The sequence below is a fragment of the Mustela putorius genome, unplaced genomic scaffold (genome assembly GCF_011764305.1).
Source record: "Mustela putorius furo isolate JIRA1106 unplaced genomic scaffold, ASM1176430v1.1 tig00000198_pilon_pilon_pilon, whole genome shotgun sequence".
Classification (NCBI taxonomy): Eukaryota; Metazoa; Chordata; class Mammalia; order Carnivora; family Mustelidae; genus Mustela; species Mustela putorius.
The window spans coordinates 8782508-9068524 of NW_025421311.1; the positions used below are offsets into that span (position 1 = coordinate 8782508).

Below are 286017 nucleotides of genomic sequence, written 5' to 3' on the forward strand. Positions count from 1 at the left end.
TGTTTGCTTCTCCTCTCTTGCCTCTCTTTCTGCTCTCTCTCTCTCTCTACACCGCCCCCCCCCCCGCCCACACACACACTCTCGAACCTTAAAAAAAAAAAGTTTCTAGAAAAATCTAGTCTCTAAATCAAGGATAGTTAATATTCACCTCAATTTCCAGTTTGAAGGAAAAAAACCTTGGTAAGATTCAGATAAAACTACTTAACAGCTATTAATGTTCTTCCTAGGCAAAGTTTTACATTTCGGGGGAGAGGGAGGAGAGGTTTTTATGAATATAAAAATCCACTGAAATAAGTAAAATATTTTGGAAAATAAGTATGTAAATTTAAAATTAAGAATGCTAGATTTTGAAACACATTTTACTAATGAGTATACAAACACTAAGCTGCTGGCAAAAGTAACACCCAGATACCGAGAGTGCCAGAGCAGAGATTGAACCACTTCTATATGGTTAGGTATGGGAGTATGTAGGACAAGTATTGACAGTGATTTTGTAGAAGAGAAAGTAAGGTGAAAACATTCCAACTTTTTTTGATGGAAGAGAATATAATAGCTGTGTTAACTTTAGGACATCATATATTTCTAAATATTACATATCAATTCTTCCTATTCTAGATACCAGATTAGTTTCTAAGTTAAAAAGCTTTGAAAGTAATAAGGACTTTAAAGACCTTACGTTGAATTAGAAACAAGGAAGCTGTACTGTATCTAGGAAAAATGATTAAGGATGTTTAAAGTTTGATGTGAACATCAAAGTTAATACCTTTGTATTGAACAACCATCTGACAGATGAATGGAAGTTGGTAAATACATTGCTTTTGTCTTTTAAAAATTATTTTCATAGGGGAATGGCACTTGTCCCAAAGTCACATCCTTTTTCTTAGGGTTAGATATATTTTGCATCTTCTGTAAAATAACATCCTGTTATTGTTAACTGCATTGTGGTATCCAGTCCACTCAAGTCTCTGTGATATTAGATCTGGGTAACTTCAACTCCTCCCATCAGAACTGTTTTATAGTAGTACAGAGGTTCACAGAAGCATAGGTTTGCATACTACTTCATTGGCCCTGTAAATTCATAGCTGGAGGAAAATTTCACTGCTTCAGTTCTTCTTGGTAACAGAAAATTCACACAGTTTGAGACTTATTCCTGATGCAAAAATTTGCTAGACACAACCAAGTAAACCAGAATTTCAACCAGTAAGCCAAGAATTTTCACAATTTACTTGGAAACGGAATTTTCCCAAATGACAATTTGTTACTTTAAGACCATTAGAAATAGCTTCACAACAAGTATATCATGGCAATACCATTATAAGAGTCTCTGTCTAGCCAAATTTGAGTTAAAACAAAAAAAAGATAAACAGAAGTTGAAGAGAGAATCTCACTCCATCAAAAAGAATTCTTAGAAAATACTAGTGTTTAAGGTAAACCACTACCTCTTCACCCATTATAAAGGTCCTCTCATTCACATGCCTTTAGCACTGAAAATCCAAAGCAGATGATGCTCTTCTTACGCCAATGGCATTGTGATGATTAATATAGCTTTCTCTTTGATAAATTTGGCTGTAGTCATTTCAGTATCCACAAATTCTGGAAGATTCAGATGTAATCTGTACTTCTCAGAGACCTCAATCAATAAATCATCCTAAGAATAACAAACCAAAGTATTTTAAAAGATGAAAGTAGAAAGTATTTCCTGGTTAAAATATGTGTTACTGGATTATTCCCAGTTATTCACTCCTTTCCCATAAGAAGAGGATCTCACTGCCATGGGACTTGCAATGAGCTTGTACAGCTGCTGTTGCAACTCCCTGAGGTTTTGAGAGTTTTTGTTACTGCTGCTCAATACATCAATAGTTAACTGATACAAAGCCATAAATTGGGTGTTGCCATCCTATATTATGTGGCACTGACTTTGTGGCTGACCAGCAAATAGCAAGGAAAATATATTGGCAATAGGAAAAATGGTGACCCATGTTTTATAGCGATAAAGCCCTTAGGAAAGCCAGCACAGTAATTTGAAAGACAAGTAACTGTATGCCATTAATGTGTGGCTTTAGCAAAAGTATGAAAATAGAATATTGGCAACATGCACTGTTTCTATTGGCTATATTTAATAAGCTACTACAAAAAGAGATCGGCTTAGAAAAGAATTTCCCAGTTTGCAAGTAGGATTAAAAGAATATACAGAGCCCAGAAATTCTACGACTTCAAGGCTGAGAAATGGAACTAATTCTTATTTTAAACCAGTAAAAAATAAAATTGAGAATTTATTTCTTACCTCCAAAGACTGATTAAGACAGCTTAGAAGTAAAGACTGTATCACACATCATTATACTCTTTGTTAAAACCTCTAACTGGATTAAGGTGGAGCCCAGTTAATCCTATGTTTGGCACAAATGACAGTAATTAAGTAAAAAAAGACAGGCCATTGAAAAATGGACATGTCAAATAAAGAATTGTGGGGTATGGCACTGATTGGAATCAAAGAAATAAAATGGTACCAGCCTTGACTAAAACATTTAAAATGACCTTTGGACCCCCAACATTCCAAAAGTGTAAAAGGGTGAGTAAGCTGCTCAGCACATAAGGATGACATATTCTCCAATGTTCTTTTCTGATGTGACCAGTGTGGGTAAGATAAAGGGAACTACCCCCCAGAGAATGAAGCTGAAAGTCATAGAAAACAATGGAACTAGGGGGCTAGGTAATCAAGGAATCTTGGTTCTCTACCCAAGAACACCTCTACCCCCAGGAAAGGGACGCTGACAACATCTGCCTAATGGGATTTCAGAACTGCTCTGCACCAAGAGCTGCTGTGTCCCTCTTAGTTTCCTAATTTCCAAACTGAGACTGTTAATTATGTTTATCCTCTCTCCGTTCCACATTGTATGGTGCGTGTGGCTATGGCAGTAGATCACCTGTCTTTGTAGCTCATATGTCTGTGGTTCAAGAGGAGATGAAGATTATAATGGCAAAATCTTGTATTTCAGAGGCTGATAGTAGGATTGGAGATGCCTTTTTGGGGGAAAGAAGCAAATAATTATGACCTTGAGAGTGGACTGTAGTAGATTGTAGGACTTATGCCAATTTTTTGCTTTTCTTCTGTTAGAGGATTATACATTCTTGCCATTTGAATTCCTGTGACTACCTGTGAGTATATTCTTCCCGGCCCTGTTGATGTAGTATTTGAACTTGTGCCTTAAATTTGGCCAATAGAATGTGAGTAAAAGTGATATATACTATGTCTGAGAGGAAGTTTTAAGATTCATTGCATGGCTTGGCCATTTCTGTTTTCTCTCTTCTGTGAGAATTGCGTATCTTACCTGCATCTTGAAATGTGCAAGACTCCTGGAACAGAGCAGGCCTACCTGACATACAGCCTGAGAAAACTGCTATAAACCACTGAGATTGTGCTTTTTTTTTTTTTTTTTACTACAACATAATATAGTGAAAGTTGACAAAGTTTACAGTATTACCTGTTTGACTTACCTCAGAAACACTAAGATCACAGAGAGATACGGAATTAATACCAGGTAATTCAACTTTTATTTCAATTTCCAGAGGTTTATCATTCTGGTCAGCCACAGTTTTTAATTCGTAGGTTGGTTCCTTCAGCTCTACCTGGGTCTCTGTAGTGGAAATCTCCTCAATCAGACACCTTGCTTTGCTTGAAACTTCTCCTTTTGGCAATAAAAGCTGAAAGTGATCTGCATTGCTCACAGTACTACTTATCTGTTCAAGGGTTAGTTCTTATGGAAAAAAAAATGGGGGGAGATGAAATCACAAAATTAATCTACAACATAAAATACTATCAGACTGTGAACTGTAATATATGTGGCATTAGCCAAAATGGCAGCTAAAGCTGAAGCTAATTTGGTCTGGGAATCTTAAAAGAATCTTAAACCTGGGGCACCTGGGTGGCTCAGTAAGGTTAAGCATCTGACTATTGATTTCAGTTCAGGTCATGACCTCAGGATGGTGAAATGGAGCCCCTCATTGGGCTCCGTGCTCAGTGGGGAGTCTGCTTGAGATTGTCCCTCTCTGCTCCCGCCCCTCAATCCTACCCCCTGTGGTTTCTCTCTCTCAAATACATAAATAAAATCTTTTATAAAATAAGTAAAATCTTTAAAACAAGAATCTTAAGCCAAAGAACTTTGTTAAAAAGTTTGCAGGATTTAAAAATCTTTAAGGACATGTTAATATTTCTAATATCTAATCTTTATATTTTTCTATCTTAAGATTCTAATCTTTTTAAATCAAGATTTTTAGTTTGCAAAATGTACACAGGATGCAAAATAATTTTAAATCAGTTATAGTTTCCATTTACAGTCATTAACTTACCCTTTCTCATTTTCTCTCTTAAATCTGTGGGGTCAGCTTGTATTCCCATCAGATTTTGTTTCATCCTTTGAATGCTTCCTTTTACTCTAAATTTAGCGATACTGTAAGAATGTGAGAGAGTGAACTGGAATTGTTCCTCAATGCATTTCATGGCCATCCGTATTAACTGATCTTTTTTTACTTGGTCCTTTTCTGCTGCCTGGAGAACATCAGGATTGTAGGCAACATCGATGACTGTATAAACATCTGTGTGTGTAATTCAGAGGATGTGAAATGATGACAACTTGTTTCACTAATGATATTGTCAGGTAATAAAGTAAGTCATAATCCTGGGTAAAACTAGAAAGCATAAATTCTATTCCTGTATTTTTCAGAGATAATCACAATGGTGCTAAATACACACATTTACAATTATGGCATTTCTTGGCATTTTATATGGGTTACTATTAGGAAAAACTGAATAGCATTCAAGTCATATAAATAAAGGTATGCTTATTAATTATTAACTATATTACAACCAAATAAAATATTTTACTTGTAATGCCTTTTACCAAGTAAAATCTGATCATTATTTTTCCCAATAAAGTTTTTAAAATGTGCGTTCTCTCCCTTAATTCTGTGTACCTGATGTCTCAGAGATATCTTCTGGTGTGCCAACCTTTAGAGGTACTGGATGAGTGGTTGACTGGGGAGCTGGGATCCTTTTCCACTGACACAGGTTAATAAAAAGTACTTTTTCCTTGGGTTTCTAAAAAGCAAATAATTTTGCATATCTCAAAACCTAGTTTTTTTTTTTTCATTTTATAATAATCCTAATGGTAACTCATCACAGAATTTGAAGAGTGAGAATTTTAGGCTCCAAGTAAGCCATTCCATGCATTAGAACCGTGTTTGAAAATGACACTGTTACCTGATTTCCCCCAAGTTACTGAATTTTCATGAAGATCCTGTTGCTGCTCCCAGAGGAACTGGGAGGAAGGAAGGGGCACTGATTTAAGCATATTCTGGGTGACTATGACCCAATTTCACTACTTCCTTACTCCCAGCCAAGCAAGTTCTCTTTATTTGAAACATCCTCCAATTCTATGAGTTTCTGTTAAATCATTACATTGCTTTTTTCTTGTTCTAGTAGAAAATGACTTTGAGATCTCCAAAATATATCAAATTTGAATTTCCCATTCTTACTCCTCCCTCATGCTCTATGTTTCACTCCCCCTCTAGAGTGGCAGTGCCCCTCAATTTTTCTTAAAGTAGCAATAGCCAAACGTAAGTGATTCTCTGATTATTCCGGGATTCTTTCGCTCAAGGCCTCCCATCCCTGGGTACCAACACCACATACTAGGATCCTGGTTTGTAGACAGAGCTGTGCTTCTGGGGTGGCACAGAGCTGCTTCCCTTCTTTCAGCTGCTGTTCAATGAACTTCTTGTAGCTCTCAGGATTACTTTCAGCCAGATCGTCTAGGAGGTTCCAGAACTGAGTAACTTGGGTGAGCAGACCCTTTGAGGAAGACTCCATGATTAAGGTAAATAGGCCTCTTGAGTCTGTGGAAAGATAGGACTTAAGGGGGGGGGGGAGTCTGGGTAATTAACGATTCATCTCTTCTTTTCGAGCAGGAGGAACAAGCAGGTCAGGAGTTGTTTTGGTGAAGTTAGCACCTGTGTCTAAAACACTGTGGCTCAGCACCACTTTACTTTATGCTCTAATTCTCTAATCCACCTTCTTAAATTCTCAAGTTGTCCTCCCGGGCAAGTCCTCAGCTCTGCTGGACTCTGACCAGCACGAGGGGAGAGTAGTCAGTCAAAGTCGGGATTACCTGGTGACCCATTCTCTTGTTCGGATACCTGGGTATTGGCTGACTAGTGCCTGTCCGGTCCTGAAACTGCCAGAAGCCACAGGACACTTCTTGCTTCGGAGTTAAAAGCAAGGATTCTGGAGCCCGAACGCCCAGATCCCAGTCTCAGCTTTGTCATGTACTAGGTGTGGAACCTTGAGCAGTGAGTTATGGATCAGTCTATTCTCCTCAAAGTGAAGGCGCTAATACCTATCTCGTGGGGTTATTGGGAGAATCAAGTGTGCTCGTGCAGAGAGGCTGGGACCCTTGGGAAGCCCTAAGAGAATGATAATATCCGCGTCTACAGATAACCTCCCTCGCTCTCCTCTCCCACTGGAGACGTGTCCCCCAGCAGCCGCAGAATGAGGAAAAGAGGAGGTCTGGGTTCCCCGAATACGATATTAGGGTTAAACGAAACGGGAAGCTTAACTAAAGGACAATCATCCCAGAGGTCGGCGAACCCACCTCCTCTCTCGGTTCCTTGACAAACCGCGACGCCTGTTACCAGGGTAACCGGACCGGGTACAACGTCTAACTGGGTCCGGAAAGCTCCAGGAAGAAAGGCCTTTTACATCCAGTTCCGGAATCTCCCCCTCCTGGTGTTGGGCTTGCTTTTCAGCGGAGGCCGACCCACTTCCTTTCTAAGAAGGCGTCCGCCTCCCTTCCGCACCCTTTGATTTCTAGAGGATGCTGGAAACCTTCCCCGTGGGAGTCTCTGGGGCCTGTGGGTGGGAAGAGTTTCCCCGGAGCACGACTTCCGGCCTGAAAGGGAAGCCCGCTCCCTTGTCTCCCAGACCGATTCCTCCCCCCAAATCCCCGCCACGCGAAGCTGCGGCGCACGGTATGGGTGTGTTTGTGTGTGTTTGTATGGGGAGGGCGTTTGGAGGGAAGGTTACCGGGAGCTCTGTGGCCGCTGGGGGGCAGGGATCCCGGTGACAGAGACTGGGGTGTTTTCTCCGTCTTCCACTTGGAAGCCTCAACCCCACCCCCCACCCCCACTCCCCTTTCGGGCACTCTGGGTGTCTCTTGGGCCCAGTCGAAGGTTGTACCCGTCCGGACCGTCCCCATCCTTTCGAGAGAGCGAAGCCCAACCCCGGGGTCCGTCCCAGAGGAGCGTGAACGGGGCATGCCCCCCTTAAGCCGGCCGTTCGGATTCCGCGCTGGCGCAGCCTCCGGCCTCGGTCCGAAAAGAGATCTTCCTGTCGGTGCGGGCTGGGGGAAAGGCAGCCGTGGCCTGGGCCACGGGTGAGGGCAGAATAACCGGTGGGAAGGCTGCATTTTCATGAAGGACTCGGGTGAAGCTGCAGAGCTGCCTTTGAGCCCTGACTCCTTGGCTTCCTGGGTCGGAGGAGATCTTGTAATGGAGTGGTTCTTCGTCTCACACTAGCAAGATGCCTGATTTCCTCAGGATCGAGGGGTGAGTGAGCGGTGGGGTGGTCGCACAAAACAGCTGCTAGCTACACACTGAATATCCTTGTCATCTGTTTTTTGGAGGCTTCTGTACAAAATAGAAAGAATTCCCCTGAATGGAGATATTGAGGGCGTCTCTGCATTTGATGTCAAATGTTGACATTTGTGGTCCTGACATTGTCAGATCTAGGTATTTGCTCCATCACAAACTAATTTTGAGGTTCGAAACTTGATCCCTAATGCGGATCTTGTTTGCCTTGGGCTGTCTGGTCTGGGGCAAGTTATGGCTTAAGGGAATTTCATCTACAAAACAGAAATGAAGATACTTGCCTCATATAAAACATGGGGGTTGTTTTGAGGATTAAATAAAAGGGTGCTCTTGAAGGCATTTAATTCTGTGCAGTGTGAAAGAATTTGGATGCCCACCATGTCACTGTGCATTCATCTGCACATTAGGGTAACCAGGCGTTTCCCTCTTTTAATGGTGAAGGGAAAACTACCCCTCAGGACCTCTGACTTCTTGTTCAGTGATCTTTCCTTTACCTCATGCTTCTTTGTAACACTGTAATAAAAGATAAGGTAAGAAAGGAAATTATTGTTATTAAATGTTATTTATTGATTCACTTCAGATTGAAGAATGTCCCGTGTTCCATTGGGAAAAGTCCTCCTGAGGAATGTCATCCGGCATACAGATGCTCACAATAAGGTGAGAGGAACAATCTCGTTATTCCTCAACATTCATTGGAGTCATACAGTGTGTCATGCATGATTTTGGTAGTTTGGAGATACAAAGCTGAACAAAACAGATAATTACAATCAATTTGGTAAGTCCTATCATAGAGACATATATAAGGTGCTTCCGTGCCCTGAGGAGGGAACAGTGAAATTGGCCTTGGGAAATTAGGAAAGGGTTCACAGAATGAGGGATGTTTGAGCTGCTTTATTTGAACTAGTTCTTGATGAACAGATTCAAATTTTCCAGATGTAAAAGATCATTCTAGACAGAACGTCATGTACTCATATGGCAACAAAGAAGAGCACGAAGCACTTGGGGTGTGGCAAGAAAGTGTGTGTGTCTGGAAAGGAGGGAATGTTGTGTGGGGGCGTGGGTAGTGAGAGAAGGTGAGGCTCAGGTGGTAAATTAGAATTGGATTGTGATGCTTGGAGATTAGACTTTTCCTCTAAATAGTAGAGAAGCTATCAAATGTTTTTGAGCAGGGTGTGACAAGATTATATTTGTATTGTAGAGAGATGATTTGTTAGCTGGGTAGGGTAGGAGAGAGCAGATGGAATGAAACAGTAGAGATACCGTTCAGGCAGTTGCAGTGCTCCAGGTGAGAGATGATGAGGAGTTCATGTGAGAACAGTGACAGTAGGGATGAAGATGAGGAATTTCGGAGATAAAATCCAAAGGATTTGGTGACTAAACATAAAGGGTTATCATTTGATAATTGCAGCATAGTTGCAAAGTTAATAAGGTGATAAGTGAGTCTCCGCAGGGTTAAAAAGTTCTCCTGTTGCTCCAGAATTCTACATACTTGAGATTCACTGGGTTGCATTGTTGAGCTACTCTAAAGAATCCTGAATTTGTTCCCCAGATTCCTGATTATAACCCATTCTGTAATACAATAATTAATGCAGAGTGTATTGTCAGTTTTTTTTTTTATATAAAATACTTTTTTTTTAGTAATTATATTTCTTTTCTTTTAAAAAATCTAGATTCAGGAGGAATCAGATATGTGGAAGATAAGAGAACTGGAGAAACAGATGGAAGATGCTTACCGGGGGACCAAAAGGAAAATGTTACCCAGTAGTTCAAGGTGAAGTTGGAGCTCTAAGAACCAAAATAATTCAGGGGCGCCTGGGTTGCTCAGTGGGTTAAGGCCTCTGCCTTCGGCTCTGGTCATGATCCCAGGATCCTGGGATCGAGTCCCGCATCGGGCTCTCTGCAGCGGGGAGCCTGCTTCCTCCTTTCTCTCTGCCTGCCTCACTGCCTACTTGTGATCTCTGTCTGTCAAATAAATAAATAAAATCTTAAAAAAAAAAAACAAAAAACCAAAATAATTCAGATCCTGTTCAGAACCATCAAGTTTCATTCGAAAGCATTTTAGTATGCTAACGATAGATGAGTTCAGTTCTGTGAATCTTTAAATCTTCTTTCATAAATCTAGATCTCAGCATAAAGGTAATGGCTGTGATACATATGGTTTAACTCTCATCATTTATTTGCAATGGGGAATTTAAAAATTCTACCTTGAATAACTTTAAAAGTTAAGGATTCTGTGTATTCTGACCTTGTCTGGTGGCTTTTAAGATTCTCTTTTGCTGTCTTATGGTCACTTAGCTATCATTTACTCCTTTCCCCTATTAGTCTTTGATTCTCAGTCTTTTCTTTACCCCTTCTATTTCCTGTGTTCACCAAGTCACACTGCTTTTAGAGTACCTTTTTAATAATTCAGTGTGAATATGCAGGATAATGCAGGCTTAATTGTCTTGTTTGTGGAGGTATAGGAATATCTGAGTATTGAGAATATTTCTCGGGCTTCATATACCTGTTAGTGTAGAGCTGTGTGTATGAGAAATGACTGTAGTAATAATGCTGATTTCTAAAGTCACCCAGGGGAGCAGTTAATAGAGTGAATGAATGTGCCTGTGTAGTACTCGGGCTTTGGAGTGCGGTTGACTGTATATGTGAAGGGCTTTAGACAAGAAAGTATTCAGGGTATCCGAGGTAAAGAAGGCAGAGTCTATATAACAATAAATATCTTTGTAGTCGTTTTCTTGCTGAAGATGGTCCTTTGAGGATTTAGATGTAAAGTTAGTGCAGATGATAATTTGTCTTCTATTGGTTGTTCAATTCCAAGCCACATTTTCAGGGACAAAATATTGTTTTTATTTTAATTTATTTATTTTTAAAGATTTTATGTATTTATTTAATAGAGAGAGAGACAGCAAGGGAGGGAACACAAACTGGGGAGTGGGAAAGGGAGAAACAGGCTTCCTGCTGAGCAGGGAGCCCGATTTGGGGCTTGATCCCAGGACCCTGAGATCATGACTTGAGCCAAAGACAGACACTTAACAACTGAGCTGCCCAGGTATCCCCAAAATGTTGTTTTTAGAGTGAATTATTGATATCTGTCATGGTTTAATAAATCTTTAAAACATAATCTCTTAAGGGGCAAGGATTCTGATTGTCTCATCCCCTGCAGCTAGAATGGTGTCCAGCACGTAGGAGGCCCTTAAACATTTTTGATAACTGATTAGCGTGCTTAGTGACTTGTTAGCGGACCTTGTAAGCACAGGGTGGTTCTCAACTATTTTTCTACCCTAGCCTACTCATGGGTTAGGCCTTGCTCCTACTATTACTATGACCTCACTATAGCAAGTTGCTGGTTTTTAAGGAAGGGAGTATATTTCTAGGGTAGTTTGAAATGTCCCCACCTGTGATTATGCTCTACTTCCCTCTTTCTGTGTCCTCCTACTTGAGAATTAGTAAGTGAGCTGTAGCATGCCACAGTCCATAAGTTATTTTGTCTTTATTCTGCAGTAGGATGGGTGGTGATGGTCAGATTTTCACTGGACAGCTATACAGACTTATAGCGAGGAACAGATCATGGTTTTTTACATTTTTTTTTAACACTGAATCAGTGATTTTGTTTTCCTCTTAGCTTGTTCAGTGGGTTTTGTGCATGACATCCATAAAGGAACCTCACAGATTGCTTCTAAATATAAAAGTTCTTCTGTTTTTCCTTATAGCCGGATGCGTAGTGATGGTTTTGATGAAGAAAGTCAAAGAGACTATTGGAGGCCAAAGAATGAAATTTCTGGGGCACTGGAAGATGATTTTCTGAAGGCTAAATCCTGGAATAAGAAGTTGTATGATTATGAAGCTAATATGCCAGACAGGTTTGTGACAAAATTCATGTGACCATTAATACTATTTGGTCTGAGAATGTGTACTTTTAAAAATTAATTATCTATACAAAAACTTGCACATAAATGTTCATAACATAATTATCATAATGGCCAGAAAGTAGAAATCCAAGTGTCTATCAACTGCTGAATGGATAAACAAAATGTGGTAGTTCCCCCTTATCCATGGGGGATACATTCCAGGACCCCCAGTGGTTGCCTAAATCTGTGAATAGTAATGAATACTGTTTGTTTTTCTGTCCCAACATAACCTATAATAAAGTTTGATTTCTAAATTGGGAACACTAAGAGAGTAACATTAACTAAAAATAGATTTTTTATAAAATAAAATAAAATAAAATCTATGTGAATGTCCTACCTCAAATATTTTATTTCTACTGTACTCTTGTGAGGATGTGAGATGATAAAATGCCTACGTGATGAGATGAAGTGAGGTGAATGAGGTAGGCATTTTGATGTAGCATTAGGCTACTCCTGACCTCTGACAGTGTGGCTGGAGGAGTGTGATCTGCTTCCAGAAAGCAAAACTGCAGATAAGGGAGTGGTGGGGGGGGTACTAATGGAATGTTATTTGAGCAGAAAGGAATAAAATACTGATAAGTGCTGCCACATGGGTGAGCCTTGGAAATAGGTGAAAAAAGCCAGACACAAAGCACCACTTATTACGATTCTATTTATATGATATGTCCAGAATAAGCAAATCCATAGAGACAGAAATTAGATTCGTGGTTGCCATGGGCTACAGGAGAGGGAGGAATGGAGAGTGACTGCTAAGGGATGGAGTTCCTTTTTGGGTGATGAAAATGTTCTGAAATTAGATAGTGGTGATGGTTGCACAACTCTTTGTACTGAAAGCAACTTAATTGTACAGTTTAAAATGGTGAATTTCATGGTATCAGAATTTTACCTCAATAAAATTGCCATGTAAAACACATCCCATTGTAGACAGCATTGTTACAAGTTATTTTTAGAGAAGTACTTCACAGGTAAAGAGCAGAGTAGAAGAGTTCCTTAGTGTTTCTTAAAAATGGCAAGTCTCTTACAAGTGGACAAAAGAATGCTTTGTGTCTGAAATGATAACATGCAGTACAGAAAATGTAGCCAAGTAAGTTACTGAGCTTGAAGGTGGGGTTGGCTCTGCCTTATCTTTATTTTCTTTGCTCTGTGTGCATGTCTGTGTCTGCACGCACTAAGTCTAATTTTCTTTAAATTTTCAAAAATATATGCATTGCTTTAGTAATACATGTAATGAAATATGTCATCTTACAGATGGGGTCACAGTGGTTATAAAGAGTTATACCCTGAAGAATTTGAAACAGACAGGTAAGACAAATAGGCTTACTGGAAAAAAAAAAGCTAGAAGCTATAAGATTAATTTCAAGTCTCAACTATAAATTGGGTTCCTAATTTTACAAAGGAGATAACATTTGCCATTACAATGTAACTAGAAACACAAGAGGCAATTTATTCGGGAGATAACTGGTATTTTGCCTTTTCCTAATTGACGTTCTGCATTTATATATAGCATTTAGGTTTTTAATAGTTTTCCATGCAGTAACTCAGTTTGGCAGATTAGAATTCTTGTCTTCATTTTAAGAAAACAAGATGAGGAAACAAAATTCTTGAGAGTGATAAAAGTCTCATAGTAACCCTATGTCAGAACTTTTAGTTAAAATTCAGATGTTAACCCCAACTTTTTTTCTTAAGATTTGTTTATGTATTTGAGAGCAAGCATGAGCAGGGGGAGGGGCAGAGGTAGAAGCTGACTTCCTGCTGAGCGGGAGCCTGATGTGTGGCTCAGTCCCACTCAGGTCCCAGCTCATGACCTGAGCTGAAGGCAGATGCTTAACCGACCAAACGACTCAGGTGCCCCTAACCCCAACTTTCTGTCTAGAATACAGAATACTAAAATATAAATACACTTTTTATTTTCTATAGTAAAGCAGTTTCTCTTTTTTATTAGTAGTGATCAGCAGGATATCACCAATGGAAAAAAAACATCTCCCCAAGGAAAACCATCTACCCACGAGTCTCACAAACACAAGAAGTCAAAGAAATCTCACAAAAAAAAGCAGAAAAAAAAGTCACACAAAAAACAGAAGAAAAGCAAAAAAGAAGCCACAGATATAACAGGAGATTCCTCAAGCGAGTTCTCGGAAGAAACTGGGGCTTCTAGTACCAGGAAAAGGAAACAACCGCATAAGCGCAAGAAAAAATCCAGGAAAAAGTCCCTCAAAAAATCTGCTTTATTCTTGGATGCAGAAAGTGACACTTCCCAGTCGGATGATTCTGCATCCAGCAGTTCTGAGGAAGGTGAGGAAAGAGACACTAAGAAAACCAAAAGAAAAAGGAGAGAGAAAGAAGTCCATATCCCTATAGTTAACAACGAAATACAGGAGAGGACAAACAAACGCACAAATTGGAAAGTGGCTACAGATGAACGGTCTGCAGAGAGTTCAGAGGATGACTAAATGAGGAGGAGAGCTAACCCATTTCCCATCTGACTGGTTACTTACAGCTCTGCCACCTTGGGTTTTGCCAGTGACTCTCTTGCCCAGCACAAGGACCCTGATGTCAGAGCTATCCTGTGCCATCTATCTACGTTCTGACAGACTTCTTGTCTTCTGTTTTGGCCTGTTAAACTTGATCCTCTGATTGTTAATAGGGAATCTGGTATTTTATTATGAAGTTTTCTTGAAGAGATTATTTTTTGCAATTAATCACATTTAGGGTAGAGTGCATATACAGCAAATTAAAGGACCCAGAAAGCTGAATCCCAATAACGACCTGGGTACACCAGTTGGGATGCTGAATTTGGGGAAAGCAAGGGCTGGGATCAAGTGGATTGGAATTGGTGCTGTGTAGAATGTTGGAACATCGTGTTCTCTGTTTATATAGCAGGTGCCACAACTTTTATTGTCTTCAGCCTTGGTGCTTTGATCTTTCTGTATTTTGGCCTCATAGATGTGGTCTTTTATTTAATGAGAAAAAGAGTATAAGAGCAAAACATTTTTCCTTTATGATTATATCCCTAGGCAGCTGTTATGAGACTAGGGTTTTGCAGCTGTTATGAGACTAGGGTTTTCCATCAAATTTCCCTGCTGGACAGGGTCTGTGGCTACATTCAGTATACCCCTAAACATGGTTATTGGTTTAGTAAATGGTTTTCTATTTCCATTGTGGTATATTGCCTAAATGGACTTGTGTTCAAAATTAATTCTTCAGTTGTTTTGGGTGAGTCCTCAACCAAATGGGATAAAATTAGGAATTAGTCATGCTGTCTAGGGGTGCTCTGAACAGGATTCAGGGTAGCAACTGCTATATTATCTTCCTTGTTAATTTCTAAATCTATTAATGAACTTTAGATTTTCCCTGAAACTAGGTTGAATCAGTTCCCAAATAAAACAGGCTTCTCAGGGATGTACCCACTTCTTCCCAGTCTGCCTTCCAATTAAAGCACCAAACAGAGACCGTATTATTTCCCTTTGCTATATACTGTGATCCCTACTGTTAATTCTTAAGAAACCAAAATAGCACTGAAAAAAGGCTGGCAGAACACAAGTGAATTCTTTCATTATGACAGAATATCAAGTGACATACTGCTTTTCCTGGTTATTTCATGGGCTGAGTAGAAAGTTTGAAAACTCAGAATTTTGGTCTTGGTTCTGCCTCTAATTAGTTATGAGGTCTGGAAAAGGTAAGTTAACCTCCCTGGCCTTACTTTCCCCATGTATAATACAGAAATACTTCATGGTAGCATGACAGTGTAAGACACCAGCAATAGAATATAACTAACAACATTCCATGAGGTGGTAATATTTTACAGTTCTAACTACTAAATTTGTTCTCTTTACAGAACAGATGTCTAATAAAATGTTTGGTCATAAAATACATGGTTGGCTAGAGGTTCCCTATCCCTTGATTATATGCAGGTGCTACCTTTGGGGATATTTACTTGAAATATTAATACTTTGGTACTCAATTGTCAATGTTCCATGGTGTATATTTTTACCTTTGGGATTAGTAGGGGTCCCAGGAGGGAAAATAGTCTGTAATTACTACCTCTTAACCTAAAGACAAATTACTTTGTTCCTGGAATAGGTGAAATCTTTGTTGGAAGGAGTTTTCAGCACTTTTTTTTTTTTTTTAAGCATTGTTTCTGTGCTATAAAAGTACTGATTCTAGCACAGACTCAGGAAGATGGGCCAGTGGAACAAGGCATCTCCAGATTGTTGATTCTACTTCAGTCTTGACCTTCCCTTCTTCCCATACTAGCAGGCCTATTTCTTTCCCAAGAATACACATCTTGCCTGTTTTGTTTTTTGCTGTGTTTACTTTTTCTTGGTCATGTATAAGCAATAAACCTGTTTTCTGTTCTTCACCTTTCTCAACCCCAATTTCACTTCTATACCTTGGGCTGTCTTTGATGCTTCTTCTAGCCCCCTTAAATATGGCTTAGGATGGCCCTTCAAAACCCAAGATCTCTCATTTGCACTACTGGTCTTGGAACATATTTCTAGTGTTCCTGCCAATCAGAGATCTCTATATTAAATCCTAAAATGGGATTAAGAAAAAAAAAAGTTGGAAAATTCACATTTATTGAGTAATTGTGATAAAACATGGAATTTCTGAATTCCAAATAAATAAATTTCACTTTTTGAACATTTGATCTGTTACTTTTTAGCACCAATAGGCTTGGTAACAGCCTCAAGTTCACTTGACAACAGACTGACAATCTTCCCCCACTGGCCCTTCAATCTGCTTAACAAGTCCTTTGCTTCTAAGGCCAGTCTTCCAGGGGACGGCCTACTGCCCTCCTTTCTGTACAATTTGGGCAAACCGACTGGTGATGGCAAGAGTAGTGTCAATGAAGCGGTCCACACAGCTAGAGAGACAATTTTCAGTGCGAGAGTCTAGGCGATTCCCTGGCTTCTCCACACATTTATCCCAGCATAGCTCCATGAAGTGATGTACCTAAGAGGAAAGAAAATTAGTAATCATTGCTGTCTGCATATAGGCCTAACTGCCAACTTTATTTCCTTCCTGTTTTTCTCATTTTCTTTCACCTCATTTTTTGTTTTTTTAAGGTCTTATTTATTTATTTGACAGAGATCACAAGTAGACAAGAGAGGCAGGCAGAGAGAGAGGAGGAAGCAGGCTCCCTGCAGAACAGAGAACCAATGTGGGACTCGGACCCAGGACCCCGAGATCATGACCTGAGCCGAAGGCAGAGGTTTAAACCACTGAGCCAACTAGGCGCCCCTCACCTCATTCTTTAAATCAACAAATCCTGGGCTCTCCTCTTCCTCACTTCCTAATTTGTCATCAGTATGGCCCAGACCCTTGTTCTTACACTGCAGTAATCTTTAATCCTCTCCGTTTCTGTTTTTCTCCTCGTTAGTAATTAAAAATAACTTTCCATCAAGTCCCCCCGTGCTCCATGCACAATTCCTCTTTTACCTACTCAGGGTAGCCCGTTATTTAACCACCAACCTGTTAAGCTTCCGTGAAGTACACGCACAGCATACTCAATGTGATTTAGTATTCCTGGAAGGCCCTACCTAAAGAATTTTCCCATTCTTCAAAATACTTCTAGTTTTTAACCTCCTTGGAGGCCATTGTCTATTTTTTCCGATTGTGTTAAGTCCTTAATCAGACTGCAGATTTTCAGGCAGGGTTAGTATCTTCTTTTATATTTCCAAGTTGCACCAGTATAAGCGGGAAAGTATGGTACCAATTAATTTTCCCCAAACCACTGCTCTCCTGTGATTCCAAACCTATGCCTTACAAACTAGCTCTTAAGTTCTCAAGTTTTTTGGGGTCACGGACACATTCGTGAATCCACTGACGGTCATGGATCCACTCTCCATAAAAAGGCACACAGAGGTACAGAAACCGTTTTTGCTACCTAATGGTGCGCGAATACCGCCCCCGCCTCCTCACAGGCGTGGGGGGGAGGGGTGGGGACCATTTACTGAGGGCTTCCTTTTGAGACCGAGTGCTAAGCAGTCAGCCAGTACTTTACAACTATCTCCATCTGAGGCGTGGTGAAGCAACTAGCCACGCTGCTAGTGGTGCTGCGTGCGGCTAGTCAGGGTCCACACCGGGTTTCGAACCATGCCGAAACGGCTCCCATACACTTGTTCTAACCCACAGCCCAAACTACTTCAGAGCCCACCCACCTCCATGAACGTTCCACTGCTTTGTCGTTTTCAAATACATGATCGCATGTGACCTCTACAGTCCAGCGAGGCAGCAGATGACTGCAGAACCAAAACCCACAGGCGGCCTGTAAAGGGCGAGGCAGGATCAGCACCCAGATCTTACGAAGGCCAAGCCCAGAGCGCTCGCCGCCCAAGCGGGCTCCGGTGCCCTTGCCTCGCCCGAACCTTTCTTCTCTGCTTTACGTTTTCTCTTTCCCCACGCTGGGTGTGCCCAGCGGGCGCCCGAGCACGACTGGTCCCCAGAGGCTGGAGCCTGTTCGTGAAGAACCCGGCGCGGCAGGAGCGAGCGCAGGGCAGTCCACCCGTGGTGAGGTCGCAGAGCTCTGCTCGTCTTTTCCTAGCGGCTGTCACTTCACCCGCTGAGTAAAAAGTCTGAAAACTCAACTTGTACCTCACCCTCCTGTCTATTCCCCCTGGTCCTTGACCCCGCACCTGGGCAGTGAACTGCGCCTTCTGTTGTTCCGCCGCCACCAGGCGCTGCAACTCGGCTTCGTCCGCCTCACCCAGCTCGGCCATCGTCCGCCTCCAGCCGCGGCCGTCTGATGAGCGTGTGCGCGCATGTGCGGCGTGTGCGCGCATGTGCGGTGGGCGCGCGTCGGCGCCCGACTTCCGGTTCACCCAGCATTTTCCTTCTCCCTGTTTTCCGGTGTCGTAACCGGGTGGGAACTTGTCGAGGGACTGCTTCCGGGTTGCTGGGTGACCTTGAGGCTTCAGGATAGCGATGGCGAGTCTCTGGAGGCTGGGTGTCCTGTGCGGTGCCCAAGGAGGCCGAGGTGAGGCGTCCTGGCAGCGGGAGGTTCTTAGGGCAACCTTCAGCCGGGGAAGGGAGTGCGGCGAGGATTTGTTTGCGGGTGGTGAGGCCTTTTGAGCAGGGAATCCCTCCACCGTCCGGTTGGCGGATCTGGCCCCGGTCTACACCACAGCGATAACCGCAGTCTCTCCGCGCCCAGATGTCCTTCCGAGCACGTATCTGCCCCGCTCCGGGCCGACACGGGGATAGGGTAATCTGAAAAAGAGCTCCTGGAAGTTACAGTTCTACTGAGGCTGTTCTTAAGAGTTCTTTTTTGTTCTGTTTTGATTTTTCCCCATTCACTGTCCTTAGAATGCGCCCACCCCGCATCGGGGTGGGGTTAGGCTCTGAACCTCAGTGTCTGGCCTTGCCCATTTACTCTGGAGTTGGTGGAGAGGGGGTTCTGGAAATCATTTCAGTAATCATTGAACTGGACATTTGTGTTAAACAAGGCACCGTGGTAGGAATGGGATACATGTTTGTATAGCAGTTCTTGCCCTCGAAGAGTTTTCCTTTTTATAGGGAAACCCAGGTAATCATAATCGAACATAAAGCAAAAAGTCTTGCGCTGCACATGTATTGCTATGCCACTCCAGAGGAGGAACATACTTAGCTCTCTGTTTTTAAAGAATTGCCGTTTTGGTTCCTGAGGAGGTATGTGTGTCTTGGGGTTAAGGAAGGCCACAGGGGTTAGGGAACTACTGGGATGAGCAAAAGTGATGACGAAGGTGTAGGAACTGCCAGGTAGGAGAGAAACTAGATATGATTAGAGCATGAAGCTCAAGGTTAGGAATGAGAGCTGAATCTGGAAAGGTGAACTGGAATCAAATCAAGGAAGAACTTTCCTTGGTAAGGAGTTAGGGTTTACTTGATGTAAAGGGCACCATTGAAAGATTTGACATAGTTTCTGTTGGCCCCTTGGGTAACACTGTGGTACATGGCCATCATAGGAGATGGCAGTGGGCTAAGACACAAGTCAGGAAGATGAGATAGGACATTGTTGTAGTAGTGCAGGCAAGGACTGTGAGGTCCTGACCTTGGGAAATGGTACAAAAAAGAGCAGACTGTCTCAAGAAATGTTAGGGAGATATATCAGTATGAGCTGGTGATTGACAATTGGGGGATGTGGGGTGGTTTTATATGACTTACAGATTTTTAGGTAAAGAGTAGCTGGGATGTCATTAAATAAAGTGGGGAACATACAAATGGAAGACAGATTAGCTAGAAAGAGTGAGTTGAAGGATGGTTTTAGTTTTTGGCTTGGTCAGTGTGAGGACCATATAGAGTATCTCAGGAGAGAGGTCCAGCAGGCACTTAAACTTCTGAAACACTGGAGACAAAGAAGGGCTGCAGATACAGAATGAGGCGTCATCGGCTTACAGATAGTATAAGCTGGGTGGTCAGAATGGCCAAGGGTGGGCTTAGGACGTGAGGAGAGCAGTGGGCAGATGATAGAACATTGGGGAAACATGTAAGAGTGGATGCAGGAGGAGACTCATATAGGATGTCAGCATCAAAAGGGGGACTAGAAGGGAGTTCATCAGAAAAGAAGAGAGGAAAGGCCCAATAACATGAAGACTGAACAGTAATTGTTGGATGTGACCACACGGAGACCATTGGCAACTTATCAAAGCAGTTGTAGTGCAGATAAAATGAGTTTCAGAGTTAATGAATGATAGGGAAGTGAGGAAGTGGAGGTAATTTAGACAACATTTTAAAGAAGCATAGTTGGAAAGAGAAGAAAGGGAGCAGGGGAAGAGGGCATGGCATTAGAGGACACAGGGTCAAGGGAAGGGTCACATAAATTACATCAGTGAGTGGGAAATGGCCGACAGGAAGGAAGGAGAGGTGAAAGACACAGGAGAGAAGTTACCCTCTATTGAGTATTTATGACATTTTGGGAATTATGGTGAGCACCTTGAGTATTTTAATTTTCTTTTTTTTTTTTTTTAAGATTTTATATATTTATTGGACAGAGAGAGAGATCACAAGTAGGCAGAGAGGCAGGCAGAGAGAGAGAGGAGGAAGCAGGCTCCGTACCGAGCAGAGAGCCCAATGTGGGGCTCAATCCCAGGACTCTGAAATCATGACCTGAGCTGAAGGCAGAGGCTTAACCCACTGAGCCACTCAGGCACCCCAAATATTTTAATTTTCAACAAAGTATTATGAAGTAAGTGCTACTATTTTCATCTTGCAGATGAGGACATTGAGGCTTAGAGAGCCTGTTTAACTTAATTGCTCATCACCTCACAGCTAGTAAGTGGTGAAGTTGTGTGAACTTAGGTCTATTTTTTAACCAAGAGATAGAATCTAAAGGGGGATGGAAAAGGATGAGTTCAAGAGGGGCGTCCGAGTGGCTCAGTCATCTAAGTGTCCAACTCTTGATTTTGGCTTGAGTCATGATCTCAGGGATATGAGATCCAGCCCCATGTTGGGCTTGTGCTGGGTGCGGAACCTGTTTAAGATTCTTTCTCTCCTCCCTCTGCCCTCCCCACTCCCCCAAAAAAGTACATGTCCAGAAACTGATCTTGAAAAGGAAGATGGTAATAGATGTTCTTCCCAACCTAGACTGAATTCCTTGAGGACAAAGTCTGTCTTTTTATCTCCTGCTCCAGTCTAGAGCATACTCTAATATGTAGTGAATGTTCGTTGGATGAATAGATGAACACATGAAAAGAGGAAGGAGCTATAGTATACTTTCTTTTTAAATAGATTTTTATTTATTTGACAGAGGTCACAAGTAGGCAGGGAGGCAGGCAGAGACAAAGGAAGGGAAGCAGAGCAAAGAGCAAAGAGCCTGATGTGGGCTTGATCCCAGGACCCTGGGATCATGACCTGAGCCAAAGGCAGGGGCTTTAACCCACTGAGCCACCCAGGCGCCCTTTAATATACTTTATAAAATTAGTAAAAGTGTAGTCCTTTTACTTAAGTGGTTCATTGATTTTTTTAATCTTTGGGGGGCAACTTAGTGTGACCTCATAGCACCCTAGGGAGATACTATTTTCATTTTGCAGATGAGATGTCATCCCCTGTTTGGGCCCTAGTAGTTTGCTTATGGTTATTAGAAAGGCCTGTTAAGATGAATGGATAAAGATGATGTGAGATATATATATATGGCAATATATATAATGCAGCCATCAAAAGAAGTCTTGCCATTTGCAACAATGTGGATGGAACTAGAGGTTATTATGCTGAGCTAACTAAGTCAATCAGAGAAAGACAATTATCAATATGATCTCCCTGATAGGAGGAATTTGAGAGGCAAAGTCGGGGGTTTGGGGGGTAAGGAAGGAAAAAATGAAACAAGATGGGATCTGGAGGGAGATAAACCATAAGAGACTCTTGATCTCACAAAACAAAATGAGGGTTGCTTGGGGGAGGGGGTTTGGGAGAGGGTGGTTGGGTTATGGACATTGGGGAGGGTATGTGCTATGGTGAGTGCTGTGAATTGTGTAAGCCTGATGATTCACAGACCTGTACCCCTGGGGGTAATAATACATTATATGTTAATTTAAAAAAAAAAAAAAAAAAGGAAAGGCCTGTTAAAGGAGAAGTGTTTATGACCTCCCTAATGTCTCTTTCCTCAGCTCTGTTTGTCCGAATTCCCGTGGTCAGACCTGTTCAGGTCTCAGCATTTCTTCAGGACCAGCCTGCCCCAGGATGGTGTAGAACACAGCATATTCACCTGTCACCCAACCACTATTGTATGTTTTTTTTTTTTCATTGCTGTTGCTTTTTGGGCTCTCGCCCTCTTCATCTGGGCAAATTTTCATGCCTTTGGCAGGATTTCCTATGTGTGGAACAGAACTCTTATGTCCAGCTCTGTCAGATGAAGACCTCCCTAGCCTGCACCTTTATTAGACAATACCAGCCTGGTTGAATGATGCCATTTATACTCATAGAGAACCGTCTGATCTAAGCCTGTTAAAATTTCAATTTTTTTTTTTTTTTTTAAAGAAAGTAGCTCTGTAGAAAGAGTCTGTACAATATAGGTAATCTTACTTTTTGAGCTGATGGAGAGGACCCAATATTCCAAATATTTTGGAATAGTAGATAATGTAAAAAGTCATACATATTTGTAGCTGTAATTGACTGGCTTATTTTTATTTAGGTCAATATTAAAATTACATAGCATTTTTGGGGAGTCAGAATTTTAGCAAATTTGTAGGTGAATAATGAGTTAACTCTTAATTTCCAGTTTTAAACTCTGGAAAGATCTGTATTTTGCAGAGATAAAGACTTCTCTTGATGCTTGAGTCAACAACTTATATTTAGTTGCATCTAAGTTATGAGAAATTAGGCAAGCATAATTTTTCTGCTTTTTAGAATTTTTTATCTTTGAAAAGATTTTGTTTCTTTCTCCATTCCTTTGCTAAGTTCAGTTAAATTTAGCAGAGTGGAGTAAATTACTTTGGGGTATGTGTACTGAAGGAAAGGCCCAGAAGTTGTAAACATAGTTTTTACTGTGTGTGTCCATGTGCATTTTTCTGGAGAATATCTCCATCCTTCCATTGGAGTCCCAAAGGGGTCTGTAACCAAAAAAGGATAGAGGCTCCCCAAGAAATGTGTAATGCCCATTTTATTTTTCACTTATTTAAAAGAAGTTCTCGTGTTCCATATTTGTTTTGGGCTCTTTATAAATAATGGGACAGAAGGAGGATCATAATCCTAAAAGTTTGTATCAGAACTTTTCGAATTGGCTGGCTTAATTTTGCTTTCGAAGGATTTTTATTTTTTTTTATAGATTTTATTTATTTATTTGACAGATAGAGATCACAAGTAGGCAGAGAGGCAGGCAGAGAGAGGAGGAAGCAGGCTCCCTGCAGAGCAGAAAGCCTGATGCGGGGCTCGATCCCAGGACCCTAGGATCATGACCTGAGCTTAAGGCAGAGGCTTAACCCACTGAGCCACCCAGGCGCCCCTCGAAGGATTTTTTTTATTACCTTACTTCTAATTCTAAATATTAGAGGTATAAATACAAGTAATTTTGTAAGGAATTTCTCAGGTGGTATTAACATGTATTCATAAGGTATCTGTCCATTGTACTAAAGTTCGAGATTGGTGATTCTGCAAAGGTACTTTGCAGAAGTATCTTTTTGTCTGTAGACAAAGTGAGTCAGTGTTCTAATCAGTCTGTGTAGGCACCAAGGCACCCTGTGTTAAGGAATTTCAAAGAAGGGAGGTAGCATCTTTCTCAAATATCTTCTTTATCTTATTCTCTTTATGCTCAGAGCTAAGTCTTATATGCATGCTGTTTGCTGTCCTGTCAGCTGGGTTATTTTGTAGCAAATATTGAATATGACATGAGAGATGTGTGATTCTTTGGTTCAACTCTTACTAGTCTGGTTCCTCCTTTCCGCAGCTGGTTCTAAGGCTGCATCTCTCCACTGGACTGGTGAGAGGGTTGTCAGTGTTTTGCTCCTGGGCCTAATTCCAGCTGCTTATTTGAATCCTGGCTCTGCGATGGACTACTCCCTGGCTGCGGCCCTCACTCTCCACAGTCACTGGCAAGTACAGCAGTTCCTTCAGTGTCAATGTTGTCTGTCAGTTATTAGCTATGAGCTTGTCTCATTACTGCATATGAAGGAGAAGTTGAGATATTCAGACCTATAGATAACTTTAAAACACATGTAAGGTATTTATATGCCTGGTTTATGTGTCCACCTGCCTATTCAGTATCTTCACTTCCGTGGCTAATAGGCGTTTTGAATATAACGTTATAAAACTAAGTTCTTGCTCTCCCCCAAATCTCCTTCTCCAGCACTCGGGCTCATCTGTGTTAATGGCATTTCCATTCTTCTAACTGTTCATGCCCCAAACCTGGTCATCATCTTTGATTCCCATAGTAGTGCCCTAACTGGTCCTCCTGTCTTCCTGTCGCAGCAGCCCCAGGGATCCTGTTAAAGTATTAAGTCAGGTCAAACATCCTCCTCAAAATATTTTGTAGTCTCTTAACCTCCCTCAAACTAAGAATTCTTAAAGTGGTCTACAGACCCAACATAATTTGGCCTGTTTCTTCCCTCATTCTCCAGCTACTCTCTTCTACATTTTCACAGGCTTTGATTATTCTTAGACATGCCAGGCCTCAGAACTTTACTTTTACTCTTGCTTCTGGCCTCTTTTTCTAATTACACGTTTGGCTTATTCCTCATTTCCTTCACATCTGAAATGTCACTTTCTCAATGAAGCCTTCTGTAACCACTTATTTCTTTTTTTTTTTTTTTAAAGATTTTATTTATTTATTTGACAGAGAGAGATCACAAGTAGACAGAGAGGCAGGCAGAGAGAAAGAGGGAATCAAGCTCCCTGCTGAGCAGGGAGCCCGATGCGGAACTTGATCCCAGGACCCTGAGATCATGACCTGAGCCAAAGGCATCAGCTTAACCCATTGAGCCACCCAGGTGCCCCTGTAACCACTTATTTCAATTGCGGTGTCCTTCCCAGCATTCCTTATCTCTCTCCCCGATTTTATTTTTCTCAGTATTGCTTATTACCTTCTGATATACTATATAATGTATTTATTATTTTCTATACTCCTTGTCTCCCTTCGTTAGAATGAAAGCACAGATACAAAGAAGTCCGAGACTGAAATCCATGGCTTAATGAATTATTACAAGGATAACACTGCCCAGGTCAAGAACTAGAACTGCAGAAGCTTCTTCCTTGTGTTCTGCCTCAGTCATAACTGCTCAGTGTCCTCCTACCAGGAACCATTATCCTGATTTTTATACTAATCACTTCTTTGCATTTCATCGTAGTTTTATCACCCACTTGTCCTTAGACACTACAGTGCAGTCTTGCCCTTTCTCAAAGAAGAGATTTTTTTTTTAAAAGATTTTATTTATTTGTCAGAGAGGGAGAGAGAGGGAGCACAGGCAGACAGAATGGCAGGCAGAGGCAGAGGGAGAAGCAGGCTCCCTGCCGAGCAAGGAGCCCGATGTGGGACTCGATCCTAGGAAGCTGGGATCATGACCTGAGCCGAAGGCAGCTGCTCAACCAACTGAGCCACCCAGGCGTCCCTCAAAGAAGAGATTTTTGACTTTTTGTTTGCTCATGTGTCGTTAGTCCCTAGAACAATACCTGACACATAGCACTAAGTAAATATTTATTGAATGAATGAATTTCTAGTTTCTGTTTATTTTATTCACTGTAGTTTGTTAGATTTTTCTAAGTTAATGAACCTTCTGAAAAGTTTGCGAGTAACAGTTGTTCTTTCAGTGATTCATTTTATGTTGTTTTACAAGGATGTTATGATATTGTGGGTGAGGGAAGCATTTTTGTATTGCTAGAGCTGAAAGGACATGGGAATGTCTTAACCAACCCTGTACTTTACAGGTGTGGAAACTGAACCCCAGGGAGGTTAAGTGACTTTGTCAGAAGATTTTGTAGCTAGTGTTAAAGGGGCTTTTGCTTACCTACTTTTCTAGGGTGGCTTGGAGAATTACCCTTTAACCAGGTAGACCTTTCAAAGTAAAGGATTCCTGTTGCATGTGTAGATCACAAGTATAGTGAGATTTCTCTAATACTTAGTTCTTGGCAGGAGATCCATCTAAATCAATGAAAAGTCAGAATAAGAGGTCATTTTAAAGTAATGTATTGTTATTTTTCATTAATTTTATACTCCTCCACTTAACCTTACTAATTCTCCCTTTTTTCTCCCTCCCTGCCTCCCTTTCTCTCTCTCTTTCTCTCTCTCCCTCTCTGTCACACACATTCGCACACACACATCATGACTTGAAAAAGTTGCCTGTAATTTTCTATAATTCCTCAGCATCCAGTCTCTCTTAACCCACATTAATTGGACTTTCATCCCAACTACATAACTGAAGTCATTCTTACTAAAGTCCCCCCCAAAACCTTTATTTTTCCAAATCCAGCTGTCCTCCGTCCTCCTGTTAATTGAACTCTAAGCAGCATTCAACTTAATTGATCATTCCTTCCTTAAATAATTTCCATTTGACTTCCTTGATGCTACTTTCCTCTGCCCCACTAGCTGTACCTTCTCAGTCCCTCATGCCTGCTTCTCCTCTTGTCTGACCTCTGAATAATAAAGCTCTGCCTGGGCTCAGTCTCGCTTTCTTAATTTCCCTTAATTTCCTGAGGTGAGCTCATATCTGACCTCTTTCCCTGATCTACAGACCTGTATTTCCATTTGTGTAACTAACACAATCCACTTGGATGTCTGATCATCCTCCCAAATTTAACATGGCCCAGAATCAGTCTTTCCCCCATATCTCACTTGATTTTTCCTCAAAGCCACCTCCTTTCCTATTCTTCCCTAACTCCGTAAAATCTAGTTGCTCAAGCCAAAAAATCCTCTGAGTTATTCTAGATACTTCTTTTTGTCTTATCTCACATCTAGTCCATCAGCTCTGTTAGCTCTTTCCTAAAAACATAACTTGCCTCAGTTGTCACTTCACACCATCTCCCTTCTCACCAGCTAGGTTAAGCCAGTACTTGCCAAGGCACTTTATTTGCCTCCTGAGTGGTTTTCTGTTTGTTTTTGCACCCCCCTTCTTCCTGCACTGTCCATTTACCATACTATAGCCAGTGACTTTTTAAAGGTAAAATTACATTTATCTAAAGATTCACAAATGGCTCATAAGCACAAGAAAAAATGCACAACGTCATTTGTTATTATAGAAATGCAAATCAGTGGGTGCCTAGATGGCTCATATGGTTAAACATCCAACTCTTGATTTGGGCCCAGGTTATGATCTTGGGGTTGTGGCGTTCAGCCCTGAGTCTGGCTCTGCGCTGGGCATGGAACCTATTTGAGAGTCTCTCGCCCTCCCTCCCTAAAACAAACAAAAAACCCCCAAACCCAAACCAAAATGAGATACTACTTCACACTCATTAGGATGTCTGTCATCAAAAATAGGGACAATAACACATTGTTTCAAGAATATTGAGAAGTTGGAGTCCTCATATGTCTCTTGTGGGAATATAAGAAGTTATAGCTACTTTGGAAAAATTAGGCAGTTCTAACAAAAAGTTAGAGGTATGTATGACTCAGTGATTGCACTTTTAGGTGTATACCCCTCAGCATTGAACATATATGTCTTCACATGAGAATTTGCATAGTAATATTCATAGTGTTTATAATAGCCAGAAAGTGAAAACAATCCAGATGTCTATCTCCTGATGAATAGTTATAATAACCAAAAAGTAGAAACAATCCAAATGTCTGTCAGCTGATAAATAGCTTAAGAAAATATAGCATATTCTTACAAAGGAATATTATTTGGCCACACAAACGGTTGAAGTACTGATACCTGCTACAACATGGGTGAACCTTGAAGATGTGAAATGAAAGAAACTTGACACAAAAGGCCACATGTTGTATGATTTCTCTAAACTGTAGAGAAGGCAAGTCTGTAGAGACAGAAAACTAGTTGATTAAGGGAATAATGGATAGGGGGTTTCTTTTTGGGAGTGATGAAATGTTCTGGAACTAAATAGTGATGATGTTGTGCAACTTCATGCTTATACTAAAAGCCACTTTGGGGCGCCTGGGTGGCTCAGTGGGTTAAGCTGCCGCCTTGGGCTCAGGTCATGATCTCAGGGTCCTGGGATCGAGTCCCACGTCAGGCTCTCTGCTCAGCAGGGAGTCTGCTTCCTCCTCTCTCTCTCTCTCTCTGCCTGCCTCTCTGCCTACTTGTGATCTCTCTCTGTCAAATAAATAAATAAAATCTTTAAAAAATAAAAATAAAAATAAAAGCCACTTTGAAAGGGTTAATTGTGGGCAACCAGTTGGCTCAGTCAGAGGAGTGTGTGACTCCTGATCTCAGGGTTGTGATTTTGAGCCCCACACTGGCTTTAGAGATCGTTTAAAAGGGTTAATTCCATGGCATGTGAATTACATCTCATAAAGCTATTATTAATTAAAAAATAAGGTCACTACTTACTTAGATTACTCCCTACTTAAAACATAACCATTTTTCCCCCTCCTTCACTAGAATCTGTTCCATAAGGGCAGGGATGCTGTCTTTGCTGTTCTTTCAACTTCTATAACAGGTTTTCATACACAATATCTGCTTCACAGATTTTTTTTGAATTAATGAAAGACTCTATAGAGCATTTGTTTTAAAGTTTATTTCTTTTTTTTAGTAATCTCTACACCCAATCTGGGGCTCAGACTCATGATCCTGAACTCAGGAGTCACATGCCGCACTGACTGAGCTACCCAGGTGCCGCTTGAGCGTTTGTTTTAGTTAAAAAAAAAAAACAAACCCAAACCCCAAGATTTTGTAAATAGAATGGTAATTAACTGCTATCTTTGATACAAATAACTGGAAAATTAAATCTAAAGAATAGAGAGGTCTTTATTGTATTATTAGGAGACTCTTGGTTCCTTCATTTTGGTTTATGATTCCTGTTACTATGAGTTGTATGTCGAACCTGACAGTTTTTTGCAGTCAGGTTATCCATATAGTCTTCTGACTTGTGATTTTTCTTTTGCACTGTTTTTTTTGTGTTTTTTTTTTTTAGGGGCCTTGGACAAGTGGTTACTGACTACGTTCGAGGGGATGCTTTGCAGAAAGCTGTCAAAGCAGGCGTTTTGGCACTCTCGGCTCTAACCTTTGCTGGGCTTTGTTATTTCAACTATCATGACGTGGGCATCTGCAAAGCTGTTGCCATGCTGTGGAAGCTCTGACCTTTTTGACTTAATACCTTGAGAATTGATTGTACACCTCTTTGCCTCTGCTCTGTCATGCCATTCAGCTCACGATAAGGAGGAAATATCAGATAAGTCCATTGGTGAGACAAACCTCTTCTAATCACCTGGTTATTTTTAGAAATTAGTCTTTGATAAAAAGGTTCAAGAGGAATTGTATTCCAGAAATTTGGAGACTGGGTTTCTTGTTCTGAGTTTGTGGGGTTTTCTTCCAGCTTCTCACAAAACTCATAGCATAACTAACCATTATGTATGAGCTTTTGCCTGTTAGCATATCAAATTCTTAAAGGGAATTCAGCTTTATTACTATCAATACCTGACAATACTTGTCTTTTGTCCTGGAACGATGGAGAAAGGGAAAGCCTGTTAATTCGTAAGTAAAGACTTTGCAGAAAATTAGTGTTTAATTTTTGAAAATCTCCCTCTCTGTTCATTCAATACCAGTTATTGAGGGTTACATGTCCAAGGGAAACTTTAAAATTAGGAAATTCTGATATTTTATATTATAAATTTTTAAATCCTGGAAAGAAGAGCCTACAGAGCTTCTGTATAGAGAAGTTCCATGTAGGGAAGAGGTCCCCTCATAGATGTATTAAAGTAATGTAGATTCTAAACCAAGAATTAATCCTCAAATGTGTTTATTTTACTTGTCCTAAAATAATCTGTCTACAAAAATAAAACTGTAAGTAATAAATTGTTATTTTCCCATTGTAGGAATCTCTAATGTGAAAATGTATTCTATGAGAATAAAGTGTTTTTTTTTTTTTTAAATAAAATTCTATATAATAAAAATGTATTCTCTTTTCTGTATTAACTGTCCCTACTTTTAATTCAGGAGAACTTGGTGTCTGTTGCATATACACCAATAAAACAGGACTGTTTAAATTTCTTTCTAGGACTAAGCAGTTAGGTAAATTACAAAGTACTGTAATACAAAAAATACTTATGTGTAATAGGCAAAAATATACTGAGTATGAGTAGTTTGGTATGAGAAGAGTATAAAGATTAAATACATTTGACCCTTGAGCAACACAGTTGCTCTGGTCCACTTATAAATGTGGATTTTGTTTTTTTGTTGTTAGTACAGTACTATAAATGTATTTTTTTCTTTGTGATTTTCTTAATATTTTTTCTCTAGTTTAAAGAATATAATATATAAATCATATAACATAAAAATATATGTTAATTATGTTATCAGTAGGGCTTTCCATCATTAGTAGGCTATTTATTAGTAGTTCAGTTTTGGGGGCATCACATCGACTTTTGACTGTGTGAGGTGTCGGTTCCCCTAACCCCCACATTAAGGGTCAACTGTAGTAGGAATTAGGAGGTCCAGATTTTGATGTTCTGTAAATGCCAGCCTTTGGAATTTAAATTACATTCTGGATGCAGTTAGTTTGATCTGAGGGTGAGTGTAAGGCATGATGGTTTGTTTCTCCTAGCAGCATAGAGGAACTGGGACTTGGCGTGTTTCCCTCACAGAAGACCTTACTGGGCAGCTGAGGCAGACTATTGAAGGGGAGCTGGCTAGGAGGGTAAGTGTGTTCATGAATGTCTGTAGTAGGGGCTAAAGATAAGCTCCCCTTAATGTGCTTATGGCCTTGTCGGAGACTTAGGTGGATATTAAGTGTTCAGGAAAAGGTGATTATTTCTGTTTTGGGGTGGTTAGCGGCTCCCAAGGGGGTGATGCCGGAATAGCAGTGGCTCACCCAGGAGTGGTGGTGGTGGGCCAGTGTGCTTTGGCAGGGAGAAATACAGTAACATATGTAATTAAATTACTAATAAAATAGTAGTAAGACTGACATTGTTTTGGATTGTTGGCTTGTGACGAAGATAAAAAGCAGACTGACCTTTCGTCAGTTTTATTATTGGCTTAAAGTTCTCTATAGACAATGATCCCCCCTCGAATCGTTTCTCTCTCCCCCCACCCCTGCCCAGCCCCCAGGAGACCACTGCTGTAAAGTGGAGTTTTCCATGTAGTTGAAATGGGGAGGGCAGGGACTGGGTAATATGGGGATCCTATAGCTGTCGCCGGCACCATCGGACCACAGTTGGTTCTGGAAAGCTGTCTAATGCTAGTAAGCTTCATTAGATGGGGACTGAGAAGTTCGAGTGGAGGCTGGTTGGGTACTGCCTGCTCCAGGTCCCAGTTGTTTTTGTAACAAGGGCAGTACGGAGCTGTCACTATGGGAAATCACTGGGTTGCTGTGAGCTGCTGAGGCAGCAGGGGACATGAGGCGGGCGCTAACAGCAGTAGGTTTCTGAGGCTAAGTAATACATGATTAGAACTGTGCTTTAGAGAGGATTTAGGTGACATGAGGAAGGTTGGTAACCTAGAGCAGAAGGACATGGAGGAGGATAAAGGAAGAAGGGGCCTGAACTCTAGTGGCAGCAGAAAGTAGGACTCAATTTTAAAGGTGCAGAAATGAAAAAACATTCTTTCATCTGACAGATAGTAAGTACTTCATGTAATTGGCACTGTGACAGGTACTGTGAGTAAAGAGAGAAGTCCTCTGCCCTTAAAAGGAATTCATGGTTCCATTGGGACAACAAGCTAAGTTATATACTGTATCTGGCAGTACACTGGTAAGTGCAGTAATAGGTCAGCACAGCAGTGATCTAACGAGAGGTGCAGTTAGAATTTGCTTGCAAGTTTCCTGGAGGAGTCTTGACCTGGTATCTGAAAGGTAAAGGAGCTGACAGGTGGCCAAGAAAGCAGAAGAGGGCGCATCATTTGGTGTGACTACAGCACGGGGGAACTGATGATAAAGGACCTTCCAAGCCATGATAAGTAACTGAAATGGTCTTGATGGCAGTGGGGAGTTACTGAAGATGGTTAAGTGTGCAAATGACATGGTTATGTTTATTTTATTTCATTTACTTATTTATTAAAGATTTTATTTATTTATTTGACAGACAGGGATCACAAGTAGGCAGAGAGGCAGGCAGAGAGAGAGGAAGGGAAGCAGGTTTCCTGCCTAGCAGAGAGCCCTATGCGGGGCTCTATCCCAGGACCCTGAGATCATGATCTGAGCCAAAGGCAGAGCCTTAACCCACTCAGCCACCCAGGTGCCCTGGGCATGTTTATTTTAAATAGGTTATGCTGGCAGCTGTGTCAGGTATACATTTGAGGGAGGTAAGCATGGAAATGTTAGATTATTTCAGCAACACAGAAAAGATGATGAAAGGCAGTAGTTGCCAGAATGAAAAAGAAAACAAATTTAAGAGATGTTTAGAACTTAGAATCAATAAGAGCTATACTGGGGTGTGAAGATCAAGAGAGGAAGGAGTATATGTTCAATTTCTTTGTTGTGAATAGATGGATGGGAAGTGGTCATTCCTTTTTGGAGGAAAATTAGATAATGACAGTGAAGGGATGGGTCACTACCAAAGCTTTGAATTTATAAGATATCCAGGAAGAGATAGAATTTTAAGATTTCTATTTTGGGGGGTACCTGGGTGGCTCAGTGGGTTAAAGCCTCTGCCTTCAGCTTGGGTCGTGCTTCCTCCTCTCTCTCTGCCTGCCTCTCTGCCTACTTGTGATCTCTATCTGTCAAATAAATAAATTTTTTTTTTTAAAGATTTTATTTATTTATTTGACAGAGAGAAATCACAAGCAGACGGAGAGGCAGGCAGAGAGAGAGGAAGGGAAGCAGGCTCCCTGCTGAGCAGAGAGCCCGATGCGGGACTCGATCCCAGGACGCTGAGATCATGACCTGAGCCAAAGGCAGCGGCTTAACCCACTGAGCCACCCAGGCGCCCCAAATAAATAAAATTTTTTAAAAATCTTGAAAAAAAAAAAGATTTTTGGCAATATGACAGACTAAATTTTTAGAAATTATTTTGCTGCAATGCATCTAGGAATGTTAAATCCAAAGCACCTTTTAAAACATGAGTCATCTTGCTCCAGGAAATGCTCTCAAGCCAGAACAAAATATGCATGCATAAGGAGGTAAATCATTTGCCCTGAGATCATTTTCTCATCTCAGGTGGCCTAGAGCTCTAGATTTAAGAAGGTAACATAGAGGTCAGGAGCAAAGCTCTAGGCTCAAATTGGAGTTTAATTTGGAAACTCCCTAAAACTAGGAACCCTGAAGAGTTTTACCCTCAGAGGGGGGTGAGTTAGAAAAATAGTTTTTACCTTCAAAAGCAGAGAGAGGAGAAACTTGTCTGACTTGCCGTGGTTCTGATTGGAGGAAAGAGCATCTCTGAGAGCATGTGGCTAAGGGGCCAAGTCCTTATGCCAGTTTGTGGCCTGAGTTCATACTATCCGCATGTTTATAAAAAGGATACATGCTGCTAATTTAACATTTACCTGGGTTGGTGGTGTCCCAGGTCCCTGGTAGGAAGTAAACAAATTTTCTCTGGAGGAAGTTTTCTCCAAGCCTTGAAAATTCCCACAAAGTTCTAATGAATGTGACCTTCCAGCAAAAAATCATAATACCTACAGGAAACACCCCGAACAAGACTTGTCAGCACAGATCAAACGGAAACCAACCCACAGAGAATTCAGATCCTGGCAGAATTTTCAGACACAGACTATGAACAAAATGAGATAGACTATGAACAAAATGAGATGGAAGTTTAAGTACAAGTCAGTAGTCAGATCGGGGGTGAGAATCTTCGGAGAAGGTATCCCTGCACCTGGTGCTCTCAATCCAGAGAATCTTGGGCCGTAGACGTCTGTTTAGGAAAGTTGTCTGTTCTCCAGAGTCCTTATAGCTGGATGTCAGGGTCCATCTGCAGTGGGTCTGGATATCCCTACGTGACCCTGGGTAGAATGTATCCATGGCTGTGGCCTGCCTGCAGCTTGAGAACTCTCTGTGAGGTTAACAGTACTTCAGGTGGTCACTTACAGTGTGGTTCCAAGGCTGACTTTTACTGGTATCTCTTCTAATAAATCTAGTGTCCTAGTTGTATATCATGCGGGTGGCCGGGGTGAGGGAGGCACAAAAATGTCTGATGATAAGCCTTTCAGAAAAACAGCTTTTAGGTTGGGCATACAGACTATGTGTATGAGATTTTTTTTTTTTAACGTAACAATTAGAACATACTATGGAATCTGTTAGAGGATGAGTCAAGCCCAGCCTCATGGGGTCTTTGTATAACAACTTCATATGAGAGTTTATGGAGATTTTTAAAAATGTAAATTGTGGGGGTAGGTTAGACCTGTGTTGGGTATTAAGGAGGGCACAGACTGCATGGAGCACTGGGTGTTATATGCAAACAATGAATCATGGGACACTACATCAAAAACTAGTGATGTACTGTATGGTGACTAATAGAACATTCAAAAAAAAAGTAAATTGAGTGTCATTAGGCCTTGGCATAAAACTTAGAACTAAGGAAAGTTTCAGTCTAAGCACGAAAGTTTAGAACTATTATTTAAAAGTACTGGGTACCTGGGTGGCTCAGTGGGTTAAGCCTCTGCCTTCGGCTCAGGTCCTGATCCCGGGGTGCTGGGATCGAGCACCACATCGGGCTCTCTGCTCAGCAGGGGGCCTACTTCCTTCTCTCTCTCTGCCTGTCTCTCTGCCTACTTGTGATCTCTCTCTGTCAAATAAATAAAATCTTTAAAAATAAATAAATAAAAGTACTTTTAAGGATTGCGGCACCTGAGTGGCTCAGTCACTTAAGCATCTGCCTTCGGCTCAGGTCATGATCTCAAGGTTCTGGGACAAGCCCCATGTCAGGCTCTCTGCTCAGTGGGGAGTCGCCTTCTCCCACTTCCTTGCTCCTCCCTCCCACTGGTGCACTCTCTCTCGCTTTTTTTGGTCTCTCTCTCTCTCTCTCAAATAAATAAAATCTTAAACAAAGATAAAAGTACTTAAAGGGTTATAATTTGGATAGCTAAATTAACGGGTGGTGGGTATTAAGGATGGCACTTGTGGTGAATCACTAAATTCTACTTCTGAGACCAATTTTACTGTATATGTTAATTAACTAGAATTTAAATTAAGACTTGATAAAAAAATCCATTTGTTAATGTTAAAATGATCTTGTTTTCTAGATTATAATTAAAATAAAATTTTACTACTTGTTGAGCCTCCTGGGTAAAAATTTCTTTGACTAATATTTTTGTACAGTTTAAACTAATTTTGTCTCTGTAATTTGGGTTATTATTATTATTTTTAATTAATTTATTTATTTGACAGAGATGACAGGTAGGCAGAAAGGCAGGCAGAGAGAGGAGGAAGCAGGCTCCCCACTGAGCAGAGCCCGATGCGGGACTCGATCCCAGGACCCTGAGATCATGATCTGAGCTGAAGGCAGGGGCCTTAACCCACTGAGCCACCCAGGTGCCCCAGTTTGGGTTATTATTATATTTTCTTCAGCTCAAATAATAGCAGCCTGGAGGTAGTTTTGGAATTACCAAGCGGTACAAAACAGCCTTGACAAAGCAAATGCCTTTCCCCTTACCCACCCTCTCACCTTCGTTGAAGGCAGTGTTACATTAGAGATAGTCCTTATATAGAAATCTGAACAATAGCCTTTAAAATACGCAGGAAATGCTGGAAAGGGCTCTTTGTATGATAGTAAGGTTTATGGTGTTAACTTTAGAGTGAACTTTAGTAATGGAAACTTTCTTTGGGTGTTGTCAACAGGAAAATAATTTCAGTTTTTGTTTGCATTGCCTAAGGTTAGAATTTTTTTTTTTTTTTTTTTTTTAAGTAGGCTCCATGCCTAATTTGGGGCTTGATCAAAGTCACAACTCTTGAGTTCAAGAGCTGATATTCTACTAACTGAGCCAGGCAGCTGCCCCAGAACACTCCTGATTGCACAATCAATGCTGAAATCTCAAGCAGTACTAAATCCTTATCCATAGACAGTATGGACTTGAATCCTTAATTCTTTAGCAAGAATGGGATGGTGATTGCAAAAGATTCCAAAACAATATTTCAGAAGTTACAACATGTTTAGCACAAAGTGTACCTTGATTCTTTTTAAGTTATGAGTCATCATCAAATGGTAATATATCAGGGTTGTGCAGGATAGTATCAGTTACACCAGGACTTGGTGGTAGTTAGAGATTAAGAGCTTTTGAACAATATCAAAATTATTCTTTATCAGGGAGGGGAAGTAAGGCAGCTAGATTTACATTGGAATAGCATTTAATAATTATAAAGGAAGCAGACAATGCAGTAATATTTTAGAAGATAATGAACTTATCTGATTACTACTTTTAAAAGTAAGCATCACTAAAACACAATCCTGTCTTTGATTTACAATACAAACAGTTTAGCATAGTTAGGAAGGCCCAAAGTTAGAGATTATTGTAACAAAGTTTATTAAAAAAGGAAAGGCCTGTCAAACATGTATACCCCTTGGGAAGAGCTCTGGGACATTTTAAGTTCAGCTCATACAGAGTTTGAGCTAATCAGGATATGAGGAATACCAAACATGCCTAATTGGTTTTAGTATTTCTTCTTTCACAAAGTAGGAAAATTATAGCCACCTGGGATACTCCCCAAAACATTTGGGTATAAAAGGGCTCCCCCCGACTTTTTAAAGATTATTTACTTTAGAGAGAGTGAGAGCCACAGTACTCATGGGCACAAGCAGGGGAGGGGCAGAGGAAGAGCAAATGAGAGAGAGACAGAAAGAGAGACTACCTTAAGCAGGCTCCACACCCGGCACTGAGCCCAAAGCAGGGCTGGATCCCATGACCCTGAGATCATGACCTGAGTCGGATGCTTAACTAACTGAACCACCCAAGGTGTCCCTAAAAAGCATCTTAACAAGTTTGTTATTCTGAATGTAAACCTTGTATTTAAGAAATGAAAATTGTCAGAGAAAATTGGCTATTATATGTAGGCATAATCAAGGATATTTAAATACAAGGAAACATCTTGCTTTAGAGTGATGACATAACGTTTATACAACAGAAAGCTTTTTTTGGAAGTGAGGTAAGGGGGTGCCTGGGTGGCTTAGTCAGTTAAGCGTCTGCCTTGGGGCGCCTGGGTGGCTCAGTGGGTTAAAGCCTCTGCCTTCAGCTCAGGTCATGATCTCAGGATCCTGGGATCAAGCCCCACATCGGGCTCTCTGCTCGACAGGGAGCCTGCTTCCTCCTCTCTCTCTGCCTGCCTCTCTGCCTTCTTGTGATCTCTGTCTGTCAAATGAATAAATCTTAAAAAAAAAAAAAAAAGCATCTGCCTTTGGCTGAGGTCATGTTCCCAGAAGCCTGCTTCTTCCTCTTCTGCTACCCTGGCTTGTGTTCTCTCTCTGTCAAATAAATAAATACAATCTTTAAAAAAAAAAAAATAGGGGTGCCTGGGTGACTCAGTCAGTTGGGCATCTGCCCTCCGCTTGGGTTGTGATCCCAGTGTCCTGGAATGGACCCCTGGGTCAGGCTCCCGGCTCAGTGGTGTGTCTGCTTCTCTACCCCTTCCTGCTTCTGCTCACTTTCTCTCTCTCTCAAATAAATAAAATCTTTTTTAAAAAGGTAGTGAGATAAGACTGATTCAAGAGAGTGACAGAGGCACAAAAACCAGATTTAAAGATCCATCTTAATCTTTAGTACTAATATGTCTTCTTACGTATATGGTTATACATATGCAAATACACAAATGGGTAATAGATTTCAAACTTTTGCCTTTAGCTTTAAAATGTAATTAGTCCTAGCATGTTAGGCAAATACATGTATCTTACTGAATTTTCTACCTTAGTAAACTATAGAAATTCCTTTGATACATAGACAAATAATATCCATTTGTTTTCAAATTTATATATTCTTTTATTGCATCTCCTACATCTACTATAGTTTTGATCATCCATATTAATTACTTTAGTTAGATTAGTTAGTCTTTAACCACAGCAATAAGTTTCTATTTCCTTACAGACAGAAAACCAGAAGGCAGGTGACAGAGCTGATGTACAGAGTACCTTAGAAAACACATCACCCAAGGGCATAGGGACGTTCTATTAAACATGTTAATCAAGGGGCGCCTGGGTGGCTCAGTGGGTTAATAAGCCTCTGCCTTCGGCTCGGGTCGTGATCCCAGGGTCCTGGGATCGAGCCCCGTATCGGGCTCTCTGCTCAGCAGGGAGCCTGCTTCCTCCTCTCTCTCTCTGCCTGCCTCTCTGCCTACTTGTGATCTCTCTCTGTCAAATAAATAAATAAATAAATAAATCTTTGAAAAAAAAAAAAAACATGTTAATCAATAGTTAGTCTATAATGTATAAAGTTAAAGGTATATTAAAACTGTGATTGGTAACCAATGTTTTGTATTCTCTTAGGAATTATCCAGGTGCCCAAGGATAATTCACTAACTAAAGAATAGGAGGGAAAAGGAAGAAATGTATGGTAAATTGTCCCAAATGAGATGGTACAAGTAAATCCAGGTAGAGCACTGATCACTCAGAGGATAACTGAGTTAAACTCATTGGTTAAAATAGAGAGATTCTTAGATGAACTAACACAAAATGTAGCTATATATTGCATAACAGATAATCCTAAAATATAAGAGTATAGAAAGGATGAAAGTAAAGGAACAGAAAAATATAATATAGTACAAACCAAAAGAAAGCTGGTCCATCTACATTTATATCATTCAAAGTAGACTTTAAGGCAAAAAGCATTGTTAAAGAGAGTCATTATGTGATAAAATATAAAAAATTCACTAATAATTTAACAATCCTGAATGTGTATGTACCTGTTAATCACAGCCTCAAAATTTCTAAAACAAAAATTGACAGAATTCTACAAGAAAGTATGGAAAATTTCAGGTGTCTTTCAGAGATGGATAGTTCAATTAGACAAAAGTTGATAATGACATAGAAGATTTAAACAATATAATTAATAAGCTTGATTTAGTAGATATATGTAGAACTTTGAATCCAGCAATTGGGGAATACACATTCTTTTCAAGAAGACACCTGACCTGTATAGACTACAAAAAGCCTTAATAAATACGAAAGAATGGATATCATACATATTACCTTATCTTTATCTTTTTCTTTTTTTAATTTTTAAAAAATTTTTTATTTTTTCATCACAAGTAGGCAGAGAGGCAGGCAGAGAGAGAGGAGGAAGCAGGCTCCCTTTACTGAGTGGAGAGCTTGATGCAGGACTTGATCCCAGAACCCTGGGATCGAGACCCAAGCCGAAGGCAGAGGCCCTAACCCACTGAGCCACACAGGCATCCCTCTTTTTCTTTCTTTTTTAAATAGGCTCCATGCTGGGCTTGAACTTACTGATCTCATACAGATCACTTTTTCTTTCTTTTTTATTTTAAGTAGGCTCCAACGTGGGGCTTGAACTCATGACTCAGATCCAGACCTGAGCTGGAATCAAGAGTTGGATGCCTAATTGAGCAACCCAGGCACCCCCAGATCACCTTTTCTGACCATGGCATTAAAATAAAAATTTCATAAGAATAAAGATAGCCAAAACAATTCCCTAGTGTGATACATTTATAAAGTAAGGGAGATACATTAAAATACTTCAAAGGTCAAAGAATGAGTTGTAGTGGAAATTAGATAATAATAGAAATTATACAGTTAAAAAATAATATATAGCAAAACTTGTTTCTTACAAAGACCTCTTTAGATGCTATTTATAGCCTTATAACAAGGGAAGAAAGATTGAAAATCAGTGAACTAGGTGTCTATCCAACTTAGACAACAGTACATATGAGGAAGGGGAGGATTTTTTTTAAAAAGATTTTATTTGAGAGAGAGAACACGCAAGTAGGGAAAGGAGCAGAGAGAGAGGGACAGCAGGCTCTGCGTGGAGCATAGAGCTCCACTCAGGGCTCCTGAGGTCATGACCTGAGCTGAAATCAAGAGTCGAGCCACCCAGGCACTGCAGAAGGGGAGGATTTGACAAAAGGCTTACATCTCAATTGTAGATCCTAGTTTCAGCTAGGTTGCAGCAAATGAGATCTATTTAAGAGATTCAAAAAATGACAATGCATGTGGGTCTTTTACCATGCCTTAATGGTCTGGATTGTTTTTCCGGGCTAATACAGCTCATTAAAGAAGTGTCCTTAGCTCAGTGATGATGATATAGTCGGCGTGTGTCTGGATATAATCTGGATATAACGCTTCAAGCTTAAAGGAGTAATTGTAGTAGAATGTTCTTTGTAGTTTAAGTCTTCCCCTCAAAGCACAAACATCATAAAAACATTTAACCTTTAAGTTAAGATGTGTAAGTTAAGATGTATTTCTACATTTTAATTAAAAACAGTGCAGTGGTTATTACAGTTTCATTCCAATTTTGCTTGGAAAATTGTGTGTTTGCCATATTATTATCAGTGATTACATTATACATTTTTATGATGTGTGTTTTTTGGCAATGAATACCTATTCTGATCAGAAAAATAGATTAAAAAAGAAATAAAACAACATTGCATAGGTAGTGTGTGTTTTTTCATTCTGCTGGGGTTGTCTTCTTCCTGTTCTTCATTCTTTGATGAAATTAGCTGGGTAGGCTTCTTTAGTGAGTAGACATAGTCTGGGGATCTCAGATTTTGTTTTCAGCCTGGAGAGTGCTGTAATCTGGAGCTGTCATCCTTCTTCTCCAGAATATGTGTTCACTGACTCAGTTAGCATTTGAGCACTACAGATGGACTTGGAGACAAGTATGTTGATACTCTATGAAATTTTGAATGATGATGCAATGGAGGGGAAAAAAATGTGTTGTATAACCACAACTGAGAGAATGAGGCCAACACACAAAGAAATCTTCTGAGAACATTAGTTACATGAAAATGTTTTGCTCTGAGCATGCAGTAGATTGGTCAGTGTAGACGTAAGCCCAAGTTTTGGGGCAAGAGACGGAGGGGAGCTAAATTGTTCTGCAAAACAGAATAAGAATTTGAAGTTCGTAGAACTAATCCAGGAAGGGACTTGGAAAAAGGAGAGATCAGAGGGATAGATGAGAAAAGAGGTGGCAAAATGGAGTGCGGATGGCATCTGGGGGGCCATGAATATAGTAGCCAGTGAAAAGAATTCCTAATTGTGGACTGACCCAAAAACAGACAAGGGTGTCCATGTACAATTTGAAGATTTTTTTTTTTTTGCATTTTCACAATGTAGTTCATTCTTTTGTCCAACACAGATTTTCAATAATGTCTACTATGTCTTGCAAGAGTATTGAGTGTTTTATTTTAGAAATTGTATCAGAAGTAAATTTCTATCAGGGTCAAAGCAATATCCTTATTGCAGAGCACATGTTTGATGCCTCGATGGTCCACATACTGTGCTGTGTACCAATTCACTGGAGGAAGAAGTGACCATGAGAATGTATGTCTTCTAGGAATTTGCAGAAAACTTTGGGGTAGGGAGTAGGGACTTGGAGTTTCCATACTGCTTGTACTATTGCTCAAGAAAATCTGGGCTACACTACACAAACCCCTGTCCATTCAGGGTTAGCCTTGTGCATTGGGTTTTTTCATCACTTACAAGGTGTGATCTGAATTAGCTCCTAGACCTCATCTACCTGGGCTTTGACTTCTCTCCTGTCTGACCTAAAAACCTCACCTGCAACTTGATTTACTCTTTTAGTTTAGAAGGAATATGTGAGGCATTATTTCAGCAAGTCCTACCTACCTTACAGTATCGTTATGAAGATTATAAACGATGTTAAAATACTTAGAACATTTAAGAATGCTATAGCAATATAATCTTTCATTACTATGTTACTGTTGTCGTTTTTAAAGATTTTTTATTTATTTTGGTGTGGGGTAGAGGAAGCAGGAGAGAGAGATTCTGAAGCAGACTCCCCACCGAGCGCAGAGCCCTAGGCAGGGCTGGATCCCAGGACCCTGAGACAATGATCTGAGTTGAAACCAAGATTGGGCCTCTTAACTGACTGAGCCACCCAGGCGCCCCATTACTGTATTCATTTCTAATAATAATGATGACAGGAAACATCAAATGTCACCTATAATTAAAGACCAGGTACACTGCTACTTTTCTCATTCATACTCATAGCATCTCTGCGTGTATTGCTATGAGCGAGGAAGTGTTATTTTCTTCCCTGTTTTAGAGATGATTACCCAATACCCAGAGCTGGGAATTAAAATGCAGATCCACCTGACTCTGAAACTGTCCTTTTAATGGGTTAAACATCATTTTAATGAATGGGCTCACAGATTAACTAAGTGTTGTCTTAGAAAATGAATCAGTTGGGGTGCCTGGGTGGCTCAGTGGGTTAAAGCCTCTGCCTTCAGCCCAGGTCATGATCTCAGGGTCCTGGGATGGAGCCCCTCATCGGGCTCTCTGCTCAGCGGGGAGCCTGCTTCCTCCTCTCTCTCTGCTGTCTCTCTGCCTACTTGTGATCTCTGTCTGTCAAATAAATAAATAAAATCTTTAAAAAAAAAAGAATCAGTAAAAATTCAAACAACCCTATAGAAAAATGAACAGGAGTAACAGCCAGACCCATGGCTTTTAAGTCTACGAAAATAGCCACATCTTTACTTATTAAAACCTCGTTTAGATACTGTAGTACTTTCGTGATTACCAATAAGGAGAAAACTTAATGACACGCCGAGTGAAGTGTCAGAAAAGCAGGCAGAAAAGCAGGCAACCTGAAAACATGAGTTTGCTGAGGACCCTGTGAGAAAGCGGGGTTGGAGTCCTTCGCGTCCTGTCCGCTTCTTCTCAACATCTGCATAAACAGTCACAGAAAGAGAAGAGTTCTGGCAGCCCAGGAGCTCACAGTCTGCTGGGGGAGACCAATAGGTAAGGGAAAGTTTGTGATACAAATCGTAAAGGGCCGTAACATGGATAAGTTCACAAGTAAATCGGAGGAGAAGGAAAGGAAGGAGACAGGGATTGACATGGTGGTTCATTTTCCCACCAGTTTTAGTGTAAGAATGGACAAACTAATAGCAAAACTCCTAGGCCAGCCCACTGAAAGATGCCCTCATGGTTGTAGTGAAAGCGAAGAGAAGCTTCTGGTGAGAGGTGTATGGTTGCGAGGTGTGTGAGCCATCAGAGGCCAAGGTAAAAACGTTACCGTATTTTGGCATTGCCTCTTCCCCTTGCTCCCTTGTCTCCGGACTGACATTGGGGCCTCCCCCTGCGGCCCTACGTGGCATGGCAGGCCTGTAACTTTTTTCTCTCTCCTTTTTTAATGCTCAGTTAGCCACTGTGAAGTCTGTCATTAGTCCCCTGCCGGGAACGGCCTTCCCCATCTCTGTCCGCTCTCCCTCATCCTCTTGTCTGGTCCACCGGCCTCCAGAACCGTGCGTGCACGTGCGCGTAGCTGCCACCAGTGCCTTTTCATCTTTTCCTTTTTGCCTTTTCCTCACTTATTTAATTGCCTAGAGAGTTTTATAGTCCATTTTGATTTTATTCAGATACACGGTTTTCTTTTGCCCAGTATCAGAGTACACCTGCTTCTCATTTAAATAACTCTTTTTCCTTCTTCTGGAAAAAGAAATAGGCACTTTGACAGCTAGGGCTTCAGCATCAGCCTTAAGGCTGTGGAACCGCTCTCTGGGAGGCCCCTCAGACGGAAGTGAAAGCAAAAGAACCGACCCCACAACTTCAATTCACACTTAGTACAATTTAAAAATGCTTTCCTCACCCACCTGCATTGTGACACTTTTAAGGGCTGGTATCAGGTCTCAGATGCCTTTGTACCACACCCCTGAAGTGAACACACTGCCTCGCACATGCAGAGTGGTCAGGAAGACACTGTGGAGTGAACGAGGGACTGCGGGCTCCCGAAGCCTCTGTCCTTTGCGTCAGCAAATGAGCACACGCACCTGTGTGGAAGGAGGTGCTCGAACCCACACAGGTGCGGTGGGGAAAGGGTCATATGCTCACAAAGCTGTGACATTGGAAATCAACATTTTTGGCAGTACCAGCTGCTTCTGACACAAAAACTAGACATTAAAAGAAAACGAAGCAGCTAGACATCATGACCAAAGAATGCAGAAAAATGAGATGGTGTGTGCCCAGCTCTTAATTTATATAAATGACTGAGCGAAAATATGGAGAGGCCAATGCCCTTGAAAGAACGATGACATTAGAAGTGAATCGTTGATCACTACATCAAACACTAATGATGTACTATACGTGGCTAACTGAACATTAAAAAAAAAAAAAGTTACAGGCCTGCCATGCCATGTAGGGCCACAGGGGGAGGCCCCAGTGCTAGGAGACAGAAAGGAGCAAGGGAAGGCACAGGCTTTTATTCTGCTTTCTAAGGAAAGGCAAGGCCCAGAAAAGCAGGAAGGGCACACAGTATGGGGAAATCGGGTGGGCGTTAGGGCATAGGGCCGCCCCTGCTTGTCTGGTATCTGGCCATAGGTTGATTTAGGGCAGGGAAAATCCTGGCTTTGTGTGTGAGAGCTAGACACAGGACTTGGTCTGGGGGCATGGGCTTGGGATTGGTTGTTTTCTATAGGAGAGGGGGAACCCGTCAGAAAGTTGTTCACTGACTTAGCAATTACTTAGTCCTGAAGGGCAGACTCTCCCCAGCCAGCAAGCCCCCCAAAAGATGCCAAAACATCATAAAACAAAAAATTTAAAAAATAAAGTTAGTACATAAGGCTCAAGAACTGAAAAGAAATGCTATGGCAAGGAAATATATGAATGAGAAATTTTAACCTATACCCATTCACATGGTACTACCTTAGGTATTGGATAAAATCCATATATGAACTTGGAAAGCATTGTCCTTGTCACTGCGTTTTAGTCTTTTTTTTTTTTAAGACTTTATTTATTTATTTGTCAGAAGGAGAAAGAGAGAGAGGGAGACCACAAGCAGGCAGAGCGGCAGGCAGAGGCAGAGAAAGAAGCTGGCTCACACTGACCAAGGAGCCCGATGTGGGACTTGATCCCAGGACCCTGGGATCATGACCTGACCCGAAGGCAGTGGCTTAAACAAGTGAGCCACCCAGGCGTCCCGACTGCATTTTAGTCTTATTCATGGGTATGTCTCCATGTGTTTTAGGGTTCCATTATTTCTCTTCATAAGTTTTATCATTTTTGTCTGAGTTGCTCTTAGTACCTAAATTAGATTATTCCACTATGCTCCTTCTTACTCTTATAAATGGGATTTTTCAAAACCATGTTTTCTTACTCATATAACTCATTTATTGAAATGAAATTAGTATTTTTGCGGATATAGTATTGTTTGGTAGTTTTACAGAATTTATGATCTCTAATAAATTTAAAACAAAACAAAACAAAAAAGAAAATACAAAGGGGACGCTGGATGGCTCAATGGGTTAAGCGTCTGCCTTCTGTTCAGGTCATAATCGCGGGGTCCTGGGATAGGGTGCCGCATTGGGCTCCCTGCTCAGTGGAGAGCCTGCTTCTCCCTCTGCCTGCCGCTCCCCCTGCTTTTGCCTTCTCTCTGCCTCTCTCCCTCTGACAAATAAATGGATAATGTTAGAAAAAATGATAAAACATGTGCAAATACCCATCACCCATCTTCCACAATTATCAAAAATTTGCTCATCTTTTTTCTTCTGTTTTTCTACTTCTATACATGCACATCTTCAGTTCCACTTAAAATGCCTATCAGTTTCCTATAATTTTTTTCTAGCTCTAGAAAAAATTATTCAGATGGGTTTGAAGCTTTTGAGTCTCAGGAATACTTTTTTCCTTTCTCTTATTTTACTGTTTCCTTTGTTTTGTTTTACTAGTCTCCCTGCTGACTTTTCCCCCCTCTGGTCTTAACTTTGAACAGAGCGATATCTATTTAGGTGTAGATTTTTAAAAAACTTATTGCCCAGCAGAGTGAGTGAGGATTTCCTGTGGTTCTGATTTCTGTCCAGTGGTGCGGTGGTTGGACCCTCCCTTCAAATGTGTTATCTGGAGGGCAGACTGGTATTCCCAGTTCCTCGCAGTTGTGCCTTTGTATGCTTCTCTGCTGATGTTGCATCTTCCTCTTAGTGCTGTGGTGTGGCCTGGGAGTCTCTGAGTCTCAGCTAATCCAAGACATGAGGACTTGTGACTTTTTAAAATATGCTGTCCTAGTAAGATTTTCCCTGCTTCCTCCCCTAACTTTAAATCACACCAAGGCTATACTCAAGAACTAGTCTCCCCAAACTTTCTGCCCAGATAGTTTTGTTGGTTTGTATGTTTTTTGAGATTTGTGTAATTTAAAGGCAAGCAAAACAAAACAAAAACGAAAATAGTTACAGGTATGATTTTTTTCCTTTTTGAGTTGGGGGAGGAGCAACTTTTGGGGGAGGGAGGCTGGGCCAGAAGCAAGAACACTGCTCCTTCTAGTGGGAAGAAAGGGGTTTTGTTGCTAAAGGATGTCAGGATTAGTTTATCCAAATCTTTCCTGGCCTATCTCAGTATTTCACCAAAACCAAGTTTTTTTTTCTTTTTTTTTTTTAAGAGCGGGAGTGTGGGGCTGCCTGGGTGGCTCAGTGGGTTAAGCCTCTGCCTTCGGTTCAGGTCATGATCTCGGGGTCCTGGGATCGAGCCCCACATCGGGGTCTCTGCTCAGTGGGGGTCCTGCTTCCCCCTGTCTCTCTGCCTACCTCTTTGCCTACTTGTGATCACTCTCTCTCTCTGTGTAAAATAAATAAATTAAAAAAAAAAAAAAGAGAGAGAGGGAATGTGGTTGCTGTGGGCAGGGGTGGGTGGGAGAGAGGCAGAGAGAAGGAGAGAGAGAATCTCAAGCAGGCTCCATCTCCGGCTCAGAGCCTGATGGGGCTTGATCTCACAGCCCTGAGATCACGACCTAAGCCAAAATCAAGAGCTGGCGGCTTGTCTGACTGAGCCTCTCAGGTGCACCAATACCATATACTTAAAAGGAAGTCAGGATGCTGTGAATAAAGAAGTGGTACTTTTCTGTTACCCATCGGTTGTCCTGCTTCAGGTCTGAATGTTCTTCCCCTAAAGCAGATGGATATGACTAATAGCTGCCGCTGAAGTAATGGTGCCTTCTGAACCATGACTGAACGGTGTTTGTGGCCAGGGCACCTTCTCCCCATCCCCGAACTATGACTGTCACTGGCTCCTCTCCCTCAACGCTGTGATTACAGAATTAGGAGCTTATTTATCATGGTATATTTCTTCCTGTGACTTAGCGACCTGGGGAATTTGATAACTTTATAATTTAGCTTCTTTTTTAAAAATTTATTTATTTGAAAGACAGAGATCACAAGTAGGCAGAGAGGCAGGCAGAGACAGAGAGAGGAGGAAGCAGGCTCCCTGCTGAGCAGAGAGCCCGATGCGGGGCTCGATCCCAGGACCCTGAGATCATGACCTGAGCCAAAGGCAGAGGCTTTAACCCACTGAGCCACCCAGGCGCCCCGCTTCTTTGTTTTAAGTAATAAGTTAAGAAAATCAAAATATTCTTCTGGCCCTATCAGGGTCTAACCACTACAGATTATCTCCCACTCAGAGTACGTTTGAACCCAAACATACGAGCATCTCATCTAAACATGATCAATATGATCTCTATTTTTTCTAAGCTGAGATGATCCTGACAATATTCTCTGGAAAATTCTCAGTGACTGGCCCATATTTTTGTTTTTCTTCATCCCCACCCCCAAGATAAAAGAAATGCCAACAAAAATTTTCCAAACAATCTCCTGTGGAAACATTGCCCAGTTTGTATTAGGTATAGAACCTGAGTTTCTAGGTTGACGAATGCGCGGTACAGATATATTAAGCTTTAGTTTTGGGGTTCCCCTTCTCTCTCTTCACGATCAGTTTGTTTTTATATTTTGGTCACCTAAAATGCTTTAGAACCTCATTTTCTGTACTTTATGTCCCTTAAGATGTTATCTAAAACATTAATTGACATGACATTAATCTAGCTTATTTTTATTTTTATTTTTTATTTTATTTTATTTTATTTTATTTTTCTCAAGATTTTATTCATTCATTTGACAGACAGAGATCACAAGTAGGCAGAGAGGCAGGCAGAGAGGAGGAAGCAGGCTCCCTGTGGAGCAGAAAACCTGATGCGGGGCTTGATCCCAGGACCCTGAGATCATGACCTGAGCTGAAGGCAGAGGCTTAACCCACCCACCGAGCCACCCAGTTGCCCCAATCTAGCTTTTTAAAAAAAAGGTTTATTTATTTTTATTTGAGAGAGAAAGAGTGTGGGGGGGGGGCAGAGGTAGAGGAAAGGAAGAGAGTCCCAAGATTCGATCTTACCACCCCAAGATCAATCCCCAAACCAGGAGTTGGATGCTCAAACCACTGAGCCACCCAAGCATCCCCAAATTAATCTTGCTTTTATACATGTGCATCTTCTCTTGCTTCCCAGTATCTGCCGTCCTGCTTCCAGAGCTCCTCTGTGAGGGTGAATACATTTGTCTATTGTAGTGTAATGACTCCAGTCCTTATTTATAATTGTAATTGTTTGTTCATGCAGTACCTTATACTCTGTAAAGAGATTTTACATACATCATTTCTGTTCATTTACTCATACATTTAAAAATATTTAAGTGTCTACCAAGTACCAGGCACTGTGCTAGTCCCTGGGAATACAAAGATGAAAGGGACACACATCCCGATCTCCAGGAGCTTACAAGCTCAGTGAGGAGGCACAGAAGACAATAGACAGGGTGCGAAACTCAGAAGGAAACTTCCTATAATGGCTTGATTTTGTTTATTTATTTATTATTTTATTTTTTAAAAGATGTTATTTATTTATTTGCTAGAGACTGCACACAAGAGAGCACAAGCGGGGGTGGGGAGAGGGCAGGGGCAGAGGGAGAGGGAGAAGCAGACTCCCCTCTGAGCAGGGAGCCTGATGCGGGGCTCCATCCAGGATCCCAGGATCATGACCTGAGCCAAAGGCAGACACTTAACCGACTGAGCCACCCAATTGCCCCTGGTTTGGTTTTTAAATAGATTTTTTAAAAAACTCGGAAGTGAATATATTGACTAGTGGACCCTGGAATTTTGACAGTTTTATTGTGTCTCTGTGTGTACCCATGACTAAATGGACATTTTGGTTTATAAAGTAGAGTCTGAAGAGCACAGCCAGAACTCAGTCTCTGCTGGTAACTGGACAAATGGAAGGATGTGATCCTTAAACTTGAAGCCCATCTCCACCACCCCTGATAATCCCACCACGGCTGTCAGCTGTCCCCTCTTCAGTTTGGAACTGTGGTCGGTAATGCCAGAGAAGGAAAGGATTCCTGTAAAAGGTGAAAGTGTCTCTGCTTTTGCTGGCATTTGTGTTGTAACTCACACATACGGAGTTAAGCTTTTCCCCTGTTGCCCTGTAACTTCGGCATCCTTCAAACTGGAAATGGATTCTGATGGCGTAAGTTGTTTCCTGGGTCATAAACATCTTAAATAGAGAAGTGAGTCAGCAGAGCCCATGAAACTTATGAACCAAGATGGGTCACGGGCACTGGAGCTGCTGAATCCAAATAGAACTTTCTCTTCAGGTCATTTCCTGTGAAACTGAGTGGAAATCCCCACACCCCTTGCTCAATTTAGCACCTCAAAGCGAAGGCAGTTGTCCTCTGGTGCACTCATATGGCTGCGGCCAGTTGAAGAATCTCAGTACTTACCATTTTAGTTTGAACTTTTCCTTTATTCTTTAAGAAAGTGGGAACTGTTAGGAATCTCATAATGTCCCACGACAAGGGAAGATGATTAAGAAAAGGACTCAGAACCCTACAACAACTAAATGCTATTTGAATTCTAATTTGGGGTATTTTGGGATGAAGCAGTCTTGAGTTCTTAAGAAAGGGAGGGTGAGAGGGGGAGACAGTGTGTCACTAGGACTAGTTACTCATCTGATTTCAGAGGCTTTCAAAGCCTTTTTCTAAAAATTACCCCATTTCTTTTCCTCCTTGCCAAGGAAAAGTAAACTTGAATTTCAAGCCTGCATTTGTGCTGAGAACACAGAAAACTTACTTCTCCAGCTCTAAGCCAATTAATTCTTTTTTTTTTTTAAGATTTTATTTATTTATTTGACAAAGAGAGATCACAAGTAGGCAGAGGGGCAGGCAGAGAGAGAGGGAGGAAGCAAGCTCCCTGCTGAGCAGAGAGCCCGATGTGGGGCTCGATCCCAGGACCCTGAGATCATGACCTGTAAGCCAGTTAATTCTGAGTGCAGCTGGACGCCTGGTGAGGCAACACTTTAAGATCACGCTGCTTCATGACGTGTAAGTGGAGGCTGTGAATCACCTGCAGCAGAAATTACTGGAAAAAAACACTGGCTTGGCCTTTCATGACTACAGGATTGTGACTCAGTTTCTCTGTTGTCCGAGGAAAACAGTGGAACCATATTCCCCACCTCCCCCACCTTTCCAGTTTCATAATGTGCATGGTTTTGAGGAGCAGGTAGAAAGTCTGAGGACCTCAGGAACCTCTTCCTTTAAAAGTCCAATCTCTCTCTCCCGAGATTCACAGGTAGGGAGTCTAGCAGGAGGGAAAGCGTATGGCCCAGCCTAAGACTTGGTGGCAGGGGAGACTGGGAGTTCTAGTTCTCTGCTGTAGAATAACCATGATGGCTGGAGAGGAAACCAGTGAGCTGGCCTCTGTGCTGGTAAAGTGAGCAGGAGAAGGGCAGATGTCTCAGTTTGTGAGGTGCCGAGTGCTGGAACCCAGCCTCGCTCAGTTCTTTCCCTTCCTTCCTTCCTCTCTCTTTCTTAAGTTTTTTTTTTTAATAAAAAATTTTTTTAGAGATTTTATTTATTTGGGAGAGAGAGCATGAGCAGGAGAGCACAAGCAGGGGGAGCAGAAGAGAGAGAGGAGGAAGCAGGCTCCCTGCCGAGCAAGGCGCCCGATGCGGGGCTCCATCCCAGGACCTTGGGATCATGACCTGAGCCGAAGGCAGCTGCTTAACCAACTGTGCCACCCACGTGCTCCCTTTTTAAAGATTTTATTTACTTGAGAGAGAGAGAGAGGGAAAGAGGGAGCAGGGGTGGGGAAAGGGAGGGGAGAGGATCTCAAGCAGATTCTGCGCTCAGGACAAAGCCTGACGGGGGCGTTGGATCCCAGACTTTGAGATCATGACTCCAAGATCATGACCCCAGCCGAAACCGAGAGTCAGATGCTCAAATGACTGAGCCACCTGGGTGACCCCCCCCACCATTCGGTCTTATTGGGGCAGACGTGTATTCTGGGAAGGAGGGGCCTCAGAGGAGCTGTCATCTCAGAACTGCTGAGTGAACGTCACAGTGACGCACGAGCTTGTCCTTTTTCCAGGAATGCTCTCCTTTAGACTGTAGCAGCAAACCAAGGGTCCCTCAGACTTTCCTCAGGGCATCCATGTCACGAGCTCCCATGCCCATGGTGACCCGTACAGGAACCACAAACGTGGTGGGGATGGAGGCATCCTTCAGCTACAAATGCCAAGGGGGCTGGAGTCTCTCTCTCTCTCTGGACACCACACGCACACAGCGTTCCTGTACACTTAAGCGGAGCAGAGGGCCTCGAGGAGACTGAACTGGACTTGTCCTTTGGGGGCTGGGCATTGCATGTTTGGGGGAGTGCACTGTTCACACCTCCAACCGTGCAGTTGTATACTGCGGCTACCCTGAGTCATGATTTACACATGGAAGGGCAAAGACACATTTAGAATCAAAGGCTTATTTCTCCCTGTTAAAAATAGGGGAAGAGATATTCTCCATCCTCCCTTTTCTTAGAGCATCTACTTTAAAAAACTTGTAAATTCTTTCTTTGTCTCTTTGAAGCATATGCAAAGTGTCTTAAAACTAAGTTAACCTCTGGCCGGTTTTATGACCCCAAAATGACTTTTTTTTTTAAAGATTTTATTTTTATTTGTTTTCTTTATTTTTATTTTAAGATTTTATTTATTTATTTGTCAGAGAGAGAGCAAGTGAGAGCAAGCACAGGCAGACAGAGTGGCAGGCAGAGTCAGAGGGAGAAGCAGGCTCCCCGTGGAGCAACGAGCCCAATGTGGGACTCGATCCCATGACGCTGGGATGATGACCTGAGCTGAAGGCAGCTGCTTAACCAACTGAGCCACCCAGGCGTCCCCCAATATGACTTTCTGAAGGACCTGAGCCCTCTTTGGAATAGTGCCCCTATCTCCCAGTGTCTTTGGACCAGGAGGAGCCCGGGTTCAGCTACCTGTTGCAAAACTACTGCCTGTCATAAGAATGGAAGTTTATTTTTATCTTGTATAAAACTGGTTAACTGCCACAGATGGTGACCCCAATTACGGTGAATTTCAGATGAACTACGTATAATATAGGGTGCCGTCTCATCCTCGAACTTGAGGACTCCCTATTGTTTCTCTGGAGAATGTATATGTGATGCTTGGCTATAGAAGGGGTTGGAATTTCGTTCCATTCTTGCAATCTCTTAGCAGCTTGCTTGGGACATTTATCCCATTCTGGTTTAATGCTCATTCAGTATAAAATTGTTTTCTTTCTCTTCCTTTGTGCAGAGATTTTCTGGATTGGGGGATTTTGTTCTTAATTATATACTCCCAGCTCACAGTAATGCCCCCAACTCAAGAGAACAACAGATGTGAAAAAAGAAAGGTTTGGATTGGATTGACTCCTTCAGAAGACCTGACTTCTACTTTATTTCCTCAGACTTTACAAGAAAGCTGTCTTATTTTTTTTCTTTTATGTCTTCCACTTTTGCTGAGTTTCTTTCACCTTCTTCTGTTGCCTGTCTCCCTTTCATGGTCCTAAAAGATCACTTTCTTTCTTTTTTAATTTTATTTATTTATTTGACACAGAGATTACAAGTTGGCAGAGAGGCAGGCGGAGAGAGAGGGGGAAGCAGGCTCCCTTCTGAGCAGAGAGCCCGATGTGGGGCTCAATCCCAAGACCCTGAGACCATGATCTGAGCTGAAGGCAGAGGCTTAACCCTCTGAGCCATCCAGGCACCCCAAAAGATCACTTTCTAAATAAGGTAAAGTCAGGACTTTCATACAGATATCAAGGTAATCAGCCATTAAAAATTCTATTCTACTCATCAATGGGGGAACCAGGGAATCTCCAAAGCAGAGATTACAGCTGTTTCAAAAGAGAATCCAAATAACAAGCCATTTTTAGATCAAGAATATTGAAATAGGGACGCCTGGGTGGCTCAGTCGGTTAAGCGACTGCCTTTGGCTGGGGTCATGATCTCGGGGTCCTGGGATCCAGCCCTGCATCTGGCTCTCTGCTCAGCAGGGAGCCTGCTTCTCCCTCTCCCTCTGCCTGCTGCTCTACTTGTTCTCTCTATCTCCATGTCAAATAAAAAGAAAACCTTTAAAAAAAATTGAAATAAATGTGCAACTGGTAGCAAAACTGGTTTTTCCAGAAGGGAGAAGGGAAATCCATTTCATTTCTACTGGACAGGATGGAACTGGTGCCAGATAAGAATTATTGTGTGTTGCTATCAGTTATGTACAAGTCACTGGAGTGGTAAAATAGCTCCCTTGGAACTGGAGTCAGACAACTGGAGGAATCTCTTTAAGACCGTGCAGTTTGAGCGGCGCCCAAGTGGCTCAGTAGGTTAAAGTATCTGTCTTCAGCTCAGGTCATGATCCAGGGTCCTCGGACTGAGTCCCACATCGGGCTCCTTGCTCAGCGGGGAGCCTCCTTCTCCCTCTGTCTGCTGCTCCCCCAACTTGTGCTCTGTCTCCCTCTGTCAAATAAATAGATAAAATCTTTAAAAAAAGAAACAACCAAGACAGTGCAGTTTGATATGGAAGCAACCTAAGTGCCCATCAATGGATGAGTGGATAATGAAAAAGTGTTCTGTACAGACAGTTACTCAGCCATAAAAAAGAATAAAATCTTGGGGCGCCTGGGTGGCTCAGTGGGTTAAAGCCTCTGCCTTTGGCTCGGGTCGTGATCCCAGGGTCCTGCACATCGGGCTCTCTGCTCGGCAGGGAGCCTGCTTCCACCTCTCTCTCTGCCTGCCTCTCTGCCTACTTGTGATCTCTGTCTGTCAAATAAATAAATAAAATCTTTAAAAAAAAAAGAATAAAATCTTGCATTTGCAATATGGATGGACCTTGTGGGCATTATGCTAAGGAAAATAAGTCAGACAGAGAAAGGCAGATATATGATCTCACTAATGTATAGTATCTAAAAAAACCCAAAACCAACCAAGCTGATAGGTATAGAGAATAGGCTAGGAATTGCCCGCAGGGGCAAGGGGTGTGTGTGGGACGGTGAAATGAGTGAAGAGAGTCAAAAGATACAAATTTCCAGTTATAAATAAGTCCTGGGGATGTAATGGACATCATGACCACCCTCGTTATTAATTCTGTTTTGCATATTTGGAAGTTGCTCAGAGAGTAGATCTTAAAAGTTCGTATCCCAAGCAAAAAAATTCTGTAACTACGTATGGTGACAAATGTTAATTAGACATATTGTGGTGATTGTTTCACAGTATATTATTTATTATATATCAAATCATTGTGTTGTACACCGGGAAATAATAGAATATTATATATCAATAAAAAGACAATGCAGGGATGCTTGGGTGGCTCAGTCAGTTAAGCTGCTGCCTTTGGCTCAGATCACGATCCCAGAGTCCTGGGATCGAGCCCTGCATCTGGCTCCTTGCTCAGCAGAAAGTCTGCTTCTCTCTCTGCCTCTGCCTGCCACTCTGCCTGTTTGTGCTCTCTCTCTCTCTCTTTCTCTGGTAAATAGATAAATAAATAAATACATAAATAAATAAAAATAAAATCTTAAAAAAAAAGACAATGCAGTTTTTCACTGAGCACAAATTTTCCCCTCCAGTCTTATTCTTTTTACTGTAAACAAAGCAAAGCACATGTGATGACACTTTTGAGAAGTGGACAGTATGTAGTAATTGTTTCCCCTTTTTCCTTACCAAAACAAGTCTCTTACCTTATGTCTGATTAAAAATCACCAATTCCAAGAAGAGTCCCTGTTTGGCCTTAGCTGGCTGGCTCTCCTGTTATTACCGTTATCATCAGGAAGCATTTTTTGTTTTTGCTGTTGTTATGTCTGACACTGATTGTGAGAACAAATAATTTTAACTCTGAAGGGAGTTAACTTCAGTAACTGCAAGTACAGTACAATATGATATGACATATAATAATATATAATATCACATTATAGGATCACTAGTAAATTAGAGTAACTTGTAAAAGTAAAGAATAATTAAGCAAATGCTTTTCATCAATTGCAAGATGCCAAATAACCTGCCTATTTAAAAAACTCAAATAAACTGATTTTAAAAGCTGAACTTACAAAATTGATGGATGATTTTGGATAGTATAGACCCAGTATACAGTGTCTCTTTTGTTTGCTTTTAACATTTTTCAAATATATGTATATATGTATGTATATATAATTTTTAAATTATTTTTCCCTTTTTATTTTATTTTTTTTTAAAGATTTTATTTATTTATTTGACAGAGAACACAAGTAGGCAGAGAGGCAGGCAGAGAAAGAGAGAGAGAGAGCAGGAAGCAGGCTCCCTGCTGAGCAGAGAGCCCGATGCGGCCCTCGATCCCAGGACCCTGGGATCATGACCTGAGCCGAAGGCAGAGGCTTTAACCCGCTGAGCCACCCAGGCGCCCCTATTTTTCCCTTTTAAAAACGAATTTTATTTATTTATTTGAGAGAGCATGAGCGGGGGAATGGCAGAGGGAGAAGCAGGCTCCCCACAGAGCAGGGAGCCTGATGTGGGCTCCATCGCAGTACCCTGGGATCATGACCTAAGCTAAGGCAGATGCTAACTGACTGAGCCACCTGAAGCCCCTATTTTTTTTTTCTCTTATAAATAGTCGAGTTTGTCTGTCTGTCCGTCTGCCTTTCTTCCTTCCTTTCTTCCTCTCTCCTTCCCTTCCTTGCTTCCTTTATTTTATTTTATTGATTTATTTGACACAGAGAAAGCAAAAGCAGGGAAGCAGCCGACAGAGGCAGATTAGAAACAGGCTCCCCACTGAGCAAGGATCCCGATGCAGGACTTATTCCCTGGACCCTGGGATCATGACCTGAGCTGAAGGGGGCCTCTTAACCGACTGAGCCACCCAGGCTCCCCTATAGTCAAGTTTCTTAAAAGTGGTTATTGTGTCTGGTTCATCTTTGTATCTCAAGCACCTAGTACAATGCCTGCCACATTGTTGGTGCCTAATGACTAACCCTCCGCTTCTTTATTTCTTGAGGGCAGGGATGGTGCCTGCCATCTGTCTTTCTGGCGAGCACAGTGAATGTTGGCTTGTGTGCCTCTGCTAAGGGCTCAGTTAGTTTCTTTATCTTGAACTTCATTTTTCTCTTTTCCTTGGAGCTCAGGGGTGTTTAGTAGGTAGTATATTGGTTTATGTGGAAACCTTATGGCATTGTGGAAAGAGCACTGGATTGAACAAGGGGCAGGGAGGTCTGGCCCTACCAGGGAATAGTGTGTGATCTTAAGCAAACTATTTCTCTTCCTGATCTTCCATTTTTTATTTCCTCTGCATCTCAGTTTACTCTTCTGTGCAATGGGGATAACAGCCTCGACCTTTTTTTTTTTTTTTTTAACTTGGGGCATTGTGATTATAAACAGGATTTATTCTGTATGTTGGATTCTATAGAAGCAATTAAAGGAGCTGGAAAAATACGGGCTTCCATTTAATTTTTGGTCTGATAAATTTTAAGCGACAAGTATGTATGTTGGTTGTATATGTTATTATGAATACATAGACAGTAGGCTTATCTTCCAGTCGCGTTAGGAGTTGCAGACACACTTCCTTTGTAGTCATTATTTCAAACAGAGCATGTCAATAATCGGCATTAGGCCTGTCTGGAGGCCTTTTTGAAGATGTCTGTCTGTATGTGATTATGCACATGGAAAACCCATTGTAAATGTAGTGGGCCAGGTCTTCGTAAAGAAAGCAGATAGTGAATGAGCTGTCCCCTGTAGGGACTCAGTTTCCTTGAGAGGTGAGGTTAGCCAAGCCAGATGTCTGCGAGCGCAGTGACATCAGACCAAAACCTGGGGGTCCTCCTGGATTCCTCCTTACTCTTGCCCTCACGTCCAGTCTACTGGCAATTCCCACCAACTCCTCCTCAAAACACATGAGAATCTGAGAGTTCTGTCCTCCTCCAGAGCCCTATCGTCAGCCACTGTCATTATCCCTCACCTGGGCCAGTGCATTGCCTCCCAGCTATCCACCTGCTTCATTCTTTACCCAGGAACTCCATTCTCCTTCCAGTGACCAGAATGATCTTTTAGAGTCATAAATCAGGTTGTATCATCTCTCTGCTGCAAGTCCTCCATTAGCATTTGGATAAAATTCACACTTCTTACCCTAGTCCACATAGCCTCTGACGAAGCCGCAGTCACCTCTCCCACCCCATCCATGGCCATTCTCCTTTCTGCCAACTCTCCTCCGGCCACAGGAGCCTCTTTCTCTGCCTCACACACTCCAAGCCCATTCCTTTCCTCCAAACCTTTGTGCCAGCTCTTTTGTTTGCCTGCATTGTACTTCCTCTTAATTTTGGCATGGGAACCTCTTTGTTGGCCTTCAGTTCTATTTTAACTGTTACCTCTTCATAGAGGTACTTAATTCTCCACATAGCATTTTCTGCTATCTGATATTTTGACCTTTAAAAAAAAATGTGTCTGGGGGTGCCTGGGTGGCTCAATCATTAAGCGTCCCGCCTTTGGCTCAGGTCATGATCCCAGAGTGCTGAGATTAAGCCCTGCATCAGGCTCCCTGCTCAGTAGGAGGCCTGCTTCTCCCTCTCCTACTCCCCCTATTTGTGTTCTCTCTCTGTGTGTCTCTCTGTGTCAAATAAATAAATAAAATCTTTAAAAAAAAAATGTGTCTAGTCTTATTTCCCCTCTGCTAGAATGTTAGCCCTGCCGAACAAGAATCTGTTTCTCTTATTTGCTGAATCGTAGTGCTTAAAAGAGCTTGGCTCAGTAGTAAATATTTGTTGGATGCATGAAAGGGAATCAAATAATTCTTTAAAAAATTTTTTTTTTATTAACATAAAATGTATTATTAGCCCCAGGGGTACAGGTCTGTGAATCGCCAGGTTTATACACTTCACAGCACTCACCATAGCACATACCCTCTCCAGTGTCTATAACCCAGCCACCCTCTCCTTACCCCCTTCTGCTGGCAGCCCTCAGTTTGTTTTGTGAGATTAAGTTTCTTATGGTTTGTCTCCCTCCTGATCCCATATTGTTTCATTTATTCTTTTCCTACCCCCCAAACCTCCCATGTTGCATCTCCACTTCCTCATATCAGGAAGATCGTATGATAGTTGTCTTTCTCTGATTGACTTATTTTGCTAAGCATAATACCCTCTAGTTCCATCCATGTTGTCGCAAATGGCAAGATTTCATTTCTTTTGATGGCTGCATAGTAGTCCATATATATACACCACATCTTCTTTATCCATTCGTCTGTTAATGGACATCTAGGTTCTTTCCATAGTTTGGCTATTATGGACATTGCTGCTATAAACATTCAGGTGCACATGCCCCTTCGGATCAGTACATTTGTATCTTTAGGGTAAATACCCAGTAATAAAATTGCTGGGTCATAGGGTAGCTCTATTTTCAACTTTTTGAGGAACCTCCATGCTGTTTTCCAGAGTGGTTGCACTAGCTTGCATTCCCACCAATAGTGTAAGAGGGTTCCCCTTTCTCCACATCCTCTCCAGCATCTGTCATTTCCTGACTTCTTAATTTTAGCCATTCTGGCTGGTGTGAAGTGGTATCTCATTGTGGTTTTGATTTGTATTTCCCTGATACCGAGTGATGTAGAGCATTTTTTCATGTGTCTGTTGGCCATCTGGATGTCTTCTTTGCAGAAATGTCTGTTCATGTCCTCTGCCCATTTCTTGATTGGATTATTTGTTCTTTGGGTGTTGAGTTTGATAAGTTCTTTATAGATTTTGGATACTAGCTCTTTATCTGATATGTCATTTGCAAATATCTTCTCCCATTCTGTCAGCTGTCTTTCACTCAAGTAATTCTCGTTAGGTTGGTTTGTCTTCCTCTATCAGCGGGCAAAACTCACGTATGAGCTGCAGGGATACAACACATGGCTTCCAACCTTGATGAGCTGGTTGGAACGTGGTGAGATGAAGAGGTGAGGTAGCAGACCAAAGACAGTCAGACTATGGAGATGCAAAGGGACCAGGAAACTAGGCTCTTACCTTCTTGAAAACACTGATTGACAAAGCCTGCTAGTCCAGACTTAATCACTACTTGGCAGAGTGGGGAGACTCTGCCTTACTGTGCAATAGTCCAGGTTGTTACTGCTTCCTCAAACATTGTTTGAACACCTGCTGTAAGACGATACTAGCTTTTGGAACCTCTGCATTGGGAACTCAGTTCGTGGGTATCTGTGCGGTCAAATAGATAATGTCTGGCACATAATAGCCCTTCAATAGGGAAGGATTCCATTATCGCTAGCCTGGGTATAGCTATTCCTATGAGGGTGCAGGAGAGAAAGGGGAAGCTTTTCTGGATCCTGGAAGGGGAGCATATGAGGCGTCAGCAGGTGGGAAAGGAATGCTGACCAGCCAAGGCCACTCTGTTAGGTTTCGACATCACGTACCATCTGCACAGCTCTCCTCAGTGGCCTAGGGTCTAGTAGGTATTGGTGGTCTCTCTTCTATAGTGAGTACTTAACTGTGCAGGATGCTGAGACTACCAGCCACTGCTACATGATGGGCAAAATAAAAAGTTTCAGGTGTTGTCCTCTGCTGCTTAGCTCAGAGCTAGGCTATTGCCTGGGGTCCTCAAGACCTCAGAGGATTTGTTTATGTATTTTAATAACAGACTCGTTCTCTTTGTAAGAAAGTATTAAGTCCCAGAATCTAAATTTTACCTTTTTCATTTACTCCTTTATAGTCATATAGTGAGCGCTTGCTATGGTCTACGTTTTGCACGAGGTGCTTGGCATGTGCAGGTGAATAATACAGACACAGGCCCCTGGTTTTGTGGAGCCGGCATTCTGTGGGGCGATCTCATAATCAACAATTGCATAGTGTGTAAGTTAATGATACAGTATATTAAAAGGTTACGGGCCTCTAGATGAAAAGTAATGCAGCATAAAGGGTATCAGTAGTGGCTGGAGGAGAGATAGGTAAGCCTCATTGAGAAAAAGAGATTTCACCAAAGCCTTAAAGGAGATGGGGCATTAGTCACTGGACGTTTGTGGGGAAAGAGTTCCAGGCAAATGAAAGAACTAGATCTTTGGGCAGAAGTCTGCTTGTTTGAGGAGCAGAATGGCCAATGTGGCTGGAGAAGTTAAATATGGAGGAGAGAGGGAGGAGATAAAATCAGAGAGATAAGGCAAGGGGCGGATGGCATGGGCCTTATAAGTCATTACAAGGATGTTGACTTTCATTTTGATGGGATGGGAAGCCTGGGCAGAATTTTGAGCATAGATGTCTCATGATTTGACTTATGTTCTCAGAAGGACCACTGTAGCTGTTACACTGGGAGTAGATTACAAGGAATCCAAGGGCAAGGAGCCCAGTGGGTTGTTGCAGTGACTCAGCTGAGAGATGATGAGGGTCAGATCAGGGTGGTAACAGTGGATGTGCTGAGACGCGATTGGATTTGCAATATATTTGAAGAATTTAACCTGATTTTCTTGATGGGTGAGGTGTAGGGTTGAGAGAGAAAGAAGACTCAAGGGATACTTAGAGGTTTTTGGCTTGAACAACTAGAAAGACAGAGTTGCCATCAACTATAATGAGAATTAGAATTTTGGGGACAATTCAGTAAAAAGATCTGAACTATGGATACATGCAAAAACTTGGTTGAATCACAAAGGCATTTTGTTAAATGGAAAAACCCAGTTTTCTGATTCCATTCATATGATATTTTGGAGAAGATAAAACTATATGGAACATGAACAAGTCAGTATTTTCCAGGAGGTGGAGGTTGAGGCGTAGATTTGACTACAGAGGGGCAGTATGAGGGAATGTCATTGTCATGAACTGTTTTACATTTTAATTTTGTTAGCAGTTTCATCAATCTGTATTTGTTAAAATTCATAAACGGCACACCAAAGCAAAGTTAATTTTACAGTATGTCAATTTAAAAACTAACAAATATGGGGTGCCTGTTAGTCGTTAAGCGTCTGCTTTTGGCTCGGCTTATGGTCTTAACATTCTGAGATCGAGCCCCATGTCGGGCTCCAGCTTCTCCCTCTGCAGCTACCTCATGTTTGTGTTCCCTCTCTTGCCATCCCTCTTGTCATAAATAAATAAAATCTTAAAAAAAAAAACCACCTAACTAATACTAAAATACTTAAAAATATTATGTAGGGCTTTCAGATAATTAATATTTATTTGTATATATTTGTGGACTTTTTTGGCTTTTAAAAATCTATTTGCTTTTGTCTCTTATTCTAAATAAACATTCACTTTGCACTTGATTTTTGTTCGTCATGTTGTATTTATTTTATTTTATTTTATTTTAAAGATTTTATTTGTTTTTCAGTGAGAGGGAGATCACAAGCAGGGGGAGCAGCAGGCAGAGGGAGAAGCAGGCTACCTGCTAAGCAAGGAGCCCGATGTGAGGCTCGATTCCAGGACCCTGGGATCATGACCTGAGCTGAAGGCAGGCACTTAACTGACGGAGCCACTTAGGCATCCCTGTTGTACCGTTTTTAAAGAGGCTGTTCAATTGACTAGGCCTCAGGCCCCCACAAAATCAGAATCTACCCCTGTGGAGCTGAAACAGACATGAGACTGTACAACGCTGAACAGTAGGAGTTTCATTATTGGCCTGTATTTCTCTTTTGCTAGGGACTGCACCCTGATCAGTCAGTGATTGTATGCAAATTCACTTGCAGAAGGTGGGTTTAGAGGCCACTCTTAGACACGAGGACTCTGTAGACACGAGGACCCTGTAGGCAGAGTTCCAAGGGGACAAGGACAATGAGAACGTTGGCAGGAAGGCAGGGCTTAGTGGGCAGAACAGCAGAGATGCCTGAGGGCGCCATTCAAGGTCTGTTTCTAGGAGGAGTCTTCCTTGGCCATGCCACAGAGGGTGCCTCTGAAGGTCTTCAACCATACATGGTGGTCTGGAGGACGTTCAGGGCTATGGGGCAAATATCAGTGGAGGAAGCTGATAGGGATGGTTTCCATTTTAGATAAGGGTGAGATGTCTGGTGGGCATCCGAGTAGAAATGGTGAGTAGAGAGCTGAATATATGAGTCTGTGGTTCAGGAGAGAGTTCTGGATTTGAAATGTAAATTTGGAAGTTAACATTTATATGATATTGATTTATGGCCCAGACCGTCCTCTGGCCAAAAAACACTGTATTGTGATGATTCCCCTTTTCCTTTCTGGTTTGTCCTATTATCCTTTGGCCTTCACTTTCCACTCCACCAACAGTTAAACTGAGAAAAGGAAGAGGATCCAGAAGAAGGACAGTTGGTTTAGAGGAACAGGATGAACCAGGCTCCCCTGCTACAGCCAGCCCGCCTTCTCCCTCCCCAACTTGGAAAGGAGCCCTGGGGCAGTGGAGGAGGTAAAGAAGGGAGGGGAATTAGTGAGAGCTTTCTTGTTGAGTAGATCATGGAAACTTGACTTCTCATCAGGCTGGGTTTTAGGGAAGGGTTCAAGTTGACACCCCCAACCCCATCTGCACACAGATGTCTTTAAGAGATATGGAATAGAGAGGATCTATGCCTCTTCCTCTTCTGGGTAGAGCCCTAGGAGTCAGAAAGACAGTAAAAAAGACATGGTTATATGGTATATCTAGTAGGTAAGACCTGAACAACCTCTCAAAGTTTTCTGAGCGCAGTGCGTCCAGGGAAACTGGAATGTTTTCAGTGCACCCAGGAGTGTCACCAACGTAGCCCGGATTCATTAGAATCCTTCTGTATGGAAGTAATAACAAATCCAGTTCAAACTGATTTAAATAATAAGTAGATTTTATTGGTTCAGTAATAAAGCTTAGAGGTAGGAGTGATTTGATTAGGCACTAGCTTCCTTGCTATTCTCTTATGGGTGCCGTGCCCTCAGGCTGGCTTCCCGCCTAAGAGCAAAATGTGTGTATCAGCTTCAAGCCTCACATCTGCCTGGGCTGAAGGGGAACTTGTCTTTTCCCAGTCATAAAGAAATAGAACTGGGGGGCGCCTGGGTGGCTCAGTGGGTTAAAGCCTCTGCTTTCGGCTCAGGTCATGATCCCAGGGTCCTGGGATTGAGCCCCGCATCGGGCTCTCTGCTCAGCAGGAAGCCTGTTTCCTCCTCTCTCTCTGCCTGCCTCTCTGCCTACTTGTGATCTCTGTCTGTCAAATAAATAAATAAAATATTAAAAAAAAAAAAAAAGAAATAGAACTGGGTTTCCATCTGGACCAACCTCAGTCATGTGCTTACCCCTGAAAAGAGCCACTGTGACTATGGAATTGCCATCAAGACGAGAAGAATGAGATTACGCCAGAGGCAATCAGGATCCACCAGGGGAACTTGTCGGGAGAGGTGGCGGTTTATGTCAGTCTCACCACAGTCACCTGTCTGCTTCATAAGGGAAAGGGATCATGTGGATCCTGGAGCGGCAACCAGTAAAGCCAACCACGTAGTTGGAGAAAGCATACTCCTAAAAGGGATTTGTGGACAGGAGTGAGGGCCTGCTCACTAGCAACTCTGTGGACTGAGAGATTGACGGACATCTTGGCAGATGTCAGAATTTTTCGATGACGATCAAGGACTAGATTCCACACCTATCCCATCGCTGACACCTTGGTATTATTTACCCTCTGGAACTTAGATACAACTGTGGAGTAAAAGGGGCATCCACTAATTACTGAAAGTAAGTTCCTGCTGCTGCAGCACAGTGAGAACTTGGGAGAAGAACTAAAATAGAGAAAATGAGGCTGCATTTCTTACTCCGCACCGTTTACAGACCAAGACTCATACCTGCTACCTCTGTTAGCACTCTGACCTTCAGAGACAACTTCCAGCAAATCCAGGTTCACATGCTAGGAGGAAAGAGTTTCTCCTTACATTTATCTTTTAAAATTCTTGCCTTTCAAAGCTTAGTTTAAATTGCACTTTTTTCTATGAAGGCTTCCACCAACCAGCCAGCCAGATGTCCTCCTCTCCTTTGTTTTCTTTCTAGCCTTCGTGTTTGCAGGGCATCTTTGAAGGCCCAAGGCTCTGCCTGATGTGTGGCTCTGGTCTTAAAAGGTGCTGTATTCAGAATATGGTGTTTGAGAACTTTCTGGAAACGTCTCCACTTGTTGTTTTCGTTTTTGCCCAGGGGCTTAACAAAAAATGAGTTAATGATTCTAAAAAATATCTTGAAGACCGTTTTGGAGTCTAAGAGCCACAAAGAGAAAGTTCTTCCTTTATAGGTCAGTCGGGGAGCTCTTTTGGGGAGGGCGGAGTCTCATGGCATTCTGCCTCAAATTTGATCATTTCCTCTACCTTTGACTGCTTTTATGTTCTAGTTTCCTGAACTGAGCTCTGTGAGATGTGCTTAAATTAGGTCCTAGATAAAAGACCGGGCACACTCATGGGAGGGCCCATTCATGAGCAAACATTATCAATTGGGGGGAAAAAATAATCAAAGACTGAATTTTGAGTATGCCTTCAGACATGAATAGAGATTTTGTTTTGCGATATGGGTGTTGTGGGTCCAGAAACAATCATAAGTAGATTTACCGAAATTGCAAGCTGTGAGTTGTTATTTTCTGTTGACCAGGTTAAATTGGATTTCTTTCGTGCAACAAAATCAAGGGTTTAAAATTTGGAAAACAGGGACGCCTGGGTGGCTCAGTTGGTTGGACGACTGCCTTCGGCTCGGGTCATGATTCCGGAGTCCCCGGATCGAGTCCCGCATCCAGCTCCCAGCTCCATGGGGAGTCTGCTTCTTCCTCTGACCTTCTCCTCGCTCATGCTCTCTCTCTCACTGTCTCTCTCTCAAATGAATAAATAAAATCTTTAAACAAAAAAATTTGGAAAACAGACAAGCAAAATACAACAGGCTTTTATGACCTGATGTTTTCTCATTCAATTACGAAGCCCATGTGTTGAGAAAAGATAGGGAAAAAGCAACATGTGTCTAAGAGCCAGAAAGAGTGGTGGGAAAGCAGTGATGTTTTTATTCTTTTAGAGTGAACGATAAAGTTTATACACCACAGGGGGAAGAAAAATGACCTAAAGCAGGCTGGGTTTAGTGGGGAAAAAAGGCCCTGTTTCTCTCTGACAGATGTGTGTGTGCCCACGTGTGAGCTCAGGTGGAAGTGGGTGGAGGTACATGGAAAAGTCTGTGCCTGTATCACATTTCTTCATCCTGCTTCTGATTTCAGTGATAACTGAAGCAGGCAATTACGGGGTCAAATACCACTGAGAGCTGCTTATCTCATTTAATCCGTACAAATGCCCGATGAGGTGGGCATTTCTTTTCATTTCCAGTTTATATGGAAACTGAGCCTCAGAAAGATGTGTCCAAAGCTTATATTTCTAATGTAGTTTGGTTCTGGAGAACATCTTGGGTTATGGGACAAGACTCAAAATAAGGTTACGCATCTCCAAAACCCATTCTCATTTCATCCTTTCCTACTGCCTTTCTAAATATCCACAATATATTATCGTGGTCAAAAGATAAATAAGACCAAAGGAGTTTAAACAAAAGGGGACCATTTGGTCTTCAGTTCTTAAACCCGACAAGACCAGGAACAACTGGTCAGGGATTGTAAAACAAACTGTTCTCAGATTCTTTATCATATACTTTCTTAATCATTATTTTTAAATTTTATCATAACGAAGTTTAAGAATGTCAACTTTATTGAAAGAAGGTTTACACATAAGATAATGAATGCGTGATCAGATTTATTTTTCCAAGACTCAAGTCTGTAGCAAACTGACTTCAGATTGCAGCCAATTAAAAATGTGACCAAATAATGTAATTAAGGGGGCACTGGGTGGCTCAGTTGGTTGAGTGACCGACTCCTGATTTTGGTTCAGGTCATGATCTCAGGGTCATGCGATCGAGAGCTGGAGCTCCCCCTCCCCCATCAGGCTCTGTGCTAGACGTGGAGACTGCTTCGAATTCTCTCTCTCTCTCACCCTCTGCCAACGCCCCCCAAAAAAGAAAAAAGAAAAACAACACTATAATTAAGAGGAAAAAACCATAAAATATTTTTTAAATATTATCTCAGTTTTGTAATTTTTTTTTTTTAAGATTTTATTTACTTATTTGACAGACAAGTAGGCAGAGAGGCAGGCAGAGACAGAGAGAGGAGGAAGCAGGCTCCCCACTGAGCAGAGAGCCTGATGCGGGGCTCCATCTCAGGACCCTGGAACCACGACCTGAGCCAAAGGCCGAAGCTTTAACCCACTGAGCCACCCAGGCACCCCTGTAATTTGTTTTAAAATACAAAATGTCTATTAAGATCTGGTTAAAATTGGCTCAAACTCTCATTCAGTGAATTGAGGAAAATCCAGTGCTGCTCTTGAACTGGTTTTGTATTTTTTTTTTAATTTTTAATTTTTTATAAACATATATTTTTATCCCCAGGGGTACAGGTCTGTGAATCGCCAGGTTTACACACTTCACAGCACTCCCCAAAGCACATACCCTCCCCAATGTCCATAACCCCACCCCCTTCTCCCATCCCCCCTCCCCCCAGTAACCCTCAGGTTGTTTTGGAATATATGTGAGATTTGCTGGGGTAAGGTCCAGAGCCGACAACCAAGAAAGAAATCCTTGAAACATCTTTGGTGCCAAATGGTGGTTTTTCTTTTTAAAGCATGGAGACAGAAACCGTGGGCAGAAAGAGCTGCTGCCTCGGGCATGTGAGGGGTGGCTGATTAATAGAGTTGGGGGTTGGGGGAGGTAAGGAAAATGGAGGTTTTCAAAAGAACTTTCACATGCTAAAGGGGACCTACAAGATACTGGAGGCCTGGCCATTGTCAAGTTCAGGTTGTTTTTCCCTCTAGTAAACCATTAAGACTGTTGGGAGCTTCCAGGAAGAGTGTTGTGTACTGCTTATCCCACCCAGAAGAGTGTGTGTGTACACGCATGTGTGTGTGTGTGCGTGTGCGTGTGTTCTTGTGTGCGTGTGCAGAGGTCACAGGCTGTGAACTTGTGCTTTGTCCTCAGCTAGCTTTCTGTTCCCTGTCACTCTCAAAGCTTCTTCAGATTCCTGAAATTCAGGGTCCCCCTCTCTTTCTAAGCTCTTGCTTCCTCCCATGGTGCTTATCTTGGTATCCAAAGCCTGTCACTCTTCTGTTCACACTGATTCAGATGTGAAATTCAGCAGTTCCCCCTAATTTCCACAAAAAAAGGGGCTGCACAAAGTGTTCTGTGTTTAGCAGACTCTATTAAAGGTATATGGAGCAGGAGGCATTTACATTAGAATAATGCAAATAGTATTAATTTGTGTCTGTAATTTGTCAATCCTAAAATGTGCAGCTTTTTACATTTTCATATCTCTGAAATAAGAATGCGCCTTACCACTGAAGGCATGTCATAACTTAATTGGCAGGGTCTTTTCTTTCACAATGGTACATAAAATAATGGTACATTTTACATTCAGTGGCATCTTAGATTTTTTAAAAAAGGGAGTTCTATTTCTCTGTTTTTAAAATAAGGCCTCTGGTGATTCCTACTATTTATATAAGGAGTTCTACCTCCTTCTATGGTGCTTGGATTCAGTCTGGTGCCCCAAATCACATTTCTTCATCCCACTTCTGATTTCAGCAATAATTGCAACAGACATTTCCACGGTAGTTCCTACGAACAGTTTTGCCTTGAGCGTACTGCGTGCGGGTCTTTCCACTTTCTGCTGCAGATAAATCTGACCGGCCTGAGCACAGCTCCAAAGTGTGGGCGTCAGCATCCCCAGGGGCTGGTGGGGAAACGCCCCTGCTTCCCTTCCTCCATGGGAATAATTAGGGAGGCATTCTGTAAGGTGCCCAGGAGGTTCTGGACAAATCCGGCCCACAGGGGACAATACACCTTACACTAGCATTTACACCTTCCTTTTCTCAGTCCTGTTCCCTGGGAACCCCCTCTCAAATAAATTACCTGCACAGGAGTCCTTGTATGGGGCTCTTTCTTGTTTTGGTTGTTTTGGTGGGGGAGGTGGGACTCAAGCTAGGGGGTTTCTAGGTACTCTCCCTCCCAGGGCGCCCTCTTTCCTTATGCAGAGCCGTTCAGCTCTTTCCATTCCTGCCTCCAGACCCAGCATGTCTGACATTTCAACTGCATCTTTTTGAAAGGATTGTATAAAAGGTTACCAGATTCTGTCCAGAGCAAGGAGTAGGGGTTTTTTGTTTTCTGTTTTGGGGTTTATTTTTCAACTTCCAGTCCTATAGAAAGAAAAAACTTAGGATCTCTGCTACAACAGCAGTGGTTTTCTGAAGGTGGAAGGATGGGTGCTTTAAGTTTTTTTTCTCTTTGTTCCTTAATATTTTCTAAAATTTCTATACTGAATAAGTCTTGATTTTATAGTAAGGAAAACCAATATTAAGTTAATATGCAAATTTGATCAAACTGACTTTTTTCCCTAAAAAAAAAAAAACAACTTTGTTGAGGTTTTAATTTGCATACCATAAGTTCACCCATTGTAATTATATGATTCAATGATTTTTATTTAGATTTAGATTTAGCAAGTTGGATAGGGACCAAAGGCAGGCCACCCCAAAATGTACCACTTTGGCTGCAGATTATTTTAAGTCAAAAACAGTCAAGACTCAAAACACTCAAGAAGAAACTTGGACTTTCCTCCAATTGTCTAAAAGGAGTTTAGATTGAGGACCTGCTCCAGCCAGGGACCTTTCACCATGATAACTACAATACAGTATGAACTACGGGTGGTACACAGGGAGGAATTCAGCAGCCTATTAAAATTCCTCCCTATGGGGCGCCTGGGTGGCTCAGTGGGTTAAGCTGCTGCCTTCGGCTCAGGTCAAGATCTCACAGTCCTGTGATTGAGTCCCGCATCGGGCTCTCTGCTCAGCAGGGAGCCTGCTTCCTCCTCTCTCTCTCTGCCTGCCTCTCTGCCTACTTGTGATCTCTCTCTGTCAAATAAATAAATAAAATCTTTAAAAAATAAAATAAAATAAAATTCCTCCCTATGTCCTATTGTTTCTGAATGGCCCAGCAAACATTTGTTTACCAAATATTTACTTTTTTCATCTGCCTGTGAATTGCTTTCCTTCTCTTTGAAGTCCCATACCCCTACACCTTTCTCCTTAGTTCCAGATGACATATATACCCCATCTTTTCTGACTCTCTTTGGTATGTTATGTCTGTGTGGATTCCTCATACGGATGCAAGGAAATTTGATTTTCTCCTCTTTATGTCTCATATCAGTTTATTTTTAAAGATTTAATTTATTTATTTGTCAGAGAGAGACAGAGAGAGCACAAGCAGGAGGAGTGGCAGGCAGAGGGAGAAGCAGGGCCCTCGCTGAACTGGGACCCTGGGATCACGACCTGAGCCAAGGCAGAGGCTTAACTGACTGAGCCCCCTAGGTGTCCCACTGTCTCAGATCAGTTTAATTCTTAGACTGGGTAGAAGAAAATTGAGGTTTTCTCCCCAGAATGTACACCCTATCACCATATCCAGTTTTAGGACATCTTCTTCTCTCTAATAAGATTCTTTGTATCTGTTGACTGCTAAACCCCATTTTCCCCCTTAACCCTAAGGCAAACATGAATTTACTTTTCTGTCATTATGGATTTGCCTTTTCTGGACATTCCATGTAAATATCACTTAGTCTTTTGTGTTTGGCTTCTTTTATTTAGCATAGTGTTTTTGAAGTTCATTCATGTGGTAGCATGTGTCTGTATTTTCCTTTTTTTATTAGTGTTGGTGTTCCATTGTGGATATACCACATTTTCTTTAGTCCTTCGCCAGTTGATAGACATCTGGGCTTTTCTAGTTTTGACTATTATGAATAATGGTGCTACGAACGTTAATGTACGTATCTTTCTGTGAACATGTTTTATTTCTCTAGAGTTCATGTGTAGGAATGGAATTTCTATGTGAAAAATCTATATTTAACTTCTAAAGAAACTACAAAACTGTTTTTCAAAGTGGCTGTTCCACTTCATATTCCCACCAGCAGTGTATGAAAATTTCTCTTTCTTCACATCTTTGCTGACACTTGACACTTTCTGACCGTAGCCATTCTAGTAGACGGGAAGTGGTTTCTCATTGTGGTTTTAATGTGCATTTCCCTAATGACTAATGATATTAAGCATCTTTTCATGTGCTTACGAGCCTTTGTACATCTTTGGAGAAATATCTATTCAAATATTTTGCCTATTTAAAAATTAGATTGTTTTCTCATTAAGTTGTAGAAGTTCTTTGCATATTCGGGATATAAGTTTTTGCCATATGTGTGATTTACAAACATTTTTTTCCCATTCTGTGGCTCATCTTTTCATTTCCTTTTTTTTTTTTCTTTTTAAGATTTTATTTATTTATTTGAAGACAGAGATCACAAGTAGGCAGAGAGGCAGGCAGAAAGAGAGAGGAGGAAGCAGGCTCCCCGCCAAGCAGAGAGCCCGATGTGGGGCTCAATCCCAGGACCCTGAGGTCATACCCTGAGTCGAAGGCAGAGGCTTTAACCCACTGAGCCACCCAGGCGCCCTGATCTTTTCATTTTCTTAATGATGTGTTTTGAGTGAGAGTTTTTTATATTTATTTTAGATTTTGAAATAATTTAAAGTTCACAGCAAGTTGGAAAGGTAGTGCAGAGTAGTCCGTCCTTCCTTCCTTCCTTCCTTAGTAATCTCTGGGGGCACCTGGGTGGCTCAGTTGGTTAAGGGTCTGCCTTCGGCTTAGGTCACCATCCCAGGGTCCTGGGATAGAGTCCTGCCTCGGGCTCCCTGCTACTTCTCTCTCTCCCTCTGCCCCTTCCCATGCTGTGCTTTTTCTCTCTCAAATAAATAAATAAAATCTTGAAAAAAAAAAAAGTAATCTCTGTGCCCAACATGGGGCTTGAACTTAGGACCCTGAGATCAAAAGTTGCATGTTCTATTGACTAAGGCAGCCAGGTGCCCCAGCATTAACTCTTACACTGATGTCTCTGTATTAATTTTTGCATATAGTGTGAGGTAAGGGTCTACATTCATCGTTTTGCATGTTTATATCCAATTGTCCCAGTACTATTTGTTGAAGACTCTTTTTCTCTCAAACTGCCTTTGTTAAAAATCAATTGGTCATAAATATAAGGGTTTATTTCTGAATTCTCAAATCTCTTCTATTGATCTGCGTTTACCCTGATGTTAGTATCAAACTGTCTCTTACTGGAGCTTATATTAAATTTTACAACTAGGAAATGAAAACTCTCCAACTTTGTTCTTTTTCAAATTTGTTTGGCTGTTCTGTCTTTTGGATTTCCATATTCATTTTGGATATAGCTTGTCAATTTCTGCAAAAAAGCCTGGTGGAATTTTGATGGAAATTGGGTTGAATCTATAGACCAACATGAGGGGAGCTGCCATCTGAACAATACTGAGTGTTCCAATCATTGAACATGGAATGTTTCTCCATTTATTTAAATCATATTTAACTCCCCTCAGCATTGTTTTGAAATTTTCAGGGTACAAGTCTTGTACTTCTTTTGCTAAATTTATTCATAAGTATTTTATTCTTCTTAATAATCTGAGTGGAATTGTTTTCTTATTTTTATTTTAAGATTATTCATTCTTATATCTAGAAATACAATTTCCTTTTCATATATTAACCTTGGATTCTCCAACTTTGCTCAACGTGCTTATTAATTTTAATGGGGGTTTGTGTGCATTTGTTTCTATCCCTTTAGGATCTTCCACATACAGAATCATGTTATGTGCAAATAAGGATGGTTTTACTTCTTCCTTTTCTTTTTCTTGTAATTGTACAGGCTAGAACCTCCAGTAGAATGTTGAATAGAAGTTGCAAGAGCTGACATTCTTGTATTATTTTTCACCATTAAGGATGATGTTAACACTAATTAAAAAAGATATATGCCCCTCTATGTTTGTGGTAGTATTCTTTCCAACACCCCAAACATAGAAGCAACCTAAGTATCTAGTGATACATGAGTGGATAAAGAAGATGTTGTATATATATACAATGGAATATTACTCAGCCATAAAAAGAATGAAATCTTGTCATTTGCAACATGGATGGATGGATCTAGAGGGTATAATGCTAAGTGAAATAAGTCAGTCAAAGAAAAATAGCACGTTATTTCACTCATATGTGGAATTTAAGACACAAAACAAATGAACACAGAAAAAAGAGACCAAAAAAGTTCAGACTCTAAAGTACAGAGAACAAAGTGGTGATGACCAGGGACAAGGGTGGGGGGATGGGTGGAATAGGTGATGGGGATAAAGAATACACTGACAGTGAAGAGCACTGAGTAGTATATGGAATTGTTTTTTTTTTTTTTTTAAAGATTTTATTTATTTATTTGACAGACAGAGATCACAAGTAGGCAGAGAAGCAGGCAGAGAGAGATGAGGAAGCAGGCTACCCGCTGAGCAGAGAGCCCGATGCGGGGCTCGATCCCATGACCCTGGGATCATGACCCGAGCCGAAGGCAGAGGCTTTAACCCACTGAGCCACCCAGGCGCCCCAGTATATGGAATTGTTGAATCACTATATTGTATACCTGAAACTAATACAACACTGTATGTTAATTATATAGAAATTTTTAAAAAGTATGATGTCAGCTGTAGATTTTTCATAGATGTGCTTTTTTTTTATTTTAAAGATTTTATTTATTTATTTGAGAGAGAGAGATAGCGAGAGAGAGCATAAACAAGGGGGAGAGAGAGAAGCAGCTTCTCTGCTGAGCAGGGAGCCCAATGTGGGCCTCAGTCCCAGGGTCCTGGGATCATGAGCTGAGCTGAAGGAGACACTTAACTGATTGAGCCACCCGGGCATCCCTCATAGATGTCTTTTTTCACATTGAAAAAGTTATCTTCTTTTTTAAGTTTCTTGAGAATGTTTATGAATTGGATTTCGTCAAATGCTTTTTCTCCATCTATTGAGATGACTGTGTGGCTTTATCCTTTATTCTGTTTTTTTAAAAATATTTTATTTATTTATCACAAGTAGGCAGAGAGGCAGACAGAGAGAGAGAGGGGGAAGCAGGCTCCCCACTGAGCAGAGAGCCTGATGCGGAACTCGATCCCAGGACCCTGGGATTGTGACCTGAGCCGAAGGGAGAGGCTTTAACCCACTGAGCCATCCAGGCACCCCACTGAGCCACCCAGGCACCCCCCTTTATTCTATTTTTAAAAAAGGTTTTATTTATATATTTGACAGAATGAGAGACCGAGAGAACACAAGCAGGGGGAGTGGCAAAGGGAGAGGGAGAAGCAGGCTCCTCACTGAGCAGGGAGCCTGATGTGGGACTCAATCCCTGGGCCCTGATCATGACCTGAGCTGAAGGCAGACACTTAACCAACTGAGCCACCCAGGTGCCCCTCCTTTATTTATTTTGATAGTAAATGATCTTTACGTTCTTGGGCTGAATGCCACTGGATCAGAGTTTATAATGCTTTGTTATATGTTGCTGGATTCAGGATCAATCTGACTTTGGAAGAAATGCAGAAATTAGTCAAGTGAAGTGGTCTCTACAAAGTCTTGTTGGTTTTAATGATATTCTTAATTAAAACATTAGAAAGTTCAACTATCAGCATCTATTTATCATTAGGACAGTAACCCAAAAGATTGAAAGCTCTTCAATTGAGTGTCATCTGTGTTGCATCTAATGATGTAGAATGTGTTTTGAAACTATGCATTCTTTCAGTATTATGCAAGTATTTTATTAACCTGGATAAGGACGAGTTAATTCAATTTTGTGAAATCTTCTTACTAATTTTTTTTAAGGATTTTATTTATTTGAGAGAGAGAGGGAGGGAGTGAGGGACAAAGTGTGCGAGCAGTGGGAGGGGCAGAGGCAGAGGGAGAGAGAAAATTCTCAAGCAGACCCCGTGCTGAGTATGCAGCCAGATGCAAGGAGGGCTGTATCCCACAACAGATCTTGCCCTGAGCCGAAATCAAGGGCCGGGCACTCACCCAACTGAGCTACCCAGGTGCCCCTTCTTAATTCATTTCTTAGTGGTATGTCTTGAGACCATTATTCACTTTATTTCATTACTACAAGTACAGGCTCAGAGTCTTACAACCTTTCTGAAAGACAAAAAGTCAAAAAATTCAAACTGCGATTTTAATATCTAGCTTGGGGTTTTGAACAGTGAACATAACGGATTTGTCCCCACTTCCATCCTTTTCTTTCAAAATAAGTTTGAAAAGCTCTTTCTCTCTTTTACAAGCTAGAAAGTGTCCTTGGTACAATGAAGACTCAAATTGTATCTTATCGTCATGTCCTGGAACACTTCTCTGAAAGAATATGATGTCATTCCCTTCGTCACTGATACTGTCTGGGGGTCTCATTTCCTGTAGAGAAAAAAAAATTATTTAATTTTTTTTTTTTAAGATTTTATTTAACAGATAGAGATCACAAGTAAGAGAGAGAGGAGGAAGCAGGCTCCCTGCCAAGCAGAGAGCCCAATGTGGGGCTCCATCCCAGGACCCTGGGACCATGACCCGAGCCGAAGGCAGAGGCTTTAACCCACTGAGCCACCCAGGCGCCCCAAAAATTTATTTAATTTTTTAAAAAGATTTTATTTATTTATTTGACAGAGAGAGATCACAAGTAGGCAGAAAAGCAGGCAGAGGAGGGGTGGGAAGCAGGCCCCCTGCCAAGCAGAAAGCCGGATGTGGGGCTCGATCCCAGGACCCTGAGATCACACCCTGGTAGAAGGCAGGGGCTTAACCCACTGAGCCACCCAGGCGCCCCAAAAATATTATTTAATTTTTTAAGGACCTGAACAATTTGAATGTGTGGTTTATTTTGAAGTATATTACTGCACAGAGCTAAAGAAGTCTTTATTCTTGGGGCGCCTGGGTGGCTCAGTGGGTTAAAGTCTCTGCCTTCGGCTCAGGTCATGATCTCAGGGTCCTGGGATCCAGCCCCGCATCAGGCTCTCTGCTCAGCGGGGAGCCTGCTTCCTCCTTTCTCTCTGCCTGCCTCTCTGCCTACTTGTGATCTCTGTCTGTCAAATAAATAAATAAAATCTTTAAAAAAAAAAAAAAAGAAGTCTTTATTCTCAAAAGTTAAACAAACCTTTCAGTATAAGAATACTGATCTCGTTTCCTCTTAATTCCTAATCCATCTGTTCTCCCTGTTCACTCTGGCTTTTCCCACCATTAAATGCACATTCAGGTTTAGGCCTGAGGTTTCTCCCAATTTACCCATCGGAGAGCTTCTTTTTCTCCTCTCTCCCAGTGGAGTCCATATCTGGTCAAGAGGAAGTAGAATTCTAGCAGAGAGCAGCTGTTTGGGCTATGGTGAGTTTCTGTCTTCTTCCACCATTAACAGCTAAAGACATTGAAGACCTCCGCCCCCAGGCATAGGCTAGCTCTTGTTTCTGAGCCAAACATGAGAGAGGCAGAAAGTGGCAGGCATCTCAGCTTCCTTTCTTCTGTGGAGCCTGGTACTGAATTGTACTAGGGTAAGGTCCTTTGTTCCAGTCTAACCCTGCTTATTGGCTTAGACAGCACTTTTTCACTGCCAAGTACTCTAGTCCTGCAGTAGTCCTGAATTTCTATCCTGAAATGGGCTGGGCTTTTCCCTGAACCAAATGCTGATTCCTGTGTCCTTCAGTAACAATAGAGGGTTTTCTCAAGGATAGCTAGATTACTGGACACTATAATCCTGCTGGTCACTCAACTGACAGTATGGCCTGCACTTTTCCTATGAGTACATCATACCTGCTTTTCAGGATGGACTAGAAAACGTAAGGACCACCCAAGTTTCTTTCCATATTAATCCCGGAGCTAGCAGACATTTTGAGCTTAATTTTGACCCCCTGGTAGCAAAGGTTACCATTATCCTAAGGACTGATGGAGAGACCTCCAGACCCAAAATAGCATTCCAGCATCCTCCCAAGATGCCTGAAAGAATCTGGGCAGGGGTACCTCCAAACTTCTCAGTCAGTTGTGGAATTTATAGTTCTAACTCTTGACCTTTGTCCTTTGTCAACCAGTGAGAGTCCTTAACTGATGACAACACAAACTAGCTCACCCCAGCTCATCTGCAGCTGTCCATGATATACCAGAATTTAGGGAGACCCAACCTGGGGGAGCTAATATGGGACTAAACTAAAGTCTAACGTATAAGTGATAAATCATCCTTACCTAACACTTCAAAAGCTGTAGAAATACTAGAGAGAGATAAACCTTTTATTTCAAACCTAGTGTGGAAAGTTATAGTTGAAGGTTGGAGGGGTGGATAGGTAGACTAGGTGAACTCTAACTAGTTCAGTGCCCTATTCCAGAACAGAGGCAAGGAAATCTTGGGGCAGGAGCTCTCCTTGGCTTTAGTGTTGCTACTCACAGCTCTCATAGGGAAGGTGCCCAACAAATGGATGTGGAAACAATCCCAGTAACTTTGGGGAACTCTCAATTCGGAAAGCCCTACCTGGTGAAACTTGAGTACTCCAAGGGCCTAAGGTATTCTTTACATCAGGAGGAGTTGAATCTGAACCCAGGGGAAGGTAAGCTTGACGTAACATCTGTTAGTTTGATCCTCTCCCAAGTGCACTAGTAAGTCTGAGAGAACTTAAAAATAACATACATAAATGGGGCACCTGGGTGGCTCAGTCGTTTAAGCATCTGACTCTTGATCTCTGCTTGAGTCTTGATCTCAGAGTTGTGAGTTCAAGTCCCATGTTAAAATTTATTTATTTATTTAAAAATAAATAAGAAAATAACATATATTAATTGAAAGCTGAAGGATATAGCCAAGATTTAGGCTAAGAAGCAGGAATGAAATAATTAAGGATTAAAATATCATCATAATTTACAAAGGAGAAGGCTTATAGAAGGACAGTTGGCTTCATTCTGTGTGGCAGGACTCATTGTGGAAAGTCACAAGCCATTCTTTTTTTTTTTTTTTTTAAGTGAAATTCTTTCTTTCTTTCTTTCTTTTTTTTTTTAAGTTTTATTTATTTATTTGACAGAGAGGGAGAGAGACAGTGAAAGAAGGAACACAAGCAGGGGGGAGTAGAGAGGGAGAGGCAGGCTTCCCACTGAGCAGGGATCCTGATGCAGGCTCTATCCCAGGACCCTGGGATCATGACCTGAGCTGAAGGCAGACACTTAACAACGGAGTCACCCAGGCACCCCACAAGCCATTCTTTAATATATATTGATAATTCATGTCTGTACTGTATATTTTTACTTTATCTATAGGTTGATTATTCAGAAGACCCGGGTTCTGAAACAAGTCTTGTGCCTGTTCCTCCATACAGCAGGCTCAGAAAAACCATGATGTGATTGCAATAAGTTAGAGAGTCTGACAATTATTAGTAACAATCCATTTTAAGGCTTCTCTGCTTCTTGCTATTCTTGTTCTAGATAAAAGTTTGGACTGAAGGTATTGGGTTGTTTTTTTTTTTAAGATTTTATTTTTATTTATTTGACAGAGAGAGATGACAAGTAGGCAGAGAGCAGGCCAGAGAGAGAGAGAGAGGAGGAAACAGGCTCCCTACTGAGCAGAGAGCCCGATGCGGGACTCGATCCCAGGACCCTGAGATCATGACCTGAGCCGAAGGCAGCGGCTTAACCCACTGAGCCACCCAGGCTCCCAAGGTATTGGGGTTTTTAAATTTTGCACACAAACATGACTCAAACAAGTCAGTCTTACCTTAAAGGAAATAGTTTTGTTCTTACAGGACAGAGTAGACATTCTATTACACATCACAGAGATGGTTACCGCCAGACCTCTGGTGAGGCTATCTTTATACATATTTATGATAAATACGGTATGGGATGCGTTTTCTGAAACAAACATTAATAAATGAGAAGTTAGAAGAAGTTTTGCAAATCAGTATTTATGGAAGTTAGCCTAAGGCTAAACCTTAACAGACCCATTATCATTATTCTGAGATTCAGCCAGTTAACTTTAAAACACATTCACATGCGTATTATAACACAAATGCAACTTTTTGAGGGTTGTACATATACTTCGAGTTCATTAAAATATTGTTTTTAACTTTCAAATGCTAAATAGAACATTAAAAAAATACGTTAAGGTAAAAATTTAGTTTTTTTCAAAAGTACACCTCCACTGTTTCAACTCTGATATTTGGAATTCAGACTTTGGAAGGCCCAGTGAACTGATTCCCTTCGTAAGGCACTCTAAATTTCTGGTGTAAGACAGACTGAACTTGAAATGCTTGTGTATTTATTTTTAATTTTGAGTTTTGAAAATGCCATCAGCAATTTCAGCTATAAGCAGCAGGTACCAAGGGTCCATGTAGAGATCCTAGTTAATGCAATTACAGTGAAGGGATTGGTGATCCACATGTAGGCTCACAGCATGACCCTTAGCAATGTCTTTATTGCATCAATTTTTCACCCCAGCAAAAAAAAAAAAAAATATGTGGAATACCCTATTAAGTTTCCTGTGAATGAAATTATTACTGCTCCTAGGACTTTTCATCTGAGGATTAGGACTATCATAGAGAAACAGAGGTAGTTAAATGGAATGGGAAGAAGTAGCTTATCACTTTTATATTACAAATATGTGTTAAAAAAAATAATACCTGTACAGTCAGAATCAGGCATATCTTCAAACACTGGTTGATTGCCCTCATTAACGAAGAGAACTTGGTCGTTCAAATTTCGTATGATAGAGAGTCTAGGTTCAAGCTTGCCAAAGTAATCCGATTCCAGGTTGTCTACAATGCACATTAAATTTCATTTAAAAATGTGTTTTTTCCCCTCTAAATTTACAAATAAGCATACTATATGTTTCAGTTTTCAATAGCTATTAATTGTAATCTTCTGGTACCGAAGCAGCTTGGGCAACGTTGCACGGTGTTTTCTAACCCACTTCCAAGAGCACACCCCACTTCTTGTTATCACCCAGAACTACTCTTTCTCTACAGTCTTATGGTCAAATATCCTATTTTCTAACCACAATCTCCCATCCTTTTAGCTTTCTTAAGCTTTTCCTCTACTTCAGAGTCCCCCTGCCTCTTACATTTTCTCTCTGTCTAACCTCTTCCTGTCTTCCCTTTCTTCTCTATGCAGCCTGGACCTCATGGCTCATCATTTTATCTACACTTTTGCCAGTACCTTAAATCCAGAATTTATTTGTCCTCCAACTACAAAACCCCAAACCTGGCTGCTGAGCTTTGCCAGTGAACAATTATACACATGTACAAATTGGTGTCACAAATTCACCGATTGTCAACACTTCCTTTCTGTTCCAGTTTAGTCCTCTTCTGTAGTCCAGACCTGCAGTCCCAAATCTTCTCCTGTCTCCTAAGGCTCTCTACACCGTCACCTCTGCTTTCACTTCAGCAGATGATTTCCTGCCACTCCACTTATAAGTGTAACTGTGGCACCCCGAGTTATTTCCACTGCCCTTCTTGCCACCAAGGGAAAATATGGAAAAAGTGACCCTTCTGGTGTCCAGGGCTGACCCCTTCTGTGCTCCGTATGTGTCTTCTACTGAAACCTTGATTTACCAATCATCCTCTGTCTTCTACCAACCCGGCCATGTGACTTCCTGTATCTTATTCTAAAGAAACAATCAGGCAAATGCATAAATATTTCAGTACCCAATTGCTTGTAGGAGCATTGTTAACAATAGCAACAAACTGCAAACAATTTAAATGCCGCCAATTGGGGATTAATCAAAAACATCTTGAGAGGCCCTTACTATGGAAGATCACAAATTGAATATAATTGTAATCATTCATTGCTATGGAAAGATGCGCATGTGTGTTTAAAGTAGCTTAGGTATAGTATGACATGTACTGAAAGATGTGTGGGACTATTGGATCAAAATGGTAGCAATGATTATTCCTGGGTTACTTTCATGTTTTTATTTTTCTTATTCTTCACTTCATTGCCTAAAAATTATTTATAATAAGCATATTGTTTTTATAATAAGAAAAACATAAAGCTCTTTTCACTTTGAGATTTAAAATTTCTCTGTCAACAATATTCCCTCTGTAGCTGGCCATGTATCTCTCTTCCTTTTAATAGTCATGCTTCTGGCAAGAGTTGTCTGTGTCACTTCCTTGCCATTTGCTCTTCCACTAATTGCCGTCTGCCTCCATTTCTTTTTCTTTTTTAAAAAAGCTTTCATTTATTTATTTGAGATGGAGCAAAAGAGAACATGAGCTGGGTGAGAGGCAGATGGACAGGGAGAGGTAGACTGAGCAGAGAGCCCCACACGGGGCTCCATCACACGACACTGGGATCATGACCTGAGCCGAAGTCTGACACTTAACCCACTGAACCACCCATTTCTCCCATCTGCCTCCATTTCTCCATCAAACTACATTTGAGGAGGTTGCCTAATTTCCTGTTGCTGAATGTAATAGAGACTTTCCAGCCATTGGTTTTCAAGGCTACAAAATCCAGCAGGGTGCCCATGACCTCTAGAGCTTGAAAGGCTCTCCTGGGATTCTGTGGCATTCTCTTGGTTTTTCTCCTTCCTCTTTGGTTACTCTGCTCTGTTCTTTACTTTACGTGGCATTCAGGTAGGGTCATACCCATGTCTGGTCTGTGATCCTCTAACATACTCCCAGATTATTGCTATTTTATTTTTCTACTGCATCCTTTAAATGTAGGTATTTCTCAGTTTAGTCCTTGGCTTTTACTTTTCCCCTCTACACATTTCCTCTGATTTGTCTTTTTATTCCTATAGCTTCAGATGCTAGTTCTATGCATAAGTCTCCTACATCTATATAACCAGCCCAGAGTTTCATCCTGAGCTCTGAACCATATGTCCAAGGGTCTCCTGGACATTTCCACTAGGATGTCCCACAGATAAGATCCAAAACTAAATTTTTGTCTTCCTCTTTGCTCCACATACTTCTGTACCTTGCTCTTCCCTTTGTGTATCCTATTTAGTGGAATGGTACAAACTGCCTAAGTGAAAAAATGGAGCCATCATTTCCTCTGCCTTTTTCTCCATCTCCTAAATCTAGCCCTAATCACATCCTGTTGATTCTTCCAAGTATTTCTAAAATCTCTCCACAGCTCTTCACTGACCCATGGTGCCTACCTTAATTCATGTTACCATCATTTCTTACAGAGACTACAGCAGTAGCCTCGTAATTGGTATCCCTCCGTTCGGTCCACACCTCAATCCCTTATACTGAAGCCAGAAGCAATTATAATTCACTTTTAATTAAAGTTAAAATTCAGAGAGATGATCCCGATATCTCTGAATTTTAATGAGGCACATAGCCGCCCAGAATAAAGATAATATTTTCAGATTTCCTCAAAGTTGGTGTGGCCACATGACTAGATTCTAATGGATGGAATGAGTACAATTGATGTGTATGACTTCCAAGTAGAGCCTTTCAAGGAAACGGTGCTGTCTTCCTCCTACTTTGAACCCTTTCTTGCCAGCTGGGATATGGACCCAGGAAGTACGATAAAGCCTTTCAAGTATGTGAGTGAGTTCAACAGCTTAGGGATGCCAGAATAACGAGAAAAGAAACTTGAGATCTCAACATCATCAGACGTTATCTAGCCATACTAATCCTGAACTACCTACTTGGACTTGTGTTTGACAGAAGCATTTTCTATCTTATTCAGTTACTGAATTTTTGGATCTCTTTTTTTTAATGGCAAACTACTCTGTATTCCAGATCATATAAATTGTGCTTAATGAGTCCCCATTATCCCAAAGATAAGATCCGAATTCCCTATCTTGGAATAAGAGAACCTTCTTTATCTGCACCCTATTTATTATTCTTCTCACTCCATTCCCCTACTCCCATTCTACGTTACTTTTATTCCCCATAGGTGCCATGCTTCCTTTCATATCTTGGCCTTTGCATGTGGTCTTCTTCCTGTCTCGAATACTTCCTCTGGCTAACTCTGATTCACTCTTCAAATCTGTCCCTCCTTCAAAATGTCCCTCCCAGAATCTAATGGACTGAATTAGGTGCCCCTTCTATGTGTTCCCGTAGCATCCTGTGCCTTTGTAAACTCAATATACCATATTCCAACTGCCTTTGTGATGTGCCTGCTTCTTCCCATAGGAACCATGTTTTGTTCACCATTGTAACCTACTGCTTAACCTAGTGCCTGGGCTACAGATGCCAATATGTATTGAATTAAATAAAAGGAGAGTAGGGGAGTCTTTAAGAAACACGACGAATTATGGGTCAATTATATCTCAATAAAGCTGAGGGAATAAAGGAAACATGAAAAAAATAGCTTTTTTTATCCCCCCAAAAAGAAGCTATCTTCTATTTCTAGTCCAGTAAGGGTCACCTTAAGAATGGTAAAAGTGACATTTTTAAGGAAAAGCATGAGAAACGAAAGGGCTTTAATAATCTGGGAGTATGTCAGAGGATCACAGGCCAGACATGGCTATGATCTTACCTGAATGCCAGGACAAGGAGTGGGTGCATCCACATCTTAATAAGACACAAGGACTCAGCCTCACAGTTCTGCTTGCTCTACCCTTCCCCATCTCCTCTATTTCCAGAATTCTCTGCCCCTGGGAGCCTCCGAGGTTTCCTCCCAAAGCATTTCCGAGAAAGAGGGTTGAAGAAGGAGGATTCTCGTGATTTTGGACAATTCTCTTCTTCAATCCCTTTTTCCTCCAGAAAATTCATAACTTCCTGCGAATCTCAGGATCTGTGTAACAGGTGAAGTCTACTTTGTAGATTCTAAGAGCTAGAGAATTTCCTAAGATGTAGAAAGCAGCATATTTTGGGGGAAGTTCTTCTTTGTATCCCTTATGGTCATCTTTATTCCAAGGCAATGCTATGGAGCCCACATTCTTCTGTGGGAAGATTCGCCTCTCAAATATACTGAAACTGTACCAGTTTCTCTCAGCTGAGAGTGGTGATATGGATGTGTCTGAGAGATGCTTTCTAAAGTAGTTACTTATTTTACAAAGATAGAGAAACAAATTTATACTTTACCATCATTTTCAGCTAAAGGGGAAAAAAGAGAAACAAAATATGTTAAATTCTATATTTCAATTCAGAATATCTTTTACCCTACCATTTCATTACTCTCCTGTCATTCCCCAATATTTAACCCCTATTTTACCAATGATGGCCTTTGTAGGCCTCCACAAGTAATATTATATAATCATCCCAAAGGTCCCGTAAAATGAAGCTCATTAGATTTAGTGTGTTCTCAGGTAATTAGATATAAGACCTATATCCAGGGTTTATAAATTCAAATTTTCAGTTAAAAGGAAGTTTTATAAAATGATAGATTTACTCTTACGTTGATTGTTTAAGTGGAAAGTCATGTAGGGACTTTCTATGAAGCTTTCAGATGAAGCCAGCCTTTCAAGTGAAGCCAAACTGCCCATCAAAGATTAATCATTAGAATCTGTTTTTATATTTCAAATATATTTACATAAAATGGTATAACTCACTCACAGAACTCTAGATGTAAGGTATTTCTTATATGATTTGCCAGTTTGTTTTGGGAAATTATATTCCCTGAATGTGCCCAGTTCTGTGGGATTTTCATGATGTGCACCTGAAGCCACCTTATGAGTTGGCTACTGTTAACTAAAGAGCCAAGACATGTGGTAGCATGAGGTGCTAAAATGTGGGACATATTGTGGCTAATTTCTAGAAGCCCATTTTTTTTCTTTCCAGAGAAGAGCATTATTAGTATTACAGTGGAATTTGGTGACAGAAAAAGAAGCACTTAAGAGTTCACCTCACACATCTTTTCTAGCTGCATATATTTATCTGAACCCTTATTTGGCCTATGGCTTTAGGCTTACCTACAAAGTAAAGTGTATTGTCAATAAATTTCATTCCCACAAAGTTGATGCAGTTGTCTTCTACTGGGTTAGTAGCCATCTTTATTCCTAAAGAAAGCAAAGCATCATCTGTGAAAAGGTAGTGGTTGTTCCATTTACACAAAAAGAGCCCTTTAATACTTACTGCCTCGTACTACTCCCAATTCAAAAGTCAGTGTATCACCTAGTATGCCGATGAACACTTTGGACATTTAATAAATGCTCGGGTCTTTGGCTTATGAATACACATGTTCAGATGTTCTTTTTTTTTTTTAAATTAAAAAAAATTATTTATTTGACAGAGAGAGAGAGATCACAAGTAGGCAGAGAGGCAGGCAGAGAGAGAGGGCAGGGGAAACAGGCTCCCTGCTGAGCAGAGAGCTGGACACCGGGCTTGATCCCAGGACCCTGAGATCATGACCTGAGCTGAAGGCAGAGGCTCAACCAACTGAACCACCCAGGCGCCCCCACATGTTCAGATGTTCTCCTGCAAACCATCAAGATATTTGGAATCTAGAAGCATCTTCTCATAAGACAGAATTATAAAGGGTAGATAAGTGGTCCACTACTGAACTGAAATATTGTCCTAGTATCTTGAGAGAATATATTATCAATATAAACACAGGATGCCTATCATTTAACTGTGGATTGGCTCTATATCTGTCTTTCAACCAATGGGTTCATGTGCATGGGAGATTGAAGGTTTGTGACTTCACTGTCAAAGTGCTAAAGGTGAGACAATGACAAAAACGGTGTTTCCTGCCAGCAGTGAGGGTAGGGTGGTGGGGGTTGTGGTGGGAGGAGGCTGAAGGGCTTGGCATCTGGTGGCCCTCTTCCTCCCTATGCAGCAGTAGCTTTCAACCTAGAGTTTGGGTTATACTATGCTTTTTCCACAAGGAATACATAAATATATAGTATTTCTGTAAAAAAACAACAAATAATTTAGAATTTGAAAATGTTAAAACTTCTTTTTGCTCTTCTCTGCACCCCCTACTCCACCCCACTCAGTCTAGTGTGTACCCTTCCAGACCTATGTCTGTGAAGCAAGGATTCTCTATCTGGGAAATTTCTGTACGTGGATGTGAAAAAAATTACATATTTATTTTCACCAACTTCTAACGGAAATTTAGCAGTTCCTTCCATTATGGTGTAGGGAACAAACGTATTAATAGCAATACCTGTAATGTCACTAATAGAAATACATATTTCCTATTGTATTATCTTGAGATCTTGAAATAGGGTTTAAACGCCTTTCTGTTTTGAAATATACAGAAGTTATTGGTCCTACCAGTAGACTTTGTGATTTATGTGTTAATAAGGAGGCACACATATACTATAACAAAATTTGCTAATTTTTTGATAACCCCATTTTGATATAATGGGTTTTCTTTATAATCTTAAGTATTTAATGTTATGCATGTAAAAACATTATTTTGAGAAGGGGTCCATAAACTTCGGATTGTCCATGAGGGTCCATGGCACAGAAATGATTAAGAGGCTCTACTCCAGAGTTCAGCAGTACTTTGCGTTCTTGAGGGTAGTTATGGTTGGGGCTCTAACTCTAAGGCAGGTACCTGGGTCACAGTTGTCATTGGTATTTATAGGTATTTAAGTCGAAGCTCCTAGATTGTATGCTGGGTCGAATATTTTTCTGGCATAGTCTACTGAGGCCGGATATATATGGTAGAGGAAGCAGGAAATTAAAACTCAGTCAAAAAACTTAATCCAGGGGCACCTGGGTGGCTCAGTGGTTAAAGCCTCTGCCTTCATGATCCCAGGGTCCTGGGATTGAGCCTCACATTGGGCTCTCTGCTCAGCAGGGAGCCTGCCTCCTCCTCCTCTCTCTCTCTGCCTGCCTCTCTGCCTACTTGTGATCTGTCCGTCAAATAAATTTAAAAAAAAATCTTAAAAAAAAAAAAAACTTAATCCAAATTAAGTTAACCTAAGACACTTGTCGGTTGGTGGCTATTCATCAGTTTAATCTATATTATATTAATTATATGATATTAATCTATCCTTTATCCTACCCTATCCTATTATAAAATTATATTAATCTATCCTTATACACATACAAATGTGGATAGTTATCAAATTTATACAGATATATAACATACAAGCATATGAAATAATGGCTAGGTGATCTTCTCTACAAACTTTAATATTATGTAATGCCCTCATATTTTTGGAAAATGATTTACCTGAGAATTACTAAGTAGTACATGCAGGAATTGGATGAAATTACTTATATTTACTACAGGCAGTATTCAGTCAATGAGTGAATAGATTTAGAGGACACTGTTACCTTTAAAAATAATATTATACAATACTGGGGTGCCTGGGTGGCTCAGTGGGTTAAGGCGCTGCCTTCAGCTCGGGTCATGATCTCAGGGTCCTGGGATCGAGTCCCACATCGGGCTCTCTGCTCAGCAGGGAGCCTGCTTCCTCCTCTCTCTCTGCCTGCCTCTCTGCCTACTTGTGATCTCTGTCTGTCAAATAAATAAATAAAATCTTTAAAAAAAATAATATTACACAATATTTGAAATCATCAGTTAATTATCAAGCATGCACTGTGTGGCAGTAATGGAGCTGGAAAGTTGACAAAACATAATACCTACCCTCCAATTACACAGAGTCTGGTGAAAGACAAATATATAAACAATTGCAGTGTTTTGATATAATGGGTTTTCTTTATAATCTTAAGTATTTAATGTTATGCATGTAAAAACATTATTTTGAGAAGGGGTCCATAAACTGCAGTGGCAGTGTTGAGGAAGACTTCTTAGGGGATGTGATAATTGTGTTGGCTTATAAGAGAGACAGGCATTTTCAAGGCCAGGGGAAGAGCTTTCACAAAGAGGGAACCATGTGAGCAAAAGCCAGCAAGCAGGGAATTCTGAGAGAACAAGGCTTATTTGGAGCCTTTTACTGTAGTTAATGCAAATGCAGCCCCATTTTATAAGAAGAAAAGCATTTTTGAAGATCTCACAAGTTCAAGATTAAATTTTCGGGGCGCCTGGGTGGCTCAGTGGGTTAAAGCCTCTGCCTTCGGCTCAGGTCATGATCCCAGGGTCCTGGGATCGAGCCTCGAGTCGGGCTCTCTGCTCAGCAGGGAGCCTGCTTTCTCCTCTCTCTCTCTCTGCCTACTTGTGATCTCTGCCTGTCAAATAAATAAATTAAAAAAAATAAATTTTCCCTGAGAATAAATAGAAATATATATAAAGAGATATCCTTGGAGTACACAAATCTACAACAACCAAGTTGTATTCTTTCTTTCTTTGTTTCAACTTTCTCAGTTGAATTATGCTTTGCATAGTGCTCTCTCCACATATTCTATCATGATTGTACTTTGGCCCTTTTACCATTGTTTTCTTGCACCTGTTTTTCCAACTTATTTATCTGGAGGTGCTTCTCAGCACAAGCAGTAACAATACTCCTCAGCACTTTGATAGCATTACTATCAGATATAAAAGTATTTAAAATTATGAGAGTAGTGAACATTTTTTTTGAAGATTTTATTTATTTACTTCAGACAGAGAGAGAGAGAGGGAAAGCACAAGTGGAGAAGAGGGGCAGAGAGAGCAGCAGGCCCCCCGCTGAGCAGGGAGTCTGACATGGGGATCCATCCCAGGACCATGGGACCATGACCCAAGTCACAGGCAGACGCTTAACTGACTGAGCCACCCAGGCGCCCCAGGAATAGCGAACATTTAAAAAAGTGTCACAGTAACCAGTACGTCTCAAGACCTTCTGGGATATTTAAAGAATAGCCTAGCTTACATAATATTGACATGGAAGTAGCTAATTCTGTCAGGTATAAGAGACACTTAGGTGTGCCAAGAGTGTTAAACAGTTCACAACTCACTTAACGTACCAGCTCCGAAATCATGTCATTCTAGATAAACTAATTTGGGGGACTTGACATATTTTCATTTTGCCTGTAAAGTAAGAGTATTATTTTTATATTGTATGAGTTGATTATGCCTAGTTCAATTCACATAAAATGCAACTTGCTGTGTAGTTCAGTTTGACAAAAGCTCCCAAAGAAGAGTCAGATTGTAAAGGCCTTGCTTGGGGTGCCTGAGTGGCTCAGTGTGTTAAGCCTTTGCCTTTGCCTCAAGTCACGATCTCAGGGTCCTGGGATCGAGCCCCACATCGGGCTCTCTGCTCAGTGGGGAGCCTGCTTACCTTCCTCTCTCTCTGCCTGCCTCTCTGCCCACTTGTAATCTCTGTCAAATAAATAAATAAATAATCTTAAAAAAAAAAAAAAGCCTTGCTTAAATAGGCTAAAGAATTTGAACTGCTCTTCTGAAAAAAAAAAAAAAATACTGACTTCCTTTAAGTAGGAGAAAGACATGGTCAAATTTATGTTTTAAAAAGCTCTCCCTGGCAGTGGTGTGGAGGATGGATTCTATGGGCAAGACTGGACAGAAGCCAGAAAACCACCTCAGAAGTAATTTTGACAGTTAAAGTACTAGTTGATGAAGCTGTAAACTAAGGTAGTTTCTGTGGGGATGAAAGGATATTTACCTGCAGGATTTTTTAGCTGATTAGTTATAGGTCAAATGGAAGGAGGAACTGCAAGTTGCTGGCTTGGTTAGTTTGTTGAGTGGTTACCTTATTATAACTAAGAAAAAAGAGACTGACAGGCTTAAGTAGAAAATGTGTTCAGTTTTGCAAATACCGGAGAGAAGTGTCATAGAAGGCAAGGGAGAAAGGAGCTTTAAAGAAGAACTGCTTGAGATCAGAAACTGATGGGCTCAAACTTGCTCACTGAATTTGGCTGTTAAGTTAAGGAGTCGAAGTGGGGAATGTGGAGGGAGCAGAGGCACGCTGACAAAGATCTAGGGCAGAAGGGGTGGGGCAGGATGGGATGTGAGGTAAGACAGCAAATTAGGGAGTCTGGCTCTGAAGCGTAGAGAGAGGGTAGTACCTAGTTGGGGCGGAGGTGTATATAACTTGCAAATTTCAGTTTCTGGCTCCAGACCCACAGTCCAAGTGAAGGATATATTAAGGAATTACTTTCCAAAACATGCCCAAGTACCTGTCCCAAATGGAAACCTGGGAGTCCTCCATTCCTTTGTCTAAACTACCTCTTAAATATTATAGATTATAACTCAGAAATATCTTTAGAATTTGATATCTTCTCTCCTCTACCAGCTGTTTTTTTAAGTAATTAATTAGTTTTAATGACTAATCAAGTTCTTTTTTAAAATTTAAATTCAATTAATTAACATATAGTATAAATTTCAGAGGTAGAGTTTAGTGACTCATCAGTTGCATATAACATCCAGTGCTTCTTACATCATGTGCCATCCTTAAAGCCCATCACCCAGTTACCCATCCCGCCAACCACCTCCCCTCCAGCAGCCCTCAGTTGTTTCCTAGAGTTAAGTCTCTTGTGGTTTTTCTCTCTCTCTGATTTCGTCTTATTTTATTTTTCCTTCCTTCCCCTGTGATCCTGTTTTGTTTCTTAAATTTCGCATATGAATGAAATCATATGATAATTGTCTTTCTTTGGTCAATTTATTTCACTTAGTATAATACCCTCTAGTTCCATCTGTGTCATTACAAATGGTAAAATTTCTTTTTTTTTTTTTTTTGGATGGCTGAGTAATATTCCATTATATATATGACCACATCTTCTTTATCCATTCATCCGTCAATGGACATCTCAGCCCTTTCCATAGTTTGGCTATTGCGGACATTGCTGCTATAAACATTGGGGTGCAGGTGCCCCTTTGGATCACTACATTTGTATCTTTGGGGTAAATACCCAGTACTACAATTGCTGGGTCCTATGATAGCTCTATTTTTTTTTTTTTAAGATTTTATTTATTTGTCAGAGAGAGAGAGAGAGAGAGCGAGCACAAGCAGACAGAGTAGCAGGCAGAGGTAGAGGGAGAAGTAGACTCCCCGCCGAGCAGGGAGCCCGATGTGGGACTCCATCCCAGGACTCTGGAATCATGACCTGAGCCGAAGGCAGCGGCCCAACCAACTGAGCTACCCAGGCGTCCCGGTAGCTCTATTTTTAACTTGAGGAACCTCCATACTGTTTCCTGAATGACTGTAGCAGCTTGCGTTCCCACCGGCTGTATGAAAGGGTTCCCCTTTTTCTGCGTCCTTGCGGAACATCTGTTGTTTCCTGACTTGTTAATTTTAGCCATTCTGACTGCCCACCAGCACTGTTTTAAATCCAGCCCTCATCGCTTCCAGTATCTTCTATTTTAGTACTCCTTGACTTGGTTTTCTTGCTTCGAGACTCTCCTGGACTACATACTGTTGTCAGTGTCATTTCTCCTGCCAGACCATAACTTTCCTGCTTTTGTTGCCTGCCAAACCCTTCATTCTTCATCTTTTAAGTCCCTACTCAACATTTTCTCTAGGGAAGCTTCCCTGACTCCTCTATTTCTACCTAATCATTCTCTCCTCAGTACCCCCCCTCTACCTACCTCTTCTCAAATAGCTCTTACTATGCCGAATAAGATTATTTTGATTACAAATAGGTCTGCCCAGCTTCCATCTGAGTTTATGATGAATTGTCCTTTTTTTCTTAAATCTTCAACACCCGGAAGAAGTTTATGCACACGAAGAGCTCAATAAATGTTAAATGAATAAATGTTTGCTATGATAAACTGTGTTGCCATGACAACAGTGTGTAAAGGGACTGGTAGAATTTTTTCTGTCTTAAAACCTTTACTCCATCTGAAAGCCAATGAGAAGGAGAAGGAAAATCTGAAGCATACTTTATTTTTAAAAGATTTTATTTATTTATTTGAGAGAGTGAGAGAAAAAGAAAGGGACAGAGAGGGTGTGGGGAGAGGGGCAGAGGAGGAGGGAGAGGGAAAGGGAGAGAATCCCAAGCAAGACCTCAAGCTGAGGGAGGAATCATTTGCAGGGCTGGATCTCACAACCCTGAGATCATGACCTGAACCAAAAAGAAGAGTCAGATGCTTAACCCACTGAGCCACCCAGGCGCCCTTGAAACATATTTTAAAATTAGAGTAACTTCTCCAATATTTAAAAAAAAATTTTAAAAATAGAGTAACTTCTCCAATAAGCTCCCTCTTTCTTTTTTTTCCTCTAGTGCTTTCTTATTTCATGTGTTTATTTTCTTACCACTCTTTTTGTTAGATCTCAATACATCTATGATTACAAGCGTTGTGCCTCTTTTCACTCCTCCCCTCAATTTTCCTCTTGTTTCGTCATCCATGTTCCTTTGCTTTCTTACCTCTGGTCTATGAAAACTATAGTTCCCATAGATAAAGATGCTTTGAATATTTCATCTAAAATTCTCAGATTATTGAGTTTTTCTTCTTTTAAAGTTACAAACCACCTCAGAACCATCCTTCCAGGAAAATGCAGTGGCAATTGGTTCTTTGAAACAAAAACCATTTTAGTTATACAAGACCTGGAAAACTAGCTAAAGGCTAGTGAATGATAGAAAATCACGATGGAAATTAGGCCACAGGTTTGCAATCTTGCCTGGGACAAGTTACTTAATTTTGAGGGTCTCAGTTTCCTCATTTCAACAGAAGAAGTGAATGGTTAATTTTTCAGGTCTTAACCAGCTCCAGCATTCTGTAATTCTTGATTCTAGATAAGGCTGCAAGGATAGAACCATTTATATGTGGCAAATATCCTCATAACCACTTCCTCCTAGTTCTAACACAACATGTATTGATTGAATATTTATTATACAGCCCTAGTTGTTAAGTTGTAGGAGTTAAAAAACATACAATTAGATTGAAAGTAAAACTGTCTTAAATTTGAAAAGCAATCATGTTTTTCCTTGCTGTGGAATTACAATTTTGTGGCATAGGCATGGGATGTAATGAGAAAGCATATTACCCAATTCCCTAAAATCAGGTATGTAGTCATCTTTTTTTTCTTTTTTAAGGTTTTATTTGTTTTGAGAGAGAGACGGAGCATGAGCCGGGTGAGAGGCAGAGGAGAAGCAGACTCCCTGCTGAGCAAGGAGCCCGCATGCAGCACTGGCTGGATGACAGAGTCCAGGACTCCTGCATCATGACCTGAGCTGAAGGCAGATGCTTCCCCAGCTGAACCACCCAGGCACTCCCATAGTCATCTTGATAGCAGTAAGATCAAAACCTAACTATTCAGTTCTAAAAATCATTTTATTCTTGAAAATGTTGTCATTTTAAAAAAAAGAGAGAGAGAAAATGTTGCCATTTTATGAATATACGCATGTGCGTGTGGCAGAGGGAGGATGGAAGAAGACCTAGGCAAAAATTTAGGCAGTTAATGATAAAAGGTGTATATGTAATCAGCGGCTAAATACAGACTCAGAGCCAACAGCCAAAAGGGAACGCATGTAGATGGAATGGCCTTGTGTGAAAATGAGAATTGAATTTAACCTTAAAGAATGTTTCAGATTTGAATGGTTGGAAAAGGAGATGGAAGAACATTTATGTGACCATTAAAGCAATGTTGTGATGAAGGATGGACTGAGCGGCCATTTTCTGGACTGCAATGAACTCAGTGTAGGGTGGGGTTAGAGAGGGCTTTGGAAGGCACTGGAAGAATGTGAATTTATTTATCTATCTATCTATTTAAAGCACATTTATTTTTCTTCGAAATCTCTACACCCAATATGGAGCTCAAACTCAGGACCCCCAGATCAAGAGTTGCATGTTTTTCTGACTGAGCCAGCCAGGCGTCCCCGAAGAATGTGAATTTAATCTCGCAGACAGTAGGAACGCAGATTACTGAGCGGGCAAGTGCATTATGAAAAAGATAGAGACAGGCTATGACACTACTATAAGAATTCATGTAGGAATTCACATAAGAATTCCTAATATTCAGGTAGGGATATTATGAACAAGCCAGGTTAAAAAAGATATTGTGGAGGAAGATTTAATAGAACTTGAAAAAGCTGGATGTAGGCAAAAAGAAAAGAGGAGTTTAAGGAAGTCCTAATTTTTGTTATTTGTATTTCAAAATAGAGATATTTATTCAACCCTTTCCTTCTTATGAAATAAAATTCTCCTGGGGCATGCTATAATTTTGTACAACTATAGCCCGGCTAAGGGTCTTGATGCAGATTCCATTAAGATTATCAATCTCTGGCAAAACTTTTTGTTTGCTTTTAGAATCATGGATACAGAATGGAGACTCCCTTTGAAGAGGAGCTTGCTAATTTTATTTTATTTTATTGTTTTGTTTTATTTTATTTTATGATTTTTATTTATTTATTTGAGAGAGAGTGCGCTAGAGCAAGGGGAAGGGGCAGAGGGAGATGGAAAAGCAGACTCCCAGTTGAGCAGGGAGCCCCCCTATACCGGGCAGGGAACCCGATGCAGGACTGGATCCTAGAACCCTGAAATCATGACCTGAGCTGAAGGTAGATGCTTAACTGAGCCACCCAGGCACCCCTACTTTTTTAAAGCTGTGATCCTTAAGGGGCTCATGAGGTCAAAGCTATTTTCATAATAATTCCAAGATATAACTTTTCTTTTTCACCTCATTCTCTCAGGAGTGTACAGGACAGTTTACCAGAGGCTACATTCTGTGTGATATCGCATAGATTGAATGCAAAAGCAGATAGAAATGCAGCTGTCTTCTATTAAGCTAGATAATAATAAAGAGATTCATGAAAATGAAAAACAATGTCACTCTTCAGAGTAGATTTTTAAAAATATATAGTTAATCTATAATTTAAAATGCTATTTATGCTAACCCATGATGTGCTTACTGTTATTTTAAAATAAATGAAAAGGTCGCTATTTTAAAATTTTCTCAGTTTTAATTTCTAATACAGTAAATGACTGCAATGCAGTAAATAACCTAGAGAAACAAAACTTTTTCAGGGTCTTTGGTAATTTTTAGGAGTGGAAAGAGGTCACAAGACCAAACAGTTTGAGAACATTTGCTCAAAAGTGATACACTCCAATGTTGGTTAAAAGACAAAAAGTTTACACTCCGACTTGTTACTCCCTGCCCATCATAGTGGTGTCAGAAGACTGAAATTGCTCTCAAATGCTTTTCTAAGCTTACTTACTTCTAAACCATGCCTCATTTCCAAATCAAGAGGAATGATATTTCTTACCTGTGCTTGACAGTTTCCTACGAGAGGAAGGGATCTGGAAAGTTTGAGGTCTCTTTCTTTTCTTGAGGCTGTGGAGATGGGAAAAGGTGGCAGTCCCTTCAGCCGCTGAAGCCGGCAGCTGAGAATGCAGAAATCTGCTTTGGAAAGCAGAGCGAGCTGATTGTCAGTTCTAATTGCCATCTAGGAGGAGACCAAGTTTCTGGGGGAGGAGACCAAACGACTCAGAGAAAGGAGGAAGAAGGTGGAGGGAGGAGACTGTTCTGGCACGCCTTGAACCCGCCTTCAAATGTGGGCTCTTGCCTAGGGCAACAGAACTTGCAGTAATGTCAGAGAATATGGGTACTTCTTTTAATGTAAAAATCGCTATTTTAATGAAATAATTTTTTCTGTAAAAGTTGGAGTTCTGGCCCTCCCAAAGCTTGTGCCTCTTTCAGAAGTACTATACTTCCAAACTTCCCCCTTCTTTAAAGTTTTGTGTGTATTGCTGTTGTTGTTGTTTAGAATTACTTATTTTAGAAAGACAGAGCATGGGTGGCATAGAGGGAGAGAATCTCTAGCAAACCCCCCACTAAGCAGGGAGCCCAACAGCGGTGGAGGTGGGGGGCTCCGTCTCACGACCTGTGAGATCATGACCAGAGCTGAAACCAAGAATCAGATGCTTAACTGACTGAGCCACCCAGGTGCCCTCCAAGCCCTTTTTAAAAAGCACCTGTCTTGGTCAGTTAGAAGCATCTTTTCTCACATTAATCTCTCTCTGTTTTGAGACTTTCTTTCTTTCTTTTTTTTAAAGATTTTATTTATTTATCTGAGAGAGAGAGAGAATGAATGAGAATGAGAGGGGAGAGGTCAGAAGGAGAAGCAGACTCCCTGCCTAGGAGGGAGCCTAGTGTGGGACTTGATCCCAGGACTCCAGGATCATGACCCAAGCTGAAGGCAGTTGCTTAACCGACTGAGCCGTCCAGGCACCCTTTTTTGAGACTTTCTATTCAGACTAAAGCACAAAAGTTCTTCCTTATCTTGCAGTGCTGGATAATCAGCCCTATTAGAATAACCCTTATAATGTAATAATAGCACCTAAAATGTAACTTTAAAAAGGGAGAGGAAAATATTACAGTCTTGAAAATAATTAGCAGAAACAAAGTTCCTTGGACAATTTTTTTCTTGAACATGTGCTGAATTGTATGACCTTGCTAGCAAGGGAATTAGCAAAGTGACTTTCTGTTTTTGCCTTTTTTTTTTTTTTTTTTTTTTTTTGCCAGTATAAAGCCTGTATAGAAACAGAGGGGTTCTAGAATTAGGAAGCAAAATGCTTCCATAAGTAGCTAGTTGGGTGTTTTGTTTTTTAACAAAATAGGGTTTTCATTTTATAAGGTCATAAATACATCACATCCATAGCAGTGATTACAAAGGAAGCCTGTGGTGGGATGGTCACAGGTGCTTGGTGCAGAGACTACTGGAAGAAGAAAAATCACACATTTAAAAGAAATATATGATAAGAATACACACATGATTGAAATTGAACTAACAGATTTCTATCCTCCAACTATAGTGTATGAAAGCATGAAATGGAGTCTAGTAGTGATCAGAAGCAGAGCACCAGACAAAATAATTTTAAATGGCCCATTCCCGATGATTTCTCTCCAACTGTAAAGATGTAGAATGCCCAATTTACCCATTTCTTAGTTTGGGGATAAACATTTTTTTTTTTTTTTTTTGATACAGAGCAACTCAGATGTCTTCATGTCCTGCCTACTTCACAGGATTATTTGTGAAGATTAAATGAGATGAAGATAACCCTTTGAATGTTTTAAAGCACTAGACAACTATAACTCTCCACACACTCTCATTTGTTCTAACTCATTTAGCTTATGCAGTGGAGATAACATTTTAAAAATAAAATAAAATGTCTCTGGTGTTCTCTTAATCTGGTGTAAACATTTTATGTATTCGCTGGAATCACTTTTCCTTGAAATATTTTACGAACTAGATAACTATATAGTTAGATATCATACAATGTGAATAGAAGGGGAATAGATGAGTATTTCCCAGACTTTTGGGTTTAATGGACTATAAAGAGTAATGATAATGATAATAATGCAGAAGAGATAAACACTGAGTGGGTAACTTTATATTTTGCCAAGTAAAAGCATTAAATATCTTAAAAATTTTTATATTTTTATTTCATGAATGACCACTTAAACACCAAAAAAAAAAAAAAAATCAAGAAGTACATAATACCAGAGTAAAGGACAATTATTTCAAGCAGATGGTATGGCTTTATGAAAAATTTGTTACTTTTCCCCCTCATTTTATACACATGGTAAAAATTTCAACACAGATTGTTAACAGTCCTTAAACAGTGACTGGGATCCTATAAAGACTGTCAATAATAATTCCCTAATTATTTAGTGTAGTCTTATTAAGTGATTTATATATCACAATATTAGCAAATCAAGTTAAACTGAGTACCTATTTTCTGGGAACTTACTTAAAACGAATGACTTTCTCACAAGGAGCAAAAAAATAAACATACACACCGAAGTCTTTATGTCAACTAACATTGAGATAAACCAAAGGGAAAAAACCTTGTTGACTATAGTTTGCTAAGGTGCAAGAGTGTGCACCTGAAATTTATGGACGATGTTATTGACCTTTGTTTTATGAGGTGATATTTTTTTCCTTCCACATCAACTAACTGTGCATAACCTTAGAATGTCTGAAATTGCAGGTCAAAGTCGCCACATGAAAGCACTGCGAAGTATGTGAGCCATGTATGTTAGAAAGTACTTTTTAAAAGCTGCCAATTAAGGTGACTAAACCTATTGACATCAGGAAAGGAATCTTCCAGAAGGGTGTGATTCTTAAAGTGTGGTTGCATCAGAGAAGAAAGAGGCGAAGGAATGGATGACTGGGTCTAGAAGTTTCGAGCCAGGAGAACTCTGGCTTCCTTCAAACTTCCTTCAAACAAGCCATCTGGAATATTTATAGTTTTATTTGAGTAGTAGTGTCGGGTGTCGCATTTTGTGTTCCTTTACTGACATTGCCATTGGGTGGGACACACCCCACCCAGCCTCGTTTAGGCAATGCTTTTTTTTTTTTTTTTTTCCTGAGAGACTAGTCTCAGATATTCCCTATGTTCTCCACACACTTGGAGGCAAGGAGAGATGTTTGTGTCAGAGGTAACAAGTCCAGGGGAACAGCGGGAGATGAAGGGAAGAAAGCCACCCCTCTGCGAAATGCCAGAGGGCTCTTGGCTGGGCGCCGGGAGCCTGCGCAGCACCTCACGTGATTCACGTGACTCACGCGCTGACTGCTGGGAGTCCGTGGAGACTGCGCACTCGAGTGCGGGAACCCGGTATCTTCATTCCCGCGCTTTCGCTGAGGAGGAAGGTCACGGCGCCATGTAGTAGACTGGGCTTGGGGTGGGGCTGGAGGGATGCGTGCACTTTGGAGTGAGAAACCGGGCAGTGAGAGGATAGACGCGTCCTCTCAGGGATGTTAGTGGGGGATTAAATAAAAGTAGGGAGGAAAAGACAGCAGGGAGGGAAGTGAGAAAAAAGGTAGGTGAAATGGCCCCGGGGGCCCACTAGGCGTTGAGAGGAAAGAGAAGACTAGGCGAAAGAAGTTGCGTAAGGTGCAGGGTCATTGCTTTGTAAAGTCTAGGTCACCAGGGCATTGGATTGCATGGCCGAGGTTGGCGTCTGCGAATGGGGTGTCCCAGGAGGAGCCGCAGCCTCTTGACGAAGCCTGGGTTCAGCGGGGGGGCCTGATTTTATGACAGAAAAAAATGAGTTTATTTTTGCAGAAACAGAGTTCCCTAACTATAGAAGTTTTCATTTGCTATACACGCACATTCTGTTACTCTGAGAGAGGAGAGAAGAGGTGTAGAGGGAAAACGGAAGAGAAAAAGGGGAAGGGAGAAGAGAACAGCTCTCAGCGTTGGCTTGCTTCTCTTTTGGAACTTCCCAAGGCAAAGCGAGCAGACGGTGTGCGTATAGCGTTTTTCTACATGCTGGAAACGCACTGACAGCGATGTAGGAGCACTGCGGGGAATTTCTTTCTTTCTTTTTTTTTTTTTTTAATATTTTATTTATTTATTTGACAGACAGAGATCACAAGCAGGCAGACAGGCAGGCAGAGAGAGGGAGAGAAGAAGCAGGCTCCCTGCAGAGCAGAGAGCCCGATGTGGGACTCGATCCCAGGACCCTGAGATCATGACCTGAGCCGAAGGCAGCGGCTTAACCCACTGAGCCACCCAGGCGCCCCTGCGGGGAATTTCTTATTTGCAATTTATTGTTGCTATCATTCTGTCTTACTTATATGAACGTATGACTAATCAGTTTCACTACAGTTATCCAGGTCGTCATAGTTTCTGCAAAACAACAACAACAACAAAAAAAAAAAAACAAAAAAAAAACACAAACAAAACCAAACCAAAAAACAAAATAAATTAATAATTGAGTATAGATTGGGCTCCTCATCGTTTAAGACATGAGGGCTGTCCCCTTGTAGGTTTCTACTTTTTTTTTCTTTGTTTAAACGTAATCTTTCAGATTCCTAGGGAAATGATTTTCAAAGTTGATGGGAGAGTAATTTAAGAGTAAAATTTGATGCTATATTAAGGTAGGATAGGGGAGTGGAAACTCAGACATGAAATCTTGGTTCTAGTCTGGCTCAGTTTTACTTGTTTGAACCTAATCAACGATCTCTGCCTCTGTTTTCACATCTGTGAAAAATGACATTGAATTAGATAAACTATACGATATATTTTAACATTAATATTTTTTGAAAGTAGAGGAATCTTAAATTCTGGAACAGGCACAAGTGCCCAAGAGACTAGTTTGGCTGAGGGAGTAGATGGAAATCAGGAACAGTAGGCCCCAGGTGATGTAGGACTTTGGGTGGCCATACCATGGAAATTGAACTCGTTCTGGAGCAGTGAATAGTGGGAAGGTTTTTGAGTTAAGGGAATAGGGTAATCAATTTTGAAAGATTGCCCAAACAGCAGTTGATAGGATGGAATAAGGCAGTGAGAAAGTGAGTAGTTCAGATACGTGAGAGATAATGAGAGCCTAAAAGAACAATGAGAGCCTGAAATAAATTGGTGGGACTGGAAAGAACGGGAAAGACTCAAAAAAGCTGTAGCATGGAGTTTGTACTTATATTTGGCATTCCTCTAAACCTTGCAGCTCTTGCCTCCAGAATATGATGACAAGTCACATTTTAAAACCTGATACTCGAAATTGCAAGAGACCGAGAGAACTGGAGGTAATCCATATGCTCCTGGAGCCTTAATCTTCGGTTTTATTTTTTATACTTAACAATTTTTTTCCTACTTAAGAAAATACTGTTGATGAATGAAATTTAATGTTTTCATATTCCTGAAGTGGGATTGTCCCAGCGGGAACTATGTTGACTCCATCTTTTTTTTCACTAAATAGTATAGGCCTTCAAGAAACTATTGGGAGATGGAATTTCTTTGTTGTAATTCATGAGGGAGAAACAGAAATGACTTCATGCTTATATGAAACATAGGATTTTAAGTAATTATTTTGCTCTAAAAAGTAGGATACCTAGGTACTATAGTTGCTGATATTTTAAAATTTAGAGTGCTGCATTCTGCCCTTCTTCACTACTCCATCTGTTTGCATTTGGGACATTATTTGCTTCCTTTTAAAGATTATGTTATCTTGCAAAGTTTTGCAAGCATTTGGCTATTGTCTAAATGAAAGTTTTACTGTGTTGCTATGGAAACTTCTGCTGGTTCAAGATACAGGAAACTTTTTCATCAAGGAATTAATATATTCAAAGTCTAATGTAAAACCGGAGCAAAATTTAGTATGTTCGACAAGGTGCTTGTTAGGCCTAAAAGTTTTCTTGATAATAAAATTTCAAATGACTCATTAGGACATGAATGCATATAATTTCTAGCATGTTTGCTTTTTTCCTGAAAGATGTTTTATTTGCCTTTTTGGGGGACAGAATACATATTTCCTAAGGATCTTCTTGACTATTTATCTGTTTTTTTTTACTTTCTTCTATTAGCCTCAAATGCCAGATAGTCCGCAACTGTCCTCTCTCGGAAAGTCAGATTCCTCTCTCTTGGAAAGCTCTGGACTGTTTTATAAAGATGAATCCCTGGAGAAGGATTTGAATGGTGATATATAAAATGCATATATTTCTAAATACTGATTTTATAATACAGAAAGTTTATAGTTCATAACTTAGTAATTTTTTTTGAACAGATATGAGCAAGGAAATTAATCTAATGTTGTCTGCATATGCAAAGATCTTAAGGCAAGTACTTATAGCATATACTCTTGAGTCTCTCTCTTAGAAATGATGTTTTTCTGGAAACTCCATAATGAGAAGTTTAGTTCAGTGGCTGCAAACCAATCCAGTAATTGTAATTTCAGAGTTTTTTTATTCCTCCTTAGTTTTTTATAATAAATTAGTTGGTTATTTTCAAAGAATAACCCCAACTTTTACACGAAACATCCTTTGTTTTGTTCTTACCAGAGCTAAAGACTAAGCTGGATGTATTTTGGTCTCTAATTAGATGATCTAACATTTAATATTTGATGAAAAAACTTATTTGAGAAAAATGCCATTTATTGAAGTTAATGCTAATAAGAGTGATATTAAAGATAAATATATTTATGAAATATTTAAATATTATGTCTATATTTGAAGACTGAGTTTAATATTTTATTGGCCTGAGATTATCATGTTTATAAGATGTTTTTTTGTTTTGTTTTTTAAAGTTTTTTTTTTTTAAACTACTGGACAATCATTGTATTTGGATGATGGCTTATGTGGTTGCTAAAATAATGTATATAGTTTAATATTAGAATTACAATGTATTATAAGATACATAGTCTGCAGTGTCAGGAGACTGAATAGTCAAAAATATTTACATGACTAATTTAACTTTTACTGAAGACTTTCTAAATTAATGAAGCTTTTTGATGTGCAAAGCTATTTAAATGAAGTAGCTGACAAGTATAACATAATAAAGAACATCACTGTGATAGTGTCACTAGACATTCTAACTATTTAGTTTAATGTAAAACTTTTTTTTCCTCATTAGTGAGAGAGCAGCAGTAGATGCATCTTATATTGACGAGCTAGATGGACTCTTCAAAGAAGCCAATACTATTGAAAACTTTCTAATACAAAAAAGAGAGCTCCTGAGACAGAGGTTTACAGTGATTGCAAACACACTGCACAGATAAAATTGTGTACTTAAAATAAGCCAAGAATTTAAGCCCATTGTTGTTGTATTAAAAGAATGACATTTATGCTCTGAAAGCTCTCTAGTTGTTAAAGAAAATGTGTGCCTTTTTAAACATAGAAGGGGAGAGTCCTTGAATTTCTTTTCTAGATTTAAAAGGGGCTTTAGACTGGACATTAATATGAAGTATGTAGCTTTTTTTTGAGGGTTAAATATTGGCATATTTCATAAAAGTGTGAAGTATTTTAATTACATATGGATTCTTTTTTTTCCTTAAACTTACTGGCCTTTCTTAAAATCCCAAAAGAAGACTCAGTGAGTTAATTTGATAATATTTAACAATATTGCACTTTTTCTTTTAGAATACTCTGTCTAAGTATCAGATACCTATGGAGATAGTTTTAAAATGTTTTTCATGTCGGTATTATAAAAAAACTAAAACCTTAAGGTAATTTGTCCAGTTTCACAATATGTAATAAAATATGACTAAGGTATTGCTATTTAATGTTACCATTTGATTATTTTCACTATTAGTTATTCTATATGACTAATAAAAATTCTTGGTTTAAAATTATTTTCTTGTGGTAAAAGTGATAAAATAAAAATGAGAAATTAAACTAACCAGAACCTTACATGAGTTGGCTTTTTTACATATCAACCATTATCAGTGATGAAGTTAATAAATTATATTTAGAGCCTTAGCATTTGTGTGGTATGGGACAAAAATTAGTGATCCAGAAGTAAAAAGATTGCTTTAACAGCAAGGTAACCTTGATGAGTCATTTCAAACCCATTATAAATGGAATAAATTGAATTTCAATTAGAGGATCTCTAAAACTCATCTAGCTTAAAAAAAAAAAATCCTCTAAAAAAAAGTTGGAAGGTACTGCTATGATTTTATTGAAGAATTTTAATATGTTGTATAATTCTATTAGATGTGATAGATAACTATATTAATCAGGTTTTTAAAAATCACAGCACACATTTTTCAATCATATAAATGATTCAATCTATTTTATGTATGTTTTACCAATATAAGCAATCACAGATTTGTACATATTTACAAATGGTACATCAGGGAATTTGGTATTTCTTTGGTGTATAGCATATTTGCCTTGCTACCTTCTAAATGTTAAAATCTCATTTGATAAATAAAACAGCAATCAGATTACTATTTTAAAGCATATATACCACATTACATAAATACTCAAGAAAAGATTGAAAACATTAAAATAAAATATTAACTAAAAATACTGGTTAAGTGGAAAAAAATAGGTTTGCAGAGGGATATGCTAATGGTGCAGGGTAGGTTGGAGGTCAATGAAGTAGCTATTAGTATTGGAGTTTTAAAATACTAAATGTAAACAGAAGACTATGTTTGAGTTTATATGACATGTCTCCTGGAGTTCGAGTTATTCTGTTAACTGACAGAATTTTTTAGTGTTCTAAATACAAAGATGTCTCTACTTACATATCATAATTCAATGTTCCTGAGGTTTTTTTTCTGAACACTTACTAACTAATGAGAACGACAAGGCTAACATTATTTCAGAGTGCTTTTCATAATGTGCTTGTTATATCTTGATGGTATCACCATTGTTCAATATGTTCTTTCCTATACTGGTTCAGAGAATTCGTTTGATCATTTCATTTGGTATGATTAAGACTAGGGAACTGATTTTTAGTCACAATGTGTTTACTGGTCAGAACAGCTACATCTTAGGATAAAAGTTCTTGAAAGCCGATAAGACTGATTTTTTATCAAATTTTGATGTCTTTGGCACCATCCACACAAACAATAATTATCTCTGAATAATTAACAACTGCAGATATGCTATTGCCCTTTAATTTACACTTCTAATACTCATTTCAATAAAATTTCACAAGTTTATAAATTGTTTCTCACTGTTAACCAATAAAAATAGCTATTGAATGTCTTTGTACATCAATATCTGATAGGCACTATGGGGAATACAGAATAGTTTAAGGTACTCTTTGTTCTCCCTTCTGACAGTTGTCAACACTCCTTTCTCGAAATATACTTACATGTCTTTGCTAGGAAGACATGATAGGTAAACGTTAAAAGTGTGTCTGTGCAGTGCTAGTTAACTCCTTTTGGTGGAAGTTACTAGAAGAGTTTGCAAAGGGGTCAGAGAGGTAGTGAAATGGGTTTTTGATAAGGAAAGAGGGAGGATATTTCAGACAGGAGAAAGTTTGTTAAAATGACACTGAAGAACAAAAATACATGCTATGTTAGATAAGATTTTTCCTGAGCTGAGAATTCACAAAGGGCAATAGTGCATCATCTAAACTGCTGGAGAGCAGGGACTGAATCTTGTTTCCTTCTATTCTTAATTTGTAGCACAGCATTTGATGTATTGGTGCTCAGAAGCATTTGTCAAATGAAAAAAATATACATGATTATATGTTTATTAAGGGCATACCTTCACAGAGCCTTATTCGTACTATGTTGTCAGAAACTGTTTTGTAAATTATATAAATGGAAAAGAAAAGGAGGGATGAAATGCTAGAAAGCAGAGGGGCAAAGATGGAAAGGTAGGTGTGACCACATCGTAGAGTCCTTTGTTGATAGACTACAATTGGACTTTATTCTGTAAGAAAAGAGATGTGACTCTTTCAGAGGCGAGAGGTGGCATAATGAAACTGAGCCATGGATCAAGGCACTTAATTGTACTGTGAGAAGAGGTTTGAAAGAAGAAAGTTTAGAAAGGGAGACCACTATTGGTGGTCCAGTTTCAGAATTTCAAACGGCTGCTTATCAATTGGGATACTTCTGGAAATGCGGCCAACCGGGAGAGATTGCAGGTTCTGGAAGCCCTGTCCCTTGTCTGCCCTCCCTGGCTTCCTCCCCCATTCCCTCCTATTCTGTCAGTGAGCCAAGGACAGCCCAGGAAGTTAACTGGGAGGTTTTGGAAATCACAGGATCTGGTGCTGCTTAATTCAATACCAGAATGTTTATTCAGACCTTCCTCCGTTTTGTCAGCAATCTTTCTACCATTGCAGTGGACTTTCTTTCTGTGGTAGTACACTGGATCCCAGGTAGGGGATTTGCCTCCTCCTCCCCTTCTTCTTCTTAGCAGCTCAGGATTTTAATTCTGTGCCTCTTTCTGAAGAGTACTGGGGGCTTCTAAGCTTTTCACCGTAGCAGATACAGGCAGCAACACCACAGAGCTGAGAGTTAAGGAAGAAGGAGTCAAGATTTGTTCACCTGTCAGGGAAGCAGTCTTGTATTTATATATTTTGTATAACATATGGGGCAGGATTCAGGATGTAGGGATTCTCTTGGATCTGCAATAGGAAGAATAGTCACTATTTAGAATCTTCTCAATTGAAAATCACTGCTACATGTCCTAATGTAAATGTTTGGTTCCTCTGGTTGCATTCTGGGGGACTGCCTTAAATTCTTAAATTCTGGGGGGTTTTGGTTTTATAGCTTTCTATTATAGCTACTATTATTACATGGCTTTATTTCTTGAAATTGGCTGATGTTGAGCTATCAAAAATCCTACTAATATGCACTATAAACTTTAAAATTCTATAATTCAATAATTTAGTGCTTGCAGTGTGCAAGGCGGTGTTTTAGGTACTGGAGTGGGAGTAGAAATAAGTTACCCTTTACTCAGTAGTAGAGGTTATAAATTGTATTCATCTTTATTGCACAAGAGAGAGTAAGAGGAGTGCCATAACAGAGCTGAAATAGGTGCTGTGTGAGTTCAGACTAAGGAGAATCAGGTCTTGCTATAGGAAATGGGAATGTTGTGTTTAAGAAGTGGGTGATGTGGACACTGGATCGTGAGTGATCTTGAAGGATGAGTAGGGTAAGTGAATTTCACCTGGAGAGATGGGAAACATCTTAGATGAAGAGAAGGATATAATTATGATGAAGAGGAGAGAATGGGGAGTAGTTTAGTTTGGCTGGAATGGAAGGCATTAGTGAGGGGGAACCTGGACAGGTAAGCTGGTGTGAGATTGTACAGTGTCTTCAGTGCCTGGCCAAGCAGTTTAGACTTTACCTGGTAGACAGTGAGGAGTCATTTGTGAAAGCTTTTGGAGGATTATTTGATAACAGTCAGATCTGTACTTAGGAAGATTAATTTAGTAGCAGTGCTTCCCAACTTTTTTCACATGATAGCACACATAGAAAATGATAATATTTTTACCTCGATGGGATCTGGAGCCCCTTGTGCTATTTAGGGCTAGAAGCAATTGGCTTGTGGCCTCTAGCCATCTCATGGGATAAAGGAATCAAGAGGCCTAACCATTTGGAGGCTCCCATAGTAGATAACTTCCCTGTTTTCTCCTTCCAATTAAGAGATTTTGATAATATCATCTAAGAGGTTGTGTGGGCCTTAATTAGGTCAGTAGAAAGGGCATGACTGATGGGTAGGAGAAGTTGAAGCACTGATGCTGAGGAGGACAGAAGGAAAATTGGGGGAGCTGCCCAGGTGGTGTGGACTAGTACAAATCTTTACAAAGGATTTGCCCAAGGCACCCTTGTAAACTTCGGAGCCTTAGTAATTTATACTGGCCCCCTATATCATCCTTGTAGCATTCTGTTCCTGGCCCTGTCTAGATAGTCAGAATTTAACCACTTAGTGAATGTGAGGAGACAGTGAAGAAGAGGAACTCAAGGCCCACAGAGATTTTGAAGCTAGGTGATTTAGCAGGTGGGAAAAGTGGATTTGGAAAGGTGAAAATGAACAGTTATCATTTGACATGTTGAAGAAGTACTTGATGAAATTAAGGGACTAGATGAGACTACCAAGGAGGGTGTGCTGAGATTATAACGAGTCCGGGTTCAAGGTCAGGCTCAGGAGGTGATAAGGGGAAGAGGAGCCAATTAAGGGAGTTAACATTTAGAAATTATCTACTAACATATTTAGTTATGACAACAAACATAAATGGGAAGTATTATCCTTCTTTCATCACCATTACCACCATTATCATTGAAAAACTCGAGGATCAGAGTGATTAGTAACTTACCAAGGTTGTCAGCTAATAAGTGAAGCAAACAGAGGGAGCAAGGAAGTTAGACAAGTGCAGTGTTTTCAGGAACCAAGAATAGAAAGGGGTTTAAGGAGGTATAGATCACAATATCAAGTACCGTGGAAATTTTGAAGAATATATAAAAAACTGCTAATAACATGCTATGAAGTACGGTACATATAGACATGTAAGTTTTTTCTAAAACGTGTTTTAAATTCATGAATCTCTATTCAGACAAATGTCCAATCAGGGTATTCAATTTAATTCTACTAAAGTGAGAAGACTAAAATAACTGACCTCAGGGTATTTATTTTAATGTAAAAGGAGAGTGAGATGAATATGCATAATATAAATAAAAGTAGTAAGATAAGGGTTTCGAAGCATCCTCTTTATACCCCTAATATTGTGGTTCTCAAATTTTCATATGCCTAAGAATGCTTGCTTGCTTTATCCCAAAAATTCTGATTAGGTCCAAGGTGGAGTCCATAAATCTGCATTTTAACATTAATACCACGTATTTTTGTTCTAAGTACTCAGACCGTACTTAGAGAAACAGTGCTTTCAAAACTAGACACTGATTACAGTATAACTGGTCTGTCTATATGGTCATTTACATCAGGTTTGAATACTTTTTATCCCTGAATAAATAATTTGAAGGAAGATGATACTACATCTTGTTGATCATTAACAGCTATGTAAATAATGATAGCTAACATTTTTGAGCATTTACTATGTTCTAAAAACCTTACATAACCTATTTGTTATTTATAACCTTAGAAATAATAAGAATTATTTTTATCCTCACCTCAGAAAGGAGGAAACAGAGCCCAGAGAGGTTGCCTTGCTCAAGGCTATTTATTTGAAAAATGGCAGATCAGGATTTGAAACCAAGCAGTTTGGCCCCCAGCAGAATCGGGGACAGTACTCTTATTAAATATTACACTACATTTCCTCATAAAGGAGGTAGCATTTAAGATAGAATTTGAACAATAGTAGCATTCCTTAGGGATAGATTAGTCAATTTTATTTGGGAAAGCAGGAAATATTTGGGTTTGACTGAATTGTTAGTAGAAGGAATCATGTACTCTAAACTTGTACTCTAAACTGAATTTTATAAAGATTTGAAAGAAATGAGATAATAAATATAACATTGTAAAATATTTTGCTAAAGTAATGCAAATCTCACTTCTTCAGAGGAATACTGTCTCTCTGTGTGTTAGTTTTCTAGTTTAGACTCAATATTACCATTAAGATTTTATGAAATAAAATAAAGCACTAATTAACTTCGTATCTGACCACCTCTCTGTGTTAGGCAACACTGCCTTGTGAACACCAAATAAATATGAAATAAAAAGGATAATTTTCAGCTTCTTATATAATAATGATTTTTTTCTTCCTGTGGTTTTTTGAACTTAAGGTAATTTCAGACCAGGTATTACTGTATAATTCAGTTCATGACACCCTTCTGAAAATGCCATGCAAGTTCATGCATATGTCATTAAAATGGAAGAAATTGAATTACATCCTACTAAATTCTCATATAAGTTGCTGTGAAATCTTTGGCATCCCATTCTGGTTAACATAATTAGGATAGTGATGAACAGTGGTCATTTTTTATCATTACAATGAGGTTGCTTTTAGCACATCTAAGGTTAATACGGAGATTCAGTCTTTTGAAAAGAGGAGCATTGTTCAACCAGGAGAAATGATAATAATACATTCCTGAGTTAATTCTTATGCAGATTTATACAGCAAGAATACAAAAAAAGGGGATTGTTGTAGTTCAAAAATGGAGAACCAGAGAGGTGACAGTTTGAGAATGAGGAAGGAGAGGAATTTGGAGGCTATATTTGGTGTTGGGTTTACTTTTCCCTTACCAGTAGGTAAGAGTATTGTTTATGGAGAAACAGATATCTTATACAATTTTTTCTGTGCTCTTGATTTCCTCTTCACAGTTTTGAAAAGATACATGGAGGGTACCGATCAGAAAAAGGCAGCGGTCGGTAAGCGAGAGGGGCTTCCGTGTATTGCACCGCTGCTAACCACGGTGGAGGAGACACCACAGGTGGTCTCTGCTCAAGTCCGAGGACATTTTCCCAAGTGGCTCAGTGGCAGTCTACTTCGAATTGGGCCTGGGAAATTCGAGTTTGGGAAGGACAAGTAAGTCTTGATTTTGGAGAATGATTTCGATTTTTTAGCATGGCTGGTTCTGTGGAATAGGCATTAAATCTGTTTTCTCTCTAAGGCTAACATTGTTACGGGTCCCTTTGATTACAAGTGAAAAAAAATGTAGTTTACAGGAAAAAAAAAATAGAGAGAGACTTAATTCTGGGAGAAAAAAAAGTCCTGACTTTTCTGCTTTGCAGAATATTATGGATTTGTCATCCTCTGTGGGCTTGTGCCGAAAGGGAAGGGTCAGGAACGGTCCGTATGGCTACTGAGCCCTGTTTCACCACAGGTTCCTGAAGGAAGAAGCAATGTCTTCACCTCACACACCTCCCCAACCCAGTGCTCCCCAGACACGATGGCTCTTGCGGTTCCTCAAACTGGACACATTTGTTTTCGCTCAGGGTCTTGGCTTTGGCTCTCGTCTATCTTCCCAAGTCTGATTCTTGTCATTCAGATATCAGCTCGAGTCTCACGTCCTTTGAGCCACCCTTGATCCCCAAATCTAAAAATGCTATTATTAATTATAGTACATGTTGGGGCACCTGCATGGCTCAGTCAGTTGAGCATCTTGAGTCCTGGTTTCTTGGTGTTGGGCTCAGGCCATGATTTCAGGATCCTGAGACCGAGCCCACTGATGGGCTTGGCACTCAGCTCAGAGTCTGTTTGTCCCCCTCCCTCTACTCCTCCCTTTGCTTGTGTGCTCTCTCTCTCAAATAAATAAATAAAATATTTTTAAAAAATGGTATTACCTCGGGAGCCTGGGTGGCTCAGTGGGTGAGGCCTCTGCCTTCAGATCGGGTCGTGATCCCAGGGTCCTGGGATGGAGCCCCGCATCAGGCTCTCTGCTCCTTGGGGAGCCTGTCTCCACCTCTCTCTCTGCCTGCCTCTCTGCCTACTTGTGATCTCTGTCTGTCAAATAAATAAAATCTTTAAAAATAAGTGGTATTACTTCTTTTAATTCTCTGCATAGCACTATCAAATGCCTAGTATTTGTTTGTTTGTTTATTGACCATGTTCCTCCAGTAGAATATAAGTTCCATGTAAGCAGAGAATTTTTCCTGTTCACCCTAAATCCCTAATATCCAGGGGGTGACCTGCTCTTAAATAGCTCTCAATAAATACATGTAAATAAATGAAAACACCAATAATTCTTAAGTATATTATTTCTCTGTACATTTAGTTAGGGACATGAAGTGATGTAAAGAAACCCCTATGGTAGGAAAGGAATCATCTTTGTTTTAAACACTTTTGAATATTAAAACTTTTTCCCATTTTAGAAGTTTTTTCTTGTATAAAACTTTCTGAAATACAGAACAGAGCGGAGGGAAATGTGGACCACATCCTCTGTTAGCACTTTGGTGTATTTCCTGCTAGTCTTTGCCCCATTTTATAGATTGGTTTTAAATAATTACAATCATATTGTATGTAGAGTTTTAAAATTTAAGTATAATTGACATAACATTATATTAGTTTCAGGTCTACAACATAATGATTTGATGTTTTTATGTGTTGTGAAATGGTTACCATAGTAAGTCTAGTTAACACCTTAACTAGGTGTTAAGTCTAGGTGTTAACTAGGTAGTTAAAAAATTTTTTTTCTTGTGATGAGGACTTTTAAGATTTATTCTCTTAATAACTTTCAAATATGCAATATAGTATTATTGACTATAGTCACCATGCTGTATATTAAATTCCCATTACTTTTATTTATATTTGTACCTTTTGATGTCTTTCACACATTTCAGCTACCCTTACCCTTCCCTCCTCCCATATTTTGCAATGGGAGGAGTATCTGTGTATCTGTGAACTTGGGCTTTTTTGTTTTTTGTTTGGTTTTGTTTTGTTTTTTTGAAGATTCTGTATATAAATGAGATTAAATGCTTTTGGAGTTAGTGTTTCTCTTTTCTTCAGATAAATACCCAGAAGTAGAATTAATGGATCATGTGATAATTCTGTTTTTAATTTTTTTTTTTTTTTTAAGATTTTATTTATTTATTTGTCAGAGAGAGAGCGAGCGAGAGCGAGCATAGGCAGACAGAGTGGAAGGCAGAGTCAGAGGGAGAAGCAGGCTCCCTGCAGAGAAAGGAGCCAGATGTGGGACTCGATCCCAGGACGCTGGGATCATGACCTGAGCCGAAGGCAGCTGCTTAACCAACTGAGCCACCCAGGCGTCCCTGTTTTTAATTTTTTGAGGAACCTCCAATACTGTTTTCCACGTGGCTGCACCAATTTGCATTCCCACTGACAGTGCATGAGAGTTCCCTTTTCTCAACATCCTCACCACCTTTTGCTATTTTTCATTTCTCTGATACCACCCATCCTATCTAACTGTGAGGTGCTATCTCATTATGGTTTTGATTTGCATTTCCATCGTGATTAGTGATGTTGAACACCTTTTCGTGTGCCTCTTAGACATCTGGAGGTCTTCTTTGGGAAAATGTCTATTCAGATCTTCTGCCCATTTTTCAATTAGAGTTTATTTTATTTTTTATTTTTAAAAGATTTTATTTATTTATTTGATAGGGAGATAGGGAATGAGAGCACAGAAGAGGGAATGGCATGCAGAGGGAGAGTAGGCTCCCCGCTGAGCAAGGAGCCAGGTGTGGGATTTGATCCCAGGACCCTGGGATCATGACCTGAGCCAAAGGCAGAAGCTTAACTGACTGAGCCACCCAGGTGCCCCAGACTGGTGTTTTTTTGTTTGTTTTTTTTTCTTCTGTTGAGTTGTACACTTTATGTTTTGGATATTAACTGATTTTCTTTTTGCTCTGATTTAAAAAACTTTCACACTATCATAAGCCTTTTAATCCATGTTGCTATGAAATCTGAATGACCATCATTTTTAATTTTTAATGGCTGAATGGGAAGGTGGTTTGGAGGCAGAGAAAAAGAAGGTGAATAAGCTGGCCTATAGATCCCCCTGGCCCTAATCAGCATAGTTGTGCTTTTTTCTACTTAGGTATCTGTATTTGATGCAAGTTATAATTTGAAAAAAGATTGTAAGGCAAAAAAGGGAGAGGAGCAAGAGAAAAATGAAACTACCCATCCAGCCCTGAGAGAGTAACAGCCTCTTGCAAAAGCATAAGGTCTTTCATCTGCTGCTGAAGTAGCTCTAGTAAATTTTAAAACCAAGCAGCAGAGCTACTGAGGGCCTAGGCTTGCACTACAGGCCTCTTTAAAGATAAACATCTTCGTGGGGGAAGTGGTGGTGTGGTTGGTCCCCGTGAATGTCTGCTTTGTACTTTAAATCCATTTCTTCTGAGCCAGCAGTAGGCATTTACAGCAGCAACAGGGTCTGGCCATTCCCTTGGGTGTGAGGTACAGGTGTCTTCAGGTCAAAGAGGGGGTCTGGTTTAGTGCTGGGCTCCCAAGATCAGACTTCTTGGGTGGGTGGGGTCCTAAAGCCAGGGCACCGCAACCTGCGAATGAGAGTAGCCCCACTCCGTCCTGAGTCTCTGGTCCCTACTGTGATGCCATTCAGGAATCTCTGTCTCCTGCAGACAGAGCAGCAACATGACAAAGGCCCTTCTTCAATCAAAAATATTTTATCAGTGATTTCATCCATGATATCAATGATTGCGTGTTTATTGGTTTTTTAAATGACATAATCTGGGTAGAATAGGAACTGTCCTCAGCATTTTATTTTGTTTTGTTTTGTTTTATTTTATTTTAAAGATTTTATTTACTTGACAGAGAGACAACGAGAGAGGGAAGACAAACAGGGGGAGTGGGAGAGGAAGAAACAGGGCTCCTGCTGAGCAGGGAGCCTGCTGCGTAGCTCAGTCCCAGGACCCTGAGATCCCCACCTGAGCCGAAGGCAGACATTTAATGACTGAGCCATCCAGGCACCCCTGTCCTCACCAATTGAAAACTTACAGCTCTCCCAGACTGACTGCAGGATCCGTAAAGAAGGTGGTCTAGCCTCCCATCCTCTCTGTGGTGACTGTCCCCTCTGTGCCACTACAGCAAGGCCACATTCTGGAACTTATGCCACAGAGTCATCCAGCCCTTGACATCCTGAACTCAGACTCTGCTCTCTGCTCAAAACCCCCATGTCCTCACTCCTCCATTCCATCAAACTTACTTCCAGCCTCTTCAGGCTCTCCCTTCCTGTGTCTTCTCTGTGCTTTCAGTTTATCAGCGCTCCCACCGCCTTCCCCGCCTCCTGCGCCCTGGGATCCCTGGCCCCCTCCGACCACTGCTGGTCCTGCATGAGCCCATCCCTGCTTCCCTGCCCCGCAGTTCCAGAGGAGACCTGCAACCTTGCTCGTGGATCAAGTGAAAAAATATGGTTTACAGCCCTGGCTGAGTCCTTGGTGTCGCCAGGGCCCATTTATTTATTTAGCTTTCCCTGTACTTCCAGCATCCCGCAGTGTCCCTAGAGTGTCCTTTCCCAAAGCCTCCATCATCTGTTTATCCCTCTCATGGTCAACGGGCATGCCGGACGACTTCAGTAGTGAAGAAGGGCAGTTGGATGTGGCCTCCTTGCCACTGCCGTGGTTAGCAGTTAGATCCCAGGACTTGACCTTGACTGTTCTGCTTATACCTTCTGGTCTTTATCCCCCATTGTTCCTGGAGCCCTTCTTTCCAGTTTATCTCTTAACTCAGACAGGACCCCGTGGGTATAAACTGCAACTCTACCCCTGGAGCAATAACCGCCCAGACTGCCCAGACCAGTTTGAGTTTAACCCCTGACTCCTGCCTGCACAGATAGACCATGCATGGAGTGACCCAGGGAACGACTGAGAGTTACCGTCACCTCATTATAGCGCTAAAATCTCTGCCCAGGGAAGAGCACAACACATGTCTAGGCACATCACCTTAAGGTGCATGTGTGAACTTATGCCCCGCCCCCCCACCATGGCAGGGCTCCTCTTTTCTTTCTTTTCTTTTCTTTCTCTTTCTCTCTTTCTTTCTTTCTTTTCTTTTTTTTTTTTTTTTTTTTTAAGATTTTTATTTATTTGACAGAGAAGGAACACAACAAGCAGGGGGAGTGGGAGAGGGAGAAGTAGGTTTCCCATTGCGCAGGGAGCCTGATGCAGGGCTCCACCTGAGGACCCGGGATCATGACCTGAGTGCAAGGCAGACCCTTAACGACTGAGCCACCCAGGCGCCCCGGGCTCCTCTTTCTGAATACTCATCCTAACCCTAAGTAAAAAGAACACATCCTCCCTTGCTCACGGAGTTGCAGCTTTGGAAATTGCTCTCTGGGATCTCCTTGTCTGCTACAAATAAAGTTTTCTTTGTATGACAGTTCCACCTGGTGTAGTTTCTGTATGTGAAATTTGATCCTCACCGAGGATCAAATGACGTTAGTTCACTTGCACCTTTTCCCCACCTCCAAACTTCTCCACAAAAGGACCTTCAGTGGCGCCTGGTTGGGCTCCCTGCTCAGCAGGAAGCCTGCTTTTCCCTCTCCCGCTCTGCCTGCTTGTGCTCCCTCTCTTGCCATCTCTCCGTCAAATAAATAAATCAAATCTTAAAAAAAAAAAAGTGCCTTCTCCTGCCTCCTCATGAGCAGAGGAGGAAGTGGCCCTCATCTTCTCCTCTGAAACTTGCCACATCATTCACACCCTCCCCTTGTGTCTGTTTCTCTCACCTACCCCTCATCTTGGCCTCCAGATGTCCTCTCTTCCTAGAAAACCCTGGCTCCCTGTTTCACCTCCCCTCCAGCTAATATCCATTCTCCTCTCACTGCCTCTGTTTACCTGCTTCCTGGTGTCTTCTGGGTTAGCTGCCCTCTGACTTTTAATCCATCACTCTACAGTATCTGTTCTCAAAAAGGTCACCAAAACATGTTAATTATTAAATGAAATGGGCTTCCCAGTGCTTAGCCTGACTTTTTGACAGTGTTTGACTTTACCGACCACTCGTCTTAAAATTCTGTCATCCTCGGATTCCCAAACTTTCTCCTGATTCTTTTTCTATCCATCCGATCGCCTATTCTAATTATTTTTAAATTATTTATTTATTTACATCCCTAAGATCAAGAGTTGCATGCTCTCCTGACTGAGCTGGCCAGGTGCCCCAATAATTTTAGTTTTTGCTGATTTCATTATATTTAGACTAAGATGGAGTAGTTTCAAATCCCTTTTTTTTTTTTGCCATTTATCAATGCTGTTGTCTTCAGCAAGTTTTTCCATAAGAAATGTGGCTAATAATACAGATTTAATGATTGGGTATGAGAATTAAAGGAGATAATGCATAAAAACTGCCTCATTCAATGGCTGACAAGAATTGGCAGTCAAGGGGCACCTGGGTGGCTCAGTGGGTTAGAGCCTCTGGCTTCAGCTCAGGTCACGATCCCAGGGTCCGGGGATTGAGCCCCGCATCGGGGGTCTCTGCTCAGTGCGGAGCCTTTCTCTCTGCTTGCCTCTCTGCCTGCTTGTGATCTCTGTCTGTCAAATAAATAAATAAAATCTTAAAAAAAAAAAAAGAATTGGCAGTCAGGACATTTTTATTTTTTCTTTTCCTTCAGTGACCTCTCTCCCAACTCCCTTTTCTGCCAAATTACTTTTTTAGTTCACCTTACTTTTTGGGGGTGTTGTAAGATCCCAGGATTTGGGGCTCAGCACTGAATTCAAATCCCTTTCCTACCTCTTAACCAGCCCTGTGACCCTGGGCATGTTTTTGCTCTCAAAACTTGGTTTCCACATCTATAAAATGGGAATAGTAGTTCCTTACAGGATCAGTGTGTATGTGTGTGCAATGGGTGCAGGTAGTAAGCACTCAGTAGATGGTAGTTACTGTCTTATTTGCACCTGGCCTATACCTGTTACCCACAGATACCCTCAAACACGCCTCTCCCACCCAGCCCCCATCTTTTGTGCTCTAGCCCCTGTATTTTGCCAAATGGCTGTAGAACATCTTCACTCTAGTGTAAAGAGTAAAGAGTCTGATAGCTCAGACTCTTCAAAACTGAACTATGTGGGGGGTGCCTGGGTAGCTCAGTTGGTTAAGCTACTGCCTTCGGCTCAGGTCATGATCCTGGAGTCCCGGGATTGAATCCACATCAGACTCCCTGCTCAGCAGGAAGTCTGCTTCTCCCGCTGACCTCTCTCCTCTCATGCTCTCTCTCTTTCATTGTCACTCTTTGCCTCTCAAATAAATAAAATATTTAAAAAAAAAACTGAACTATGTGCTCTTCACATATTCTCTATCTCAGTGAAAGCAAGTCTTTCCCTCAGATACAGCTTTTTGTTTCTTCTCTTTTTGTCACTGCTTTCATCCCATCAGCCACCTGCCTTGTTTCTGGAATTTGTCCTCTAATTATACCGCTTCAGTTCAGGTCCTTATAATCTCTCACCTGAATTATTGCCTGGTCTCCTCATTGGTTCTCTGAATCTGAATGCTCCTCGTTCTATCCCGTGTTCTACTGTGTGTCCAGAGTGACCTTTCTAGGATGCAGGTCTCACTGTTGTACCCTCCTGTTTCAAAACGCCACACATTGCCATTGAAGGTCTTTGAGCTTTAAGTCTAAGTGCGGATAGGTCTTGTGCTGACCTATTTCTCCACCATCATCACCGGCCACTGAAGGCTCTGCCCACACGCGAATTTGTCGCTGCTGTTCCTCCTGGATACCATACGCCTTCACTGCTCACTCTTCCCTCCCTCCCTTCCTCCCTCCTTGCCTTCCTCCCTTCCTCCTTCTTTGTTTTGTTTTGTTTTTTCTTTTCTTCCCCTCCCTCTCTTCCAGTTCCTTCATTCCCTTCCTTCTCTCCCTCCCTCGCTTCCTTTCTCTGTTTACTTCTTTCTCTGCCTTTCTCTCCTTTTCCCTCCTTCTTTCTTTTCTTTCTTCACTACCTCTCCCTAGGATGCCTTTTTCCCCTTCTCCAACTGGCAGACATCCTTAGGGAACCCGACAAATGTCTCCTTTCCTCTAGACCCTTCCCTGATCCCCACACCCTTCCATCCTGTTGCTCCTTCTGTGCACGGATAGTATTTTTTAATGTTTGTCTGTTGTCTCAGAGAACAACTTTATGACACAGTTATGTGCCTGTAAGCCCTGGTCTTGGCACAAGCCAGCAGAATGTAGGGGCTCAAGAAAAGTTGGTTGGTTTGAGTAAATGAATACCTGAAATTATAGGGTCTAGAAGGATCTTATGAGATGGAATCTAACAAGTTGAAGATCATTAAAGGTATATGTAGAGGAAGAGAAATTCTACACGCACAAGGATGAAAGTAATGTGGTTTAACAGCAAAATGTGTTAAAAATCACTTAGGGGTTTTGGTTGACAACTCTGTGAGCCAACAATATTAGGTGGTAACAAAAAAAAAAAAAAAAAGAAAAGAACATGAAGTTTCTTAAATGAAGAAACTGAGTGTCTGCTATTACACCTGGAGTATCATGTTTGTGACTGTGTTTTGTGGTTTTAGAGGTATTTAGATTAGAACAGCAACAATTATTGAAATTACTTTCTTTTTAGTGTTTTTTGGAAAAAAAAAAAAAAAACAATCCCAAATAGAGAAACCACTAGCTAACACAGTCAAGAAGAAAAAGGGAAGAAGCACAAAGGTTCAAAATAAGAAATGGCAGGGGAAAGGAAATCATCGAAACAGACAAAAATGTACAGGACACTTTAGGCCTTCCAGCAAATACATTTGAGAGCTTTGTGAGATGCATGGTTTCCTGGGAAAACAAAGATAACCAATTGATAGAGATAGCAGGTGTGAACAGAGCAATTTCCATAGAGGAAAAAGAGATACTTAGTAAGTATCCATCTCTCAAAAAAAGCATCAGGCCCAGATTTCTTTACAGAGAAATGCTACCAAGCCTTCCGATATCAAATAGTCCCTGTACTCTATACATTATTAAAGAGAGTTGAAAACGAAGGGAAACTTTTCACTTCTTTTTATGAAACAGGTATAATATTGACTATCTCTACATGATACAGTACAGAAAACTATTACTTATTCATAATGTTTATAAATATCCATGAAAAAATATATATAGTGCTGATATAAGACAAATAAATATTTTATTAACAAATAGAATCCAACCCTATGTAAAAATATAATTCAGAATAAGTCAAAGTAAGTGCATTATTTGGAAATCCATTAATATCATATACCATATTAGTAGGGTTTAGAATAAATAATCATAGGATTATCTCCATAAATGGTGACAAAACTTTTGTCAGAATTCAACATCCATTCTTCGTGAAAATATTCAAGGAAATAGGACTTGATGGATACTTTCTTAACATGATTTTATATATATATACACATACACACACACTTATGCACATATAAGTATATATGTATGTGTATACACACATAAATGTATGTATATATAACATGTATATATGATGTATGTATATAAAATATGTGCGTACGTGTGTGTGTGTGTATATATATATGTAGGTCTATGTATATCTATACACATAATGTATTTTCATCTTAGTCTTAAAACCAGTAATATTAGGAAAGACTATAAGTATTTTCTTTAATACAGGAACAAGCAGAAAATAACCACTGTTCCACTGCTTTTCAACCAGATGTAACCATACAGTTAGACTAAAGGGATTGATTAGAGGCACAAGGATTAGTAGAGTAAAACTATCTTGGTTTGCAGATGATATCTTAGTAAACCTGGAAAACCACACAGAATCAATGACATGACTAACTCAGACAATAAAAGGTAAGGTAATAGGGTGTAAAATTAACCTACCAAAATCAATAGCCTTCATATACACCAACAATAACCAGTTAGGGAACATAATGGTGGAAAAAACCCTTTACAGTAGCAACAAAGAAGATTAAATATTTAGGAACTGAACAAGAAGTGTGCAAACTTTAAAACACTCCTGAAAGACATGATTAAACAAATGAAAAGTCATCCTGTGTTCTTGAGTAGGATAATTCAACAACAGAAAGAAATCAGTACTTCCTAAGTAATTTTAAAATTTAATACAATCTTAATAAGAATTGTAACAAGTTTTTACAGGAAGTTAGACAAATCAATATAAAGTTTACATAGAAAAATAAATACGCAAGAATGGTCAAGAAAACACTAAAAAAGATTTTTCCTGAAGGAAATAGCCCTTCCAGACATTAAAATATACTATAAGGTGCCTGGGTGGCACAATCAGGTACGTACCTGACTCTTGATTTCAGCTTAGGTCATGATCTCAGGGTAATGAGATCAAGTCTTGCATTGGGCTCCATGCCCAGCACGGAGCCTGCTTGAGATCTCGCTCTCCCACTGCCCCTCCTGTTCACGCTCTCTCTCTTTCTCTCTCTCAAATAAATACATAAATCTTAAAAAGAATACTATAAAGCATCAATGATTAACACATTATTCAGTGCATGAGTAAATAAGTGAAATAGAATAGAAATCCATGGAAGAAACCCAAGAATGAATGGAAATTAGGTCAGTAATAAAGATGGCATCTCAAATCACTGGGTAATAAGTCTTTTATTTTTGAAATATACTTTATTTCCTGCACTTTTTTTATTGTGATAAAAACATAACAGTTTTTTTCAGTCAGTTAAGCATCTGGTTTTGGTTCAGGTCATGATCTCAGGGCCCTGGAACCGAGCCCTGCTTTGGGCTCTGTGTTCAGCGTAGCCTGCTTCTTTCTCTCCCTCTGCTCCTCACACCACTCATGCTGTGCCCCCCCCATATATAAATAAAATCTTTTAAAAAAACCATATAACATCAAATTTTCCATCTTAGCCATTTTTAGGGGTAAAGATTAGTGTTAAGTTTATTCACATAGTGAAAAAGATCTTTAGAACTTTTTCTTCCTGCAAAACCAAAACTATACCTTTGTGTGTGTGTGTGTGTGTGTGTGTGTGTGTGAGAGAGAGAGAGACTGGATTATTTCATTTATAAAAATGTCCTCAAAATTCTTCTCTTGTAACATGTGACAGAATTTCCTTCCTTTTTTATGGACACTGGATTGCTTATTTTTTGGTTATTGTAAATAATGGTGCTATAAACACGGGTGTATATGAATATCTCTGATTCCTGGCTTTCAGGACCATTGCCTTAATGCAGTGTTGTTAGCCTTGCTTATCTGTGCTGAAGTCTGTCAGGCACATGAGTGAAAAGACTGTATGATGTGTAACCCTTTAAAAAGCAAAGTTGCCAACTTTTCCCTGTAGTTTTTTGATATTCTGGCATTTCAGTAGATCATTTCTACTGTAACCATATGTACGAAAATGATTATCCCATAAGGACAGTCATCTTGATTACTTTAGCATAATTCTGATAAATTGAAGAATTTTAAAGGGAAAATATAAGATATGAAGATAACTATTTCTAAAAGCTTAGGACCCATTTTGAGAAAATGTCAAATATTCCATATCCTTGCACATTATTCTCTTGGCTATAGGGTAAAAATCAGAATTATCTTAGATATCACCAATTTGGAGGTTTTTTTTTAACCTTCTAAGTGTGAATTTTTTTTTTTAAGATTTTATTTATTTATTTGACAGAGAGAGAGATCACAAGTAGGAAGAGAGGCAGGCAGAGAGAGAGGGAGGCAGGCTCCCCGCTGAGTAGAAAGCCCGATGTGGGACTCCATCCCAGGATCCTGAGATCATGACCTGGGCCGAGGGCAGAGACTTAACCCACTGAGCCACCCAGGCACTCCTCCCTGTGTTTTTCTTTTTCTTTTTTTAAAAGATTTTATTTATTTGACAGAGAGAGATCACAAGTAGGCAGAGAGGCAGGCAGAGAGAGAGGAGGAAGCAGGCTCCCTGCTGAGCAGAGAGCCCAGTGTGGGGCTCGATCCCAGGACCCTGGGATCTTGACCTGAGCCAAAGGCAGAGGCTTTAACCCACTGAGCCACCCAGGCACCCCTCCCTGTGTTTTTCTTACTGATATTTGTTTTTCTCCTTTTGCTCCTGTTTGAAGGTACAATCACTGGTTTGATGGAATGGCTTTGCTTCACCAGTTCAAGATGGAGAAGGGCATGGTGACCTACAGAAGCAAGTTCCTGCAGAGTGATACATATAAGACCAATAGTGTTCATGACCGAATTGTGATCTCAGAATTTGGCACGCTGGCTCTCCCTGATCCGTGCAAGAATGTTTTTGAACGTTTCATGTCAAAGTTTGAGCTGCCTGGTAAGCAGCCTTTACCATACCCAGAATTTGTGGGTGATAATGATGATTATTTAGTTATGATTTGATTCAATCTATATAAATACATACATTGAAATAGATATATATATATATATATTTGGTATGAGAGCATATTTAAACTGTGCTTTTGCTCTGTGTGCTACAGTGCCTTGTGGTGTTTAACTCTGGGGTTTGGTTTCAGCAATAACTGACAATACCAGTGTCAACTATGTGCGGTACAAGGGTGACTACTATGTTAGCACTGAGACCAACTTTATGAATAAAGTGGACATTGAAACTCTGGAAAAAACAGAAAAGGTAAAATAAAGGCTAAAAAATGAATAAAATAGACCCTAAAATGTCTTTTCTTCAGAATGCTTTTTAGAGTAGTATATATCTGAAGAAGAAATTGAAGGGGTGCCTGGGTGGCTCAGGCAGTTAAACAGCTGGCTCTTCCTGCCCCCTGTCTGTCTTCGTGCTCAGTAGGGAGTCTGCTTCAGGATTCTCTTTTTCTCTCTCTGCCTCCCCCTCAAAAATAAATAAACTCTTTAAAAAAGAGAGACAATTCTAGACTACTACTTCCTTAATCCTAATATCTGAAGACTATGGTAAAGGAGAGATAGAATAGTACATATTTACTCTGGCCATTTCATGTTCTTCCTAGCTATAGGTAGAGTTGGACTAGAGATTGTCTAGACCCATGCTGCATTCACTTAGCACTTTAATTAAAAGTAAATGAAATTTTGGGGACACCTGGGTGCCTCAGTTGATTAAGCCGTTGCTTTCGGCTCAGATCATGATCCCAGGGTCCTGGGATCAAGTCCCGAATCAAGTTCCTTGCTCAGTGGAAGCCTGCTTCTCTCTCTGCCTCTGCCTGCCACTCTGTCTGCTTGTGCTCTCTCTCTTGCTCTCTGACAAATAAATAAATAAAATCTTAAAAAAAAAAAGGTAAATAAAATTTGGACCAGAATTTTAATTTTAATTCTTTTTTTTTCCTGGTTTATAGAGATCTTCAATTTTTTTCATTTTATATATGTATTTTAGTTTTTTATAATCATATAATGTATTATTAGTCCCAGGGATACAGGTCTGTGTTAATTCTTATTTTTTAAAAAGATTTTATTTATTTATTTGACAGAGAAATCACAAGTAGGCAGAGAGGCAGACAAAGAAGGGGAGGCAGGCACCCTGCTGAGCAGAGAGCTCTATGCGGGGGTGGGGGGGCCCTCTATCCCAGGAGCCTGGGATCATGACCTGAGCCGAAAGCAGAGGCTTTAACCCACTGAACCACGCAGGCGCCCCTAATTCTTGTTTTTTGTACTTCCCTATGATCTTGATGAAAAAATTCATATTGGATAATCTTATTTGTCCATTTGTTGTTGTTGGTGGAGTTTTTTTGTTTATTACTTAGTTTCTTTAATAGGAAAAATAATTTTGATTTCTTAGAGGTGAGATATTAGGGATTAAATTAGTTTTCCTATTCCATTTTTTAAATATTTGGCACATTCTTATTGCCTATGGGTCTAAGTAGAGATCTGCTTATGTAACATTTAAAAGTCCTGATGGTCTTAAATTTGCAGGTAGACTGGAGCAAATTTATTGCTGTGAATGGAGCAACTGCACATCCTCATTATGACCCAGATGGAACAGCATACAACATGGGGAACTCATATGGGCTGCATGGTAAAGTTGGAACAGAGGCCTTTTTAAAAATAATTAGAAGTCAGCTATCTTCCCAGGGTTTCATTATGGTTAAATCTATGAGCCTATAGGAACTTAGTTTGAAAGGTTCAGAAAGAAATCTCCAAAATGGTATAACTGAGCTTAAAGTCTATGATTTACTGTGTTCTGTGGTCCTTGTGCACATAAGCTTAGCAACTGATTTGCTGTTTGACCTTTTCAGCACGACTTACATTTGTATGTTCTATTGTGCTTTTCATCTCACAGGCATTGTAGGGATTTCCAGTATGTATTTCTCAAACTTGAATTTCTTAAAAGAATGATATTGTAAGTACAAAAAAATACAGAATGCTGCAGCAAAGAGATATGGGGAAGGTACATTGTTTATTACATGGGAAGGAATTTATTTATTTATTTATTTTTTTTTTTTTTAAAGATTTTATTTATTTGTCAGAGAGAGAGGGAGAGAGAGCGAGCACAGGCAGACAGAATGGCAGGCAGAGGCAGAGGGAGAAGCAGGCTCCCTGCTGAGCAAGGAGCCCGATGCGGGACTCGATCCCAGGACGCTGGGATCATGACCTGAGCCGAAGGCAGCTGCTTAACCCACTGAGCCACCCAGGCGTCCCTAGGAATTTATTTTTATCATGAGAGTAACACACTATGGAGTAGGTTAAGGTTATAGTGTGGTTGCATTTCCAACTGTTTATATCACATCTCTTTACTCATCATCCACATATTTTCCAGTTGCCTACCAATCTGCCCCAGAAAGTTCTAATAGCTAATAACGATAGCTAACATTTATTGAGTGTGAATATCTAGTGTATGTTGGTGTTAAGCATTTTTCCATATATCTTTTTATTGCCCCCATTATATAGACAATGGCTGTAAACCATGAGAAGTTTTAGGATACTTGCTTAGGCAAGCTTCTAAGTGTGTAAGATGAGTCTTGAGCATGAATCGCACCCAAAGTCACTTTGATAGACCATATTAGGAATTATTCATTAATGAGTACGTTAGACTCTCAGAGCATGCAAATTCATGTTCCTGTAACCTGAGTACGTGTCTCTCTGTTTGAAAAGAAATGGGTCAGGTGCCTGGGTGCTCAGTTGGCTGAGCAACTGCCTTTGGCTCAGAGGTCATGATCCCAGAGTCTTAGGATCAAGTCCTGCATCAAGCTCCCTGCTCAGTGAGGAGTCTTCTTCTCCTCTGACCCTTTTCCCTCCCATGCTCTCTCTCTCTCTCAAATAAATAAATAAAATCTCGAAAAAACAGAAGAGAAATGGGTAGGTGTTAGATATTTTTGTCTATCTTAGCTGTCAATCTATCATCTATAACCTGTGAAACCTCTGTAGAGTTTAACTTTTGTGTAGGTTAATTTATAGTTTTGGTGAGTGAGTGTTGGCTTTCTGCAGGTTGTTGGTCTCTACCTCTCGTATTTACACATGTGATGAATGTTATAATGAATACTGCAGGTTTGTTTTTTACTGGCTCAAGGTACCCTGAAACTTCGTCACTCAGGTTTCTCTCTCATCTTTCTTACCTGATCTAGGATAGGGTTTTATCCTTTAAAGCTGTTATAGTACACAGCAAACACCCTTTTAGGTAAAATGTTTCAGCAAATGGGTAAACTGACTCAGCAGGTTTTTTTGGTCCATCCATCTATTTTGATCATTAAAAAAAGATTCCTATTTAAAATTGTGTCTGCTCTCTATACTTTTTTGGTCTGTTTTTTCTTCCCTTAGCAACGTATTAAGATACTATAGTTAATTATTTCTTGTGTCAAGAAACATTTTGCCGAACCGGCTGCATAGAATTCTCCTAAGTAGGTGTACCTATCTTTTTAAAAACTATTTACTTGTTAATATGGTTGACAAAAAATATATTTCATAATAAATTGACTCTATTAATCAAGTAGATAACTTTGTAACTAGTTCATAATATGATAAAAACTTACCATTCTGAATTACATATTCTAAAATAAGTAGTCATGAGACCAGTGGTTCTTAGCCTTTAGTGTGGCTAAGAATGTTCTGGAACACTTCTAGCAATATAGATTACTGGGCTTTATCTTCAGAGATTTTGGTTCAGTAGACCTGAACTGGGGCCAAGAATCTGCATTTTAACCACCCCCTTATGCCTAATCTTGGCGCCTGTGAGCAAGGTCTCAGGTGATTTTGGTGTAAGTGACTCCTGGATCTTTGAGAAAACTTGCCCCCAGTCATCAGAGGCTATCTTGTTACTTTGCCTCAATTTGCTATTATACAAAGTCCTGAAGAGTCTTCCAGAGTTAGATTCACGGTATTGGGGAGGTAATTTTTCTGGGCTTTCCTTTGCAGAGGAGGTTTCCTGGGTATCTGTCTGCCTTGCTTAGGGCTTCACAACTTGTGGTTAGAACAGTTCATTAACTAAGAGTGGTTAAATTTAGTGAATTGAGTCTTGTCACTTAATCCAGCTTCTGAGATGGGCAGCTCTTCTCTTTACCATCTCCTAACCTCAACTGAAACTGAATTTTCTTTCCTCTTCTCTCTCCTCCTCCTCCTTTTTACTTGATGATTTAGTCCATTGAGGAGTTTTTGAACTGGAACTCAAATGTACATGTACCTGCAGGGAACTTCAATACCTAAGTTGTATTTGGAGGAAATGTAGTTATTCTCATAGTAAAGTGCTTGCCAGTAATTTCTATGGTTAAGAAGTAAAAAGCTTTTAATTGTTTTAGCCTTTCCATATATTTTTAAAGGACTTTTAAAAATGAACAAGAATCCTTTAAACATTAATCAATCCAGCTAGTTTTTAGTACTAATTAAATATATGTAATCAGTTAGATGGTATTCTGATACTCTTGAACTGTAGAGCTTGTCTTTTATCCCTTTTTTTGTTTTTTAAAGATTTTTTTTATTTGACAGACAGAGATCACAAGGGAGCAGAGAGGCAGGCATGGACAGAGGGGGAAACAGGATCCCTGCTGAGCAGAGAGCCCAATGTGGGGCTCGATCCCAGGACCCTGGGATCATGACCTGAGCCGAAGGCAGAGGCTTAACCCACTGAGCCACCCAGGCGCCCCGGTATTCTGATACTCTTGAACTGTAGAGCTTGTCTTTTATCACTTTTATAGCTCATCACTGTTTATATATCATGAGTGCTCAGAACATACCTATATCCCCGACTCACACCTCTCCAGTATTTTATATCCAGTTGCTTACTTGGTGTTTTAAACAAGATGTCTAATAGGCATTACAAAATTAATTTATCTAAAAACCAAACTTCTGAACTTCTTCCCTAGATTTTTTTCTGCTTAAAGTATTCCCCATCTCAGTTGATTCTTCATCCTTCCAGTTGCTCAGGATAATTTTGGAATCACCCTTCCCACCTGTCTCTCTCACATCCATATCTAGTTGGTCAAAAAGCAATTGCAGCAGTGCCTTCAAAATAAATAAAAAATCCAGCCACTTCATATGACCTCTGCTGTTGGCACTCTGGTGTGAGCCCACCATCCTCTCTCATGTGAATTGTTGTAACAGCTTTGTTGGGTCCGTTATCAAAGGAACGAGACTGAGACAAAGTTACGCAAAGCCTTATTGTATGTCAAGCATTAGAAGTTAGACTTCTAGGCAGCCAGGGCCACCTCCGAAGAGAGCGACGCCCCTTGGTGTTATAGGCTAGTTTTTATAGAGCACAATTGCAGACCTCTACGTATGTGGGTTTGGCTGATTGGATGTCTCCTACCTGTGTGTTTTAGTAACGGTTATCTGGAACTGACACTAGTAACTGTTGAGGCGTTTATTAAACAACAAAATGGCCTTGTTTTAGGTATGTGTTTTAGTAATAATTACCTGGAACCGATATAAACAAAATGGTTTTGTCTTAGGTGTGTGTTTTAGTAACAGTTACCTGGAACTAATATCAATAACTGTTGAGGCATTTATTAAACAACAAAATGTCTACCGACGTAAAATGGAGTTACTAGGGCTAAGTAGGCCCAGGCAGGCCCCAAGGGGTTAACATGTTTTAATGTGGAATCGACCCCAACAGTTTCTTAACTGGTCTCCGTGCTTCTGTCCTGCGTCAGCTCACGCTCAGCATATCAGCTAGTTATCCTTTTAACCCATCCACCTTGTCTCCTTAGATTCTTCTCCTTGTTTACTATAACAGGGCCACACTGGCCTCCCTACTGTTATTTGAACACTCCAGCCTTACTCTTGGCTGAGAATCTTTGCATTTACTCTTCTTTCTGCCTGGAATGTGATTCTCTAGGTGTCCTCAAGGCTCTCTTTCTCACCTCCTCCTGGTCTTCCTCAAATGCCACCTTCTTGGTGAAGCCTTCTCAGATCACCATATCGAAAATTGCAAAGAGTGGCCTCCATCTTACTCCTGATCCCAGTTCCTTGTTTTATTTTTCTTTGTAGTTCTTATCATCATCTCATACTTTATATTTTTACTTATGAATGCTTTATTTGGGCTTCATCAGAGAAGAGCCTTTTGTATATTTGCACACTGCTGTATAGAACTGTCTGGAAGATAAACTTAGGACACTCATAAGAGTGCCTGGAATGTAGCTGGCACTCAGGTTGTTGCTGAACAAATGAGTAGAGAACTGTATTGTTATTTTGTTTCAAAAGAAGCTCAGCGATTGCAAAATTCTGTAGGCTATCGATCCAGTTTTTCAGGACCAGCACTGGCAATTTTAATACCAGAAATATAATTTGAGGTGATCTCAGTATTTGTTTATTCATTGACTTTACTTTAAAAAATGTTGTTAATTAACCTGTCAATAGCTATTTGTACTGTGCCTATTGAATGCTAAGTCCTTGCTTAGTACTGAGGTTGCAAAGAGGAATCCATTTCTGCCCTTGAAGAACCAGTGTACTAGAAAGGAGATAAACAAGCACAAAACTATAGTTCAGTAAGATAAGTACTGTAACTGTATAGGATATAATCAGGGCATAGAGGAGGGGCACCAAATACCTTTGGGGTGGGGAAGACTTGGAGTGCTGCTTGAGGAGTGGTTGCCTGAGCTGATGAAGCAGTAAGATGAACGATTGCATGAATGCATTGATGAGAAAGCACGAGACAGGACTTGGAGAGACCCCAGGGATCCAGAGGACTGGAGAGAAGAAGGGGGTGTAAGGGCACATGGAGACTGTGATTGTAGCGATGGGGGAGTGGGGAGGGGACAGTAAAATTTGAGGATTCCTGGCTGGTACCTAATCTTTTGCTGTAGAGAATGAGTTCATCTTCAGGGAGTGAGAGGGTAACCTTTTGAGAGCATTAAAATGCAATAAACATAGCTACTAATCATGAAAAAAAATGCAATAAACTGTTGGTTGATTACTTTGTGTGTATTGCTTTAAAACATTCCCTGATGTGACTTTCATAAAATTAGTATTTTTTTTAATCCAAGACTTTGTTTGAAATAACCTTTTATGAAGTATGGATATCAGGCATATGTTGTATAAATCTCTTAACTGCTTTTGTGTAGTCCATGAGCTCGAGGGTTGTCTTTTATTCTAGAATGTGTATAAAACAAGACAGGACTCTGTTTTCCAGGTTCTTGCTATAATGTTATTCGGGTTCCTCCAGAGAAGGTGGATCTTGGGGAGACACTCCACGGAGCCCAGGTGATATGCTCTATTGCCTCCACAGAGAGGATGAAACCTTCTTACTACCATAGCTTTGGTAAGGCCAGAGATAAGGTAAATTACAGTGGCATCTGCCTTAATGTTGGTGTAGCAGAAGAACTGTTTTGGGCAAATACTATGTCTATACGGCTTCTCAAAGTATGATGATAATGAGACCAAGGCTGCATTTTAATGCCAGTGAAGTTTATTCTGTTTAGTCGCATACTTCTTATCTTGGGCAAATGACTGCTTAAAAAGACATATTTATTTTAATACAGCAATTATTTAAAAATTGACAACGTCAAGAGTGAACCATAATGTAAACTATGGACTTTGAGTGTTTCTGATGTGTCCTTATGGGTTCATCAGGTGTAACAAATGTACCAACCATTCTGTTGGGGGTGTCGATAATAGGGAGGCTCTGCATGTCTGGGGACAGAGGGTATATGACAAGCCTCTGTACCTTCCCTTTAATTTTGTTACAAAACTAAAACTACTCTAAAAAAGGTAAAGTCTTAATTTTAAAAAAATCATTTGACCATAAAAAATTGACAGAATTCAAAATTTAGGTAACTTTAAGCCACAGGTAATAATCATCCATGAAAAAGTCTTGATTATATTTCTTGGGAGAAATTTTTATTCTGTTCCACTGCTTTAGCTCTTTCTTGGAATATTTATTTTCTACATTCTAAACTTTTCTAGCCAGTCTCCTCCTGAATCCTTACCTTCAGTATAAATAGCAAATGGAATACAGAATAAACACTTCGATCGCAAATGACGCTTTAATATTATGCTTCTTTACTTTATTCCAAAATAATTTGAAAAGAAAAACAGGAAAGATAAAAAGCAAGCTGAGGGCATTCACCCCAAGCTGTTCTAAATAGTTCCCCTTTTTATGTAGGAACAGGAAATATGTAAAGCAAAGCTGGGAAATAGTGAAGGATTATTTCTGGCTGGCTTTTGTTTAGATCAGCAGTACTATGTCCAGACATCAGATAAGTCCCCGTAACTGTCACATTTCAGAGAACTCTTAATTGCCAGATAACATTTTATTATTTGCTGGAACCTTTTAGGAATGACAAGGAACTATATAATCTTCATTGAACAGCCTCTAAAGATGAATCTGTGGAAAATGATCACTTCTAGAATTCGGGGAATGGCCTTTTCAGATGGAATAAGCTGGGAACCCCAGTATAATACACGGTTTCATGTGGTGGATAAGAACACTGGACAGGTGGAGTATTTTGAGTATATTCATCATGAAAATGATTGGACATAAAGACACATTTTCCTGTGGTTGATTTTTACCTTCCCTGGACATTGCTTGTGCAAGACTCTCTTAATCAAGGATATTACCTTCTTCCGTAGAGTAGGTATGGCTAGCTCACTTATTAGTTAATACAGTGAGTTCTGCATATTAGCAAGTTGTAAGAAATGGTTTTACACTTTTAATTCTCTGCCTTAACTAAAGTGGCATGTAGGAAACCTTTGCATTTTAGCATGGATTTTTCCATATCGTAGTATTTGCTAAGAAGAATGTTGTTCATGCAGAGGTCCTGTAACTTTTGCACTGTTACTTTAATTGCTTACTTCTGTGGCTTCTTGATATGTAAATGTGATAATCCTACCAAAGTCCAAGACGTGTTGGTTAAATGCCTTTCTATACTTCTGGTTAGTAGTTCTATTATATTTGTCTTCTTTTAGTCTTTTTAAAGAGATAATATCCTAAATTTATTGTACCCTAATTTCATTACAACAGTCCTATTTTTGGTAATGAGTGCATTTTTTCAAAGCGTTCATCATAAGCTAATTAGTAGCAGTATTTTCTATTTAATCATACAAGATAGGCTCTAGGATTTATTTATCCCTCAAAACATTGGGCCATACTTCATCAGGACTTTTAAGTTTGTTGTAACCGTTGATTGGTTTGTATCAGATAGCCCAGTTCATTGTTTAATATGCGACGTGACAGCTAAACAAGGATGCTTAAATCAAAATGTCTTTCTACATTCCAAATTCTACTTTTTACACTTACTAGGCCTGTCATTTAAAGGGGAAGGAATCTTTTTAATTTAAACTTTGTGGATCTGTCCCCTAAAATCAATCTATCTATCTATCTATCTATCTATCTAGATATCTATGGATCTATCTATCTATCTATAGATCGATCTATCTATCTATCTATCTATCTATCTATATATCTTTTTCACTGTTTGTATTTTCCCTGCAGCTGCTTCCAGGAATGTACTACAGTAAACCTTTTGTTACTTTTCATCAAATCAATGCCTTTGAGGACCAGGGCTGTGTTGTACTTGATTTGTGCTGTCAAGATGATGGAAGAAGTCTGGAAGCTTACCGACTACAGAATCTTAGGAAAGCTGGGGCAGGGCTTGATCAGGTAAACATCTCTGATTTGTCAGGTTCTGGTTGGCTTTGGAATTAGCTGTTTCTCTTGCTTCTTTGGCAGATAAGGAGAATGGTTTTTGAAGCATTGAAGACACAGCTTTATCGTTTACTTATTTAATACTTAAAAATAATTTGAAGTACTTACTTAATACCTAATAAATAAAAAGTATAGTAAAGAAAACCAAGAAATGGATTGCAGACAATCCAAGAACTCTGGACCCTGTACCTCAGCCATATTCCCAATTTATACACTACTGTTGTTGTATATTTTATTTTTCTCTCTATTAAACCCTGCAAGGCAGTATTGCTTTATGTGATCATGGTTCCCCATACTACCCATTTACCCACTTCTGTACCTTTCAATTGCTCTTAATTCTTCCCTGTCTTGTGAGCTTCCATGTGGAAGCATTTTCCTGACAGAAGAATATTTTTTTAGTATTTCCTTTAGTTCAGATACGCTGCTGATGAAATCTATATTTTTACCCGCAAAAAAAAGTCTTTATTTTACCTTCTTTCTTGAAGGATGTTTTCATTGGATAAAGAATTTTAAGTTGTTAGTTCTTTTCTTTTTTTTTTTTTTTTTTTTTTTTAAGATTTTATTTATTTATCAGAGAGAGAGAGGGGGGGAGAGAGCGAGCACAGGCAGACAGAGTGGCAGGCAGAGGCAGAGGGAGAAGCAGGCTCCCTGCTGAGCAAGGAGCCCGATGCGGGACTCGATCCCAGGACGCTGGGATCATGACCTGAGCCGAAGGCAGCTGCTTAACCAACTGAGCCACCCAGGCATCCCGTTAGTTATTTTCTTTTGACACTTAAAGATATTTGATTGTATTCTGATTTCTATTGAGAAATTAGTAGTCAGTCTAAGCCTTGCTCCTTTGAAGTTGATCATTTTTCCTCCTCTGATTTTAAAATCTTCTCTTTGATTTTCTGTAGTTAGTCCTATGGTATCTCTTAATATGGCTTTCTTTTTGTTTATTTTATGTGGGTGTTTTTAGGAATACTTGAATCTATGGTTTGATGTCTTTCATTCGTTTTTAAAAATGTCACCTATTATTTCTTCAAATATTACATTTGGGAAATCCTTTCTCTTCTGCCTGGGACTGCAGTATACATATGTCACTCCTTTTCACTCTGTCCATCTGTTGCTTATGTTCTGTTTAGTATTTACCATCCTTGTGTCTCTCTAGGCATCTCGTTTTGGATATTTTCTTATCTATCTTACAGTTCATTCTTTCTTCAGCTTTGTCTTTTCTGCTATTAAACCCTGCTATTAAGTTCTTAAACACTTTGCATTTTTCAGTTTTAGAATTTTAATTTAGTTCTCTGTTATAATTTCTAGTTCTCTGCTACATGCTCAGTTTAAGAGGATTTCCTCCAACATATTCAGAATACTTAAAGTCTGATAGCTTCTATTATCTGGATCCCTGTGGCTTTGTTTCTGTTGTTTGTTATCTTGTTTTGTTTTGTTTTTTTATCATGCTCTCTCATCTTTTCATGTGCTCGCTTATTTTTATTGCATACAGAATATTGTGTTTGAAAAATTGTAGAGCTATTTTGAGATCCAGGATGGTATTATGTTCTTCCAGAGAAAATTTTACTTGCTTCTGGCAGATTGCTAGAGTTCATGATCAGTTCCAGATAGCCTTCAGTGTAGTTACAGGGATTGAAATATAGTCCCTGAAAGAGATGAACTATTCCTTGTTTATTCTTACTCTTAGGTGCTGACTTAAGGGGTCCTGACCCAAAGAACTAGGGGTTTATCAGGACTTCTCCTTTTTGGCAGTCATTGAACTCCTCCTTTTGTCCCTCTAGTTCGCCAAAAGTGTCAAAATCTCTACCCACTGGGGTCAAGTGGTGGGGGAGTTATCTTTAAAAATTATCTTTAAAAATAGGTAGCATGAAGGATCTTGGTGGTGATTTTGTATCTTGAGTATGGTGGCGATCACGTGCATTTACATGATAAAATTGCATGGAACTAAATACACACACACACACACACACGTGTGTGTTGAACTGGTGAAATCTGAATAAAATTGGTGGATTATATCAATGTAATTTTTCCAGTTGTGATATTGTACTGTAGTTATGCAAGATATTGTCATTGGTGAATCTGGATGAAGGATACATGTGATCCGTCTGCATTATTTCTTCTTCTCCTTTTTTCTTTTTTAAGATTTTATTTATTTATTTATTTGACAGACAGAGATCACAAGTAGTCAGAGAGGCAGGCAGAGAGGGGGAAGCAGGCTCCCTGCTGAGCAGAGAGCCTGATGCGGGGCTTGATCCCAGGACCCTGAGATCATGACCTGAGCCGAAGGCAGAGGCTTTAACCCACTGAGCCACCTAGGCTCCTCATTATTTCTTTTTTATGTGACAAAATATACATAATATAAAAATTACCATTTCAACCATTTTTAGGTGTTCAGTGGCATTTGTACATGAACAGTATTGTGCAGCCGTAGCCACTGTCTATTTCCAGACTTTTTCATAATCCCTAACAGAAACTCTATCCATTAAATAACAAGTCCCTATTCCCTCCTCTCTCCAGACTTTTGGGAACCTCTATTCTACTTTCTGTTTCTATGCATTTGCCTACTCTGGGTACCTAATATGAATGGAATCAGACAAGATTTATTTTTTGTGTGTTGGCTTATTTTATTTAGTGTAATCCTTTCGAGGGTCATCCATGTTGTAATATGTATCAGAATCTCATTCCTGTTAAAAGTTAAGTATTTCCTTGTATATCTGTATTACATTTTCTTTATCAATTCATCTGTTAGTCGATATTTGGGTTGTTTTTCACCTTTTGACTATTGTGAATAGTGTTGTTGTGAACGTTGGCATACAAATATCTATTCAATTCGAATTCTTTTTGTATACCTGAAGTGGAGTTGCTGGATCCTATGATAATTCTATATCTAACTGTTTTGAGGAACTACAGACTATTGTCCACAGCAGCTACGCCTTGCACAGGGGTCCAGTTTCTTCACAGTTTTACCAGCACTTGTCATTTTTGTTTCTGTTTTTGTTTTGTTTTGTTTTTGACAATAGCCGCCATAGTGAGTGTGAAGTAGTATCTCATTGTTATCTATTTATTTAAGATTATTTATTTATTTATTTGAGAGAGAAAGAGAGCATGAGTGGAGAAAGGTCAGTGCGAGAAGCAGACTCCCTGCCGAGCAGGGAGCCTGATGCGGGACTCCATCCCAGGCCTCCAGGATCATGACCTGAGCCGAAGGCAGTTGCTTAACCAACTGAGCCACCCAGGTGCCCTCGTTGTAGTTTTGATTTGTATTTCTCTAAGGACTAATGATGTTTAGCATCTTTTCATGTACCTACTGGCCATTTGTATATTTTTGGCGAAATGTTTCTTCTAGTTTCTTGCCCATTTTTTTTTCTTGCCCATTTTTTAATCAGTTGTTTATTTTTCTGTATTATTTCATGCCAATCTGCAGTGATCTGAAGATTAAAAAGTTTAATTAAAAAAAATTCTTTCATTTTCTCAACCTTTCAGCTGCCTTTTTCCTGGAAGCAGCTGATATCCTGAGGGAACAAATTTCCCCCATATCTTGGTTACCTGTGGGTTTCCTTCTCCCTCCAAATCTCTGCCCTACTGATGATCTTCACTGGCTTTTTAGCTCACCAGTGCCTTTGCACAGCTGTTCTAAACATTTGTTCAGCTTCTTTAGCTATTCTCAGTGGGATAGTTGATCCACATTACCTAATTCACCATTACTGGCAGTCTCTTATTGTTCAGCTGTGGTTTTACAAAAGGGAAAAAAAATTTTTTTTGAAGATTTTATTTATTTATTTTCCAGAGAGGGAGGGAGAGAGAGAGAGAGAGAGAGTGAGCGAGCACAGGCAGGCCGAGTGGCAGCAGAGACAGAGGGAGAAGAAGGCTCCCCGCCGAGCAAGGAGCCAGATGTGGGACTCGATCCCAGGATGCTGGGATCATGACCTGAGCCGAAGGCAGCTGATTAACCAACTGAGCCACCCAGGCATCCCGACAAAAGGAAAAAATGTTTAAATAAATTTAAAATTAATTTTAAAAACTCTAACTCTTTGTGAAGCTTAAAAATAGCACTAAATCTTTACTCCGTAGAAATACTCTTGTGTGAGATGGAGATGATATGGACCAGGTGTGTGAGGGGAAATGGCACCGTTTGCCCTCATCTTACAGTATTTCAAGAGAAGAAAACATGTGTAAAGCATTCTCATTGTCAGGAAAAAAACAAAAACAAAAACAAAACCACCTATTTTGTTAGAGTCTCCAGCTTAAACATGACCTCTGCAGGGAGGTTGTGTTGGGGGTCCTCAGAGCCACCTTTGGTTTGATGATTCACTAGGATGGTTCACAGGCTTAGAAAAATCAGCAAATGAAAAGGTGCATGGGATGAAGTCTAGAGAAAACCGCCCAGTACGCCCTTCCAAGTCCTTTCCAGTGGAGTCACACAGGACACACCCGATTTCTCTACTACTTGTGATAACCTGTGTGAAATGTTGCGTGCCAGGGAAGCTGATTGTCCAGGGTTTTGCTGAGGATCAGCATATGGGCACAAAGCCCCTACACACCCTCAGTTAGCAAAGCTCCATACGCCCACAGGCCAGCAGTGTTCCTTATAAATCACACTATTATTATAAACTGTCTGCACAAACTAGTGCAGTGTGACTCAAGACCTCAGGCATGCAGAACCACTCTTGGGAGACAGAACATTCCAAGGGCTCAGTTCTCAGGTGTCAGCCAAGGACCAATCGTGAAAACAGACCTTGAGAATGTGCCACATTTTAGCAACTCAGTCCTACTAAGTTGATGCTTTTCCATGCAGAGATATATTATGACTAAACGTGAAGAGGGAAGCACTCTGTCACCCTGCAGTATGTTTCTTACCGGTACTTATTACTACCAGACCTTGGGCTATGTAATCATTTGTTTATTTGACACTAATTCAATAATATGTATTTTAATTTTTATTTATTATCATCCATTCTCCACTAGAATGTGAGTTCCATGAAGCCAAAGACTTTGTTCACTGTTGCATTCCCAGAGTCTAAAATGGTGCTTTGCCTATCGTAGGTACTCAACAGATATTTGTGGAAAAATGAATAAATGAAAGTTTATCACTTATGCAATTACTTAGGAATGCCAATAAAGTTGACTGGGTATAAATTATTGGGACGTGCTGTTATCCCATGAATGACATTTTCTCATCTATTTCTTTGTCTCTCCTAAACAGGTCTATAATTCAGTAGGCAGATCTTTCCCTCGGCGGTTTGTTTTGCCCTTACATGTCAGTTTGAATGACCCTGAAGGAGAGAACCTCAGCCCATTGTCCTATTCTTCAGCTAGTGCTGTGAAACAAGCTAATGGAAAGGTATACCTTGAAAGACATTAGATGGACTTTGAATTGTTACTTTATTCCTTGGCTGTTCTCCACAATGTTTGGTGCCCAGTAAATCTGAAACAATTCAGCTGAGCAGGGTAAGGTCACAAGAACTGCAGGGTAAGAACGGGGTAAGGTCACAGTGGGAGGGAGCACTGTGTTTACCTTTCCTTTTATCTTTTCAAACAGATAGGTGCAGTTTTCTAATGTTGTGGCATGTCTAAGTATTTGAGATTGGTATTGATTATCTTCACCTTTTAGGTAATTTGCACTTACCCTACACATGTTACTGTGTAGCCCTCAGTGTTTCAGCTTTAGTAGAATAAAAAGTCCACTTCCCCCTTGTATGCCATCTGACAGCCTAGTCACAAAACCTGATGATCTTTTTTTTTTTTTTTTTTTGAGAAAGAGAGTGCATGTGGGCAAACGGGGGGTGCAGAGGGATAGAAATCTTTCTTTCTTTCTTTCTTTTTTTTAAGTTAACATATATTAGTTTCAGAGATAAGGGATTTATCAATTGCATATAACACCCAGTGCTCATTATATCATGTGCCCCCCTTCATGTCCATCACCCAGTTACTCCATCCCCCCAACTCACCTCCCCACCAGCAACCTTCAGTTTGTTCCCTATAATTAAGAGACTCATATGGCTGCTCTACCTCTCTGATTTCATCTTATTTTATTTTTCCTTCCCTTCCCCTATGACTCTCTGTTTTGTTTCTTAAATTCCACGTATGAGTGAAATCATATAGTATTTGTCTTTCCCTGACTGACTTATTTCATTTAGCCTAATACCCTCTAGTTTCATCCGCATCATTGTAATGGCAGGATTTCATTCTTTTGATGGCTAAGTAATATTCCATTGTATACACACACACACACACACACACATACACACATTTGCCACATTCTTCTTCATCCATTCACCTGTTGATGGACATCTTGGCTCTTTCCATAGTTTGGCTGTTGTGGATATTGTTGCTATAAACATTGCAGTGCATGTACCCCTTTGAAGGGGTACATACTATGTTTGTATCCTTGGGATAAATACCTAATAGTACAGTTGCTGGGTTATAGTGTAAGCTCTATTTTTAACTTTTTGAGGAACCGCCATACTGTTTCTTAGAGTGGTTGCACCAATTTGCATTCCACCAACAGTGTAAGAGGTTCCCCTTGGGGAGAATCTTAAGCAGGCTCCACACTCATTGCAGCGCCTGACGTAGTGCTCAATCTCACAACCCTGAGATCATGACCTGAGACAAAATCAAGAGTCAGATGCTTAACTGACTGAGCCACCCAGGTGCCCCAAAACCTGATAATCTTTCATGCATTCATACATATGACGGAAAAAGGAACAGTGGGAAAAAAATGACTTAGAGTCTGAGTTCCCAAGCCCTGTCACAAACTCTCAGCACCTTCACTGACCTACCTTGCATAAAATAAGTGAGAAAGTAAGCAATTACTTCAAATCTTTTTGGGACCCCTTTTAGATTTGGTGCTCTTATGAAAATCTACATCCTGAGGATCTGGAGGAGGAAGGAGGTGTTGAATTTCCCCAGATCAACTATGGCCAATTCAGTGGCAAAAAGTATCGTTTCTTCTATGGCTGCGGCTTTCGGCATTTAGTGGGGGATTCTCTGATTAAGCTTGATGTGGTGAATAAGACACTGATGGTAATGAAAATCTTTTTCCCTTTCTGAACTCTTTTAAAAAAAAAAATTTATTTGAGAGAGACTGAGAGAGCCTGAGTGGGCTGGGGAGGGGGAGAGGGAGAGGGAGAAGCAGATTCTTGCTGAGCAGAGAGCCCTACCCAGGACCCCGAGATCATTACCTGAGCTAAAGGTAGATGCTTAACCGACTGAGACCCACAGGTGCCCCTTCCTCTCTGAATTTTTAAAAGACCTGTTCTGCACTTTGAATTAGTTTCTGTTTTGTTAAAGTAGCTCTTGGGATTCTTTAATATTTAGGCAGCTCAGCCATTTACTTTTATTAAGTTTGAGAACCATGGAATCACCTAGGCAAGGGGTATATGCGGTCTTGGGAATCTTAAATGAATCACAAGCCCAGAAAAACAAGTCTCTGCTTGGTGTTATTTTTAGAGAAATCATGGGGTTCAGGTTATTGGGACACTTATATTTCAGGCCTATGGGAAATTGTAATCGCACAAATTGTGTTTGGTGGTGATAGAGTCTGCAGCTGCAAAAACACCCCTCACCCCCCAGTTCAGTGAGCCTGATTCTCTAACTGTTAGAATGCTGTACTGACCCATATTCATGCTAGAAGTGACAAACGCCAAGGAACCTTCTTGCTCATAATTAACTTTCTATCAAATACTTTTTTGGGGGGACTTCTAGATTTGGAGAGAAGATGGCTTTTACCCGTCGGAACCTGTGTTTGTTCCCGCACCAGGAGCCAGTGAAGAAGATGGTGGGGTTATTCTCTCTGTGGTGATCACCCCTGACCAGGTAGGTGTGTTTCCGCATCACTAGTCAAAGAGGTAGCAAGGAGACTTCTGAGGATTTTATTCAGTGATGCTGTCATTTTTTATTCCAATGCAGCACGTTTTCCCTTTTCTTCCTCTCCTCATATGTACATACTCTTTTATTATAATCTGTGCCGTATTATTTAAGGTTCTATTTATAGAATCATCCTCATACTATACATTTGCACAGAAATTCATTTACAGACGACTTTCACACATGTCACCTTATTTACTCATCAGAACAGCTTTGTTAGATACCATTTTATGGATGTGGAATTTGTAACTTAGAGAAGTTGGGAGAGCTGGTGTCAGATCTCATAATGGTAAAGCCTGTGTTTAAATCTCAGTCTTCTGATGTCTAGTCTGATGTTCATGCCACCGTCTGTGCTGCCAGTTTCATCTGAGTGCCCCAAAAGTCTTATGTGGTGAGCCCTGGTGTCTCAGCCCATGATGTCTTAACTTCTTGTCGAAGGCAGTCTTGTGGCAAATAGGTTGAGTACCAGCTTTGTGGCTGGTTGAGTACCAGTTATTAGCAGCTGCCTGGGGTGTAGGATTCTGAGGCTTTTTAAGGGTTTGATGAGAAAAGTGCCACGATCGATTACTAATATCTCTCATGGGCTTAGGAGGACTTTGTCCCCATACCATGTACTTGCCACTCCTGTAATTACACCAGGGCATATATCGGTCTGCCTTGTAATGCTGCCCTTTGTACAGCTCCAAAGTAACACAAAATGGAAGCATTTCTAATTTGGAAGAAAAAATTTCTGTGTCTCTTAGGAGATTGAAAAGGGGCAGAAAGGATCCTTAAACTCCAAGAGATTCTAGGAAGGTAACTAATATAAACAACTTAATTTCTTCACTCTAAGTATGAACTTCTTCGCCATAGTGTCCTTCTGAGGCTTGTCTGGCAGTTCAGCAAACATTTAGTGAATGAATGGATAGTCAAGTCACAGTGTTAGGTGCTGAGGATACAGAGGAAGAGGCATAAGACACGATCAAAAGAATTTTCAGTATTGTCTTTCTATTCTAGAATGAAAACAATTTTCTCCTAGTCTTGGATGCCAAGAACTTTGAAGAACTGGGCCGAGCAGAAGTGCCTGTGCGAATGCCTTACGGGTTCCACGGTACCTTTGTAACAGTCTGATGGAACAACTCGGAACACTGGAAACTAGCTTTAAACGGCACCTTCCCTTCCAAACCATAGACACCGGTTTTAAAATTTCTATTAAAAACAGAATTCTTGTGGGACGCCTGGGTGGCTCAGTGGGTTAAGTCTCTGCCTTTGGCTCGGGTCATGATCTCAGGGTCCTGGGATTGAGCCCCGCATCAAGCTCTCTGCTCAGCCTGGAGCCTGCTCCCTCTCTCCCTCTGCCTGCTTCTCTGCCTACTTGTGATCTCTCTCTCTATGTCAAATAAATAAAAATCTTTAAAAGACAAAACAAAAACAAAAACAGAATTCTTGAGATAATAATGGTTTTATAGTTTCTTAGAGCTCTTTCTTAAAAACATTAAGCAAGTATTGATACAACCGTTTGAAGAGAGTTTTAAATTTATATTTACTAGATAGATCTTCCACTAGATAATAAGAATACATGAAAGGAAACGTAGAGCTTTGTCATTACTACCACCAGATAGCGTGGGTGACAGAGGTCCTCACACTTGAGAGGAAAAAATACACATAATCGTAGATAGTAAAATATGAGCTCTAAAAAGCACCTTGTTTTTTCTGTCACAGCCTGCCTATTAGCACAGGTTCTAGGGCTCACAGAGGAGGGGAAGCCAGCTGTGTCAGGCTTAGAGGCTTTCTTCCAAACTGGTTTTCCGCTGTCCACAGACACCACAGCAGTTCAACCACCAACTGCCACCTTTTGTCCTGCCCCTAGCTAAGCCTTAGGAAGGTGTTTTGTTGAATGTTACTAAAATCAGGCATTTCTTCTAATCTCCGTGTGTATAGTTCTCCAGAAACTGGTAAGTTCTTCATTCAGTTGGGCAACAGGTGGCACTAGAGGCCATATAATCTCCCCATTTCTAACCACCCCACGCCCAGTTTTACCAGCCGCCCAAATCCCCCTACTTCTGTCCCTTAAACCACACTCTTGCCAACAACTTCAAGATCTCATGTTCCCTTTTCCTTCAGGTATACTTCCTCCCTCTGCTTAACTCCAGCCTCGGGCCAGTTAAGCCTCCTAGATGCCTAGTTTGGGGCATCTGTGAACTCAGGGTTAGGCTCATGCACAGCCCCAGACCAGCATAGCCAGTTTCTTCCCAGTATCTTCAGGAGTTATTACAGACATCATAAACCCTGTCCTTTTCAGTGAAGTGTTCCCGCAGGTACAAAAATGCCACAGGTAATGGCTTATATTGTGGCAATAAAGTGAAAGTTCTAAGTTTTGTGTCTGGCTTGATGAAACAGAGAACAAAAGCAGCAGGTACCAGAATGACGGGAAGATGCCTAAATACAGCTAATACACCAGATGTGGGAGCTTTGAGGCTGAAGTCATTGTAAGAGAATGTAAATATATCTCACAGAAATCCTAAAAAAGGCATTGTACTCCCCCAGACCAGACATGGAAGATTGATTTAGATCTTATCTGGATCTAAAGGGTGGAGGAGATTCTAGCTGACTTCTGTGAAGTATGTAGAGCTGATAATGTCTTTCCTCTATAAATTCCATCCTAATCACGGGGAGTGAAGTTCAAACATATAAAGGTAAGCGGTATAATTAAAAGATTTTGGCCCATGGATGACCAGATTCTGCTGAGGTTCTTGAAGGAGAAGACAAAAAAGAATCAATGGTATTTTGTAGTATGCCTATGCCTGGTAATCCAGTGCAGAGAGTTCTGGTAAAATTGAGTGAGCATATGACTAAGTTTCAAAGCCTGGGCAGGGCCTCTTCCTGTCCCTAAGCCCAGCTCATAACTCATCAGTGTCCAGAGACTTAAGGAAAGGGAGTATGTGGTGCATAAGGAAAGGAAAAAGGGACTAGGGCTTCTTGTGACTTTCTCTTAACTAATGACATCTGCAAAAACCCTATTCTAAATAGAGCCACGTTTTGAGGTACTGGGGGGCTCAACACATTAATTTGGGGGGACATGGCTGAATCCATAAAGGATCATTGAGGGTAAATGAGGTAAGTATCCTTAATAAAAACATTTAGAGAGCTCTGCAAATGTAATGCCATATTTTACTGAAGTAACTACAGTAATTTCTCAGAAATTCCTTTGGTTTGTATTTTGATTCTTAAGACTTCATTTGGAATGAGTCAAGTATTTTATCCCTGATGTGGTCAGTGCCCCGGAAATACTGTTTTATTGTAAGTTATCTTGGATGAATAATTCACTTATCTAGGCCCATGCTTTCCTGTCTATGAGAGGACTGAACTAGATAGTGTCTATCTCAGGTATCTCCCAAGTTTATCTTCTTTGACGTTCTTCACAGCCCAACGGGGGAGAGAATAGAAATATTTGAAAATGTGTTAAGAACGTTTGCTCCATGACCATAATTTCATGCAGAACAGAGTATGTAGCTGGAGACAGGAGACATTTGAGAGAAATCACCATTTGGGGACTGTATGCCTGCCACTCCCATGATTTAATCTGTCCTTCCCAGTATCTGGAACACTGCCAGCCTCATGGTTAGCTATTAATTATTTAGTGAGCTAATAAATGGAGAAAAGAGGTGCACAATACTGGAACTACAAGTAGTTTGGATATTCCTTTTAAGTAGGTGTAAAGAAACAGAATTGGTTCACTCCAGAGGTGACAACGTAGGACAGAGAATCACTAATGCGTGTGTGTTCACGACTGCATGTGTTCATAAATGGCTTCATGTACGCGGATGATAAAGCTTGATAATTTTCCTCAGTAGGAAGAATCTTTACAAGTCTGAAAGTAGTAGTGTTTCCGGAAGCCACCTGCTCCCACACGTGCTCTCAAATCCCCGCTCCCTTTAGGTTGGGCTCAGCCAGTGGAGGTTATTGTAACTAGGGCTTTCTGGGAGGGAGTGGCAGGAGCGACTCCAAGAGCTCCCTCCAGTACCCAAAGTGTGACCAGGCCTATGTGCCCAGCAGTCAGTATAATGAAAGACACTAAGGCTCCACCCACCTTTTCCGACGGGCCGCTGGGAGGTTTGCCTACTTACCCCAACTCCTCCTATCCAAGAGGTTCACAGTACGGGGCGCCTTACTGCCTCCAGACCAGCAGAGGGGGCCAGTCGCAGCGCGGAGCCGAGAGTGCGTCCCAGGACGCCGGCCGCACTGCGCAGCCGCGGGACGCGCTGCCGCCCAGCCCCGCCGCCCGCCGAAGAAGGAGGCGAGGCGATGAGCATGGCGGGTGCCGGCGAGGGCGGGCACCCACGGGCGCGAGTGTCCCGCCTCGTCTCCTTCAGCGCGACCCACCGACTCCACAGGTGGGGGTGCACCCACAATGCCCACGGTGGGGAGCGGGGCCCGGGTGCGGGAGCGCAGGTGTGAGAACCGACGCGCGCCCCCGGCCGCCCTGGCGCCACGGTGACGGTGACAGCTGGAGTCGACCAGAGGAGGCCGTGGAGGCGCGGTGGCAAACAGAGCCGACCGCCGAGGGCACGGCCCTGCGTGCGGAACCCGAAGGCTCCCCCGCTGGCTTGCTGCCCTGGAGCAGCTCCGGGGTCGCTCACGTTCCTTAGAGATCGCGAAGGGTTGCAGTAGCTCCCAGAGCAGTTCGCCTAGCCCGGGTGACACAGTGTCAGGGAACATTCGGCAAGTGTGAGCTGCCGCGAGGTGCCAGGAGTGCTAGTCATCGTCACCAGTATCTCTGCAGCAACCCAGGTGTATACCGTTCTTACCACAGGGGTCATGAACCCAGGCGTTCGCTTTCCTAAGGCAGCCCTGAGAGCAAGGAGCACTGCCGGGGTTTGGATACGGAGCATGGACTGCTTGAAGGCACTGCGGAGTCGATGTGGGGAGTTGTGCCTCTCAAGAGCAAGCTCCGCTCTCAGCATACGTCTCCCTGTCTGTAGAAACGAAGACAGTAATTTCTAACAAGGGCCATCCATTCATTCACTGGGCAGGTGTTTGTGGCGAGCGTGTCAGGTCTTGTGCTAGGTGGCAGGGATGCAGCAGCGATCAACGCGCACCTGACCCCGCCTTCTGTGCGGAGTGCACCATCTGGCCAGTTTTGTTGAGGGCACAGTGAGATAATTTTGTGCTATGGCTTTGTGAACCGTAGCATTCTAAGTGTAAGTGATGGGCAGGAGGAGGGGAGGGGGGAGAAGAGAGACTCAGAAAGGAAGGGGTGGGGTAATAGTACATTCACACATAGAAGGACTCATTGAAGATGCAGGGTTGGTTGGACAGTTATAGACATAAAAATTAAAAATTTTTTTCTGCCCAGAACTACAGTTGAGTATTGTAATTTTAAATTTTTACCTAATTTGGATACTGCTCTATGGATTGGTGAAGTCAGTGGGCAGTAGTTCAGGCATAATCATGCAAGATTGTTAAAGAGGAGATGTAGTAGATCATGTAATTATTTTTAAGAAGAAATGAGATTTTTAAAAAGTTATTTTATTTTTTCAGTGTCCCAAGATTCATTGTTTATGCAGTACCCCCAGTGCTCCATGCAATCCGTGACCTCCTTAGTACCCACCACCAGCTCACCCAATCCCCCACGCCCCTCCCCTCCAACACCCTCAGTTTGTTTCTCAGAGTCCACAGTCTCATGGTTCGTCTAGGTCTCTGATTTCCCCCAACTCACTTCTCTCTTTCACCCTAAGCCACTTGAAGACAAGCATCTTTTATCATTGTGTGTCCTTGCTTCGTTCAGTCCATGTCTACTACGTAATGGATACCCAGTAAATGTATGTTGAGTTGAAAAATCGAAGGCCTTGAGCAGATCAGTTGGAATCTTGCTGTGGAACAAGGGTGTGGACTTCGTTTACACTCATTTGTACATTATGGTAGCCTAATGAGGGGACATACACTGGTTCCTGACAGAAAGTGGAATAAGGAAATCAGGTTGATTTATGACTCTCCATTTGGTGAGCTAAAGTAATAAATTGTGAAGCTTTTCAAAGGCTAGAGCAAATAATAAATGTAGGGAACAGGGAAAGTGTCTGAACTTGTGTCATGTTATTTTTTTTTTTTTTTTTTTTTTTTTTTTTGGTCAGCAAATCTCTGAGTAATGAAGAAAATTTGAAGCTGTTTGGGAAATGCAACAATCCAAATGGCCATGGGCACAATTATAAAGGTGAGAGAAACTGATGAAATTTTAGCCCTTTCAATAAGGATGAAAGTGTGATCAGCAAATAGAGTCTTAATGAGTAAGAAACTTTATGGACAAAGCATCTTTGAGCCTTAAATGAGAAGTTACATGGAAGCTCAATGAAAAAAATCTGTTGCCTTGGTTGGATGTGTCTTAAGTTTCACCTTGCAAGTATCTGCTCTGTTAGAGATAATAAATGGTTTAAACAATCCACCCCCCCCACCCTTGGTGTTTGTGCGCATAATGAGATTCTTTTGGCACCTACTTCCTTCTCATTAGGTATTGCTCAGATTAATGTTAAAATTAGATTGTATTAAAAACATTAGATTGTATTCTTTGAGTAAATAATGATTGACAAAAGGGAGATGTTGGCTAGGAGTACGCTGTATGGCAGAAAAATATGTTGAGTCTAAAACTGCCTGCAGTGTTCCAAGAAAATAATTTATGTGAGTATACAAGACTTAATTCTTTGAGATAAGGCTGGTATCTCAAAAAACAGTTCTGTAAGCAATGGAGTATCAACAGCATATAGTTTGGTAGAGTAAAAAGATTCAAAAGATGTCAGAAGATCAGAATTTCTAGTTTAGTTACCGCTATACAACTCTGATATAAGTATCATAATTGATCTATGATATTTATCATTTTTAGTTTGCTCACTTATCACGTAATACCTAATGGTGTTTATATGGAGCTGAAAAATAACACTAATTTGTAAAACTAGTTTGTAATCACTAATCACTTAGTGATTATCACTGATCACTGATAACTTAGTGATCACTACTAATCACTAGTTTGTAAAACACTCTGATCATCACTTTTCACATGGTTCATACAAGCACTTTGTTAACTTACAGAACATTACCATAAACTATATATGTTTGTGTGAGTGAAGGGATAAGAATTTTAGGCCCTGTAATGATTTTGCTTGCTGAGAAAGATCCTGCCCAGTGTTGGTCCAGCTTGATGTGTAGCTGGATGTCTTTCTGTACATTTTTTACTTTTGCAGACAGTGATCGAGCAGCATCTCAATTCTACCTAGTGGACATTCCTACCTAGTGCATTGACATCGTAAGCTGAATGTACACCCTTTCTGGCCTTGGCTGGGCTGTTCTGCTTAGCCAAAGCTCTTGCTGAGCTTCTCTGTCTTAGCTGATCTTGCTTTGGTTGATAAAAAGATCTTAACTAACAAAACAGCAGTTTGAGGGAAAATATAAATAGGGCTTTGCAGGGCAGAGATCTAACACTTAAGTTATATTGTTAAGGTGCGCTTGGGTGTTAAGTGTTGAAAGTCATGTGGTTTTTTGGTGTTCTGTTTTCTTTCCCATAGTTGTGGTGACAGTGCATGGAGAGGTACGTGCTGAAAAGATCTGTGTGATTTGTGCAGATTGTGGGCCCTCTCAGCCAACGCGATGGATTCTGTGTTGAAAAATTCTGTTCAAATCAATATTGCTTCATTGTTGTCCTTTGTGTATGGTGAGCTGCTACTGTTCTAGGCCTTTCCTCTCCCAAAGGGTTATCTTTAATCTGCTCTATGTGGACAGGTAGAAGAGCAGGACCATGAAAGGGGTTCCTGGAGCACCTGGTGTTTCCTTACTGAGATCAATGAATGTCCTGGGGATGAAGGCAGATGTGGGCACAATTTTTGCACATTGTACAGCCTTTAATAATTTAACAGAGGTTTAAATATGAAGAGCATATGATGCTAACATTCACCTTTGTTTACTCTTTAGATTGATCCTGTTACAGGAATGGTTATGAATTTGACCGACCTCAAAGAGTATATGGAGGTAATGTCATATTGGTTGCTTATTAGGTACTGTCCTCTAGGTGTATTTGATACCCCCCCCATTACCTCCCCAACCAAGTATCTCCAGAGGTTCCATGACCTTGTGAATGGATTTGGGTGTGGGAGTAGGGAAGTCGTTGGAAGAATTACTCTCATGTTTTTCTAAAGTTGCTTGGGTGATTTAAAGGAAATAAGTCACAGTTATATTGCAGTGATGGGAATAGCAGTGACAGGCTCATCTTGTATGTCTTGCTGGTGTATCCTCATTCCCTCCGTTTAACAAATTCTGCCTTTCCTTCAAGATACAGCTTTTTCCTTGAAGCTTTTCTTTCCTTCTCTGGATTTTCCTTACGCCGTTGATCATAGATTTAACACTACCCTGTGTTACTCACTCTAGTTTTATCATAAACTCACTGAGGCAGTTTACCATAGGGATAACACAGAAGAAGGAGTTCAATTAGTGACTTGTTGACCATATAATTTTAGAAATCCTGTATTGTCAGAGACTTTAGAGATTATCCAGACCAACTTTTCATTCCATAGATTAAGATTGAGAGAGCCAAACAGTTCACTGATATGCCTTAGGTTGTGGGGTTAGTCTTTTACAAAGTTGGGAATGGACTTCCTCCTATCCAGCTTTATTCTTATTGTTCCATCATTTTACCTCTTTGTTTGGTTTTTCTCTTAAACTCTGCTCCTTACTCTTTTTTTTTTTTTTTTTTTTTAAGATTTAACTTTATTTAACAGAGATAGAGAGCACAAGCAGGGGGTGAGGCAGGCAGAGAGAGAGGAAGAAGCAGGCTCCCTGCTGAGTAGGGAGTCTGGCACGGGGCTCGATCCCAGAACCCTAGGATCATGACCTTAGCCAAAGGCAGATGCTTAACTGACTGAGCCACCCAGGTGCCCACTTTGCTCCTTACTCTTGTTCTAAAATCTGACATTTGTCTCATAAAAATGCTGTTAATGATCATTACTGCTTCTAGGGTACTTATCATCCATATATTCAGCAACTTTGCCCGCTCTGCCTGTCTTTGAGCTAAGTACCAGTATAGAGGTGACTGTGACATAGCCCTTATCCACAGAGTGCTCATGTTACCTTTTTAGGAGGCAAACAATAGTAAGTGCTCAGTAAGTTTCAGTTGAATAAGTAAATCAGGGGTGCCTGGGTCACTCAGTCAGTTGGGCAACCAACTTTTGATTTCAGCTCCGTTCATGGTCTTGGGGTCCTAGGATCAGCCCCGAATCAGACTCTGCGCCTAGTACGGAGTCTGCTTCAGAAATCTCTTTCTCCCTCTGCCTCTCCTCCCACTCGTGTGCGTGCATGCTCTCTGTCTCTCATAAATAAATAAATCTTCAGGGACACCTGGGTGGCTCAGTTGGTTAAGCAGCTGCCTTCGGCTCAGGTCATGATCCCAGCGTCCGGGGTTCGAGTCCCACATTGGGCTCCTTGCTCGGCGGGGAGCCTGCCTCTCCCTCTGCCTCTGCCTGCCACTCTGCCTGTGCTCACTCTCTCTCTCTCTCTCTCTCTCGCTGACAAATAAATAAATAAAATCTTAAAAAAAAATAATAATAAATAAATAAATCTTCAGAAAAAAAAAAGAATAATCAGTGAATGAACAGATAGCAGTATGTTTCAGGTACTTTAGGAAAGCTATAAAGACAGAGTTTTTGCATTTACTGGGGACATAAAATATATATGCACAGAGTGTTGTACAATACAAGACAATAGTGTAGGAGATGTGAAGCATCCCATGCAGACATATGACCGTGTGCTGGAGGAGAGGTTCTTTGTAGAGAAGTCTTCCCCACTTTTTGTATCTGAGGGATACCGTGTAATCCCAACAGTAAGAGTGGCTCATAAAGTCAGAAGGGGCCTTTGGAAGAAGCTTCAAAAGAAAAGTTGGGACCTGAATTGGGATCAAAGAGAAAATAGGTATTTTCTTGATATCCATGTTGGAACTGCCTTTCATTTGATCTGTTTTAAAGGCTATTCGGTTTAAGGCTTAACTGTTTTTTTTTAGGGATGCCTGGGTGGCTCAGTGGGTTAAGCCTCTGCCTTCAGCTCAGGTCATGATCCCAGGGTCCTGGGATTTAGCCCCACATCGGGCTCTCTGCTCAGCAGGGAGCCTGCCTCCACCTCTCTCTCTGCCTGCCTCTCTGCCTACTTGTGATCTGTGTCTGTCAAATAAATAAATAAAATCTTTAAAAAAAAAAAAAAGCTTAACTGTTTTCATATGGTTCTGGTTTTACTCAAAAAATGATTACTATTATTATTAATGTGCCCTTCTGAGAAACGTACCATTGGGAAATTAGAATGTTTCACAAATGCTTAGATTTTGTACAATAGCTGAAAGTAAAAAGTGAGAAAAATAAGGCAATTACTGTTCTTGCCACTGACAAAGGAAAACGTTATGTTAATATATACACATATTAGGAAGCAATGGTCTTCACATACTTTTATATTTTTTTCTCCTAAGAGTTCAAGATCTTTCTTAAATTACTCCTCATAGCAGAAATTTAGAACTACTTATGGAGTTTAACTCTTAGACTGCTTTGTAAAATGGTACTCACAGGATCCTTGTCCTAATGACGTTGTAGCATTGGGCTGAAGAGAAGACTGTATGGAGAATTATTTTTAGTAATTAGTATTTTGGTAAGTTTTTGGACAGAATTCAAGAAGCGCTAAACTCAATTCTGAACCACAATGGCTGGTTACAAGAAAGCTCCAATGAATTCTCCTGATTTCTTACGTCTCTGCATTTAGTTATGAGGAGAACCAGTCATCATGGAGATCCGGGCCTTGCTTTACTTTTCAACTTTAAGTGTTGCTTAGTGAGAGTACTTAGAAGTACCGAGTTCGTGGCTCACTGATGAGGTAAGGTTTAGGGGCAAAGATAGAACACTACAGAATTTGAGCCCTAAATGGAACGAGTGGTGTTTTTTCTTCGTCTTATATGTAGGAGGCAATTATGAAGCCCCTCGATCATAAGAATCTGGATCTGGATGTGCCATACTTTGCAGATGTTGTAAGGTGAGTGTGACCAGCTTTCCTTAGTAGATAGTAAGAAAGTATAGTTGCTGTCAATTGCTGTGTGATTTCTGAAGTTTTGTTTAACATTATGTTTTAATTCTAGAATTTCTGTTCTCTATAAATATAAAAAATGAAATTTTATTTATTTGCCTTTGATCTTCTTTCCTTTTTTTTTTCTACAGCACGACAGAAAATGTGGCTAAATATATCTGGGAAAACCTCCAGAAATTTCTTCCTCTGGGAGTTCTTTATAAAGTAAAAGTGTATGAAACTGACAATAATATCGTTGTCTATAAAGGAGAATAGCTTTTAGGGGTTAATACTGTAGAAAGACTAATTTCTTCCCATATTTGAAAAAGGTCTTTATATACCTTTGGACTATTACGAGCTCATCACATACTTGTTATACCTCCACATTGTGTTTGGAGTGCCTGACTGACTGAAATCATTGTGCGTAAGACCTGTTGTGAATTCAAATCTATCTTAAAACCAAACTTGTAAAACATCCTGAGTGTCATTTAGAGAGTCTTTTATTCATAGATTAAATATCACTTCATTTTCAGTAAATTGTTTTGCGAAGTTTAAAAGCAAAATAAATCAATTTTTGTTTTTCCATTATCTCATTTTTAGTATTCATTTTTTTCTTGGTATAATATGAATGGCAAAAATGTTTGCAAGACTTATAGGAGGTGAAACTTAAAAGAAAAAAAATACAGGTGACCACAGAGTCCAGAAAGCAAGAACATGTACTTCTTCCTTGATTGCTTCGCGGGTATGTAGGGACACAAATTTATTCAGTGAAAATCAGACAACAGATCACCTTGGTGATGCGTTGTTGGTGGATGTAGCAGGATTGGTGAAAATACCGCTTTAGTACACATTGTTCAGTGCATTTTGGCACGTCTTGTTGAACCAGGAATTGCTAGTGAGAAATAGCACGTTCTATGAGCATTCATTGGAGTATCATTGAACTATTTATTATATATATTTGTCCGTGTTTCCAGACCTTATGGCCACCTGAACAGTTTTAATTCAGAAAACTGAAGAATAATCACATATATGAAGTCCTATTAAATTAACCTAAAAAGGAATATATTATACTGTAATGTGTCTCTTATATACAGTTTTTTCCTAATTTATCCCATTTTGTTCTGATCATTAAACTTACACCTCCTTAAGTTGAACTATATTCTTGGCATCTGGTATCTTCATGACTAAATCTGCAAGAAGGTATTTGCTTGCTTTGAACAAAGAACTGTTCTCTCTTGTGTTCTCATTTGTATCCTAAACTGCTTAAATGTAGGGTTTTATTTTTCATTTTTCTCTCCACGTAGCAGCTAGTACACAATGGATTCTCAGAATGTTGATGCCGAAAATAGTAAAAAGATTGTGCAATGATTACAATACTAGAAAAATTTTTGAAGGAGTACACTTTTATTCTGGAGAGTTAGTAACTACAGGGATTTTATGATAAATTTCATTAATCAGTGCCCACTTATTAAATTTGAATGTGTTTTAGTTATCAGAAACAATTTTTGTTATGTATGCAGGTGTATTCTGTATTGATTACTTGAAAGACAGGATTTTTAAAAAAATTTCTTTTCAGTATAATTCATTGTTTATGCACCACACCCAGTGCTCCATGCAATATGTGCCATCCATAATACCCACCACCAGGCTCACTCAACCTCCCACACCCATCCCTTCAAAACCTTCAGATTATTTTTCAGAGTCCATAGTCTCTCATGGTTCATCTCCTTCTCCAACTTCCCTCAACTCCCTTCTCTCCCATCTCCCCATGTCCTCCATATTATTTCTTATGCTCCACAAATAAGTAAAACCATATGATAATTGACTCTCTCTGCTTGACTTACTTCACTCAGCATAATTATCTCTTCCAGTCCCATCCATGTTGATACAAAACTTGGGTATTCATCCTTTCTGATGGAGGCATAATACTCCATAGTGTATATGGACCACATCTTCCTTATCCATTCATCCGTTGAAGGGCATCTTGGTTCTTTCCACAGTTTGGTGACTGTGGTCATTGCTGCTATGAACATTGGGGTACAGATGGCCCTTCTTTTCACTACATCTGTATCTTTGGGGTAAAAGAAATACCCAGTAGTGCAATTGCAGGGTCATAGGGAAGCTTTATTTTTAATTTCTTAAGGAATCTCCACACTATTCTCCAAATTGGCTGCACCAACTCGCATTCCCACCAACAGTGTAAGAGGGTTCCCCTTTCTCCACATCCTCTCCAACACACATTGTTTTCTGTCTTGCTAATTTTTGCCCTCCTAACTGGTGTCAATGTGGTTTTAATTTGAATCTTCCTGATGGCTAGTGATGATAAACATTTTTTCATGTGTCTGTTAGCCATTTGTATGTCTTCACTGGAGAAGTGAAAGACAGGATTTTTTAAAAAAAGATATTTATTTATTTATTTATTTGAAAGAGAGAGACAGTGAGAGAGAACATGAGCGAGGAGAAGGTCAGAGAGAGAAGCAGACTCCCCGTGGAATTGGGAGCCTGATGCGGGACTCGATCCCGGGACTCTGGGATCATGACCTGAGCTGAAGGCAGTTGTCCAACCAACTGAGCCACCCAAGCGTCCCAGACAGGATTTTTAAAAATAATTTCTTTTAAATTAAAAAAAAACAACAACAACCATATAATGTATTATTAGCCCCAGGGGTACAGGGACTCAAATAATGGTGAGAGTTTCAAAGCTTGAATTCTGGTCCTCATCCTGTTCTTATTAAGGTGTCCCTCTCCTTTCAGAGCCTGGGTTTCTTTACCCATAAAATGAATGCTTTCTGAAGTTGCTTCTGCCTATTTTCAGATTTTATATCTCTGATTTTATTTTATTATTTTAAAAAAGATGTTTATTTATTTGACAGAACACATGCATGAGCAGGGGGAGTGGCAGGCAGAGGGAGAAGCAGGCTCAATCCCAGGACCTGGGATTGTGACCAGGGCCGAAGGCAGACACTTAACCAACTGAGCCACACAGGGCCCCCATGTCTGATTTTAAGTACCAAAGTAGTACATATTAAATTAGGCAAGGGAGAAGATTATCATAGGGTGGTAGGGTTTGGAAAAGCTCAGTAGAGGAGGTTGGTCCTAAATGGTCCTTGAAGTGACCTGATAGGGTGGGTGGCATTTGGAATTCAGGAGAAAGGAGGGAGGATGTGCTGAGCAGGTACGCTTCCTTTAGTGAGGAAGCTGGTGGGAATGGACCAAGTGTATTTGGGATAGAGCGAAGAGATTAATCTTAATAGAAGGGTGCTGAGATGTGAGTGTGGAATGGGGAGCTAGCTTGGAAATAGGATGGGCACAGCCTGGGGGCCTGGAATATGATTTTGGTTTTCATCCTTTGAGAAATAGGGAGCTGTTGAAGTTTTTATGTTTGCTTCTTAAGGAGGATCACCAGCCGGACGCAGGGAAGGAGGGAGACCGGTTGCAAAGCCACTGTGGGGATCCAGACGTGAGGTGACAGTGGCCAGGAACTGGTGGAGCAGGGCGGTGGAGCAGCGGGGGAGGAGGGCAGAGCTGACATAGTGTGGCACCTTCTGTGGCCTCCAGCGTTTTGCTCAGGACTTTTTACGTTACCTCATGTAATCCCTGCAACCACCCTGGAAGGGGGGTGGTCTGGTTATCTACTGCTTCATAACAAATTACCCCAAAATAGTGGCTCAGAACTGCACGTTTATCATTATTGTCACAGCTTGAATGTGTGAGAAGTCTGGATATATTTTTGCTGGGACCCTTGGTTCAGGGTCACTAATGGGTTGCAGTCCTCTCAAGGCTAGATTGGGAAGGGTCAGCTTCCAGCTCACTCATGGGGTTGTTGGTTGGAGTCCTCAGTTTGTCCCTCCCTTTCTTGCCATGGGGTCCCCTGCATAGAGCAGCTTCAGAGAGGGGAGCTTGCTTCCTCTGCATGGGCAGGTGAGAGGGCGGGGGGAGGGAGCGCCAGCAAGCGAGCACGCACGCGCCCCAGCACGGTGGAGGTCACACTCTTGTGACCTGATCACATTTCTAGATTGTGTTCCTTAGAAGCAAGTCACTAAAACCACCCACACTCGAGGGGGTGGATTGCACATATATTCTAGTGTGCAAAGTGTGACGAGGTGAACAGCAGGAAAGGAGGCTGGGGAGGTCAGTGGGGGTAGGGGAGGCCTGTCATCCCCTTTTTGATGCCTGGAATAAAACACATTTCCTTTTGCAGGAGTGAAATATTTAAGCAGCAGTGGTGGTTTCCAGTGGGCATGGTGGGTTTTGTGGGTAGACGTACACAGATCTTTAAAGCATGATTCTTGAAATCCACACCAACTCTAAGGTAAGAAGTTGAGAACAATTATACTGACTGTATCACTATGAACAGAATGACCAGAACAAGTGGTCATTATATAGCCTGAATTGATGTAGTATTACCAGTGGGTTATAAAAATGGCCAGAATACGATCAGTTGAGTATATACCGCCACTCATAGCCTAGATCTATGGTAAGTGTCCTCCTTTTTTTTTTTTTTAACTCTAAACTTTTACATTCCTCTTGGAAATAGAATTATTTTAAAGATGGGAAACAGATTGTGCTCATTTCACTTTTGTTTTGTCTGGGATATTTCTAGCCTCCCTCGCATATAGAAAAATCATTGTTAGTTTCACACGATTTAACTTTATAGCAAGATTCTGTTGCAAGACACGTTTGGAAACTGTCCCAGATAAACACCCTCTTCGCATAGCTGCAGAGAGAACTGCTATCAGCACCAAAGAAACGTCAGGGAGGGCAGTTTGTGCGCTGGAAGGATTTTCAAAGCTGCAGTTAGGCTTTCAAGTAGCTCATCAGTTGGTTTGCTTCCTTCAGAATCCAACCACCCAATCCCGTGGGATTTTGTCACCATGGAGACAAGAGTATTAATCATTAAAAAGAAGAATTAAAGCACTGGCCTTCCCTTCCTCCCTCCCTCCCACCCTCTTCCTTCCTTCCTTCCTTCTTTAGTCCCTCCTGCGCTCCCTCCCTCCTCTCTCCTCCCCTCCCCTTCCCTCCCCTTCCCTTCCCTCCCCTTCCCTTCCCTCTTCTCCCCTTCCCTTCCCTTTCCTCCCCTTCCCTCCTTTCCCCTCCCCTACCCTTCCCTCTTCTCCCCTTCCCTTCCCTCCTCTCCCCTTCCCTTTCCTTACTCTCTCTCTCTCCCTCCCTTCCTCTCTTTCTTCCTCCTCTCTTCTCCTCTCCCCCTCCCTCTCTCCCCCTATTCCTACCTTCCTCCCCGCCCTCTTTCTCCTCCCCTCTCCTCCCCTCCCTCCCTCCCTCCCTCCCTTCCTTCCTCCATACCTGCCTACCTACCTTCCTTCTTGGTTAAAGAAACAATATCCCAAGGTCATATTCTCCAAGATGCCCAAGAAACAAGTCCTCAGTACATCAGCCCAAGTTCACCTTTCAGGCAGCCAGTTTATCAGTGAAAATTCCCAATATTAGTAAAAGTATGAACTCAGTTTAAAGACCTTTTTCACTTTTCACAAGTATCTTAATAAATACGAGCACTGTGGCTGATGACAACCTGAAGAAATAGAAGGGCTAGTGTTGTCTTTCACCTTTTAAAGGTTTAATTTGCAGAAAGGACCATAGATGGGTAGCGAGGTATTGCACAGGCATCAAAGTTAACATCCCCTAAAGTGAATTTCCAAGTCCTCCTTCAGACTTCATGCTTCCACCAGCTCCCCTCAAAATGCTGCTGCCATCCATTCATTTTTCCAAACCAGAAATCTGGGACTTGTCCTGGATTCCTACCACTGCTAATCTATCAGAAAGTTTTACCAGTTCTACCTCTAAACTATGCAGTGATTTTTCTCTCTCTCTCTCCCCATTTCCAAGGCCACTGCCTCAGGCCAAACTGCCACCATTTCTTGCCTGGATTATTGACACGGCCTTCTTGCTGGTCTTCTGCTTGCAGTTTGGTTCTCTTCCATACTTGTTTAGTTCTTTCTTCTCCACTGTTACTCCTTGAAAGCTTCCTCTTGATTTTAAAATAGAAACCAAACTTTATGACCCATATGACCCGGTCACTGCCTTTTCCTAGCTGTCCAGCTAGGGAGCTGGTCACATTGGCCTTTCTCAGGTCCTAAAGCACACCACTTTCATTCCTGCCTCAAGATCTTTGTATTTTCTGTTTTTATGCCCTCTACCCCCCACCTCTCACCTCTTTGTAAAACTGATCATTCTTAAGATCCCAGCCTAAAGGTCCCCCTCTGGCAGAAGCCCTCCTTGCTCACTCGAATAGGTAGAAATCCCATTATTTTCTATTATAATACCTATACACTCCGCTTTCTCTCAAAACTTTTATCTACATTTCCTTTTGTCTTATTTATTTGCTTACTAGTTGACTGTCTTTCCCAAGCATGTAAGGGCCAGAGCCCTGTTGTCTTTTTAGTTTTCTTTCACCAGGACCTCGCCTAGGGCCCACTACCCAGCAGGTACTGAATAATTAGTTATTGATTGAATAAAAGTGCCTGCCATCTCTAAAGAACTGGTTGATCCTGGTTTGGTAAAAAATTTGAGATTTAATACCAAATTTTTCAAGTATGCTTCACGTAGATGTTATTCTTTATGAACAACGACCACAAAGTAAAATAAAATCCCCTAAGTACATCTCCAAACCTAGTTATAGGCTAATTTTATCTTCCCGGAAAATTTCCATTCCTGCTTGTGAACAAAATTTTTAAAAATTTTCAACTACTACTTTATCAAAAAATAAGTGAGAATCAAGGATCTTTTGGGAAATTGCTGTCCTCGTGGCCACACTGTCATTGGTAGCCACCCTTACACGTGTTCACTGACAAGGTACTCCCTTAATAACAGGATAAACAGTCAAGATTGATGGGTAGGTTTTTTTGTTGTTGTTTTTGTGTGTGCGTGGTTTTTTTTTTTTCAGTGTTTCAAGATTCATTGTTTATGTACCACACCCAGTGCTCCATGCAATGCGTCACCTCCTTGATACCCACCACCAGCTTGTGGAGAGGAGGTATGCCGAAGGCAGAGAGAGCCTCAGCTGGTATTGCAAAGAATGCCTTTTATCATTCCATCTGTTTGGCCCCTAAGAGCAGGATTTTTCATAGAGCATGAACTGAATAGATCTGTGGCAACACTGAGGCAATAACATGTTTTTCAGCAAAAATGCCTAGTTTTGTTGCCATAATAACTTTCAGTAACTCCCAAAATATTAGGGGGGAATGTTGAAGCTCCATTCTTGAAGGAGAAAACTATTTAGAAAAGGGGGGAAAAAGTGCAGCCTAACCAGACTGTGGGGTATGTTTTCCACTCTTATTTCAGATTGTGTAGTTAACTGAGCAACGTTGTTGGCATTGGTTGGCTTGTTGTGAATTAACAATATGCTATCCACTGTGTGTCCAGCATCTCGGTCACTGTGGCTCCTGGAGGTGGAGTCAGTCAGCTCTAGTTCACTGTAGGAAATCTGGGGTCGAAGGAGATGAAGGGTCTTATTCAAAGTCATTCATTATGTGGAAGAGCTGGGATTTGAACCTAAGTTTGTTTGGCTTTAAAAGAAAGGGAAGGAGAGTGGAAGGATGAAAGGAAGGAAAGAGAGGAAGGAAGGAAGGAAAACAGACTCAATTAAAATAACGATTCAACAATTTTCCCAAGCTCTTTGAATGTGCTGTCTACATATTTTGTTCGTTTACCCAAAGGCTTTTTGAGTTTGTTAGACTCAAGTGTCTGAGTCTAAAGTTATTTTTACATACAGGTTATATGCATATGCATAGATGAATGTGTAGTTTTTTGCGTCTGTTAAATTATTTCCCACTTCTATCAGGTATATATATTTAACTTCATTCTATCTATATGCATGGACATAACTTACATAAAGGCAGGGTAGGGGTGGTCCATATGACGCAGTTTCAGTGCTGAACCACAGTCAAAGGAATACAGTCCAGTGATCAGAAGGAAAATAATTCTTATTTTCACTTTTATGTCTTGAAGGACATTAAGAGACAGCCAGTTAGTAACTGAGGGCTGCTCTTAGGAAATTTCTTTGCCTCTCCACGCACTCCACAGAGGCTCGTCTCTTCTCAGGCCCCACAGTACCAGTCCCAGACTTGGCTTGCTCTTTCTTCTCCACCTTCCCCAGTAACTCTTTATTATGTGGACTGTCAACCTCTCACCCACAGTTTAGCTTTAGCTTCTCTGTAAGAGGAGCTGACCCAGCATGCAAGGGGACGTTTTACTTAGAGGCTTGAAAGGGTGGTGAAGGTAGGGCTGAGGGGGAGAAAGGCTATGAAATGTCAGACACTGACCATTTCTCATAAGAGTTACAAGTTAGGGGGTGTCTGGGTGGCTCAGTGGGCTAAGCCTCTGCCTTCAGCTCAAATCATGAGCCCAGGGTCCTTTGATCAAGCTCTGCACCAGGGAGAGCCTGTTCCCCCAACCCCCGCCACTTGCCTCTCTGCCTACTTGTGATCTCAGTCTATCAAATAAATAAAATCTTAAAAAAAAAAGAGTTAACAATATGCTTATGTTAGTACTTTAAGTCCTTGTTATGGGTACCATTTTATCTGCACATATTTCTGTGGGTACAATACTTGGCTTTCTTGTACATCAATATATCAGTTGTGATGCCTTTTTTAGCCATTAAATAATTATATAGTACTTACTTTGTGCCAGTTACTATTCCACGTGCTTTATATATTAACTGGTTTAATCTCCACAATGGCCTATGGGTAGCTACTGTATTTCTCCCTATTCTACAGATGAGGAAATCGAGTCACACAGATGCTAAATAACTCATACAGGGTCCCACAACTATCAAGGGGGTAAAATCAAACAAGATTGAACGCATGCAGTCTGACCTCAAAGTTTATGCCTTAAGACATTTGCTGAACTACCTCTTGGATGAAATAATAAAGTTTTTTTACTTAATTATTAGTATTTTTCAATGTTTATTTTCAAAAGTAATGTGGAGGTTGAGAGATCATAAGGTAATGTCTGCGTGTTCTGCTTGTCTTGAGTGTTTTGCTGCCCTGAACAGTCAGTGGGATAGTGACTACTGACCTGGCTCGGTAATCTTTCTGGTGCGAGGATCTTTGAGGTGATGGGATTTGGAAGCCTGCAGCTTTCTCTCCTACTCCCTCAGCACTCCCTTCCCGTAAAGGGGTGGGCAGTTGCTGTTTCTAACAGAAGGTAAGGATGCATTGAATTCACAAAACAGGAAGCCGCAAAGAAGAAAACCCAGAAGTGGAAGAATGAGGTTGGGCAAGGGAGCGTGGGAGTGGAGACAGTCCATCTTTTGTTCACCTCTTTTCTGTGCAGGAGGTGCAGCGTGGGGTTTCCCCGAAGTTCCTGAATGCCTTTGTTTTCCTCATGGTGGGTCACCCTCCCATCAGGATTAGTTTTTTCCTAGACTGAACAGGCATACTTGTTTATCTCTTTACTCTTGCTCTCCTGGGGGCTCATTGGACTCGCTGGAGACACCATGGATGGCAGATAACCCAGAAGCCTCCTGAGGAAGTGCGGCCTCTCGAGCCCAGGGAAGATAACCCTTGTCGAATACGACACTCTGTGTCTGAACCTGGCTTTTTCTTCTGAATCCTCTGCAGTGCTCCTGGCGGCCAATCAGACAGGGCACAGAGCAATGCTGACCTCCCACTTCTGACTAGACCCTGAGAACTAAGGTGTGGATGTGACAGGAAGTCCAAATGGAGGCCCACTGGCAAGAGCGCTCAGATGCCACCTGGGCCAACCCTGAATGGAACAGATGAGAAATCAAGGCAGAAGCTCACCTCCTTCCTTTGGAGCAGAACTGGAATTTAATAGGCTCCCTGCCTCCAAATTCAGTGCCCTTGCCGAGCTGCCTCTGGGCTGCGTGTCTGAATTCAGCCCTTCAGATTTCTCCAAGTCTAAAAGTTTTCCAGCTTGAGAGAGTGTTTTTGCTGAGGCTCCAACAGTTGTCCCACCTTCTACATGGAGCCTGAGATGCAGCCAGGCTGGGCCATGACGGATAAATATGAGCCTGTTCCTAGCTTTTGGGTCAGGGCTCAGTGCAGTTTTTCTCAGAGGTGGCAGCCGAGTGGGGCGTGGGGGAGCGCTGCTGGAGCACACCGCCTGCTTGTGCCCCTGAGAGAGCCCCATACCTTCTTGTCATAGGGCCCTGGGGAGCCCGCTGTCTTGGGGGATCCAGGGGGTGCAGGAGCCACACAGGGGGCTCTAAGGGTGTCCTGGTTAATGGTGCAGACTCTCTATCGAAACCCAGCCTCACGACTTACTCACTGAACGACTCTGGGCCAATGATTTCTCCCATCCAAGTACTAACCAGGCCCGACCCTGCTTAGCTTCCGAGATCAGACGAGATCGGGCGCGTTCAGGGTGGTATGGCCGTAGACGCCAATGATTTCTCTCTCTCTGCCTTAGTGTCCGTGTCTATAAAATATCTGTATCTCTAGGGTTGTGACGATTAAATGGGAAGATGCACTTAAAGCACTTAGCACAGCACCTGGCAGTTACTAGTGGTGGCTACTGAGTCATGTCACAGAACATGGCAGGATGAGGAACTCCAGGAATCGGTCTGTTCACTGCAGCAACCATTAAGCTGGCAAAGACTGTCGGAGTGAACTTTCTCAATACTCTAGGATCTAAAAAAACCAAAAAACAAAACAAAAAACCCTTCCAGCTATTAGAGGAATGCTTAATGAGGAAAGAGGCTGCTAAATTTTGATATTTAAGAAAATCTCTCAGGTCGCTGGCTGAGCTCTGAGATAACAGGAGAGAGCGGTCAGTGACCACGCTCAGTAAGGAATGCGGTCTGCACACGATAGTTGGGAAAAGTCCCTAAGCAAATGGAGGGTGGCCCTCAGCAAGCAGCAGCCTGCCCTGGAGGGGAGGCAGAGCCTGATTTCCAGAGTCACCACGTTTTAGCCTTCAACATGTCCGGGGTTCAACAAAAATCAAAGACCTACAAGTAGGAAAAGTGTGTCCTATTCACAGGGAAGAAGAAATTGACAGAAACCGTCCCAGAGGAAGGCTAGTTTCTAGATATTGGCATCTTGGAATTTAGGTAATTACTAGAACTTTGCTGCTTATTACCAGGGTATTGTTGGAAATCCCATGCTTTCTTTTGGTTTTACATTGCATTATGAATATTATAAATATTTTTCCCATTTCTTAATGGAAATTACCATTAAGGAAAAAATGACCAGTTTGTACTTGAAGAGAAGTAAAATTGGGAAAACTTTACCCTTAGATCTGGCTTTGAAAGCGTACACACTCTCAGCATTCTATTAATTTTTTAATGTTCATATACATGAATAAAATTAGACAGATGTACTTTAATCACTCTATTAAAGACTTATATTTGAATTTAACACATTTTTGTTTGAAGTGTAGCTTATTTGGTATGACATAGGAAATAGTATCTTTATACCATCATATTTACCTATGGTTGTTTGCTCAGACATGGTACATTCCTGTTTTCTAGCCCTTCACGTGCTACTGGTGTGGCCAATAATATCAGGACTATTCCTTTTTCCTTTCCTTGTTGGGTGACATGAGGCACAGAAGCTCTGTGTAAGCTGAGTGGGTTTGGTCAGAACTCTGAGATCATCCTGAAAGTGAAGAAAGGTTGTTCCCACAGAGACTCAGGTATGGAGGAATCATTTGGCAGTGAACAGAAGTTTACATTGGCTGCGGAATTGGCTGTCAGCATGTGAAACTGAGAGCCAGAATTCCAGGTTACACCCGGACTAGGTCTAAGTAGTCAACAAAAAGCCTAATTTGTGTCTTGAGAGACACAACTGAACATCCGTTGATGTTCACCAATTGAACATGTGTGTGCCCCAAGTCCACCAGTAAATGGACTAGCTACCCTCCACTAAGTGACACCCAGGTCTCTGTTTTGGTCCAAAGCAATGGTAGTAGAGTTGCCCATTTGAGAATGTAAAGTCTTCATTCACATGCCTATAAGAGCACTGGCTTGGAACTGAACTTAGGAGGATATGGTAGAGGCAGGAGCAACTGTTTTTCAGCTTCCTTCTAGGAGAGGAGTTTGCTGGTGAGAAACACCAGCAGGATTTGAATGGCACTTGTGATTGGGCAGAGGAAGGTTCTGTTGGCCAAGCTGGTTGTCCTTGGGACTGGGTATGGGGTTGTCCTGGCTGTGAAGAAGTGTCTTGTCATTGAGGTTGGGTGTGGGGTTGTTGTGGTTGTGGAGAGGTATTTTCTTGTTGCAGTTGAGTGTGGAGTTATTCTTGTCGTGTGGTTGTGTCCTGTTGTTGAGGTAGGGTGTGGGTTTGTCCTGGTTGTAGAGATCTGGGAAGTGGTTGTGTCTGGAAAACAAAACAAAACAAAACAAAGGCATCAGAACCTGCTTTGGGGGGGCACTGGAGAAAGGAGGCCAATCTGATGGAACACTAGAGCCAGAGTTTATGAGCGAACTTCCGTCAACACTTTTTAGTGGCTAAGTGTATGTAGAGGAGTAGGAAAACCAGGGAGTATAGAATGTCAAGGAAGAAAATATAAGTAAGAAATATTCTCCACCGTTAAGGTCTACACAATCCTACAGGGAAGGAGTTTAAACAACCACTGAATTTGTTGGGTGGGTACTCTGTCCTCAAATGTCTTCATGTGCTTAATGTTATATTAGGCAGTGCAAATATGATCCAGAATGGCAAAATTAAATATTTTTTCTTGCTAATTTCAAAGGTTGCATGTAACGCTTATGAGAATTAGATATCAGAGTGCCTGGCCTGGGTGGCTCAGTTAGTTAAGAGTCTGCCTTTGACTCAGGTCATGCTCCCAGGGTCCTGGGATCGAGCCCTGTGTGGGGCTCCCTACTCAGTGGGGTAGCTGCTTCTCCTTCTCCCTCTATGTGCTACTCCCCCTGCTTGTGCTCTATCTCTGTCAAATGAATAAATAAAATCTTAAAAAAAAACCAAACAACTAGTATCATCGAGACCTGAGGATGGCTACCCCTGCTCTAAAGCAAGTACCCAGAAGCCCCATTCAAACCCTGGAATCTCTTTCTGTGATTTCAGAGGCACTTCTCATTCCTCTGTGCAGGGATCTGACCACCCTTGGGTTCTCTGAGGTTGCCTTCCAGAGAAGCAGAGATAACCAGGCCCTGTGGGTAGTCTGATCTTGGAAAAACTAGAGCCTTTTTAATGATGCCTCCAAGGGTCTGTGGATCAAAGAGGATTATATGGAAGAAGAAAAAAAAGGGAGAAGTCCAGTGATTTGCTCAGGCTCAGGCACTCTCCCCTGGTGGGAGGGTGCCTTCCAATTACAAGGCACTGTGTTTTATCTCTTAGTGTTTCCCAGGGTAGATGTTTCTCCAGTATCCCACTGACCCACTGAACCACAAGGTCTGAACACAACGGCTTGCTTGCTTCCTTCCTTCCTTCCTCTCTTCCTCCCTCCCTCCCCTCTTTTCTTTTTTTCTTTTCTTCTTTCCTTCTAAGCTGGATTTTATTAATGTGGAGCCAAGGAATCCTGATTAGAAGCAAACACTTTTTTCTTTCTTTCCTAGCATTTACATGAGTGTTCATCTTGAAAATGTCCTTCAGGAGGAAAATAACACCCCAGTCTTTTCATAGAGGGGAACAACCAAGGAAGCCATGAAGGCACTCATGTAATAGATTCCTTAGACAGAATCACTTTGAAATTTGTTGTTGTAGATAGATATCCCTTGTGTCCACATTTGCAATGTATGGCCAGCAGGAAGATGGGCTGCGTACTACTTGTATTTCAGTGTTGGGGGACCCCCAAGGAAGACCTGTTATCTAAACACTGAGAAGGACTAATGCTTCTTGTTCTTGGTTGAACTTTGTATTTAAAAATTTCATTAAGAACGAAAGATTGTCTTTTTATAGTTTTGAGGTAAGTCTAAGATAAGTGGAAAAAAGTGTAAGATATGGACCGCGAGTCCTAATTTCTCCATTTACTTTCTGTGTGTCTTCAGGCAAGTTACCTATCTTTCCTGCACCTCAATTTCTTGAATTTGTTTTAGCTCCCTAGAAGAAGGTAAGAGAGAAGGAATAGGACAGAGAAGGCAAGAGAAGGACGAGGAGCTTCAGGATGGCCGTAAATTGGGGACAACAGCCTATTAAAGGTCAGTGGAAATCCTTGGTGGTGGCCAGAGGCCACTCTAAGAACTAAGGAAAGTATGAGCATTTCTATACTCTTCTTCAAGCCTTCTTTGTGCAAATCTTTACCCCTTTCCTTGAGTCCCTTGGTTAAAGTCTGCTATACCTAGGAAGGCATTGTGCAAGTGGGAATGCATTGTGGAAATTAAGCAAAGAGCTGATTTTCCTATCCATCGGTGTGGCATTGGACATAATGGCTTCCAAGGAAGCAGGAATCTGGAGCCACAGGTGGCTAATTAAAGGCCCCTGGGAGTTGGCAAAAATCTTGGGAATGGCTTTTGCTTCCCAGAGGCATAGGATAAGGGGTCACACTGTCTTCTGTAGGTCTCAGGTGTTCGGGAACTCAGCTGACATCTGGATACCACATGATTAGAAGACTCTTCTAAGGCACCCACCATCTAATTTTCCACGCTGACCGAGTCACTGCCAGATGTGTAAATAGGCCACAGAGGAACTTACCTTTTCTTCCTAGTTGCAGAGAAGAAAATGTAGCAGCATTGTAGAAATTAATACTGAAGGCTCTGTGGAGGGCAAATCAATAAGAGATAATGGTGAGGCCCTCCGCTGTGGAATTCACAAGTCTAGCTCCCTTTTCTGCCTTCCCGGGAGATCCTGACCTTGGTGTTCTCTACAGCACTGTCTGCCGATCATTACTGATCTGTCGTATGTTGTCTTGACTAAGATTCTCCACGGTCTTGCTCCAGTGAAGCTCTTGTCCATCCCCCACCCCACCAACTTCAGCACCCTGAACTCCCCACAAGCTGGAATGCACTTCTGGTCATTGTTCAAGCCAGTCCTGCCTGTGATCTCCATCCTGGTCCCATCTGCCCAGATACTGCACAGTAACTTCTGTGAAGTCATTTCTCCACGTTGTCATTCCCAGAGAGAGCCCCGTTAGAGAGACGTGCCCCGTGACTGCATGGCCTTGCTGGGAACCAGCCCTGCCATGAGAGGGCTCCTTGAGGGCAGGTTCTGTCGTCAGCAATGCCTGACACGTAGTAGGTGCTTAATGCTTATTAAGTGGTCTGTACAGCTTGGTGTGTTGTTCTGTCAGTGGTCACGTTATTAACCCCGTCTCCCGTTCATACATTCAACAGTTAACTAATGAGTGTGCGCCACTTGCCAGTCCCCATGCTTGGTGCTGAGGGGACAGTGGTGAACGAGACAGGCATGGTTCTTACCCTTCTGGCACTTTACAGTTTCTTCAGAGAAACAGACTTGCAACAAAACAATTGTTAAATAATTGATCACAGTTGTGACGTGTTGTGACAAAGCAGTGGAAGTTATGAGAGTGCAAATAGGAAGCTGGAGCCTGACCCGGGGGTTTAGGGAATGCTTTCTTGAGGAACTGATACTCAACTTCTGCAGTTATTTCTGTAGGGGCCTTGCCGCCCCAAAACTCATTGTGGAGCCCCGTGGACAGGGGCCTCTTCACATCTCACTGTGCCCCGCCCGGCTGCTCTCCATACCCCCATCATATGTGCTGCTCCCCTCGCCGTGTCAGGAGTGGGTACCAAGGCTGAACAAGCAGAGAGGCCAGTGCAGGGTAGGAGGGGTCTGCAGACCACACTGTTGGTGGGAATGTGCTGTTTCTGTGGCAGGTTGCTACCGTTGGGCCTTTTATCTGTTGTTGCATGGAGTGTGGAGGCTTTAATGAGGTGAGAGGAAAGCAAAGTCGTTGCCCTGATTAGCTTTGGCCGATTTCTAAGAGACTGCTGTCCTCGGGAGGCTGGAATGCAGCAACTCCCTTGGATTTGGGGCCCAGTCACCTCTCCAGAACCAGCTGAGTCTGACCAGGCCCCAAGATGGTGGGAGAAGGCAGGATGGCTTGATGGCATCAGAACCACCAATGTCCACAGAGACTTGGTGGCTGTTCACTACCAAGGGGACACCACTAGGAGCCACGGCCCGATGGTCAGACCTGACCTTTCAATACAAGTGGCAGTCTGAAAGTGTGAGGGCCTCTCAACATGGGCTCCTGAGGTAACTTGGATAATGTCATTAGCTGAGAGGAAGGTCTTTCTGTTAAAGTGTAATGCAAGCCCCCATGTGGCCTCACCTCACAGTCTGAGGGTGTCCATTTTGTGTGACATTAGAAAGCCAGTTTTATGACACAGTCATCACATGTGGCATTTCCAAAATGAATGTGTGTTTTAAAAAATTATTCTCTGGAATTTGAAGCAAACAGCATGTCCAGTGACAATGATTCTTTGCTTCACCAACTTTAGTCAGGCTCCAGAACCTTCTTCTAGGCCTGTCTGTGCACTTCCTTGTAAAATCCGGTTTTAGTGAGAACCCTGCTAAATCAGTTCAGCAAGTACCTCCCACTGTGTACCCCTAACACCTAGTTCTTTGTCTTCTCCCACCCCAGGGGAATATCTGATGGCCCTGGCCTGCCTTCTGCAAGAATCCTGTTAGGTCAGTTTAGCCAGAAGCCCCCCTCACAGGCCCTGTTGTTTCCTCTCAGTGATCCCCACCCTGCTCCGTGGCTCTAAATTCCCAATTGCCTGTGATGTATTCAGAACTGAACTTGGTTCTATCCTGAGGTCTCTTCTCTCCTGTTGCAACAGTCCCAAATAAAGTGTTTTCATGTGTTTGCTTGTTTGGTTTTAACCACTCTACAGCTATGGTTTTCTTTAACACTAGAGCGATCTTTGTCTCTGTTGCACCTGCCTGGGAGTGGGGGAGGGGGGAGGAGTGTGTGTCTGTGTCTGCGCACATGTGGGAACTCCTGCAGGGAGAAGGACAGAGTAGTGAGGCAGAAAGGAGTGCAGCTACTAAATTTTCAACATCGTGTCTGGAGTGCGTTTTGAGTCATCCAAGGTCAGCGTGAAACTGTGTAAACCCCATCTGCGCTTGTACAAGCCCAAAGCAGATCACACAGGGGTAGTTTCTTACTGTAGCGCGACTGTGGTTATGTTCGTCGAGTTAGGAGATACCCAGTTTGCCATGAAGATCTGATCCCTCTGGTTATCCAGGCGATACAGGGCACTGTTGCGGCAAACCTTGTCTGCTTTCTCCCAGAGGCCCAGTGAGTTGTTGTTCGCGTCCACGGCTCGCAGGACCACAGAGCTAACGCTGGCATTCACGGGAACCCATACTAGGAGGGAAGGGTAGGGAACCAGTCAGCCATTTGTGCAGTCAGAAGGGGGATGAGGGTCATGAAATCAAACTTCAGCAGGAAAAAGGAAGTTACAACCAGTGTGGTACCTACGGTACGATCCCATCTTAAATGCGGTTGCAGACAAAGGTCTGGAAGGAAATAGAAGATATTAACTATGGTGATTTCTTGGTAGTGGGATTATCAATTATTTTTATTTTCTTCCTTGTGCGTTTTTGTTTTCCTCATTTTCTCCAGTAAATGGTAAACAAAAGAAGACCTGTGCTCTGGCCCTGGTTTTGCTGTAGAACAGAGGTAAGATCCTGGTTGGCTCTTAACCTCCAGAGCCAGGTTCCTGTGCACCAGATAAAGGAGATGGGTTGTTCTGCCCTTCTCTCGGGGGGGAGAGCAGGGTGGGGAGAGGCGGGGTTGTTGCCTGGGAAGGGGTCAAGTGGGCCCACTGGGCAGTGTGTCATGACATTAGGCACCCTTAGTGCCAAGTTAAAGCAGAGCCCATTCTTGGTCCCAGAATCACTGATTCCCTTGGTCTCTGTTGTTGAGTGTGAGGGAAGGGGTGTGGTCTCTGAGCCCCTGTCCAATAATGCTAGGGTTTCCTGGCCTTCCCCAGTCAGGTAATTCTTCCCTGTTGACCTAGCATAGGATATACTCACAGGGACAGCACTGACACTTGCCAATTCTAGCATTCTGATATGTAACAGGGAGCGTACTTCAAGAGGACATTTCAGCCTGTCCATTCCCTCCCTTAAAAGATCCCTTCTGGGAGAATTTCTCAGTGCTAAAGTGTTATTCTCTAGGGCCCTGTCAGCCACCCAAATCCTTTGAGAGGTTTTTCTGTACAAAGCAAAGAAAGTCAAGCATGTGGCACAATAGGATCAGACAGTACTACTGGATAAGAATTCTAGCTTTCACATTTAGGAGCGAGTCATTTCCTCTCTCAGCCTGTCCGTCACTCGCTCTGCAAATAATTATGGAATGCCCACTCTACACCAGGTCTGGTCCTGGGTCTGAGGATGAGGACATTAGCCCTCATGATACAGAGATCATAGTACCTTATCTACAAGGTTCCTGGGAAAAGCACAGAGAGTGTAAGGCTTTCAACACATGATGGGTGTTGAATGAATTGGGATTGTTATTTATTTATCTTTTTTAGGACAAAACATTTCTGTTCTGTTGTTTTGGCCAATCAGGGTAGGCTGAGCCAAACCCCACTAGCCTGACTTGCCCACTGAGAACCTGACCCTTGTAGACGTGTGCACGATAGTGAGGAGGGTGGTGCTCAGCGATGGTATCCTGAGATCGTACCAAGTCTGTCAGTTCTCCCACGGGCAAGCTCTTGTTTCTGCTGTTACCTCTGTTCTCCCTCTCTCACACTGGCTTCCTGCCTCCTTCCTTCCCTCCTACGCATCTGTAACCTGGGTTTCTGGCCTCCACCTTCCCTCTTCAGGCTGCAGCCAGATCACTTCCACATACAGCTTTTCTGTGAGGACAAAGTACTCTCCCAAACCTTTCAAGCGCCCATCTTTCTAGACGACCTAAAGATTTCTGCTTTTACATTTTTACTTCTGTTGATTACAGTACCCAACATATGGCTTTTATGACCCTCCTAACCTGGCTCGCTGTGCTTTTTGCACTCCTGCTCTAGGTGCAGCCAACCCTCCTCGGTTCTGCAGGTGCAACTGGCCCATACCTGCCCTTGACCTTTGTTCATGTCTGGAACCCTGCCTTCTCATCACACATCCCATCCCTGCTTACTCTCCAGGACCTTACCTATGTTCCACCTCTGGCCCAGTCCAGCCTTCTCTTCCTTTCATTCCTGAAACATTTACATTTGTTCCTATAGAGTTGAGTAGTTAATTACATTCTGGCTTGTTCTCTGTACTGTGGTTTCTTCCATGTCAGTATCTGGCCAGCCCAATGCTGGGAACTTGGAGGGCTCTAAATAACTACTGATTGATTTAAAAAGTTGTGCACTCAAAAATGAACTATTGGGACTTCATCAAGATCAAAAGCTTTTGCACAGCAAAGGAAACAGTCAACAAAACCAAAAGACAACGGACAGAATGGGAGAAGTTATTTGCAAATGACATATTGGATGAAGGGCTAGTATCCAAAATCTATAAATAACTTATCAAACTCAACATCCAAAGAAGAAATAATCCAGTCAAGAAATGGGCAGAGGACATGAACAGACATTTCTACAAAAAAAAAAAAAAAAAAAGACATCCAGATGGCCAACAGACACATGAAAAAGTGCTCCACATCACTTGGTATCAGGGAAATACAAATCAAAACCACAGTGAGATATCACCTTACACCAGTTAGAACAGCTAAAATTAACGTCAGGAAATGACAGATGTCGGTGAGGATGTGGAGGATGTGGAGAAAGGGGAACCCACCTACACTATTAGTGGGAATGCAAGCTGGTGTAGCCACTCTGGAAAACAGCATGGAGGTTCCTCAAAAAGTTGAAAATAGAGCTACCCTACGGCCCTTCAATCACACTACTGGGTATTTACCTTAAAGATACAAATGTAGTGATCTGAAGGGGCACATGTACCCCAATGTTTATAGCAGCAATGTCCACAATAGCCAAATTATGGGAAGAACCTAGATGTCCATCAACTGATGAATGAATAAAGAAGATGTGATACACACACACACACACACACAAAATGGAATATTATACAGCCATCAAAACCCACAAATCCTGCCATTTGTAACAAAGTGGATGGAACTAGAGGGTATTATGCTAAGTGAAATAAGTCAATCAGAGAAAGACAACTATCATATGATATCTCTGATATGAGGAATTTGAGAGGCAGGGCAGGGGGTCGTGGGGGGGGGTAGGGAGGGAAAAAATAATATAAGGTGGGACCGAGGAGGGATACAAAGCACAAGAGACTCTTAAACTTAGGAAACAAACTGAGGGTTGCTGGGACTTGGGGTGGGGGTAAGGATAGGGTGGCTGGGTTATGGACATTGGAGAGGGCATGTGCTATGGTGAGTGCTGTGAATTGTGTAAGCCTGAGGATTCACAGACCTGTACCCCTGAAGCAAATAATACATTATATGTTAATTAAAAAATAGTTGTACACCCAGTGCTGGACACTGCCCTTAAATAAGATGAAGGTTCAGGCAAGCAGGCAAGCACCTTTTATCCCTCTTGCCCATGGAGGCAGATACATACCCAGCACAATCTTAATGTAAATGTCACTGCGTCATGGGTTTCTTTCATTGATACCAAGAGAGACCCAGAGAACCTCTTCTAATGTTAACCTGCCTGAGCTGCATGTGTGCTATAGGACATTCCAACCCATTTATACATGACTTACCAATGTTGACACAAACCCTGAAATTTAAAAAACTTTAAAATCAAAATAAGGAGAAGTGGTTGGCCTTTGTTGGTCTTTACCAAGTCTCCTCAAAAGTCCTGAGTCCCAGTGCAATCCTGCAATGACACTCTCATGAGGAAAACATGGAGCCTGTTGTGTAATCCTGGGTGTGGAGTCTGGCACTTCACATCTCCCTGAGCGTAGGATTTTGACTCTCAGCTTAAATAATTCACATAGTGATTTGGTCTATCACGGAGTTTTAGCACATTTCTGCTCTGAAATGAAGTGGGGTAAAGTTTGGAGAAATGCCTGGCACGAAATAGGTGTTCAATGACCTGGAGTTCCTCTCCTCCTTCCCCTTTCTCTCTGTTCTACCCAACACCTCGGCAAATGTTCGATTTCCCCCTCACCCAGCATACTCCCTTTCAAGGGGTCTTACGGATCCTCTCTTGACTGTTCTCCTGCCTTGCTACTCTCAAAAGAACCCCAGTCGACATATCTCCACCCGGCATTTTCTCGAGATAGTTTTCTTTTTCTTCCATGTCAACAGCAAAATCCCTCACCTTGTGATATGTTATCTTAAGTGTGGGGTCTTGATCTCTTTTGTAGCTGTCCCTCGGCCCCCCAGGTCCTTCCCCATGTGCAGGATCACACATATGCCTTCCTGTCCTCATCTTGAATTATAAGATTATCCTCCCTGTTTTGGGAGGACAAGGACTGAGGGAGTGGGATACAATGATCTGAGTCACAGCTGAGGCCCTTAGTGACAGTCCCCAAGGAAAAAGAGAAAAGGACAAGCTGGGACAAGCGTGTGAAGGCAGACCATTGTCATTCTCCTGCTGAAGTCTGGAATCTGTGGTTCATGGCTATGGACATCACCTCGGTACTCTCTGCAGAATTTGGTTAGAGTTCTAGGAGAGCAGGACGACATAGTAATGAGACAGCAGGCTCTGAAGCTGGACATCCTGGCTGAACAGAGCTGGACAAATCTTGGCTGTTACTTAGGTTCAGATACTAGCAATGCTATCCACTATGGCCTTGGGTAAAACTTGAACTTCCCAATGCTGCGGTTCTCATCTGGGAAGATAATAGCATTTACCCTTAGGACAGCACCCAGCATGTAGTAAGAAGTCCTAGCTCTCCTTATTGTAAGTGAGGGTCGTAGAGTGCAGTGGTTAAAGACTGGGTGTCTGAAACTGGACTGCTCAGGTTCGTATTCCAGCTCCATCCTGTAAGTAGCTGTGACCTGAGGAAGTGACTAACACCTCTACCCCTGTTTTCTCATCTGTGAAACGGGAATGGTCATTGTATGTTATCTGCCTAACATATTTTTGTGAGATCTAAATGCATGAATACATGTAAACCACCATATTAAATGTTGTTTTTATGAAAGTAATAAGAAATTACCTTTCTCGACTTATAGGTTTGGCTGATCCAAAACAGAATATTTGTTAAATATTCTATGTACCTTGAAGAAAAGCATTGGACTGGGAAGGAAAGACCAAGATTCAGGAGCCGGCTCTGCCCCTTAATAGCAGGGGAGCCCTGACCTGTAACCTAACTTTTCTCAGCTGCAGGCTGCTTATCATAACCAAGGTGGAAGAGTAGCACTCTCCCTGCCTAGCTCACTAGGGTTTCCACCCACACACCAAAGGCAAACAGTGCCTCCCAGTGTTGTGCAATATACTATCATCCACGGTGGCATTGTTTTATCAAATGAATGTGAACAGACCACACATTGTGATGCACTTATTACCCGTGAAAACAATAAAAACACCCACTCTATTGCAGTCTGAGAACTTTCCACAGGTGTGCTCTTGCTGGGGCTGTTAACCTGGGTGTCAGGACTTCATGACTCCTGGCTCTGGTTTGCACAAAGGACAGGGAGGAAACAGTCCCACCCGACCAACTCTCTCACACACAGGCTCTTTCTGTTTCTGCCCCCACTTCCCATCTGGGTCAAAAACATATGTTTTGTGTGACTGAGAGCAGGAGTGGAGGGGTGTGCTCTGAAATTCAGTTAATTCCCCTCAGAAGACAAAGGACAACAAAAAGAATGGCTTCTCCTCACCTGTGTAGTTTGTGTTGCTTTCATAGACATCTGAATTGGCCATGATGCCTTGGCCAGTGGTGATGACCTCATTGAAGAGGACGCAGTTGTCAATGTCACCTGCAGAGCTGGCAGAAGAACACAGTAGTCCGAAGCACAGAAAGAGCCAGAGTGGCAGCAACGTGGAGCTGAGGACTGTCATGGTCTTGACTTGTTTGGAAACTGCTGGTCCTGGTGCTGGGTAATACCTACACCTCAACTGTTTTTATGCCAGGCTGGAGCTTCTGCGTGAGGTCACACATGCAAATCTCCTTCCCACTCCTCCCTAACATGAATGGGTGTTGGAAATTTGGCCCAGGATATCAGTAGAGGTGACTCACCCAATACTCGTCAGCATGACCCTTTACCAAGTCCAGTTTTGCTCAAGAAGGGGAAGGTATTGATCATGGTTCTATTTTGCATCTCATTCATCTCAGCCTCTGCTATTTGAAGAAAGCTGTTGAGAAAAGTCTTAGCACTGGCAAAGGAAAATTCAGAGTTGAGTAATCATCACGTACCTGCCCCATTTAGAAGCTCCACACTTCTCTGTAGGGAATTCAGGCATAAAAGCTATGTTTTCTTGGAATAGTACATATCATTTTCTGGCTCCCCTTTATTGAACATGTTTCCAATCCCAGTTAATTTTGTGATTAGCATAAAACTAGGAAGACTGTGCTTTTGGATTTATATTTATTTTCTGGAAAGAAATAGTGTTGGTCCACCTTATTCCTGACACATTCCTACATAGTGCTATAACACAAGGAAACTACTAAAAAATCAGAAAATATGTTTTCTTATATCTCTCTAATGATCTTTAGGATTTATTCACTGAAGGAGTACTGTGTAAGTAGAAGGGAACCAGAAAAAAGTAGGATAGAATCAAGATGATATTTATATATGTTTTTTCTTTTTTCTTTTTTTTAAAAAATATTTAATTTATTTATTTGACAGACAGAGATCACAAGTAGGTAGAGAGGCAGGCAGAGAGAGACGAAGGGAAGCAGGCTCCCTGCTGAGCAGAGAGCCCGACGTGATTCAGGGACCCTGGGATCATGACCCAGGACCCTGGGATCATGACCTGAGCTGAAAGCAGAGGCTTTAACCCACTGAGCCACCCAGGTGCCCCTATATATGTTTTTTCAAGAGAAGTACTCACAGACTGGTAGAGCTAGGACCTCTGAAAAATATCCTCCAGAAAAGCAGTGAGAACACTAGCAAAAAACAGTCAAAATCAACTTTTTCTTAACTCTTGAAATTAACCAAAGGCTTACAAAAATATGAGGGGCATTTGTTTAAGAAAAATGGCTGGATCTCCTTGAGCACAAAGAACAATGTGGCATTTTAACTTGGCTTATTTACACCCCTTTCAACACACCTCTGTACTAGCCTTAGAAACCAATAGCCTTGGGCAACCCCTTTGGGTCTCCTCCCTCTTTGGGAGCTTTGTACTATCAATTTACTATTGCTCAATAAACATTGAAGAAAAAAAAAGAAATCAACAGCCTTGCCACTATGGGAGCCATGTAGACTGGCAAATGAGTAGCCAATGCAAGGGGACAGAGTAGGCTTGGAGCTTTCCAAAAGCCTCATTTCCAGAGAACTGTCACTGTTTGACTTGTCTAGAAATTGCCTATGGATCTGAATTCTCAGATTTCATTAGTTGCCCACCAAGTGAACTCAGCAGGGACATCAGTGGCTGCATGATAAAGAAAATAGACTTCACAGAATTAATTTATAAAAGTCACTAAACAGACACCAGCCACAGCAACAACGAACAACAATAACCCATGGAAAATACAACAAACCCTAAGAGGGAGGGGTATCACATACCCAGAATGATCACATTGTATTTTTTAAAAGTCCAGTTTTCAACAAAAAATTACAAGACATGCAAAGGAACAAGAAAGTATGGTCAGTACACAGGAACACACCTCCCAGCCAATAGAAACTGTCCTTGAGGAGGCCTAGATATTAGACTTAGAGATGTTGTCTCAAGTATTATAAATATAGTCAAAGAAATAAAGTAAACCATGTCTAAAGAGTGAAATGAAAGTATGAGAATAATGTCTTACCCAATAAAGAATATTAATAAGGAGATAAAAATGATTGAAAAAAAAAGTAATTTCGCTGTGGGAAAGTATGATAACTGAAATGAAAATTTTGGTAGAAGGGCTTACCAACAGATTTTAACTAGCAAGAGAAAGTATCAGTAAACTTGAAGATATTCAATAAAAATATCAAATAAATTTAACAAAAGAAATGTAAGACTTACATATTGAAAACTATAACACAAGACCCAGAATAGCCAAAATGGTCTTGAAAAAAACAATAACAACAAAATTAGAAGACTCTTGCTGACTACAATTTCAGAACTTGCTACTAAGCTATAGTAAGGCAGCACTGTACTGGCATAAGGATAGACATGTATAGATCGATGGAATAGAGTTGAGAGTCCAGAAATAAATCAGTTGATAATCAACTGATTTTTGACAGGGATGCCAAGACCGTTTGATGGGGAAAGAATAATTTTTTCAACAAATGATGCTGGAACACTGGATATTCTCATGCAGAAGAATGAAATTGAACCTCTAACTCATACTGTCTAGAAAATTAACTTCAAATTAGCATTCAAATCAAGAAAGTAAAAAGACTATCCCAATAATGGGAGAAAATATTTGCAAATTATCTAATAAGGGTCTAGTACCCAAAATATATAAAGAACACTTAAAACTCAACAATAAAAAGGCAAGTATCCTAATTTAAAAATGGGCAGTGAGTACTTTCTCCAAAGAAGATGTACAAAGGCCAAAGAGCACTTGAAAAGATGTTCATCATTATTATTAGGAAAATGCAAATAAAACTACAAAGAGATACCACTTTATAGCCAGGAGGATGGCTAAATGACAGATAACAAGTGTTGGCAAGGATTTGGAAAAATTGTAACCCTCATGTATTGCTAGGGGAGAGGTAATCAATTTGGAAAATAGTTTGGCAATTCTTCAAAAAATTAAACACAAACTATTTTATGACCCAAAACCTCCATTCTTAGGTATATACTCAAGAGAATTGAAAACATTTGACCACACAAAATCTTGTACATGAATGTTTATAGGAGCATTATCCCTAAAGCCAAAGGATGGGGAGACAACTTAAGTGTCCATTAACTCTTGGATGGATACCCAAGTATGCTATATCCAACAATGGAATTCTGTTCAGCTATAAAAAGGACCGAGGTACTGACAGGTGCTACAACATGGATGAGTCTTGAAAAAGTTATGCTAAGTGAAAGATGCCAGACTCAAAAGACCACATAATGTGTGAAAGCCCTTCTATGAAATATCTAGAAGAGACAAACTAATAGAGACCCAAGTATTTTCTGAGGACAGGGGTTGGGGGGCAGCAGGAGGGTACGGGGATGGGGGGAGACAGGAAGAATGTGAAGTGACTGCTTATTGGTTTGGGGTTTCTTTTGGGGGTGATGGAAGCACCCTGGGAATTAGATGGTTGTGACAGTTTTGTAATTGTGTGAATATACTAAAACCCACCAAATTGAATTTTATGGTATGGGAATGTATCTCAGTAAAAATGTTTATTTACATACTATTATGTGTAAACAAATTGGGGGTAGTAGAAAGAATGCAGCAAAACCCTAATATTAGATCCTGTTTAGAAACCTAGCTTTGGGAGAATTTTAACTTATCTGAAGTTTAGTTTCCACTTCTGGAAGTTGGGACATTAATACCAATCTTACATATTTTTATGTAAGTTAAATGAGAAATATATGTTAACTGTTTTGGGGGATGAGATGGGTCTGGTATATAGTAGGTGTATAACACATGTTGATTTGTTCCCTCCCATCTTTCCCTCCTTTGTTTTTTCATACTAGGTTGAGGCAGTGGATCAGAAGAAAATAAAATATATAGGAGTTCTGCTGTTGGTATGGAGACAGTAGTCTAGACCTCCCCGTGAATTGGGGGCAGAAGATTGGGGCGGAGGGGAAAAATGATAAGCAGAATGATTCCATTCATTTACTGCATTGTGGAGCTCCACCCTAGAGAGGGCCAGTATGAATTCATCCACACTGCTTCTGGGAGGAGGGAGCGTCTGTTGGTTGCCGGTACAGCTATTGGCAAAACAAAGTTGATCTTTGATTTCTTCCAGAAAGGACTTGAGTTTTCTTGGGAATAAGAGACCACAAGAAAACTAGTTAGAGGGGTGCCTGGGTGGCTCAGTGGGTTAAGCCTCTGCCTTCAGCTCAGGTCGTGATCTCAGGGCCCTGGGATCGAGCCCCGCATTGGGCTCTCTGCTCAGCAGTGAGCCTGCTTCCTCCTCTCTCTGCCTGCCTCTCTGCCTACTTGTGATCTCTCTCTCTGTCAAATAAATAAATAAAATCTTTAAAAAAAGAAAAAAGAAAACTAGTTAGAAAAATAAATACATGTATTTGGGCTTCCCACTATTCTTCTACCCGTTTCTCTGTAATTTTGGACTCTAGTTCTAGAAATTCACACTTTTTAAAACTCCATAGGTATTCTTGAACGGTACTTTTAAATCTCGAATGTACATTCGAGTCACATGGAACATCTTGCTGACATGCAGTTTCTGATTCAGTAGGACTGGTGTGGGGCCCGAGACTCCTTGTTTATAGCAGGCTCCCAGAGGGTGCTAAGATGTTGCTGATCTCTGGAGCTCACCTTGCACAGCAAAGGTTTAGAAGCTGATCTGAGTAAACCAGGTTGGAACTGAATGTCAGACTAGTTGTTAAAGTCAGAAGAGCTGGGCTCTGTGACTGTACTGGGTACGCCAAAGTTTCCAGTTGGCCTAGAGCTCATATGCTGAGACTTCATGCTACAGGAAGTGGTGGGCAATTCCATAGCTCCTTGTCTCTCTAGGAAGGAGAGCTTCCAGACAGAAGAGAGCAGCTGATCTTCCTAAGGTCAGAGTCTAAAGAGAGGTTCCCTGATACTCCCAGGATCATGAACCTGAGGCACCTTGGCTGGTTTTTGATCTTGTCTCCTGGGTCTGTCAGAGATGTGGGGGTTGCAGCATCGCCACCAACGGGAACAGAGCACAAGCCTTAGGGTCATAGAGGCCCCAGTTTGAATCCTGAATTCTTTAAGTTATATTATGGAGTTACTAACACAATCCTTGCAGGATTGTGTCAAGTTTTAAGAGAGCATGCAGGGAACATCGCTTTCTTAGTCTTCCTTCAGTAAACGGGGGTTTTTAGCCACTCATGGCAGGGCAGGGTGAGGAAGGGCCACCAGGGAGAGTGAGGGGCCGGAGAATGTTTACAGCCCTCTCTCTCGTTTGCCCACAGGGTATGCTTACATCTACATGTTGACTTGGGGACTACTTGGGCTGTACCCTTTGGCTTTTTGGATCAGGAGAGTAGGTGTTGTGTTTTTGAAGATCCTGTAGCGTGGATCCTTAAGCGTTAGAGGATAATCTAGTGGTCAGCAGTTCAAAAGATAGAGCTCATCCTTCTCATTCTCTGAGGCTCACAAATTCTCAGAGAGAAAACACACTACCGTAGAGGACATTAAGAATTTTCAGGCTGAGGGGCGCCTGGGTGGCTCAGTGGGTTAAGCCGCTGCCTTCGGCTCAGGTCATGATCTCAGGGTCCTGGGATCGAGTCCCACATCGGGCTCTCTGCTCAGCAGGGAGCTGGCTTCCTTCCTCTCTCTCTGCCTGCCTCTCTGCCTACTTGTGATCTCTCTCTGTCAAATAAATAAAAATAAAAAATCTTTAAAAAAAAAAAAAAAAAAAAAAAAAGAATTTTCAGGCTGAACTGGCTCTTAGAGATCATTTAATCAAACTTCCTCATTCACGTCTGAGAAAACTGAACACAGAAAGTCGAAACTTTCCTACGGCTATAGCCATACTTAGTGGTAATGTCAGGGCTCGGACCACACTGCCCACCTCCTTCCATCCAGCCAGATGTTTTCTCCACTGTACACTTCTACTACCCAGTAAATAAGTGTCTGCTCCTCCTCAGCATCTGAGATTCAGATGGGCCAAAGTCAAGATATAATACATTTTAATTTTAATATTCAATGCATTGTAGTAATTCAATACACTACATAATTTTAATTTTAAAAATTCTAATTTAATATTAAATTAATTTTATTTTATATGGGTGTATACTTTGTGGTACATTTGGGACTCTTGCTAGTCGATTTGCGTTTTATAGAACTTGGAGAAAAATGTACTCTTGCAATAGTAGATTGTTATCTTTGCTTGAGACCTTTTGTCAGTTACATTCCTGGCTTCACTTAATCCTAAATTGTGCATCAGTGGCACATTTGGGTTGACATAGTGCTTTAGCCACGTTGCCTCATTTGCTTCTTTGGTCAGGTGCTAGGGTTGAGCTGTACCGCGTAAGATGCTCGTGGTCACACAGCTTTAGGGGAAATACCCCTGCCTTATAGGCCATTGTTGTGAGGCTCCTGGCTGTGACAGTTCATCTGGTTTTGTGGAATAAGAGGAATGAGAACAAAATGGTGATATTTTGAAGGAGCATGTAAAAATGCAGTCAATTTAAGGCTTGCTTTTTATTCAAACATTATAGCTTTTTGACATTTTTTTAAAATGTCCTTTCTGTTGTGAAATTATGGTCACTGTAGATTGTAGATAGTAAATCCTCCCCTTTCATCTGTTTGTTTTTTAATGTCCTTATTTGGCAAAATGAAATATTAGTACCCTATCTAGGTCCCTGAAATCCAAAATCTGGAGCCCGGGGATCTACAAAGATTTACTTTGTGTGGTAACATCCAGAAATGCCGTGCGTTATTGTGGCAGGAAGCAGGAATTGCTGGTATTCAAATGAATATTTGAATATTCAAATATTCAAAGACCTCTTTCTCAATAAATGTGAGATTGGATCTTTTCTTTTTCCTATTCTCTAATTAGGTTTCCAGAACTTACTTATACTTTAATGTTTGTACCCTTTGACCACCATCTTCTTTTTCACTCTATCTCTGAGACCCTGAGAAACACCATTCTAATACCTGCTACTGTTATTTCAACTTTTATTTTATACATATAAATGAGATCATGCAGTATTTGTTTTACTGTGGGAGACTTGTTTTTTTTTTTAGCATAATGTCCTCCAGTTTTATTCATGTCACAAATGGCAGGATTTCCTTCCTTTTTAAAGGTTGAATAATATCTCAGTGTTTGTGTACAGATATAATCCATATATTCATAAGTATGTACATATGTATATCACAATTTCTTTATCCATTTATATGTCAACAGACATTTTTGTTGTTTCCATGTCTTGGTGACTCTGACTAATGAACATGGGAGTGCAGATATCTCTGTAAGAAAGTGGTTTTATTTCCTTTGGATATATAGCCAGAAGTGGGTTTGCTGGATCATATGACAGCTATATTTTTTGTAATGTTATTGACAAATCTCCATATTGTTTCTCTTAATGGCTGTGTCAATTTGCCATTAACTTTTATTTATTTATTTTTTAAAGATTTTATTTATTTATTTGAGCAGGGGAAGGGAGGAGCGGAAGGAGAGGGACAAGCAGACTCTGTGCTGAGCACAGAGACTGAATGGGGCTTGGTCCCAGGAACCTGAGGTCATGACCTGAACTGAAATTAAGAGCCAGACAATTGGGGCACCTGGGTGGCTCAGTGGGTTAAAGCCTCTGCCTTCAGCTCAGGTCATGATCCCAGGGTCCTGGGATCGAGCCCCATATCAAGCCCCATATCAAGCCCCATATCGAGTCCCATATCGGGCTCTCTGCTCAGCAGGGAACCTGCTTTCCTCTCTCTCTGCCTGCCTCTCTGCCTACTTGTGATCTATGTCTGTCAAATAAATAAATAAAAATCTTAAAAAAAGAAAAAAGAGTCGGATACTTAACTGGCTGAACCACCATGGTGTCCCACCATTCACTTTTAAATGTTGCTGGGAGGTATATTCTTTTTTCTTTCTTTCTTGCATTGAAGTGTCATTAACATAGTGTTTTATTAATTCAGGTGTACAATATAACGATTCAGCAATTCTCTATATTACTGAGTGCTCATAGGGAAGTTGAATCTTTTAAGCTCCTCCTTCTCACATTAGCATTTAATCAGAAATTAGTTTCATTCATTTTTAGGCAGAAAGACAAGGGTTGAGGGCACCCAGCATCTGGTTAGAGTGGGTTAGTGGGTGAGGAAGTGAAATGAGACAAGAGAAGTCAGGGCTCAGAGCTTTCCAGTCTCCACACAGAAGAGGAAGTAGAAAAAGCATCCCCAGCAGAGGGAGGAGGCGGGTTTGGACACCCCCTTCACTGGCCAGCTGGTGGAGTTCCTGCCTGGAAAGACAGGAGCTCAGTGCCTGAGAGGAAGTGCCCTGCAGGGTGCCCCCGTCAGTTACCTCTGGAGAAAAATGGTGCTCCTTAGTTCCTCTTAGCTACACTTTGGCACGTCTTTGGAGGATGTGACATTTCACCAAGAAATTCAAATGCATTTTCCCAACTGTTTAACTGGACAATTCAATAGTAAAAACATACAGGACAGTTTAATTGGGGGGACGTGAACTGAGCTCCCAGGATGGGCGGTGGGCCAGTGTGGTGGGTGAGCTGACAGAATGCAGCACAGGTAGCTCTCAAGGGGCAAAGTCAAGGAGACGTGGTACTTATGGGAATCCCCTTACATCCAATTCTTTTAAAGTGTATTGATTTTCTAATATTCTACCTTGTTCATGTAGGATTTAAGGTAACTTACAGAAATACAAGGTTTAAAAAGTAAGAAATGAAGGATAGAGGGAAAATAAGGGTAGAGAGAACAAGATAATAAGAGGGAAGCGGGGTTCATTATTTCAGAAATGTTTGCCGGTGTCTCTGTAGACTTGGTACTGTTGTAGGCAGAGGAGACTACAAGAAACTCCCGCTCCTGTGGAGTTGATGATGTCCTGATGTAGCATACAGCAAGGCTGCTGACCAGCCCTGAATCCAGCCCGCAACTTCCCCTTTTCAATACCATCCCATTAGTTGAGTCATAGAAACATCCTTAATTCGTTTAATTCCCATCGATGCTACTGACTTCTACCATTAACCATGAACAGTGATTTTTTTTTGTATGTATTTGATACTCTGTACTAGCATTTAAATATCACTACTGTATACTGTGGCACCTTACCTTTTCTAAAAACCAAACAGATGACTCTCCTAATAAAAAATAGGCTCTATTTCTAGGCTTGGGCACACACTCAATTTTGTCACTTGTATTAATTTCAGAGGTCTTTGTAGCTCTGTTCCTGAAACTTTGAGAAACACTAACTTAAGAAATTTAAGTCTTATTCAGTAAACGTGTCTTTCAGTTGAGAATTAACACTTCAAAGATTTTCTAAACAACACGTAAAGAATATTTTTAAGTGATCGCTGAAATTGACACATAAAATCTAAAAATTCCAATGAACTTGTAGATCCTGAGAATACAATAGGTGTGATTCAGAGATACACTTATTTATTTAAATTATTTATAATGTGTTGATTAATTAATGAGTAAGATCATATTTTAAGAACTGATACAAATATTATTACTGTTGTCAATAAAACTTTATAAAAGGTAATACATTACCTTTTTTAAGAATACATTTTTGGATACCCACAACATATACTCTCAAGCCAGAGATTTTGATCTACTTGGTGTACAGTAGGTTCCGACATCTGAATTTGAAAGCTCTGTAGGGTTGAAGAGTGCTCTGCTGGAGGGTGTGGAGAAAACAAATTAAATCATACTTCAGGGTCTGGTGACAAGTGGGACAAGAAAAGAAGTGACTTTTTTTTAAAAGAAGATTTATTTATTAATTTTTAGAGAGTGAGCACACATGCAAGCCACACAAACACATATGAGTAGGGGAAGGGGCAAAGGGAGACACATTCAGACTCCTGCTGAGTGTGGAGCCCCACTGGGAGTTCGATTCTAAGACCCTGAGATCATGACCTGAGCGGAAATCAGGAGTTGGACACTTAATCAATGGAGCCAGCTGGGCACCCCCAGAAGTGACTATTATTGAACCTTCTTGATCCAAACTTTGTGATATGGTTGCTTTCTAGCTGATGCATTGAATCCTTACAACAATCCTGAGTGAGGAAACTTCACCTCCATTTTATAGGAACCAAGATTTGGCAATATTAAGTGAATTGACCAGAAGCTAGTAATAAGTAAAGGAGCTGAGATATAAAAATATTTTTATCTACTCCACCTTGTTACAAAAAAAATGATTTGGGGCTATGAGCCAGGATTTGAACCTCCAGGCCTTTTCTTGGCTACGGGTTCCCTCCAGGCTATGATGTCCCACTATGAAAGATTCTATAAGCAGAAAGTGATTTGGTTCAGGCATTATAGGAACATTACCTTGATCTGCTAAAATTGAGGCTCTGGTGCTTTTCTTTTATAAGTAATTCTCAGGAACTCTTATATTTATTATCTATGAGTAGTAAGGAAGCTGTTTTATTATAGGTAGAAATAAGTTTTTCTGCTGTTTTACTCTGAGAGACTAAGTACTATTATTTTTATTCGATTACTCCAGAACAGTAGTTCCCAACGGGGTGGGGGGCGATTTTGCTGCCCTGGGGCATTTGGTCATGTCTGGAGGCATTTTTGTTGTCAGGATTGGTGGTGGTGGGATGCTACTCACTTCTAGTGAGTAGAAGCCAGGGGTGCTGTGATTCCCAAGACAGCCCCCACAACAAAGAATCATCCAGCCCCAGATATCAGTAGTGCTGAGGTCATGGAACTCTCCTCTAGAGGAAAGGAATTACCTGATGATGTGGAATATTAATAGTTTTAATTATAACAAATAAATGCTATTTATTAAAATATCCGTGGTGGGGGCGCCTGGGTGGCTCAGTGGGTTAAGCCACTGCCTTCGGCTCAGGTCATGATCTCAGGGTCCTGGGATGGAGCCCCGCGTCGGGCTCTCTGCTCAGCAGGGAGCCTGCTTCCCTTCCTCTCTCTCTGCCTGTCTCTCTGCCTACTTATGATCTCTGTCAAATAAATAAATAAAATCTTTAAAAAAAAATAAATAAAATATCCATGGTGTTCTGAACCCTTCAATGTATGTTTTTGGTATCACTTCCAAAAGAACATTAAAAATGATTTCTAACCCCAGGAAACTTTCACACCAATGGGAAGCCAAGAGAGTTCTGAGAATTTGAGCTTCTAAGAAAAGGGAAAAATCAGGGGCACCCAGGGGGCTCAGTCAGTTGGGCATCCAACTCTTGATCTCAGCTTAGGTCTTGATCTCAAGGTTGTGGGTTTGAGCCCATGCTGGGCATGGAGGCTACTTTAAAAAAAATTTTTTTTTTTTAAAGGGAAAAATCATACGATGTGAAGGAGATGTGCACTGTGGCAGGGAAGATGGCCCCTTCTGTGTGGGTGGGTAAGAGCAGGATCTCTGAAGTCAGGAAGAAAGATCTGTGCTGCGTACCTGCTTCTCCATGGGCTATCCATGTGACGTCAAACTAATATGTTGAACTGCTCTATTATTTGGTTTCTAAAATAGGGATAATGGTAGTACTTATTCATAAGGTTGTTGGGAGCTTTTAATGAGATGGTACATGTAAAGCACAATGTCTGGCAGACAGGAAGCCCTCATGAAATTGCTATTGTCCTCGTTCTCTATTAGAGAAACCCCACTGAGGTGGTGCCTGAAGCAGCCCACACCTCCTCCAGAGGGGAATTCCAAAGCTCCAGACTTCACCTGCTCCTTGAGCAATGAAAGGTGAGTCAGGGCTGTAAGTGCTTCACTCCCGCTCCTGGACAAAGCCTGTGCAGCTGGTAGTGAGCTGTCCGTCACCTCTGAGCTGAGATGGAGCTGGACTTGGTTGGCTAAGGAGAAGCAAGAAAGGAGGACAACAGATCCTTGTTTTTTTTTTTGAAACTTTGCAAACTGAAGACCTTTATCTCTCAGTCCGCAGAGGAGCAGCAGAGTAGGGAGCAGGTGTGTGAATGTCTCCATTTGTGAATGAAAACTATGATTTAGAGCTGAGGCCTTGGCTTGGCCCCCAGAGATTAGGGTGAAGACGGAGAGTGGGAGAATTCTTGCCCCAGACACCTGTCAGATTCTCTACTAGTGAGGTCATCCTGGCTCTTCCCTTTGGTTTGACGTGGGATTTACCAGAGAAGGGCACCCTATCTTTATCCGTTGTTATCCACACCCTTGCTGCCTTTTCCTGTGTTTTGTCAACATAGGATGGTATTTTTAGTTTTCTTTTGTTGCTATCATTGCAACCCTGTGTCCTCGTGCCTTCCTGGTCCATGGCAATCATCTTCTAGATGAAGAGTTCCAGAGGGAGGTGTGCGGGGACGAACCTGTTTGATGTGTGCAGGTGAGGGGCCATTAGTTGCATCTAATGACCCCTCCTTTGCTGTTGAGCGATTCTGTGGGTGCCTGGGCCTGAGCTTTTCTTGGTTTGTCTCATGTCTCTCTTGACTCCTTTTGTTGGCTGCCTTCTATGTTTCAGGTTGAAGGAGAAGGCTGCTGGAAAGTAGGTGGGTGAGACTAGGGACCTCACAGTAGAGGCTGAGGGACATGGCAGCTCTTTGTTACACAGATCCATATTTATTGGTCTTGTAATATCCTTTGGCTATCCTATGTCTTAATCTATACTAGGAACTTCCTGGAGGCTGTTTCCAAGAATGGAGCTTATTTCTGAGAGAGGACTGAGAAAATGGTCACAAAGCATCATTGGGAATATTTGTGGAGACATCAGCTGCCTCAGGCCCAGCATGTAGGTAGCTGGTGGGCTGCTCAGGCCTGGCCCTGCCTGCAGTTTATAGTATCAGGACTCTGCTTAGAACCAGCAATGCTAGGACTCTAAGTCCATACTCTTCAGGCCCCCCAAATCCTGCCTGCCTTCATTTCCTGAGGTTGTTCGCATACACCCTCACCCGTGGGTGATGTGCTGACATGTTACTCTCATTTCTGTTTCTGTGCTTAGCTTCTGTTTTCCAGGTTGTGTTTCTTTTCTTTTTTTTCTTTTTTAAAGATTTTATTTATTTATTTGACAGACAAGAGATCACAAGTAGGCAGAGAGAGAGGAAGAGAAGCAGGCTCCCCACTGAGCAGGGAGCCCGATGCGGGGCTCGATCCCAGGACCCTGGGATCATGACCTGAGCCAAAGGCAGAGGCTTAACCCACTGAGCCACCCAGGCGCCCCTCCAGGTTGTGTTTCAAAGAGCATAGTGCTTAGAATTGATTTGAAATTGGTGCTCCCCCATCTCCTACTGTATAACTTATAACTTGTAATGCCTGCCTCATTGCCCTATGGTGGCAATCAATTCAGTGATTATTTTCTGAGAACTTACTAAGTATCAGGCCATGTGCTCAGTCCTGGGGGCTGGGGGCGCAAAGACCGCTACCCAGTGCGTGATCCCTGTTTTTGAATTTGGTTTCGTGTTGACAGGTAGGCCCATAAACAGATGACTTCAAAACTGTGCGCAAATGCTAAGACAGAGGTAAGCTCAGGTATGCCTTAGGAATACCAAAGAAAGGCAAGAGTGCTATTTGGAGTAAATGGGGGATGAACTGTTTTAAGGATGAGGGTTGGTTGGGAGCGGCTGTTTCTGGATGAGAGGCGTGTGGAGGTAGGAAACAGCATGGCGGGAGCAGGGCGTTACTAAAACATAGTGTTCAGGACCAGGGGTGATGCAGCTGCTGCTGGGGAGTGAACACGAGCTGAGTCACCACGGCCTTATAGGTGGTGTCAAGAATTTAAGACTCTGTCCTACAGGCAACAGGGTTTTAACGCAGGAGAGTGACAGGGCCAGATCGGAGTTTGGTTCCGTCACTTCAGTGAATATGTGGGGAGTACATGTGAGGCAAACAATCTGGAATCAGTCCAGTTAGGAGGCTGTTGTAATCGTCCCGGTGAGTGGCGATGAGCTGTCACAAAAGAGTCATGGGGTGTAGGATGTAGAAGGGACAGAATTTAAATATTAAGGCAGTACAGAAGGCAGATTTAGAGATAGTTGCTGAGGAGAGAGTGGAGTTAGGATGACTCCAGGTGTCTGGCTTTATGGGATGACAGGATGATGGTCCCATTGACTAAGATGGGGATCACGGGAGGAGCAGTTTTGGGGCAAGGGTGGAGATGGTGAGTTAGGTCTCGTTTGAGATGCCTGCGGAGTATCTCAACGAAGATGTCTAGCATCTTTGTATTCCTGACGTTCAGGAAGAAAACCTACCTATGGTAGAGACTTGCGACTTACCGGAATATCGATGATAGCAAAACGCCAGCAAGGGAAGCTTTTGTCCAGGAGCGCTGTGTGGAGTGCGAAAAGCAGTCGTTTAAGGACTGAGTGACAGGGAATCCCAGTGAGTAAGTGGTGGGTAGAAGAGGAAGCCAAGGTGGAGACCCACATGACGGAGAGCAGTGTTGCAGTCACAAGGGAGTAGACAGTTTGAAGAAAGAGTAAGCACTAGGGTCAAGTGCAACAGTGAGAAAATATAGAAATTATCCCCTGGATTTGGCAATGGGAAGGTATTGATTTTTTCCTGGAGCGTGGTAGATAGATCAGAAGCAGCAAGGGAATGAGTTAGGGCGAGGAGGAGACGTGGTAGGGAGAGCAAGTATAGGTTTCGGTAGAGAAGACAGGAAGGAGATAGATGGGGCCAGGAGATCCAGGGGGAGGAAGGTTTCTGTTTGTTTTTCAATGTTGCAAAACTGGAACATATTTATAGGCTAAGGGGAAGGAAACACAAGAGAAGGAGGGTTTGGAAGCTAAGGGGTAAAAGCTGAGGGGGACAGGTGCCAAGGGTGGGGAACACGGATGGAGGGCCTGGCCTGGGGCAGGAGGATCTTTCATCCTGGGAGACTAGAGAGGAGGAAAAGAGGAGTGCAGAGGCTGTTAAGAATGTAGTGGGGACAGGAGAGTTAAGGCAGCTCTCGTTTTATGACCTCAAGTTTCTCATCAAGATAAGAAGAGATGGTGTCTTGGCAGACAGAGGGACTTTGGGGTTGGATGGGAGGGGCTTGAAGAGGGCTCTAGAGATCAGAATAGTTCCCGAGGAGAGAGGGACGGATGGCCTACAAAGCACGAGTTAAAGTATCCACAATCCGCAGCGCTCAGAACCCAGCTGAGTTTGGAGATCGTGGTGCTGTGGTAGAATTGTGTGCTTTTCCTCAGCAGCACTTGGCTTGGGCAGAGGAGGACAGAAAGTAGATTGTGGGATTCATTAGGGGTGGGTTTTTCTAGAAAAAGGAAATTGAAGGTCGATGTTTGTGAGAGTATGGTTCAAGTGTCAACTATGAGGTCTCAGCTGGGCAGGCAGCAAATGAAGGGCTCAGGGGACCAGGGTGTCCTGATGCTAAGGAACAGATGGAGTGGAAGTGAGAACAGGCAAGAGCCACAGAGGAAATGGATTGCTGTTTGGGGCTGGACTATGAGACTTTGAGATTTCTGATGAGGGGCAGTTCTGACAAGGTTCCTGGATGTGGGGAATTCAAGGGGAATAGGAATGAGGAGGTTTGTGAGCTGTGACTCTAGTGTGGGAAAAGTCATGGACCTCCAAGTTACATAGCAAGGTGGTATGTGTAAGGGGCAGAAGGAAGCTATCAGCCTTCGGTGGTGAGGTTGGAGGCTGATATAACCATGGGGCCGAGTCTCAAATGGCAAAGTTTCTACAGGAAGAGGAAGAGTAGAGGTTTGGAAATGGCACTGGGGAGTGAAGAAGACAGCACTCCCTTCTTAATCTTGGTGCCAGTGGGGAGTGGGAGGTTGAGCCATCTCCATGGAAGGTTATAGGGAAGTGGTCAGGCTGGAGTTGGCATAATCTGTGCTGTCTAGGAGGGGTGGGGATGAAATCTGAGCTTTCACTACACTTTAGGTCCTGGAGAGAGAGGGAAGCACTTTTAACCAGTGGCCCTGCCACCCCCAGAAGGACTTCCTCTTTCTGATTATCCCAAGGCACCATAGAGGCTACTGGTGGCCCTGGGAGATGGTGTCCCCAGCAGAACTAGGTTTGTTCTGGGATCACAGGGTAAGAGCACAGTGAAAGTCTTTGGGGGCTTTGAGTGGCACAGAGGAGGTGTTGCTGAGAGAGGGAGGCAGCAGAGAGAGACGGTAGAGGAGTGCAGAGGGGTCCTGAGGAGAGGGGATGACTGGAAGGGCTTTCACTGCGGACAGTGACTGGGTGGCTGGCTCTGAGGCATTGATGGATGGTGATTCCAAGCGTTCAAAGGGAAGCCACTAGCCTCCCGGGGCCAGACTGGAGCTCCACAGTGATCCCATCTGGATATGCTCCTGTGGTCCTTGGACATCAGTGTAACTGTCACAGGATGCTTATAAAAATGCATGTTCCTGCCGTTGTCCTCAGCTCATGGTTTCTCTGCAGCTCCCTCCAGTTAGAAGACCCCTGGTGGGGAGTTTTGGTGGTCTTAGGTGCAGAATGCCTGGTGGCACTCAATGATGTCTTACAGATTTGGCATCAAACACAGGACCTGTCTGGTCAATGATCTTATATACACTGTGACCCCTTGATTCCCTTGGTGACCTCTGGCAGAGTGTGTGGGCACCGAGAGTTTTATTATCGGCTGATACACATGCCAGGAAGCATGGGGTGAGAGGTAAATGTGGCTTCACTTTTCCCTTCTAGTAGCTCTCAGTCACACTTCAGGGAACTCACCCCTTCCTGTCCTGGTCTCCTCCTTTCCTCGTCCACGGCCGTCTTACTCTTTCCTGTCAGCCCCTCCCTCAGGGCCCTGTCCTGTGTCCGAGGGCCAGCACTGGCCTGGAGTCTGGTGTGTGGACGATGGACAGAAAGGCCATGCTGACGGCCTCCCCTCACTTTCTCCAAGTCTGTTTTGCCAACAGTCTACGTCTCCTGTCCGCACTGCCAAAGCCTCCTTACAAGCGGATGGAGGAGCGGTTCCTGGTGGCCCAGTCGGTTCAGCATCTGCCTTCAGCTCAGGTCATGATCCAGAGGTCCTGGGATCAAGTCCTGAATCCGGCTCATCGCTCAGCGGGGAGCCTGCTTCTCCTTCTGTCTGCCACTCCCCCAGGTTGTGCTCTCTCTTGCTCTCTCTCTGTGTCAAACAAATAAATAAAATCTTAAAAAAAAAAAAGAAAGAAAGAAAAAGAAAAAGTAAGTAGGTAGAAGGGAAGAGGAAAGAAAGGGGCAAGACCCCTGGCCACCTTGTCACCTGATTCTTACATTTAGGCCGGTCCCAGCCCCAGTACGGCAGCCACCCCTTTCCACCCCTCCAGCCCTCGTTAATCTGGAACACTCCTGAATTACAACTGGAGTTAATTCAGGGAAGCAAATGTTTATTTAGCTGAGCTGCGCTTAGATGATTTGGGCAACACAGATAAGAGTCATGCGTGCACAGTAAAGGGGAAACCTGGGCTATGGTCATGGTGTGGTGAGATGTGCCTTAGAGAGAGATGTCCCCTGCAGAGAGGGGAGCACTGGGGAGGAGAGCCCGGGGGGAGCCAGGAAAGGCTTAGCCAGTGGGAGGGGACCTGAGTCTCGTTCAGCTTCCGTGGGCTCGTGAGCCAGACCCTGCGCCATTGGTGGGGTGGCCGGAGAGGATCATGAGGTTTGTGGGGCCCTGGAAAGGCAGGAAGGGGATGTGAGCATCAGTAAGGTATGAGAAAGTAGAAAACAAACCCCCAACCCTTGAACCTCCCTCCGTGCTGGGCCATGTCGCTGAACTGGCAGGTGAACAGCCTAGGCTTCTGACAGTTGGAGATGGTCTGGTGGTTTATTTAATCCAACCAGTAAGTTAATACTATGAATGTTAATTTAACGTCTAGTGCTAGAGCCTGGTACATGAGGGCCTGCCTGTGTTTCTGATGCTCTCCGGTGTGCGGTGGACTAATGTCGGGGTAGGGGTGGGCAGTGGGTAGAGCGCTTGGCTGCCTGCTGCTTTTTTATAACACTGAGTAATTGTGAAGGAATTACGAAATCCCTTCACTGACGTGATGTGACAGGTGTATGAGTAAGACACCATCCCTGCCCTCCTGGGCTCTCATGTCATCAGGATAGAAGGCTTGTGGACAAGTAACAGTCGTTTAAGACTGACCCCCAAAGCCATACTGGATGTGGGGAGGAAGCCCCTGGAGGAACAGGGCAGGGAGGCATTAAGCCCAAACAGCTTGTGTTGGTTTTCTCCCTTGCCAACTAGGTTGCAAATTTTGGGAGGATAAATACTGTATCATCTTTTGTGTTTGCCACCACACTCTGTATGCCTTGGTGCTCAATACCTGCTCACTCTTACTCATTTTAACACCTGCAGAGTTTACAACTTGCTCTGGATTGGTTGGGTACGTGGTTTTTGTTTAATGACTGAAATTAATTTTCCCGTCTTTCCTCGTAGTCCTTCACTTCTCTCCCACCTCCCAAGAGTTTATGTAATAAATGCTTATTAAAATGAATCACGAAATCGTCAATGACATTAGAAGTTCACCTTCACTGGTAAGAAATTTCATTTATTGCACCAGTAGAGATTGATAAAAATAAGATAATTTTCCACATTAATGAGGTCACAGGCAGGCGGCACTTTTATAAATTGTTACAGGGAGAACAGTTGTTCGGTTTTGCAGGGAGACAGCCTGACACCACTTGTCGATAGCTTTAAGGCAGACATCCCTCGATGTAGATGTTCAGCCTCTACGGATTTACCCTAAGGAGATTAATTACCACCGAGTGGAAAGAAGATAATCATAGGCTTGTTCGTGAGGGTGAACACTGAAAACATCTGAGAGGCTAACCGGTGAGGGACTGTGCGATTTGTGCCTGGAAGCAACTTCTAACGATGTGGCACGGAAGTATTTGAAAAATGGGATGAGAGCATGTTAAAGCGGAATTAAGAAAAAAAAAAAAATCACACACACACACCCAAACAGCTCAGAAAGCTAGTATAGTAGGATTTCGGGAATACTGGGGTTTTTCTTTCTAGCTATATGGCTTTAGGCAGGTCACTTGACCTTTTTGTGCTCAGTCTTCTTTTCTGTAAAATGGGGACATTGCTATCTGCCCCGTAAGGTTGCTGTAAGACTTGCTGGTGCGTGTGTGTTGTTTCTGAGCCCGTGTATCAGTCAGATGCTCAATTAGGAGTGGATCTTATTACCCAATTTTTGTAAAAAAGAAAAAAAAGAAAATAAATTGTGTCTTTCCACAGAAGAAAGGCCAGCCAAAGTGACTTCCAGTGAAGTGGTAGCAGTGCTGTCTCCCACTGGCAACATTGTACCGATTTTTCCTTTTCTCTTTAGGCTTTGCCCCTTTGCCAAATTCTCTACAGTGAGCACTCGAGGAATTACATTAACATTGTAATTAGAAGCGAAGGATTCAGAAGGAAAGGGTCCTGGGCTTGTATTAGAAACAAATTAAAGAGTTAAAGAGATGCATTACTGATCCGTCTGTGTTAGGATTACAAGAGACCTGGGAACGTTTGTTCCGCTGCATCTGAGAGTAGAGGAAACACGGAGAAGGGAAGGGAGTCTCCGGAGCAAGTACATGGCTTCAGAGCGGGTTTCGCATTTCCTGAGCTAGACCTTTTTAAACTATACTAGTCTGTCTTTGAGGACATGGGGCTCAAGAGAGGCGCTGGTTTAGGCCCAGTTATCTGCAAACCGTTGGTGTCCGCGATGGAATCCAGAGTCCTCTTACTGAATCTCCGGGGAAAGCCTTTTATGTCCTTGCCTCTTCCTGGGCAGCAGAGTGTCGGCCAACCTGCCCTACTGCAATCTGTTTTATTTCTCCCTGACAAGTTTGAACAAGCCCCTTCTCCAAGTGTCATTCTTTTCTTCATTAAGTGGAGACCGTGATGCCTATGGGAACCTTGGCGTGGTTTCTAGCCTAGACCTCTCCCCTGGGTGCGACGCCCATCTAGTCATCCTCACGTGCCTGACCCGCGGGCATATCCAGCACCTCCTGCCTAAAATGGAATTACTGTCTTCCCTCCCAAACCCGCTTCTGCTCCTGTACTGTGCCTTAGAAAACAGCAGACCCCGAATCCAGGATGACTTTCTCCACACCTCCTCGTTCGAGACCCCTCATTGACTAGCTGTTAAGTCTCACAGAGGGCAGCCTACCTCACTGGGTCAGGACTGGCCCGAGTGCTCTCCATCCGGATAGCACGTGGGAGGGAGGAAAGGTGGCCATGAATCAGGCCTGTCCTCAAGGAGCTAGCCCCTTACTTCACCATAAGCGAAGAAGAGATATTGGGCTTTGAGATAAAGGAGAAGGTATTTCTAGTGGGAGCTTGGTGGGAGAGAGCAGGAGGCATTTTATCTGGACCTTGGGGGCAGTGTTAAGATTTGGACACATGGAAAAGAGGAAGAGTATTTCCTCTTGTATATTCTGGGGGAAGTTTCTGGGTAAAGGTCCAGCAGATGTGCAGGGGGGGTTGAGCCCTCTTGGAAGAGGGAAGGATGGTGGTGGAGACGAGAGGAAGGGAGGCTGCTGTGGGCCTGGAAGGACTTGACTTCCACATGTAGAGCCCAGAGGGATCAGAGGTCAGAGCAGCCCGCAGAGCAGCCTCCCGACATCCTTTTCACTCCCCAGGGCTGGTGGTGCCACACGGTGGACCCTTGAGGAACATGGGTTTCAGCTGTGTGGCTCAGCTTATGCATGCATTTTTCCTGATCAACACAGTTCTGTAAATGTCTTCCTCATGATTTTCTTAATAACACTTAATTTTCTCTTGTTTACTTTTTTGTGAGAATATAGTATGCGATATGTATAACCTACAAAATGGGTGTTGATCAACTTTGTATTATTGGTAAGACTTGTCAACAGTAGGCTATTAGTAGTTAAGTTTTGGGGGAGTCAAAGTTATTTGGGTTTTTGACTGCACAGGGGGTTGGCTCCCCTACCTGGCCCCCGCCACATTGTTTGAACAGGGTCAACTGTTCAAATTGTCAAGATTTGATTTTTGCAAATCTGGTGTGAATCAGTATCTCATTGCTTCAGGTGTATTTCCTTTATGTTGCTGAATATAAGCTTTTGATGTGTTCTTTCTCACGTTTACAGTTCAGCCATTTTGGTTTTCCATTGCCTGAAGTGCCTCTTCATATTCTCTGCTCAGTTCTCTGTTTGGTTGTCATTTTCTTATTGATTTGTAGGACTTTTTTTTTTTTTTAAACAATAGTAGATACTAAACATTTGTTGGTTCTATGTGTTATATCTTCCTTCAAAATATGACCTGTCCTTTATCTTTCTTTGTGGTGTCTTTTGCTGAACACACGTTTTTAATTTGAAAATAGTCACATCTCAGTCTTTTATAGGCAGTGTTTTGTTTTAAAGATTTTATTCATTTATTTGACAGAGAGATATAAAGAGAGAGCACAAGTAGCCAGAGCTGCAGGCAGAGAGAGACAGAGATGCAGACTCCCCTGCTGAGCAGAGAGCCTGGTGTGGTGCTCGATCCCAGGACCTTGGGATCATGACCTGAGCTGAAGGCAGTTGCTTAACTCACTGAGCCACCCAGGCACCTGGGTTTTTGTTTTGTTTTTAAGCAGGCCCCAGACCCAGCATGGAGCGCAACACGGGGCTTGAGCTCACAACCCTGAGATCTAGACCTGAACTGAGATCAAGAGTTAGACACTGAGCAGTGGGCATCACGAAGGCAGTGTGGTTTTTTGTTTTTTAAAAAATCCTTTCCTTTCATGAGAGTTTTAAAAAGATACCCCCCCCCCCCGTATTTTCTTGATATTTGGAAGTTTTGCATGTCAGATTTGGGGTTTGAATTTATTACTAATTAATTGTTGTGACTGTGGGAAATAAAAATCCTCTTTTTTTTGCATATGGGTAACTGAATACACCAACACCATGTACTGAAGAGGCCATTCTATCTCTATGAATCTGTAATGCCAACGATGGGGACAGAGTAGGCTATTTAGGGAGAAGGATAGGCAAGTTCACATAAGTAGATCTTGAGAGGTAAAGGTAGGTGTGTCTGGGTCTGCTCCCTGTAGGTTCTCTGTGGGGAGCCACAGGAACTGGCCCAGTGGATACATCAGCCAATTCTGACCACTGCAAGGACTGGGGACCAGCCCTGTACCCTCACTTCTCAGTGTGCCAGAAGAGGGGGGGCTGGCACTGCCCCAACTGTGAGTCCTGCCACAGGTGGCTAGGTCATGGAGCTACAAGCACTGGGCTTGGACCTCCATGTCAATCATCTGGGCGACTGCTGGTGTGAGTCCCCACTGAGAACACAGCCCAGGCTCTGATTGCTCCAAGAAGGGGCTGATGCTATCAACATCTTCAAAGTCCCTTGGTCTAAGAGTCGGGCTCCCTCTCCTAGAGTCTGGTGTCTGGCCAAGTTAGACCTCTGTGTGCTGCCAGAGGAGAAAAAGGCCACAGGACCTGCACATGCACTGCTGCTCCTCTTGGAGTCGCCCCCAGTGAGCGCGTCCCCAGAGGGCCCCCTGTATGTGCTGTTTGGCCATTTGCCCTTTTCGGTGGCTGACATGATGTCTTCATTTGTGTCCCAACCTCCCCCGCATACTGGTGTGTGCCTTTTATTCTGTTTCCTAAGACTGATTTCACGTGGACTGGTTTATGTTCGTATGGCTGTTAAGCTTAGCGTTTGATTCCTGTGTGTGTTTTGTAATTTTGGATTTGCATGCTCATTTGGAAGGGGAAGCTTTTGGATTTTTTTCTCTTTCTATGTGTTCACCTCCAGGTCTAGAGGTATTATAGCTTCCTCTTGGCCTGAAACTCTGGTCCCAAAACAGTCCTCCTTCTGGTGGCAGGTGAATGGAAATAGTAGGGTTAGCACAGTGGGCAGCCCCGCCCGAGTGTTGGAAGGAATGTTGTGTCCTGTAGCTTCCCAGGCCCACTGCTCTGAACACGCTGGCACCCCAGACTGCGCTTGGCAGTCTCCAAGTGAGAAAACCAAAAAACTTGGTTTTCTCCAGCCTTCTTTCTTGACGGGGGGTAACCCTACCCAAAGTTGACTTGAAGCAGAGGAGCACCTTTAGTTCTTCTTTTGGTGTTGTTGACCAAGGCAGGAAAAGGACCCATTTGGCCCCTGAGAGGATGCTGCCTAAAAGAGGAAGAAGGGGACCTGGTTCTCTTTCATCTTCAAGGTTGTTAAGACTTCCCCCAACCCCCAATCTCCCGGAGGTGACTGGCTAGGACGGGTTTCATAAGGAAGCGTCTCCCTCTAGTGGCCGCACTCGTGTATTACAAGACACTTTCCTCCGTAGTTCTTTGCTCTTGGTGGGGGGTGCGGAAGGGTGGAAGGGGGCGTGTTCCTTACAGCTCTAGAAGATCCATCAACTTGTGGGTGGGAGAGCATAGATTACAAAGCCCTCCATCTGCCTGGTGACTAAAACGAATGGATTCTGTAGTGACTGATGAGTGCGAGCTCCCCTTCAATTTCCCAGTTTCTCAAAAAATTTCCCAGCCCAAATCTGCAAATGGTTCTCCGTGTTAATTAGTATTATTCTCAGAAACTCCAGAACAGTTGTTTTTCCTTATTCAGTGGCCCATTTCATGGTTTTCTCCATCCATCTCTACTTGCTAAGTGGTTTAGCTGAGTTCTTTCAGTTGCTGTAAGTTCCCACCATCTGATGGGAAGCTGGGGAGGAGGTTGATAGGACGGTGGAGCGAGGGAGGGAGTGGTTGTCCTCAGAGCCTGTGATCTGGATTGTAAGGTCACACTGGGGCAGGAGGCTGGGCCTCATCCTGGTTCTTCCTAGGCAGGTGGCCTGCGTTCTCCCACTTTCTCTTTGGTGCTGACCTGCCCTGAGGTCCTCCCTTGCTTTTCTCTGTATCCTAATTTCTGCTTATTCGGAGTTGTGGTTTATCCCGAGCTCATCGTGGTCCCCCTGGCACCTCTCCACTCTCTCTATCTCATGGCATTTCAGTCTTAGCATGTGCCACCAGCTGACTTACTTTCTGGGCATTTCCCAGTTCTGTTTCCTGAGACAGAAATCTAACTGATGTTACCACCCCGCTTTTCGGTGCTTGGGCACATCAAAGGTCTCTGGCCAGCTCGCAAATTGGTCCTTGGGGGTCCGTTTCATTTGCAATTAGCTGGGCAAGGGAGCACAGGGTACAGAACAGAACTGGCTGGGGGACACCTTTGTAGCAGGGGCTGAGGACAGGCATCTCTTTTGGAAGGGGTTGGCTGTGCCACACTATAGGGCTGTCCCAGTCGGAAATTCCTCCATGGCTGCTGTGAGTGGAGCCCTGGTCTGGGCACTGAGTGATCTGGTCTGCTTTGCAGGGTGGTGAGAGCTCCCACAGGATGGAAGATTCAGGATCTCTCTTGGGGGGATTCATCTCCCCATTTGTCTGGCTCTGTTTCCTATCCTCATTGTGTGGTCAGCATCGCGGAGGAGCTCAGAGAATGGCTTGTGTGTCCCTGAGACAGTCATCATCACGACATACCTTGTGGGCAGGTGGTGGGGTTGGCCGCTGAGGGGCCATGTGCCGTGGGGGCAGAGGAGGCAGGGAATGGGGATGGCCCCCTGCTGATGGTTGATAGGGTAGAGTTGTTCAGATGGAGAAGAGGGTATGGTTTCCTCAGGACACTTCCCTGACACCTTCCAGAAACCTGCTGCAGTAACCAGTCAATGCCATGAGGAGGAGTCCAGGGTGCAAGGGGTCGTCTGGAGTTGTGCAGTGCAAAACTTGGCCCACTGTTCATGGCTGCCTTGCTGTGGCCACATGTAGCATCAACTGTGTCTCGGCCTGCCTTGTGTCTACAGGTACCCTGGGGAGGATTTCACGTGGCTATGGGATGGGGCCCCCAACATGTAGAGAACACAGATTCTCAGGTTTGGGGATATAGAAAACTTTTGGGGGGAAAGCAGGAGAAAATGAACATCGATTGAGCACTTCTCGTGTTAGGCGTGCTGCTGTGTTACATCATTGTTCATTTGTATCATACCCGTGTTGTGACCTTCATGGTTCCTGTCTCACAGCGAAGGAAGCTGGGGTCAGGCTGAGCCAGGGCTGCTGCGAGTTCTGTGTTCGTCCTTCCGGGGATGCTCTTCACTCTGCAGTTAGAGTCGCCTCGTGGGGTAGAGGCAGGTCTCGTAAATCACTTGCCCAAGCCGCACAGTGAGGGAGGGGCAGAGCCAGATTCCAACCCAGGTCCAAATGACCACAAAACCTCTGGTCTTTCTGTTCAGAGATTCCATAGGAGTAAAAAGCAACTGAATTTAGTTTTCTCTCCCTCCTCGGGAAAAGTTCTACTCATATATTCTGAAATCAAATGCTGGAGATATGGAATTTTATCCAAAACGACAGCAACCTCAGAAAGAACAGTGAGCATCTATGGGGGATGCCAGCGACTGTCCTTGGTACTGGGTCCTCAACAAGACACGGAACCCACTGGAGGCCGTGCTGGGCTGGATCGGGCCCAGAACGACATGGCTCTAGGGTGTGATGACGCCGATCTGAAAACTGGGTTGAGTTCTGAGTTAGAGTTTCTCTGTCCCACAGAACTGTGGTTTTAATTGGCCTGGCACAGAACTGAGCACCTCAGTCTTATAAGGCTCCCAGGTGGGTTCCAATGAGTGGCCAGGGTTGAGAAGCACCAGTCGAGTCCGGCCCTTCGTCACAGAGAAGGAGAGGACAGGTGCCCCGAGAAGCCGGGTACTTGCTTGCTCTGCTCAGGCGGTGAATGTGTGGCGGTTCCTGTGGGATCCTCTGCTGTGTGCCCCACAGAGGCAGGGAAGGGGGTGGGCATGAGGGAGCAGGAAAGTGGCAGCTGGCCTGTTGGAAGAAAGGAGAGGCCGTACTTGTCTCTTAGCGGGGGTGGTGCTGGGAGGCACTCACTTGCTCACCAGGAACTTCAGTTCCCCCTCCTGACTGCCACCTTGAATGAAAAGGCTGAGCCCCTGGGGCTCTGTCACTGTTGTGAGCTGAAACCACATGAGACTCTTGCCAGGAAAGGGCCTGCTCTTGGTATTTGTGAGGCTGAAAGACAAAGCCATTGTAAGAAAAATGCCCAGGGATATGGTGGCTGGAAGAATATCAAGATTTATTGCTCTTACATTCAGAGGTCGTGGTGAGTAGATGGGCTCATCACATCCCACCAGGGCTCTGCGAACCACCCATCGCCCCGGGGCATTAGCTCTGGGACTGATGCTGGGTGCGGGCTCTTCTGGGTTCCAAAAAGAACACGGAGGAGCACCTTCAGGGACTTTTAAGGGACACGTGTCACTTTTGTTCATTTTCCAGGGCTAAGAACTTAGTCTCATAGAAGCAGGGGGCATGGGGAAATGTAGTTCCTTCTTGGTATCCAGTGCCCAGCTATAAATCTATTTCTATGAAAGGAGAAGGCAGATTTTGGTGACCAAGAAATGTCTCCATGGCAGCCCTCAAGGGAGTTTATTCCTGGAGCCCTTTGCAACAACTCTTCCAGTCAAGAAACGTTTTTGAATGAGTTTGGGGAGTCTAGGTTAGATGTTTTCCATCAGGAACACTCCCCATGGGCAGCAATGTCTGGACTGAGTTTTAAAGATGAGTGGGACACACCAGGCAGAAGACACAGCCGTGCAAAGGCTTGATGGTGGGTGGGACAAGAAGAGGACTCAGGGTGACAAATGGTGGAGATGGGCTAGTGAGAAGAGAAAGCCAGACTGTGCGGACCCTCAGGGGGGCCTGAAGTCCTGTGCAAAAGAGGCATCTCCATGTGAACAGGAACTTTGGTGGGATTTGGCCCCCAGATTTTAACCTATATTGAAAGAGAGTAAGAAGAATCTGGGCTGGGCTTTTTAGCTCACTTGAGCTGAGCTTCTGACGGTTCCCCAGACTAACTTGGTCTGGGTTTAAGAACGGAATCAGCCAGGCCTTGGGAAACATGCCATTGTATGATATTATGAGGTGGTTTTGTTTGAGCCCATCTGGATGAGAGCACAGGGGAAGTAGTGTCCCCTGGAAGGGAAGGGGTGTGGGAGGGAGCAGTCCAGGGTGGATACTGGTTATGGGAGGTAGCCTTAGACCTATGGGAGGTACCATTGCTGACTCAGCTCAGGGCATGGAGGTGAATGGTGTATTCCTGGTGATGGGAGTTGAGAGGCATCTGGTCATGAAGGTGGGTAGGCATGATGTGGGAGGCAGGTGGGTAAGGAGCCTTTGGTTGTACTGGGGTCTGCATAGGTCCCTTCTGTTCCTCCAGTCCTCTGGGAAATTCATGGTAAATGTAGCTGGTCTCAGGTGTGCTGTGTGATATTGGAGATATTGGAGAAGGGTGGATCCCATAGTAAGGACAGAGGAGGACGTGTTTGAGCAGGCCCTTTCCCTGGCAGCTGGAGTGGTAGTTGTGGTGGTGGCCCTGGTTGGGGGGCCACTGTGCTTTGCAGAGCAGTGAGCTCAGGGGCCTGATGTGGAGGCCTGGTGTAGAGGCCAGAGTGGAAGGCCTTCCTCTTTAGCGACCCTTATTCCATAGCCACACGAAATCCATGCCAGGATACCTGTAGATGCAAGGCAGGCCGAGATGCAGGTGATGCTACATGTGGCCACAGCAAGGCAGCCGTGAACAGTGGGCCAAGTTTTGCACTGCACAACTCCAGACGACCCGTTGCACCCTGGGCTCCTCCTCATGGCATTGACTGGTTACTGCAGCAGGTTTCTGGAAGGTGTCAGGAAGTGTCCTGAGGAAACCATACCCTCTTCTCCATCTGAACAACTCTACCCTATCAACCATCAGCAGGGGGCCATCCCCATTCCCTGCCTCCTCTGCCCCCACGGCACATGGCCCCTCAGCGGCCAACCCCACCACCTGCCCACAAGGTATGTCGTGATGATGACTGTCTCAGGGACACACAAGCCATTCTCTGAGCTCCTCCGCGATGCTGACCACACAATGAGGATAGGAAACAGAGCCAGACAAATGGGGAGATGAATCCCCCCAAGAGAGATCCTGAAACTTCCATCCTGTGGGAGCTCTCACCACCCTGCAAAGCAGACCAGATCACTCAGTGCCCAGACCAGGGCTCCACTCACAGCAGCCATGGGGGAGTTTCCAACTGGGACAGCCCTATGTTGTGGCACAGTTGAACCGTTCTAAAGGAACTGCCCGTCCTCAGTCCCGCTCAGTGACCCCTGCAGGGCGTGCAGACGGGTTGATCGGTGGGGGCATATTGGTGGGGGCTTAGAACCTAAGCCTCAGGTGGTCACAGTTTGGGAATTGAAAATAAATGCGATCTGGCTTTGCAGTTACTGGTGACGAGGTCTAGAACATGCTGGTTGTACTTTCACAGCCTGCTCCGCCTCACGCCCTCATGCCTCTCGTGGACTGTAAAAAATTCTCCACTTGCGTTTCTCAGTCTGTGTCTCTTTGTCTCTTCCTCCCTGCTTGTTCTCTCCGTGTCTCTGTTTCTATCTCATTTCTCCTCATCACCTTGCCCGTGGGCAGACGGTCAGCCGCCTCATGCTTCACCCTCTCGCTGGCCTCTCGGGGCTCTGCTGTGGACCAGCATTATTTCTCCTCAGGCAGCCAGGAGACTGTCTGCCTTTTCCTCTCGTCGCTGGCTTCAGGAGGTCTCTGCAGGCCCCCACGCCAGACAAGCTTCTGGCTCATGATGAAAAGGGGGGTGCTTTGCTCTTCTGAGCTAATGCATCAGGGGCAGAGCCTGATGACTAAGGCCGGAAGCCCAGGGTCTCCAGCGCTGGTGCCTCTGGGCCAGCAATTGGAAACTTTCATATTCAGAGCCATCTCCTTTGTTCTTACATGTTGCTGCTCTCTTGTTAGCCAGTCTGTGTTCATTGCTTTTCAGACAGTCTTTCTGGCAAGCTATTTTTGCTGTACAGGAGCCTGGGGTTGCTGCGGCCTGTGACGGTGGTCTCACAAGCCCCAGAGGGTGCAATCAGGGGGACCCGATGCAGAGCCTGTGAGGCTGTATGCAGGCTAGCAGATAATGACGTTGAGTCACAAGGGTCTGTTTTAAGCAGTCAGGCTTAAGAAATGACAGCAGCCTGTGGCCAAGCCTTTCCCGGGGGAATCCTCTTGGTGTGTGTGTTTTAAGCAAATCGTCTTTCCCAAGACCCTCTGGATACTGGCAGCCCAGAGACTAGCACAGACCTGTCACATCTTCCCAACCACATGTCAGAACACATGGGAGGGGGGTTCAGTAATTCAGTCATCACAAATACTCACTAACCTCCCGGAATGGTGCTAAGGGCTGGGGACCCAACCATGAGCCTGTCACAGCTCCCACCTCACAACACCTAACCCCCAGTGTGGCTGGGGCATCGGGCCCACATGCATGCAATTAGACCCACACACATGTGGTGAGCCCTAGACACACAAGGGGCAATCTGAGCACAGAGGAGAGGTACTTAGCTCCATGAGAGCCAGGGCGGGCTTCCTGGAGGAGGAACCAAGAGAACCGAGTCCAAAAGAACAAGCAGGTGTTGGCTTGGCCAGGTACAGGGGGTTATAAAGGTGAGGAGAGGAAAGGTGAATTGTTTTCCTGCCTGCACCACTCCATTTAAAAATAATGCAGTAGAAGCAAGTCAGATGAAGAACGGAAAATGAAAAAGTTCAGGCCTTTCAACTTTACAGATCCAAGCTTAATCTCCCCTCCTTTGTACAAGGGTCTCATACTCAGTGTCCAGCTGCCCAGTGTGTGTCTGTCTACCTGTGTGTCTGCTTCATAGCTCCTCCCAGCAGTCATGGGAACCTGAAATTCCTGAGACTGTAGATGAATGTGTCCCACTAGTCCTCGCCTCACTCAGAGACTGTCTAAAATATGGGCCCCTTGGTACCCAGCGCAGCTCAGAGAGCACGGGGTATGCTCATCAAATCCTTTCCTACCGCCGGGTGTTAGCCCCTACCTGTCAGGGTGGTCGGGAACTCGGCAGTCAGAGGCAGCCACCAGTTACTCGTGTCATTACGTTTCCAGGAGAACATGGGCCAGGCCAAGAGACAAGGCTGCAAGAGGCCTCCCTGGGCCAGCCGCCCTCGGAGGAACCAGAGGCAAGCCCTTCCTGGGAAGGGACATCTCTGCTGGTCTCTACTGGGGATGGGGGAGCTGGAGCCTCTACAGGGAGAATTCCCACCTGGGCCAGCTTCTGTTTCCCAGGACTCTAGGGACTAGCCCTGAGGGTCCATTTCCTTCCTGTGCAGGGCTGGTCCCAGCTTTTGGGGCAGACCATGGGAAGTCCATGGGAGGCAGTGTGACCTTACGAAAAGCAGCCCTGGAGACAGCTGGACCTGAATTTGCATCTTAACTCTGCCACTGAAGCTGTGCATCCTTGTACATGTCACTTCTCTGAATCTTGATTTCTACATCCATAAAGTGGGGTTAATCACATCGATTTTTTTTTAATGGTTGTTGTGAAGATCACAGGATAGCAAATTTAAAGCACATTCTTATCTCTCCGGGCTGGGTGTAGTGGCTGCATTCATTCATTAAATTCATTGATTGTCCGCATTCTGCTAAGCATTGTTCTGAGTTCTGGGGAAACAGTAAAGAGCATACCCTGCTTTCATAAAGCTCACTTTATTCTGATAAGGAAGCTAGGAAATAAGTAGGGAAACCAATAAATAAATAGGGTAATTTCAGTTAATGATAAGAGCTGCAAAGACAAGGAAACAGGCTGGCATAGCAGAGAGGGATTTGGTGGGAGGCCTCAGCAGGCTTCAGGGAATGGGTGATATTTAAAGCAAGATATGAAGGCTGAGAAAGAGTCTGCCTTTTGCCAGGACCTGGGGAAGAGCATTCCAGGCAGAGAAACAGCAAGAAAGACATGTGTTGAGGAGGGAGGGTGCCTGGGACAGGCAGGGAAGAGAGAAGTTCTTGTTGCCAAACGTCGTGAACCCTGAGGAGTGTGGCATGAGATGAGCTGGTGAGCTGCAGTGAGGTCCGTGCATGCTCCTGCCCCCAGACACTGTGCCGGGGTGTCCCAGGGCCCTGCAGTCAGTTTGCAGGGGCTCCACAGGGTAGGCTGAATGGTTAAGTCGACACCTGACATCTGCTGGACTCCGTGTAACTTACCAACTAGTCAGGACGGTTCGTGGTTTCACCGTTAGATTGCTTTGCATGCTTTTTGTGAGAGCATTTCTTCATGAAGCTGGCTTTTTAGTGGTTGTTGCGATAAAAAGCAAGAACCATGGGAAAATCAGTATAGGACAGGAAATAAGGGTGGCTGTGTCTAATCTGATTCTGTTTGAGGTGCTGTGTAGTACCCAACTAGCACACACATTCCATTCCTAAGTAGTTGGTTATTTAAGAAGGCAATGAAAACATCATTTCCTTCTCCCCCAATTGTTATCTATTATTCTTTCTAATGGCTGTTCAGTTATTAGAATATAAATACTTATTACATTGTTTGGGCCTAACTATTTAATGAACAGACCCTTAGGTATTTCTTCTCGCCCAGGGGGACTGTAAAAATAATTACTGAGCCAAAAAGGACACTACGAACAGAGAAGGTTGGAAACTAGGCTAGGGAAGCACGCTCAGGGAAACCTTTCTCATTTTAAGCCCGGGGCCTGGTATTAGGTGTTTGTCTTTGCAGAGTCAGGAGTGTGTGTTTGTGTGCGCGCAGGTAACTGGAAAAGGTTCTGTAGGTTTTCTCACTCAGTGCGTTCTGGGCCTATGGGACCATTAGGATCACCTGGGGAAATTTGCAAAATAAGCGTTCACTGTCCTCAGCTCTCCATATTATAATTTATTGTGTCTCACAGAGGAGTCTGAGTTTAAAAACCTGTGCTCTAATCGGCATTCCTTTAGGCAGCCAGGATAGCTCAGATTTAGGGGTCCTGGTTGTTATCCGGTGTACCTGGGGGCCAGGCTGTGGCCGGGGGCAACTGTGTGGCCTTTCCAGATCTCCTGGCTGGGAAGGGGTGCGTGCATGTGCCTCCCAGAACCCTAGGCGAGGTGGGGGCTGGCGGCACCCATCCCCACGTCCCTCCTGGGTGCACAGCGGCAGTGACCCGAAAGGAAGACACTTCATCCATAGGAAGTCCCTGTGGGGAACGTCTTCGACCTCTCAGGCCCACTTATCACACACCTCCCCTGGCCTAGCGCCCATTAGACCCGTGACGCCAGGGGAGGGTTTTGGGGCGGGGTAGGAGGGGAGGGTGGGAGACGGCTGGGCGCGGCTGGGAAAGCGGCGGCCAAGAGGTGGCAGCAGTTGTCCGCCCGCCGCTGCCGCCACGCGGAGCCTCCCACCCGGGCGCGGCCGCGCCGGTGGATCGGGGACGCGCGGGCGGCTCGGGGACGTGCGGGTGGTTTGGGGACGCGCGGGCGGCTCACGGGGTGAGGGGGTGGTTCGGGAACGCTCGGGTGGTTCGGGGACGTGCGGGCGGCTCGGGGGGTGCAGGGGAGGTTCGGGAACGCGCGGCTGGCTCGGGAACGTGCGGGTGGTTCGGGGTTGCGCGGACGGCTCCGGGGAGACGGGGGTGGTTCGGGAACGCGCGGGCGGTTTTGGGACGTGCGGGAGGCTCGGGAGATGCGGGAGTGGCTCGGGGACGCGCGGGCGGTTCGGGAACGCGGTGGCTCGGGCGAGCGGGCGGCTCCGGGGGGGGGCCCGGGAGAGGAGGAGCCACGGAGAGCGGAGACGGACCCGGGGTGCCCCAGGCGGAGGCTTGGTGTTCTGTTGTTCCCTGGCTTGGTCTCTACGATTTGTGGGGGAGCAAGAGGTGGGGTTAGGTAACACCGAGATGAGCCAAGGCCCTCGGTACACAAATGAGGAGGAACCCCGGGCGCAATATGGTGTGATGTGAAGATTTTTTTTTTTTTTTTTTTTTTTTTTTTTTTTTTTTTTTTTTTTTTTTGGTGGCAGCAGTGGTGGGGGAGGGTGTTTTAAAAATAACTCTTGCTGGTATCTAAGATTTCACTATTACAGGTGCATTCTCTTAAGTATTGTTCTCTTCAAAGCTCTGGGAAGGAGCAGTGCATTAGACCTTGAAGTCTTGAGGCTAATCAGTGACTTGATATCACATCTCCCCCGGCAAGAGAAGGGTTAGCTCAGAGCACTGTAGAAACAAAGAGGACGTAGGCCCCGTGGAAGGCCCCGTGGTACTTGCTAGTCAAGCCTCGGAGGCCAGGGCAGGCTCTGGGAATGTCTCAGAACCATTGATGTTGGAGAAAAAGCAGCCCTCCCCATATCCATTTTGTGGATGTTTTAGAGAGGATTAATGAGGGACTAACACAGTGTGATTGATCCAGTGCATTGCATTACTATCATTATTATTATTTTGTAAAAGGGAAAAGCATTTGTACTAATACTTTGATACATTAGGAACTCGATCTCTCCACTCCCTTTCCTTCTTCCTTTTCTCTTTGAATTGAAACGGTGTGGTAGGGCACGATGAACTTGAAGCTAGAAATTCCTGGCTTGGAGATCCCTCTCTACCACCCCCTTACTTGGGCTGTGTAATTTTGGGAAACAGTCTGAATTCTGGAAAAACAAGCCTCAGTGTTCTCATGTGTAACAATGGCAAAATGGTGCCTATGGATGGATATTGTAAGCCTCTATTTAGACAGTGGATGGGAAACATTTGGTGCAGTATTGACTCCAGGCCTGGGTTCTGTGTGTGTAACAGCTTCTTGGGGACTTTGGGGAGCTTCCCCCTGGTGGAATGTTTAGGTCTTTCTGGGTGCGAGCGTCTCTGTTGAACAAGGTGGTCCAGACTGAGGACCGTCTTGTCCTCTTGACACAAGACAGTGTGGGGCCACACTGACCTCAGGTAAAGAGGGTACCACCTTGATGCAGAATTCTGCATCCTTTCATGCCAGACTTTAGGAATCTTTTACCAGAAGAAATAGAAAATATCGGTAGGCAGTAAGGTACAAACATTATTCGAAGACTGGTTCTCCACAGGCTTTTTCAAGGAATTTAATATTTGTTTATTTTTATAACAAATTAAAATGGGTCCTGCCTGTGATCTAGAGGCCTTCAAATCAGATATCTTGAGGCGGGGGTGAAGTTTCGTCTTTTTAAGGAGAGTCTCCTGCTGTCCTATGTAATGTGTTTCTAAAAATGTATGTGAACACCAACCAAAATTTCTCTGATTGTTTAGTCAAGAATAAAATGGTATTTTTAGGCTCACAACTGTGAAGGATATAGACTTTTGCATATTTTTATTTCCCTCTATTTATTTATTCAGATAAATAAATTTTATCTGAAGATTTACCTTTCAGATACCTGAAAGTTTATTACATATGGGTTTGGAAAATCTGGGTTATTATTGAATATTTTTTGTTGCATGTCCCCTGGTTCCAGAGTATTTTTTTTTTAAAGAATTTAAATATTTATTTGAGAGATTAAGAGAAGGATTTGGGGGAGGAATAGGAGAAGCTGATCTCTGCAGAGCAGGGAACCTGATGTGGGACTTGATCCTCGGACCCTAGGATCATGACCTGAGCCAAAGATAAATGCTTAACCAACTGAGCCACCCAGGTACCCTGGTTCCAGAGTATTTTTGACACATAGTCTTTCTTGTAACTGTATTTAAACAATTATTTTAGATCTATCTCTGTGCTTAGTTGGTTTCAGCGCTCACTGCTAGTCCTTTTATATTCTGATTTTCCCATTTTTGGATTTCTAATTTTAATTCATTGTTTGTGCAGGTAGAATATATTTTAAAGTGATTTAAAGAAGAATATGTGAGTGACAGCCATTTTGAGCTCTTATTAACATCTTTTTGTTGTCTCCTCTCAAAAACTAAAATTTACCTGTGAGTAAAACTCTTGAGTCTAAATATTCTTCTTGTCAGAACTGTAGACATTGCTCTGTCATTGTGGAAGAAAGAACGAAGACCTGCATGATTTTTATTCTTTTATAGATATCTCCTTTTTGGGGGGAGGGGAGTCTGGATGTATATGGAAAATCATTGTTTTTTTGTAATTTAAAAGCTTGTCAGGATATTTCTGGGTATGAGTCTCTCTTGGGTACTTTTACCTGGAACCTCATGAACCCATTTCATTCTTCCCAGGTTCCCCTGTTCCCATCCTTGTTTGAAAAGTTTTCTTTAATTATATCTTCGATGATTGCTTCTTTTTTGACTGCTTTGGGTTTTTCTTTGGCAACGTAATTCTTAGGCTGAATCTCTATTCCTGGTCTTCCATAGCTATCACTTTCCTTTTAAATATCTGTATTTTTTTTAATCTAAGATAGTACTGATTGCAAGAAGCACTAATATTTTATGTGCAACTGAGGAAGAAAAAAATACTGCCAATTAAAAATATGACACAGTGCTGTAATTACCATCCTGTCAAATTGGTAAATTGATTGCACCAGGCCCTTTTCGGTTTTGAAATGTTCCATCTATTTCATCTATTTTGGGGAATTTGGCAGTTTCTCCTGCCTTCAACTGCATTGCTGGCATGTGGCAGGTCGTCCATTTTGCTGCATCTCTCTTACAAAACATCACAGAGTTCACATCACTTCAAGAGAACATTTCTTTTCCTTAGGTCCTGCAAAGTATTTGGTTTTTCTTTAAAATAAGAAAGAAAGAAAAAAGAGCAATTGTAGTCATTGCTCCAGTATTTGCTTCAGTAATATCAAATTACCCACCTCCTGCTGCTCTAATCCCATGCCTTTCTGCATACACAATAACTTCTTGTTTCAATGCCAAATCATAGTGTAATCTTTTAAAGACATTTCAAATAGCAATTAAACTCACATGTAATCACAAGGACGTACATAACTCAATTAAAGTGCTTACACCATGAACAGCTGAGACCAAGTTTGCCCATGGCCAGGAGTTGCCAGCCTCACCATGGCAGCTCTCTAGTCCAAATGAATGTAAGACGCCACTGACTAAGACTTCACCTGATTTCCAAAGTGTGGAAAAATGGATGTTTTAGAATCAGTGAAACAGGGTAGTTCAATTTTTTGTTCCCTTCTCTGCATTTTGAAAGTGTTTCTCGAGTTTGCCATCCATATTACTTATGTGACTTTCTGCCATGTGAATTTCATTCATTTACTGCTTTATATATGGTGTTTAATTGTTATTTAATCTTCTATTTTCTTGGAAGTTTTTAAAGTCAAAAGCAGCTTCCTTTCTATCTGTTCTTGGGAGACCATTGGTCAAATTCTTCTTTATAGGCTTGAAGCTCCTTGATATTTACCATGCAACTGAGTTCTAGACAATAGAATGTGAACCCAAGGGATGTGTATGATTTATAGGACTTCCCCATAAGAATGTTCAGTGAGCTTTCTTCCATGCTTCCCCCCACTCCCCCCATTCCAGCTGAGTGCCAGGAAATTGGTAGGACAACCTTGGAGGCCACATGATGAAGACAGCAGAACTTTTGTTAGCCTGGGTGCCCAGGGGTGGAGAGCTGCTCTTGAAAACTGGAAACATTTGCCTTGGGCTGTTTTGTAAGTGACTGAACTACTTTTATTATATTTCATCCAGGATACAAATATTGAATGTGTTTATACAGCAGCTGAAGTTACTGTGATAAGACATATTCTGAAACCATCAGGTATCTTTTCTTAAAGGTTCCTATAAGAACTGCTCTGAATTGTGCTTTCTTAATTATTTACTGCTGCTGCGGGAAGGAGAGTAACTTAGACAATGAAACTATCTCAAACGAGGTAATGAAGTTATTATTGGATTTTAACACTCCCATCAATTCTGCCAAAAAGGTTTCAGAGCACAGTCTTTCCCATGGGTGTATGGTGCTCTGATTTGACTTTTTGATAAAAGGGAAGAACTCTCACAAGCAAGGGCCTGAAACTTGGGATAATAATGGAATGTTGCTTAATATTGTTTTGAATGAACTATTTAAAAAACTCCACTCTTAAAATTTTAACAGCAGTTGGCTGTTTCTTGTGTTCTAAAAGTTCTGTCTCATTGTTTATTTTGTTTTATTTTATTTTTTAAAAAGATTTTATTTATTTATTTGACAGAGAGAGATAGATCACAAGTAGGCAGAGAGACAGGCAGAGAGAGAGGGGAAGCAGGCTCCCCACTGAGCAGAGAGCCCGATGCAGGGCTCGATCCCAGGATCCCGGGATGATGACCTGAGCTGAAGGCAGAGGCTTAACCCACTGAGCCACCTAGGCACCCCCATTGTTTATTTTAAAAGAATCACTACTAGGCTTAGCACAACCAAAGGAGAATTCCCCTGCCACTACATTTTTGTAAGAACTAAAATATCATCTTTGGTGGCAGTCTTTGAAACTTACCTGTTTATTTCAGCTCGTTTTCCATATGATTCTTTGGTTTCAACTTCACAGGGCCATGTTATGTTTCTCATATTATAGATGCCAATTTCCTAAAATTTTTGTCTGGTTTCTATAGCAAATCATCTTCTGAGGTGTGTTCTTTTTCTTAGTCTTCTGGGTGATGCCCTCGTTCCCGAACGTGGCAATGTTTCTCTATAGGCCCCATGAGGGTCCCCCTTCTGCCCTTCCCCTCTTCACTTTACTTATCTTTAAGCAAGCAGAGCTCTATGAAGACTCGGTGCTTGCTAACAGAGAGAGATGTAGGTTGTTCTTAGCTTTGCTTACAACCCTAATTTTTAGGTCTGTAGCTGGAGGGCCAGTTGTGGTGCATGGCTCCTTTGTAGTTCCCAGAGATGATAGGATTCAACTTGAATAGCCCCGCTGACCTGATGTGGACTCTCCTCCAACTTCTGCCTATAACATTCAGAACTGGTGGAGTATGAAAAGTCTTGCCAGCACATACTGCCTTCATCCTGCCTACAAAGCATCATATGTGGAAAAAGTACCTTCCAAAATGTGATGTGCCTTTACCAGTCTTCTACTTCCTGCTCCATGCCTTCTAAGGAATTGTACTCTGTGAAAGGATGGGGTATCTTGGGGAAGAGGCAGTTGTTCTCTGGTCCATCCCCAAAGTAGCACCCACAGTAAAGAGCCAGATTTTTGTTTGCTCTGGTCCTGAGTCTCCAAGCTGGGGTGGAAAGTATGAGAAAGGTGAAATCTTCCATCATTTTTCAGATGGATGAGGCTACTCTGTTTACAAGGTGAAACATAGATTGTATGTCTCAGTGCAGCTCAGCTTCATTACCTTTATTTAGTTAATAGAATTTCCTTCTGGATGCTGGTAACAGATCGTTGATTAGTCTTTATTTTCAATGTTGTGAATTTTGTCTTTTTTCTGTGTCGTAAGTAATTACAGAGAAGTTTAGAGACACTTCAACAGGAGTGTCTAGCCAGATGCCATTTTAAAGTCTAAGTGGACCTGAGTTTATTTTATTTTTAAAAATTAGGTCTAGAGATTAGTCCAATTCACTTATTTATAATGTTCCGTTTGGGGGCTCCTGGGTGGCTCAGTGGGTTAAAGCCTCTGCCTTCAGCTTGGGCCATGATTCCAGGGTCCTGGGATAGAGACCCACACCAGGCTCTCTGCTCGGTGGGGAGCCTGCTTCCTCCTCTCTCTCTCTCTCTCTCTGCCTACTTGTGATCTGTATCTGTCAAATAAATAAAATCTTTAAAAAAATATATAATGTTCCAATTGCCTTAAAGCCCTTCATGGGTCCAAAGTTGTCTTCAGATATTTTTCTAAATTCTGTCCCATGGGCCTTTGGAGGAGGCAGGGGTGCACTTCTTTGGCAGCATGTAGCCATGTCCAGTGGTCATCAAAGGGCAGGTTATTTCTCTGACCTGGGGTCTTATTCAAAGTTCTTTTGGCTGTTAAGAACAAAAGCCAATTACAGCCAATTGTGAGATGATGGGGGAGAAGGCAGAAAGAAAAGAAATGAAAAATTGAGTATATTGGGTTGCAGCAGGATCTTACAGAATCTCAGCACAGTTGGGCCTTTTAAGATTTAGGATTAGGAGCGCTTGAAACTGTTAGGAACCTAGAGCCATCATGCACTCTTTTCCTCTGCTTCCCTCCAAAAGAAACATTAATTGTAAATAAAGTCCCGTTCAGGATGTACCTGTGTCTTTGCTTCTCCGCATGCTTGGAATGAAGTGGATGCCTTATAGCTCTTGAGTTTTCCTCTTCTCCATTCACATAACCCAGCTCAGATGTGTGGATGCGTCTCTCTAGAGCCTGCCCTAATTCCAGACTCCAGGGACAGAGAAAATTTCATGGGTGTGGCCTGGGTCAGGTGACCACATTGGTCCAATCAACAGTTGTCGGGTATGTGAATGCAAGTGCGTATTTATGTGAAGTTACAGGTGCAACTGCTGGCTCCACCCAAGGATGGGAGGCAGTTCCTAGAGAAAGAGGCTCTTTGATATCTGGGCAGATTCTCTGAAGGTGCTACCACTCTTGGTGTTGGGAGTAAAGCCTGTTAGATCCTGTCCTGAGGGGAGCTGGAGTGCCCAGCCATGAACCTCCTCTCAGGCCTCCTCTCAGTTACTTGGGTGGAATGGAGCACTAGTCTTCCCATTGAGCTGTGGGTCTTGGGGTTCCTGTGAAGGGTTGAGTCATTTATAAGGCTGCACACCTGCATCTCCAGCTGTCTCCCATTACATTTTCCCTGGCATTGTTTCCTCTCCCCACCAATCAGAAAGACTCTTTCCTATGAAATCCACATTTGGCAAACTTTCTTTCTAGCAGTGACTTTATTTGGAAACTAGATTCTCTCTTTAGTGAGAAGGCAGGACCAGTCACAACTGGACACGGCCACACCTGCCACCATTGCTTTTTCTGTGGAGGTAGAAGTGGAAATTGGTTTCTCAGAGATGCACTCAGTGGAATCCAGCCACAGTGAGCAGTGTAGGAGAGCACTGGGCTAAGTGAGAGTCAGAAGTCCTGGGTTTTATTTCTGAACACCGCCTTGTACATAAAACTAAAAGACTTTGTGGGCGCCTGGGTGGCTCAGTGGGTTAAGCCGCTGCCTTCGGCTCAGGTCATGATCTCAGGGTCCTGAGATCGAGTCCCGCATCGGGCTCTCTGCTCAGCAGGGAGCCTGCTTCCTTCTCTCTCTCTCTCTCTCTCTGCCTGCCTCTCAGTGTACTTGTAATTTCTCTCTGTCAAATAAATAAATAAAATCTTAAAAAAAAAAAAAACAACTAAAAGACTTTGGGCAATCTTATCAATGGACCCAAATCTCACTTTTTAATGTTTTTTAAATGGGGATAATAATACTTTTTTTACCATCTAGCAAGTGCTTTAAATATGATCAACTATCTCTAACCATAAGGTGTTCTTTATGAATTAACATTGTGTGGACTATTCATAACTTTCCAACAATATTCTGGTGGTTAATAGAGATTTGTAGCACAACCTCAGGAGGAGAGGTGGGCTGTTAGAAAGAGCAGTTGAACAATTCATCTGATGGCACAGGTAAGTTGGAGGTAGCACTGGAGTTCAGCATAATGTTCTGGACCTGGCCCTCCCCCACCTGAAGGCCCACACGTGAATGCAGGTGTTCTCCATGTCCCTGTTCTTCCTAGCAGACCCTCCTGTCCTAGCTTGCAGTTGACCCACCCTGATGGGAGACTATATTAGCCTAGCCTACAGGACACATGTCTGTGCACATCCCGGACAAGACTTCGGAGCTAGAAGGAAGGGCTGGTGGGTTTGTCAGACGGCACAGAGGTCAGGCCCAGCTGCTCTTTCTCTTCCTTCAGGTGCATATACCATGGGGCATTGCAAAGAACATGGGGACCAGGGTAGGGGAGACTCAGTAAACGTTAAGCAAGGCAAATCCACTGGGTGATTTTCTCTCTCTGTGCCTTCCAGGGACTTTGTGAGGATGAATTATGGTTAAATTAAATGACAAAACCAAAGGAAACAAGCCTTACTTCCTTTCTTTGGTTTTGTGCTGCAGAGGGATTGTGACATGAAAAGCAAAAGTGTAGATACCAACATTATAGCACTTTACAGTTAGCAAGAGCATTCATGGGTCCTGGGTCATGGATCCTTACAAGCAACCCTGTAGCCTGGATGTTGTTATTGTCATCGCTATACGGTTGAAGGGTCCGGAGCTCAGCGACATGAGCCTGAGGTGACATGGTGACATGGTTTGTAAACAGAGTCAGAATTTGAAACTGACTCCAGATTTCTTCCTCTTAACAAGCATATTCTCAGGTTGCCCGGGTAGCTCAGTTGGTTAAGTGTCTGACTTTTGATTTTGGCTCAGGTCCTGATCTCAGGGTCATGAGATTAAGCCCTGAAGTGGGCTCCATGCTGAGTGTGGAGGCTGCTTGACATTCTCTCTCTCCTCCCTCTGCCCCTCCCTGCTTGTGTTCTCTCTTTCTCTAAAAAAACAAAACAAAACAAAACACAAAAACAAACACACAACAACAACAACAAAACAAGCACATTCTCATGCCTTTCCCGGGGAGTTTTAGAACACTGATACCTGCATCCTGTCCTAACAGAATCTGATGTAAGGGAAGGGGAATTGACCCTGGCATTGGGGTTTTTAGAATCTATGTCCAGCCAAGGTTGAGAACCACTGCTGTATGTTTTTTCCCCCAGTTTAGTGGCTGAGGATCAGCCGTCTTCTGACCCCATGCTTCTCAGACTTTTAATGTGCATAAGAAACACTTGTGAATATTGTTCAACATCTGATTCGGGAGGTTTAGGAGAGCCTGAGGTTCTGCGTTTCTAACAAGCTCCCAGTGGTCTGCTGGTCCCAGACCCCACTTTGAATAGCCAGGTAGCAGAGCAGCGTAACTCCCTCATCCCAATGACGCAGTGCTGCAAGTGCCTTTGAACCAGGTTCCCTAGCAGTGCTCAGTCAGCTGACGGACGTGCTGCCCCTGTCGGCCCCCTCTGCCCGCCAACTAAGCTGGTATGAAACTCTGTCAGTCTGATTAACAATGATTATATTATTAAAGAGGCTGGAACTAAACATTTTTCTTTAAAGATTTTATTTATTTATATGACAGAGATCACAAGTAGGCAGAGAGGCAGGCAGAGAGGGGGGAAGCAGGCTCCCTGCTGAGCAGAGAGCCTGATTCGGGGCTCGATCCCAGGACCCCGGGATCATGACCTGAGCCAAAGCTTTAACCCACTGAGCCACCCAGGTGCCCCGGAACTAAACATTTATTGTTTGGCGTGTGCCATACTTTGCACGAGGTGTTTTGTAGACATTCTCTTGTTTGAGCCTCAGAACAACCCCGTAAGGTACATACCATGTTCTCTATTGTACAGGTGAGGTAATTGAAATCAGAAAGGGTAGTGACTCAGCCAAGGATGCACAGCTGACAGTTCTGAGGTCAGAGCTTGCATCCTGATTTGTCTCACATTGAAGTCTCATGTAGATGCTTCTGACAGTTGTGGCTTATTTGAGAGAGAGGAGGGGCTCCACAGACCCTTGTTGATATATCTGTTTGGGGGAGAGGGAGAACAGCACCCAGAGTGCTCCAATTCTCCATTTGCCCTTGGAGAACAGGCAGGGGTCGGAGCAGGGGTTAAGAGATAGAATGGCCAAGTCACAAAGTTGACTTTGATAGGCAGACACTACCAAGTGCTGCTTGCCTATCCTCTGCCTTGAGAAGCAGGCAATGCAGGGTCTAGAGAAGTATAGGCTTCTATGCCCGCCTCAAGAGTGAAAAGCAATTTTTTTGTGTGTGCTCTAGGGGGTTGAGAATGAGCTGGCCGAGGCAGGTGTGAATATAGGGGTTGGGGAATGAGTGAGATCTCTTCATGGGTGGCGGTGCAATGGGAGGTCCCTCCCCAGTCTCCATGAAAAAGAGCTTGGGGGGCGCCTGGGTGGCTCAGTGGGTTAAAGCCTCTGCCTTCGGCTCAGGTCGTGATCCCAGCGTCCTGGGATCGAGCCCCGCATCGGGCTCTCTGCTCTGTGGGGAGCCTGCTTCCTCCTCTCTTTCTGCCTGCCTCTCTGCCTACTTGTGATCTCTGTCTGTCAAATAAATAAAATCTTGAGAAAAAAAAAAAAAAAGAAAAGAAAAAGAGCTTGGTAAGACCCAAGCCCACCCGGCTCCTTGTCTCCTGCCAGACCCAGGCAGCCACCTGCCACAAATCTCTCTGCCTTTGTCCCATGTGGCTCCAGGTCATTAAGATAAAATGTAAATCTTGCCTTTAATACAGCAGCCTGGCAATGGGGAGCACACTGGTGAGAAAGTGGGGTTGGACTGGGTGCTGCAAGGAGCTAGCTCGAAGTGCCAAATGACACCGCTGTGGTGTTGACAGAGTGTGGGGCTTGTCCCCTCCCTTGCTGAGGACCTTCGCCATGCCAGGCCTTGCTTAGCAGGGTGAGGAAACCCTACAGGAGGTGTGTCGACTGAGGCCAGAGATTTTATTTATCTATTTTAAAGACTGATTGATTGATTGATTTGCATGGGGGAGGGGGATGTGGGAGGGGCAGAGGGAGAGAGAACCTCCAGCTGACTCCCTGCTGAGCAAGGAGCCGGATGTGGGGCTCCAATCTATGACCCTGATCATGATCAGAGCTGAACTCAAGAGTCAGATGTTGAACCGACTGAGCCACCCAGGCCCCCCAAGGCTGGGGACTTTAAATGCAGCCTGGGACTAGCTGCTTAGGCAACAATCGCTTCCAGTCAGGATGTTCCCAGGGTAGTGGCACCACCATGCCCTGCTCTGCAGGAGACAGTGACGCTCAGTTTGTACGCTTCCGTATCTCTCAGCACGGGCACTAAGATGGATCCTTTTTCTGGTGGAGGAGATGGAGCCAAGAGAAAGTCTGCTGAAGTCCCTGGTCTCCATGCGGCGGTGTTGGCCAGCTTTATTTTGCTCTGTGGGAACACGCAGAGCCAGCCCACCTCACTTCATACGGGCTATTCTAGCTTCAGCCTCACGTTGTCCATCCTGATGGGAAATTTGTAGATTTTACACAGTTACAGGAAAAAAGAAACCCATGACATGTGCGACATATGCTGCATTGTTTATACAGCTGGTTTTGTGGATTTTGTGTAGTACTATCAAGTTTTCAACAGGTACCAACATTCTTTTTGCTCTTTTTCTTTGAGGCTGGGGGAGGGGGCTTTGCAGAACAAGGTTCCCTTTGTCCATCTTTATCATTGCTTATAATTTCATTTTTAACTGATTTCAGACTTAAGAAAAACGTTGCAATAGCAGTACGAAACTCCATACACCCCCTCACCCAGATTTCCCCCAATATTAATATATATAACTTGGAGTACAATGATCAAAAGTAGGAAATTAACATTGATACAATACTGTAATCTACAACCTTAATTCAAATTTTGCCAGTTTTCCCACTCATGCCCTTCGTTGGGCCCAAGCTCTAATCCAGGGCCGCTCGTTGCATTTACTGTCCTGTCTCCTTAATCTCCTTTCATCTGGGACAGCTCTTCAGTTTTAATTTGTCTCTCATGACCTTTTCCCTATTGAAAAGTACTTGCTAGTTATCTTCTAGAATGTTCTTAATTTGGGCTTATATGATGTCTCCTTGTGATTTGAATCCAAGCTTTGAATTTTCTGGCAGAAATACCATGGGTGTGATGTTGCGTCCTTCTCAACCCAGGAGAGGTGTGACCTCTCTGTGGTCGGGACACCTCCTGCTCCAACCCGTGGGGTGAACGGCGATCTCTCATGCTGGGTGGCGACGGCCAGGTTTCTCGGCTGTGAAGTTACCTCTGAATGAATTTTTACCTTTGTAATGAATAAGTACTTTGTGGGAGAGATTCTTTAAATCATCCTGTTTCTCATTGTGTCTTGGCCCACTGATTTTGGGATTCGGTCATGATCCTGCCTGAAACAATTATTGCTGGGGAGTTTAATTCACTTACAAATGTCAAGACAGTACAATTACAAAGCAAAAATAAAAGATCCTCCTAGGCACACGGGGAGGACTGGATCACTTCTTCCACGTCTCTGTTTGCTTGCTTGTCTCCATAGTTTTGTCTCATTTAGCATATGTTAGGTACATAAAATGTCGAATGTCACATAAAATGTCGAATGTCCTGTTTGCTTTTAAGAGTCATGGTATTTCAGCAGAGGCTTCCTTCCTCCTATCTGATTCATTCTTGTGTTTCAGAGCAAACAGTCCTTTGGAGCTCAGCGCTGCCTTCTAAATTTGATCTGAACTTAAGCTCTGTCTCCCTCTATTTAGACTGAAGATATGTGGTATTATTCTGTGTGCCCCACTGATTCTAATTTCTACTCAGGACCAGCCTTTTCCTGGTGAATGACTCAGCATTTTACAATCTGACATTTTAAGAGAAGCTCTTTGCTATTAAACTGATGCCATATATTAAAGTTAAACCCCGAAGCCAGCATGGGTCCAACAAAGGTTAGACAAAGATAAGACCATTTGTCATACCTACCGGCCTACCAAGTGCACAGCAGAAATGAAATGAGATTCCAGAACCGGAATGGGCTGGGGCCTCGGACTACCAATTGTCATGCAGACAGGCAGACAGACTCCTCTCCGGTGGCTGTGGCTCTGGCTTCCGACGCAGCCTCTCTCCGTTGCACTGACAGACCATGTAGAAGGGTTCTGTGCTCCAGACCCGAGGCCCGAGTTAGGATGGCATATTTAAAGGAGGCTTAATAGTTGAACTTCTAAATTGGGAAAGTTGTAAATTTGAAGTGAGTTATTGATTTTTGTTTTGTACCAAAGAGGGATTGATGAAATAGAAAAGAAAGCCTTCCTGTATGCGCACCTCGCAGGCAGGTTGTCAATCGGGTGATTGTACTTCCCTCATCATTTATTTCAGGCTGCACAGAAGTGCTGATGCCTTTTCTGCCCACGGAAATGCCGGCTGGTCGTCGGGAGGGGCGGCGGAACGCAGCCGCAGAAATGGCTTAGCGTGTGCCCTTTCTGTCTGTGATGGAGCCACGCAGTAGTGGGGACCCAGCCTGCTTTTCCCGTTAACCTCCCTCTGTCTTGCTCTTCCTGAGGAAGGGAGGGGAGGGGGAGGCAAGTAGCTGGAGAAAGGGGAAGGAGAGGAGAGGGACATGACTGCGGAGCAGGAGGGAAGGGGAAGGCAGCTCTTCCCGCCTCTACCCCCTCCCAGAGGCCTACCGGCTTCATCCTGAGACCTTCTGGCCTATAATGCCTCCAGTGAGGCCTGGGCACCCCCCCTCTCCCAGCCCACTGCTCACTCTGTTGCCCCTTACCAAGCAGTGTTAAAGCTGCCACCCTGCCCCCCCTCCCCCCGCCCCAAGCCCTTGGGGCCCTCACTTCCAAGCTTCCAGAACACACACTCCGACTTACAGTCTGTAGCACTCATGCATCCGTCCCTCAGTCATTTATTGATGTCTCTGCTAAGCCAGGCCAGGAGTTGTGCTAAGTACTGGGTATAAAACAATAAATTAAACATAGTTCTTACCCTCAGGGAGCTCCTGGTTTGGTGGGGAGAGAAGTTTTTTAAGTAGGATAGAATTTACTACCTGCCATGTATCCTTCTCAATACTTGACACGTTCCACTCATTGAACCCTTGTAACAACCCCGTAGAGTAAGTGCGGTTGATATCCCTTTTATGGTAGATGAAGCACAGAGAGGTTAAATAACTTACCTAAGGTCACACAGTTACTAAGTGGCAGAGCCAGGGTTTGAATTCAGAGGCACTGGCTTCAGAGGTAGGGTTGTGACCACTGTATTTCATTGCTTCTCTGTGAGTCAAGGTGGTAGTGGCACCTCTGAGTGTTGTAGGCACACGTGGCCGGGCCAGTGGAGGTGGCAGGAGAGGAGGGCTTGGTGTGGTGATGTGGAGGAGGGAGTCTAGTGATCTGGGCAGCCTTTGGTTCCTTCCCTGCCTCCTTTTTTTCTGCCTTCCACATTCAGTAAGCAAGTACTGTGTGCCAGGCACTGTGCTAGGTACTGGGGTTATGAAGATGGCCTCGTCTAGCCGGGGCTATGCTAGCACCCAGCTTGGCCGGTGCCCTTCCTGAAGAGAGACATGAGGCTTCGGCAGGAGCAATGGGAGAAGACTTTGCGGAAGGACGGGGAGCACGTTGTGTGGCTCAGGGGGACAGGCAGATCTGGTGTGAGCTGCTCAATGGCACCGAGTACAAGTGTCTAATCATGTCACTTCTACTTCTGAGTACCTTGCAGCCAGGGTTGACCAGATATCTAAAAGCCAGTCATCATTTGAGACAACACTCCCCAGCTGATGGCCTTTCAGGAGCCCGGAACTGATTTGGGTGTCAGTCTGTGGTTTCCGGTCTGCAGGGACCGGAGGCTGCTCTCACAGCCTGCCTTCCACCATCAGTGGGGCACTGGCCCAGTTTCCTGGGAAGGCCAGTCTGGTCCTTTGGAGGACAAGCAGTGTTGCAGGTGGCAACAGTCTTGTCACATCACACTGTGGCTCCCATGGCAGCAGCTTGGTGCCTGAATTTCCCCCTGGCACCACACGACCCCCAACCAGCGGCCAAATCTCAGTCCTCAGCAACAGACTGCCACTGAGCCAAACCCTCCTGTCGCCTTAAAACTGTTTTGACTGCCCCCTGGTGGTAGGGCAGCCCTAAAATTTAGGAATGGTGGCTTACCTGTCAGAGGGGGAGAAATTCTTCCTCTCCAGGGACTCGGGAGTAGCATGACCATCAAGTATCCTGATAACATTTACAGAGCACTCCAGGCAGAGCAGGCGCCGTGAGCGAAGACACAGAGGGGTTGTTGTGTTGAGTCTACGGAAGGTGTGCACCATGGCTTGGGATGTCAGTAGGAGAGGGGGCTTGGGGGATAGAGGTAGGGCTAGGTGGTGAGGGGCCTTGAAGGCCCCGCAAGTAGGGAAAAAAACCAGCTTTCACCAGAAGCAGAGTAGTGATGTGACCAGCTCTGGAGTTTAGAAAGATCTGTGTATACGTACGTGTTGGGGGGGGGAGCACGGGGAGGGGGGTGTGTGGGGGGGAGGGCCTGTGGGGGGGGACATCTGTGTGGGTCTGTGTATGTGTGTGTGTGGGGGATCTGTGGGGTCTGTGTGCAGTAAATGGCTACTAAGAATAACCTAACCTACTGCATAAGCCCCCCCAGGGTGGCCTGGGGCCCGTGCTGTCCTGTCCCCTCACTGATGGATGTGTCGTGTGGGGCCATATCCCTCACAGGCACACAGCCAGATGCTTTCCCACTTCACCTCGGCTCTTAATCCAGGCAAAGTAAGAGCAGGGTGGGGAGATTATAGCCCATGTCCCAAGGGATAGGTGGGAGCAAAAACCAGTCAAAGCAGTGACAGAATTAATTTTGTATCCTGTCCTTGGGAAATAAAAAAGAACAGGCCATAGAAGACTCTTCTGACCAGGCTCATTAGCAGAAGTGCGGGAGAGACTGGGTTTGACTAGGTTTCTCATTTCCCTGTGATCCCCACCAGATCCAGTTTCAAGGACTCAGAGCTTCCTCTCTGAGCCAAGAAGATACCCCAGTCCCCCCGGTCCTCAAATGACTCCCAAACTGGAGGCACGGTGAAGGACGCCAGCGTTAGACAAGCCAGAGCCCGGTAATGAGGTGCGAGGGAAAAGTGCCTAGCTGTGACATTAAGTGGGATTTATTTTCCTCATCTCGGGTTCCCTATTGTATGGCACGCTCCTTCCCCACCTGCAAACACAGCCATATTTTAGGATACAACTCCGAGGGTTTCAGGGCTGTCTGAGAAATAATGGCTCCGTGTGCTGTCATACCGCATAGATGTGCCCTTTCCAAATATTCAAAACAGGAAGGTGACCTGCCGATTCGGTGGAAGGCAATAAACCACACATTCAATTAGAATGACATAGATTTAATCACAATTGTCTAATGGTATTTGAGATTTCTTATTTAATCAGTAATGAGACTACCCAGCAATTAATGTTCCTCGAATCACGGCCGCCCTTACCAGTGCAGTGTTGATTTTAAACTAATCTTTCTATTTTATATCTTCTTTCTATTTCTGGAGCTAATAAAGGTGCTCTAATGAGTTGTATTAAAACATCAAATTCTTCTTTTGTTGCACTCACAAGTTTATCATGATTTTTAATCAAAATACTGAGTTAATTTGCAGGAGCGAGTTTTGGACATCACAGTTTGCCTGGATGGGGAAGCCAGCGTGGGCTTGGCTCATTTCTGTCCGACTCTCCCAGTTGTTTTTGGCCCCCTCTGGAGAGGTTGGAGAACTGGGACAGCGTCATGGGTATGTGATGTATGAGGTCACACCCCGCGCTCAGAAGATCCCTGTGCTTGGTTTAATGTAATGCCAGCACGGTCTTGAAAATCTTAATTTTTTGTAAAAGGGGCCCCACATTTTCATTTTGCACTGAGCCCTGCAAATTGTGTAGCCAGTCCTGTTTAAGGATCTCTCAAATTAGCCTCTTCTTGAGTTAGTGCTTCAGACTCTAGGATGAGAAGGGCACTGTGTGGAGTGGTCAAGAATGGAGTATGGGGGTACATGTGAGATGCCCTTGGGTTTTCTTTTTTTTTTCTTTCTTTTTTTTTTTAAGATTTTATTTATTTATTTGACAGACAGAGATCACAAGTAGGCAGAGAGGCAGGCAGAGAGAGAGAGAGAGAGAGAGAGAGAGAGAAGCAGGCTCCCTGCGGAGCAGAGAGCCCGATGTGGGGCTCGATCCCAGGACCCTGAGATCATGACCCGAGCTGAAGGCAGCAGCCCAACCCACTGAGCCACCCAGGCGCCCCTACCCTTGGGTTTTCCACATGGCTTTTCATGTCACTGAAACTCCCTTTCTGCAGTCCTAAAGCTCAGGCTGTAGGAATACCAGATAAAAGTAGGTATCAGTGAAAGAAGTATTATTAGAATTTTTTTTTGGAGGGGAAAAATATATTTTTTCTCCTTAAATCCATTTAAAAAATTATAACAATGCCTACTGTGTACCTACCATGGCCCAGGAACTATTCTAAGCACTTTACATATGTTATCCTATTCGATACTACAACCCAGTGATGTAGGTGCTATGATTAATCTCAACTTGGAAACTGAGGCAAGAGAGGGTAAGCAAATTGTCTAAGCCATACAGTCAATAAATGGTGCAGCTGAGCTTAAATCCAAGTTTATGTTCTGGCATGGTGGAAAGAGGTGGGTTTTTGAGAGGGGCAGATCTGGGTTTGTTGTTGGTCCTATCATTTGTTATCTGTGTGAACTTGAGCAAGTCACTTAACCTCTCTGAGCCCGTTTACTCATGTGTAAAGTGGGGATAACAGCACCTGCCATGTAGGGCTGATTTGAATTAAACAAAATAACACATGCACAGCATTTAGCCTGGTGCCTGGCATAGTACCCTTAAATGCAAGGTCATTTCTCTGCTTCCTTGCCAATTCATGCCCAAGCTCTTCTGCAGAAAGCCTTTGTTTGTCTGCTCTAAACTTTTACTCCTCATTCATTTGCTCTATTATCTCTTTAAGAATTTTATTCATACCATTGTATGTATATACAGTGTATACATACCATATGTATATACTTGTTTTATATTAGTTTATTCATCGATAATTTGTTAAGCACTTGTTATATTATTAATTTAGCAGCTATGTTCCAACCATGAACAAGGCGTTGTACTAAGCATTGGAAGGTGTATTGTGTTATGGCTGCCAGGATGCTGTCCACGTGAAGGTTACAGTTCATGCTCAAGGGACTCATACTCTCCTTGGGAGATGCAATCCAGAAACGTGTCAGATAGGGAAGTAACTAAAAACATTCTATGACTGTGTCAAAATCAGTCTTCAGAGGAGGAGAAGAGTGTTTACCGTTCCTTCATTCCTTCATGCCTTTATTTGAATATTAAATGTTTGTTGTAGGTAGCATGCCAGGAGCTGGGAGCACAATGATGAATGAAACCCAAAGGACCCCTCTTCTCATGGAGTTTGTATTCTAATGAGGATGATAGACGATGAACAAATAGATACACACGTAATGAGTTAAAGTTGTAGTAAGTGATGTGAGAGAGAATATGGGGGCATCAGCGCTCAGGGAACGGGGACTGACTGCTATAGGGCTGGGGTTGTTAGTAGTGTGTGGCAGGGGTTGGAATGAAGAAGAGTTGATGTGAGTAGCTGGAGAAGAGAGGTGGGGGTCACAGGTCAGGATGTGGGAACTATGAACCTTCAGGTAGTAATGGTAATGCTTTACATTTGGATTATACTTTAAAATTCCACAGCGCCTTCACATATGTCACGCATTTGTCAGGATGGACTAAGTTTCGCTGCAGTAGCAAATAATCCAAATAGGCAATGTTTGTATCTTGTTCACCCTCCTTCTCCAGCGGGGGTTGGTTGGAGGCTCTGCTCATCATAGCCACTTAGGGATTAAGGTCCATCTCAACCTGTGCTTTCAGGATCCACCCCCGCAGGGGAAAGGAATGGTCCATGGCTCTATATTGGTTATCCATTGCTGCATGACAAATTATCCTAAAACTTAGCAATGTAAAACAACATGCATTTTTTATGTCACTGTTTCTGCAGGTTTTAGCTGGTTCTTTGGCTCAATCTCTCCTAACACTGCAGCCAAGGTGTCAGCTGGGTCTGCGGTCATCTCAGGGTTTATCAGGGCCAGGGTCCACTTCCAGCCTCGCTCACATGGTTGTTTGCAGGATGTGGTTTCCTTGAGGACCATTGGACTGAGAGCCAGAGGCCATCTTTAGTTTCTTGCTAGATATCCTACTCTATCAGCACAAGCACATGAAACGAGCCAGGGAGAGGGAGCCTGCCAGCAAGACAGAAGCCACAGTCCATTGTATTGTATTGCATTTATTTTATTAATTAACATATAGTATATTATTAGTTCCAGAGATAGAATTCAGTGATTCATCAGCTGCATATAACACCCCGTGCTCATTCCATCACGTGCCCTCCTCAATGCTCATCACCCAAGCCACAACCTTTTATTACCTAATCTTGGAGGTGACATCCCATTATTTTAGCTATATTCTGTTTATCAGAAGCAAGTCTTTGGGTCCAGCCCACGCTCAAGGGGAGGCGACAATACAAGTGGGTAAATGCCAGGAAGCGAGGGTCATTGGGAGCCATTTTAGAACATGACTCCCATGAGTTCCTAACACTTCCATCTTTCCTCCCTGCCCATTAGGGGCATGACACATGACAACCCCTAATTTAGGGGAGGGCAGGGAAATACAGTCTTACCATGTGCCTGGAAGGAGAACTAGTATGTTTGTGAAAAGCTCCAACGACTAACAGAAACGATCCCATCATGTAGAGACTAGGTCACTAGTGAGAGGTTCTGCAGAGGTCTTTGGTCAGGGACAGGTTAGAAAGTCAGGCTGGGGTATGAGATTACCTGACTTGTAGGAAACAGGTAGTCAGTGTTTTTGAGTAGGAGAGTAATTTAACCAGTGATGCTTAAAATGATTATTTGCTGACTTTTTAAACTGACAAAGTAGAAATACATGCACAAGGGTAAAAATTCAGAGTCAGAATTCAGAGTCAGTAAAAATTCAGAGTCAGTAAAATTCGGAGTCAGTAAAAATTCAGAGGAATATGTAAGAAAAAAAGAAGTTTTTTTTAAAAAACTAGATGTTTTTTATTTTTATTTATTTATTTATTTTTATTACGTTAGTCATCATACTACATCATTAGTTTTTGATGTAGTATTCCATGAATCAGTGTTTGCGTATGAAACCCATTTTTTCCCCAGCTTCTAGCTGCTCCTCCCTAGAGTCATCTTGTTTTAATATTCTTGTCTCTGGTGGGAATATTTAGGAATGTATAAACCATATATGTACATATTCCTCCTCTCCTTTTAAATCAGTTATGCATGTATTACACATGCATTGTTTCGAGTCTGTCTTTTTTCTCTTCACCGTGGAGATAATTTCATAGCACCTATAGGTCTGTCTCATTGAAAGTTTTAGAGGGATTGAAACTGGTGGCCATGTGGAAGGGAGAAAAGAGAAGGGAAGAAGCTAGATCAACTGAGAGGCTCTTCCAATAATTCCGATTATTTTTGTTCATTCATTCATCAAACGTTTATTTGAAGTCTTTGCTGGGCTCTGTGATATTAAGTCACATTATCCTTGAAATTAACCTTGCCTTCAAAGAGCCCAAGGGAGTTGAGTAAACAAATAAATCATAACGCAATATGCTACAATGTTGTAACTGGAGTAAAGTGACAAATGTCTGGACTGGGATGTCTCCATGAGATAAAAAACACGAGGTGGCTGGAATGCTTTTTCTTTAGGAAAAAATATCAGCAGCTGCAGTCTGATAAAAGGTAGCTGTAGACACATTTTCCATTTATTTTATACCCTCTTATCCCCACCCCCCTGCCATGCGCGCTGTGACACGGTGTCTGATGGAGACCTGCGTTACCTGATGTGCGGAGAACAAGGCTCGGGAGCGGCTCATGATGGAATCGATGGTTTCTTTTTGTTTCTCCACCACTGTCGATGGCATCTCCAACTCCCGCCTGGCTGTAGTACAAACAGTGAGCAAATTCTTGATTATGCAGCAAGATGAGCCTCTGATTCATTTTTGATGTTCAGTGTTATGAGGCAAGCTCCCCGGCCATCTGTTCAAAAGAGGAATGTGTTATGTATTTTGATTATTGTATTTTTATCTTAATCAAGTGGCAACTTTCCATCTTGATGCGTCTTAACCTGAGCAGTTGTGTCTGGAAGACAGCGGCTTGAACAGACAGATGTGGGAGGGGGGAGAAGGATATGCCACCTGGTGTGACTCTGGTGCGGGAGCAAAGTCTTCCCTGAATGGCCCTTTCACTTCCCTAATTAGTTGAAGGAATTGCAAGCCCTCTGGCGGGCACCTAAATGCCCAGAACACCAGCCTCCTGGGGCTCATTACACAAATGGAGGCAGAAGACCAAACTGAGCAGGGTCTGTTGCTTACAGCCTGGGGGCCGCAGGGAACCTGGACTGGGGGCACGAGGCACAGGCAGCTTCCCGAAGTGGTTAAAGGCAACAGAGGGGCGGGGGAGGTGGCTGCAGTGTCCTCCTTAGCAACAGCCAGACTTCATAGTCCATTTACTGACGTTAAAAGATTTGGGTTGTCCCAGCCATTGATATTTGATGGAAAAGTGCAGTTACGTTCTGGGAGCTGGCTTTAGGAGGACATCACAGAAAGAGTGAGATGGAGCAGAGAGAGATAATCTAGGCAATTTGGGCATTCCTAAAAGATGAGCCTGAAACAGAGATTGGGGAGGAGTTGGTTTATTTGTCAGTGATCCAAGGAAAAGGGGCGAGGAAGACACAGGAGGAGAGAAAGCCAGTAGTGAGCCAGTGGCCACAATCAGCAGCTGGGCTCAATCCTGACACAACCTGCTGGAATTGTCCCTGGGATGTATTTATTTAGACGTCCAAACCCACTGATTGAAGGATGCCCTTGGGGGTGTTAATCCCTTAACCTTCAGGCTGCTCTTAAGGGGCTGGGATTTAGAGGGAAAAGGCCCTGAGGCAGACAAGTGGAGGGTCAAGGAACGTGCTTGAGTTTGTTCCCTGGACCACGCATGGGAACCCTCAGTCCCTGCTCTTCCAGGTGGGCTGAAGGAAGCCGTGCCGGGCACAGACAGCGTCCCCCTCACTTGTACAGAAAGGCAGTGGGGAAGGGAGGAAGGAATACTACTTAGTCATTGGCACTGACCAGTGTGTGAGTTTCATTTGTGTGGCAGGCACCGATCTTAACTCCAAGCTCAGAGAGGTAAGAAATCTCAGATTCCGTACTTGTCCATAAATTAACCTACTCTTGACTCTGTGTTCTCATTATACTCTGCTGGGGGGAAACTCAGCCTCATTCCGGAACTTGCCTCCCCCATGTGCCAGCCTCCTTACCAGCTCCATGGTTGGTTCCAAGTTTCCCTGAGCCACTGGAAGCCTCCAGGCAGGAAGCTGTGTGCTTGTGCAGGCACCCACTGAGAATAGATTGTGACGATTACATCATGCATAGGGTTTTTATGATTGTTTTTTCTTTTTTTGTGGTTATAACTTTTCTGGTTAACTAGTTAGGTAGAGCTAGCTGAGTATTTTCTTTATCTCTTTTGCAAGCTGCTTTATTTTGCACACTTTGGAGGTTTCCTGTGAATCACCGTGCCCTGAAAATGCCTCTCTGTGAGAAGATGTAATAGCTTTTGTGCATAGTTATTGTCCGACTGTCTTTCCACCAGTGGCTTGCTCCTTGTGGCCTCAGAGCTCATCCCTGCAGCCATTTCCAAGTGACACATGACCTCTGGGTGTGAAGTACAGCGCAAGACTGGGACCTGGATGCTGGCAGCCTAGACACATGCACTGTTAGTTTCTTAATGAACTAGCCTGTGGGTCTGTTTATTTTTTTTAACTACTTAGAAAATACTTTTTAAAATTTTAATTTAATTAAAAGGCTATCATTCAGTGAATTTGAATTTTTTTGATGTGTGTAGTTCTATGAGTTTTTTAAAAAAAATTTATTTATTTAATTGACAGATAGAGATCACAAGTAGGCAGAGAGGCAGGCAGAGAGAGAGGGGGAAGCAGGCTCCCCGCTAAGCAGAGAGCCTGATGTGGGGCTCTCTCCCAGGATCCTGAGATCATGACCTGGGCTGAAGGCAGAGGCTTAACCAACTGAGCCACCCAGTTCTATGAGTTTTAATACACATATAAATTTGTAGACCCACCACCAACACAAACCACGATACAAAACTGTCATCACCTTAGCAAGCTCCCTCCTGCTGCCCCTTAGCAATCACATGCTTTTTCCACTCGTAACCCCTGACGACCACTGATCTGTTCTCCATGGCTATAGTTTTGTCTTTTTGAAAATAAGATCTTTGTATTTAAAACATTGAAATTCAGTTCAATATTCAAAATCGTTCTGGTCTTGTATTTACACACACATGTTTGCTTGTCTTCTGGTTGGTCGAAGCAAGGTGTGGACAACCCTTGCTAGCCATGTGTGTCAAGGGGGCTCGCCACAAAGAAGCCACCAGAAATATGATTCTGGAGGGCGACCAACTTTGCCAATCTTATCCACCTCACAGTATTTCAGAGCAAACATCTTTTTCTGAATGCTTGTCCTTCTTGGGAGTATGTGGAATGACTTATTTTCTTAATAGTACTAAGAAGTCTCAACAGCAGAAGTGGTCTCTTTTTGAATGTTGCAATCAGACATTGGTGTATCCATCTTCCCGTTGCTCTCTCAGCAAAATGAGTCCCTCCTGACTGGGAGGAATCTTGGCTTTCACATTTTTTTATTGTACCCACGAGTTCCACCTTGAGAATGATGGTCTTTCCTGTTGGGGCTTTTCATGAAAATCTGTGTCCTGGCAGTGGTTCTATGTAAGATAGTTGAATTGAAAAGGAAGAATCAGTTCTAATTAAATTTTGCTTCAATTTGACTTACGCTGGGTTAAACCTGGGTTATGGGAGGAAAGAAGTATAAGGAGTCCAGTATCACAATTAGAGTTCCTATCTGAAGACTCAGAGGAGCCCTGATCACTGGTCACTATAATTGGATATCCTGACCTAGCCACTTGCATTGTTGAAGGAATTGGCTGAAGTTGCTCTAAAATAAAGCAGAGACTCTGAGAAAGCCCTCTTCTTACCTACTGCCCGCAGATTCTGCAGCCTGGCCGGTGATCCCAGGGTGGGCTGGAGAAGAAAGGAATGGAGGGAATGGAGTCTCTAGGACAGCTGTCAGAATGAGGTTTTTCCAGGGAAATAGAGGAAGAGGCACATGACCAATTTCTGGAACCCTCTTTGGTAATCTTATTCTCAGTTCCATGCGACATGATATGCCTGCAGAGCTATATTAAGACTCTGACAAGATTTATACCCTCATATCTCTGATAAAGGTCTTGAATTCTTTTAAGGCAGTAGGTCTCAGAATATTTTCTATCTCTATTAACCACATTTAAGCTTGACTATGGGTGATAGAAAATCCAGTATAACAGTGGCTTAAACATAATTGAAGTTTATTCCTCCAATGCACGTAGACTGTCCTGAACTGGTGTAATAGATCTACAATCATTAGGAACCCAGGATCCTTGTCTGTTTTCCCATCTTCAACATGAAGTTTGCACCTAGTGGAAAGTCCAAAATTGTTGTTCTCGCTCCAGACATTATGTTCCATTCCAGGCAGCAGAAGAAAGGAAGGAGGAATCAGAATTTTTCTCTTTAAGAGCTCTGTCCAGAAATCCCACTTGCCATTGTACTGACCATATCCTCTTACTTTTTATTTGGCCAGGACTTAGGTGAGTGGCCACAGTTGGCAAGAGAGTTTGGGGAGTGTAGCCTTTATCCTACATGGCCATTTGCCCAGCAGAAGATCGGAGAGTATGTGTGGTATGAGGGGAGATGTGGTCATCTCTGCCACATCCTGCGAAGGCAACCTCAAACTTCTGGTAGAGAAAAGCTACAAAAAGGATATCTAGACGGGAGTGCAAAGGGAAGGAACTTGACCCTTGGAGGTTCGTCTCCCATTCCACGCTGTCATACTTAGTCATTTGCCCCACCTGAGAGCACAGATCTTCCTCTTTGGACTTTAGACCCGGGATACACCAGACCTCCTTTCCTTCTTATGTCCCTGGCGTGAAGGGGGTCTCTTAGCAATTTCAAAGATCTTTGAAGTGCTCAGGTGTGAAAGAAGAAAATAAACAATGCTGGATGCTTTGCTTAGAAACTTAGAAGTTTGGAGCTTAAGTTAACTTCTTTCCATCCCCAAAAGGCAGACATAAATATGCCAAAATTGTGCCTGACTTTGTTCCTTTCAGTTGCTGTCAGGTCTCCATGCAGAGGAGAATAGCTTTACTTTTTCCTGGAACAAGGCACAAGACCATTTCCAAGCTCCACCATCCCCCATGCTCAACCATTTAGCTCTGGCTTTCTGCTGAGAGGCAGGCTTTGCCAGTGGTCACTTCTAGTGACTACCAGGTAAGATTCTTCCTGTCTCTGCAGGGAACGAATTTGTCCCTTCAGCACCATTGGACCAGACTTTCAGCACACCCGACCTCGCATATCTACTAGAGATCTTTCATATCAGCCCCTGTGGATCTAGTTCATCCTTTTCGAGAGTTGCCTAGATATTCTACTGTTGGGGTAATGCTAGTTAGTTAACCGTATTCTTATTGTTGAGTGCCTTAAGAATTGATACTTTCACACCAGAATTGCTTTTTTATTGATAGTTTTTGAGCCGGGGAACAGCCTAAGTTTAGAGGGGGACTTGATAGGAAAAGGAACTATTGGGCTAGGGGTTGAAAAGACCAACTTCTCCCTTTTTACAGTATTTTGAAGGATGGCCTCATTTGAGAAGCTTGATGGTTCAGTAAATTATGGACAAGAATTGAAGTCTCCTAAATCTATAGGAGGCTGAGAGCAGATCCTTGGGGTCAGAGAATAGAACAGAGTCATTGACTTAAAGACTGGGGCCACCGAAACAGCAAGTGGGCTGGCCCACAAACTTCTGAAGTTCATGTCTCAAAGCCAAACCTGGGCCTCTAACTCTCAAGTAGGTTTGTGGAAAAAGCAGAGGTGGGTGACAGCAAAGATGAAACCGCTTCAGAAGTCCCCAGTGCAGAGAGCAAGCGGCCGATCAGGACCTCCACCAAACCTCCATCCCCACGTGACTGTTGCTAGACAGGGGGAGCTCCTGCAGTCTGCAAAGTGGGCACCCTTCCCTGTGTTTGGGGAACCCAGGCTCCCGAGTATGTTTGCCCCCCTTCCCCATCTACCCCCACAGCTCTAAGCCTTCTGCCCACTGAGAATTCAGCTGCCTTCCTATTCTTTTACTATCAAAATCTGCCCTCAAAAAAAAAAATTTACAGGAACCAAAAATCATTCATATTATAATTTAAATTGTTGATAACTGAAGTGATACCATGTAGGGAGGGACAGTGAGAAGGAGTGTGTGTGTGTGTGTGTGTGTGTGTACACACATATTTTCATTAAAATTTTCTTTTCTTTTTAAAGATTATTTATTTATTTGACAGGCAGAGATCACAAGTAGGCAGAGAGGCAGGCAGAGAGAGAGAGAGAAGGAAGCAGGCTCCCTGCTGAGCAGAGCACCCAACACAGGGCTCGATCCCAGGACCTTGTGGTCATGACCTGAGCATGGGCAGGCAAGGCAGAGGCTTAACCCGCTGAGCCATGAAGGCACCGAAAATTTTATTATATTTTTCAACCACACAAAAGTAGAGAGAGAAGTGTAAGGAACCCACACATACCCACCAGCTTCAGCATTTTTTGGCAATCGGTTACTTTTGTTTCCAACTACATTGTCTGTTTTCCCTTAGCATACTTTCTGTTCCGCATGACTCTTAATTATTTCAAATCTTTTCATGAAACCCACAAGTATGGGAAAGGAAGGTATACTGAATGGGATGAAAACCCCACGGGAGATTCAGTGGGGCCGCGGCTGCCTTGGTTGTGAAGGAGCATTCGCACAGGCTGCAGAGGAGGCCTGCGGCAATGCAGAGGAGGGAGCAGGAGGACATGCCATGTACCTCCCCCTTGATGCCCCTGCCGTCAGCCAAAGGAGTGACACCCTAACTCTAATATTTTAGGCATTTACAGCTGGTGGGAGAGAATGTTCTGGAAGGAACAGAACTTCTCACACGCCAGTCACCCCCCGTGGGCAGTTAGCTCTAAGTCCCGCTTTGTATTGCTTTTCCAAATGCTGGATGTGGTTTGAACAGAGTGGGGTGTGAATGTCAGGCAGAACACCAGCCTGTCTGCTAGCGAGTGTCTGTCCTGGGGAACAAAGCCAGGCAGGGCTTCAGGTGACAGCCTGCATGCTGCCAGGGGGGAGGAGGGAGCAGCAGAACCTGCCATTTGGAGGGACTGTGGGCTTTGGGCCTCCTGCAGGAGGACCAACAGCTGTCAGTGTTATCCTGGTTCTACTTTCTGCTCAGAATGGAGATGGCATAGAGACAGGAGGAGATGCTAGTCGTGCCCTTTGATTTGCTAGTTTTCTCTAGCAGCAGCGGTTTTGTCTCCAAAAGTCTATTTTGGCAGTATGTCCCAAGGACAGCTTTCCTGGCATGTGTGAAGAGCCAACAGGTAGCTCAGTGTGTGCGTGGTGTGTGTGATGTGGGCGGATAGGGAGCGGGGTGGAGTGGCTGAAGGCACGTGGTGCTGAACGAATCCGCTGGCACCTTTAGAAGATGCTGCGTGCACCTCCCTATCGGGGGGTGGGTGGGGGCTTTAGGATGCTTGTAGCATTAGCTGGTCAGCTACGTGGGAGCACATGTTCTTGGGGTGAATTTTCTAGCTCTGGTTAGACCAGACACCTGGTGGTTCAGATTCATTGTTGAGCCCCACATGATAGCAGGGGCCAAGAGGGACCCTGCCTGTGCCGCTCCCTCGTAGGGTTACAAAGGCTGCAGAAATGGGCTCAGATGCGGAGGCCACTTGTGTGCCACCAACCCAATGGGCAGGGCTCTTAGAAGAGAATCTGGTTGTTCACAGTGAGGTCTACAGTTGGCCACATGGCCTTGCTCATGTCGAAGCTATTTTTAGTGTGAGGGAGGTCATGAGGACTATTAACTTGAGCAACAGAATTAACAAGCCCTCTATGTCGTTTTTGTTTTTTGTTTTTTAAGATTTTGTTTGTTTATTTGACAGAGATCATAAGTAGGCAGAGAAGCAGGCAGAGAGAGAGAGGAAGGGAATCAGGCTCCCTGCTAGGCTCCATCCCAGGACCCCCCGGGATCATGACCTGAGCCAAAAGCAGAGGCTTTAACCCACTGAGCCACCAAGGCGCCCCTACTTCATCGTTTTCTAAAGTGTGTTCTGCTAAGCACTAGCTCAGTAGAATCATAGTGGATGGGGGATGCTCAGGCAGGCCAGGGCCAGGAATGGGTGGAAGATTTCCATGATGACGTAAGTTGGGAAATGGTGGGTTGACTAGGTCTGTTTGCTGCAGGACTTCTCAGGGCATCTGTTGCACTATCATGCCTTATGACTTCTCAAGAGAGGGCTGTAATGTGCTGTGGTTATTTCATTCTGGATTCCCCCCCCCACACACTTATTTGGCTCATATTAAAGCAGAAGTAACATTTATATTGTTAGCAGGTCCTACCAAAGTGTTTTGGAGACTTTAATTGCTTTTGTATTCTATTTAGAAAAAAAAAAAAAAAGATAAAAAAAACTGCCACTTTGCATCTGTGTGGGAGTCTGGATACATTCTTACTCTTCCAACAACTGTGAAAGGTAACATCCCTATTTTATAGACCAGGTGGCTGAGGCTCATAGGTTTAGTCATTAGCTCAGGTCTCACAATTTTGAACAGAGATGCTGACAGGTTTCTCTAGCTCTGCAGGTGAAGGAGAGGCAGGTTTTCCTTGTTTGGTGTATGTCTTGCCCCTGAGAATTTAAATAATTTCCCTGAGGGTGGGGATTTCCTTTTGTTCACTCCTGAATCTTCTTATCTTATAAAGATAAGAAGACATTTAAACTTGGATTAAATGTCTCTTCTAGGCTTCCTGCAAGGTAAGTTTGACAAAGTGTAGCTGAAGTACAACCTTGGTAAGGCCAGGCCTAATAGAAAGACCAGGGTTGTTTTGGGGGACAGAGAAAAAGAAGTTAGCTCTGTGGGGGTGCTCCAATGTTGTCTCTGAATCCTGATTTCTTTTAAATTGAAAAGAAAGAAAGGAATATTAACCACACATGTCCAGGGAAATAACAAGTAAAATAGTGCAGAAGGCTATGACACGAAAAGTCAGTCTTCCCCTGCCCCTCCACTGCTGATCCCGTTCTTCACCTGACTTTTCGGGGTCTGGGTGGTGGTGGTGATGGTTTTGTCCATAACTCAAATAATGTGCTTACATTTCTATTCCTGCAGGCATCAATATGATGACTATTGACTCCCCACTATGATAAATGAGGCACGCATCTTTCCCTAACGTCTTCCTGCCAATTTTTGTTTAATTTGATTTTTCTATTTATTTCCTCTATGATTTAAAATAAGGTACTTCAGCTTCATTCCTTGATTCATTAACTCTGTATCTCTTGTGTCTCTGCCATGTAGCAGGAGGAAATTAGTTCTCCATCTCCTTCCTCCTCCTCCTCCCAGTATTAGTCAGTACTAACTGTACTTTTACTTTGTCAAAGTTTGGAACATTTATATTTGACACAGTAACCATGGTTAGTCCTTTGACACTTTGTTTACATATCAGTTGATGTTGACCAATGAAAATCAACATACAACTTTAATAACGCTGATTTTGCAATTATTATTTACCATAGAATCCATGGAGTGCTTGGATCTAGAGAGGAGATTTAATCCTGTTTCACTCAAGTTTGGCTGCTCAGAGGAGGTTGTTGCAAGCCTCAAGGTCAAATGGATTCCTTCTGTACTCTATCAGTTCTCCAAAATAATAACCCATTTTTAAATTTATTTCGTATCCTGAACATGGCTCTCATCCTGGAATTTCTAATTGCATGTGTTTCTTGTTGGCTGAGGTAACACATACCATCTTCACCATACTATTAAGAATGTCCAAATTCTTAATCATTCTATTTGTAGAATGGCTAATTCTGGAACAGACTTTTTTCTGTGTCACCCTGAGCACTCCTGACTTCGTTTCACCATTTGTTGGATCTCATGCAGTCTTTTACGTTTGAGAGACTGCATATACAAATAGACAATGGCCAGATGATACCCAAAGAAGTAGAACTCTGACCCGTAATCTGCAACAATCAGTGTAAGACACCAACCCATTCTCTACAGCAACCAGCCCAGGGAGCCAGCCTGCTGTCTCTGAGTCAGACTTGTAGGAAGTCAAGCCACTATCTCTAGCAACCAGCCCAGGAAGCCAAATGGTAACCTCTGTAATAGCAGTTCCCAAATGGGCAGGACTTGATGGATAGCTGACAATTTCCCTAATGTTTGCCCGTCTTCTAATTTAAGATCTACCAGAAAAAGCCAAACATGCACCCCTAAGCAGTCACACGGGATGCCCCACTTCTAGTTAGCCTGCTCACGTCTTCCCCACACCGGCAGCCTCCAAGCAGGGCACCTGACGCCTTCCCTTTTTCCATAATAGAGCTTTCTCACTCCTCTACCTGCCTTTGAGTCTCCACCAGGACACAAGCGATGGTGGCTGACTCCCTTGTGAGCTCTGCATAAATAACCTTTGCCTGATCCCATTTGGCTGGTCTTTGTTTATTTCTACAGATTCCTTTTTTGTTTGTTTGCTTTTCTGGAGTATATCCCCAGGTAATTTTTTTCAAGTAAAATGTCTGGCTCTTTGCAGGTCTGAAAATATCTTTATTTTGTCCTTTTGCTTGGCTGGCTTCTGGGATCAAAATAACTCTACTCAAAATTTCAGAGGAGTTACCCCACTGTCTTCTATTATCCAGACACATTGTTGAGAGGATTATTAATCCTTTGTAGCTAAACTCTTTCCCAAGCGGTTTTAGAAATTTTACTTAATCCATGTTCTGAAAGCACATGGAGATAAACCTAGGAATTGGTCTTTTTTTTAACAATCACCTTTCTTAGTACTTGGTGGGCTTTTCAGCAGTAAAGACCTCAGAAATATTTATTTGCTTCTTTCCTCCCTTCCTTTTTTCTTTTTACCGCTTTTTGTTCTCTCTCTGGATTTCCGTGAGATGGATATTGGCTGTTACTATTAATCTTCTACATCTTTCAATTTTTCTCTCATATTGCATCTGTCTCTTTGTCTTTTTGCTTTCCATGTTAGTGTATTTGCTTGTGTTTCCACTTCAACAATTTATTTTCACAGCACCCTGTTCTTTATGGATGCAGTTTCTTCTCAGAATCTCTTTGGAGTTACTGAATCGAGTTTTTTGAGTTCGTGGTATTTCCTCTATTTTGTTTATCCAGGGGCCTGTTTGCTCCTTCAAGCTGTTTGTTCCTTTGCGTTCTCCTGAAGGGTCTGCTGGTCCTTGACTGTCCCTGCATATTTATGAGGACAAAACCAGGTTGATTAAGATAGGTAGCTGTCTGTAGATTTCCTGGCCATTTCCCTTCTGCTGAAGGAGAGGGCTACAGATGGCGGGTGCGCCATCTGCACCAGCACGCTGCACGTTAGGGTGTCTGAGTGGGGAGCAGTGAGCAAAATTGGGATGGCCCTGTTTTGAAATGCCAGTTCCACGGTGATATCCTACCTATTTCCAGGAAGAATTCCCAATTTCTTCTGACTTTTCAGTTTCAGTCTGGGTGGGGGCAAAGTGCTGGGGAGACCGATCCCTGAGGCCCTCACTTTAGCCGGGGAATTCTCAGCATTCCCCCTCCCACTGCTGATTATTGGGTGGGGGATGGTGAGGAGGGTCCCCTGCCTCGAAGAGTGGTTCTTGTCTCGTGGTAGCCCTCTATCACTGTTGTTTGCAACCAGTGGGAATTATTTCACCTTGTGATTTCTTTGGTCTTTTCCTACCCTGTCTTCTGGTCTGAGTACTTTTATGAATTGATTGCCTTTTGTACTTTTATAAATTGTCATTTTGGTTGGATCTTGGAGTGATCTGCTTTTTCAACCACGTTTTAATGGACTCTAGTGCTTTTTTGTTAGGCTTAGGACTGAGGTAGTTAGAACAAAGGGTCTGTGACCAAAAGCAAATCAGCTCAATTTTACGCTTTACTGCCATCACCCCAAAGCACACTATAAGCCACAAAGAGACAGAGGACCCAAGATAAAGAGGCATTGCTCTTTACCGTTTAGCAGGGCTAAACAGCAGACCCCGTGAGAGCACACCTGTGGCCCCCCTGGGAGATTTGCTGGGCTCTGTCACATCCTCACTGCTGTAAGGATGGTCAAATAATATTGTGTATAACTGCCAGAATTCGTTTGAAAGGGCATCCGGAATCTATTTCACTCTCTCCTAGGTTCTTCCCAGAAGAATCAGAATTATGGTAGAAGTCAGAGTTATGGTAACCTAGCTCTAGAATAACAAGATATATATGTTTCCCAGGACAATTCAAAAATACACTCATAAACAACTTTACGGAGAATGAGAAGAAAGAACTGTAAAAAAGCTGGCTCTTGTGTTGTGCACAAATTTTGAGGAGACAGTAGAAGTCATTACCTGGCATCCAGAGAATGGCTACCTGACACCTGCCTAGACTGTCCCTCATACTCCATCCTGACAAGTTAGGGGACAGTGATCCTAAGACATCACATAGCATCAGTATCTTGTTCTAACAGAAGCCAGCAGTCCTCACACTGTGACAGAGCATTGGCTCTGCCTGGGGACCACATCTTGTCTTAGAGTGAGGTTAAATACATGCTCAGGATCCCAAAGCCAGCAAGAGGCAGGGCTGGGATTTGAACCCGGGACTCTATGACCTCACAACACAGTCTTTCTTCCACAACATAGTCTTGTATCATTTCCTTAAAAAGTTAGCGTCAAAGGGCAAGAATGACGCGCAGCTCAGCCGTGAACACTGGTGGTAATGCACACTTAAAGTGCAGTTGTGGTCCAGGGAAGGAGTGATGGGAGGGCAGGGCTGAGTCTGCCTTGTCCACACTCCACCCCAGCCTTAGGGAGGTCCAGGGCCCATCCTAGTGCTGATGCTGTTGGCGGTGTGAGCTAGAGCAGTTAGAGGAATTTCGTGGGGAAGGCAGGATTTGATCCAGGCATTGAAAAACAACAGATGTGGGAGGGGGAGGCAGAAAGTGCTGTCTGGGTCATGAGAGACAGAGACAGGATAGACCGTATCATGCAGGTGGGGGTGAGGAATGAGTGTTGAAAATGGGAGCAGGTCAACTTGAGGAAGCAGCAAAGGCCATGTTGGGGCAAGCCCTCAACATCAGAGAGACCGGGGAGAAAAAGATGAAGGAATCAGTGGAAGCGGGAGTTGTTTTGTCTTTGAAATGAGCTGTGATGGAGATACTTTGATTTCTGATTCTCAGATATAAAATCATCTAATTTAATGAATTGATAATAATAGTTATTTTATAGAGTCCTCATCATGAGTCACAGATTTTGCCAAGACCTTTAGATACATCAACTGGGCTAATCTCCAAGTTTGTGAGGTAGACATCATTATCCCTTTTTCTAAAGAGGAGGCAATCGAGGCTCCAAGAAACTCAGAGAGGTCTAGAAACTTGGCCCAGATCACAAAGCAGGGCAGGGGATTGAAGCAAGGCATGTCTGCCCCTGAGGTTCTCTCAACGGCCAGGTTTTACTGCTTCCCGGAACAGGTGCATCTGGCTTGTGCTGTGAGAATGGGAGTCCCTGGCTGAGCTGGAGGCAGGCCTGGCTGCTGGATCTTCCAGAGGCAGGACTGGGGAGGCTTGTTGGAAGTGCACGCTTGTTTTGCTAAGGGCCAGGCTGGCACAGTTTGACGGCTCCTGTGCAATTGCAGGACACCGAGCCAGTGCCCTCAAGGTCGGTCTCCGCCGCATTCCTCTGTGCTTCTGTTGCTCCAAGACTTGAGAACAACCTTGCAGGAATAAATAAATGAGGGAACAGAGTATGTGCTCCCCCCCATTAAGCTTGGCTGGGAGTCTCTCTTCCCCACTCTTCACATACAGAATGTAGTTTGAGGGAGCAGATTAACATTTCAAACTGGTTTGTGCAATTAGACCGGAACACCTGGTTTTGCAATAACTCTCATTTTCTGTGTGTGCTGAAGGGGTTCTTGAAATTCCCATGCTTGGTGGATTACCCTAATGACTGGTCACCAGCTGTTACGTTGGCATGTTGTACGACAATTGATTGCAGCTCCCCACGGGCATTTGGCAGCGGCCCCGGCAGAAGCAGGTAGCAGGCGAGTGCGGACACCTTCTCTTCCTCATGTCACGTGGGGCATCGTCTCCTCTTCAGCGATAAGTGGCTCAGGCTGAAGAGAAGAGTGGCAGGCTGGCAAGCACCCTTCCTTGTCTCAGCATCTGGGCTGATTAATCAAAGCCAAATGTGTGGGCAGGGGGCAGTGGGAGGGAAGGAGGCTAGGAGATACAGCAGCCTTGCATTCGTGAGCTGCTTTGTGCAGCCCCAAGGCACACGCTATCATTTTGAGCTTTTATACCAACTGTACTGGCTGATAGAGCAGGTTTTGGAATCTCGATTCGCAACAAACCCTGTGATATAATGTTGTATACGAAACAGGCATTTGGTCATTCAGATACGTTTCCTCTTCATCCTCAGTTCCTGGAGATGCTTCAGAGCCACAAAGTGCAAGAGGTGTCTTCTTACACATGGAGGTGACTTTTGGGACCCCACCCAAGGGCAAGGCCTCGTTGCCAGGAAGACCAACCATGTGATTAAAGGGTTGGAACTTTGAGTCTTGTCTCTGACCTCTTGGGAGGGGGGAGGGTGGTTAGAGTTGAATCATCCAACGGCCAATGGCTTAGTCACACGTGACTATGTAATAAACCCTCTGTAAAAAGACCAAGAAGACAGCTTTTTGGTCCTTTTTGTTAAGCTTCTGTTCTTAGGGAACCAGAGTGCTCCCAGGTATCATGGAGACAGTCCCAAGCTCCATGAGGACAGAAGCTCCTTTGTTCAGGACCTTAAACTATGTATCTTTTCATCTGGCTGTTGATTTATATTCTTTATCATACCTTTTAATATACTGGTGAGCATAAGGAAGTGTTTCCCTGAGTTCCATGAGCTGCTTTAGCACTTAAAAACACTCAAGGAGAGGTCAGAGGGACCTCCAGTCTGTACTGGAGCATAGGTAACAACCTAGGACTTGAGACTGATGGCTGAAGTAGGGGTGGGGTTGGCAGAGTCTTGTTGGACGGAGCCCTTAGCCTGTGGACTCTGATGCTGTCTCTGAGTAGGCAGTGTCAGATTTGGATTGAAACCTTGGATACTGGGGCACCTGGGTGCCTCAGTTTGTTGGGCCACTGCCTTTGGCTTGGGTCATGATCTCAGGGTCCTCAGATCGAGTCCCATGTCAGGCTTAGTGGGGAGCCTGTTTCTCTCTCTGCCTACCTCTCTGCCTGCTTATGCGCTGTCTCTTTCTCTGTCAAATAAATAAATAAATAAAATCTTAAAAAAGAAAAAGAAGGGGCGCCTGGGTGGCTCAGTGGGTTAAGCCACTGCCTTCGGCTCGGGTCATGATCTCAGGGTCCTGGGATCGAGTCCCGCATCGGGCTCTCTGCTCAGCGGGGAGCCTGCTTCCTCCTCTCTCTCTGCCTACTTGTGATCTCTCTTTGTCAAATCAATAAATAAAATCTTTAAAAAAAAAAAAAAAGAAAAAGATATCTTGGATACTTTGCTCTTGCCCAAGAATTGGTTGGTGGTGTGTGTGTAGGAACCACCCCTACCACATTGGAATTGGGTCCAGAAACTCAAAAAGAAGCCCAGCCCCCCAAACAAGGACAAAAATCTGGAGTCTAGACAGAAAGATATAACAGACATTTATCATTTTTCCCGGCTGCCTAACATCAGGCTCTCTTCCCCACTGGGTGTAGTTTTGGTAGGATGCAGAACCCTGTTTCTCCTCAGAAAACAACACAGGCAGAGTTTTCTTCTCTTCAGCCTTAACCCCTGTAGGGGAGGAAAAAAATGTTTTCTATGCTTCTAGGTTCTTTGGCTGCTCTAATAATTAAACTGACATAAGACAGATTAATATGAGAAAAACAAATTTAATTTTGTATGGACAGAAACCCCATAAAAATATGAGATCCAAGGGTGATAAAAGCTTATGTGCCATCCTGAGCTAAGGAATGGGATAAGGGGCCTGAAGCTTCACAGGGGAAGAGAGCAATTCACAGGACAATAGAATAGCAGATGCTTGGTAATTAGATGTTTGCTGGGCATACAGCGAGGCATTTCAGATAAGTTATCTCTGGTTATCATGAGAGCTAGACCCCCATCTAAATTTTTTTTAGGTAATTAATGGAGAGGTAAAAATTTACTCTTGAGGGGCGCCTGGGTGGCTCAGTGGGTTAAGCCGCTGCCTTCGGCTCGGGTCATGATCTCAGGGTCCTGGAATCGAGTCCCACATCGGGCTCTCTGCTCAGCGGGGAGCCTGCTTCCCTCTCTCTCTCTCTCTGCCTGCCTCTCTGTCTACTTGTGATCTCTCTCTGTCAAATAAATAAGTAAAATCTTAAAAAAAAATTACTCTTGAGTCTGCTGGGTCTTGATTGACTTCGGCTCAAAATAATCCACATGCCAAAGGGCTGTATTTTGAGGTCTAGTATTCTCCTTCACAGAACACAAGTGTGCAGCTTGAGTCAATCAAACACTCCCAAGCAAGACTCTGAATCTGGTGCTGAGGCCTCAAAGATGACAGTGACAAGGGCATGAAGGGACGGTCGGAATCCATGCGTCTGTCCGCGGCCACAATAGTGCTCGACATCAGTGGTGTCTTGGAACAACAGCGGCGTCCTGACAGAGGTGTTACTCAGATATATATGTATCATCTCATCTTAACTGCTTGGTTCTTGGACACTTGCTAAGACTGGAGATCAATTCTGGAAGACTGTTGTCGAATCTGAGAGTTCCTTAGGGTCTTCCCAAGACCAGTGATAGACACTGTTGCTTGAAATTGTTAACTAAAAAACAAACCCAGACTTAGTAAGTTGAGGATTATTCCAAGGGTTGGCGTGGGAGAGGAGGGCCTATTGCCACAGAGAGAAGCTCTGACCGTAACATCTGCAGGTGTCTGAAGCAGTAGGGGAAGAGGTTTTTCTTTTATAGGGAGGACTGAACAGCGTAGAAAGAACCAGGAATAGGGAAGTGGAATGAAGTGATCAGGGCAGTAGATCAGACAGTGGTTTATCCTGAGGCAGCCTAGCTCCGGCCGAGTGTGGGCCAAAGCTCTGAAGGCACCTGGAGGAACAAGAGAAACTTAACCACCTGCCTAACAAGCATTTTATATCAGTTGTTTCCAGTGAACTACTGGGGACAGAACAGATCACCTAATCATTTATGAGGCAAAGACTGGGAACTTGGAAGGACTGTGCTTGGCTTTGTCCTAGATGAACCAGGCGGCTTCTCTGAGTCTTTCTGCAAGGGACAGGAAGAGAGGATCTTTGTAGTAAGGCATTTGCTGGAGCACAGAAGGTGGAGAGACTTTTTAACCACCGTTTCCAGGAGCACAGAGCTCAGGTACCAGTCAAGGCTGTCACCACAATCCTGGCGGTAAGAGGGGAACATGTTTTTAGGTCTCTGCTACTGTGAGGCATTCTTACTTCCATGATCCCAGGTAGGTTATTAGTATCATCACCATGTTACAGCGAGGTGCAGTGCAGAGCAGAGACAGATGTTTTCAAGGCATTTTACCAAGAAATGGAGCTGAAGCTGAGACTTGAACCCTGGTTTCTTAGGTTGCAGGTACATACCTGCTCCTTTGCATGACACGGCGTGTCCACGTGGGCTCAATGACTTCCCGAGGGCCACAGTCGTGGTTTGTGTTCAAGGCACAAGCACCACTATTTGACACATAAAATGATCTATATGTATTTGTGCAGTTTTTCATGATAATTATGTTACATAAATATCTAACAGAATATGAAAATGGGGATCAGTTACATCTCAATTTTCTAGTCTGAAATTTTCCTCTATAATTTCTAGGCAGTCATTCCTCTTCCTCTGCACTCCTCTGGATCACGGGCTTGGCTTTGAATGCAGAAGGATTGCCTTAGCGCAGCCATCAAACCCTGTCCGCCCCCAGCATTGTAATCAATGTGGCTGCAATCCTTCTTGACCAAATTAACAATTCTTTTTAAAGAGGAAAAGAGAGATGAAAATGTGACATCCTTTTCTTCGTGCGTCTTCACATTCCCTACCAGATAACCCCCCAAAACAGCAACAACAACAAAAAGTGGAGACGAAGTATTTTATAGGACATCAGGATGGAATCCAGAACAGGCTTTGTTTTGGTCCTGAGGAAGTCACAGCCCCGAGAAGGCTCTGGTCACACAGGATAGCAATGTTGAAGGGGAGTCTTCCTGCTGGAAGGTGGGTCGGACAGCTTTTAAGCTTACTGAAACTGGGGTACTACAGATATGTGTTGAAAGGGCCCCAGAGTTCCGTCCTGCAGGTGGTGCTGGTCCTTCAGATGCCCCAGAGCTAGGGGCTAGTGCCTGCTGCTGCTTTCCTCATCCTTCTTTGTGCTCCTTTAGTCGCCCAGGGCCTATAGCCGACCACTCCTCCTGTTTGCACAGGCCTGCTCGCCTAGCCTCCTTAGGGGGCCCTCATCTCAACATCTTGGACCCGTGGAGCCCAAATCCGGAGCCTCTCAGGGTGACAATGGCCTGCTGTGGCCATAGCTCAAGCTCTAGAGGTGGACAGTCATGGATTTTGTTCTGGCTCCTCCCAGTGGAATCTTGCTGAGCAGCTTGGACAAAGTGTTACAGCCCTCTGTGCCTCAGTGTCCTCATCTGTTCAGAGGAGGTGAAAGCATCCATCTCACTGGGTTGTGAGGGTTAAAAGAGGTAATGTAACCGAGTAGCGGCCTAAAAGAAGTGCTTAGTGATTGTTGGTTCGTGGTGATCATGATAAGGGCCAGATACATTACAGTGCGGTCATGGGGAAGGAGAAGAGATGTGCCCACCCTTCTCCCTTTTCTTGCAGGAAGCAGATGGTCACTTTCAAAGCTCATTTCTGGAGCTTTGTTGTCTAACCCACTCCTCTCTGTTAATGCCTTGTCTCTGGGTGGGCACGGGATCTCATAATCGTCGTTCAGGTCTTAGTCTCCCTCAGTGCTCAGTTTGGCCTCCAGTGTCTCTGCTGACCTCCTGGACCAGCTCTTGGCCACAAAGCACTTGGCTAAACAGTTCTTCCCGTGGGGTCTTGCTTCTTTATGTTAGGGGACAATAAGGCATGGTGGAAAATACGCAACTTGTTCAGCCCTAAAACTAGGTGGATTCACATCCCAGCTCCGCTGCTTCCTGTCTGTGTGGCTCTACGCATAGATGAGCAAGATGCTTAATCTCTCCAGGCTCTGTTTTCCATCTAGGAAAACAGGAACAACAATTTACCCAGTAGAGTTATGGAGAGGATTAATTAAGCAAGATGAGAGGTATACAGGGCCTGGCATATAGTAAAAGCCCAGTCAACGAAGATGCTCTTTGAAAGGATTGTACTAAAAGGTCACTCGAGTTTTCTTGTTCCCCTGTGTGCATAGAGTAGTTGACAGTGGTGTCTAGGATATGAGGTAGGAGATGGGGGAAAGCCCCACCAAGCCAATACTAAGGCTCACGGTGGGCCATGGAAGAAGAGGGCTGTGGGGGTGGGTTTGGGGTTGGGCTGGGGAAATCCAGTCCCTCCGCGCGCTCCTGGGGCTGATCTTGAGGCAGCTGCCGCCTCGATGTGCAGATTCAACTGTGCGCGTTCACACCCCGAGAGGGCTCATTTCCAAGATCTTGCCCTTCAGCCTTCCGCTCCACCTTCCACCTGGTCCCCGCTCAGACCTTTCCGAAGGGCTTGGAGTCATTCATGTGGCAGCACATTTTCATTCGGACTTGGAAGTGAGCGGAGGGCCGTGGAGCTCCTGGCGCTCGCCACTTCCAGGGAGGCAGTCAGAGGCCTGCGGGGAGCAAGTCTGGACGCTGGCTTGTTACTTTTCCTGTTTGAGGCAGGCGGACCGTTATATTTATTAAGTGTCTGGAGTGTGGAAAGGAGTGCGCCAGATGCTGTGGGGGAGGGGCTGGGGAATTGAAAATGCACCCAGTCTCTGCAGAAGAGCTTACAGACCATCAGGAAGTTAGGACACACAGCCAGGAAAGCATAACTGAATTTACGTTCCTGGGTCTGTTTTTATGAGCTACGTCTCCACGGGAGAGGGGAAGCTGAGCCAATGCTGGGGCAGGTGGTGCTGTTTGGAGTGGAATGAGTCTCATCAGGGAAGGATTTTTGGGGAAAATTAGATGGAGCTGGGTTTGGAGCCACCCGGGGACACAGAATGCTGGAGAGGAGGAGCCCAGGGCACCATGGGAAGGACGGTGGCATTTGCAAAGGTGTGGGAGTAGAACCAGTAGGACAGATGCTAAGCCCTTTGATGTGGCAGGCAATACACGGGGTGTCTGTGAAATCTTAGGATGACTGCGGGCAGGGGTAGGCAGCCGTGAGAGGATGTTTAATGATAGGTGCATGGAACACTCATGTGTATCTGGGGGGAGGCAAAGCTTTCTGAGTATCCTCTGCTCACTATAGGTCTGTGATGATGTGTGTGTGTGTGTGTGTGTGTGTGTGTGTGTGTGTGTGTGTTTGGTTTGGTTGGTGAATTATTTAGGACTCTGATTGCAAGTGACAGAAACCAAAGTGAGGTACCTCAAAACAAAATCTTGTAGGGCTAAGAGACCATTGAAGCTGTCTGCATGGTCAGCTCGATCTTTACTCAGATTACATATTTCTTTTTTTTTTTTCTAAAGATTTTATTTATTTATTTGACAGACAGAGATCACAAGTAGGCAGAGAGGTAGGCAGAGAGAGAGGGGGAAGCAGGCTCCCTGCCGAGCAGAGAGCCCGATGCGGGGCTCGATGCCAGGACCTCAGGATCATGACCTGAGCCGAAGGCAGAGGCTTTATCCCACTCAGCCACCCAGGCGCCCCCAGATTACATATTTCTTTGCAGGTGGATTAGCGACAGTGAAGGGAATAGTGGTAGAGATGAAGCTCCCTCCACCAGAAAGAGCCCCATCCTTCCACCTTGCGGGGGTGGAGCTTCAGGAAGGGCCTAGAGCCAGTGACAAGGCAGCCAGTAGGCTTGTTCTCTCCCTCTGTCATCTCTGTTCCATTCATATGTCTGTGTCACTCAGCAACCTACCTCCTTTTCACCTTAGACCACAGGGTGGATGGCCGGCCACCTAAAGAGACTAAAGCAGACTGAATTAGAATTTCCTTATCCCTAATTCCACATATTGGGAGGAAACAATGTGACTGGCCTGAGAAGTGAGGTGGCTGTCCTTAGTCCAGTGACTACTTCCTATGAGGAGAGTATGGCCACAGGGCTGACCTGCCTACATGGAGGGATGAGTGGGGAGAGGGACCCTGTGACCTGGAAAACACCGCAAAAAGTATTTCAGCAAGTGGTTATAAGGGAAGGTAAAGGGGTTTGGGCTGCTGTCCTGTCCTTTGGCTGGGGTGCCATGGGAGGTGAGGGGAGACTACTAGGAGACCTGGGTTCAAGTCCTAACAGCTATGACCTTGGGCACATGTGCCTCCTGCCTGATCCTTTCTTTCCTTCTCTGACACATGAAGGCTTGGGTTGACTCATTCCTCCCAGCTCTGATGTGTGTCCCTCCTGACCATGTATGAGATGATGAAGGGCCTGGTGTGGGGTGAGGGCCGTGGGCATGAGTGGCTTGAGAAAAACACCAGAGGAACAGCTGACAGGAGTTTCTGCAGGACTGGCTGTGGAGCGTGAAATGACAGGAGGGTTTAGAAGGATCTAGAAGCTGGAGAACGATGGTGTTCCTCATGGTGTACAAATTCTAGGAAAGGAGGCCCATCTGCAGAGAGAAAGATGAAGAATCCAGCTTTAGGCGGTGGGGTGTCCAATCTGAGAGACCTGAAGATAACCAGGGAAGGGGCTCACCACACACCATGGGGTGAGAGTTAGAGATGTTAGAGATGTCAGAGAGCCATTTTCATAGGTGTGGTGTCTGTAGAGGAGGTCCTGGCGCTAGGGGGAGAAGGGAAGGAAGATGAGGGAAAAGAGCCTTAGGAGCCAGTGCGGTTGGGAGGAGGGGCTCTGGCTGGGCCTGGGCTGAGCTGTGCCAGACACAGAGCTGATGCCCCCCAGGTGAGAAACAGCAGTGGACAGGACAGGGTCCCTGGCCACATCGGAGAGTAGCGGGTGTAGGTGTCCAAGGTGAGGGGTTTAGAAGCGAGAAGCAGCTGAGGTGGAAAAGTAGCTCAGTTTTGAAAAAAAATGAAATGGACAATGAGGGCAAGAGAAAAAACAGGGTCATAGTTGGAGGGACGGACGGATCAGTAGATTCAAGAGGACTCTATCACCGTCCGTGCTCCCCTCCCTTTCTCTCTCCCCCTCTGCTCTAGACTGAATATCTGTGTCCTTCGGACGTTCATGTGTTGAATTCCTAATCCCCAATGTGATGGTGTTAGGAGGTAGAGGTGGATGGTATTGGGGAGCTGGTTAGATTGTGAGTAGAGCTTCCCAATGGGCTCCATGCTCTTACAGAGGAGGCCCCAGAGAGCTGCTTGGCCCCTCTGCCATGTGAGGACTCAGAGAAAAGACAGCCATCTGTGACCCTGGAGAGAGCTCTCACCAGACTCTGAATCTGTTGGCGCCTTGACCTTGGACCTCCAGCCTCCAGAACTGTGAGAAATAAAGGGCACCCTCCTGCTGTTTCACCTTTAGAATGGGAGGATCCAGGGGCACCTGGGTGGCTCAGTGGGTTAAGCCTCTGTCTTCAGCTCAGGTCATGATCTCAGGGTCCTGGGGTCGAGCCCCACATCATGCTCTTTGCTCAGTGGGGAGCCTGCTTCCACCTCTCTCTCTCTCTCTCTGCCTGCCTCTCTGCCTACTTGTGATCTCTGTCTGTCAAATAAATAAATAAAATCTTAGAATGGGAGGATCCAGTGCTGACCCTGAGGAGATCTTGGAAGCGCAGAGCTAGTTGGTCCCCTCTGTGATACTCCCTTGGTGATCCTGACATTGCGGTGGGGAAGCTGCGTGCGCGGTGGGCCATTCCGGCGAAGGATGTCTTCCTACGGCTGTCGGCTTCAGATCACGAAGACCGGGAAGCTGAACGTGTCTGGGAGACTCAAGTGACATCCCTGCTCTCCGTGACGTGTTCTCTTGTTTCTTAGTCACTGACCGCCAAGTGTCTCAACAAAGGCTTGGCCGGTGTGTGTGAGTGTTTGGGGGAACAGCAGCTCATGGGAGCAGAGGGCGAGAAGGGCCTGCGTCATGTCCCCAAGCTCTGTGCCAGGCCGAAGATTGTGGTTTCATGGGCCCTACTGGAGCCCTGTCCCTGGGTGCCGCCCCTCCCAGGAGCAAAGAGCCCCTCTTGACTTCTCAACCTGCTGCGCTTCAGGGTGCACAGGCCGTGAAGCCAGTACCCTCAGGGGTTCAGGGATCAGAGTCTTTTAACTTTCAACCCTAGAATGGCTGAGCAGTGCTGTTTAACTCCTGTGGCCTGTCACCTTTTCACTCTTAGCTTTCCATGTGACCAAACTCCCTAAAGGGTTACAGGGAGCCTCCCAGAGCCTGTCCTGTCTCCCAGAGGATGTGTTGGAATGTTTTGCTCATCTTAGGTCTTACTGCATCCCATCTCCTTGGTCTTTTTCAAGTAGTGGTTTTAAAAATACAGGACTTCCTCCGGCTTGCAGTTCCCTTCTAGAACATCTCTGCCTTGAGCAGAGCCAGGCTCCAGGTCTTCCCACCCTTAACTGGCAGCACTGCCTCAGGCCACTGTTACTGACACCGCCTTCCCAGCACTGGGAAGGGGGTCTCAGGGTTCCGCCGCTGCCTTCACTCTCCTGTCCTAGAGGGAGTGAGGGGGCCGGGGGGAGGAACTCAAGGGGTTTAAGCTACCCAGATCAGACTTGCCCCTCGAATCCATATGCCCTTTAGGTCCCCTCCGAAATGGGCTTCTGTTGGAGGCTGGAGTGGCGTCTACACAGGAGCTCTGGGGAAGGTTGTGTGTAGGCAGCTGCATCAAGCAGACATCTGCCCACGGCAAGGTGACTCTCCTGCCAGCCAGACACCCGGGCTTGGCCTCCGTTCAAGACTGGGGTTGGCTTGTGGTTAGCAGGAGTGCTTCGCGGCTCCCTCTCTCTCAGCCTGGCTGTGCTCTGGAGCCGGCAAGAGGCCAGCTGGCTTTGAGGTGACCTGAGTCCCTGCGGGGTGCTGACTCCCTGCTAGAGGAACCAGGGCACTGCAGGAGGAGGCAGGTCCCAGGGGATGCAGGCCTGAGCCCGCACAGGAAGTGAGAGCCAAGTGCCCTCCAGCATGGAGCACGGAGCACCTTCACATTCCGTCAGAGACACCGGGACTATTCCGAACCGCCAGTCTTTCATGTTTATCCACTCACGGGATTGATTTTCTAATGAGATCCTCCTATTGCATGATTCAGGTTCATTTATATAAATTATACAGTGATTTATTTAATGACCTACTTGGAGCACTATAAATTCCACAGCATCCATGCGATTTATTATTTAACCCCGTATAAATCATGCAAGATGAGGAGACGGGATTGTGCGTAAAGATCATGGGCTTGGTTCAGATTGCCTTATGGGAGCCCGAAGTGGGCTTTATTTCAAGGGTGGAAGACAAACAAACACACTAACACATCAGCTGTTTTGTGGGGTGTGTGTGTGTACCAGCAGCCTTCATCTCTTTCTCACACAGGTGGCCCCCGGGGGAGTCCTTGCTGCTCTGCCCACAGACTGTGGGGTGCCCCGTTTGGAAGCTTGACATGCTGTCAGAAGGGGCCTGAGGGCTCTGTATGGCCAGGGACCGTGTGCCCAGTACTTTGACATTTCTGAGCATTGAGAATTGAGCCATGCTTCATGCACAAGTGACAGAATGGGCCCTCAGGCTCTAGTCCGAGCCCTAACACCTTTGCTTAAAAAATATCCTCTCTGGTGTGAAGCTACCCATGGCTTCGTCTCCCTCAGTTGGTCAGTTCCTTCTCTGCGTTTCCCTCCAGGCAGCCGTGGGCAAGGGGGGCAGGTTATAGCCATTTATGAGGAGAGCTGTCTTTCTCCTGCCCCCCGCAGATCTGGACACAGAACACACATGACCTATAAGCACAAGGTGCAGGATAACTGGGAACGTGGCAGGAGCGTTAAGCGTTCCCTCATTCACTCACTCATTCATCCCAATCTTCCTAAATTCCAGGGTGTGTGTATGAGGGAGAGAGAGAGACCATGCCTAGTGGGTCAAGGACCCATGAAGTCAGTCAGAGCTGGGCTGGAACAGTCTTAAAATCCACTTCCCTAGCACAGAGCGAGGCGGCCTTAGGAAAACCTTCGTTTTCCTGAGCTGCAAAATGAGAATGAAAGTACCTATTATCAGAGGTCGTTATAGAGAAATAAGTGAGAAAATGCATATAAATCGTGGAGAATGGGGCTGGGCAGATAATAAATGCTCAAAAATGTTAGTTATTATTTGGCACGAATTCTACCCTCTCAAATTAAAATATGGAAGATTTGCAAAACATATGTAAATAATGATGACATAAGATAGAAGACTATATGTACCATTGAGAAAGGTACAGATGGAGTGCTAAGCCAAGTTTTCTTTTTTATCATTTGAATATGTCATAATAAGTAAACCATATGCATGGTGTAAATTCAAAAGACACTAAAAGAAGTACAACAAAGGGTAATTCTCCCTCCCACAGCTGTCCACAGCCACACAGATTCCCTTCCTAGATACAGCTACTGTTAAGTCTTTATGTACCCTTCCAGAAAGTCTTGACACATTGAACATATGTGCATACGGGTTCTTTCTCTTCACACAAATAGCAGCGCACCACCACTGCCCTGGAAGCTTTCTTTTTTGTCATTTTTTTAAAAGCTTTTATTTATTTATTTATTTGGCAGACAGAGGTCACAAGTAGGCAGAGAGGGAGGGAGGGAGAGAGAGAGAGAGAGAGAGAGAGAGAGAGAAGCAGGCTTCCTGCGGAGCAGAGAGCCCGATACGGGGCTCAATCCCAGGACCCTGGGATTATGACCTGAGCCAAAGGCAGAGGCTTTAACCCACTGAGCCACCCAGGTGCCTCTCTTTTTGTCATTTAGCAAATGCATGCTGGAGACCAGTCCATGTACTGGTTCATGTGGACCTGTCCTGTACCATCATCTTCTGTGGGAGAACATCACTGAGCTAACCGGCTCTGCACCAGTTGACTTTTAGGTTGATTCCAATATTTTGCTATTACAAAAAAAAAAAAAAAGGTGCAATAAATATCATTTCTTGGAAAATATTTCTCTAGGTTAAATAATTAGCTGTAGAATATTTGGGACAAAGAGCATGTGTATTTGTAGTGTTAGTAGCTGTTGCCAGATGGTGCTTCATAGAGCTTGCCCCACCTTCACCACCACCAGCACTGGACGAACGTGCTGCTGTACACGCCCTGCCAACAACGTGCTACCAGACTTTCAGCCTTGGACACTGAAGATCTTTTTCGTCTTTAGGAGCTATTCATATTCTTTTAAATGAATTATCTACTAATTTTTTAAAAAATTGAGCAGCTGATTTTTTTCTTATTGGTTTGAGGAAGTTCTTTATATATTAAGGGAATTAGCCCACTGTCAATGGTAAGTCAACAAGAGGGGTCCTTGCCCTGGCTCCGCTGTGGCCTCTCATGGATGATACTTCCCCGCAGGGTGAGGAGTCTATAGCACTAAGGGAAGGGCTCCCTCTTTGAGAACATTCCACGGGTACCTGGAACTCTGGGATTTCCTGATCAAACAACCCTAAGCTCATTACCAGTCCTCTTTCCCAGATCTGTCCTTTAGAGACTGGAGCTGTGCTGCTGGTGTATAGGTCCCTGGGCCCGCTGGTGTGTGTGTGGGTGTGTGTGCGTGTGTACACAGAGTGTGGATGTGCGGGCTGGGCTGTTCACGAGCATGACTGTGAGGCCCTTTGAGGTCTGAGGTGGAGCCAGGTGTGAGAAGGACTGGGGGAAGCTGGGGTTAGCTCTCCTTACTGCCATATTATGATGTGAAACTCTGAGGACTTCAAGAACTCTAAAGTTTGGCCTGGCCTTCCAGGTCCTGTTGAAGCCATATTTGTCAAGGTAGGAGACTAAAACATATTCTATTTAGCAGTTTATTAGCTTGATTTGTAACTTTTAAATAGTATGACATATTCTATGTGGGTCTCCATTTGTAGTCTTTGTCTGGTCCTGCAAATGCTAGGGCAGGGCCTGACCACATACCCTAGAGTCAGCAGGAGCCACGCTGGCATTTCCTTGCATACTCTTTTGTCGTGAAATGGTAGGCCTGTAATTTATTATGGGTTTCAGAGATTGAAGGAAATACAAGAAAGTCAACTTCACTTTGGGCTGATGTCTTACCTCCATCTTACAGATGGGGCAGCTGAGGCCCAGGGAGGCCCAGTGACTTGCCCTGTGTTGGTCTGCTTCTTTCCTTTCCCAGGCCTCATGAAACCTTTGCTAAGTGTTTCTGTGAAAACTGTGTAAACATCCAGGTTTTCATTTTGTAATCAAATCAGATAGTGGAAAATTCTAAAGCAAGAGAGAATAAATATAGCTTCAAATATAAGGATCAGACCAGATTTCACACCAGACTGGAACTGTCTGTCTTCAGATGCAGCCTCCTGACTGCATTTCATCACAGAGGATCCCTATCATTGATTTTCTCCTGTGTGATCCTCTGGAAACGCATGCCCCAGGGAGCTGGAATGACGCCATGGGAAATATTTACCCTGGTGTGGAGCTGTTTGCATCTTAGCCCGTTCACTACTCTAACAGCACCGTGGCAAACATGACATTTTTCCCCAAGTAATTACAGAAGCCAGCAGGCACTTAGAGGGGGCTGGCTGTTCCTTGACATGGGAAGCACAGCCTCACAGACCGGGGGCTCGGAAATCATGGCAGTGTGGCTTTTTACCCCAGTTTGTGTGCCTTCCTGGTGAGGAGCAGAGAGCTGGGCACTGACCTCAGGCCTGGGAAGTTCCTCAGGTGAGAGACTCTCACCAGATGAATCAGGCCCAGTGTGTTGCTCCTCCCCTGGGCTGAATGAAGTCTTGAGGGGCGTGTGTGTGTGTGTGTGTGTGTGTGTGTGTGTGTAGAGGAGAGCAGAGGGGTCTCAGCTGGTGTGGTCCCCTGCCCAAGGAAGTCAGTCACTGCTCATGGCCATAGATCGGGCCTTCTGCAACCTTTGAAGGTCCCTGCTGCCCAGAAAGGCCAAGGGCCAATGTCCAGGAGGACGCTAGGATGAGAGGAATGGAGGGGACAGGTTCAGGCCCAGGACTGACCAGGCGACTCGGCATCTTGGCCCCTCCCGGCCAGCTGCTGGCTTTCCACTTCCACTATCGTTTGGGGTGGGGATGGTCTCTGTGAAGGAACTCCCCAGAGGGATGCTAAGCTTAGGTTTCTCTCAATGCCCTCTTACTGTTGTCCTAAGAGGAGAAACTGCACCACACTGGAATCTGATTGGTTCTCAGTGTGCTGTGGTGGGAAGCATGCAGAGTCCAGGGTCATACACCTGGCTTGAGCCTGGCTCTCCTTCCATTAACCTTTTGGCCTCATCAGCCAATCACTTAACTTCTCTGAGCCTTGGGTCTCTTCTCTGTTAAAGGGAATAATAACGCCTATTTCCAAGTGTTAGAGATTTTAATAGGAGGTGATACGGGATATGCTGATCACGGTTTGCTTTGCTTAGTAGCTACCATAGCTATTTTTAGAATTCTATGTAGCTAAAACGTTTTAAATTTTTTTTTTCATTTATTTGAGAGAGAGAGAAAGAGAGATCATGGGCAAGGGGGAGGGAGTAGAGGGAGAAGCAGACTCCCCTCTGAGCAGGGAGCCTGACACAGGACCCTGGGATCATGACCTGCGCCGAAGGAGACACTTAACCAACTGAACACCCTCCTGCCCTGGCTAAATGTTTTTAACTTAACAAATAGTATCACTTCACTCATTAAACCTCAGGGTGCTACTGTAAGAGAAGAGTATTACTCCCCTTTAGCACATGAGTAGAGTAAGGCACAGAGAGGTTTTTACAACCTAATGTAGCAAACGTTCCTGACCAGGGCACTAAATCTTCCATTTGCAGTTCCCGCCCTTGAAAAAATTTATTAGTTCGTGAGCAGATTCCACGTATGCAGTAAAAGAAACTCTGGGAGGGACTTGTTGGCTGCTGTATCCTCAGGGCTCCCTAAACGTTTGTTGACTCCCTAAAAATGACATTAGAATGTGATTCTAATGTGGGACACATGGAAGGATCATAGCAGATTTACAAAGTCCTTTGGAAATTCCAAAGTGAGAGAGGAGGTCTGGGCAGGAAGCATGAGGAAAGCTTCAAGGAAGCAGTCACATTTGTCCTGGGCATTGAAGAGGCTGTCGGGCCCTGACAGGTTGAGATGAGTGGGGAGGGTATTCCCAGAAGCAGAGAGAGCAGGGAGCAAAAGCACCGACCCGCTAAGAGGCAGTCACGTTGAGGAAGCATGAGCGATGCTGGTTGGCTGGAGATGGGGCTGTGTGATGCCCAAGTTGGGGTTCATGGTTTGGGCAAGCATACACCCAGATTTGCCAGGAAAAGTCCCAGTTTATGCCTGTTGTGGATTAATGACAACTTGTTATTTTTGGTGCCCCTTTTCCCTGCCAAAAGCGGCCCAGTTTGGATCGTACATCATAGGCTTGCTCTGTCTACAGCGAGATGAGGCTTCAGGGAAAGCTTGGGGCAGGGTTAAGGAAAGCAGGCCAGAGAGTCTGGACTCGCATCTCGGCTCGGATTTCCTCCTCTAGCATCTACAGGGCCATGGTATGAACAAGCAAGTGAAGCTGGCAGAGTGGCAGATGCTGTGACCCCCAGCTCTGGTCAGGAGCTGCTATGTAAACATGTGCACTGGGTTCTTAGTTTAGCTTCTCCAGAGGGAGAGAACCAGGGAGATGTATATAGACACAGACAAGAGGCGATTATAGGAATTGGCTCATGTGTTACGGAGAAGGAGAAGCCCGTCGAAAGCGGGTGGTGTAATTCAGTCTGAGTCTGAAGCCTAAGAATAGGAATGGGGTGGAGCATTGGTATATATCCCAGTTTAAGTCTGAAGCTCAGAGGACCAGGAGCGTTGATGTCTGAGCGTGGGAGAAGACGGATGTCTCTCAAGCAGGGGGAGCAATTTTGCCCATCCTCCACTGTCTTGTTCTGTCAGGCCCTCAACAGATTGGATGGTGCCCACCCAGACTGGTGAGGGAGATTGTCTTTACTCAGTCTACCAACTGGAAACACCCTTTTGGAAACACCCTCACAAACACATCCAGAAATAATGTCTAACCAGCTATCTGGGCGTCCCTTAGCCCAGTCAAGTTAACACATAAAATTAACCATCACACTTGGGCTTGCCAGATTTCCTGGTGTTTGAGACAAGCCAGAAATCTTAATTTTTATGTACAACTTCTGATTTTAAAATATTGGTTCAAAATTTTGAAAACACTGTCAGTTGTACAAAACCTGTCTGCACACTGTGACTGGCCTGAGGCCACCAGTCTGCCCCATCACTGGGAAGTGGGGGGCTGCGGCACATTTCCAAGGAAGGGGGCAGCTTGGTTAGAGCTGAAGATCACTAGACCTTGATGTCAAGGAGGCATCAGGTGAGATGAAGGTAAAAGTGGGACTTGTGGTTGGGAACGTCTTGCCATTGTCCAGGTGGGGCACAAGGCAGACCTGAATGAGACCAGGGCATTGAGGGTGCAGATGAAGATAAAATGCTAGACATGTTGCAGAGGTCTGGAAGTTCTGGGCCTTGAGGTTGGGTTGAGGAGGGTGCCATGAAGTGAGGCTGAGGCCCCCAGCAGGTCTGTGGGTTTCACACACAGATGTGGCAGTCTCCACAGTAGGCCAGAGGGTTCAGGAACACAAGCCCCATGAGGCTTTGCTTCTTCTTTGGTAGGTCCTGCTTGGAATTCAGCATCATTTTTGATGCAAGAGCAAAACGCAGGAGCTCTGGTGGTATAAGTGCTGGTGGCCAGCTCCTCTGGATGGGGAAGCCCAGCCCCTTGGGGGCTGAGTCGGTGGCTGAGCCTTCTCAAAGGGCAAAACATGGTTAAGTCCTGGGGAGGTGCACTGACTTCTCAGCCAGCCTCTGGTGGTGGGCAAGAAACCCATCATAAGGTTGATTAAGTCATTTGGCGGGCCTATGCCAATTCTATGTCATCACCAGCAGCATTCACGGATCGTAAGAAACTCTTTTTTTAAGAGCGGGTATTTCAGATAGCCACAAACACAGCCATTTCCTCACTGATCTGCTTCCTGTTCCAGAAGCATGACTTGCTGATTCTGGAAGCCATGTGGGAATCCGAGCTGTTGTAATCAGAGATGGGCTTCCATGCTGGGGTGTTAACATGGTGTGGGTCAACAAAGCTAATGCTGTATGCAGCTCTACAGATGATAACTAATTCTCATGGGGGAGAATGTGGATGTGCTATGATGTGGGAGATGGGGAGAATGCGCTGTGGATGTGATATTACCCCCATATTTTATAAATGAGGAGACTGGGGAGAGAGGAGAGATAAGGGGGCAAAAACAGAGAAAAAGGCCAAGTCAAGTATCAATCAAATTGCGACTTACTATGGACAGGTGAGTTTAACCACAAGACAGTACTGTCTATGACTGCATGAAGGACACAATGAAGAATCGGGGGGATGGAGCAAGACTAAGCTGAGAGGCTTTGCATCCTGATGTAGAAGGAGAAAGGGAGAAGTGGGTAGGAAGAATCTCAGCCTGTAGCACGATGCTGAGTAAGTCTGGGTGAGGCTAGCTAGGCCCCTACTGGTCCCCAGCTAGTCTCCTAGAAAGGTTTCCCATTGGAAGAGTCCCCTGGCAGGAAGGGCCCAGTTCTAGAACCCTGCTGTACTTGGCTTTTGGGAGCCACCCTGGGAAGTGCCACATTGATGCAAATGTAGTGGGGGGGAGAGTCCCCAGGGTTGTAGCTGGGCTGCCAGTCACCTGCCCTTCACAGCAGGTTCTCCCGAAGGAGGTTTGGCCCATCCCCTCCACAGTCACCATAGGCCCCACCCATGCTTGCTCCCCAACTCACACACACACTGCAAAGAGCCCCATGTGGCAGAGCCCAGACAGACAGGGGAGAATGTTCTAACTTCAACTCAGGGTTCAAGTTTTGGTTATCGCATGGGATCTGACCATGTAAGTGCTGAATTGGGACTGTTTGCATTTTAAAGTGACTGTAGGATTTTTACTACCTTTGAGTGACCAGAAGGACCATGCAAACTATCCCAGTTTTCATGCACGAAGGGCCACCCCCACTGAGGAAGTAGAAGTGAACTATGGGGCTCAAAGTAAAAATACCTTTATGACACCATTTCCTGAGTCCTGCTGGTTCAATGTCGTGGTCACACTATAAAGTGCTTAGAGCAGTGGCCGGCTACTGTTAACCACTAAGTAACAGACCTTCAGGCAACCTTGAGGTCCTAGAAAGGAGAGAGGAGATTGGGGACAGGAAGGGAAGAGGAAAACAGAAAGGACAGTGGCAGATGTATCAGGGAGGACATCCAGCCCCATTGCTAGACGCTGAGCTCAGGGTGCCCTCCCCAAGCGCGAGGGCTGGGAGGGGCCCAGGGCTGGGAGGGCATCGCTGGACAAACATCTCTGCTCTTAGTTCATGAAGGCACTGTTTGGAGGAGGACGAAGAAGCCCTTCTGTTCTGCTGGCTGGAATCGATCTCTTCGGGGCATGTGTGTACCTCCCTGGAGGGGTGGCTATGTCTTCATGTTATTCAGAGAATAACACTCAACTTGGCCTTAAAGCATCAGCCATCTCTACTAAGCCTTACCTGTCACTAGGAAGGGATCGGTCCAAGTGACAAAACCTATTCTTGTTCTTAAGATGCTGAAAATAGGGGCGCCTGGGTGGCTCAGTGGGTTAAAGCCTGTGCCTGCGGCTCGGGTCGTGATCTCAGATCCTGGGATCGAGCCCTGCATCGGGCTCCCTGCTCAGCGGGGAGTCTGCTTCCTCCTCTCTCTCTGCCTGCCTCTGTCTACTTCTGATCTCTCTCTCTGTGTCAAATAAATAAATAAAATATTTTTAAAAAAAAGATGCTGAAAATATATTTGGGGAGAAAAGACATGTGAATAGGACATCGATAGTGAAGTCTTAATAAAACCTCAAAGGGAAATCTCCAGGTGATTAGGAAGCGCATCAGGACATTGTAGGCTTACCTGCCGGATGACGGCTTCAGGCCTGAGCTGCTGTAGTTCAGGGTGAGGAGAACAGTGGACTTGGAATCAGTCACACAGGTGGGGGTAGAGTCACATGCTGCCTTCACATACTGAGTGACCCTTGCTACAGTGCTTAACCACTCTGAGCTCCCATCTCCTAGCCTGTCAGCAGGGCATAGGAATACGGGAGAATAGAATGACACTGTGCTGGTGAAAACACACCATAAGGGAAACTGTTAATTTTCTTTCTTCCTTTCAAATGACTGGGGTGGAAAAGTCAGAGCTAATGGGGCCTGAGCTGAGACTTGCACGAAGTGAAGGATACGGTGTCTGTATCATCATGGGTAGATTATAGTACTGAAAAGCCTGGGGGAGGGGAAGTTCAAGCTGCTTTGGTTAGCAGTGACTTGAGAGAGTGATTGGTATGGGTGTAAGGGACGTAAAGATGGGTAGAAAGGCGAATTGAGATCGTGGGGTCCTTGAATTCCAGGATCACAGTACTAGCTATGATCATTTAACTGGTGTTATGGGCTGAATCGTGTCCCCTGAAATTCATATGTAGAAGTCCTCTCCTAGTACCTCTGAATGTGACTGTATTTGGAGAGTGGGTTGTCCTAGAGGTGATTAAGGTAAAATGAGGTTGTTGGGGTGGACTGTAATCCGGCATGACCTGTGTCCTTATAAGAAAAGGAGATTTGGACAGAGATACATGCAGAGGGAAGATGGTGTGAAGACACAGGGGAAGATGGCCATCTACAAGCCGACAAGAGAGGTCTGGAACAGATTCTCCCCCACGGCCCTCAGAAGGAACCAACCCTGCTGACATCTTGATTTCGGTCTTCTAGCCTCCAGAACTGTGAGAAAGTAAATTTCTGTTGTTTGAGCTGCCCCCACCACCCCTGCTGAGGTATCTTGTTAGAATAGCAATCCTAGGAAATGAATACAGCTAAGGTATGCACGTTACATGTGTTACCTCGTCCATGGGTGATGGGGGTATTTTCACTATGGAGCGGTTGCAACCTTGGGGTGGCTGCCTGGATTCAAATCCTGGCTCCACCATTCAAGTGTGGACGTCACATGCAGATGATAATGATAGTGGAGGTGGAGTCGAGAAGATGGGATATAAGTGGTATGGAGACTTAATTAGGACGTAAGCAGGATTAAGCCATATATAGTCTAAAGTGCCGTCCCCGGGACTTGTTCTCAGGAGGACATCTACAAGCCTACAATTACCGGCAGACACCTTGACCTGTTTTACCTGGATTTTGAGCCAGCGCTATCTTATAATTTGCTGTGGAAGTATTTTTGTTGCTGGCTAGGTCCTGCCTGTGATGGCTGCACCTTGACAGCCCTTGACTTAGCCTGCCCTCAGCTCCCTTCCCTGGCTGACCTGATTAACTTCCTTATGCATAACAAGGTCCTGGGCATTGTTGTGGACTCAGTGTCTGTCCCCTCTCTCCAGTTCACATGCTGTAATCCTAACCCCCAGTGTGATGGTACACCCAGAGGTGAGGCCTTTGGGAGGTATTAGGCCACAAATGTGGAGCCCTCATGAGTGAGAGGAGTGCCCTTATAAAGGAACCCCCAGAACACTCCCTCACCCCCTTCCCTCCACATGACAACACACGGAAGCCAGCAGTCTCAACCCAGAAGAGGGTCCTGCCCTGAACCTGGCCACGCTGGCTGGCACCCTGACCTTAGACTTCCGGCCTCCAGAACTGTGAGAAATAAAGCTTATTGTTTTCAGCCACCCCATCTATGGTACTTCGTTTTGGCAGCCTGAACCTGAACCAGGTTACCCACTGGGCACTGATGGCTGGTAAAGATTTGAATGTGAGTGGAGTACGAAGATTGGCTAACTTCACTGGCCTTTAGAAAAAAAGGTATATTTTATATTTTTCCCTACTTAAAGGTAGTATTTATTGGGGTGTGTGGTGACTCAGTCAGCTAAGTGTCTGACTCTTGGTTTTGGCTCAGGTCATGACCTCAGGGTTGTGGGATGGAGCCCTACATCGGGCTCCGCGCTGAGCATGGAGTCTGCTGTAGATTCCTTCCCTCTCCCTCCTCCTCCTCTACCCCTCCCCTGGCTCCTGCGCATTCTCTCTCTCTCTTTTTCTCAAAAAAAGAAAAAAAAATAGATAAATAGAATCTTAAAAAGGTAATATTTATTATAAGAAATTAAATTCTCATAGAAGTAAAAAAAGAGAAAAAAGTATACTCGTTTTGATTACGCAAGAGTGACAGATTAACTGGTGCACCTGAGCAAATGGTATGCAGACAACTTCGAAATTCCTGTTTAGATCTGTTCAAGCCTGCTCTCTGGCTCAGACTTTTTGGTTCCTTTGATAAAATCTAGGGCAGAGCTCATGATTCTTTCTACCACTGTCAAATAATAAGAATTCTCTTGTAACTTTTAATCAGAAAGCAGACCTTTTCAGAAATCTAAATGTCAATTCTGTATAATAGCCAAATTCAGGATTTAAATTTTCTGTGTAGCCACTCAATCCATTCCCCCCCCCCCCTTTTTTTTCCATTATAAGTGTTCTGCTCACTTGGGCACGTTCGGGGCAGCTGGACTACAGTTCCCAGTCTTCCTTGCAGTTGGGAGAGGGTCTAACCAGAGATATGTGAGCATGTGTGTCATTTCCAGGCCTACCTCTTAAAGACTTCCCGTGTGTCCTGCTCTGTACTGTTTTCTTTCTAGTTACCTGTGATGGAATTGACCCCAGGGTGGTTGTTGGAAGCTATGGGTTAAGGATCATTCCCCAAATAAATATGGGAAACAAAGCCTCCCTTATGTGAGCAACTAATAAACCTCTATTCGTTGAGTCCCTAAATGTTTGGGTCTGTTTGATACTGCAATCTAGCTGGCTCGAGCACATTCTCCAGCTCAGGTTCCCTCAGGCTAGAAGGCCGCAGTGGGAAAGGCGGCATAGCCAGCTTTCTCTTTTCCTGTTTTGTGCCTCCTTTCCAGGCCCTGCCGCGTTGACCACCTGTAGTTTCTGGCCCCTCTGGTTTCGAAGGAGCACAGAGGAGAGGTCAGAGGCAGCAAGATCCTGTTTGACTGGGATCATCATGAGCTTGCTGTTTTTGTGCCCAGGTTGCTTTGATATGAATTCAAAGTTGACTCTTTCTCTTGCGGATGGCTTCTATGGGGTGTGCCCAGCATCTTCTCTTTGGACCTCCAGCCCTACTCTCTTACCCTTCTGCCTGCTTTAGCCCCAGTAGGGCGACCTGTGTAAACTTTCTCAAAGAGCTCTCCTGACTTTCAGCTTCTGCTTGAGTTCGGCCACTGGGGAGCATGAGTGGGGAGATTCAGGAGAGGATAGGAGAGCAGGTTGGGTATTGATTTCTCTGGTTCACCCCCTGTGGTGGTGTCACCGTCCAGCTGCCTGGCTCTTCTGAAGCTCCTGTCGGGAAATTCTCTCCACACAGCGCACTCCGTGTCTGGGCTCTGGTAACCGCTCGCACCCCTTGCCTTGTCAGGGTGGTTAGGGTGAGACAAGTCTTAGCTCTAGAGCACCGCACTGTTCCCCAAATGACCCTCCATGCTGCCCACACCTTCGTATGTCCTCTGTTTACTAAACTCTCCTCAAATTACCTAATTTGAGTACCACCTGTGCTCCTGCGAGGCTACAACTAATGCAGTGGGTTCCTTGAAGATGGCCCTGTCTGAAGCACTGGGAATGTTCCACCGAATTCAGAAGCAGACTCTCTTGTCCACCTCACGTGGTTGTGCTGGCCTCAGCAGGGTGAGGTGGCACAGGAGTGGCGAGGAGAGAGGTGCGGGCACTCCAGGACTCAGTTCCGATCTGGACTCTGCCCATGGCCTTGGAGGCATCACTGAACAGCTCTTCACCGGCTTGGTTTCCCCCCTTGGGGAAAAAAAATAAAAAGACTGTCAAGGAACGCCAAGCCCAGCTTCTCCAGTAGTCAATACCAAATACTGCATCTGGTCAGTGATTCAGCAAATGTGTAGTGAATACCTAATGTTTGCTGGCAGTGTGCAATGCGCTAGGATACAAAGGTTGCTTTAAATAATGCTATTTTAACATAGTAAGACATGCAGAATTCTAGCCAAGCTAAACATATGAATATTTCCTTTTAAAAGTCAGTGACGTACGTGGTGTCTCTGGAGTAGACAGTTATAGAACAGATATAAATGTGAGAGAGTCTAGATTTCAGAACAATGTCCCAGAACAGGGCTACGCACATCCTTGTGCTGAATTGCACACCTGCTGAGCTAATTGAGGGGGTAAGAACCGGGCACTATGAAAACACCTAGGAAAGACGCCCAGCCCATGGGTGGGTTGAGGAAAGCACCTGAGCAGAGCAACTCCTCCCAAGCTGCGAGAGAACCGCCTCCGGGGAAGGTGAGGCAAGAGAGCAAGAGCCACATTCCCACCGCGCTTCCTGCGCTCAAAGGTAAACTGAGGTTCTGTGGGTCAGCACGACACGGACGGAAGCAGAGACAGCCTCCACTCAAACCAAAGCGTTCACAGGCATGGCCATTTGGCCTATACCTACCAGCCGAGGGGGCCCATTGCTGGCACCTTGTTTTCACTAAGTCACTAGGTGTCCTGTTCAGCAGAAGCACAGCAGCATCCAGGCCTAAATTACTTGCTGTATCGCCTCCCTGTAACTTCCTGATAGAATTATCTTGTCAGGCATTTTCCTCATGCCAGAAAAATGAGCTTGCCGAAGGCCAGCTCCATCAACTCCCTTTTTTTTCCATGCAAAATTCCAGTCAGGTCCAAATACGAGATGATTTCGTTTTTCTCTCTGGTAGGAGTACAAGCTTTCTTTGGAAAAGAACTTCTTTGGAAATGTAGTTGGTAATGCGTATGGACACATGACAGAGGCAGAGTATTAACCTTGGTAGTAACTGGAGCTAGGCTTGACTGGGGGACTCCGGGGGCTGAGAAGACTGCGGAGCCATCACCATTGTTTCTGAATGTTCCAGAGGAGGACACTGAGGTCCTGGGAAGGACTGTGGCACCCCAGTGCCCCCCAGATGACAATAGGGGTGAAGAACTAAGTCTTTTGCCTTTCAGCCACACAACACTGTGTGGATTAATGGGGTCCTACCTTGGAAGGGTCTGTGCCTACAAAGTGCCGACATTCAGGTGATGACAGTTGCTGAGCAATCATGTCGCGTGGTTGGGTGTCTGGGGGAGCACGGCGTGTCCTTCCTCTCCTCAGCCCTCTCAGTCCCTGGCTTAGCCTGGGCACCTAACAGGGGGTCCGAGACTATGTACGGGAATGAACCAAGCTTTGCCTCAGGAATCTCAGAAGAAAGCCAACAGCGCTAACAGTACCTTGTACAACACTTCCCAGTTCTGTAAGTGCTTCTAACATACATTATCTCATTTCCTGTACCTGCTCTCGTTTGAAATTGTTGCAGGGTGTAAGCATATAATTAAAATATCAATTAAGCCAGGTTCTGAAATAAATCAGGCTGTGCTAGAGCATGAATTTTAAAAAAATAAAAACAATGACAACTCATCAATCTAGAACTCATTCCCCAGCTACGGCCCGCAGCTCACCTCCACCCTATCCCATCTTTGCTCTGATTTCATCCTCACACACACAGGCCCCGCACGGGCGGGCCTCCCTGATTTTGCACTTATTGTGTCCCCTGTCAGAAATGCTCTTGCTTAATCTGTCTGTGAAAGAAGGTCTTCTTTAATCTTGAAAACTCCTGGTTGCATATCTCTAATTTTGTTATAGTTTTCTTAATACCTTCTTCTGCCCTGTCCACTCCCACTGAATTAGCAGCTTCTCCAGACTGTGTTATATCCCATCTTACAAAGTATCGTAATGATTCTCTTTTACTCACCCTCCTTCCTCAACTGTTTTATGATCTCGAATGCCTGACGCCCTGTAAGTGCTGGATAATGTCTGTTACCTCAAAGCAGACACATGCCCGGGTCACCAGGTGGAACCCCGGTGGATGGCTTCATGGAGCCTGCTGTTCTGCATGTGCCGCAGCCCGGCGCCACACAGAGAGGGTTCCTGGGGGCGAGGCCGTCACCGAGGACCAAAGTGTTCTTCCAAGGGTAGCCCTGTTTCTGCACGAAGCTGCTTGCCAGGTAAAGAATCAATCTCAAGTTTTACAACTGGTTTATTTTCTAACCAGACTTCTCATTACAACAGAACAAAAGAGAACACCCACAAAAATCCATTCTCTTTCACAAACGATAAAATACCCAGGAAGGATTTTGGAAGATTTGGCTTCTCTCAATGCATCTGGCAGTATGTTCTATGTTGCTTTTTCCAAAAGATAATTGCCTCTGTAGACAGTAGATAAGGGGTGTGTGTGTGTGTGTGTGTGTGTGTGTGTGTGTATGAGTGAGAGAGAGAGAGAGAGAGCACACGTACATGTGCATGCACGTGCGAGTGTGTGCATGGGTGCGTGCGCGCGCACACACACACACACACTGATGACATTGTGTGGCTGAAGGTTAAGCAGACTGAAGTTCAGATTCAGACGGACTGTTAACCAGTGTGTGATCTAGGGTTCCTGTATAATAGGGATGACAAGACCTATGTTGTGAGGTTGTGGAGAGGACAAAGGGAGCAGAAGAGCCAGTGCGGTTTCCAGCACTCAGAAACTCTCTCCCCAAAGGCAAATTGGAGTATGAAGGTGGCCTGCACTTCCCGGAGCCCTATGCACACACATTGTTCCATTTTTTTGGCATTCGACAGTACTACATATTGTCATTTATCTTTTCCTGTGCATCGGTCTATCTCCCTAATGGTGCTGGAACCACCTCAAGGGCAGGGCCAGCTCTAACACTTTTCCTGTCTTACAGAGGAGATGTTTACTAAGTGGATTGGCCAAATAGGCCATGATGGTCCCTTCTGGAAGGCCTTGGGGAGAGTCTGAATCTCTGCAGGAATCTTTTCTGCCCTGCTTCCAGGTCTCCCTTCGGACTTACTGCTGACCTCCTAGAGGGTTCCTGACACCAGTGCATTATTTCAGAAGCTGCTCTCCAGCCTTTCTTTCTTCCTGGTCAAAAGCATGAGGTGGGTACCACTAGCTCCAACACTAGTGAGCTGCAGCCCTCTGACCTCTGTGTCCTGTTCATAGGTCTGCTTCTAGTATGAAATGATAGAGCCATGGAATCATCCAGAGTAGGGCCTGGCACCCATTAAGGTCCTCAGTTTTTCTTGTTAATACCACAATCCTTTACTTTTAAGATGCCATTGATTATGACATGCATTACAGATCACAGCTTTTCAGGAAAAACTTGAGTGCCAATTACCAATTAAACTCATACATCTCAACCTCAGATGCATTAAAAAGTGCACAAACGAGCTGTGAATTATCTCAACTCTAGTCACAGGGATGAATGGTGGAGGAAGAAGTATATGAGATAAGAAGCAAAAACCACCATTGCAGTTAGATGACAGCCTTGATCAGCGCATACAAACATGATGCTGATAGACTCTAAGCTTGCACCGCAGGCTCTCCCGGGTCTGGGATGGAGAGTATCAGGGACTCAGCCCTTGGCTTTCATTTCCCCAGCATCTCTGGGCTGGATCTACTTGGTTCTTTTTTTTTTTTTTTAAGGATGAACATATTCTAGGTCTTATTTCTTTTCTTTTCTTCTTGATTTATTTATTTGAGAGAGAGATCATGGGCAGTGGCGGAGAAGCAGAGGCAGAGGGAGAAGAAGACTCTCTGCTGAGCAGGGATCCTGATTGGGGGCTCAATCCCAGGACCCTGAGCTGAAGGCAGACACTTAACCAATTGTTTTTATTAAGGCCTGGTCCGCTCCTGGCTACAGCCCAGCGTTATTTGTACTGGCTTCCTTCCCACCTTTTGTAGAAGAGAGATGAAAGGGGGGGGGCTTAAGTACAGATGCTACAGGGCCTGAGGGCCATTGTAATGGCCTTTATGCTAACTTGGAAAGCCGTCATCACCTTCTGCCCTGCTCAGTACCCACTTTCTGCTCCCCATTCCAAATCAGGAGTGGAGGTCCACTCAAGCCCCAGCTCAGTAACTGGGATTCTCTGTCCTGATTCCAACGGACACACATTGTCTTCTAGACCGTGGGTTTCCTGTAAACCTACCTATTTTAAGTATCTTCTCTGTGTCTAACTAGTGATTGTCACCTAGTACGGGCTTAGTAAATACCTGTTGAGTGGGTGAATAGGTTAAGAAGAGCCTCCTGTGTCACTTCTGTCACCAGCATTGTGACAGGATGATTCCGCTGACTCAGTCAGAGCCAGTGTCATTTGTGGGCACAGAATCATCCAGCAGAGAGTTGGAGTTAGCTTGGAGTTGGAGTTGCTTGATTGAAGTTTTTTAAACTAGCTGCATGCATTGTGTGGGTTATAGTCTCAATTTCCACGAAAACTTTGGGGCCAACTTTGGGACACAGAAGGTGTGTCCACCCCACTGCTTTCTGGTAACGGTAGAGGTTTTTTTCCCTTCCTTTTATTAGTGATAAAGGTTTTGTTGGAGATAATTGTATTTTTAGCAGCACAGTTAATGAACTAGCTAAGCATCAATAGATGGAATCATAAAACCATTAAACACCAAGAGCAGTAATGGGAAACTGTGTCTGGTGGTAATGAAATTAAGTGTCTTTATGAGGTCACTTTATTCCTTTTCTCCCCAGATCTCTTGCCCTCCTGAGTACATGGTGGCTGCCGCTTCTAATTGCTGTTTCACTAAAATGCACAATGCCATCCATTTTGTGTTTTAATTCAGTGTATTTCTAGGGCCTTCAGGATCATTAAACCCTCCACCAAGAGAGTGCAGTAGAAGTGGCAGTTATGAAAGCTTCTGGAAGTGGCCCAGGCGTGTAGCAGAATAAAGACAGCAGAAAAGATTGAAAAAGAATAAAAAAGCTCTGCTGGGCTTAGTACTGGACCCAAACTGATGAGTTGCTGTGCTCAAGGTTGACCTCATTCAGGTCCCTGGTACAACCTCTGCAGTCAGGACAGGGCTGCTCCAAGGGATTGGGATCGATGGTTATACCTGTCCAGGAACCATACTTTTTCAGTTTGGGAATACATTCATATGCATAATTTCCTTTGAGCATTGTGACAACCCTTTATGATAAAATTTTATTCCCACTTTTCAGATGAGGAAACTGAAGCTCATGGAGTTCAAGTGGCAGGTCTCAGGAGAGACACTGCTAATTAGAGGCCAAAGTTGGCGTTCTTTCTCTTACACTAGGAAGCCTCATGGGTGTTGAGCCAAATCACTTGCCAGTGATTCAAAACTTGCCCGATCAAGAACACGGTGTCATTACTTCATTCGATAATTCAAGAAATATATTTTTTAAAGATCTATTTAAAAATGTGAGCAGGGGTGGGGGACGGAGGCAGAGAGTCTTCAAGCAGTCTCTCTGCTAAGCGTGGAGCATGACACGGGGCCAGTCCCACAACCCATGAGATCATGACGTGAGTCAAGAGTCAGGTACTCAACTCACTGAGCCACCCAGGCACCCCTAATTCAAGAAATATTTATTGACATCTCCTGTAGGCTGGGAATATGAGAACGTGCAAAGCAGACTCTTTCCCCATCCTGAGAGAACTTAGACGTGGCTGGGAAGTGTTATGCCATGTGATGGTTGGGTGATATGATAGAGAAAGGACCACACTGGGGAGGCTGGTGGCAGGATGAGAAATTGACAGGATGAGAAGCCTTCCTGGAGAAAGTGAGGTCTCAAACTGAGGCCTGAAACGTGGAAGTTGGAGAAAGACATGAAGGAAAGGAAGAGGGTACAGGGTGTGGTCGAAACGTGGGAGGGAGTAGTGGCTGAATGGTGGTATTTATTGAGGTGATAGCATCAGCGGATAGGGTTAAGGAACTAATTCTACATGCAGGCTGAAGGGGAAGGAGGAATTAGGAATGCCATCCATTGAGTGGGACAGGGAGTACTGTGGGAAGATCCCAAGGGAGAAGGTAGGATAAGATGGTAATTACTGGGCATATGCCCCTCTTATGAACAAATGAGCCCTCAGACTCTTCAGTCGACCAAGCCTCATGGGATCTCAGGACTAAGAAGTGAATTAAAGCCCTGCTATAGACATGGTGTTGATTCTTTCATCGATGCCCCCCACCCCCACCGCCGCCGCAAAGCCCCAGTACACTGTTCCCACCCTGCTGAGGAACTGAAAGGAGGGAACAAAGCCCCAAGACAGTCACCACCAGCATGAATGATAAAGCTAAACAGGATGGAATTTAATAGACTCCTTAGGTTTAGAAAATCAGTTGTTCATGGGGCGCCTGGTGACGCCATTGGTTAAGTGTCCAACTCCTGGTTTCAGCTCAAGTCATGATCGCAGGCTCATGAGATTCAACACTGTATTGGGCTCTGCACTCAGCGAGTAGTCTGCTTCAGATTCTCTCTCCCACACTCTCTTCCTCCGCCCATGCCACTTCTGCACTTGCTCTAAAATAAATAAATAAATAAATCTTAAAAAAAACCCAACACACCCAACCACCCCCTACCCCCATTGGTTGTTCATGATAAACAAAGAAATAACAGGGCCAGAACAGAGTCAGTTGTGCTAAGTTTCACATCGGCAAACCAAGTCTTAGCACCGAACCTGAGCGTCATTTCAGCCTCTCCCAGGAACATGACCTTTGGCCGGAATCATCCAGTCAGTACCAGTGAGGTCATGTGCCTGAGAGACAAGGTGACCTTGCCTGAAACAGTCCACTCTTCATCTTACCCCCTTTCTGCCTATAGAAGCCTTTTATTTGGTATAGTTCTTTGGAGCTCCTTTCTGTGTGCTAGATGGGATGCTGCGGATTCATGAATCATTGAATAAAGCGAGTTAGGTCTTCAAATTTACTTAGTTGAATTTTTTTTTTTTTTTAAACAATGTGAGGAATGAAAACCTAACTTGAAAGCAGCTCGTATTAACAGAGCCTAAGAGAGCCAGCTTGGAGTCTGGACAGGCCAACAGTGTGACATAGCAGCCCTTCTCCCACTTCTGACGCCACCTTGATATTCAAAGCATTGCAGAGGAACCCATGAAAAGTGGTTATCTGACTGGAACAGAGAAGAACCTGTAAGGACAGAGCCTAGTTCAGAGAGGTGTCCAATAGGGCCTGAGCTCCAGGGGGCTGCGTGGAGCATGGTCCAAGCATACCTCCAACAAAATACCTGGAAAAACCAGAAGCAAGGGGCATAATTCTCACCCGAATGGGGAGCCTCCAAGAGAAGGATTTGTCTGGGCTAGAAGCAGAAGGAATGGTGGACCGAGGAAATGAAGAAGGGCAGAGGAGCCCAGAAAAGTTGATTGTCATATTAATTTGTTTCAGTTGTGTTTGAACTCTGATCAGATATGTGCTTAGCTCTCTGCTGTGGGAAACGCTATAAAAGAATGGTATGAACCGTCCCAGTAAGTCTAGCTCGGGCAGCAGGTGCTCTTCAGAGGACGGTGAGGTCTGGGAGAGCTGAGGGCCAGGGAGCATGTCACTGGCAAGACACGGGTCGCGGGAAGTGAGAAAAGCCGCTGATTGGTCTCGGGAAACAGGTGGGGAGGTAAGGGTGAGTTTGGCCGCTCAGGGGACCTGACAAAGAGCTGAAACGTGAGGGAGCTCAGGAGGCTGAGCTCTTGCCCGTGGGGTGTAGGGTTCACAGAAGAGTCACCTGGCCAGTGACCCTGAATTACAGGATACCAGAATCTGTGACTTTCCTCCTGGTGGCTGCTCCCTTGGTAGCGCGTGCCCCAGCTGGCTGACTGCTCTGTGTTGTGCTGAGGACTTAGAGCAGACGTGAGTACCCAGACAGCAGTAACCAGGAAAACTCCAAGGAAAATCTCTGGGAGAGAAACCCCCATGCTCTCTGGTGGGAAATCAAGCTAAGGGAAAGCAGATGGGAAGGTGCTTTGTTGTAGGTTAGGCTGTAGAATGTAAGAGGCTCCCTCCCTTCCTTCCTCCTTTTCTTCCTCTTTTTTCTTTGTCCCTCCCTTCTCCATCTCTTGAGCAGTGGCCACTGAGTGCACATCCTGCAAAGGGACAGACACGCAAAGATGGTCAGAACACAGGTCCTACTCCCACAATTCATGGTGGAGAGGGGATGTCAGACACACAAAGAGGTGACGTTATTTCTTTGATTTTAAGGTGCATTCCTAATTAGAGTCTAATATGTTAGATCTAATATAATAAGAGTTTTTGAGAGGAAAAAAAATCAGAAACAGTACCGCACTAAATGTACAATTTTCAGATTGTTTGCAAAACATCCTTATTTTAGAAACGTACAGATGTGAAAAAAGGGTATGTTTTACAGTTGGGCACCGTGGGCAGAATATCAGCACCGTGTGTGAGTAGTGTCACAACAGGAGTAGGTACAGTGTCCCATCAGAGCATACAAAGGTGGGGGGAACCTCTGTCTCAGAAGCAGTAGTTACAGCAGAGTGACTGTTGTCATAAGAGTGGGGACACAAGGCGCCAGGGGAGCCCACTGGAAGGAGCTCTGAGCACATCTAGGGACCCCGGCTAAGGCTTCAGTGGGACATGGTGTTGGAGGGCCACTTCTAGGTGAATGAATAATGGTGGACAAATTTGGGTAAAGAGACCAGAGGAGGGGGTCCCAGGCAGGGGAGAAGCTCTGGCAGAGGCAGGAGACAAAGAGTGCGGTGCATTCTGGGAGCAGCTGCTTATCATCACGGAGATTTTATTGTTATTAATAGTGAGGAACGGGGTGCGGGGTGGGGCTTCCGTCTGGACGCATCTCATCACAAAGACCACAGGGAGGGAGAGGTGGGTTTCGCAGTGTAACAGAGTGAGGCATCTCAGCTAAACTTGCCCATCTCTTGCAAAGTTCCTGTTTTTCTATTTATATAAGTCCTAAATCGATTGCCTAATACAAAAATGACGTGTTCTCAAATAGTTAGGAGATTCAACAGATTTCAATCAATAGATTCAAAATTCTTCATTAATGTGCTCGCTTCTTCCCTTAAACCTTTTCTCCAGAGGAAGTGTGCCCTTCAGAAGTGACTGATGGTGTTGCTCCTGTGGGCACAGCCCTTCTCAGAGGTTCTTCTCTCTCTCTGTCTCCTTCTCACTCTGTCTTTCTCTCTCTTCTTCCCCATGGTTGTCAAGCAGCTGCTCAGCTGCAACACCAGGCAGGCATCAAGGAATATATTTTCCGTTCAGATGTGCGTGTGCTCGTGGGGCTGTCTGTGAATCACATCCTCACGGAATAACCTCTGCGTGTTGGCGTCATGAGGATGCTATTAGCAGGAAATTCATTTATGTTGGTCCCAGGACTGGGGAACGCTACCACAGTGTTGAAAGAAACCCAAGTAAACAGTCGGAGCATCCTTCCTAGGGAGGCCGGGTAAAAGAGACGGACAGTACTGGATTAATTAGGACGTTCTCCTAGACTATGTCTCATTATGCTCCGAGGCGGATGGATACTCTCTGGGGGCAGAGGAGCACCCCTGGTCTTTTCTGTGTTCACTTATTAGTTCAACCCATCCTGGGCCTGCAGGAAAGAATCCCCCGGCTTCTTCCGCTTCATGCTCTTTCTGAGCCGCGGGAGGGCCGCGAGCTGTCAGAGCACCCACTGTGATGGAGAGACACCCATACCCTGGCTCCTCCTGCTGGGTCTGCCACTGGAGTGTCTTTGGATCCTGTTTCCTCATCTGTGAAATCAGCCTGTTTACTCGTTAATCTCTGAGGTCGTGCCTGAGCTGTATGACAGTAATTCAGACGAGCATTGACACTGGGGCTGAATGTTTATACCATGTGCCAGGCTTTCTGTGCAGAGCCTTCCTCATTTAATTCCCACGGCAACTCTGTGTGGTTTATGCTCTTATTATCCCATTTACAAATGAGGCACTGAGGCTCTGGGATGTTAGCTGTCTCCTCCCAGGGAAGGTAAGTGTCAGAACTGGAATGAGCCCTTGTCTCTGGTTCTGTGGCCCACATGTTTGATTTGTTTTCTTAGTCAGGCTGCTGTAACAAAACCCATTCACTGACGGTTTAAATAACAAACATTTATTTCTCACCATTTGGAGGCTGGGAAGTCCAAGATCAAGATGCCCACAGGTCCCGTGTCTGCTGAGATCGATCTTCCCAGTTTGCAGATGGCTGCCTTCTTGCTATGTCCTCCCACAGCACGCATGCACACATACGCATGCACACACACACACACACACACACACACACACAGAAAGACAGAGAGAGAGAGAGAGAAGTTTTTAGCCTCTTCCTCTTTTTTATAAGGACATTAATTCCATCATAAGGACCCTACCCTCATGAACTCCTTAAATCTAGTCCTGTCCCAAAGGTCCTACCTCCTAATACCACTGCATTATGATGTTAGAGCTTTCACATATGAATTTTGGAGGGATACAAACATTCAGTGCATAACAGACATTATGCAATCTTGTCTCCTTCCATGATTTGGAGAGAGCGTGGGTGAGACTTGAGTCACCCTCAGAACCAGTAGGAGGGCATGCTACTCTCTGCCTCCAGCACTGCATGGAGACAGAGTAATCAGGGGCAAAGATGTTGTCCCTGTGAGCAGGACTCTGGGAGCTGGTGAACAGGGATCCTGTGTACTGTTTATGAAGTCAGATACTTGTTGGAGACAAGCTTCTGCCTGGGAGTATCTGTGACCATTTGTGAACATCCAACCATTCATTTCACAAATATCTTTTGAACACCTACAGTCTTCTAGGGGCTGGTAATGCAGTGATGAGCAAGACAGGGAACTTACATTTTAGTAGGGAAAAAAGACATTGATGAATCCCACAAATAAGTAGGTCATTGAAAGTTGTGTTAAATACAAGGAGAGACTACACAGAATGCTGTGGAGTGTATATACGGGGAGCCACATGTGGTCCTGGTGGAAGATGTGGGCATCGAAGGTCTCCCTGAGGAAGTCATTGCTGATCAGAGATCTCAAAAGTCTGAAGGCTCTAAGGAGGTGCGGCAGGGGTGGGAGTGGGAAGCTGTGTGACCGTAGCTGAGAGGGTAGGGGTGAGGGGTGTGGAGGGCCAAGCGCTGTAGAGCTTTGCGGTTAACTTAAGTAGTTTGCACTTTATTCCAAGTGCAATAGAAAACCACTGCAAGGTTTTAAAGGAAAGTGATGTGAGCTGGTCCACCCTGAAACAAAATCACTTGGTTGTGGTTTGGAAGAGGACCTTGTGCGAACCAGAAAGCTGGTTGGAGGGCCATATCCATCAGTTGTGTGGACTGACTGAACAGCTAACAGTAGCTGGCCTAGAGTTGGCAGTGGCAATGGAAAGAATAAGGAGGATTGGGGGATATTTAGGAGGTAAAATCAGCAACATGGCGGGGAGTGGCTTGAGTTAGGGTTGAAGGAGGGACAATCGACATAAACAGGGACCCGCAAGCTCATTTAATACCCTGATGCAATTTTTTTAAAGAGGTAATGCCCCTTCTGAAAGCTTCCCAAAGTTTCTAGCTGGGTCAGTTAGGATATCTTCACTTGCATGTTAGAGAAGTCCCACAACTCAGTGGTCATAAACAATTAGGAACCATGTAACCTAGTAAGGAATGCCTTCGTGGCAGGGCTTCTGGGTGGTAGGTTCAGCATTTCCAGACATCAGACACCCAGTCACACTGCCATTATTTCCAGGTTTAACTGGCCGGAATGAGGCACATTTCCACCCTGTAAATCAATCTCTGCCCAGGCAATAGGTTTACCATGACAGCTCAGACGGCTCAGGATTTTGCTGTAGACTAGGAACAGGTCACCTTCCCTGAGGGGCGGATAAATGGACCTGGGGTTCTGAGACTAGATATTAGGTGAGACTAGATATTGGGGCTCATTGGATTTGTCATGCTGTCCTGGACCAAGCCCCAGATTTTGGATTTTGTAGACCAATAAACATGCCAAAAGGAGTGGGTGAAGCAACTGGTGATGGGATTGCCCACTTTTCATTTTACCTGGTATAGACTTAAAAAAAAATTACTATCTACTGTCTCTATCATTTCATCAAAAGAATATTTTAAAAGCAAAATAGAAAAAAAAAACCTTTTAAGCTTAAAAAATTAGCATTATAAAAACTTGCTGTTTTTTTTCTCATTTCTCTTATCTGAAATTTGGAAATCATTCTCTTGGGCAACTATGACAATACAAAACAGAATTTATTCACTGGATCCATGGGCCCATGGGATCTGTGGAATCGAAGTTGAGCAGCCATGAACGTAGGTAGGGAAAAATTACAGCTTCATTTTTACTTTCCTGTATCTGACATGTAGCATTTCCTGCAATTACGAGTGTGACAACCAGCTGCTAGTGTGAGCATGGCCTGTGATTTTTGTCATCAGTGGAAATCACAAATATTTTCATATCACATTACCCTTACTGGAGGTATCTGAAATGTCATTTACACCCACCAGGATTGTGAAATTATACAGAAGCTATTAGGTGGCCCCTGGAAATGTGGGATCAGCCTTCTGGAAGAAATCGCATCCACTCCAGCGGGCGGCCATGTGGCAATTCTGTGCACGGGTGGGGCGGCCAGTGGGCAGTGAGTAAGCGTGTTCTTATGGCAGCAACCACACATTCCGACATTCCTTAACTGTAAATGTTTGCGGATCAATATGCAGAATATGAATCATTTTCATAGTCTTCCCAAGTTTTGTCCATCTGAATTGCTCTCTACTAAGAGTTTTTCACTCTCTGTTGGCTTCGCAGCCTTTGGTGACACAGATGAGCTCAAACATGTCTGATGGTTGAGCTGACTGTCGAAGTGGGAGATTTAAAGTAACTCCATGTGATTGCTAACAGATTGCACGGTGACACGGGTTATGCACAGTGCGGTAAGCTCTGTGAGCAGTGGAAGTCCTTTCTCTGATTTATTTTTCTATTTTACTCTCTCTTTGCACAATGTTTGTGTTTTAAAGTAGAGTCTTGTATGCACAGTGTATTATTCACATGTTCTTGTGTTATTGTTCTGTGAAAATGCCACACACTTAAAAGAATAACTTTGTGGGAAACAGTGACAATATGAGAACCATTATTTCTAGAATGTCTCGGAGAGTCACATGAAGCCATAGCTGGATTTCAAGAATAGGATTGTTGGGTACCTGGGTAGCTCAGTGGGTTAAAGCCTCTACATTCAGCTCAGGTCCTGGGATCAAGCCCCACATCGGGGCTTTCTGCTTGGCGGGGAGCCTGCTTTCTCCTCTCTCTCACTCTCTGCCTGCCTCTCTGCTTACTTGTGATCTCTGTCTGTCAAATAAATAAATAAATAAGTCTTTAAAAAAAAAAAAAAAAGAATAGGACTGTTGTGCAGCTGTCTAATCCCCTGGTCTTCCAAAGGTGAGAAGAAGTACCTAGCGCAAGCACTCTGGCGAATCATAAAAACTACCTTATTTTACCTACCTTTCATAAAATATAATGAGTGTTTTATACTTTACTTAATTAACGTACAGATTATTTCCTTCTATATAGATTTTTCAAACAAATTACTTAGGAACCATAAACAAAATATTACATTTCAAAGAATGGCAAAGAGCAAAAGTATTTTATTTTAGCCTTATGTGTTATTTATTTTTTACAGACCCAATTTGTCTTGAGCTGGCAAAGAAAAGGAAGGTGTGATCGAACTGTGTACCTCGTTTCTTTACATTAATGAAGGGATGGGACATAAAAGCCTCCATGATTTCCTTACTATAGTGGAAAGATTCTTGAGAAGGGAATTTTGAAGTCAGGAAGACTGACAGAGCTCCTCACGTCTGTCAGTCTGGGCGGTGCATCCAAGAAAACCAAGAGCTTTGGGTGTAGGTGGACGAAAAAAGCTCAGTTTGAAAAAGCCAAGATACTTTAAAAACGTGGACTTGCTATTTCATGAAAGCTTCTTCGGAAGCACTCCTGAAGTTTCTTTGCAAGTGTCAAACAAAAGAAGGCTCGCTTTTCTGGAGGACGTTTACCTGAAGCCACACGCACCAGGCAGGCTGAGAGGCAGGGAAATGGCCCTCTCGTCAGGGGAGGTGCTGTCGTGAAGAATGGTTGGCATATTTTGAAGTGGATTATGGAGGGATCGGCAGCCTTGCCACACCCCTCGGCAAGCCACTGAATGAAACGATAGACCTCTTTCCACGTAGCTACCTCCTTGTTTTGTTCATGATGACCCTGCTCATGTCAGCGAAGAATTCTTGTGTTTTCACTGGCTGCATTTAACACAGACATATTCAGGCTTTTCCAAAAATCCTGGGAGAAGTTTTGTTGGCGGTCATAAAAGTCATCAACTTCATCAAAAGCGAGTCTCTGAGTCATAGTATTTTTACAGGGTGTGTCAAGAAACAATAGAAAATGAGGGGCTTCTCTACCTTAGAGATGCTCGCTTACTTTGAAGAGGCAAGTTATACTTTTTCTAATAGAAACCGAAAATCCATTCTTAGAGCACTTTGAAAGAAAGAATTTTGTCTGTGGGTTGGTTGACTTCCTTGGCAGGTATTTTTAGCCATAGGAATGAGATGACTCTTAATTCCCTGATATCACCTTTATGGATGCCTCTGAAAACATTCCGAGCTTTCTTGGCTTACCGCTGATACGAGGCTGACATCTTGGCAAACTTACACGTGCTTTACCTCGATGGAGCTGAGTTACAAAATTCTGTCAATTTACTTGAAAAGAGTTATCTACAAACACCTGGAAGCACTTTAGAACTCTTTCAAAAGTTATTTCTATCTTGATGGTAACAAAATTGAACACTAGAGTGGCATGCTTTCTCTTTCTGATATAAATTGCTTCAGTGTTGACCTAGCCAAAGATGAATTCATTGATCTGAGGACCACAAGCCCACTATAACTAGAGTTTCACTAAAAAGCCTCGGGGAGTTTTGGTGGTCTCCAGGAGACACTTATCTTTTTGAAAGTGCTATGGAGGCTTTAATCCCATTTTCAGCACTGTATCTTTGAGGATTGGATTTTTAACATTGTCACCATAAAAAACATATCAAAACCAACTGGATTTATAACAGGACATGTGTCTTATCTTGAGAAAAAACATTCCACCATTTTCTATTCTTATTTAAGGTAAGCCAGAGCAGTCTTTATATGGGGTTATCTTTAAAAATTAAAATTCTATTTTAACTCGACTGCACCTCAAATGTAATTTTTTAAAAAATGCAGCACAGAGAAGCAAACATATTACTCTAGTAAAGAGGATTTTAAAATACTTTGGTAATTATATTACAGCATATTTCATCCCCCCCCCGCCTCCTTTTTTTGGTAATCCTGGGTATTTATTTACACATTGAAAAACATTATTCTAAGAAAGGTCCATAGGTTTCGCCAGACTGCCCAAGGGATTCCTGGTATAAAAACAATAAAGAACCCCTGCTCTAAGATGATATAATCAGCAAACCTGCTATCAAGTTCCTCACATGTGGGAAAGGCAGATCTGATAGGTGTCCTGGCACAGGTTGGAGAAAGTGAACTGCTTTATGTAGGGCTAGACCAGCCATGGGCCTTCTGTGCTTCCAGGAAAACCCTGGGTGGCAGCTTTGGATGTTTGGACCTCTCATGCCCAGGACAAGGGAGGAAGGGAGAAGGTAGCCCCATATAAGAAGGCACCTCTTCTTTATTTCCTATAATAATCGATCGTCGGAAACTGGCTGCTTTTCAACCAACACTCAGGTCTTGTGGAGCAACGCATTACTGAGTTCTCCTGAGTGCATGGGGGTATGATGTGGTAAAGCTATGGAGAAGAGGACCATGTGCTTCCTTCCCTCGAGGAGTTAGTTTATTTGTGGAGGCAAAACGAGTGCATAAAACAGTTAAGGAGAATTCAGTGCAAGGCTAGGTGGTATCTTGAGAAAAACCCGCCTGTCGGCTTTTTTATTGTAGTGTGCCCAGTCTCAGATATCCCTTGACACATAATGCGTGCTAGAAAAAAAACCTGTTGAATGAAAAAAATTGGTGACTGAATTTCAAAAATATCTATTGTTATGATCATAACACATGTTCATTAGCAAAACCTTGAAAATTCAGAAATATATAAAGAAGTGAGGAAGTAAAGAAGAAAAACAGCCAACATTTTCTGGATTTCTTTTTTTCTAAATACATATGCACGACACGCACATATACTCATACGTCTTTTAAAGAACAGAATAGGGACCTGAGTTTTATAGCCTGATTTTTTTCTCTTAAAATTATATTGTGAACATTTTTCTCTGTCATTAAATATTCCTTAGAACATTATTTTTAATGGCTTCATTATATAGTATTCTATAAGTAAATCATGGTATAGCCTAACTTACTAACCACTTCCCTGTTGTTGAATATTGTTGTTGGAAAGATGTTATAACACCAAGAGCTGCATTTATGTGCTGCTCGTTCTGTTACAAGTTTGGGCTGAGCTTTTTTCACCTTTATGCATAATCTCATTTTATTTCATCCTGACGATAATCCAATGAGGTGGTATTCACTATAGCCATTCTACAGAGGGCAAATGCGAAGTGCAGAGGAGTAATGTGTCAAAAGTCATGCTGATAGAAATTTACAAAGCTGGGATTCGAACCCAGGTCCTGTTTAATGTCAAAGTCCTGATCCTCAAATATGACTCCAGACTGCTCCGCAGGCACGCTCTTCATTAGGCAACCAGGCAACCGAGACACCTATCAGAAAGGTAGGAGGAGTTCCAGGAGAGGGAGGCATGGTAGCAAGCAGAGAGAGGATAAGCAGGAGGGAGTGTTTGAGTGTTTTTTTTTTTTTTCTTTTTAAAAGATTTTCTTTTCTTTTTTATTTGAGAGCAAGTGCGGGCATGAGAGAGAGAGAGCACGAGAGGGAGAAGCAGACGCCCCATGGAGCAGGGAGCCCAATGTGGGGCTCGATTCCGGGACTCCAGGATATGACCTGAGCCGAAGGCAGACACTAAACCAACTGAGCCCCCCAGGCCCCCTGGAGCGAGTGTTTTCAACACGCACAACTGTGGAGACGTCAAGATGGGTAAGACCAAAGCACAGGTTGCGGAGTCTGTTTCAAGAGAGACATTGTAAAAGGGAGACGAGAGGGAAAGTTGCGTCCCCAGCTCAGTGCTCCCCGCTTCCTGGCAGGGGGTTGGTAATGAGAGTCATCCGACAGCCTTCCTACCAGTGGCCGAAGGGAAGGTGGTGTGGAAGGGCAGCAGGTTGCCGCTCCGCTACCAAGCATTCCTGCCGCCCCTCACATGCGAGCAGTACCAGAAGGGAGCTCGGAGGCTTGTCAGGGATGGAGGGTGGAGGGCAGTGACACCAGCCCACAGGGCAGGCAGAACTGCAGGGCGGCCAGAGCAGTGGTCTGGGCCTTGAAGGGAGCAGCCCCTTGGCCTGGGCAGGTCAGGGACCAGGGCTAGGGGATCACTGGTGTGCTCGGGACTTCAGGGTTTCCCTGGATGTAGGACTTGCAGTGTGGAAATTGGGAAAGTCCCAGGGTGGTCGCTGAGCTGAGGCTCATCTAGTGAGACAGGTCCATGCGGGTTTCTTGATCCTGGGTCAGTGGCCCAGGATCCAGTGCTGTCTGCACACGCTCACCTCACCCTTGCCTCGTCATAGCAGCTGTGTCTGCAAGTCACTGATGACTTACGTCCTGCCATATTCTAGAGCCACATTCAATCCAAGCCACTGTCTCGCTCACTTGGGCTCCCGGTGGCCTCCCTGCTTCCAGCCTTGCCCCGCAGTCTGCTCTGCTTGCAGCTCTACAGCCATGGTGATCCTTTTTTATTTTTCTTTTCACTAAGAAATAATGTATATACAGTCAAATTCATCTGCATTCGTATACAGTTCTGCATGTTTTGACAAACACATCCGGGGGTTTAACCGTCCGTGCAGTCAAGAGAGAGAACATCTCTTTCACTCCAAATAACTCCCCTGTAGCCACCTTTCCCTCCCCTCCAGCCCCTGGTAACCTATGGCTAGTTTTCTGTCTCTCTACTTTTGCCTTTCGGAATGTTACCTAAATAGAACCCTGTAGTACGTAGCCCCGGAGTCTGGCTTCTTTCACTCGGCACAATGCCCTTGAGATTCATCTGTGCTGTTGCGCGTTGGTAGTTCATTCCTTTTCATGACTGAGTAGGGTTCCCTTGTAGGGATACTCCATTGTTGTATATCTATTCTTCAGCTGAGAGATGTCAGGTACTTTCCTGTTTGGGGGAAGTATGAGTACCATTGCTCTAAAATGTTACATACAGTTTTAAAAATTTTGTGATTGTAAATTTCCACTTCACCTGGGTAAATACCTGGGTGTGGGACTGGTAGGTTGTGTGGTAGGACTTTGTTTTACTTTATAAGAAACGGCTGAGCTGCTTTCTGAAGTGGCTGTGCTATTTTCCTATTCCCATCAGCAATGAATGAGAGTTCTTGATGCCCTGCAATCTCATCAGTGCCTGGGGTTATCAATTTAAAAAAATGTATTTTGGGGCACCTGGGTGGCTCAGTGGGCTAAGCCTCTGCCTTCAACTCAGGTCATGATCTCAGGGTCCTGGGATTGAGCCCCGCATCAGGCTCTCTGCTCAGCGGGGGGCCTGCTTCCTCTCTCTCTCTGCCTCCTTGTGATCTCTCTTTCTCTCTGTCAAACAAATAAATAAAATCTTAAAAAAAATGTATTTCAACACATCTTACTAGATATGTTGTTGTATCTCATTGTGGTTTTTTCCCTAGTGGCTAATGATGTCAAACATCTTACCGTGTACTTACTGCTATGCAAAGTGTTAAATTCTTTCACCCCTTTAAAAACTTGGTTTGCTTTCTTATTACTGTGTTTTGGTTATTTTTTTTTAAAGATTTTATTTATTTATTTGACAGACAGAGATCGCAAGCAGGCAGAGAGGCAGGCAGAGAAAGAGAGGAAGCAGGCTCCCCACTGAGTGGAGAGCCTGATGCGGGGGCTTGATCCAGGTCCCTGAGATCATGACCTGAGCTGAAGGCAGAGGTTTAACCCACTGAGCCACTCAGGTGCCCATCTTATGACTGTGTTTTGAGGCTCCTTGACATATTCTGTATTGTCCTTTATCAGATATGCAATTTGTAATTATTTTCTCCTAGTCTGTGGCTTGTCTTTTCTTTCTCATATGAAGTCTTATGAAGAGCGGATACTCTTTATTGGGTGGTCTTATTTATCACTCTGGTATCCTATCTAAGAAATATTTGCCTAGCCCCAATTCACAAAGGTTTGCTTCTATGTTTTCACCTAATAGTTCATGGTTTTAAATTTTACATCTAGGTCTACCCATTTTGACTTAAGTTTAATATAAAATGCAAGAAATAGAGGTTTTATTTTATTTTAAAGATTTATTTATTTATTTGACGGACAGAGATCACAAGTAGGCAGAGAAGCAGGCAGAGAGAGAGGAGGAGGCTCCCTGCTGAGCAGAGAGCCCCATTTGGGGCTCGATCCCAGGTCTTGGGGATCATGACCTGAGCCAAAGACAGGCTTTAACCCACTGAGCCACCCAGGCACCCCTAGAGGTTTTATTTTTATTGGTTTTTAAAAATTGTTTGTTAAAGAGAGGGACACAGAGCACAAGTAGGGGGAGTGGCAGGCAGTGGGAGAAGCAGACTCCCTTGCTGAGTAAGGAGCCCGATGCGGGACTTGATCCTAGGACCTTGAGGTCATGACCTGAGCTGAAGGCAGCTGCTTAACTGACTGAGCCACCCAGACATCCCAAGATTTGTTTACTTTTGCATATGGAGGTTGCAACTGTTCCAGCACTGTTGGTGAGAAAAGACCTTTTCTCCATTACACTGCCCTTGTACCTTCATTGAAAATAAATTGCCCAACTATATGTGGCTCAGCATCTGAATTCTGCTCTGTTCCCTTGCGGTAGTCTAGAGGCAGGCTGGTAATGTTTGAGAACTGGCTCTCGCGGGGGAGGTGCAGGAGAAACCTCCCAATTTGTAGAGCTTGCTGGTTTCTTTTTTAAAAAAATATAGTCACAGTAGACAATTTCAAGCAACCAATCTGACAGTCAACCTGTAAAACTCCTAAAAATTTAACATTTGGTTCTCCTGAGCGGGTACGAGCCAGCTCCAACACAGTGCTATGTCTACCCTGTTTTCCAACACCACAGCGTCTGAATCACTGAAACATTCTATTTACTCTTAAAATCAGGTAGTGTGATTCCTCAGACTTCATACGCCTCCAGAATTGTTTTGCCTATTTTAGTTCCTTTGTCTTTCCATAACAACATTTAGAATCAGTGTACTGATTTCCACAAAAATTCCTGCAGAAATGTTGGGTGAAACTGTGGCGAATCTGTAGCTCACTCTGGGGAAAACCGGTATCCTAATGACACCAAGTCTTCAAGTCCATGAATATTATACCACTCCATTTATTTGCATCTTTAAAAATTTCTTTCCAAAAAAATAAAATGAAATAAAATTTCTTTCATTCGTGTTTTCCAGTTTTCAGTATACCGACCCTGCATGTGTTGTTAATCTTATATCTAAGTGTTTCATGGTTTTGGGGTGTTATTATAAATGGTATTTTTGTACATTTCAATTTCTAATTATTCATTGATAGTAAATGCAAATGCAATTGCTTTTTTTTTTTTTAAGTGGACTTTCTGTCCTGTGATGTTGCTAAACTCACTTGCATTGATTTTAGTAAGTTTTTGTAGATTCTTTGGGATTTTCTACATGCACAGTCATGTTGTCTACAAATAGAAACAATTTATTCTTCCTTTCCAGTCTTCGTTCACTCCTTCACTCATTCACGCATTTCACTGGTTAGGACTTCCAGTGTGATGATGGATAGAACAGCAAGAGTGGCCATCCTTGCTTGTTCCCTATTTCAGGGAAAAGGTATTCAGTCTTTCCCCATTAAGGATGGTCTTAGCTAGAGGTTTTCTGCAGTTGTCCTTCATCAGGCTGAGAAAAGTTGCTTTCATTTCCAGTTGGCTGAGAGTTTTTATCCTGAGTGGGTGTTGAGTTTTTCAAATGATTTTTCTGCATTCATTAATTATATGGTATTTGTTGTGGGTTGAGTTATAACCCCCCCACCCCGTCCTCAATATACAAATATGTGTTGAAGTCCTAAACCTCAGTTCCTGAGAATGTGACCTTACTGGGAAATTGGGTCACTTCAGGTTAAGGTCATCCTGCATTAGGATGGACTCTAAATCCAGTGAGTGGTGTTTTTATAAGGAGAGACATAGTTGAAGATACAAGAGAATCTGTTCCAAGACTGTCTTCTAGTTTTCTGGTTTGTAAATGCACTGGGCCAGTCTCTGCCTCTGTCTTCATATGGTCTTCTGCCCTGTGTGTGTGTCTCCAGTATCCTCCTTCTTTTTTCTTATAAGGACATGAGTCATCAGATTCATGGCCCAGCTAAAATCCAGGATGGTTTTATCTTGAGATCCTTAACTTAATTACATCCATGACTACCCTATTTCCAAATAAGATCACATTCATGGTACCAGGGAGTTGGTACCATATTTTTTTGGGACTACTGTTCAACCCACTACCTATACCAAATAAATTCACTTATTTCTTATTAAATTCTATCTCTCTCCAAGTAACATGAAATTTCCACAAGGTTAGGGAGTTTTGTCTATTATATTCATGTCACTGCTCTATCTTCCGTACCTAGAATAGTGCGAGGCACATTGCAGGTGTTCAATAAATCTTTATTGAATGAATAAGAGAATCTCATTTCTTCTTGCTTCAGCATTGGACATGGCTGTGTACCTCTTTTATTCCAAGGCTCCTCTTCCTTGGTTTCTAAGAACCCTCCTTCTTTCTTTCTCCTTTGCCTTCTCTGATTGTTCCTCTATCTCCATTGTTGGAGGCTCTGCCTCTTACCTTGTGTGTCCCTGGTCTTTCCTACTGCACTATTTCTCCTCTGCAGGAGTTCATCCATCTCTGTAGTCGGCACTTTCTGGCTGCAGGTACCTTTCTGTACCTTCTCCCCAGCTTTCTTTTGAGCCACATTTCCACCTTTTATTAGAATTCTCCTTATGAATGATGCCCCCAGCACTCTGACACGTTGTCTTTCTCCTCCAAACCTGTCTTCCCACCTTCCAGGGTTCCCAACCTCCCAGACAGCAAAGCCAGAAGCCTGGGGTCATCCTTGACTCACTGACATCCTATCAGCATCAGATCCTCTCAGTTCTGCATCTTAAATACCTCTTGGACCTGTCCACTTCTCCCCATCCCACAGCCACAGTTGGGCCATTGTCTTACTCTCTCCATTTCTCTGCTTCTTGCCAAAAAGCAAAATGGCCCGGCTGCTCCTTCTCGTCATAAAGCCCTCTAGTGTCTCTGCATTGCCTCCAGGCTAGACCGATCCTTAACCTCCCTGGGCTGCTCCTGAGGCCTGCTCCTTGCCTTCTGGGATCCAGCCACACTGACCTTACTGTTCCCCCAATTCACCAATGTCGTGGGGAGACCTGAGGGGACTGGGAAGTAGACCGCCCCCTCCGAGGCCTTTCTGGTATCTCCATCTCCACCTGCTCATCTGCTCCCTGGTCCCCTGAGCTCTGGAAAAACTGTGTGGAAAATTGTGGGGACAGAAAACATTACCTTCTGCCCCCCTCCAAAATATTTTAACATGTGAAGGAGGGAGAGCTGTCTCTAAGAGAGGTTTAGGGTTCCATTTTTCTCTCAGGTTGTGGTAGCTTCTTGGAGAACTTCCATTCGTCTCTACTTTGTGGTGTTAACTGTTGGGATCGATGCCACAGCAATTAAATAATGTTTACTGCAGCCACCACATATCCGAGGCTTGTGTTGCTAAATGTCACTTTCATGCTCCCCAGTGCATGGTGTGTAATTATAACTGGTTCACTACCTTCTTTGTGAAGGAGGCAGATGCTTTTAGGCAAAAATGAGAATAAAAATGCATCTCCTCCAACCTGATAAGAGCTCTCATTTCCAGAGAGATCCTGGAACAGAGCCAGAGGAGCCTGACACCGGCTCTTCATCATGAATGGTCGGTGTTACCTGCCGGAGCTCCACCAACATCTTCTAAGATGTGCAGGACCCCTCAACTCCTCCTCTCTGCCAGGCCGCTGTGGGGCACACGGTCTGGGAGCCTGAGATCAAATTCAGAGGCAAAGAGATGGCAGAACTGGGCATCAGAGTGGCTGTCAATGCAGCTGTGAAACAGGTTTCATCACGAGTTAGGAGCGTGACTGGAGGCCAGAGCCGTGGGCTGGAAGTCACGCAGCTTTGGGTTTGGAGGTAACTATGTGACTTCGGATAAGTTGCTTTGACTCTCTGATTTGACTTTTTCCATCCATCAAGTGGTAATAATGACCGTGTCTGACTTGCCTCAGGTAAATTCCATTTCAAACTAATTTGTTGAGTGCCTGCTCCATTCCAGGCACAGCTAGAGGCTACGGGAGTGCACACATTCCTGCCCTCCATGAGCTTATGGTCTAGAACAGAAGTAGGCAGACCCTGAGCCACAGGCCATATCTCATCTGGGACCCATTTTTCTACAGCCTATCAGGTAAGAATGGAGGTTTACATTTTTAAAGGGTTGTAAAAGGAAAACAAAAGAATATGCTGCAGAGTCCGAATGTGGCCTGTGAGACCCAAAACATTTACCTGATCCTTTGCAGGACTTTTGCTGATCCCTGGTCTGATCACTGGTGACAGCCGATCATGATGAGCCACATGTGGCCCTCAGACACTTGAAATGCAGCTAGTAAATTGAGTTGTGCTGTAAGTGTAAAATAGACATTGGATTTCAAAGACCATATATAAAATAAAGCAAAACATTCCATTTAAATGTTTTATATATATATATATTTTTTTTTTCTTTTTAAGATTTTATTTATTTATTTGACAGACAGAGATCACAAGTAGGCAGAGAGGCAGGCAGAGAGAGAGAGGGAAGTAGGCTCTCCACTCGGTGGGGAGTGGGCTTGATCCCAGGATCCTGGGATCATGACCGGAGCCGAAGGCTGAGGCTTTAACTCACTGAGCCACTCAGGAGCCCTAAATGTTTTATATTGATTATATGTTAAAATGACAGTGTTTTGGATGTATTGGGCTAAATAAAATGTATGATTAAAATGAATGACGTGTTCCTTCTTAAAAATGTGGCTATTAGAAAGCTAAAAAACCATGTGAACAGCTCACGTTCTTTTTCTGTTGGATAGCACTGATCTAGATGGGAGTGAGATCATGACTCGAAATCAGATCTATTGCTTCTTAGTGTGTTATCTGGGCAAACGGTGTGACTAAGCCTCAATTTTTCCTTTCTCAAATTGGAGGTGCCGTAAGAACAGCTACTGGATAGAGTTGTTTTGAGGCTCAAGTGAAACAATCCATTGAAAACATTTGCCACGTGCAAGTTGTTATATAGATGTTACTGGTCATTGTGGTTCAGCCATCTGAGCACACAGGCTACGTAGGGCCCTCCGCCATTGTTACCTCTCCTCAGGGGACTGGCAGCAGGGCTGGAGTGTGTGCCCTTCCTCGCTCCCTCCCTGCTTCACCCCTGCTCCTGCTGATCCACTCCCAGGCCCTTAAGGCATTGTTTTGCAACATCTAGAGCAGCTCCTTTCTCCTGGAATACCCGCATTTGATCCTGGAGACAAAAAGGCATCAAAATCCTAATGAACATGCTGTAGGAAAGACATTGTATCAGGAGCCAGGAAGTCTGGGTGAATTGTAATAAAACTGCAAAGAGAAACCAACATTAAAGTCTTACTAAGCATTTCACGTGTATTTTTTCATTCACTCAAATGACAGTAGTGTGAAGACCTGACGTTCTGATTCTACAGACCAGAAAATTGAAGTGCAGAGAGGTAAAGTGACTTTCCCTGAATCTCTCAGTTGGTGGGTTACAGAATCAGGGCCTGAACCCACATCTTCTGACCCCACAGAGGTCATTCAGGGTCCTTTGCCTGTCCTTGCAAGGAGTATGCGGGTAAGCAGTGCGGTGCTGCCTGAAGGAGTCATCCTGGGGTAGGGCACACAGCTCTGCCCAGGAGTCAGAAGATGGAGATTCTTTCCCCCATGCCACTCCTCATGGACTGGGTGTG

General features: G+C 43.2%; 8 protein-coding genes across 20 annotated transcripts; 4 read left to right on the forward strand and 4 right to left on the reverse strand.

The window, feature by feature from the left end:
• Window positions 1–341: 341 nt before the first annotated feature.
• Window positions 342–6791, reverse strand: PIH1D2 (PIH1 domain containing 2). Of its 3 annotated transcripts, none has more exons than XM_004749810.3 (6): window positions 6645–6791; window positions 5687–5905; window positions 4972–5095; window positions 4348–4593; window positions 3496–3755; window positions 342–1648 (listed from the first exon to the last, which is right to left on the reverse strand). In XM_004749810.3, exons 2-6 carry the CDS (start codon window positions 5861–5863, stop codon window positions 1514–1516), a joined length of 942 nt encoding a protein of 313 aa, XP_004749867.1. In that variant the 5' UTR covers window positions 5864–5905; window positions 6645–6791; the 3' UTR covers window positions 342–1513. The 3 variants fall into 3 exon arrangements, with proteins under 3 accessions (XP_004749867.1, XP_004749868.1, XP_004749865.1); XM_004749811.3 differs by having other exon boundaries at window positions 5687–5889; window positions 6645–6781; XM_004749808.3 differs by lacking the exon at window positions 6645–6791 and adding an exon at window positions 6162–6623 and having other exon boundaries at window positions 5687–5889.
• A 50-nt stretch (window positions 6792–6841) lies between these two features.
• On the forward strand, window positions 6842–15903 carry NKAPD1 (NKAP domain containing 1). Of its 7 annotated transcripts, none has more exons than XM_004749806.3 (7): window positions 6842–7020; window positions 7588–7596; window positions 8219–8295; window positions 9309–9409; window positions 11346–11495; window positions 12792–12845; window positions 13486–15903. In XM_004749806.3, the coding sequence occupies exons 3-7, from the start codon at window positions 8227–8229 to the stop codon at window positions 13991–13993; spliced, it is 882 nt and encodes a 293-aa protein (XP_004749863.1). In that variant the 5' UTR covers window positions 6842–7020; window positions 7588–7596; window positions 8219–8226; the 3' UTR covers window positions 13994–15903. The 7 variants fall into 7 exon arrangements, with proteins under 7 accessions (XP_004749863.1, XP_004749858.1, XP_004749862.1 ...); XM_004749805.2 differs by having other exon boundaries at window positions 6928–7020; window positions 7567–7596; XM_045077559.1 differs by having other exon boundaries at window positions 6932–7020; window positions 7481–7596.
• A 200-nt stretch (window positions 15904–16103) lies between these two features.
• Window positions 16104–18333, reverse strand: TIMM8B (translocase of inner mitochondrial membrane 8 homolog B). The gene is made up of 2 exons (XM_004749819.3): window positions 18179–18333; window positions 16104–16496 (listed from the first exon to the last, which is right to left on the reverse strand). The coding sequence occupies exons 1-2, from the start codon at window positions 18323–18325 to the stop codon at window positions 16329–16331; spliced, it is 315 nt and encodes a 104-aa protein (XP_004749876.1). The 5' UTR covers window positions 18326–18333; the 3' UTR covers window positions 16104–16328.
• Window positions 18334–18371: 38 nt separating this feature from the next.
• SDHD (succinate dehydrogenase complex subunit D) lies at window positions 18372–30006 on the forward strand. Its single transcript, XM_004749820.3, has 4 exons — window positions 18372–18519; window positions 22124–22240; window positions 23899–24043; window positions 29028–30006. The coding sequence occupies exons 1-4, from the start codon at window positions 18468–18470 to the stop codon at window positions 29191–29193; spliced, it is 480 nt and encodes a 159-aa protein (XP_004749877.1). The 5' UTR covers window positions 18372–18467; the 3' UTR covers window positions 29194–30006.
• Window positions 30007–30381: 375 nt separating this feature from the next.
• On the forward strand, window positions 30382–139414 carry BCO2 (beta-carotene oxygenase 2). 5 transcript variants are annotated; one of them, XM_045077473.1, is made up of 14 exons: window positions 30382–30749; window positions 99119–99197; window positions 99975–100086; window positions 108126–108330; window positions 120203–120414; window positions 120614–120729; window positions 121992–122094; window positions 127636–127764; window positions 128780–128940; window positions 129937–130104; window positions 135347–135484; window positions 136984–137166; window positions 137848–137958; window positions 139006–139289. In XM_045077473.1, the coding sequence occupies exons 2-14, from the start codon at window positions 99135–99137 to the stop codon at window positions 139117–139119; spliced, it is 1815 nt and encodes a 604-aa protein (XP_044933408.1). In that variant the 5' UTR covers window positions 30382–30749; window positions 99119–99134; the 3' UTR covers window positions 139120–139289.
• On the reverse strand, window positions 74112–94147 carry IL18 (interleukin 18). The gene is made up of 6 exons (XM_004749823.3): window positions 93930–94147; window positions 83846–83932; window positions 83019–83030; window positions 78657–78791; window positions 77756–77889; window positions 74112–74442 (listed from the first exon to the last, which is right to left on the reverse strand). The coding sequence occupies exons 2-6, from the start codon at window positions 83922–83924 to the stop codon at window positions 74200–74202; spliced, it is 603 nt and encodes a 200-aa protein (XP_004749880.1). The 5' UTR covers window positions 83925–83932; window positions 93930–94147; the 3' UTR covers window positions 74112–74199.
• A 2813-nt stretch (window positions 139415–142227) lies between the features above and the next one.
• PTS (6-pyruvoyltetrahydropterin synthase) lies at window positions 142228–149649 on the forward strand. Its single transcript, XM_045077560.1, has 6 exons — window positions 142228–142382; window positions 144120–144199; window positions 145542–145564; window positions 145945–146001; window positions 148961–149031; window positions 149214–149649. Exons 1-6 carry the CDS (start codon window positions 142294–142296, stop codon window positions 149335–149337), a joined length of 444 nt encoding a protein of 147 aa, XP_044933495.1. The 5' UTR covers window positions 142228–142293; the 3' UTR covers window positions 149338–149649.
• A 10641-nt stretch (window positions 149650–160290) lies between these two features.
• On the reverse strand, window positions 160291–171930 carry PLET1 (placenta expressed transcript 1). Its single transcript, XM_004749826.3, has 4 exons — window positions 171700–171930; window positions 166074–166275; window positions 163635–163696; window positions 160291–161360 (listed from the first exon to the last, which is right to left on the reverse strand). The coding sequence occupies exons 1-4, from the start codon at window positions 171878–171880 to the stop codon at window positions 161068–161070; spliced, it is 738 nt and encodes a 245-aa protein (XP_004749883.1). The 5' UTR covers window positions 171881–171930; the 3' UTR covers window positions 160291–161067.
• Between the last annotated feature and the right edge of the window lie 114087 nt (window positions 171931–286017).

Bases quoted from the DNA above. Each gene is read 5' to 3' on its own strand.
- PLET1 (XM_004749826.3), bottom strand. From the start codon at position 171,880: ATGACAGTCCTCAGCTCCACGTTGCTGCCACTCTGGCTCTTTCTGTGC. The intron at 163,697-166,073 runs GTAAGAAACTAC...TGCCCTCCACAG, and splicing joins ATAACCACAGTCGCGCTACA to AGCCTTCAGTATTAATTTCT. The intron at 161,361-163,634 runs GTAAGTTCCTCT...TTTGTTTTCCAG, and splicing joins TCTGCAACTAGGAAGAAAAG to ACACAACCACTTCCCAGATC.
- SDHD (XM_004749820.3), top strand. From the start codon at position 18,468: ATGGCGAGTCTCTGGAGGCTGGGTGTCCTGTGCGGTGCCCAAGGAGGC. The intron at 18,520-22,123 runs GTGAGGCGTCCT...CTCTTTCCTCAG, and splicing joins CGGTGCCCAAGGAGGCCGAG to CTCTGTTTGTCCGAATTCCC. The intron at 24,044-29,027 runs GCAAGTACAGCA...TTTTTTTTTTAG, and splicing joins CTCACTCTCCACAGTCACTG to GGGCCTTGGACAAGTGGTTA.
- PTS (XM_045077560.1), top strand. From the start codon at position 142,294: ATGAGCATGGCGGGTGCCGGCGAGGGCGGGCACCCACGGGCGCGAGTG. The intron at 142,383-144,119 runs GTGGGGGTGCAC...TTTTTTGGTCAG, and splicing joins GCGACCCACCGACTCCACAG to CAAATCTCTGAGTAATGAAG. The intron at 146,002-148,960 runs GTAATGTCATAT...TCTTATATGTAG, and splicing joins ACCTCAAAGAGTATATGGAG to GAGGCAATTATGAAGCCCCT.
- NKAPD1 (XM_004749806.3), top strand. From the start codon at position 8,227: ATGTCCCGTGTTCCATTGGGAAAAGTCCTCCTGAGGAATGTCATCCGG. The intron at 8,296-9,308 runs GTGAGAGGAACA...TAAAAAATCTAG, and splicing joins ATACAGATGCTCACAATAAG to ATTCAGGAGGAATCAGATAT. The intron at 9,410-11,345 runs GTGAAGTTGGAG...TTTTCCTTATAG, and splicing joins ATGTTACCCAGTAGTTCAAG to CCGGATGCGTAGTGATGGTT.
- BCO2 (XM_045077471.1), top strand. From the start codon at position 97,094: ATGTTTGTGTCAGAGGTAACAAGTCCAGGGGAACAGCGGGAGATGAAG. The intron at 135,485-136,983 runs GTATACCTTGAA...GACCCCTTTTAG, and splicing joins TGAAACAAGCTAATGGAAAG to ATTTGGTGCTCTTATGAAAA. The intron at 137,959-139,005 runs GTAGGTGTGTTT...TTTCTATTCTAG, and splicing joins TGGTGATCACCCCTGACCAG to AATGAAAACAATTTTCTCCT.
- IL18 (XM_004749823.3), bottom strand. From the start codon at position 83,924: ATGGCTACTAACCCAGTAGAAGACAACTGCATCAACTTTGTGGGAATG. The intron at 77,890-78,656 runs GTATTATTTTTT...TGTTTGTTTCAG, and splicing joins GCCTGATTCTGACTGTACAG to AAAACGCATCCCATACCGTA. The intron at 74,443-77,755 runs GTAAGACTGACT...TTTTCTCTACAG, and splicing joins ACAAAACTATTTCCTTTAAG to GAAATGAGACCCCCAGACAG.
- PIH1D2 (XM_004749810.3), bottom strand. From the start codon at position 5,863: ATGGAGTCTTCCTCAAAGGGTCTGCTCACCCAAGTTACTCAGTTCTGG. The intron at 5,096-5,686 runs GTATGTGGTGTT...TTTGCTTTTTAG, and splicing joins GTCTACAAACCAGGATCCTA to AAACCCAAGGAAAAAGTACT. The intron at 4,594-4,971 runs GTACACAGAATT...TTACACACACAG, and splicing joins AGATATCTCTGAGACATCAG to ATGTTTATACAGTCATCGAT.
- TIMM8B (XM_004749819.3), bottom strand. From the start codon at position 18,325: ATGCGCGCACACGCCGCACATGCGCGCACACGCTCATCAGACGGCCGC. The intron at 16,497-18,178 runs GTGCGGGGTCAA...CTTTCCTCTTAG, and splicing joins AGGCGCAGTTCACTGCCCAG to GTACATCACTTCATGGAGCT.